A 288358-nucleotide genomic window follows, 5' to 3' on the forward strand; every position below is an offset into this window, starting at 1 on the left:
TTTATTTAGTGAGAAAGGGCAGGTTAGGGTCTGTGACCTGAGTAACTGAAGGCTGTTTTTGGAAAATCTGCTGAAGACAAAAAATAGGCAGGTTATTTTTTTCTTCTTTTATTAATCCAGACCAGAAATTACTTTGTTATATGAGGAAACACTGTAGCGGAAGTGAAGATCACTTAGAATATAGTTGTACCATGTGAAACTTTTCTCCCCTTTGTTAAAGAAAGGTATTCAATAAATAGCATAAGGTAGGTAAAATAACTGGAAAATGATGCTGTAACAGAGGTAACACTTTCTTAAAGATCTAAGGTATGGCACAGAGATTTGCCCTAATTGCTGTTGTACATTTATCATTCTTAATAATTTTTTATGCTATTCCATTTTTTTCTGGGGGGTTCCAACCAAGGTTAGTGTTTCAAAACTTTTTATATACAAAATGTATAAAATAAGATTGTCTCACTCATTGCAAGTGCACATGGGAGTTCAACGCAGCACTGACATTAATGATAATATCACAGAAAGATGTTCACAGTGGTCCTTATAACCAACCCCTATCATAGCACTCTCAAATTTAGCAGAAGAAATTTGCTCCAAAGAATAAACACTCTTTATTCAAGCCTGTCACTGAACTAAATTCATCGAGATTTCTCTCTTTAAACACAGAGGTCTTGGCCTGCTTTCTTTGGCAAGATACTGCCATGAGTAACATGGAGTTAAAGATATAAAATTAGAAGAAAACATTAATAAAAATAATTGAAATATAAGACTTTCATTTCACCAAAACTGATAAACCTTTCTATTTTTATGCTTTTATGTAAAGAAGAGTTTATCAAGATAAATCATTTGATGTTATTGAGATGGTGTTAGGAAGACAATAATTGCCTTTTTAAGGAAGCAAAGGAATAAAGTTAATTTAGGTAGACTAAATCTGCTCTCATCTTTTGCCCTTGTATTCCTGCTTCTTTGAAGCCAAAGCAGTAAAAATCTATTTGCCAAAAGAAAGGAAAAATTCCTGCAAAGAAAGAAAACGTAGCTCTACTCTTCTAATGTCTCAGAGAGAATACTATATTGAAAAAATTCTCAGGCTATCTCTAATCAGCCAGCACAGATGTTAGAAGTGCTTTAATTGTGTTAGCACAGTACTCCCCCAGGTCTGTTCTCCTGTCTGAGCAATACCATAAGCCCAAGGAAAGCTCCTTATTAACACAATTGCACTTCTCTCAGGCTGAGCCAGCCTGTTCACATTTAGTTGATATTTTACAAAATCTAGGCTTAAATTGACTTTGACTTGCTGTTGGAGAAGAAGTGCAGAGAAGCACAGACACTGATGGATTTTGGCAGAGGGTGGGAAAAACAAATTTCATAAACAAGCAGGCTTGGTTCCAGTCTGAGTGACAATGAGAGTCTCTCTTGCAAGGATTCTTCCAGCAGCACCTTCAACTGGACCAGGAGACACTCCCCAAAGTGCTGTTCTCTTCAGTTGTTATAGTCAGCTGAACCATGGTCCTGAGTGACTGCTCTAGCACAGGCATGATCCATCACTGAGTACCTTAAACTAAATAAGAAGCATATCCTAGATATTCTCTCTGCATAAGATTGCCCTACACAGTCATTTCAACAGCTGAGGAAGCACTGTCTTTGGGATGGCCCAATTGTTCACACAGGATATTTATCTGCACACTAAAGATGTGTGCAGACTAAGAAAATTATTATTACAAATGGCTGCTACATCTCAGAAATTTACTTTCAGTTTGTCTCTTGATGCTTGAATGCTTCTCTTAGTTTCATCATGTCTTACCCAAAATACATCTTGGTCCTACAAGGCACTGGCAGAAGTCAGGTTGGGTTTTTTTTTTCATATGGCTTTAGAAAAACAGTTTTTCTTAAAATTATGTTTTTAAATCCCAAATTTTGATAGTACTGTGTACATGCCTTTAACTTCTATTGAGTCTGACAATTTTATGTAGGAAGCTGTGCTATGATCTGTCTATGATGATAAAGCCCAGGTCTCTGCTTAACAGTATTTACTGTTCTCTTCCCTAATTCCTGTGTGATCTATCCACTTCGATATGGAATTTGGTTCAGAAAGTATTTTAGTTTTAGTAGTCAAACCTGGAAGTCAAACCCAGAAATTGGAAAATGGATCTCAACTCTTCCTTTCCTTGAGTTACTCAATATAGCAACAAGGTTATCTTGTCCCAAAATTGGTTGCCTGTCAATTTGCACTGTTTCACTTTCACTTGAGTCAGAAGGAATCTGGTTAATGACTACATTTTCATTTTCTGTTACTTCTGGTTTCTCAAACCTATTTAAATTCAGATATTTACTTAGCTTTGATATGGATTTATGAGGCTTTTGTTGTGGCAAAAAATGTAGAATAATAATTTTTCTCTCACCAATTTGGTTGATACATATTTGATGCAAGCATTTTGACAATCCACAGTGAAACACCTGCATTAGATTCAAATGACTTTTGAAATGCTGAAGTTCTTTAAAAAATGCAAATATACTGTTATGTGCTGTTTGCCATGTACTTCTACCTGGGACATGCTCAGCATGTAATTTTAAAGAAAGCACATTAGCATAATTAACTGTGTAATCTGAATGCCAAATGTATGTCACATCCTGAATCACAGGATGGGTAAGGTTGGAAAGACCACTGGAGGTCACCTGGTCCAACATCCCTGCTCAAGCAAGGTCCTCCAGAGCACCTTACTCAGAATTGTGTCCGAATGGCTTTTGAATGTCTCCAGAGAAGGAAACTCCACAATTTCTCTGAGCAACCTGTTCCAGTGCTCAGTCGCCTACACAGTTAAACTCTTCTTCATGTTTAGGTGGATCTCCTCTTGTTCCAGTTTCTGCCCATAGTCTCTCACTCTCATTGCTGGAACCACTGAGAAGAGCCTGGCTACATCCTCTTGGCACCCTCCCTTCAAACACTTTTATACATTGATAGTATTGCCTCTCAGTCTTCGCCTCTTCAGGCTAAAAAATATGGACTGCTTCATGAATTTGCATATCATATCATCATATCATATCATATCATATCATATCATATCATATCATATCATATCAATCTCATCACTAATGTTACTTTTTTTCTTCTCCTGATTTATTTTTCTGGAAAAGTAAGATGGTTACAGTCTCCACATAACCAGCATTTTGGCTGAGAAGTCCCACCCAGCTGGATCTTCCCTAGCCTTTTCATTTTTTCTGGCACATGGCAGCAGATGTGGTTGCTATCCAGATGATTAAAATTACCTTTACTTATAGAGTGAACCAATCTATCTCTATTTAATGTAAAGAACAGCCATTAAAGAACATTAGCTATACAATATACCTGTGCAGAATTTTAGAAGATTGTGTACATCCTGCCAGTTTGGAAAACGAAAAGAAAATATGATACTTCTGTTTCCACTGTTTTACTAACCTATATCAGTAAAGCTGCTTAACAGCTTTGTATGGTAGAAATCGGACAAGAACAGATACACAGAAGAGTTTTATTTGAAAGCTGCCTTTCAAACGTAATCCCAGACAAAAGGGGTGAAATTTACCAGTCAAAATTACATTTAGCATGATTTTAAGACATCCTTCCTACTTCCTTGTTCCAGAAAGATGGAAGTCTCACACAGGTCCTATATTATCTGGTAAATTATGTTCAGGTGTCTCAGATACTCCAGGATGTCTAAAAGGCCATTAAAGGCCTAAGAATTCAACTCCAAGTGTTCTTTGCACTCTTGGTATTATACTACAATATAATTAAATTTTAATTGAAACTTAATATAATATCATTGATTATATTTTTTGTCTCCATTTTCACATATTTTGTTATTTTTAACTTCTTGTTGGGGAAAAGATTAAAGTGTATACTGAGGCAGAAACAACTGGTGTATAAAGCCCACAAAGCCAGAGCAGAATACTGGCAGCACTTTGAGCAGACCATGCATGTCCAGTCTTCTACAGCAGTCATTCTTGAACTTTGTTTTGTTCAACAAACTTCAAGCACCAGGATATATTTGAAAAACCTATTCTAAAGTTTTTCAGGAAGCCTTAAACATTCTTAATCATATCCTTTTGGATTTCTTTCCTTGAACTCCTTGTCTTTTTTCCCAGGCAGGTAAATGAGGAGGTAAGACCTTACTTGTTCATGGTATACCCAGTCTACTGACTTGGACTCACTTTCTTTACAAAATGACATTGATAGCAAGCAATGAAGTCTTAATAATAACCTCTAAGACTTCTGTCCACACATCCCAATAAGCAAGCAGTTACCTCTCCTTGGCTTTCCCAGAGTGGATCAGCATTTGGAGGAAGAGGTTATCACCAGCTGCTCAGAATTTATTTAATTCACTATCACTGCTGAGCAGCTTCCTGTGGATCTTCAGGAAGAATGAAATGAGGCATCTACTTGCAATGTGGAATTCATTACCCACTCTTTCTTCAGAGCACCGCAAATCAGCCAGGAAAGGCCAATGTCAAATGATCTGGGGTACTTAGCAGACCACCAAGAGTAAGAACAATAATCTGTCCCAAAGTAATCATTAAGGAGTTTGCTGAATGAAGAATGTGTTACTTTAAAGCAATTTCAATACTCCTTTTTGTAGACACAATTGTAGGTGGTAGTACTGAGTGCATATAGTTCCAAAATAATGATTTTCAAATTAATTTCAATTATTTGTTTTTGAGGTTTTGTACAACTGCCAAGAAAAGAGCACTTTCCCACAGGATTTTTGAGTTGCATCTGAAGCGTGGATAAACTCTTCTGTGTGCAAGTCCTGCATATAAATTAGCAATCACATCTTAAAGCAGTGGAGAGAGAAAGGACCTTTTAAAAAGGTATATTTATTTTATCAGCAGAATATTATCTCAATTGTCAACAAGTTAATAATTTTTACTATAAAATTTATCTATGATGTATTTTTCTCATACTTTTTGTGGAGACAAGCTGAAATAGCATTTTCTCTATACAGCCAAGATGCATGCATTTTAAAGAGGAACAAGTCTAAGAGCACAAATCTTTCACCAAAAGATTGTTTCTGTTTTATTGACTCCACCCCAACCCAATAATCGAAGAAGAAAGAAGAGTGCTGGAACTCAGAAATGAAAATGTATTTGGGATTGTTCAGGAGAACAAACTCACAATTGTGGTTTCATTGTTGAGTCATTTGGCGCATGCTGTCAATATGGTCAAAGCACCTGGCTGCATGGGTGAATGTGGAGTTATCCTGAGCTTGGTGTTGGTTTGTTCAGAGCACCCTTATCCAAAGCCTGCATATCTGCAGTTACCACGGTGTCTTCACAATGGTAATTGCAGATTACTGGTCACACCTCACTCGTATGGACAGGATTGCTATAGCCCAACTATCGGAGAGGTGGGGAAGTGTGAAGGTGTGTCTGGAACACAGGCTTGACACACTGGAGAAAAAAACTGGCTCAGGAGAAAAAAACAGGCCAGCAGAGAGTGCAGACAGCCTGAGTTACTACAGACCAAGGAGCAAATGACAGTAGATGAATTTTCCTGTCAGAACATGCACGGTTTGGGCAGGCAATTCAGCCTTCCTGAATTCCCTGCTAAGCACATAGCAAATCAAAAAGATGTCCCAGGATTGTGGCATGCAGTAATTGCAAAAGAGTGAATAAAAGGGCTGCATTAATATTTCTTCTATTTTGTACGGCCTCTTATATGTTGTACAGTTCTGTATTTTACAAGCTATTTCTATGGGAATCTTATTTTCAGGTCATATGTAAGCACTACATGAGCAAGCAGTAGGCACAGTTAAACATGTAAATCTATTTAAATTTGAATAACATTGTAGAACATCAAAGGAAATATTTCATGAGTAAGGTTTGTCATGGTTTAAAATAGGAAAAGCATTCTACATTAAGATTTCCAGTTTGATTGTTTTGCTTTCAGTCATCAGAATACACACAAGTTTTTCTACTTGTAGAGCAGTCTTAAAATTAATGTGCTATGAAAGTAAAATTATTTTGCTGCACTTTGCATACTTTTCTTCTTATCCAAGAGCCTTCTGACAGCCACCTAATACCAGCTAGATTTTCAAGTGTCCCTTATTGCAGATAATTGGAAGCATCTGCTCCATTGTTAAAATGTGCACTCCTGTGCTTACAGCTGAAAACTGTGATCTCAGCATATCCAAACATCTCTTCATCTTCCCAGCTTCAATATAATTTTCTAGTTCTGATCATGTCCTGGAGTAAGGAGTTGGTTATTCTAAGTAGTTATTCCTTGATTTATGTCAATTTGAAGAAATTGCAGAACTGCTGTAATTTTCAAGTCAATTGTTCCTCCTCACACCACCTGTGAACTAAAAAGGATGTGCTTTCCAAAAGATATTCAGTTCCTGCTGCTCAGTTGTTGGTTCCTTGGCCATTTCTGAATTTTTTTTACTGAAGCATCTTGGCTGTTACACCATCAGCAATTCTGTGGCACAGAAGACGCCGAGTGTTGGAAACGATCAGTGTGGGCATGTCGTTCCCTTCAGTTTGTGAGGATCCTCAGGCTGACTGCCCAACATACAATCCAAGAAAAAGAGATTCTTACACATTGAAAGGACCCAGCAGACTTATACCTGGTACTTCTTTATTCAGCTCTTGCTGGTTACAAGGACCAAGAGCCCGACTACAGGGACTGTCTCGATGAGTGTGTTCAGCTTGTGACAGGTCTAGTAAAAGTGGTAAAGAGTGGAAGAGGGTCTGCAAATCTTCAGCAGAGGTTGGTATTCATTCCTGTCACTTCTTTTGCCTATAAACAATAGTTCCTGTTCAGAAAAGTTCAGATACAAAATATATGAGTTGCTGGTGCAAGACAGCATTGTGCAAAGAAAGTACTGTTAAGAGAACTTGGAGATTAGTGTAGCTCTTGTTTTCCTGCATTTGATAAGTATTATAGACATTCTAACAGATTTCAACATTCCCCAAGAAATACACATCTTAAGAATTACTTGATAATGCATTTTTTACATTGAGAATCATTAAGATTCTTAATTTGTGTCTACAAGAAAAGGAGGTGTCAGGTGTCCAGTGTCCCAGAAAAAAAGAGTCTCCTAGAAAACCAGCTGGTCTAGTAAGTGACTCTGCTCAGTCTGAGGTAAAGTCTCACTCCCTGAACTCTCCCTGCTGACTCTGAAGAGAGCTCAGACATCTGTATCTAAAATCATAACATCCATAATTATCTAGCTGGGATGGGTTGTCTTCATTTGCAAACTGAAGGACTCCCTGAATCTCCTGTTGCCATTGCACTGAAAGAGATATGCTTTTTAGGCCTTAATGGTGCTGCACATGAGTGCTTGGGGTACTCTTGTCAAAAGTAGGGGACAGTGTGGGATTTCTTATTTCTTATTCCCACTACTGGTCACTTATTTATGAAGCAAAGATTAAAATGCCATTTCCTTTCTCCTTCCCATAATCCTGTTATAAAACATTACCCTTTCTACCATCCTCTCTTTCTCTTTAGATCATCATCATTTTGAAGCTGCTAACACATACGGAGTTGTTTTCCCTAGTTTGCTTAATGACTTCTGTGCTGCAAATAGCAGTTTAAAGGATGACTGTAAACACAGTGGTATTGTAGCCTGAACCCCAACCAGACCCCTTTTTGGCAAGCATCCAAGCTTGGCCTCCCATCCCTCTACAATCTTGGAGGTTCCTGCTACTTCCCCCACAGATTCTGTGCTATCTTCCTTTAACTTTCCCTTTCAGCTGAAACACTTTCACCATTCCTTTCATGAGTACCACAACACTTTGAATCCAATACCCCTCAGAGCCCTTTCCCTGTAGCCAGCATTTGCTGACACAATTTTTCTTTTTCTTGAAAAAAAATGTGACCCCTTTTGTGAACTTGTTCCTGCAAAGAACATTTCTGCAAAATAAGATTTGTTAAAAGCTTCAGCCTGCTGACAGATTTTAGCAAGCAGCTTTTTTCTTGGATACTTTTGCCAACAGTCATGCCTGGTGCTGGGCAAGGCTGGCTCACTGATTGCTCTACATAGCCAAAAACTGCACAACTAATGTAAATCAGGCAAGAAAAATGCATTCTGGTGAGAAAGGGTAAGTCTACACAAGTAGATGGCTGCAGATGTAGTACATGTCCAGTCTGAAAGCTTTATCTGATACATTCTGCTTCTTAGAAAGGTCTGACATCATATGAGCTTGGCTATCTGATGTCCACTAAAACAAGGAGTCTCTATCAAAAGAAAATACATCAATCTAAACAATGAAAAGAAAACTACATTCATCTATAAGTTTTATTTAATTTTCCTTTTGTATTACCTAATTGTCCATCTCCAGTTCTTCCTTTTCTTCTGGACATGAAATAAAATTTTCTATTCTGAATTTTCTCTGCTATTTGATGCTTTTTTTTTTTTTGACAAAAATCTAGGCAGGTCTAGCAGCCACTTTTCTGAGTAGTAAACTAGTACTTATTTAAGGTGCTTTAAACTTCAGTGCACCAGACTTTCTAATAGCCTCTGCAATTTGAATACAGAAGGAGATAAGGCGTGGTTAAGCCACCAGGCTGATAGAGACATGGTATCAAATCAGGTTCAAAGGTGATCAAAAAAGTAAACATGAAGACTTAGAAGGCTCAGAATTGCAGTCCTTACCTATCACCAAGTCTGTTAACCACTCCCAATTTCTTCTTCACAGCTTGTCTAATGGTTAGCAATATCAGACCACCAGTCTTAGTTTGAAGAAAATGTCAGCTTAACCCAAGTAGAGCATTTAATAGCTAAGTGGCTTTTCTTGAGTAACAACTCACACTTGTAAATTAATCATGCTGCAACAGTCTCACTCTAGGCTAACTCCACATACCAATTTAACTCATTTTCCGTGTTCTGAATGTGGAAACATTAAATCTAGGTCAATATTTTCAGCAAATTCAATAAATTATTCACCAAGTCAATTATTTTCTCAAGATATTTTGTACCACAAATTTTCTACCTGATACCACACAACCATTTTAGTATTCAAGGGAAGAAACCATTCTTATCTGCAGAAGGACTGTGCAGTCATGCATCTTAATTCAGGATTTAACATCATTAGGTATAGCATAGCAGGAGGGAAGCAAATTTCACCCCACCATACACTTGATTATCTTCAGACTGCGATGTACTTGTGTCTATATCTGCTTATTCATGAAGTCAAGAAGGTGAAAAACCTCCATTAATGCAATAAAAATTGTATATTCCTAGAAGCAAGTCATTAAGTAATTTGTCTGACATTGGCTGGAAAGTGTAATATAGCTTCAGATCACTTGCCTGACCCTGTAAATCAAAATATACTCATGATTTAACAAATCCTATTTTTTTGCTTATTTCCCTTTTGATTTTTACAGTTTACATGTAGTATTAGTAAAATCATACCAAAGCAAAACTTGAAAGCAAAAGAAGTTAAAAAGGGATAAGTCTCCTGTCTTCCAGACAGAGGCTTCTGAGAGAGGTGAATTGTAAGAAAAAGTTGAATGAAAGATATGGATATTTGACACACAAAGGTGAATATGCAGTTCTGAAAATAAGGGCTGGGCAGGTGAAAGAAGGACAAAAAATGCAGGCAAGACACAAAGAGGTGTTTTTCAGGGAGCAATCCCGCCAGCATGGGGAGAGGTGGATTTAGACACACTGTCATAAAAAATTCACGGAGCTCAACCATAGTCAATCCAAAGTTAAAAGGAAACCTTCCAGTGAGATCCTGTCAAAACTGATATGCTCAACATTCTACTCCTGACAAAGCCAGCCCCAGCAGCTGTACTGGTGACGAACGGCTTGAAGCGAGGTACTGCCGTGGAAGTCTCTGTCGCGTTGGCCAAATGATGCTCATGGGCTGTGGCAGGCAGTGAGGAAACTGGCAAAGGTGTCCCACTGTGTCTGTCAAATTCACCTTCCCTTCTCCCTTAACGGTTCCTTTTGCTTTTCATCACTGTCATGGCCATGCTCCAAAACAGGTCCTCTTCCTCAGCTGCACTCTGAGAAAACTCAAGAGTGTCATGCATTGCAGGACCACACAGTCAGAACCTTCACTCCCACTCACTTCCAAAAATTAAACCTTTCTCCCTCTCTGCAGCCTTGACCTGATAATTGTGCTGGTGGGAGGAATAAACTGTTAGTGCTGCTCCACTGAATTTGGATTTTAAATGTTCAGCATGCCATTCATTAAAACTGTAATTATTAATAGTTTTTGGGTTTTTTGGTTTGTTTTTTTTGAAGGCATTGGTGTCACACTTCTTTTTTTTTCACAGCTTTAATCTCATGACTAAGCAACTGCCAGAAAGAAGAGACACTCTTTTCATAGTGGAAAACATTTTGATGTGTTTTAGCAGAATTTTTCATCTTCAAATTTAACAAACAATTCCAAAGAGCCCTGTTTTTAATGGGTTTTACAGTTATGTTGACTAATGTACAGAGGAGAGAGGTCAAGTAACAACTATTTCCAAATAAAATTAGATTCTGCTGAAATTAGAATCTGTGACTTAGCCCTGAGTCTTTTTCCCCAAGCCATTCAGTATCAGAGATTATCTAATTATATAATATTTTACACAATAAATGCAAGCATTGTGCTTTTTGGGCATCTTTTTTATCTCTATTAGAAGAAGCTAATTAGAATGTATTTTTCATATGCGGGATGAATATGTACTATATGTACCCAGATACATGGTGTTGAATGTTAGGGTGATTAACAGTGGTTCAATGTACAATTAGATTTTTTTTTATTTGAATGTCATTGGTAACAACATTAATAGTGTACAAGGTTTTCCATTAACTCACTGAGATTTTGGGATGGTGGACTATTAATTCAAAGGTATTTTCCTTCTGAGGACCTAAGACCATACAAAAATCCTAGTGTGGCCTCATTCTTGATTGTCACCCAAGTACTTTTCTAATGCAGATATTAATCTCTGAAAGAAGTCAGCAGATGCATCATGTACCAATTCTTCCTGAAGCATGGACACATCATGAGCCACATGGCAAATGCTTAATAGGATTTCAAGTACATTTGCAAAGCAGACTGTTAAAAGCAGTTTGTTGCATTTAAATGGCATAAAAGGTTGAGTTTATTCTAAGCTCTATACTATGTATGACATTTGGAATTTAACACAAAAGAAGAGGAACAAACTAGAAGATAGTTCTGGTACTTATTTTTAGATGGAAGAAATCCTTAACACATTGAAGCTTACATGACAGGGCCATTTCCTGTTGCAGGACACTCCCATCAATAATGAGAGAGAGATTGGGAAAGCCAAAGATGAGAAATTAAATGCCTGAAACACTTCTTTTGGAGAGCAGGACAGGAAGTGGTGAGAACAGACATTTATTTTTATACTGACTGTCTCGGTTCTAGGGAAATGAGAAAACGCAGTGTGAGTTGTATTGGCAAGCAGTGAGTCATTGATTCACTTCGTTGATAAAAGTATGGAAAAAGTATCCCTCAAGGAGGAAATAAACTGTTGAATTTGTAGCTTTACTGGCAGCAGGGGCAAAATTCTTTTTCTGCAGCTCTATTGTTGCACCACATGAAACACTGTAAAAATTATGAATTTAAATGCATAATGGAAAAGACATAATAAAGGAATGACAGCGAATCAGCTCTATTTCCCCTATAGCCTTTTTTATTTTATATTTGTGGTGCCTGATTTAGTGTTTTTACTAGTGGCAGTACACAATATCCCAGTTTCACAGTAATTCTACTGAGTGCTGAAAATATTTGCTGAATAAGATATCTTTTAGAAAAATATATAAAAGCTATAGGCAGAGCTCCCCAAGGGCATAACTCACATGTAAAGATGCCTCTTATGTGTTTTTTCTCGCCACCACTTGAATCCCCTACAGCTCCTTACAACCCTAATGTAGTGCTTCCTACCCAAGAAGCTCAGCTGCAGACCTGCTGAATAACAATTTTATGGGCAAAAGAAGAAACATCAGGAGCAGCTGGTGTTTGCCACCAAACCAGGGAATGGGGAGTATCAAATTGCACCCATGACCCACTGCCTCTTGGAGCCTGTGTCTATCCTTTCTTCTGTGTGGCTGAAACATGGCTCTGCTAACTGTCACCACAGCCTGGGGTCCCAATACCATTTCATTAACCTTATTTGCAACCTTGAAATCCAGAACACACCATTAGATTATCCAGTTTGAACCTTCTCAAGGGTTTGAACCAAGAGAGAAAAAAAAATTGTTGTCTGCCCCACCTCAGGCCTAGTTGGATGGTATTTTTCTACAGCATTTCAGAGCTGTCTAAGCAATTCAGGACACAGAATTTGACATGGGGGTTATTTCTTGCTCAAAAAAATGTTTACTATTGATGCTGAAGTCTTTTTTTACCACATAACAATAGTGAAAAAGTAGCTAGAAATAAAAAAAACCCACATCCCAGACACAGAGAGAGAGAGGAGCAGAAAAGTGAAGGGAATTATCGATATAATCAGTGCTGCAGACATGGAGCTGTTCCAAGCCTGTATCAGGGCAATTGGTCATTCAGCTTGAATTTGGATTTGTCAGGAGCACAGAGCCTAACACATCATTCACTGAGAATACACTGTTCTTCTTACACTGACTGCATTTTTAGAAAAGTCAGCATTTTTCCGTAAGAAAACTTTTACAGATGCTCTAGGGTATTGAAGAATACCAGCCTTGCCAAAAGAGAAGCCTTAGATTTCTTGTTATTCCTAGGCTCTGACTCCTCAGAGTACCATCTTTCATCTTTCAAACAATTTTCTTGTCAAAATGTGACTTTTTGAGTAGGGTTTTTCCCCTTCTGTCCAGTTGCTTTTACATTTTTATCCTTCATATTGAAGTAAAAAGTTTTATCTTGGATCAGCACAGGTCCCTTTATGTTTTGCTTTCTATTTCAGCAGCATGTTGTATTTAATAGGAGACATTTCCAAAAAGGCTGAGGGTCAGGCTTTCAAGTTTGCACTTGACTGCTGCATGTGTCTGAACTGAACATCCACTCAGACAGTCATAAAAATTCTCTTCAGCAGACTGAGCATGGCCACGCAACACAATGCTGCCTTGCAAATTCCCAAAGAAAACCCTAGTGAGCAAACAGCCTTTGGGAGTCAAATTCAGGGTTTCTGTGCCTTTGTCTGGACAATATGATCACACCCCTGCCACAGCAACTCAGGTCAGCATTGCACTGACACCATGGCATTGTCCCCTGCAGGTGGGGAACTTATGTCCTGACTTAAGGCTAGCATGGAAGGGGCACTTTTCCTTTGAGCTTCCTGCACATTTTGAAAGAGTGTGACTTTTGTAACAAAGCTCACATTCTAATCTCTCATTCTGGTCTTGAAGGTTGCATGGCAGCTGTGGTCTTTACACATGCCTGATCAGCATTTTAGGCACAATCTTTCTTAGATATGACTGCAGTTTCTGTTAAGGTTAATGTGCTTCACCAGCAGCCTAACTCAAAATTCCCAGTTCATACTTGTTGGATACTTTTATTACTATTTTGATTAAGACTGAAAGTAAAATTTTCAACTGGCATACTAGACTCAAACCCATCACTTGCAAAGTAAACAGATTTTAGGTCCCAAATTATTGAATGAAGTTCTCCTCAGGGAAGTTTTCTTTGCCATTTCCTGAAAAATATGCCAATTATGTTTTGCAGTGGACGCCCTGTCCACAACAGATTTGTTATGGCATGTTCTGAATTTTTCTGCATTTCTGCTCCTATCCATGTAAAAAGATCAACTTATTTTGCACAATGTATCCACAAATAAAAGCAAAACCTATGCATTCTATAAATCATCTGACGTTCCAACAGTGCGCTGTTTTCTGACTTCGGATGACTCACTGTCATATTCATTTGTTAGCTTGTTCATCTATTAAATGTAACACGCTTCATGACAAGTGACCCATTTAATTTTCAATTCTAATTATGCCTTTTTGGACCCTCCTAGTTCAATTTTCCTAGTCTTAGTGCCAAAGGTTAATGTCTTAAAATTAGATATCTAAACAGAAGTGGGACATAGGCACTGCTAAATAAGTAAAGCAATTATAATTGTGCAGCTTTAAGTACTTATTCTACTAACTTTCTATAAATAAAACTTTCCTCAAAGGTTTCAACGCAGATCAATTCTGAGCTAATATTAACTATAAAAGTTATTGTCAAATTCAACTAATTCTGGAGTTATGAGCAACAAGGCAATTACCATAGAATTCTACAAAATGCAAATTTTTTAGATATTTTGTTCAAGTTAGAATACATGATCCAGGTATTATATACAAACAGACACAGAATAAAAGCACAAAGAACATTTTTAGATCATATATTCTTGCTGATTAGCACATCTTGAATAGCACATATTGATGGAATGTGATCACTGATGCTATTGCAAAACACTTTCATAGTGTTCAAGACTGTTGATGTTTGGCAAGCTCTGTAATTGCTTTAATGTTTTATAGTGATAGTATTGCATTGATTTCTTTTTCATATTTTTCTCTTCATTATCAAACTTGGGGATCTATTACAGCTTCTTTACTATTTGAGTCCAACAGCTTTCAAGATCGGTGTGCCTTTCCTCTCATTCTACACATTTGGTTTTCAGCTCTTCCACCTCTCTCCCAAGGCCAGTGTAAACAAACAATTTCTGAGGCCATGGAGGCTGTGTAAAATGTCTGAATGACAAAGTAATGAACACTCTTTGTGACTGGAGTCAGCACAAGTGTTTATTGCTAAGCAACAAAGACTGATGTCAACGAGTTTTGCCAAATGCAGATGGTGAGTAGGTTTGTTGGAAAAATTAAATCACTCTAACATAACTCTTTACAGCAGATACTAATATAATAGAAATAAAATGCACTCAACTGGTCGGAGTGAAGCACTCCACAGAGAGGAATGAGGTTAATTTAATAATACTTTCTGAGGGCTCAGCCTGTGTATTATGGAGTTGCTCATGTGAAAATATTCCTAACCCATCTCAGCAAGATTAAGGAAGGAAAAACATCTGCAAAGCTGTCCTAAAGTGCCTGCCATCTCCAAAGTTGTGCTTCAGAATGTTGTTGTGAACAAAGGAAGGGCACAATACACTGCACCTGGCTGCTGGGGAGGTGGTGTTTGGAATATGCAAATACAACATCACTGGACACTTCAGACTCTCACAGCATAAACAACTTTTAGTGCTGTTCAGCAAATGCCTTACTTAGTATTGTCTCTCTGAACAACTTGCCAGGTGTGACTGGTGGGCTGAGATTGATGATTATGTCACTGTAAAGCTGAATCTCTTCCCTGAGGGGAATGTCCACCAAATTTCTTTTATCCTTGTTTGAGACCAGATCTGTCACAGTGGAGAACACACTCATTTATCTGCTTTGAGCACCTTCAAAAAAGCACAGTAATCTTTATGCACATCCTTTAGGCAGAGCTTAATGTCAAAATCACATGCAATTTTCCTTCTTCCCGTAGACAGTGCACAAAAGTGGAACATGAAACTGAATAGGTGGTAGTTCGCTCTTAAAGAATATGCAGGGAATTCTGTTCTGGCTCAGCCAAACTGCTCAAATAATTTACTCACCCCTGGTGCAAACCGCACCAGAAAGCAGCTACTCCCTTCCCTGGAAGTCCACATATCTTGCTCACCCTTCCAAAACAACCTGCTTGTGATGTCTTAATTTTTAGCTTTCATATTTTTTAGATTCTCTACTGCCTTAGTATGCCACTCTGAACTTCATATAGAGTGTTAGCAAGTTCTCGTCACAGTTTAGTTCAACAAAGCAATCCTTTTCCAGCCTGAGAACCAAGGACACAGTTGCAGCTTTAGGCTCAAGAAGTGTAAACAACAGCAGTGAATTGAGGAGAGCAATCTGGGAGGATGGGACTTCATAACCTGAAGCTGTAATTGGACAATTGACCCCAATATGTAAATGGATCAAAACTTATAAAAGAGTGAAAACTCGTGACCAGTCATCCCCATTGCATCCATCTTGGGTCCATCTTGGGCAGAGCCCTGGCTGGGTCTTGTGCTGCCCAAGGTGTATCCTTTGAAGGCCTTTCAATAAATACCTACTTTATTCCTTTAGCTCTGTCTAGCCTCTCTTCTAGGTCAGCCTCTCCAGGCATCACTTGAACTCACCTTGGAAGTTCAGTTCTGCTGCCCTAATCACAGATGCCAGTCATGTTCTGTATAAAGAGACTCAATGTTCAGCCTAGAATTTCTGCTAATTCCCTAAACTGGATGGTATGGAAAAAAAGGCATATTCCCATGTTCTCAGCCTCCACAGCGAGTGAGTCACCCTTGCTGGCCTGCACCAAGCCTTACATTGGTGCAGAGCCTGGAATAGTAGCCTGTAGTAGGACAAGTACACACAGCAGTGTGGTGATGGCAATAAAGTAAACACACACACGCACACACATGTAACCAACCCTACATCTTGTTGTAGAAAGTGGCTTAATTTGCTTCAAAGTAAAGATGTTGCACCTCAGGCAACTCATTAAACAAGTCTCTTGCGTCTGAATGAAAAATGTAACGTGCATGAAAATTACTATCTTAACTTGAGTGAAAGAAAGATCAGCCAGAGCTCATGTGGGACTCAGCTGGGAAAAATTATTTTACTTGCAGCTATTTTAATTTCTTTTAGCTGTGTTAGACAACCAGTCAAATTGTACTGTACAGTTACAACATAAAGACATGAGTGGCTGCTTAGAACTAGGTAAATTCAGCTAAAAAAAAGACATTAACCTATTTTGAACAGTGATTGCACTGGAAAAGATTTTAGGAAATGCTGTAATTTTGTGACTTGCTTTACTTTTTTATATATTGTAAGTGTCTTAGGCTTTTTCAAGAGTTTGGATCTACTTATTCAAGGTCAGTTGCTCTGCTTGCAAATGTTTATAAACTGGAGAGAATAAGTGATATTTCAGGACTTAGGTTATTAAAAAATGGTTCACTTTAGCAGTTCACTGCTGAACATTTGACCACATGGCTTCTGGCTTCTGGTGTCTCATCAGGCAAGCAAAAATGGTGAAGTGGTGAAAATTGTAGTGACAAATGCATACCAACTCAAACAACCTCTGAATTGACTTACTGGTTTCCAGAGGCTTTAAAGATATGTTCAGGAATACTGAGTCATTCAAATATTCAGGATATTGTGAGAAACATCAGTTAAGCAATGGAAATTTAATTTAATTTTACCTCTTTAATAAAAAAATTTCTTTATGAATTTGTTTGGACTGGGAGAAAAAACCCCACATTTTTTCAAACAGTCCTAGCCACTGTGCTTTTTCTCTTGACCACCAGGCATGTACACAAAGCCACAAAATTCTGTTTTCTCCATCTCTAATGCACTGCTGAAATATCTAGCACTCATATAATTTAGCTTTAAAAGCTATTAATGCACTTGGTAAAGACAAAAAGTGAAATATGAAATCTTGTCAAGAGTACTGGAAGCTGTAGTTAGTCTCTTTTAATAAATGTTTTTCAGAAACTCCATTTTGTCTATGATAAATGCACTTTTTCAAGTATAGCACTGTAGATTTAGTATTGAGAAAAATCTGTTTACAGCTTCTGAATTCTGAACTTTTTATTTAACTGCAGAACATCCAGAGTACACACAAAGATGTCATAAACTTTCCAAGCCCATCAAGGTTGATTTCCCTTGAACTGATCAGACCATCTGCAGATGTGAGAGGACCCTGCCTTTTCCATGTCCATTCTGCTGAGCCTGGCAACAAGGGCTTGAATTAGTATCAAATCATGACAGTGGGTATTAAACATTTAGCATTGTGGGCTTGGATGTTGAGTTCCCACATGCCACCTGAGTCCCTAGACTGTAGAGTGTCCTTTGACCCAACAAATAGGTGCTGGGTGTTCATGAGTAAAGGAGTGACTCCACCAAAGCTCTGGAGACCCCCCTGGCCCAGTCACCCCCAACCCTGGGTGTCTGCATTTGGCAGGGTTCGGGGGCATGTGCTCAAAACCCTGAAAGAGGCCTGAGCCTCAGCTTCTTAAACCCCGGAAAATTTCTGCAGCCATGGGGCTCCTTGAAATGGTTTCTCACCCAGCATGCCCAAAGCAGTCTCTGGTTTCAGTTCCCTGCCACTGTCAGAGGGCTGCAAGCCAAAGGCACTCTCAGTGTGGGGCAAACTCTTTGAAGCTAAGGACTTAGGAAGTCTGTTGTCACACAGGGTGCCCCATAGAGTCCTACTCACTATAGTCGTTCTCTAAAATAGGTTTATTCAAGTAAGTACAGAATGTTTTAAACTACCTTTTTTCCCAGGCACATTCTGCTGTAATTTGAAGCCTGTATCTCATGCATATTGGTTGTAAGATTGTTATCAAAGGACCTTAAGAGCTTTATGGAACAGAAATTTGCTGTCATTGTGCTCTGAATGCTGAAAAAAAATGGATCTCATTCCAGCTTTTTAAAAGGAAAACCCTGCAGTCCTTGGAAACAACTTGAAATTTAAATTACTATGCTATTATTATTATTGTTACTATATTATTACTACTACTATGTTAAATAGACTTCAGAAATCAAGAGGTAAGTCAAGATGAATAACCAGTCTCAATTTACTAACCCTCCAAACCTAACACAGAACCAAGGCCTTTTTAATTGCAACTACCCATAGGATTAGCTGCAGCCTGAGCTACTCTATAGATCAGGCAACTCTTGTCTAATCAGGTCCCTTTTTATTTGTGTGGTAGTATTGCCCCACAGCTAATGATGTCTCAGCAGACACTACAGCTCTCTTTCAACCAAAAGCAAACATTGTGAAGGCCATTTGAAAATCAAATCTTCCCCTCATTGTAACGGAGAGTCTGGAAAATACCACTAAGTACAGAAAGAGTAAATACAACTAAAGAGTATTGCAAGGAATATATTTCTTAGGTGTTAATTGAGAACAATGTTGTTATATCATAGTACCCTTATAACAATCTAATACTTTAAAAGACATTAAAATGTTATGAGCTATTAAAGGTCTGACACTGATTTAGTGTATCTTTTGGCTGCCAGCCAGTATTGTTTAAAAGCTGCAAAATTATCCTGTTCTGGTAGGAACACAGAAAATTTCGAAAGCTTTATTTTATTCCCTTTTTTTTTTGATGGGTCTACAACATTAATGTGGGTCTGCAATACAAACTGTAGTGTTGGAAAACATTAATACATCATCCTTCTTGCAGAAAACAGAGAAGATAATTTGAGATTAAAGCTGTTAGCTGCTCCTGACTGTGGCCCCAGAATCCTTCTGGTAAATCTGACTTTAAAATTCAAACTTTCAGCTATATCAGGATGTATCAAATGAAGTGCATTTATTTGGCTCCTTGGATGTGCTGTATATTGAAATGTCTGGTAACTCACTAACAAATTCATATCTTGTCTTTTTAGAGAGATGCAGGAAAATAACAGGCCTCAAAGGAACTACCTTTCAGAACAAACATGTTCTCTCATTGTTTACTTAGAGAAGAAAACAAGGAAAATTAAGTAAAAGCAGATGGCATTTTATGTCAGAAAACCATCTCACAGAATCATGTCATCTAAAAACTCAATAACTCAGTTATGTCTGCTACAGAATTTGTGTTTGCTATTAGGTCCATGAGATCCTGTACCTATTGCTGTGAAAGGTTTGAGGGAAATGAAGTCAGAATGTCACAAAAAATGGAAGATATTTAATAATCTGTCATGACAAATATTTCCCAATATTTCTTATTGAAACCTTGCTTGACAGAGATCTAGAGATCCTCTTTGACACTCAAGTCAACTTCTGAAGGAAATAAAATACCATAAACAGAGAAGGATGGCAGTATTGATCTTTATGGTGATGAAAATTAGGATACTGAAATGCCAGATATACTGAAATGCCAAAATTTTGATTGACTTTAAAAAACTTATTCTGGGGCTTAAAAACTTTTTAATTCAATCACATAAAAAGGTCAACAGAATTTAGCTGCTCTTTGAAAAAAAATAGGACAAAAAATGTCAATGGGTCTTTTATATCTCCTCAAGATTCAGCCTTTAAAAAATTTGCACCTTGTTTAATAATTAGACAGCTATATCATACTTTTATATGTTGTTTGCATGCTGAGAGTCACAAATGGGTTTAAAGTTAATCAGTGTGGCATGTCCATTGTAGTGGTGTGGGTTTTTTTGGTGTTATTACTATGTTTACTGTTTGATTTGTAATTTTATAATTCCCTTATGTTGTACTTTTCCTGTCTTTAGAGTGGCACAGGTTTTCCATTTTTTATTTTATGTTTTTAAAACTAGACTTACTCCCTCATTGTTATTTAGTTTAGTTAAGTGTTGGTTTTTTGTTTGTTACCTAGCTACTCCCTGCCAAGCTTTAAACCCCCTCCCCTTTCCAGTTGCTAACCCCTTCTGTCCCTGCCCTCTTCCCAGAACCTTCCTTATTCCTTCTTTCATTAAATGTCAATTTCTCCCCGAACCTGCCTTCCCACTAGAAACTTCCCGGTCAGTTTTGTATTCTCCCAAACCCCATTAGTTCACTGGAGTTGTTTTTCTCCCTTGAAATTCTTTTTTGGTTTTTACATTGTATTCCCCGCCTTGTGTTCCACCCCCAGTTCTCCTGGTTAGTTAAAGATTGTATCCTCCCCTGAGACCTGCCCCCGTTTAGAAGTCATTGTTTGCCCTCAGTTTGGGGTCCTGGGACGCTGACGAGGGGGAGTTTTGCCACCGAATAAAGTTACCCCAGCTCCACCCCAGGACCCGTGGTGCTGCTCTTTTGTTTTCACGCTGTGCTTGCACTGGTAGCTGGGATTCAGCAGAGCTCATCTAGCTGTCATGTGACAGTCCATGATTTTTCTGTGTGTCTTCTCTACTCTTCAGCATGCAGAACTTGGTCCCTCTGAAGGTGGGACACAGGTCTGCACTTGCTGCAAGAAATAGAGAGAGAGGAGCCAGATTTCCCACCGCTGCAGGAAAGACGTGCCATGAAATCACCACCAGACTCTCCCTGGTCCAGCAAACAGCTGGATTTGAAAGCTCCAGGGCAGATGAAAGGGGCAGATGGGCTGTGGCTGTTTAACTCATCTGGCACTGCCTGCTTTGCCCATAGTTGGAGTGGTCCCAGCTAGCAAATAGGGACTCCAGGTACCTTGCTACACAGTTCTGCTAGTTCTTGCAGAAATAGACTTGGTAATTCATGAAGAAGACAAATAATCTATTGTTGTACTACTTACAGTTGTTGCAGTCATTGGGAAGACTATAAAGAAACAGTCTCAGGATCTTCAGAGCTCAGGAAAGATCCAGAGAAATCTGAGGTTTTTATCCAAAACCAGCATGTCTGAAGAGTGATGTGCTGGGGTGCAGTTTGTTCAGAAAAGATCTATTTTTTCCACTGACATTAGAAAAAAAAATCTGGAGGAAAAAATCCAGAATCTTAATACTCTTTTAATAATCTGAACTTTGGTATGACAATAGAACAGCACATAGATGATGGTACAAAGCTCTTAACAATGTCACGAAACTACCAGCACAAAAAACCCCCAAGCAACTCTATTAACAATAAGCACTACTCACTGCAATAGTTCCAGCAACACATTTACTGAATTGCATGCCTGCTAATTTTGAAAAACATCTCCATATGAGACGAGAATAAAACATGACATAAAGTACACAGTTTATACCAAAAAGAGAGGACTAGCTGCTTCTGTGCTTGCCTGAAACTGTCTCAGCTAACTAAGCTCAGCAAGATATTATAATGTTGGTTGCTGAGACTGGTTATGACTTACATAATGATATAAACTTATTTCTGAATTTCCCACTCTGTTCATGGTGTCACAATAGCGAGTTACCTGCCTTCACAGAGCCACTGGAATAACAAAACCTCTGAAGCCCATCACCACTCTCTATCCTTCTTGGAAGTAACTGTAATGGCAGACTGACACACATGGTCAGTAAGAAACTTGGGATCACATCACCCCAAAGTGATTAATCACCATTGTGTCTGCTTTCAGTCAAGACCCATTTATCATGGTTAGATATTTGCACTGGAAATTTTTGACATATACCTAATGTTAGAGAATTTAAAGTAAGTTTACAATAATTTCACCATGTTAGAATCGAAAAAGGAGGAGGAATGGAGAGAGCTTTCTTAGCTCATAGAAGTTATTAATTAGTTAGTCAAGGACTTTGTTCTAGCAAGAGACATTTGCATCTCCAAGGAGCTGAAGTAAAAATACTTATTTTAATTGAGAAGAATGATCAGATGATTTCTTTGATAATGAAGCAAAAGCATAAGTTTCAGGAAGATTAGATTTATCTGGGCTCCAGAAATATTTCTTATAAGAGACAGAACTCTGTCCAAAGGGAGTGAAAATAAAAGTATATACCATGGGACTAGCCAACTTCTCAGGGTATGCTGAAGGTCTGCTCTGCTGGATATGCCCTGACCGTGCTCCAGCTCAGTTTTGGGAGACGTAAGCACCACTCTGGTCCCCTTGGAAGTCATAGGGATGTCCCCTTAGGCTCAGAGAGATTAGGGTGTTTCTAAGGACAGTACAGAAAAGGTCACCAAAAAGACAATAGTACCACAGACATTAGCATTTGCATGTCTAGGACCATGTAAAACCTCCAGACTTATTCCTCTCCTGAGAAAAGATAGTTTGTGGCATAGAAAATAGTGTTGGTGTGAGAAAAGCCTACTTCCTGAGCAACAGTCACCAGCCCCATTCTTCCTGTGTCCCAGGAGCAGGAGCAGCAAACCCCAGAGCTCTCTTGCTACCTCTGCTCAGGCTCCATCTGACTTCCACAGTGGAAGAAACCAGGCTCCACTCACTCAGCCTTAGGATGTCAAAATTAACATCTGCCTACTCCACTAATGAGCCTTGAGCGGGTGATTGAAAATGTATCGGCATCCCTAGTTTCTCATTAAAAAGGCTGCTTTTTCAGATATTAAACCTTTTATGCAGCTCTTGTTTGAATTTTCTTCAGTTCTGCATCATGCTTTCAAACTGCAGCCAGTCTTCCCGTAGCAGCTTTGCTAAATCTGCAGACAGGGTCCTTACTGTCCCTCTGTTCCTCTGCCATATAACCAAGGAGACTTTGCCTTCATCTTAAAAGAGTATTGGATTGGATTGTTGTTGTTGTTTGGATTCAGTCAGGGCAATCAGGCTTATTTTGATAATTTATTGATATATCACTTTCTTAAATGCCACCTCAGTCTCTGTGTGGATGTGTCCTATTTAAAAAGTCTTTTGTATTTGTTTGGTTCTGGTGAGGCTAATGCTGCCAATCCCTTCCACCAGACAGACAAAGAAGCAGCTTGCAGAGGGAAGACCAAAGCAGTGCAAAGGCTCAGCAGCTTCAAAGTGGGGCCGGATGGCTCCACAACATAGATACTAGTCACAGAAATTGTTGCAGACTCCATGAGAATAACAGCTCAGCCACTGCAGTGCTGCTTGCTAACTCAAGTATGGTCCAGAACTCCATCCCATCCAAATAAAAATGCAACCATTTATAGTGGTGGCACGAATATAAACTGTGTCAGGGATCCTCTTTACTTGTAGTTATGTCCATAGCTAAGAGACAACATACCAGGAGGCAGAGCTTGAGAATATGGTTCTTAGGGTTAAGATAAATAAAGCATGTGCGCGACAAAGAGTGCTGTCTGTGGAGATCTTTGTATCAGCTTCAATGCTTCCTCTGAGAGCTGAGAGACGCTCCAGAATATCTTGGGAGTCAAAAGCAGAGAAAAGGTAACAAAGCAGGGGGGAGGACAGAGATGGTTAAAAGCAATTAGGAACTTCCCCGCTATTCAGAAACTTGACAAAAGTTTCTTGGAGCACAGCAAAACTCCCAGTAGGAACTGCTCTTTTCTAGCTGGGAATAGATTTCTGAAAAGTTGAATAGCTCTGTAAAGCTGGCTGCACAAGGTCAGAGGAATAAGAGATATCTCTAAGGAGGGCCCTGATGTTCTCTCTTATCTTTACTTACCGTACTTTGTGCCCAGGCAGTGTCTTCCCAAAACACTGCATGACAACCCCAGAAAAGCAGCCCTGAAGACTACAGGAAGGATATGCTTTTGGAGCTCTACTGACACACGCTGAATTCAGCATCTGCAGATAGCTTTTTTTTATCCCCTCCAGCTAATTATCCGTGAATTCTAAATTTAATCACCATCAAATATTTTCATATTTTGATTAGCTCTCCTTCAAAATAATTTAAATTAAAAGTGAACCTAAGCATGTACCCTTGGGACCTGAACAGGTGTCCTCCTAGAGAAATGGTTTAAGAATAACCTACCTTGGTGATTTAAGATGACCCAGATGACTTTCTGCTGAAATAGGCACTGACATTGTCTGTTCTGGCATCTTGACTTTAGGGAAGTCAACTTTTCCTGAGGGCAGTACTTCCTACAGTGCTTCAAAAAGATCTCTGGGAGACATGCCTCACTGAGTGCTCTGACATAAGACATAGCTTTTTTACAATCAGCCAGCTTAAGTGAAAATCAGTTTAAAAAAAATCAAGTAAATAAAAAGCTCTGAAAAATCTTGTGTCCAGATCCTGAAACACAGGACCCTAGGACCAGAAGCATACATAGGATTGGACCACCAAGTAATTCAAAATCTGTACTTGTAAAATATTTGGACAGAAAGACCTCAAACCCAGTGTTTTAATCCCTTGAAATCTGGTTTATAGCTCTACTGTCTTTGTTAGGGAGGCTTTAAATATTACCATCTTATGCTATAAACTTGGTTTGTTACAGTGAAAACAGACATGCTCTTGTTCCTTTAAATCAGAAACAGGATTTGGCCATTTATATCTCTATAGACATGATTCTATGCAGGAAATTGGTTATTAAAAGGGTAGCATTGATTTAGGATGCCAGTTGTTCTTTGTGGTTGGGTCATGTATCATATGGAGCTGACGTCCAGTTTCCAGTTCACTTGGCTGCTCCTCCTTACGCACTTGCAGCACATTTGGATATCAGACAGGGTCACATTGTTTTTAGAAATAGTGGTGAAGAAGGTGTGTGAGGAACCCTGCTCTCATCCCCATTAACAGGCAGAGAAAGCAGCAGTCTAGGTTGCAGTCCTCCACAGGGACTGGGCAGGAATAGGCTCCATGTGATGCCCTTTTCATCTCTTGAGGCCCCAGATGCTGTGACTCAGATGATCACGCTGCAGATCTGTGCTGCCCATCCCAGCAGGTGCAGCTGGCAGGCAATGGAAGTCATCCCCAAAGAGAAAGCACAACAATATGTTCACCTCCTTGGTAGGCAGAGGCTGCAGGAGGAACACTACCTCTTTACACAGGCTAGTGCTGATGAGCCACAAAGTTGTAGATTTCTGTAGCTGGGGTGATAATTTTGAAGGGTTTCACAAAATACTATTTAAGAAAGGAAAAATTGTTGACAATACATTTAAACTCAGTAAACACAAACCAGATAAATGGTAGTGTCGCCACTCAAAAAAACAAAAACAAAAACAAACTAACAAAAAAAAACCCCAAACAAACAGAAAAAAAAGCCAACAAAAAATCATCACTGAGATTCACTGATCTTAGACACCTCCCAGAGCAGAAAAGCATTTTATTCTTTTGTGACTTCAATTCAAAAAGAAAAGATATTGCAGCATTCCTGACACTATTGAACTTTCTGAACAAGCAATCAATAGGACTTCAGACAGCTTCCCTGCCAATCTGATGCCACTGGGGAAGGAGGAAGGACTGCTGTTCCCACGGGCCTTTGACCCTGCACTAAAGTTCAGGAGCACAAGGGCTGAGTCTGCTTTTCCCATTCCCAGAGGACTCTGCCCCAGCACAAGATGGTCCCTTCCTGTGCACTGCTCCCCTGTAATCCCTCTGCTCTCTGCAGGGGAGAGGTGAGCATGCTATCAGGGAGCAGAGGGAAACATGGCCAGTTTGCAGCCTTTGCTCACAGCCTTGTGGAGCAGAGAGGCCTTGCAGATACTGCTGACCATCTCTGTCAGTGTAGGAGTGTGGCAGTGATTGTAAAAAGTTCTGTCCATGCAGAACAGGTCACAAGGCTGTCATTGCAGATACCCAAACCACAGCAGTATTGTGGCACTGCTGTTGTCTGAAGTCCCAGGCTGTTGACACTATGGTCCTACATTCATCACCCATCACTGAGGCCACATCCAGAAGATGTCACTGATGAAATGATATAATGGAACTTGGAAGATTAAAGATTTATGCAAAAAATGTTTAATTTTGAAGCTACTCTGTTCAGATGACAGCACATATGGATATAAGGTAAACAGTTTCTTGAGGTATGGAACAGATTTTTGGTAGCCTCACTATGAGATATAATAGAGCAGTATCTAAGATCTCCATTTAAGAGACATACATACATAAAGAAAAATACCTGTGCCAAACAAGCATATGTGCAACAGAGATAGGACAAAATAAAAATGTGCTGTTGCCTCTAATGCTTTAATCTCTTTCATTTTAGGGAAACTCACTCTTTACTACAACATTTTCATTATTAGTGCACCATTATCTTTCAGGGCTGTCTACAATATCTAGATGAGATTCCTCTTCCATACAAATTAATTTGTGTCTTTTGTATTCCTTTCAAAACCCTTTTGAGACAACCTCTAATAATCTTCTTGATCAAATGGCAAACCTGGTATTTAACCCACCCTATTACTGTCTCCTTCCTAGCAGCAGCATATTCTCATTTGATGTCTGTAACTTAATCTTCACACGGTTAACCTTCTCCCTCTGCAATTGCTCCTGTAGCAGAGCTCTGAAGGTGCTTATTCATCTTCTCCATGACCCAGCACTCAGCAGAAACTTTGCACCTTATTCCCTCTATGCTTTTTGCCCATAAATAAGCCATACTGGTAAATAAAAAATCATCTATCATTTTTAGGTCAGTGACCAACAGATTTATTACCCATCCATAGACGTGTCTCACTTAACTTAAGCTAAACTAATAGTCTGCTGCACTGACATTTCCTCTTAGTGCTCTGACTTAAGACTTTAAGATTAAGTGCCAAATGTTCAAAGCCAAATCCTGTCTTTCTTCCCATTACCTTTAGCCTTACCACTGGAAAGTACCACAAAGACTTATGATTGTGAATAATCTTAGATGTGACCTCCTTATCCATGTCTACCTTTCAATTCTCACTGCATAGCACTTTTTCACAGCAGAAACTTACAACCACATCACTCACTCTCTCATTACTTGCTTCCCACAATATTCATTTCCCCGTCTTTGACAAATACCATCTTGCCTTGCTTCTAGCCTGTCAGCAGCAAAGTTAGTTTTCTTAGCTCATTGTTTTGACTGTGCCATTCTTCTCCTTGTATTCTGTAACAACAAACATAAGCTGCTCACAGAGCTTTCAAGGCTCTGTGGCTTTTCTATCCTCTCCCAGTTACTGTATTACCACATTTAAGGGCCACGTTCAGGTAATCAACCTTCCCACAGATTCTCGCCCCTCCCCTACATCTAAAAAGATCCATTTAAGTTATCCATTGGTAACTGCAGCCAGATTGCTGCCAGCCAAACTTCAAAGCCCAGCTTGCTTGCTGGATCTTTTTAGCAGGCTGAAGTGTGGAGCCACCTTTCCTACCTGAACTACAAGCCACTTGATTTGAGACTGGTCAAGCCAAAGGCTGTATTGAGGATGATTAATGGATGATAGGAGTGCTTTAGCAGATCAGTCATAGTACAACTTGCTGACCTCAAAAAGCCACAACAAAATAACTCCAAACCCAAACCACAAATATTCTTACAATTTTCCAGCTATGATCATTAGCACAAATTCATTTCAGTCATTAAAATTCAACTCCTCTCCACTAGCTACCAGTTTTCAGTATTTCCCATGGTTTGAGCACACAGTATCTTTCCAGTGATACAAATCAAGCCTCCCACTGACTCACTGGGAACATCAGTTTCTCTAGGTGACAATCCCCAAACCAAATGGTGAATGCAAACATGAGACAAAAACCTAAATAAACTTATTTTTAGGTGGAAAGAATGTAAGAGCAAGAGTTCAGCTGAAACAGAGTTATTTATTAAAAAGTATGGTTTAGAAGAAATTTGAAGGAAATATTTAATGTAAGGACTGCATAATGATAGAATGGCTAAAGCTAAATGCAACCAAAGAGAGATCAGAAAAAAAGTAAACTGTAAGTACTGATACAAAAAAAAACCAACCCCCCACGCCCCCCCCAAAAAAAAAGATAAAAAAACCCCACAAAACAAAACAGAAAAACCAAAAAATTGTATAAGCCACCTGCTGCTTGCACCTACTCAGCGTTTGACTCATGAGCAGAGGTACATTCAGGCCAGTATTACTCTTTCCTCTCTGTATCATGCTCTTCTAAAACACAAACTCTTCACTACAGATTTTTTTTTTCTTTCATAGATCTTCTGTAGTAGTTTTTGAGGGAAGTGCAGTAGCTAGAAAAATCTGAGTGCTTTCAGTTAGTAGCAACAAAATAAGATGTTTTATTCACTAACAAATATTTCCTTTTTGGTTTATGTGTGTGTCTGCAATCTGGCTGCAATATGTTGTTGTCCAAGTAAATATTTTCAGATGACATCCTGAATGATTTTAAACTGTCATTTATTCTTTCCTCTTTAACAAAAGATAAAATATATCATTTTTTATTATTATTATTATTTCTTTTAACCCTCATAATCTGCACAAATTGTTACCAGCACTGCTTTTCTATCAATAAAAAAGTGAGGTCCTCTTGACTTTCTTCTGTGGCTCCAGGTTCATGAGTTCTGCTCTTTCCAAGAATGCACAGTGTGCACCCAGGTGACACAGACATGTGACTATGCAAGTTGTGCAGTCAGGGGGATCTAAGTATGATTCTGGCTTAACACTGTGACATCACTACTCACTGGAAAACTGGCACACCAGATTAACATCTCAGTTGATAGCCCTTTGAGCTTATACTATTTTGGCCCTTACAATCTCCACTTGAAATTCAGTCCTCAGCTGGGGTGATAATGTACAGAAGAGGACTGGACATGTCAGATTTTGCAGTCACAATAAATAAAGTGTAGAAGAGAAAGAAGACATAGAGAGACCAACACGATGATTTAGAGTATTCTCAGGGGTGAGAGAGAGAGAGACTGGGTGTACAGTTAACCCCAAATGCACCATTGCCCCAGACTTACAGGTTACTCTCACGTCTCGTCTCAGTTAAAAGCCATTAAGGAGCTCACCAGTCATACTTACAGCTTTTTACTGCTGGACATAGAATTTCACTTGACATCACTGGTCCCAAGAAAAATTTGTTTCCTCTCCTAAATCTTATGACAAATTGCCAAAGAACCTCTAGAGGGATTTATCCTACTGCTCTTTAGATAAGAGAAACATAATGTACTGTGTAACTCAGCAATTTTTAAAGGTGCCCAATCCCACAGTTTTCAGATTTGTAACCAGCCAGAGTAAAGAATGCTTTGCTATATGTCAGAGAACTAGCCAGGTTTATTTCTTGACATGATTATTGATTAAAACATAATTAAGAAACATAGGGTTTCAGTCATGAAATAAAGTCACAAATGATAAAATTACAATGGCATAATTAAGATTACATTTAACAAGATGTTCTCCCTAACTGAATTCAACAGCAGCTATTCATGCCCCATTTTCTCTTAGGCTTATTGAAAACTTATCCACCACCGTCGAGTTAAGATGGGATGATTTTGTCATGATGGCTCTTGCATATGCCACAGACCTCCTTCCACACTCTCATCCACTTGCACATGAGGAGCACAGGACAAAGGCTGAGAACCTTTCCGGCTCATCTCAAAGCAGACTCTCATGTCTGGAAGAAAGTTTTCCTCCTCTTCCCTTGTGAGTGATGCCACACAACACTGAGGAACAAGGAATTACTTTACTCTTTCCCCACCTCTTCTCCCAAAGTTCCCATGAAGATTTCCACTGTATGTCTCAATTAGCGCATTTTAAAAAACATATGTAAGCCAAAGAATGGAGGAAATATTTATAGATACTGTTCATTTTTAGCTCTATTAGTCTTATTCTAAATGAATAAAAGTAGATAACAATTCGAGGAACACAGATTCAGCTTCATGCTTTAGGTTGCATTGATTTTCTTTTACCATACCAATTGTATTTGTATTGCTGGGTGCAATATGATTGGTATATACATATATATATAAGAAAAGTAAGGATCAATGGATGAAAAGGCTTCCTTCTTTCGATTACTCTGTTCAATAGGAATACTCTTAGCAGATTCATGATTCACTAGTGGTTTAGCCTAGCAGAGAAGTCCCAGTGAATTTTCCTTAACTGTCTAGACCACGCAAAGACCTGCAGCAGCTCAACGCCCAAAAGAGAGTAGCATTTCCAAAGCTAGAGGGAACAGATAAGAGCTTTGTCAGGAAGAACAAGGGAGTCAGGACTCTTCCTGGCTGAGCTGTGAATGTACCTACTGCTGGAAATGATGAGCATTTGCCTAACTCAGTTAGACCCAATTGCAGAGTCGGTCTGTGTCTGGAATACGAAAAAAAAAAATGGGACCTGACACCTGAAACTTGGAGTTTGCCAAAAGGCAAGTGGATGTCAGCCCAGAGCAGGGATAGTTATGAGTCTCCTGTCTGAAACATGCAGAATTAAAAAGAGTGTTAAAACTAATCAAAGGGAGTGGTAGGTGTGGAGTTATTTACCGGCACCCTGCACACATGCACTTATTACTTCATTCTGTTGCCTAATGTTGACACATACATATGAAAATACTTCTGTTATAGTTAATTTGACCTTTAGAGTTTAAAATGTAACTCTTTAATGACGACACTTTTTATCCCTCTATCTTTGGCATTGCTCAAAATCAGGCTCCTGGGATACTTTAGGGATGGTATGAGAGCTTGTTACAAAGAAAACACAGCAAAGAAAGTTCTGTAGCATCCCTAAGGGTAGAGGAGGGCATGCACAAACCCTGGGAGTTCTGAGAAGCAAGTGGCACTCATACCTGAAGATCAGGGGCATCGGTATGGACTTGCAGGCTAGGGGACTATTGGACTGCTCAGCCTGGTATTGAAGCCAGGCTGAACTTGCCACCACTTCCTGCATTAAAGATGGATATTTCTGCTCAGGTTTGGGCTCTGATATCTCCTGTATTTGTCTATTTCTCAGTCAGATTGTAGGCAAATCACCAGCTACTCTCAGCATCATTTTGCACTGTATCCTGAAACATGGGAAAAGGTAGCTCACAGAAGAGAAACTTGCTTTGAGGTACTGAGAAAAGGGATGTGAGTTCTGAACCTTTAGATCTGGCCTACAACAGGCCAGAAAACAAAATCATCTGATTGAAAATCTCTTCTGTCATCTTGTATCACATTTTCTGGAACCGTGGGTGGGGTGGGAGGCTGCAACTCATCATTTTTGTTTCTGAAACACTAAGGGCCAAATCATGTGAGTACTCTGATGAATTCATGCTCCTTTGAAAAACAGCTCTCCTAGAACTGACACAAACATATTCTTTAAAGTAGAGGATGATAATAATACTTATTTTACTAAAAGAAGATTGGTATCATTGGCCTCCTTAACAGAGGAGATCTAAAGCACAGAGTTACTCAGGGACACTTAGGAGGTCAAAACCAACCCAGTGTTTCTTCTGTTTCCACGCCTTGTTGGCAGTCCCTCTTGGGCAGCAAAGTGCCACAGGGCCTGAGGGCCCCCATGGGTGGGGCAGTGCCCATGAGATGGGTGCTGTGACATGGCCTTGGTGCCAGGGAAGAGCACTGCAAAGCACAGCTTGGGCAGCCACTGGGGCTAGCTAAGGCTTGGGTCCCCTTGGGAAGGCGAAGAGCAGCAACACACAGGGAGCAGAACAAAAAATATTTTCCTGGGGTCAGAGGTCTCAGCGGTATGAAGAGAGATTGCCTCACACTGAATCTGAGCATTTCAAGGAAAAATGAAATTCATTTAATATCTTACATGCAGTGAGGATGGGAAAGTGAGCTGTTAGGCTGCTCATCGAGGTCAAGCAACATAAAAGTACTTATGTGTCTATTGTTTCTTTTGATCACAACATTTTGAAGTGTCCAGACACTCAAACACAAGGCTTGTTTGTACTAAACATCAGCTGTCCTTCAGAGAAGCCCTGTACTCTGCCTCTGCCAGATGCTGACTAAATGAAGGAAAAAGCATTTTTCTCTACCTTCCTTATTCCTGGGCTGCTTGCCAAGTCCTTTTCCAAATCCTCGTGACTCTCTCTCGAGAAATGGGAGCTGCTTGTGCCTCTTCCCCAGGAGCAGCAGGAGCCATCTCGGGCACCCCGCTGACCCAGGATGGGAAGCTGTGGCAGCAACTCAGTCCCAGTCCTGCCCCTGCCAGCACCCCACAGGCCCTTCCCAGCCTAGAGTGGGGCTGCCTGGCTCTGTGCACCAGCTCCTGAACTCCATTAGTCCCACGGAATCTTGCCAGCCCCTCTGTGGTGTGCAACCTGCAGCCCAAGAGCAGCTGACTGGAGGCTACGGCTGCTTTCACCTCTGAATGCCCAGAGCTTTCTGGACAGAGAGCTGACTGATTTACAGATGTAATATCACTGTCTACTGGCAGCCAGGGGTCTAAAATCCTTCCCAAATAGTGATGTTTGGTCACTAATGGAGACCATGATCCCTCAGTCAAAGGGAGTGGTATATCCTCCACTGCCTCCAGCAGCCTTTTATGCAGTACATGAAAGTAAAATTGCAGTAATTTCAGATATTAAAGGAAATAAATACATGCCAAAATGAACTCCACAGCAGTACTGAACTACTGTACTTCTTTACCAATATAGTGGTTCTGAAAATATGAAATTTTGAGCTAAATGAGACTTTTAGCCCTGAAAGTTTTCCTTGGGACTTAGGAAGTATTCATGTTGATACATGCAGGGCCCTCAAATAAAAAACTGCTGTCACATTCAGGGAATCTTTTACAGAAGATATATTTTTCCTTGCCAGTATCAGTACTTCTTTGCATTACTTCTTTCCCAAAATCTTCAGTTTCATAAGTAATTTTTTAGAAACATATATTTGGAAACGGAAGGACACAAGTCTTTGATTTGAAAAAAGTAGCTTCAAAAACTTCAACCTTTCAAACAACTGAAAAGATCACTTAGGATTACTTTAAAAGCATTAAAAAATCTCCACTTTTTTTTTTTCACAGAACTATCTGCAGCTATATACAGTTATATGAACTCCAGTATTGCTCCTCTGCTTAGGAACAGCTGCTTCATTAAACACCAGGGAAAACACTGTATCACTCTTTCTACTGTCTTTTAATATCAGGTCTCAATTCTTATTGTCTCCAGCCAATTCAAGGATTTAACCCACATATATTACCCAGGCAAAAATCATACATGCAAAGGAAGTTGAAAGAATGTGAAGAACCTCCTTCTATTAAATGAACTAGTAACCATACAGCTTGGAAAAAGCCTGGTGGAATCCCTTTAGGATCTTACCCTAAGACTGATTAAAGGAACTCAATTATATCTGATGACAAACCACTCAGAATATTTTGTGAACTGTAACTGAAGTGTGACTGAAACTTGTCATTCAGGCAGAAATCAATTCACTGTTCCTACAGCAAAATGTAAAACTCCCAGTACTAGTAACTTTTATTTAATTGAAATAAATAACTTCAATTTTAAAGACTAGCTGGGCAAGAATATCCTACAGGGTGTTGACAACCAACTTCTTTCTGTGGAAGCTGACTTACAGTAGCGCCAATTTATGAACTAGTGAGAAGGTCTGTGATTTAATTAAAAACAGGAGATAAAATCCTTCCTTCATAAATGAAAGCTAATGCTCTCTAATTGTGTATAGCTGAATAAGAATACAGAACAGCATGGGTGAGCCTTCTTTCCTTACAATACCCTGGAGTCTCTAGTTCTGGGAAATTGCACAAAGACTAATTTATTTTTTTTTAATATTTCATTCTTGTGTATGTCTAGAGATCTGCTTAATAATCCAGAGTAACAGGAACTGGGCCCTGTATTTTCAAAGAAGTCTCCCAGCTCCAGAAACCTCATTGTTGGATGCCTAATGTGATGCTTCCTTTGAATGCAATCATTACTGTACCATCCAGCATCCATTTTTTCGGCTGCAACTTTACATATAACAGAGGAGAAATGTCTGGAAAATTGTCAGAATAGTCAAGTGTCTTAATTCTTCTCCACCTAATGCAGAAGAAGGGCGGGATGGGCTGGGGAATCAGTATTCATCAATACAACTCAAGAGAAGAAAAGCATCAGAAATGCTTCCTTTAACTCAAGAGAAGAAAAACATCAGAAATGCTTCCTTTCCTGGGGATTTTCAGACCCAGTGGAATCAAACCAAGCAGAATTGCATTTAGAGATGTTGTTTCCTGCAATAATTGTTGTACTCTGGATGTTCCTTGCCGTGATGTGGAATTGTCCTTGCATGGTACAAAGAGGAAGCCTCAAGTACCATCTCAGCTATCTTGGCAGCTGGAATATGAGATTCCTTGTGTCCAAATGAGGCTACAGACACACTCTGAAGACATTCTCTGTTTTACTGAATGTTTTCTACTCTACTATATGATTTTTGAGGCAGGTTTGACCTCTTGTAGCATGCAGGATACAGAACACAGAATTTACATGTTGAAGCAATGCTGTCTTCAGCCTTGTTTTCTATATGCAATCTATATGCAATCCTTTTTTTGCTCTTTTGACTGTTTTCACAGAGAAGTGTTCCTAGCGTGTCTAGAAAAAAAGTCTTCGTGATTTCATTGTGCATCTGTAAGTGGATTTTTTCCCCCATATAACATTATTTTGCCCTTCTCAGCATCACTTGTCTTTGTTCACTGATTTTCCAAGCCTCTCCAGTGAGAATGTTAATATTCTGTGTCTCATATACATACATCTGTGGGACTTGGCTGTTGTCCAAGACGAGGACAGTGCTTCTCCCAAAGGTTCCTGTGAGGCCCCAGATCACACACTTGAGATCATCTTTTGCTCTTTTTTGAAAGCAAGGAAGTTATTAGTTTTTTGTTTTAGCTGCATGTAAATATACTGCTGAGAAGTATATTTAAGCATGTGAGTACATTACCCAAGCACCAGTACTTGACCAATGCCTCACTGGCAATCTCATAAGGAACTAATAGTGGCTCCTTCTAAAATTTTAGCCAAAGCACAAGTATAAATAAATGAAAGAGACTGATTAACTTATCATGATGACTCCTTCAATCATCTTCTCCATTAGTGTGGATCAAAGTACAGAACCTTGTAAAAAGGCACTTCAGATCTAGCTGTCTGATATAAAGGATCTAAACCCAGGAGATGAATAATCCGTTTTTTATCTGACACAAAAAGACCATTATGTTTCAAGGTCCCAAAACAGAGAATAGCTCTAAAATACTCATTTGTGAGTTGCTGAAGATTGTTTAGTGGCTATCTAAATAATCACACTTTGCCTGTGGTGTCTATACATTCATTCAGCATGAAGATTTCACAAGAGATTTTTTATGCTCTTGCTGTATTTTAGTAGGTAGTTTCTGACATCATAATTAGCTCAAATTAAATTATACATTTAGTCTTCTGACATCTGGAACAGTGGCTTCCAGCTATTTTCCTTCTATTTTTTTCCTGAAAGAAAGAAAATATTAGGCTGCACGGTAAAAAGCTTATCTGCAAGCTCACAAAGGAGCACAGGGACAATGGCAGCTGAGGCAAGCCAAGTAATATCCTCCCTCAGCTCCTCCCAGACCCATCATGGCCAAAGGGCCATCAAAGACCCATCTCCACAAGCCCAGAAGAGCAGAGAGGCACAGTGGCAGGCAGTTCTAGGGGACACAAGCACCTGTGTCCAGGCATAAAACCCATAACAAGGAGTCAACATGAGTACTTTTAGAACTGGAGGAGATTATTCCCAATGGATATGGGATGCATTATGAGATGCAGGGGAAGAGTATTTGGAGATTTAGAATCCAATCTTTGGTGGAGAAACCAAAGCTGAGGAATGGGTGGGCTCAAGATAATTTGCAGAGGAACAAGTTTAGGAACAAATGACAGGATGAGCGATAAAAGCAGAAAGGGGGCTGGCCCTGGGTAAATGGCTACCAAAGGCTGTTTGGTATCAATTGCCAGGGCATATCCTGTGTCTCTATCTCGTGTGCATAAGTGTAGCAGAAGATCTAAAAGCCAGTAACTGCAGTGGGCTTGTGGGTGGGAGGAGCTGCATGTCTGGAGTGCAAAAACTGGCGAGGGCAACGTAAGTATGTGATCACTTGCAAAGATTAAGTCAGAGTAGCCAGAGTGGGTGAGGTGTCCTGGAAGCTGGGTGCATGCATGTGTGTCTGTGTGCTTCTGTGACATCCCTACTGGGTGCATGTGCACATGTGCATGAACGTGTGCTCGTGTGTGTTTGTGCAATGATCTGTATCAGCAGCTGCAGTGGGGCTACAGCACTGGGGACTCATGTGACCAGGTGAAAAAAAATGGACACTAGGATTTGATATTTGAGCCCAGATGCTGGAAGCATCTACCCTATGCAAATATGTAGAGGTATATATACATATATATATTTATATAATTATTACTGGACCTCCAACCTGATTAGCCAGAGAGGTGAGGACACGAGGCCATCAGGTCTGTTTGTGTTGGTGTGAGCACTGAGAGCCTCTGTCTGTGCTGATGATGCCTGTGCCTTGCAATGAGTATGTGTTTGTCTGTGTGTTTTGCACATATATCCATTTCTGCATGTGCCTGGGGAAACATGCTCAGCCTCACCACTGACTGGACCTGGGGCATGGAGCTCTGCAGCCCCACCTCTATGAGGCCACTGGATTTGGCTGCCCTAACATTGTTCTCCCAGCAGCCCAATCCACGGCCATGCAGCTCCTGTGTCAGAGCTGCCCTGAGCCAGGACTACTCAGATCCAGGGCAGAGAGAGCCCGTGGGGCCTCCAGGAAATGCATGTTCCTTCACCATCTCTCACCTATACACCATTCCTTTGAATCTTTCTGGACCAAATTAAATGCAGAGTTTTGGTATGTCCCTTGTGAGTCAGACAGACCCGTTCCAATATGAACTAAGCACTGATGCTTTCCTTCTGCTGCATAAACACCTGGCTGTTCTCTACATCTGCACTAGTTTCTGGTCCAGGTTCCATCATATCTGCATATTCTAAATATAACTTAGATTCTTCTAGGAACCAAATTCAGGGAAAACCAGCCTTGCCCTGTAGAGAGGAACAAGAACCTTGCTTGCTTTGCACTAATTCTCTTAAATGTACTTATCCCAATATTCCTTTTGAAAACAATATATCTTTTCAGAGACTGGATATTAGAGGACTGAGTCCAAATGAGATTTACGTTCTAAGCACAACAAACAAGTAGGAAATGGCATGAATTGAAATTTCACATCTACAGGGAAAAAAGTAGTGTATGCCTTGATGTAAAAGCAGACATGAATGCATTAAAAAATGTTAATTTTAACATATTTGGGAATATCAAGATTTCTAGAAATTTTGTTATACAAGTAATATTATAAAAGTGGCACCTCATAGAAGGAAAATTCTAATTTAATTTTTACTTTTCTGAATTCTGGAAATATATTTATTATTTTTGCCCCATTCAGCCCTAAACATGTTCCCGAAATCTCACATAACATCATTAATGCTTATATTTTCCAGATTTTGTTTTTTCCTGTTGTTCTTATTTTTGCCTTAGTCCTGCATAAGGAAAGAAATACCAAAAAGGGGTTGTTTTACATAATCACCCCCTGCTCATGTCTTTCCTATTTTTCCATGATCATTCAGCCTAAAAGATAGAACATATGATTACTCAGTGAAAGCCCTGCAGCCATGAACTCCATCTGTTTGTAGCCCTCTAAGTATTATTTGTATAAAGATAATAAAAAAGTCTTGTTCCTTTATAAGGATGACTGCAAGTAGTTTGATCTCTGAAAAAAATAATAAAGATTTTCTTTCTCCAGCTCTTGAAAATGACTCAGTATGAGATTTTGATCTCTATATTGTGAATTTGATATCCTGTGGATCTCCTCCCCATCTCATCTATTGAGTTGCTTGTTGTATTACATCTTTCAAGATTAACATGTGATTGATTAAGAAGCCTCATTTTCTGCTTGCTTTTCTATATGATTATTCTGTGCTTAAATGTTTCAAGCTCTTTATCAGCCACACTCACTGCAGTAGGAGAGTTCACCTTAACTGCTTCTGTATTATAGGTACTAACTGCTGGAATGTAAATAACTCTTAATATGAACGACTAATTGTTGTGTACTGACACAGAGGGGTGTTTAGGATATATCTCAAATTCATTTGGTTCCTCTAATGACAAAAAAAGTAACCAACACACAAAATGAAGTTGGAATCTACTTCATTCCGTAACTGAACACCTTACATGTGTCTGGGCATGGTTCTTTCTGAAACTGCCCGCTCACCTGTGTGCTGTGGTCATGAGATATTGGAGCAGTAACCTTAGTTTCTTCCTTACACCCTGGTCAAGGCTTGGAGATTTTTGATGACTTCCTTGAAGTCTTTCTTTGCTCTGGCCTCTCTTTGGTGTTCTTCAATCTCTACTACATTTCAATTTAAATGGAATTTTACTATTTGCTTGCAGAATTGCTCTCAGCCGCATTGCTCAACCTGATTTGCTGCTACAAACCACAAATGCTTCTCCAATGTTACTACTACTTGTCATTTTCACTTTGCTTCCAGAAAGAATAGCTTTAGACTGATCTGGATTTTCATGTGAAAGTGCTTAATTCTGACAATATCTAGTCCTTTCTGACCAAGAGAACACAGGGACAGCATTTTCAAGTCAGAAAGCACTTGGAGTGCTCTCCTGATGGATTGCAGAGTGGCTTTTTGCAGGCAGGCGCAACGGAGAGTGGAAATCAGCTTCTCCAAATGGAGTTGTCCCTACACTACATGGCCCAGCTGGAGGCTGAAGGCTAGGGCAGCTTCCTCAAATGCTTTAGCAAGGAATATGGTGTAAATACCTAGACATTTAGTGGAGACCCCTTTTATCACATGGAGACTTGGCACATTAGTCAAAGGTAATCTCTTCATCCTGTTCACGCAGAAAAGGCAGAACTTTGTTGGCTGCTGCATGGCCATATTAAGGTTAATTGCAAGGGATTTCCCCTCTTGATTTCTACATTCTGTGTTTTATTAACTGGAAAAGTGAGAAATGCCTCTTAAATAAAACTGAGGATTACTAGGAAAATAGTGCAGCTATGAGGCTGCAAACAGCTGCTCCCACAATGGCAACTACTGCTGACTGCTATGTGTCTCACAGCACCTGGAGTCAGCACCAGTCACACACACATCCATTACCGTGAAATGTGGCAAACACGAGGCTTGCAAGTGTGTGTTCAACTTCAAACCTCAGCGCCCAGCAGAGATTTGTATCAAAAGTATCATTTGAGTGTCTGAACCCAAGGCAAGAAATAGATAAAAGAAAGGCATGCTGCTTCTGTAATGAAAGACTGGAACAGCATGGGTTTAGGCACCTTTAGAGTTTACCTGCAGTCATGAAGAGGCTCCCATGAGAAAATACCCAGAGGCAGGTTTCAACAAGCTATTTCCACAGGAATACAGATAGAGGGTGGACAGAAAGGACAGCCTCTCCTACTAAAAATTTCAGATGCTCCATCCTCCCAGAGGCAGAGTGCGGTGACCAGGCACAGCAAGGGAGCAGAGAAGGACGGCAAAATTCTCAGACTTCTTCAGAGAGAGTCAAAACTTTACCACCACATCCCTCAACATCTTTTAAAATCTAGGTTCAACCAGGACACACTCTGCCAGTCACAGAGATGCTAAGCTCACACAAGAGACTCTTCCCACCCTAAAACACTCTACGTGAATCTTGGAACAGGCTTTACATATTTATATTTTTTGTCACTGAGCAACATTTGCCCTACATTTCTTCTCTTCCGCACGTAACAAACGTGTGTCTTCACTCTCCCTGTCCCCGTGTGAACGGTTTTCTGAAGTAGATGCTGCTGCTCCAGTGACACAGGGCCTTTAACTACCAGGTACCTCTTCAGGGCTCGAGTCAGCCTTTTCTCCTGTGTCCGCAAGCCACTCAGGGCAGATTCCACACTGACTGTCCTCCCAAGAGCAAGCATGGCTGTCTGTTTCCTTGTACAGAAAGTTCAGAGCCTCAGAATAAACTCAGAAGGGTATTTTCCTGATGAATTATCTTCTCAGCAAAATCCTCACATCACAAGAGGGAGCTGGGAGTATTTGCTGCCCATTGCTGAAGATGAAGGTGTACTCCAACAGTGCGAGGAACCTGAAGTCCAATTCCTGAACCACCATGCTCTCAAAGCCCCCTAACTCTGTAAAACTGACAGAAAACTCAACTCTCTGGAAATGCTGGAATACTCACTTGAAATCTCATTTTCCATTTTTCACACGTGTAAGAAGCCCAGTGAGAAAGAATTTGGGGTAAACAAAATTCCTTCTACAAGATCAAAAAAAGACAAATGAGAATTGGTGAAGCATTGTTTTATGCTATCTTCCTTGCTTCTTTTCACACCATATATGCAAAAAAATCCTTAAATTTAAAATTATTATAGGCATTTCAAACAAATAAGATAACATTTTAGAAAATTCCTCTTATCCCATTTGTCTTTAATAAATTAAGAGGGTACTTTCTAGAACCATAGTATAGTAGTTCTCTTTTTACAGATATAAATTTCAAGGCAATTCTTTCGGATTTCTTCAAATTACTGAAAATGTTTATTTTCCACTGCTTCAATTTGTATCTTACAGAGTTCCTCCTGCCTATGATCAGTAGAAGCACAAAGGGTCACGCACTTGCTGGACTATCCAGTTAAGTAAGTCCTTATTACTTAAATAACTCTCTGAAGAATAGCAGGCAGATAAATCATGTAAGATTTTTCCAGTTTTTTAACAACCCCCATCTAGAATACATACACACAGCTTTAAAAGAACAGTGACTACACTATCCACCAGATGCTAAAGTAAGTTTTGTTTGCTTTTAAAGGAGTAAGAAAAATATTTGTGGAAAAAACCTAAACATTTTTTCTGACATTATATGAAAATAGTAATAATTATACCTAACAGAACTAGCTACAATGAAAGTAAAGCTGCCTGTTAAAAAACTGACAACCAATTGAAGCTTGTAATTTCAACCTTCATCAACTGCTTTCTTGAGTGACTCATCAAATCAGTGTTACCTAAAAAGTCAATACTGAGAAAGAGGGTAAACCAATAAAAACTCCTTTCAGTCACACAGTTGCTACCACTCTTGAGAACACAGTCAAGCGTTTTATTGTTTATACTCATTTTCATTTACACATAAGAGGAACAATCAATGCAGTTCTATCACAGCAGGTGGACCATGTCCTGAAACTCTGCTGAATACGCATAGACCTGTCTTAAGGTCCAATCAGGAGAAAAAAAATAACAAAAGAAAAAGAAAACAAAAGAAAAGAAGAAAAACAAAAAAACATGTGGGGGGGGAGTAGGGAAGCAAGAAATTTCACTAACATCAGTTAATTCATGATTCATGAGTATTTATTTTGCAGGTGAAATAGCTCTTCTGAAAGAGCAAACTGCTTCACTTCTTTACAAAATACACTAAATAATGTTAAGTACTTAGAGAATTCTAAATTTCGCAGTGGTTCATGCGGTAAGGGTGTGCAACCGACACAAAATGGAAAACATGGTTACAGCATCAAACTGCTACTCCTATTCCCAGCTGGTTTATGGAAAAGGTCATCAGACTTCTTGATTTCTGCTCTTATGGAGTAAAATCAAGAAGTATTTCCTGTTTAAAGGCAACTATGAGGACAGACTACAGATATGCAGTGCAGTTGAACAGGTCTACAACTCTTGTTTCTAGAGCATTTGCATTTACTATTGTTTTGAAATACAAATAAAACTTTTGCACACTGTCACTTCTCACACATGTTCAGCTGAAGGAGTCATTTACAGAATTTACTGTGATGCTCCTACTTTAAACGTGAGTTTGTCTCCTCTTGGCCTCATGGGTGAAGGGAGCAACTCTTTCCACTGAAAGAAATTACAGGTGTGCAGAAGTACAACTATGCTACCAACACAGACAGAGACAACTGTGCTCTTGTGCACACCCCTACAACCAGCCGGAGAACAAATTAAGACGTTAAGTCTGCAAAATAAATGGAGTTTACTCTCAAACTTTTTTTTCTTCATTCCAGATGAATTATAGACCTTGATTCGAGGCTGCCCTCATTTTTTTTTTTTTTGCAACTGATCTGCGTGCCTATTGGAACAGCATCTCTGCCAGAGTCATTACACTGAAACGCAGAGCTGAGCAGTTTGGTGGCAGAATGTATTGACGTTTTTGCAGCATCATGAGTCTGGCAACTGGGCTTGGGGAAGTTTCAAGCAGTGGGTCTTTACAATAGCAACTTGATTCTGCAGACAAAAAGCAAAAGATTGGCAGAATTATTACAGTATCACAATAAAGGCATGTATGCATTCTGCAGAACGTGGCGCTGAGTTTAATGAGGAGCTGGCAGCCACTGCTGTCAAGGGGCGCGGAAAGGCAAAGCCCTTCCGCGTGTGAAGAGACACACCGAGGTGTCCAGTCTCCCACGGAAGCTAAGGGACAGCTTTCCCCTCGGGACGCCTGCTCGCAGCCGGCTCCGCTCCCGCAGGAGCAGCCGGAGCCGTGAGGAGGCAGAAAGAAGTAGGGCTGGACTTTGTCAGCAGCCTTCATCTGGGGCCTATCCTACCTCCCTTCCTCGTCAAAAAAATCCAAAACAAACCAAACCCAAAAGCAAAAAAAACCCCACTAACAAAAACCATCATGCCGCTGGTTCCGGGGCCGCATCGGCTCCCATCCAAAGGGGCTGCACGCCCAGCTGCCCAGCGGTGCCTGCGGCTGCCGGCGGGGCCGGGAGGCGGCACCGGGGACGCGCCGCGGGCGGGGACCGGCCCGGCCCGGCGCTCTCCGGGGAGCTCGGCTGCGGGCTCGGACAGCGAGCGCCGTTCAGCACTAATTGGCCGAAACACCGGTATTAGCATACGAAATGGCGGCAGATTGGTTTAATAGGTAGAATAAAAAGCAGATTGCCGTTGAGTCACTGCCTGCGATCTGGGGTGGGGGGGGAAACGGGACACACACAGCTTGTGAAATGTCAGGAGCGCGCAGCATCCCCAGCGCTCGCCGCCACTTGCGAAGGGTCTGAACACCAGCTCTTTGTGGGGTGTTCAGCCCCATATCCAACCCCCCGCCTCCTCCCGGCCCGAGGCGCCCCGGCTCTCCGGGCAGGGCGGGGTGCGCGCACCTACCTGTGGCGCCGGGCGCGGGCGTGCATGGGGGCTGCCCCGGGGAGCACATCGCATTCAACATTTCAGCCTGTGCATCGGAAACGTATGAGTTTGTGGAAAGCTTGTTTGAAGTCTTCGTTAGACATAGTATAGATGACGGGGTTGATGAGGGAGTTGAGATATCCAAGCCACGTGAAAAAGTCAAAGATGGCCATGTGGAACCAGCAAGCGTCCTTGCAAATAGGCATCACCAAGCTGATGATGAAAAAGGGCAGCCAACACACGATGAAGGCTCCTAAAATAATCCCTAAAGTCTTTGTAGCTTTCCGCTCTCTAGCGGCCGTCAGCTTCTTTTTCTCCAGCAGGGCGTCCGAGACCTTCACCTTCACCTGGTTCATGTACACGGGGGAGCCCGTTTCGCTGGATCCCTCGGGAGCCTTGGAGTTTATGGACGTGACGGAAGAGGTCGACCCCGGGGAGTCTGTAATTAACTGTGCCCGCGTTAGTCTTTTACCTGCTTTCTTTGGCGTCTGCTTCAAAATCCGCGACCTGGCTTCCACGTAGATCCTCCCGTACAGGGCTATGAGCAGCAGAGTGGGGAAGTAGAAGGCTCCTACTGTGGAGTACACGGTGTACAGGACGTGGTCCGTGTTCACCACACAGTTAGATACTTCCTCAGCCTTCGCCTGCCGCCAAAACAAAGGGGGCATGGAGATGCAGATGGAGAAGATCCATACCAGTGCGATCATGCCCGCTGCCCGCTTGGGAGTCCGTTTCGTGGAGTACTCGACGGCGTCGGTGATCGCCCAGTAGCGGTCCAGGGCGATGACACAGAGGTGCAGGATGGACGCCGTGCAACAGGTGATGTCCGAGGACAGCCAGATATCGCAGACGATCTGACCCAGCGTCCACCTGCCGGTCACAGTGTACATGGTGCTGATGGGCATGACAAGGATGGAGACGAGGAGGTCGGTGACGGCCAACGAGGCGATCAGGTAGTTGGCTGGCGTGTGGAGTTTCCTCGTCTGGTAGACCGTGGCGATGACAAAGGCGTTGGAAAGCACCGTGGCCAGGGTGACCAGCGCCAGGACGACGGCGAGCACGATCTTCCCGGAGAGAGGGGTGGCATCTTGGTAAACCACTTCCTCGGCGCTACAGTTTCGGTAAGAGTCGTTGGCGGAGCCCAACTGCGCCCGGCAGGGGCCGGCCGGCTCCATCCCTCCGCGGCCGCCGCCCCCGCAGACGGCGGGGCTCGGCGCGGCACGGCGGGGCCGCTACCCTGGCAGGACCCCGTCGGCGCCGGGGAAGGGCTGCAGCATCGCCGCGCCGGCACCACCTCCCCGCCCGCCTGCCCGCCCTTCCGGGAGCTCCGAGCGGGCTCCGCGGAGCCTCACTCCCCACGGGCGAGGGAGCCGGGCAAACCGGGGGCCAGGCGCGCCCGCTCGCCCCGGCAGCTCATCGCCCCGCCGCCTGCCCGCGGAGCGCGGCGAGCCCCGGACATGGGGCTCCCGCCCCGGCCGCCCCTAAGCGCAGCCCGGCCGCCCGCGGCTGCACACCGTGTCTCGACGGGCGCGGCGGCAGCGCCGCATGCCCGCGGGCGGCGGCCTCGCCCCCCGGGCTGCGGGCGCGACGGCGGGGGCTGCGGGGGCAGCGGAGCCGCCCCGCCGGGCCGTGCCTTCACACGCAGCCCGCCGCAGCAAGTTTGCAGCCGCCGCCGCGGGTGCGGGCGGAGCAGGAGGAGAAAGAGGAGGGTCCGCGGGAGGCACGGGGAGAGACCACCTCCCATTGCGCCCCGCCGCGGGCCATGCTGTCGAGGCCCGGCCTCCGCCCAGCACCGGCAGCCGCGGGCAGGGGCCGGTGCGAGTGAGCGGCGAGCAGCCGCCGCCCCTTTTATAGCGGGCGGCGCGGCTCCGCCGGCACCGAGCAACCGGTGCCGCTCTCGGGCGGGCTGCCCGCCCGCCTGCCCGCGGAGGAGGAGCCGCCGCCGCCTCCCTTGGCCCTCCCTCCGGCACCTACGAGCCGCCCGACGGGGGGGTGGGGGGTTCGGCCCGCTCCGGCCCCGCGCACCGCCCCACCGCCGGCCCCCCGCCCCTGCCCCTGCAGGCGTCGGGAGGAGCCCGAGCTCGTCCCCCGCCCAGGCGGGGAGCAGCCCCTCCTCTTTCAGCCCGACGAGGGATGCCACGGTACGGGCGGATGCAGGTGCTCCTTGGTGCTGCCGTTGTTCCCATCCTATCGTGCACCGTGCCCGCTACGCCGTGGGGCTGGGCGGTGCCAGGCTCCCCAGGGAGCCCGGCGGGGCTGCACCCCGGTGTGCTGCCCGCCGCCACGTCCCGGCGGCGGTACACGTGCCGCTCGGTGCCGGAGCTCGGCGTGCGGGAGGGGCCGGGGCCGTGCGGGACAGGGGCGCAGCCGGAGCGGGCACGCACCCCGGGACCGCCCGCCCTGCCCGCCGGGAGAGGGGCTGCGCAGCGGGCGAGCCCCGCTGCATTAGAGCTGCGCGGCCCACCGGATCATATCGCCTGCTTTACACTTCTAGTAATCCCGTGTCTTCTGGGCTCAGGCTTTCTTACCCGTTTTTCTCCTTCCTTTTGTATTTTTTCCTTTATTTTTCTGGTGCGCTTGGCGGGGCACGCCCGCGGTTGAGCAGCCTTGATGTGCCCCACAGGCTCCTCCATTGCTCGGCAGGCGGGGACAGGAGCAGCGGGAGCGCACGTTTGTCCAGGTCCCGCAGCTCCTGCCAGCGTTTGTTCTCAGCAGCCGCAGGAAAGTTTTGCACACAAAGGGAGTGCGAGCTTGCTTTTTGCTGGGTCAGGATAATTCCAAGCTCGGCGAAATGCGTATGCTCCAGCCCAACTAAATCTCCTAAAGATAACACGGCAAATTAAGAGGAGTCAAGTGTTTTCAGTCTGCAGGCACGTTTGTGCGCATCTCCGTGTGCTGCTACATGCCTAAGTTCCCTGTAAACTCTCAGCAGTTCCCTCTTGGACATCTCCGCCTGGCTGTTTTCCTCTGTGATGAAAAAGCAATCGGTTTCCCTGTGGCCCCGTCCTTTTTGGGCTATGCTCAGCCCCACACAGGGGCAGGCACTGCGGTGCTCTGCCTGGGACATCAAGCTCATGGGCAGGGTGAGAAACCACTGCGCCCTGTTTGTCGCTCTTCTGCAAGAGGGACTGGCTCACCCGAGAGGATGCAGATCAAGGAGGTACCACAAGAGGAGGCTGGAGAGGATCCATTGTGGCCCAGAGGGACTACGAAACCAGGAGGAGAAGCATTAGACTGAAGAAGAGCCAGGGCTGCGCAACAGTGTGGGAAAGTCAGAGCCCTGCAGGGACAGCCCCTTCCTCCTTCGGTGCAGGGCAGGGTGCCCTGATCTTGAGATGTGCTAAGACGCACAGGTCTTTTGAGGTAATAATAATAAAAAACAAACAAACAAAAAACAACAGCAACAAAAACCCCCCCAAAAAACTAAACTAAACAAAAAACCATAAACTGTGGTGGTGCTTGAGATTTGTAAATTCTGTCCCAGATCTTTAGTTAGACTCTCAAGAAATGAGGTGGGGGAAGATTGGATTAAAGAAATGTGGCAGTCAAGGTTTGCCTACATTCACTGAACTGAGAGGAAGATAAAATGTCAATGAGCCCTTCTGTTTTCCCAAAAGGGCATGGGGATAGGGTTTGGTTTGTTTCCATGTTTTTATTTTGTGATGTCTGCTTGCGTTCAAGCAGGCACCACCTCCTTTTGGTGCCCCATAATTGGTTTGTAGCTGTAGACTTTACTGCATTAAAAATAATAATACATAGCTGTCTGCATTCTGCTGATGTCTTTGATAGGCAGAGATTTTATAATCCTGGCTTCTAATACAGTGTGATACTGCTTTCACTTCTGCTCAGCATTTCTGGCTTAATTTAGTTGTGCTTAAGTTGGCAACTGCCCTCAAGCCTGTGTAGCTCAACATTCTTCCCAAATAGGGCTACATATCTGAGAGGAATTTAAATTTAAAACACCAATAATAACAACAGGAAAACCGAGCCCTTCATTCAGTTTTGGAACAGCTTGCCTCTTGTGCAAAGGATCTTCTGATAAAATTATAAAACCTCCAAGGGCAATGTTTTAGCCCACTGCCATCAGCCATGGTGTGTAGTGTAGACAAGTATTATGTGAATGGGTAATGAGTTCTGGCCACTCTACTAATGTCACTGTTTATCCTCATTCTAAAATATTTGTTTTCTATGCACAGCTTTTGCTGTTGCCCTTCTCCATTAATTGTGGGTCATTATTCATCAGTAATCATTGTTCATTGCTTCCCTCTTTGTCTTGCCAAGAAGATGATATTTTTCCTCCCTCATTTGTTTTCTTCTGTTGTGCTTTCTGGTTTCTCACTTGTTTCTGTAGCACTGGTCCGAGTGGTCAGCAAAATGTTCACCCAGCATGACAGATCTAACTGTGGTGACCTCAGCTCACCTGACTTTCTATAAGGACCACCTGGTCTTCCTGGGCAGGCTCCGTAAACATTCCCCATACTTCCCTCTGAGGCTTCAGACTTGGGTTATGAAGAGCTGCAGGAAGAAAGTAAAGCCAGCTTCCTAACAGTGGTCTGTGTCATGGTGCTGCACGTCACTGCTGGAGTGGCATGAAGAAAACATGTCCCACCCAGGCACTGGAACTGCTGCTTTCTTCAGGCTGTGCGTGCTGCTTCCAAGGATTTGTGTCACAACAAGGGGTGCTCAGGTTTTAGAAGACTGCTCTTCCTCTCTGCTCTGCCAGGCTGCACATAGCCCCCTGTCACAACAGGACTCCCAAGGGCCAAGGCTTGATGAAAGCACCAGATTGTACCTAGTTCATCAATAAGTGCTGGAGTCTTGGAGTGCCAGTCAGACACGTATTGTGTATCATATGTATTGTCACATGAACGATCATATCTCACTGCTGGGCTGTCGCCCAGAAGCTTGCATTTCATTGTTTATTTTCTCCTCTCCTAACTGGATCTGAAAAGATGCTTATGAGAAGAGATCTTATTTCCTGAAGCTTTTGGCTTCTGTGCAGAGGCAGGCATAAAATTAATTTCTTTCTGCTGGCATAAGACTGTTAATACTTCTTATATCCAGATTCTGATGTACTAAAATATCCAAATATAGAAGCTGCAATGAAAACTGAGCCTATTATTGGTTTATTGCTTCACAGACTGCCCATGTATGGCGTAAATATCTTATAAATAAATTAGAGAGAGAAGACAGACACACAAAAACAAACCTAAGTACAGAAAAGTCCTCATTCTACAGTCAGATCTGTCCTGGCCATGGATAATGTTGTGTGGGTTTTGGCTTTTGCATCTTAGGTATATTTGGACATGGAGCTCAGTGCACAATATAAACTTCACCTCTGCTCTTGACTCAGCTGGTAAGTTGTGTGTAATGGCATCTGTAGCCTCCTGCACTGTGATGAGATTCATACTCATATTTTAAATAATGAAATTCTGAGTCCTTCTGTTAGCAAAGATAACCTTCGCTATGTAAATCAACACAGTGGTATTTTGTTGAGTTTGCCAACAGGCAAATAACACTAATGTCTGTGTGAAGTTTCTCAGTGTTAACTTTGAAATACAGCTAAGGCCATTTAAATGCCATCACTTTTAAGTCACTAGTCAAAATAAAATCACCCAGCTTGAGTTACTGAAATTTAATTATAAGGAACAGCTGGGCCTAGTTTTGATTTTTACTCTAAGGACCCAGACAAAGAAACAAGTACATGGGCTCAGAAGGCACAAATACACACTGAGTTTCTCAATCCATACTGGTCAGGCACAGTTGCTGAAAAATGCACTCAGATTCCCTCCAAAGATCATTCAATTACCCTGAGTAGGCAAGTGAGGTCAAGCAAAAACAACCCCTCCAGTCCTCCCTTACAGCATCTCTAGCAGTTATTCTCCATTCACACATTTCAGTTCATGGAGGTAGGACTTGAGGTTGGTGTCTGTTCCTCATTAATCCACAAGGAATTTGATTTTTATCGATGCTCCTGGAGAAACTCCACAAGAAACCATTTCAATCCTGCCCCGTTTCCTCTCCTTGCACGCTGGCCATAATTCTCCTGCTTTGTCACAAATCAGAAGAATTGACTGCTTGTGTGAAAAGGGCTGTGGTTTCAGTCTGAGGCTGCTGGAGCCTCTCTAATTCACACTAAAATCAGTGCAAAAGCCTGTTTTAGTGCCAGAGGATGTGGCTCAATGATCATCCCTCCAGTTCAAGCTGTCTCCAGTTATAAACCTGAAGGGATTTTAACCTACCTGCTGTACTATGGGTGGATTATAACCTGCTATAAAATTCATTCATATCCATTGGGGAATGATCTGTGGAAAATAGCCATGACAGTATGACATAAAGGTACAGATGTCTAGGAATAAAAGTCAGTGGCATAACCTTTAGCACCTGTTCAGCATTAAGGGAAAGTACAATGCATTTAGGCTTTGTACAGATTCAGATGAAAAAAGGTCTAATTTTCTCATCTGCTCAGATCTGGCAGAAGATAAATTCTCTGCTTTCAGATATGGACCTATGTCAGTTTTAAAGCATTGTCCTACTTCAGGGTGTTCCAGTCTTTCTGTCTGATTTAGAGAATGGAATCTCTAAAGGTCTCCTTTCAGGATCCAGAGTTGATTTCAAAGGGTCCCAAATATCAAGTTTTCAGAAAGGAAACACTGAGATTTTTGTTTAAAAAAATCTGCAGACATTTTAAAGCATCAAGCTACTAATGCATAAAGCTTTGTGGAAACTTGTGAAATGCAGCAAACCACTGCAAAGAAGTAAAGCTGCAGAAAATTAAGAATCAAATATTTTCCTTATGAAATTATCATGTCAGCATTGATTTAAGGGGAGCTACAAAGATTCCTTCCTATTAGAGATCTGCTTCTTCTGCATGGCTAATTAATATTTATCTAGGAAAGAAGGTAACATATGCTAAGCCCACTGCCACTATTTATAAGCATGCTCTAGTCTTTGTTCCCGGAGGTAATCAGAAGCTAGGAGCTTTTGCTGGCATGCAGATTTGGGCTGCTAATTTAATAAAATACATCAACCATTAATTTGAGTACTTTTAGGATGTTTACTAGTTGACAGTTTCTTTTGCAGTATGAGACTTAATTGCAAAATATAGTGGTCTCTTCTGCTTAGCAAGAGGCTTATGGAGAGATGCTTCTTAGAACCATCTGAAATTCAGGAACAGAAGTAGTTCTGAAGGCTACAAAGGTCTTGTAGGTCTACTTTCATCAGTGTAGCAGGACTAAAGCAGTAGTGAATGATTGTAGTATCCAAATATCAGAGCTTTGCAAGGTTAAGAGGCCCTTTGAGAGATTCAGGGTATGTACAGTTATTCTCAGCAGCACTTTGCTGAGAGCACAGCAGAAGATCTCATTCTGGTCACAAGGGACAGTTTCTGCAAACCAATTAAATCCAACATAATCTGATCTTGGAGAGAGGCTGTTATGAAACTGATGGTCTGTCTGCATGTTGCAAAGTGTGAAATCCATGAGTGAAGTGAATCTACTAAAAAAAAAAATTTGAGTCAGCAAAGGCCATCAGTATCCACGAGTGCTCTATGGGTAGCTTTTTAGGGAAAAAAACAAAGGCCCAGAAGAGGTACATAAATAAAATTATGCCACTTGAGGCTTCTTCCAAACTCAAGGTATTCATGTATCCCACTGCTTGGAAGCAGAATGTGTGTCATTTGGCTTTTCTCAAAGTAACCAAGTAGAACTACAGAGCCAGATCAGCAGCCTGGATCAGCATTGTCCCAACTGTACACCTTTTTATATTTCTTTTCTTATTTCCCAATATTTTCATTATCCAAAGATTGTTTAACTGACCATCCTAATAGAAGCTGTGAAAGTGCATGTCTTTATGTCTTGTGTTTAGGGTTATTTATTGGGGAAGAGAATACTTAACTGTAAAAAATAGATGGGATTTTTATCATATTTAAAAGGGAATGTCTTAATTCTCATTACAGGAAGAAGTCAGTTTTAAAGGATTCAGATCTCAGGTAGAACATGCCCATAAAGAGGTGATCCAAAAAATACCTTGGCTTCTAGATGTAGCCTTTAAAACGTTAGTGGATTTTTAAAAAGTTGAGTTGTGGAGTTTTTCTTATTTGCCAGATGGTCGTGTCTGTGGAAGCAGAATCAGATAATTTTATTTTGTAGCTTTTAAATTCCAGTTGTGAATTTCATGGGTTTCTGTTTCTTTCCTTAGGCAAATCCTGCTATGTCCCTTTCCCAATTCTTACTCTCCATAGTTCCATCTCTTCACTCTAGGAGCTCTGCAAAGGTACACACTGGGTGTACAGTTCACCTCTTTAATTGCAAACCAAGGCTTCCAAACCTAAGCAATCTGCTTCTTAACAACTACTATAAAAATATGCATCTATTATTAAAAAACAAGCACTCAAAACAAAACAAACAACAAAACAAGCAATCTGCAGCTCACTATGGGTTTTCCTTGGTTTTCTTATTACTCTCAAACATTTCTGGACTTGGCCCAGATCTGTCTTCACATCCCCATTAAAGTTCATGACTTTCATCCTAATGATGAACTTTCTCCCCCTCATTTCAAAACTGCTTTCCTGCCTTCTCCATATCTTGCTCTGGCAGCTTAGAACACATCTGCATGGGAGCCTGACCTTCTGTGCCCTCACTGTGCTCCCACTACTGTCCTTGGGAAGGCAGGGAGGGAGAATATCCTTGCATGTCCCCTCAAGACCCACTGCCTTTGTCATGTTTAAAAGAGTCCTAAATCCTAGGGGATTTCTACACTCCAAAATCACAAACCCCCATCTAAGAGTCTAGAAAATACTTGGGTGAAGTTATCTCATTGCCCAAGTTCCCCCTGCTTAAGAGCAGCTTGAAGCTAGGGATGTTTAGTTGCTAAAACTGCCATCCTGGTTTCTATAATGTTTCAGGTATGTTTTTCTGATCTTGGAAGTTGCATTATACCTACCTAAAATGCTACCACACAATTTCACAGCCTGCTGTTTGGCTATGACCTTCTTCTCTCTTCATCTCTTCTTTGTGCATCCTTTTGCTTATCTCATTCCTCCATTAATACCTCACTAACAAGCACATTTTCTTTACATGACTTTCAAAGCCTTTGGTAATTCATCTACTTCTCATCACATATTCAGGTTAATTACTGCCTCCCACTAGCTTCTGATGCTGGCCCCTCCCAGGGTATTATTCAATTTCAGTCAGACATCTTCATGCCCTCCCAGGCTTGAGACAAGTTTCCGGTAGCAGGTACAGATATCCTCATTATAAAGGATAAAAATCCTCCCTTGCTGTGATGCCAGCAAAGCACACTTTACAAGAGTCAGGCCGTTGATTAAACTATGACTGCTACCTATTATTCTTCCTGGTTGTGTTTTCTTTGCTCATGTTTTCCCACCTGTGTGCCTCTGCTAGTGCTAATCTTAGACTGCAATTCTTTTGAGCAGAGATACCATATTTGCTACTATGAAAATAGCTTTGAGGGTCCTGATTCTACACTTTGAGTGGCTTGGAATAAACTCTCTGTCAATAGTAGCTATTAATATCTTCTCTTGTGCTCTTTTTCATCTGTATAGTTCAGAAATCACTGTCAAGATCTAAGCTGGGCAGGGGAGAGAAAATATAATGAAAGGCTCATGGGTTGAGATAAGGGCAGGGAGAGATCACTCAAGCAGTTACTGTCATGTGCAAAACAGGCTCAACTTGGGGAAATTAGTTTAATTTACTTCTAATCAAATCAGAGTACGGTAATGAGAAATAAACCCAAATTTAAAAAACCTCCCCACCACCTCTCGCTTCTTCCTGGGCAAAACTTCACTTTTGATTTCTCTACCTCCTCCCCCCAGGCAGTGCAGGGGGATGGGGAATGAGGTTGGCGGTCTGTTCATCACACATTGCCTCTGCTGCTGCTTCCTCCTCAGGGGAGAACTCACACTCTTCCCCCACTCAGCGTGGCGTCCCTCCCATGGGAGATATCCTCTCTGAACTTCTCCAACGTGAGTCCTTCCTATGGGATGCGATTTTTAACAAACTGCTCCAGCATGGATCCCTTCCACAGGGTGCAGTCCTTCAGGCACACCTCGCTTCAGCATGGGTCCCTCACAAGGTCACAAGTCCTGCCAGCAAACCTGCTCCAGTGTGGGCTTCTCTCCATGGGTCCACAGGTTCATCCAGGAGCTGGCTCCAGCACAGGATTCCCAAGGGGTCCCAGGCTCCTTCACCTGCATCCATTGCTCCAGTGTGGAATCTTCCAGGGGCTGCACGTGGATATTTGCTCCAGTGTGGACTTCCAAGAGTTGCAATCTCTACTCTTGGTGTCTGGAGCACCTCCACGCCTTCACCTTCGCTGATGCTGCTTAATGTAGAGCTGTTTCACATATTCTCCCCCTCTGCTCTTCTGCTACACTTGCAAATCCACAGGATTTTTTCTCCCTTCTTGAATACATTATCCCAGTGGCACTGCCATCATCACTGATGGGCTCGGCCTTGGCCAGCAGTGGCTGTATCTTAGATTTGGCTGGCATTGGCTCTGCTGGACACAGGATAAGCTTGTAACAGCTCACAGAAGCCTCCCTGCTACCGAAGCCTTGCCATGCACAACAAATACAGCAACAAATGACTGATCCTCATAAACTGACATGATCAGCACAGTGGACAGTTCAAAATAAGATCAACCAGAACCTACAAAATATAAAGGTTCCTAATTTTCTGCTTGAGAAAAGCAGTTTTGCTGTATGGTTTGTTGTATTTTAAAGATAAGAACTGTCCCTTGTTTACCTTATGCAAGTAGTAAGAAATAAACAAGAGTAAAAGAGCAGACTGTTAAGATGTAATGTGCACCTGGTTGTTTGCTTCTATTGCAGCTCTGGATTCTGAGCTATAGAAATAAAAGGGGGAAAACACCCCTGCTAGAAATTATGTTTTTAAAGACTGGGGTTTTGAGAAGTAGAGAACATGATTACCCTTTCACTTCTGCATCTGCTTCTTACCTCTCTAAAAGATTAATTTCTCCAAAGTCCTCCCAAAGGATAATATCTTTCTTAAAGTTTGATTATAAGAATTGGGGATTTCATCTTAATTGAATCTGCCTAACCTCTGCCTAAGATGCAGACACTTAATATAAAACTTAAAGTACCTGGTCATGGCAGATAGGACTTCTATTATCAGTGACTTTCCAGGTTTCTTCCCCTGTCCTTCTGCTGTATTGCATTTATTGTTGGAAATGTCTTTTATTGGACAACATCTCTTGCCTCAGCAGACTTTCTTACCTGCTTAGTACTATATGTAACATTAGGAGTTAATTTACTCCTGTCTTCTGCTATGCTGCCCTATCAATGACCTTTGGACCAGTAGTGACAAACCCAGTAATGTAGATTGCTCTTTTACATGATTTTCTGAAAATGAATCTGATAAAACCTCAGCAGTACTCCCACTTCCTACATCTCACATTTACATTTACACTTTGCAAATTCCTGAGAAAAAGAATTTTTAGTTTCATGTTCTGAGAGAGACCTGCAAGAGTTCAGTACTTCCCTTTTCACAAAAAAAAAAAAGGCAAAAATAAAAGCATTTTGGTAGCATTGTTCAGTCTTTGACATTTTGATTGCCAGTAAGTACACAAAGTCCTGTGAGACATCATCCTCTGAGGAGCCATGAAACATGGGTCAGCCAGTTGTTGACAGCGTAATATTATCTGGCTGAAACAGTATGAAGAAAGCTGTTCCTGGAAGCTGATGATTTTGTGCATTCCCTTTCTTGGATTTCTTTCATGAAAATTATTAAAGCAAGTTTAGATATCCTCCTTTCCTTAATGAAGGGAGTGGGTTAAATTTATTTTGGAGATTTTAAGCATGCTTTAAAATCATCTGCTGTCTTCTCACTCTCTTTTCTGTACTCAATTCTGCTTTCATTTAAAAGGGTCAGACTGCTGCTTATCAAGAATCATTTGGGCTGAAAAAGATCTGCCCTGAAAAAAGTCTACCTGTTAACTGTTTTCAGCCCCTCTGACATTTGCTCATGTATCAGAAATTTCCAATTGATTGCCAGCCAGATTTCTGAAAAGCCAGAGAAATGAAAAAACAAGTTACTTGGTTGTCTAATCACAAGCATGTTTAATATGACCTTGAGCCAGGAGGACTTGATGAAATGGTTCTAACACTCTTGTGTCAAAGTCTATATTTGGATATATTTGAAGCTAAAGTGCACAGTTTTGCCATTTGTAATTTTAAGAACACTTGGTGGGCACAGCTAGATGAACGAAAGCAGCAGAGAAATTTGAGAATATTTATCAAACAGTTTTAGATAATTTCAGCCTTTGCATCTTGATAATAGTAGCTTATACAAGCAGTAGCTTCACTAAATTATACAATATTCAGATGGAGGTGATTTGCAAATAGATGTGTCTCTGTAGGGAAAGTTTTGTGTGGGTTACCCCAAAAGGCAGAAATGTGAAAATATAGAAAATTAACAGCAAATGATCTCAAGGCTCAAAACCAAATCTTGACAAAATAAGGACTAAACCCCGCTGTCATTTAAGCAATGTAACTATGTACATTTACAATTAAATTCCACCCACACTACTTACATACTGGGTAGCATTTTTTGAATATTTGAAACTTGCTAAAGACTTTGAGCATCCACCTATTGCAGGCAAAAAAAGTAACAGTTTTTTAAAGACCCAAGAAGTGCTAGGGATCTCTACGAATAACTACAGGCCACACAATTTACCAGCCTGTATTCTGACTCAAGAATTTGTGACTGGAGCAAGCATCAGATCTTAGAGGAGGAAGGCAAGCAATATATTTTATCAGCCCAGCTGAGACAGCAGGAGAAAAAGCAGAAAAATCCTCAGGGACACAAGAGATCTTCAGCAGGTCACATATTCTGACCCATCCCAATTCATTCTTCCAGATCTCTTTTTAGTCTATTCCACTGGTGAAATGCTGGTAAAAATCTGGTAAAAATTTCCATCTTTTTAGCATGAACTTGTATGCCTCAGGTGTCCAACAGTTGGTCCTACCATCCTTCTGTCCATTAAATTAAAGAGTATCAAATTACTTCCGCCAGTTTAGTTTTTTATAGACTTCAGATAACCTGCAGTCAAGGTTCATTCTTAACCTATTTTTACTGGTTAAACAGACCTGCTGTCTTTAAGTCTTTGTGCTCTCATGCCTCTATTTTCTGATATTTGACTTTCCAGTCTCATTACTTCTTCCTACACCATTCTCCTAAGCTGTTTGTCTTATGCTACTTGAAGCTAATGTAAGAAGACTGACAGATACAGATAGATATCAGATATATCAGATATTTTATAAAGATATATATGCACATATATCCTTATAATAACATTATATATCTGATAAAGTATGTAAACATATATGTCTGATATATATAAATATATGTGAAAGGCGGTCACAAAAAAGAAGGGAAAAACCATGAATCAAAGAAGGGGAAAAGTTCATGATTATGATGGTTAGCATAAGAACTCATATAAAATCAGAGCCACACATTTTATTTTAAAATATACATATATAGCCTAGCTGCTCACTAGTAAATTGCAGATGTACTCTATCATTTTATAAGCTAATGTATGGAAGCAAGGTAGGGGACAATTTCAAAGGGAAGCTGCATCTACCTTTGCTGCATTGGCAAGGCAAAGCCACAGGCTGACCTGACCCAGTGCTGGCACCGCTGTGCTCCCCAGAGGATGTCAGGCTGGATGACTTCCAGAGGATCCTACTCCTGCCAGCAGTTATCTGCTTCTTTGCATTAATGCAGAAAGACTTCTGGACACAGTTACGAGGGATTAATAAATAGTGATGACTGAATTTGGAAAGGTAGCTTTAGTTATCAAGGCAGTGAAGACATAGACCTGCCCTTTTAAGTATTGTATATAAACGGGAGCAGGGAGAAGCAACATATGTATTAAAATCCCAGCAGAATTTAACAAAATAAGGGTGACCTGATTTTGGCAGTGTGCTGTTTGGCTTTCAGAATGAATTATTGTAAAAACACAGGAATTAGAGAAAATAGGGATTGAACTAATGAAGTAAGAAGTATGAGGGATTGCCAGGATTGTGGAAGAGCCCAGCAGAAAACATTAACAGACAACATGAATGGAAACAGCAAACTTTTCACCCATTAAGTGCAGTCACAGGAGGGATAAAATGTGCTCCAAAGCAAAATTGATGGACTAAAACAAATCTGGCTAAATTACTGATCAAGGCAAAGTTTTGCCTTAGCATGTATGAAAGCAAAGTGTTACAATTCTGCTATTATTATTGTTGTTCTATTAATTATACAATACATATTGATAAAGATTCCTTTTGCTAGGCAAGCCCCATGGATCCTATGATCTTCATAAGAATTTTCATTTAGCAGGAATATTCCATGCTTTTTTTCTAAATATTTTTTTCATGCTAATAGAGTATTCATATGACAGTACAGCTCTTACTAATCTAAGGATTTAATAAAAGGTTTAATTGCAGAGGCATTTTTCTGAAAAGCAGAGGGATATTTATTTGCTCCTCAAATAGCCATGAGGAAAGTTAAATTAAGAGGTTTATAATATGAGATTTATATTGGGTTTAAAGGATACCTGGCCACTTCAGCAGAAGTGGGTTTGGAATAATCAGTGATGAAGTAAAGAATTGCTTCATTTGTTGCGGACAAGTCAGAAATTCAAGTCTTTGGTAAGCTTGGAAATTAGCTTGAAGTAACATTTGAGTTCAGCTTCTGTCTGATAACCCCCTCTCTGATGGGTGATGTGACTGTATGGTGCAGAATGCATTTTTGTGATGTGGGAATCTCGGCGAAGTCCCAAACCTGTTCACCCTGTCTTGCTCCTCATTAGTGAGAATGAGAGTCACAGTCTCTCTGATAAGAGGAATGTGGGGGTCAACATCCAGCCAGCAACACATGCAGAGAGCCTGGTCTGTGCTGGTGAGTGCTGTCACCATCTGTGCTGGGGCAGGACACAGGACTTGGTGCTGCACATGTCAGAGCAGCATTTTGCTGCAGCAGCAAAAACCAGGGAGGTTACCTTAGTCTGGTTGCCTCTGCAACTAAATATCTGTGGCAGACATTAGATTTTCCCTATAAAGATGTCTCTCTTGTTGGAATGGTATAAGGAATCCTAATGTAAATGAGACTCAACCCACATTGCACACGACAGTAATGCTGATTTGTTACAAAAGGAAGCTCTGCTATTCAACACTGTGTTAATGAGTGGTGAGACGTGTTCATTTTGAAGAGGGGGAAAGGATGCCAAAGCAATTGATCAGGAAACAAGGAAAATTAAAAAGATGTATTTCTTATAAAGCAATGTTAAATAGGGGCAGTAGGCTCTGGCTGCAGCTCTGTGAAATTCAGATTTACTCCTCATTAAGGAAGACAATATAAGCTTTGTTTGTTGTCACCTAAATTGATACCAGAAGTGTCATTTAATGAATCATAATTGGTTTTCTTAGCTCTAAACTAGAAAGGAAAGCAAAACTGAAAAACCTCAATAGTGTGGGCCATGGAAACCTGGTATTTTAACATGTAAATTCTCAAGATTTTGTTATGTTTGGCACTTGTCATTCTGAGATTCTGTTCTCAATTGCTTTTGGAATGCAGTTTGCAAATTCCAGCTGTATTTTTATTTAATGTAATACTTTCATATGGCAGTGGTAACCAGAGTCAGAACTATGCCTGTAAGACCAGCCAGAAGTGGGAAGTCAGTGTACCTCACTTGAAATTTATGTAGCTGATAATAACACAGTTACTTGTGAAACAGTGAATGGAGATGAAGGCATTTCTTACTATGGTGACAGTAAGGCTTTGAGAACCTGGATATTTCTAATAATTCAAAGCAGTCAGAAAATATTTCAAACCTTAAAAAACCCAAATTCCTCATGTAAGGAAAATTGTGGATATCATAAGTCATTGCTTTTCTTAATCAAACTCTTAATTTCTTTCTTTTAAAAATTTTATTAAGAAGAAAGAACTAACACGATTCAGATGTCTACTGGTTTGTCAATATGGGCTGCTTTGGAATCATTGTCAGAACAGCAAATTGAGCAGATTTTTTTCTATGTGGTTAGGAACTTCTACAATTCTGCACTCTGCTTCATGCCCTCCATTTAAGCATGTGCTGTTTTGCTGAAAACTCCTCTTTCCCCTAGCTAACAGTTTCCTCCAGGCTACAATCTCCTTGTTGCACCTTTCAGCTATATCTTTGATTTTTTTTTCTTCCTCATTGGCTTTTTTGCAGTCACATTATTGCTTTTAGGAAAAGTCTCCTTGGCATGTGCCTGGGGTGTTCTTGAACTTTGCATCCTCTCATGTCATTGCGTCATTCCTCTCCCTGTTCTTCCATCTGCACATTCAGAAATCAATCAGCAACAATTACCCACTACATCTACAGGGGTTCAGAGCTGCAGTTTTGAAAGAAAAATTATGGGGGAGTTCAGACTTCAAAGGGGGTCTCATTCAGTTGGATCAATTTGGACTGAGAATATTGGAGTAACTTACTATTCACTGAAATGAATGTTCCCACCAGTCAATAGCTGAATAACTCAAACCTTGCATGACACATTTCATTTCCAACCAGTAAAATGCCTACTTTGACCTCTCTGGAAAAAGCTAAATGGCATCAGCAAAAGCAAGGGAAGGCTGTTAATTTTATTGTCATCATTGCTGGCAAATAAAGCACTGGAGAAATATAAAGGTTTGTGTTCACAGTCTGGCATATTCAAATAATGCAGATGCTATCACAGAAAATTATTTAAATGCCTAATCAGCCTATAGCCCCAAAATAATAAGATATTAAGCCAAGGAATCTTTGGGGTCACATTGATTTGTTTAATAGTTGATGCATTTCATAAAATCACAGCAAGCAAACAGAATTGATTTAGAGCTGCTATTTATGGAGATCAGCTCACTGGGAGCTGTAACCATTCAGTCTCCTGGAGGACTGTCTCACGACAAACTTCTGTGATTACTTACCCTGTTTGTGGCACCAAGAGATTCATACCACTCTGCTTTCCTGGTAAACTTTATAATCCTGCTTCTTTGCTTACTGTCAGCAGATCATAAAGAGTTTCTTATTGTGGGAAGTCCTGCTTGAATAAGGAGAAAGCAAAATTCAGGAGGTGAGGGAACTTAGGAAAGCAAATTTTGTGAAGACTGGAAGTTTGAGGAGATGAAATCAGACCACTAGAGCGTGTTGTTCTTAGCACACACCTAATGCTTAGGAACTCACACATCACTAATAACAGACACATTTTAAAAGCAATGCAAACGTCTAGTGCTTGGTTCTCTCAGATAATTTTGGAGGTTTCTTGAAAGTTTTGAAAATTGACTTGTCATTAAAACAAATATGAAATACAGAATTTTATAAACAACAGAAAAGGTGTGTCTGGTATACTGCATTATGTTGCCTTCGAAACCCAGCCATAGGGGAGATACTGTAATGGGATTTACTGCTTGTTTACCTTGGGAAAAGGATAATGTGCATTTGTTTTTTTAAGTTGTGTGCTACACCAGAAATGTTAAAACATCCAGTAGGAGCATTTTAAAAATACATTCTTTGAACTGCAGTTTGCAAAAACAACAGTTGGTGGCACTTTGAAACAATTTTTATTTCTAAATGCATTTACTTATTGTAGGTGTGTACAAGATTACATTAAAATATTAAATTACTGTTCTACAGTGATTCAGATTAGGGTAACCATACAGAACTCATCAGCTGTCTCTGCACAGAGCACAGACAGCTTGCTTAAACTCCATCTGAAGACCTGCATTTGTAAACAACAAGGGAAGGTGTTCAGGGAGATTAATTCTTCTTAAAAAGAGTCATGGAGAAATTACCAGAAGACAAATAATGGCAAATGGAAAACAGGAAGTCACTGCAATCACCATGGCTTGCTCTGGTCTGCAGAGGCACCATGGCCTGAAGCAGTATCATGTTTCTGTCGGCTTGCTCTCACTGGGTTTAGATTTTGAACTGTTTTTTGCCATGGCATTGATGTGCATGGTATGTAACATGTATAGATTTCTGTTGCAACCAGCACCCACTAGGTAAATAGGCATTTCCCAGGATTTTAATCCCCAAGCAATGTCAGGATGAAGAACACAAAGAGACTGCCATGTCCATTCCAGAAGAATTGAGCATTTATCCATGGTGATCTTATCAACCAAGTGAAATCACACCACCTGCACAGGAACTGCAACACCTTTGATATCACAGAGCAAACCTGGGCATTACTGGAGAAAACCAATGGTTTGAAAGATATTATTTCTCTGTTATCACACACGTCTGAATAAGAGACATTTATAGTAGTTGACAAGCAAAACATCTTTCCTTAGAGATTATATATGAGACTTTCTTTCATGGGCCAGTTTCTTTTGAGCCATTTCAATTCCAGAAGGGGCACATCCCTAGTTAGTTACAAAAAAAAGCCCTGAATACCAGGATGATTTGCTGCATTAGCTGTGGCCATTTGTTTAAAGGACAAAAAGGCCAGACTACAGCTGATACTTGGCAATCTTTACAGCTTGGGCAAAGGCATTTCAGTGCCTTCTGTTTTGTCTCTAATGCTTGCATATTGGAAATGAGAAGTCTCTGTCAACAGAGGGTAAGAAATTTGGAACCACTCCTGTTGCAGATGATTCCTGTTTGCCATCTTGGCCCTGAATATGTTGGTCTTGACAGTGTAATCCATAAGTGATTTTTTACTTAGTTTACTAAATTACATGTTTGCAAGTTATTAGTAGTTCTTTATATTGGCAGTTTGGGTTCTGTGGCAAAATGTTTTGCTCAGCTTCCGACATGTTGCCTGATGCATTTACTAATATGGTCTTTCCTGGGAATGTTTTGCATCTTTCCCACTTGATTACGTGAGGCTGTTTGCACTGAGGGGAGAGCTTGCAATATCCAGTATGCTAAGGCAAACCTCCTTGTTGTGAACAGTAATGTTGCCTGGCATTCTACATTTTTCATAATGTTCTGCTAGATTGGGTGTAAGTAAGTGTGAGCTAAATACTGATTTGAAGTGTTTGCTTTCATATACTTGCGTGTTCCTCAGCTTTTGCAATGTTCTTGCTTCAGCTGTATTCACGTGGTGCTTAGGCAGCCCAGCAATGCCTACAAGTTTTGTGCCTTAGTAACTTTCTGAGTCCTTGATACCCCTGCACTCCCCTACCTGCAGCAGTACACTTCTTGCGGTCTGAGAGCATAGCTCTGCTTCAGTTCGAGATAATGCTTTGAGGCTTTTTTAAACAGTTCTCTCCAGTGCCTAATCAGGAATATGTACCTGGACCAAAAAAAAGGGTTCTTTGCTCATGATAATGTGCTGATGCTGTTTTCTTATATGCCTGATCTTGTGCTTGAAGAGGGCTCAGGAATCTTTGTCTAGGTATTTTGTATACCTGCATGCACAGCTGATCAATTTTCACACACTGTTGCTTTCAGTTCAGATGTGGATGCAGAAATACATATTTACTGACTTTTAACTGCAGATAACTTATGACCCACTCTTTATCTTGGCTGCTAACCAAGGTAGTAATTTTAGGCTCAGCAGTTACTATCCTTCCATTACATTTCTGACCTGCAGGCTTGATTGTTTTTATTATGCTAGATATAATTCTTTTGGTCACATTCTCTCTTTGGGCAGCTGTATCAGTTGTACAACTGTGTACCTGTTATTAATACTGGCTCTGAAGTACCTGTAGATGTAAATCAGTGTCCCCTCCAGGGATTTCTGTCATTATATTAAATGAACTGGATCACGTTCCTCCTCCTTTATCCCTACTTTCTCTTTGTACTTTCTTCTCATTCCTTCCTCCCTAGGCCAGGTGCCAAAAATGCTGGAGAGGCAGTATCTCAGCTATCAGCTTAAATTGTCAAACTGGCATCCACCTCTTTCATTTCAGGGAGCACTGTGATTGAAATTCCTTTTATTTTAGGCAGTGGTAGTATTTTAAACTCACAACTATCTAAAGAATTGGCGATAACACTGCACTGCTTCACTGTGAAGGGGTGGTTACAGACCAAGTGAGGAAATGTTTGCATAAATACTATGTAGGCAGATTCCCACCTAGAAAAAGCCGCTGTTTCTGCCAAAATATTCAGAATCTCTCTGGCATCCACCACAAGACAATTGTCAGACTTCATTGGTCTGATCAGGAAAGGCTTTTGCTTTCATTTGGTGCCAGCATATTTCCCTGACAGTGATGTGAGGGTGACCAGATGTGTTTGTTGACCATGGAGACGCCTACGCAGGGAATCTCTTTCCTTCTTCTTCGGCAGAGGTGAGTGGAAGTCTGCAGTTGCTCCCAAGGAGGATGTATTGACAACGTGCTTGGTTTTTATGACCTTTCCAGGCTGCATGGGCTGGCATGAATGCTTAATCATTGCAGGGGACAGAATGGATGAGTCTGGGCTTTGCTCTCGAGCCAGAGCTGTGAGATGAGAACCCCATGTCCCAGCTGGGGAGGCTCAGCTTGAACTATGCTTTGTGCCACATTTCTCTCTTTTTATCAACAAGGCTAAAAATTAGGGATTTCAGGGACACAGGAGGCCCAAATTCCTGTTAACATTTTGTTAACTAGGTGACAAGTAAACTTTGACTCTTCATTTACTAAACCAGAGAAACTTTATTAACTTGCTGCACACTCCTGTTTTGTCAGGCATTAAGGGATAATAGCAGGGGAGAGGAGATAATACAGATTCTAACATTTCTATTGGACCTGGCTGTGCTTGTTCATGGCTAACTTCCAGATGTGAATGTTCAAACTGCGAGTCTGCAGTGGGGGAATGTGCTTGGTTTTGTTCTAAAGATGGAGTATTATAAAGAAAGTAGGACTCCAGTGACACATGCTTCAGTCCTTAGAATGTTTTCCTTTTTCAATTGTTGTCAACTAAACAAGAATATTCAGAAGCCTAGGGATGAGGCTAAAAGGGGAATGCTGACTGGACACAAAGATGGGACTGGTTTGCCTCAGATAACCTAAGTGATTTGCAGCCTGAGTTATTGGCAAGGAGAGCAATGAGGCACAGTGTTACCTGGGAGGGCTAAGTGGAGTGGTTTCTGAGGGCTGACTGTGGTGTTGCTGATCTTAACAAAGAAAATTTTCTTATACCATACTAAATGTGTTGAAGTTTACCGGACAACAAAAAGTGAAATGTCATCTCTTTTGATTTGTTAATGGGGAATTGCTGCACAGCATGTCTGATAAGCAGTATATCAAGTGTCACAAAGCACTCTGAATAAGAAAGTAGAATTATCCTTTGGCAGATGGAGTTATTGGGCAATTGAGCAATTCTCATGTACATTCCTTTGTACAGAGTCAACATTGATTGGTTTGTTTGGTTTCAGTGTGAAAAGATTTTCTCAACGTTCACATTTTTTGCAGAAGTGATACTTTCTCAGTCAACTCATTAGCTGCTGTGTTCTCTGCCTGAAAATATCTATTTAAACTCTTTGTTGCACCCTCCCAGCAACCTGTTCTGATGCATGGCTCCCCCCCAGGTGATACCAGAGATATGTTTGCCTTTTGCAGATCCTGGAATGAAATACAGAGTTCTTTTTCTATTTCATCACAAATTCAGCTGCCAAGGCCAGCATCTTCATTACCCCACTTTTGCATGCATGACTGCTAAATCCATTATTTATAGGCAAATTTCTGATGATGAGTATTTGTATGTCATTGGTGGAAATTTGCCTATGTGCTCCCTCAGAAACAGATTGGCATTATATAACTTCACCTAACCAGCTGTAATACTATCAGAGCATGTGTGCAGTGCAGCTCAAAAATAAATGAAAACATTTTAATGGAACATTTATTTTCAGGTAGCAGCACATGTTATGGTTGTGAATCTGAAAGTATTAACAGCAGACTTACGAGGTGATATGTTTTTATCACTTATGTTTGGGATCCAGTCTTAATTGTCTGTTAATGTCAGAAGACAAGCCACTAATGATGTGCCAGTAAAATAATACAAAGAAGTAATAACTGATTCCTTTAGGTGGTGATATATTAAAAAAAACTAGAACAGCTTCTTCCAAAACAGAAAATTATGTATGTAATGTGTATACCTAGCCTTAGAAAATGTGCTTACAGGTCCTATTGCCTTATCTGCAAAGGATTTCCTACCTGGGGGAGCAGTGACCCTGTCACTGAGGGCTGCTCATGAGTAAAGGGCTGAGTGATATCCAGTTGCCTCTTGTCTATCTAAAACCCAAAAAAAAACCAAACCAAAAAACCCAAAAAAAACAAAGCAAAACAAACAAACAAAAAAAACCAAACAAAACCCCACCAAAAACAAAAAAAACCAAACCCCCCCCCCCCAAAAATACAACCAAGTTTTTGCATAGAAGAAGGCTCTTAAAAACCCCAACTAAACAAAAAAAAAAAAAAAACCCACACACATATGAACAATATTATGAATTCTTTTAACCCTGTTGAACCCAAAAGGTCAAAAAAAACCCCCAAAAAACACCAAAAAAGTTTCTGATGTCTCTGAAAAAGACTTTTGCAGACACTGACAGATTTTTCATTTCACTTGTCTACCTGGATGAAACAGTCACTCAAAAATGGGATCAATGACTTTAATCAATACCTCACCCAATATTGTGAGAGGTCATCTATCATTGTCTCCCAGCACTAGGGTAATTTGCAAACAGACATTCTTTGTGCTGGAGTCATGCCCAGAGGGCTTTAGCAGGAAGGGAATACCTCTCTGTTGGTCAAGAACAAAATAAAAAAGTCCACACTTACTGCTGGAACAGGAACAAGCTGTGACAGGAGTAAAATACAGGCACCAAAGGCTTGAGAGGGAAAGGGTGAGTGAACATAATGGCAGAGTAAGGCAGAGCCTTTGAGCTGCTGTTCCCTGGAGCTGAGAAATGGCTGTAAGGGGGCCAGCTCATTAGAAGACCAAAGCTGTTTCCAGCATCTAGAGCAATTAGTAGATTTTTCAGAAGAATGCCTGAATGTTTCTGCAGATCTCTTCATAACATGACTGTGGAAGCCACAAGCTCCTGTCTGCTGCTGAAAACATGGCTTTTGCATAGCTGTTGACATGGATGCTAAAGCCACCCTAAAGACTGTTTTGGTATGGCTGTTTGCAGTGTTTGTCAGTTCATGCTCCTCCTCTGTGCCCAATACCAGACCCTGTTGTGTCCTAAATGTGGGAATTACTGATGCCATCAAAGGTTAGCAGCTAAAGAAATAATTTCATTTGTAAGAACCCCAAGCTGAAAAGCTGTTATCCCAGAAGAGCTTACCAGATTGCATTTTTGAGGATGCAGGGAAATGTTATTGCCTAGTTTTTATGTCACTGTGTAATGAGAATGGGTATCTTACTGTTTTATATAGTGTTCAGTAATGAAATATAGCCATGCCCCTCTCGAAGTATTACTCTGGCTTGATACAAATTTCAGGAAAATGGCATACATTTATTATAGTCCATATATACAGGAAATTCTGATCTTTGATCAGGTTATTTGATTGACTCGTGTGCCAAGGGAAAACAAAATATTTTAAAATGGAGATAAAAAATTAAATTAAATTGAGATTCACAGAATGGGATGGATCTCAAGGCTGGGAAATCAGAACTTAAAATTAACCATTACATCCTGAATATTATATTAATAATTACAATTGCTTTAAGTATAGCATATCTGGCATAGTGTTATTGATGTTTTGCTTTAGGAATACATTTAACTTCTTAATTGTCTCCTGACCAAGATTTTCAGTGAAGTCAACATGAAAACATCATCAGAAAGGAATCCAAAATAGCACAATCTCTTTCATCAAGTGCCATTAAATGTTTATTTTCTATGCTGTGTGCAAGTACATCTGCACACAGTATAGATCTGACTGTCACCAGGATGCAGACACACCACATGATAGATAATAAAATTGCTTGAGTTACCTTGTCTCCAAATTCCTCATTAAACATATCTTCTTTTACGGAGAAATCTTCTGTAAAACTGCAGAAATCTTCTGTGATGCATCTTGTGAGTTGGTGTCATGATCCAAGTTCAGAATATATGGCAATGAATTATTGACCCTTCTGGATCATCCTGAATATTGAAATATAGCTCATAGGGCTTACATTGCTCAAATTTCTTCAACTAGCGTGAGATACTGCCAAAGTAACACTAACTCCTCTGCACAGATTGCAAGAATTTTATCTTTCTTTACATTCATTGAGGGTAAATAAAGCTGTGATACATTGCAAATAAGGAATTATTGTGGCAAATCCATCAGCTGAATCCTTGCTCACAAGCATAACCATTTTCCAACAATTATATAAGCTGAGCTGGACTTATTCTGTTGAAAAGTTCTGTTGAAAAGTATCTGAAGAAAGCAGATAATAGAAATATACTTTACACATACGCTTTTAGGTCAGTGTAAATGTGAATATGTGACTGCAAACAGACTATGAATATTTATTTCTTGGATTCTTAAATACGTTACATTCAGAAGTAAGTTATGCCTATAAGTGAGTTATTGCTGTGCTAGCACATTCTATAAGAATCTTTTGTTAAATTGTTTAAATTAGTCTATCAATTAAGTGCTGTTAAAACCTCTAAGCCTAAACTGTTGGTCAAGTCCTGGGCTAAGTTTGGCAAGAGAGTCTACTCTGAACCTTATGATACAACAGGAGAGTCTCCCTCATTCCTTTTCATCCTTACCCTTTCCCATCCTTACCCTTTTTCTATCCCCAGCCTCCACATAAATAATTTTAGGTTGATTTTATGTTTAGATTGATTGTTTAGTCTGACCATTTTAGTCTGATTTCTCTCTATATGCTTTAACCATGTATAAGTAATAGAGTGAACTTTGCCAATGAACTTTGTCATACTTTCCCTTTTATATTACACCTGCTTTTGCTGACACCTTTGCCAGGGATTCTTTGAGTAACTTAAAATACTCATTCACAACAGTCTTAAAATCCCACATGGTTTTTCAAAATAGAAGCTCTTTACAATGCAGCTATTAAAGCCTTTTCAAGGTTAATGAATAGAAGACTGAATCTACATCCCAGTGCTGGTCCAAGATGCCAACTCAAGTTAACATTGTTAATCTCCTGTCAGTATGCATCTACTAAAACATGAGGGTCAGTTTTAAAAGTAAGAATCCAGTTATCTCCAAAACTGAGTAAATAACCCTGAATTGATGTTTGAATAATTCAGCAACTTTAAAAAGAAACTTATTAAATACTTCCATATATAGAAAATTCTTATCTACTATGAATTTAAATTGCTTAAGAAAATTTGCAACAAATATCATAAAACTCTTAAGAGAATCCTTCGCCATTGCACCAACATGTTGTTCAAGAGGATTTTGTTTGAGGAAGTTAGAGGTAAGAACTTTTTATTTAATAATGAAAAATTTATTGCAATGTTAACTACAAAGAGCCCACTCCTACTCCATAACCATTAAAATGCAGGAAGTCACCTATTCAATAATGCAGAATTGTTGTGTATTAAAAATTTAAATCTATAAATATTAATAGAACACAGGTCACTCTCTTAACGAACAGAGGTAGCTGTACTCACAGCTATTGTTGTAAGCCTTAAGGGGTGTACATTAGTTATGACATAGAGAAAAACAGACATGTTAAAAAGCAGTTGTCCAAAAAAGGAAGTTTTGTTCCTTTTTTCAGATGAAAGACAAGGACAGTAAATCCTATACTAATCCCAGTGTCTGTGCTTGTCCTTTGAGAAGGCAAAGTTCCTATTTCAATCTAACAAGTCAACGTGTTGGAGTCAGCTTTACAGGGGCATGGCATAAAGGTGTGTATAACTAACAGCAGCCAAAGTCACCTTCTGCAGCCTTGCTCCTTTACACCACTTTGGCTGCATCAAGAGGTCAGAGACATGATATTGCTTTTCAAGGGACCGAAAGGACCCCGACAGTGTGTGCCAAATGTATCCAACATCAACAGAGAAGTGACTGCCATGAAGAAAACTCCCAGGTTATCACAGTCTGGATATTTATAACCCCCAGGAAAGGGGAAGCTGAGTGGGTTGTGAGAGAGCTTTCAGTATTGCCTATCAGCATAAAGCAAACTCGAAGTACTGCAAAGCTACCTCTAGCTTGTCAGCAGTGAATCCTGTTAGATGTAGTCAGCTCTTGCAGGAGATATTTGTGGCCCTTCCCAGCCTAAACCAAAGTGACATCCTTCAAGCACTCTCCAGCTTAGCCAGGGTAGCTAGTTAGCAACACAGGTTGAGTGGTGGCCTGCATGAAAAGCATGGATGTGACCAGACAGCAGAGCAGAGCTTGGACAGCATGCACAGCACAGCTCTGTCCAGGCTGTGTCTGGAGAAATGTGTTTGCTTCTTTACTTGCAGCTCTTGGTCACTCTAGGAAACCACTGGAAAATGGCCATGTTGTTACACGGCCTTATCTGCGTGTGCCACACTGTGACACTGTGTAACATCGCAAATGCAGGAAGACACAAATGTCTGCTGCCTGCAGCTGAAGGGTGAGGTGTGGGTGGCTGAGTGTCCTCTCCAGCTCCTGGGGACAGGTCTGCTGTTTGAGAAACAGAAAGAGAAACAGGAGTAGACAGACCACTGGTCTGTCCAAGGAGGGCATCTTTCATGTTTGTATTTCCATCCCTTGCCTGATTCAAGATATCTCTCCCCAGCTTTATAAGAATACAAATGCAAAAATGGAAGCATTTTTCTTTTTCTTCCAGGCTGTCAGTTCTTCCTCCTGTCCCCCTTAGGTAGAGCAGTAAGAAACTGCAGGCTAGAGCATAGGAATAATTCTCCAACACACTACAGGGAAAGCTGATCATCTCACATGCATTGTCGTTTGACACCACATCAGGAAAGCATATCTGTCTTCACCATTTCTCACAATGGCAGGGTTGAACACTTCACACTGCTCTGCAGGGTGCTCCTTCAGCCCTGCTCTCTCTGAGGGAGCCCCTGAGGCCACAGGACCCATAGCCTCTCTGCTTCAAAGCATGATTTAATATTAGGCTTAATTCAATTTTAGACTAATGACAGTCATAAATAGTATCACAAGACCAGTGGAATGAGGAAAATACAAACTTGGTGGTGACAACACTTCAGTTAATGAAATGTTTTGAATTAGAAATAGTGGCTTGAAATAGAATGTTTGTTAGGCAATCTGGGCCTGTTTAGAAATACTGTATTTAGTTGAGTCTGAAAGTGAAAAGCAATTTCCTAGCTGTGTGTTTGTCCTAAACTTCTTCATCTGCATTTCTAAGGGCTCTTGATATGCTACTTTGTTGAATGCTCCCTGCTTTTAATGATGTGACAGCCTCTGCAAAAGATTGATGGTTGCTATTAATATATAGGAGAACATACAGGTCCCATCTGTATATCTGAGTGTTTCAGAATAGAAATTGAATAGATTTGGCCACACAGAAATAGAATAGGCACTGCTGCAGCTAGTGCCAGATCTCAATTCTCCTGAAATTTTGTTCCTCTTAGGATAACTACTATTTCTATCTCATTGTGACATTTATCCCATTTCTGATTCCAGTTTTTTGAACTCTGTAACACCAATGCTAAACATGGCACATGAGTGTTTCTAACTTGGACCTTGGCAGGAGAAAGAATTCAGGATGTAGCAGTAGTTAATAATTTTGAAGTACAAGGTTAAGTAGTCTGAGGTTAGAGAGGAAGAGATCAGGAAAGCACTTCTTATTGATTTGATATGAACAAGCCAACTGTATTCATTTGTAACCAGCATCTGTGCAATAGAAGATATAAAAACAACACAAAAACCTGTTCTTTTGTATGTTTTACCCTGGATTGCTCGCTCCCAGGACTTCTCAGTTTGTTCCACTTCACTATTCATTTTCACACTCAGGTTCATACCATCTCGTGTAATTGTGCTTGATTAACACCACTGCCATTCTTTATTTCATCATCTCTTTAATTTACTAGGCTTTTTGTTCTTTCATCAAGTAATTGGATCCTGTCTTTTCTTCTTGATTTACAGTATTATCTTCTAGAAACACTGAACCTGGCTATTCCTTATGCCTAGTTTCTTGGTCTCATTTTCTTTATTTTTTATTTCCTTCTTCTCCTCTTCATGACACGTGGTTTTTGGATATTAATGTTTGTCATATGTTAGACAATTATAATTAATAAATCCACCTTTATCATTCTGTGTGCACTCACACAAAGAGTGTGGGCATGGAAGCAAGGAGGATGTGGCTTTCCATTTATGGATGGTGCTTTATGGACAGAAATTCCCCTATTTCTGGAAAGCAGACAGATATGTTTAGTGTTGGCTCCCTAGAGAGACTAAGAGTATTATCTGCAGAACTAAATTCCCTACTAGAAAAACCAGTGGGATTGCTCCAGGAAAAAAATGCAACCTAGTGTCTGTGTGGTATTTCAAAAGTTCACATTTCTGCATTCTCAGCATTTGTCCTTTCAGAAGAATACAGGGCATCTAACAAATAGCAGTCTATCAGTCTGTTGGGGCTAGTTAATGGCTAGTGGTGAAAGTACAAAACTTGTGATGAATCTAAGGAGTTGTATTATTTTGTCTCTTATGGGAGCTTTTGCTTAATTGAACTATATTGTCCTTTAACTAAAGGCAGTTATCTTAGTGGATGCCCAAAACCCCACCTAACACAAAGGAAAACATTGAGTAAAGAGATAGGCTCAGTCTCCAAATCTATGTAGACTTGTTAGTGATGGCCACTCATTGTCTTGACAGTTTTGTGTGGCTTTTGCTTCTGAGCCAGCATGGCATCTCCTCAGTATCTGCCCTGTCTTTGCAGGGTAATGGGTCATAGCTAAACTGTGCCTTGGGTTTGACAAGCTCAAAGTTATGTATTTTGCTAGAAATCTTCATTTAAAAAAAATCTGGATTTACAGTGATAAAAAGAAGCAAAACCAAAACATTCTTATACAGGGTTATAAATACCAGGACATTTTATTTGGAAGACAAGAAAAGATGTGCTTACCTATGTGTCCTAGATGCAGAGGCATAAATGCTGAAACTTTTGCATTTAAGCACGTATCACAGCAACAAAGTGAAAATTCTGTGTGAGGAATATCAGTAGGTTTACTGTATAATAGTTTTTATTTAAAATATATCTGCAGTCCTCCATAGCACTCACAGTGATTTACAGGATTCCATTTATGTGCTTTTTACAATTTACAATATTGGTTGTAAGCACTGAAAGTTGACTGGAAACTATTAACACCTATTTATCAAAGTATTTTTTGCAGAAGTCAGATGGTAGCTAATGCTAATGCTTTTGGAAGAAATTTGTATCTATATACATAGCCATTCCTCAAGCAATACTCAGAGTTGATTCACAAAACAAGAGAGAGAAGTGATTTCTTCTCTTTGTCATTTACCATGAACAAAAAAGTCAATTGCATAATATGCAGCTACCAGGGCTTATTTGACCAGCACTTGTGATAATAAATGAGAGGGGGAACAAAAAACTCAGGTTGCCATCCATCTGAAAAGGCATTTTTAAAATGGTTAAATATAAAGCCATTTAAACAATTTTGGCATTAGAAAAAAAGTCCCAGGGAGACCAAAAAAAAAAAAAAAAAAAAAAAAAAAAAAAAAAAAAAAAAATCCCCCCCATGATAAAACCAGATTGATCCTTCCCTTCAATATCTGGAAGTAACATTCCAGCCATAGATCTACACTGTCAGAGAGGGGTAAAACTTTTAAAAAAAACCCTCATACAGATTCTCATGTACATTTATTTTTAATGCTTTTGACAAAGTGGTATTAGATTTCAGTAAGCCACACAATACAGTTTTGTCATGTCATATATACAATAATATTTGAGTTTTTCTAAATAATACCATCAATTTACAATTAGAGAAATTTCTACAATTAGATGGTGAATTGACTTAGCCTATGAATGTACACTCTTGCAACAATGCTGATGATCTTATTAGATAGATATTAGATCAGCAAATAGGATCCATGTCCATGGAACAATGCTTTGTGTATGTAGGTGTATGTGCCATGCATGCGCATCTTATATAATTTAGTTTCTTCAAACTGTAAATTAGTTGCTGTTCTCAGAGGCACTATATCAGACTGCCTGATTAAGGATCCAAGAGGTTTTCCTTTACAGAAATGATCTGTACTCCTGCTTTCTTGGGGGGAAATCCAAACAGGTACACAATGGTACAAGCAACTACATTTTGTGCTGGCTTCTAGAACAGGCAGGGTCATACCTTTACTAAGTAGGCACTGCATGTTCTAGAGTATAGCTGGATTATAGTCTGCTATGTGGGACCAACATCAAATTGTGCGTCCTGGGTTTACTGAAAACATACATGTAAGAAAGTTCAACCTGATGTGATACTGTCCTCATTGTCCAGCTCTTCTCTCAGCTGTGCTACCTATATCACAGTATAACAACTGTTAGTGTGGTCTGACAGAATCTGTGCCATTACTGTAAATGCTTTGTTTTTCTGTTGAATTGCAAAATTGTGTATTGAGACATTTAATGGATAATTGCATATTAGATTTTATGCCTGTCTATCATATAATTTTTTATCTCAGCTCAGCTACCAATACATTTAAAAGTTTCTGCATTTTAACCACAGATTAAAATGTCACTGAACAATTCTACCACAGTCTCAATTAGATGAACGTATTCCTGTTAGTCAAATAACTCTCTTATTGTGTAAATAACAATTGGCATACATTAATTCAAATTTTTAGGGAGGTATTACCATGAATAAAACCCCTTGGGAACACATCTCACTGCTGTTGTGTTCACAATTCTTTAATTTCAATGACTTCTTATCTCAAAATTCAGGACAAAAGAGCTTGACTGAAGACATTTTAAGCTTCTAGAAAATCTAAGCAATTTCAAAATGCTTAGAACTGGCCTTGCTAGTCACCTCTAATATTGTCACAGATTCATAGAAAATCAGAGCAGGAAAGTCCTTCACAGGATCATTTAGTCATTTAAAGAGAAGCAGGAAGTGTCACTGAGCTCAGTGACAGCAAATCACACATTAGGAAATGTAGTTCTTGGTGCTGAAAAATTACTCATTATAAATAAGTTTTTAGAGAGGTTGCATTTTTTGTTCCACAGAAAGGGATATTTCTCATTTTTCATTTTTTACACTTCCTGTACTAAACAGTGGATACAGTGTTTTTTCCAGATGCCAGGTGCTTCCAGTCAAAACTACTTTTTCCTTCTAGCCAGATGTAATCTTTCAGGGTACCCCAGGGTCACAGCAGAGCTCTGCTTCTCAGAGCATTCTGTTAACCTACCCCAAGCATAATCCAGTCTGTAAACATCCAATTTTTCTCATGTTTATGCCTGAGTGAGGAGCCCATCTACTTAACAGATGTGCTAATGAGGGAAAAAAAATGAAACAATATTGACCAGTTGTCATGGTTTGACACTGGCCAATGCCAGGCACCCACAAAAACCATTCACTCACCCTCCCCTGTTACAGCTGGGCAGAAAATTGAATGACGGGTTCACGAAGTGAGATAAGGACTGGGCGAAAACACTCCAAGGGGAAAACAGGCTCATCTTAGAGGTACAAAGTGAGTTTATTACTAACAGAGTCAGAGGAGAAGAATGAGAATTAAAATAAGCCCTTAAAACACCTTTTTTTCCCCCTCAACCCCTCCCTCCTTACTGCGATAGCGCAGGGAGACGGGGCATGGGGGTTTGGTCAGTTCATCACTGAGATTTTCTTCTGCTGCTCTGGGAGAGGGGTCCCACGGGAGACCGTTCTCTGGGAACTCCTCCAGCATGGGTCCAAACTCACAAGCAGCAATCCTCCAAAACGGGCTGCAGGTGGATCCCTGTGGATCCCCATGGGCTGCAGGGGCACCATGGTCTGTACCATGGCCTACAGAGGAATCTTGGCTCTGGTGCCTGGAGCACCTCCTCCCCTCCTTCTCCACTGACCTTGGTGTCTCCATGCTGTTTCCCTCACATGTTCTCACTTCCTTCTCTTCTCTGACTGGAATTAAAACTGCGCCACTACTTTTGTTTTGATTTCTTCTTAACTATGTCATCACAGAGGCGTTAGCAGCCTCTGTCATTGGCCCAGCATGGCCAGCAGCATGTCCATCTTCAGAGCCATCAGGGATTGGCTCCACTGGACATGGTGGGAGCTCCTAGCAACTTCTCACAGAAGCCACATCTGTGCCCCCTGCCCCCCTCACCACCAAAAATCAGGTTGTGCAAAACCAACACACCAATGAAAAAAATAATGGCAGCTTTGAGTGCTTAGTGATTCCTCTTGGGCTTTTTTTGGTGTAATTTCTTCAGAGAACAAAAATTTCGCTCTGTACTGAATAATCTACCTTGCAGTTTAAACTTACCGTAAAGCAAATTTGCTTTCAAGTGTATACTGTCACTCACTAAGGTTCCTCTTGCCATTCCACTAACATGTTTAACTGCCTCTGAAGTAACCTTGCAAACTCTCTTGAAGATTTTTGTTAAGCCTGTATTCTGCTTATTGCATTGTTATTCCTTGCTCTAGGGTGCACCTGGTGCTTGTTGCTTTGAACTTCTTTGGCTTTGTAAAATTCTACCTATCCTTTCAGGCTGGGATAGAATTAAACATTGAGACCATTCTATAGTGTGCTAGGACACCTTGTTCAGGCTTGCAGAAGTCTGTGAAAATCAATAATAATACATAATTTAGAAACTTCTGGTTGCTAATCCTAAATCAAGGTGGCAAAGGGTTCCTTAATGGAACAGAAACCAGAAACTCCTCTGTGGAAAAAGCTCAACTCGGAGTACAAAAGACATGATGTATGGCAGTGCTGCTCTCTTATGAATTTTTTTGCCCACAGCATAAGTGGCAGTTCCCCTGCTTGTTTTGGATTTATTGCTAGCTGTGCTGGTAGCTGCTAATTGTACACTGGCTTCATGTTGTCGGGGTTTGATGGACATTGTACACCAAAGCCTCTTACACCTCATTTTCCAATCTGACTGAACTCTCACAGCCAAGCCCAGATGGAATGGATTTTGTGTCCTCTGCATTAAATTTTAGAGTTTATCTGTAGAAATGTTGGATGATGTGTGATTAACTGCAGGGCTTTCATTTTGCTGCAAAGTTCACCTTGTATGTACAACTCCCTGCATTGCCATGAGGGATGTTAACTACCATTTAGTTGCTATTTCTTCTAGCATCATTAGTTACATTTTCCGCTTACTCTTGTAATCAATCCCAGCTAATTCAGGAGTTTATCAGTACATGACATCTGCCTTAAGGAAATGTACAATAAACACTACTCTGTCTTTTTTTATTATTATTATCCAAATGCTAAGTATGCATTGTTTGGTGATACCTCAGAAAAGACATATACAAATTTTGGCTACAGTAATGGTCAGAGGGCTGGAGCACCTCTCCTATGCCTGGAGGAGGGAGGGCTCTAGGGAGACCCCACTGCAGGGGAACCACAAAAAAGCTGGAAAGGGACTTTTCACAAGGGCATGGAATGATAGAATGAGGAGGAATGGCTTTAAACTGAAAAGGGGCAAATTTACTTAGCTATTAGAAAGAAATTTTACTGTGAGGGTGGTGAGGCAGTGGCACAGGCTGCCCAGAAAAATTGTGGGTGCCCCCTCCCTGGATCTGTTCAAGGTAAGGTTGGATGGGGTTTTGAGCAACATGGTCTAGTGGAAGGCATCCCCTGCATGTGGCAGGGAGTTTGGTAACAAGATGATTTTTAAGGCTCCTTCCATCCCAAACCATTTTATGATTCTATGATTCTAATTTACTGTTTCAGAGTTGTATAGCACTGAGGACAAAAATGTATATTTGGCTTGTGATAAATCTTTTGGCATAGTCATCCAGAGCTCATAGATTTTTGATTCATACTACATTTGTTGACATTGTTCCCAGCTTCTAAATAATTTATTTAGTTCCCAAATAAAGCCTCATTTGAAGTATATAGTTGAATGAAAATATAACTATGTGCAGTTAGACCCTGTTAACTGATCACATTCCTTCAGGAAAGGATAACTAGCATTTTATTACTGAAATTTTTCAGGACATACCTGAGTAAGCATTTAGCAGTAGAAAAATGCCACTTTCATTAGTGCATGGAGTGAAAGGATTTGGGAGGCTTGGGTTATTTATAGAGAGGGGCAAGCCAGGTGCTGCTGCATATAATGGTTGCCTGGTAACACATCTAGGATTACAAGATAGCAGGGTCATTGATGTAGGCTTATTTCATCAGTAAAAGAGAAAAGAAAGGAAAAAACCTCAAACCCACACCAGCAAACTGTTCCTCGGCAAGTAGTGTTTTTCAGTGCTTTGTGAGCAATTCAGTAATGCCAGGCTTTCAGAAATATACGCTCTAGAAATGAAAGACCAGAATAGAGGCTTGTTAGTCATTGCTTTTGTTGTATCAATAAGAAACCCAGTTTTGCCTTTGGGCTTGGATTAGGTTTATTTTCATTTGCCTTGCATGTCAGCTTACAAATACTCAAGAAGATGTACATGATTCTCTGTATGCTGTTCTACTTTAATAAATATTTGTTGATATTTTGATTGTAATATCTTTGGAGCTGATCCTAAGAGGATAACTGCAAGCAAAAATGATTTAATAAGATCACTCATGTATTCAGCTATTACCTCTCATCATTAAGAGTGGCAGATTAGATTCTACATAGCTGTAGACAGATGAGCCTTTGTACACATGTGTATTTAAAGCTATATTTAGGTATTCAGTCACTGGAAAAATACCCTAGCTTGCATAGCCATTGAGCACTTACAATGAACATTGTTTGTCATGGGCATTTTTGATCCTCATAATGCCTTGGTTTGGGCAGCATTCAACAATTTTGGCATCAAAATATGCTTGAAATTGTTGGTTAGCAAATATAGATGTCACTGCCATATTTATTTTTTCCACTCTTTTTTTTTTTTTTCTCTGAATATGTCCTACCTTTCTGCCAAAAACACTTCTCCAGCCCAGCTGGGAACAGCTACAGAAGTTACTTTGCAAGTGGCTTCTTAGAGGCACAAACTCTTCCTTTGAAGTCTTGCAGCTATCCCAAAAATCTTTTATTCCAGTCAGGGCTGCAACCTCATCCTACATCATAATTTGTTTGTTGTTTCTTTAAAGCTCTGGTGTAAACAGAAATCAATAATGACTGATGATGAAACCCACTGGCTCTTGAGTTTCTTGTGCAGTAATATTAATATTCCTGGGTTTTGGATGTATGGATTCAGCCTGTGACCTCACAGCTGTGACCTGTGCTAAAGCACAACACATGAATCATAAAAGGACCTTGTCATAGATTTGGCGGGGGGAGGGAGGATTCTCTTTTGCTGCTTTCTGGATTCTTTTCATAAGGAATCGAGGGACAGTCAAACTGGGCAGTATTATCCTCTAGAGCAACTTACTTAAATAGCCAGAAGGCTCTTCCTAAAAGAAGGATATTTTGTGCCAGGCACAAGCCCTACAATTCTTCTCATTTCAGGAGGGTGTGGGAGAGTGTGTGAAGAGTCATATTTTTGTTTCCTGATCTATTCTCTTGTTCCATAAATGCTTGTGTATTCATAGAATCATTTTGGTTGGTAAAGACCTCCAAGATCACCAAACAGCACAATCTGAACTAAATCATAGCATCAAGTGCTATGTCCAATTACTTCCTGAACACCTTCAGGAATGGTGACTCCACCACTATCCCTGGGCAGCCCATTCCAGTGCTTGGCCACCATTTCAGGAAGGAAATTCTTCCTAATGTTCAACCTGAATCTTCCCTGGCACAGCTTGAGGCCATTTCCTCTTGCCCTATCACTTTGCCTAGAGAAGAGACCAATCCCTACCTGGCTACAACCACTGTTCAGGTAGCTAGAGAGAGTGATAAGGTCTCTCCTGAGCCTCCTTTCTTCCAGGCTAAACAACCTCAGTTCCCTCAGCAGCTCCTCAAAGGATTTCTGTTCCAGACCTTTTATCAGCTTCATTGCCCTTCTGTGCACACACTCCAGTGTGTCAATGTCTTTATGGAAGTGAGAGGCCCAAGTACAATCAATGCCCTTGTTCTACCGGTCATCCTATTTTTTATATAATCCAGGATGCCACTGGCCTTCTTGGCCACCTGGGCACACACTGGCCCACGTTCAGTCTCTGCCAACCAGCACTCCCAGGTCCTTTTCTGTCGCAGGCGAGACAGCCACAGTACAGTGTAACACTATGAAATTTCAGAAGGCTTCAAGCACCTACCACACAGAGCAACACCATACCACACCAGAAGGCTTCAAGCATCTGCACTTTATTGCTCTTCAGTGCACCCTTTTATACCTTCTGTGTTCATGCATTGCACCTTTGTGCCCTCTGTGCCCTTTCATGATTGGTCAGTGCACCTCAGCGCTGCGTGTCTCATTACCTTCAACACTGCTCACCTGTCCTGCACAGCTGTAGCCCATTAGAGATGAGGCTCCATCTCAGCCCCACAAACTCTGGGCCTACACTTTTCCACCAGGCAGCTTTCCAGGCACTGCCCTGAGCCTGTAGTGCTGCTGGGGATTGTTGTGACCCAAATGCAGGAACTGAAGGGCTTTATCTTATACTACATCTCGTACTATTGGCGTCAGGCCCGTTGATCCAGCCTGTCCAGATCCCTCTGCAGAGCCTTCCTGCCCTCCAACAGATCAATACTCCTACCCAACTTGGTGTCGTCTGAAAACTGACTGAGTGTGCACTTGATCCCATCATCCAGATGATTGATAATGACATTAAACAGGAATGGCCCCAATATTGAGCCTTTGGGGACCCCAATAGTGGCCAACCACCAACTGGATGAAACTCCTTTCATCACCACTCTCTGGGCCCAGCCATCCAGGTAGGTTTTAACCCATCAAAGAGTGCACCTGACCAAGGTGTGGGTTGCCAGCTGCTCTGGGAGAATACTGTGGACCCCAGTGTCAAAAGCTTTACTGAAGTCCAGGTAAACAACATCCAGAGTCTTTCCCTCATCCACTAGGCAGGTCAGATAATGATAAAAGGATAGATGATAAAAGGATATCAGGTAGGTCAAATAGCACCTTCCTTTCCAGGGTTCCTTGAGTCCACTGGAAGATTTTTATATCAGTACTTTGCCGTGTATGCTAGGAGCAATTTCAGCATCATATATGGAATCTCTAAATACAGATTCTTGTGGAAAGGAAAAGGAATACAATAAGAGAATTACTGATTTTGATTTGAGCTATTTTCTAACATGCCTGAAAAGTAGAACTGACTCTTACCCTTTCTTCACAAGACAAAACTTCATCCCTTCACACCTCTCATGTTTGTGCCATGTTTTGATCAATATGAAATATCAGGTTTTGATTGACAATATTTTACCAGTATGAAAATAGGTAAATATGAAAAATCTACCTTTGCTATAAAAATGAAGCAATTAAACCGTTGCTTCATCCCAGTATTGTCATTCCATCAGTCCAGGTTTTCTCTATTGGCAGCTTTGTAGTTTGTAGTTTTGGTTTCTGCTAACAAAAGTCTTTACTTTTTAAATTTGCTTTGTTGCTTTTGTTCTAACAAGCATTCTTTAAGGTCTTGTTGAAATACATTTTCATAATTAAAATTAATAGGAAAATCTCTTCCGTGCCTTCTTTCTCCACAGAAAATAAAAATAAAAAGAAAGTTTTTCTCTTGAGTATTCCAATTCTTTTAATTACTGTCTCAAATTTGATTTAGGGCTTTTTTTTGTTGTTGTTGTTTTCATTGCTCAAAGTAATTTTGCTTGCCAGCAATTAGAGATAGGTGTTGTGCAATAAACACTGGGAGAAACCTCAGCAAAATTGTTTCCATGGTGTTTAGTCAGATCTGCATAACTGTTGCTTAGTGAGGAAAATAAGACAAGAGTACTCAAAAGCAGAAAAACAGGGGTCACTTGAAGTTCTGGGTTTCAAACTGGCCACACCTTCCATCCAGCCTGCTGGGGTGGTGTGCCACAGTATGGATGGGATATTTTACCAAAGTGAATTTGTTCAAAATTCTCAGTCTGAATGACAGATTATTATATTATTCTGTTTCCTTTTTACTTTGTTATTTATGAAGAATAAAATATGCTGAAAGCATGATTTATGAAGAAGTAGATCTGAAGAACTCCCTCCTTCAAAGCACACCTTTCTTCTCTCAGCTCACTGTGGCATGCAGGAGGATTTCATGCCTGATAAAGCATCCCTGAGCCTCTTTGGTACTGATCCAAAGCTGCAGAGTCACCCAGAAGCTGGAAGCTGGGTACTGCATGTCCTGGAGCTGCAGCTCAGGGAGTCACAGTTGAAACTAGTGAAATGTGTTGCAATTCCTTATAGCTAGAAATACTATTTCTTGTTTCTCCTACTCAAAGGAAGAAGGTAAGAGGTAAGTCTCTCTGCAGAGTAATCTGTATGTGGGGAAGGTTACCTTGTAAAACTATAAAAATTAAAATTTTGGGGTTTTTTGGATGAACCTGCAACCTGGGCATCAAGCTGTACTTATGTAGGGTAGCCCTGTATTTAGGAGTTCCCACAAAACAAAAAAACCCAAAAAAACAAACAAACAAACGAAAAAAAAAGGCAAAAAAACCCCAAACACTCCCCCCCCCAAAAATAAACACAAAAACAAAAAACAAAGAAACAACCTCACAAAGAGGAAAAAAAAGCAAAATATGACAGATCAGGAGCTTTCCCCATATTTGTGAGGGGCCATATGATGCCTGATCACTGATTCCATCTGGGAGCTTTTGAAGTCCGTGGCTCACCCCTGTCCCCATGTCCCTTGCAGCTCTTGCTCACAGAGAGACAAATGCCTGCACCACACCTGTGGGGCAGTTGAGTCAAAGGACAGGGGATGGATAGCTCAATTCTGTTCTGTCCCACGCTCCAGTGGGAATAAAACAGTCTGTTTTTGTGGTTTGCAGCAAAGGGCTGCTTATGGGCACACTTGCCTGTTTATTCACTGTGGCTAAGCAGAGCACCTCCAGCAGCACTGCCCAAAGTGTTACACAGTCCTGGACCTCCCCAGGCTCTTCCCCATGTAGCTGTGGTTTTATCTATTTACACTTCACATTATCAGTCTCTGTTAACTCCATCTTCTGTATATACAGTCTTTCATTTCACTGTCAAGCTAGTAAAATCCATCTTTTATGTGTTAAGCCAACTTTTGTCCACAAGCACTCCATTAAATCCATCAAATCTATTTTGGTCTTATTTCTGCCATCAGTTCTGCCACATTTTGTGCCAGCTCAGACCAGTAACTAAATTATTAATGCTTGGAGCCCTACTCAGATAATATGGGCACTTTCTGAGCAGCATAGGACAAAGGTTAACAGCAGAATGAGCAGTGGAAAATGAAGCACAGAAGGGATGTAGTATAAAGATGTTTTGTAGCCAGTCCTAGCATTAATGTACTTACTATATTTTCCATGTCATTTATACCATCTTCCTCGCAGTTAATTCTGTAATTTAAATCTGAGGATTCAGGCTGGGGAGGAAAACTGCTCTTCTGGAAAAGGGGAGGCTATTTTAAATATTTGAGAATTGAAGTAGAAAGAGGGAACATGCAGAGAGGGAAGTCTTGAAAATTTGGTCTGGGGAAAGGAATGTTTTTAATTTTTGTTTTCTTGCACTATAAAATGAGTGCAAAATTAACAAGATTAAGCAGTATTAGTTTAGAATTATCCTAAAGTTCTACTCAAATGCAGCTGAGTTTGTTTTCAGGAGAAGCTTCATTTTCCATTGAAGAATTATATGATGCCAGAAAATAGGAACTGAAGCTTGGTTTTGCTCCTCCTAAATTACAGAGTTAAGTGTCAAGATACCATACTAGAGCAAGAAAAGCACCTTTCAGCAAGTGGTATGCCTTTCTAGTTCATGGCATCCAGAGTAAGGATCCTAACCCCTCATGCCTTCCCCAAGATCTCTTGTATATGATTTATTCCCCCGATGTGAGGAGTGTGACCATCTGTGCAGCAAGAATTCACCTTGTCCTGACCTTTATGCTAACTGGGGAAAGAACAAACAAGAATGAGTCGAGTGAAATAAACATTGAGGGGTTTCTTTTAATGGGCAAGTGTGAGAGTAATATGAAGTGGCTTGGAAGACATAAGCAGCTTTTAGGGAGAGAGGTTAAAAAGGAAATCAGGCCTGTGAGTTTCTTGGGGAGTTTGTCACCTAGTCACTCTGTATGGAATGCTGGCAGAAACACGACCCAGGGGCAGGAAATAGTGTGTATGCCAGTATTGGAAAGCTCATGGGGGATGCAAGATCTAGCTCAAATATAAAAGATCAGCTCTGTGTAAAAAAGTGGAGTGCAACCTTTCATGATTATCTGTCAGTTCCCTGCCATCACTGGTCTGCATGGTCCAAGTTTGGTTCCTTCACCCTCTTCACCTTGAGGGAATCTCCCAAATCTCCTAATAGGGACTTGTTGTATTTCATACTTAATGCTTCTCTGCATGGTGCTTACTACTTTAGGGACAATGATTAAGTGTACACCAGAAGGCAAAATGCACCTTCTTTATCAAAAAATTCTGGTTTCCTTACGAGACTGTATTTAATATTTATAGATTGTCACACTGTTTTATTTGTTTACAAAACATATATCTCCTCCACAATCTGTGTGAGAAGCATGAAAAAGAGAAGCACAGTTATTTGTAAGATTAAATTCCTTTTATCTTCCTCATCACCAGTCTTCACTTGGATAAGATAATGTAGGTTAGGAAGTCTCTATAAAGCATAGAGTTCCAGTTCTCAACTTAGTGGAGAATTCTCAGTCTCTTTCTAATCTTTCTTATTACACCCATCTGTACCCTTCGAATAGCTATATTTGAGATAGGTTAACCTAGGGACAGTATTCCTAGCACAGCAGACATAGCTCGATTTATAATGGGCTTGCAATCTGTTTTTTCTTCATACCAGCCTTTTGTAGCCTACTATTTACTTTCTGATTCTCATCTCTGTTATGCAGTGATCCTTAGAGAGCTATGATTAGCAATTTATGACTGCATCCAGAGTTATTGTTGCATTGAATTTCTTATTGCCACCTCACTACACTGCCTATTTCCCCATATTAGTGCTAGTTTGGCCTGGGTTTTCTTGACCTATATAATTTTGCTATCTTGCTGTTTATCACCCTACCCAGAACTACTACACATAGAGAACCATACAAACCTTATGAATATATTAGTTGTATCTCAGCAGTCACCTTTTTTAGACAGTTTTCAGTCCATATCAACAAATTGCCTCTCACCTTGATCCTTCTGAATTTCATGATGAATGTGAGGAATATTATGAAAGGCAATTTCAAAGTCTTAATAAATAATGTCAGTAATTTTCATTCTCTTATAAATATTTTCCTGGCTTTTTGAAAGACTGTTAAATACATAAGAGGACATGATCTCCCTTCTAGCATATCTGCCCTTACTGAGCCATGTGGTCATGAAGCTTCAAAGGACATATGTTATCTCCATAACCAATTCACAAAGTACAAATTCATAGATCATAGAAAGACTTCAGTTGGAAGGAACCTTAAAAATCATGTAGTTCCAACCCCCCGCCATGGGCAGAGATGTCATCCACTAGATCAGGTGGAATTATTTTAATAGAAGTATTTATGAGGCACTAACATTGTATTTGAATAAGAATAAATGCTTTTGAAAATTTAATGCTTTTGATTTATTTCTCATTAGAAAGCAGCATAAAATATAGGCATTCTGGAAACTTACTGCATTCAGAAGATAAGTTTCCCCTCTGCGAGTCATTTGTGCAGTCATTAAAAGGGATGCCACATGGTGTTGTGATGATCTTTTAGAGCAAGACAGCCATAAGGGAGAACTCAGTACTACTAATTCTTTCAGTTACAGCAACCTTGTAAGAAAAACACTTTTAACATTTAGCAAAGATTTTCTTTGGGACCCCTCAGTTGTTACATGGGCCTTTTATTTTTCTTCACTTACTGAAAAAGATGTTAAATCATAATGGCAAGTATAAATGCCTGACTTTCTCTGCTTTAGTGTTGATTTAGAAAAAGTTTCATTAATGACTATAAACCATCAGTTTGAACAGTCTTAAAGACTGGCAGAATGGATTGTCAGACTAAACAAAAGTCAAATTGCCAAGTAGGAAATTAAAACATTAGATCACACTTTGCCTAAAGTTTGCCTCTATAAAATTAGGCCATTTTTATAATGGGAAAAAAATGCCCATATTCTTTGTTTTAACTGGTCAAAATGTGTCACCCCAGTACGCTAATCTGTACAGACCCCTGCTGTGTTCTTGTCCAATTAAAAACTTTCCACATTTTGAATTGCCAGAACATCTTAATACAAAGAGCTCTACTCCATCTCATTCTAAGCAATGAATAATTTTTCTGCACATCGTTTCCTTTTCTTTCAAATGGGACAAGCTTTCCTAAGCTTTGGAAAAGTCCTAGAGGACCCAGAGCGAAGCACAGTCTTTGAGAGGATGATTCAACCCATCTTGAGATAAGCATGAAGACAGATAATGTGCATTGCCTTTGGGAATCACTTCTCTCCTCACTGGCTGTGGAAAGTAAAAACATCTACATTGTGCAGTGCTGCACAAATACCTGAGCTTGGTCTTAAATCCAGAAGCATAATGGCCATTCATTCCACCCATATGGGACAGTCATTCTGAAAATGCAGCAATGTGTCTGACCACAGGATCTCAGTTTGCACCTCTGTTTGACATTGCTATTCAGAACAGCCCACAAAATTTTCTGTGGCAGCACACTGCAAAGGCTCAAGCACATGTCAGGTGCAGATGGCAAATCCAGGCTCAGAAGCAGCTAGGAATGTGACTGTATTTTGTCTTTGACACCACCCACAGAAACATGAGGGTGTCACATAAAGGCTGAGATGATAAGGTAATGCTAGAAAGCCTAAAGAGAACCTTCTGACTTCATTAAAATGGAATCAAAGACAGAATAAAATTTCTCTAGCAATTTAAGGATTTTGAGGTTTTAACTGATTATAAAGACATTTTTGAAATGTGTGGCTTCATTTCCCTCTTTTATTATTGAAATCCTTTCCATTACCATGTGTAGATTTTCTTTGTGTATATAGAAAGACAATTTAAATCAACTTTAATTTTTCATTCTAACAGAGAAAACCAGATTTGCACAGTGGAACGACACTAGAAGAAAAATCTAGTAGAGAATATGACTTTTACTAAGCTATATCTGATACTTAATTATTAATTCTATTGTCATAATGAATTTCTTGACAGATTTAGGTGCAACAAAAGTGGAAGCTTCTCTAATCTATCTCCATGTGCCATTTTACTCAATCACAACATGCTTGCCTGGAGCACAGGTTAGCTGTTTGCTCAAGCTGATCATAGATACTGGATTTATTCTAAACATGACTAATTCTTTTAACCAGATGGATGTACAGATAGCTCTTTTTCATTTTTTTTTCCAGTATTTGTTTCCTGGGTCTCCTGTTTATATTTATTATGGGATTTTATCACCATATGTCCATTTTTTATACCTTTTAATTACTTAGACTTGGTACGCAACATTTTCTTTTTTAATGACTCCACAAAACAGTGAAATAACCAAATTGTTACAATTCATTGTCATTTTCATACTCTCTCTTTTTTCATAATCTATTTAAAGGTAATTCTGGTACCTTATTCAACTAATGCTGAATCCTCTGCGAAATTCCAGAGATATTCTCAGAAAACACAAAAGGTTTCACTGAGCAAAATATTAATGAGACTGAGTTCTCTATCTATCATATTCCTGATCTCAGATATGCAAATCTCATCATCAGATGGCAAAAGTAAGTGATCTTGTTCCCATACAGAAATACCGTAATTTTCCTTTATAATGGAAATCTGTGTGAATGAACATTAGATTTTGCAAATAATTTTGGTGACTGTTCAAATATTTCCCATTTTGAGACTCTATTTTTGACTCAGGTATTTAAATTTATTTATGTGAATAATGTCACAGCAACTTTTTTTTTTTAAATTTAAAAATACTGCGTGTAGAATGTCTCACTAAGGATGTCTATACACAATAATACTGGCTCTAGTCTGTGCTCTGAGTAAGAGTTACAAATAATTTCTCAGTTAATCTACAATAGAAAGAAAATATTTTTAACATATGTAACCACTTTCTTCAGGAAAAAAATGCAGCTTTTATTGTAATTGTAGCTAAGTAGCCTGAACTGAACCTAGATGTATCCAAGATATCTTCCTGGATGTTGCAAGTCTTTACTGCAGGGAGACCTCTCTGTCTCTGAGATTTTAGTTGAGTGCCTCCTTCCATGAACAGAAAATTGCTACTCATCAATTCTCTCATCACCTCCAAGCTGCCAGTATGAACATCAGATACATCTACATTATTTTTCTTGGTTCAGGCAATTTTCTTTGTGCTGTTTTGGATAAAATTGAAACTGCCTCCCCTTTGGAGTGGAAAGCTCTTAAACCTTTCCCTTAATTTTTTGCTATAAAAGTAGTACCCACCAAAAAGTCAAAATGTATTGCACTCATGTAAAAGCTGTTAAATATTAAACACAGCTTCAATAAAGTCTTCAGATTTCAAAAAGACTTTATCTGAACAGCTTCCTAGAGGAAAAAAACACTTGTACGCACAAAAAACTAATTAATATTGGCAATGGAGTCACAAAGAGGAAACAAAATTTCTCTCTAATAGTAAAAAAAATCATACTTTTCTACTCATTAAATTAAAAGCTGTCATCTTGCCATGCAGTACAGTCCTGTGGTCCAAATACCAAATTCTGAAACCAAATACAAACAGTCTGTGGGACACAATCTGGACAGCTTGTTCTCAGATAGCCTGTAATGTGATGTGCCTTTCAGCTGAGTGGTGGACTCAGGTTGTCTGTCCCTCCAGAGGCTTGGGAGATGGTCACCAGCTCCAGGGCAAGAAAAAAAGTGTCTCTGTGTGACAGAGACATGGCAAAAAGGGAGGAACTGTAGCCCACAGAGGTAGTAGTGGGATGAGTCGAGAGACCTGGGTCACCCATAGCCCAAGCCCTGCTGTAGCAGACAGAAACGCTTTAGGGATGGGAATGAGTTGGCTGTAACTCAGACCATACTGGGATCACAGCAGCCAAGCAGAGAAGCAAGAATTGTGAGTATATGATAGATGGAACAGATTTGCTTATACACAATTTTATTTCTGTTCTGTTCGGTCTGATTTATTCTTAGTATTCTTTCTTTAAAAGGCTGCATATTTTAGTTTATATTTTAATAAATTCTGGCTTTGAGTTGAAAGAGTTTTTTGGTCTTTTGGTCCCCACCATAAGGCAAGGATCTTAGAGACATGCATCTCACTCCACTGCACACACATCCTTTGCTTAACAATGTGCAGCATTTGAATTTATCATAATTGACTGCAAATTCGTAGTTACGTCCTATGAAAATGCCAGAGTTTCAAAATTTGTGCTGTTAGGCAGAAGAAACATTGACACTTTTTTTACACAGCTTCCCATTCTTTTTGTATTGTCATTCTAAGCTAAACAACACTTCTTGACATTTTCATGTACTGGGTTCACTGTGAGTTTAAGTGAAGCCTTTAGTTTCATCTTCCTCTAATTTACTCTGGATTTTGAGCTGCTGCATTGACTCCTGAAGAGCTGGTCTTTGTGCCCCACTCACTTTAACTCAACTGTAATAGTAAGTTTTTAAAGTGAAACTTAACTGTCTTGGTGTTGTGTAATGCAGCCCCACAGTAATTATTTAATCATCCAGTGGTAAGCTGAAATATTTCAACATCTGCTTTCGGGTTTGAGTTTGTAATTTCATTGTGGTTTAGTTTTGAAAAACTCCCAATAAAGTCTATGTGTCATTATTGAATTTGTAAAGTATTTTGTTACAAACATGGGGATGTTATTAGGTAACTTATGAAGTCCATGCATTTAAAAATCTACACTATTAGTTTCAGTAGCCTTCTCAAACCAGAGATCTACTTCAATTTCTGTAAAAGCTGTGCTGGTTTTGTACTCTGACCCCCTGCTTCTCTGCTGGAGTTCTCCTACCTTATCTCCTCCTTCACAGCATTTCCTCTCTTCCCCACTAGGTTTGTGTGGTTGTTTCCGCTTACTCCACAAGTACCACAAATATGAATTCTTGAGAACTGGGCAGGGTCATCCAGAAAGGTTCCTTGGTACTGTGGGAAAGCCACAGATAATTGTGAGTCATCACATTTTGTTACTTGTTTATTTATTTGTAGGTTGAGATCCTGATTATGTAGTCTGAATTGATTCAAAGTGAGCTGAAGGTCAAACTTATTTTGGCCAGGCAGTTGAGATGATTTTTAATTCATGTTTCTCCAGTTTTAGGCAGGGTCAAATACTTAAGGGAGAGACGGCTGGGATATTAACAAGTTCCTAACCTAAGGTACATGGGAATATTTCTACTATCCATTCTTTTCCCTTCCCTTCCCTTCCCTTCCCTTCCCTTCCCTTCCCTTCCCTTCCCTTCCCTTCCCTTCCCTTCCCTTCCCTTCCCTTCCCTTCCCTTCCCTTCCCTTCCCTTCCCTTCCCTTCCCTTCCCTTCCCTTCCCTTCCCTTCCCTTCCCTTCCCTTCCCTTCCCTTCCCTTCCCTTCCCTTCCCTTCCCTTCCCTTCCCTTCCCTTCCCTTCCCTTCCCTTCCCTTCCCTTCCCTTCCCTTCCCTTCCCTTCCCTTCCCTTCCCTTCCCTTCCCTTCCCTTCCCTTCCCTTCCCTTCCCTTCCCTTCCCTTTTTTTAAAATGAAAAACATTCAGGAAAGGTAAATGAGAACATTTGATTTCCTCATGCACACACAGAGAATCATAACTGTGTTATAACTTTGTGTGTGTACACAGGCAGACATATCTATATATATCCACCCTAAACCTATTATGAATTATTAGCAGAGGATTTAATAACTGTTCCATGAGTACCATTCTGAAAACAATTAAATAATGCATTTTTACACTGATATTATGTCAAGTAGTCATAGTATTTTTAGCATTTTCTGTTCTAAGTGTCTATAACCTATAATCACTATATAATGGAATTATATTAGTGTATAAAATTTTTTGTATACTATGTTGCCTGCAATAACTGTGCTTAAATCTGAGGAAAGACAAATAATTTTTAAAAATTTGTCTATAATACTTTGTTTCAATGCATTGACAATTTGACTTTAGATTTTCGATGTTATCTTTTGCTTTCACAATACCAAGTCATGATAGACTCCAATTTATTGAATATTAAACTATTTTCTTGGAACCTCTGTTACCAAGGTCTCAGACTGAAAAATTTTCAATATTTCTATGGAGAAGAAATAGTATTTTTCAGAATGTGCCAGTGTGGAAACTATTCTAATGCATAAAGTGCCTTTAAGTGGACAGGCATTTCAATTTAAATAGTATCTATCTGCAATGTGACAGGCTTGAAGTAACTGGATTACTTGTCTGGTAGTCTAATTTGAAACCCCAGAGGTAACCACTGAAATCCACATGAAACAAAGCTTAATTTGACTATGTGACCTTGTGCGTTGATCTAGATTAGTTGTTTGATGGTTTCCAAAACCCTTATCAGTTTAACAGCCACCCTGTAATAAGCTCCCAGTAAACAATTCTTCCTCTTCCATCTACCTATTTTTTTATTTTGAAGAAGGCAAAAATTGGTGACATACAGAATGAAAACTAAAAAACAGTGAAGCAAATATATAACTAGATAGAAAATAGCAAACTGTCACACTACCCAAACCCCTTATTCTATTTTGATTGCAACCCCTAACTGCTGGATACATCTAATTTAAATGCAGAATAAAATTGCAGAGCTATACTATGTCTTTCTAGTTTAGAACTGTTTTCACAGTTTTACGTGAAGATTTGCTTCGTATTTCTTGTTTGAAAGAAATAGATCTTTTCTCTTGCAAACAAGTTTGGTTTCGTTGTTTTTATGTTCTTTGCCTGGTCTAATGGTAAGAATTTTAATGTACTTAATCTCCACTTGATTTATTCATCTGCTTGATTGGTTAAACAGTGATCACACATGTAGATCTTCCTAGGATGTGCTTTCTCTTCTTTTTTTTATGGACTTGGAGTCCTGTGTGCTGAAGACTTATCAGTAGTCATCTTGGTTAGGTCTGTATTAAATTACTGGATTTTGTGTTTCACTTCCCTGTTTGAGTTAGGTGATTACAGACCGGATAACCGGTCCATTATCATGCAAAATAGTGTTTCCAAATAACTTTCTTCATTTCTTATCTATAATTTGCTTTCTCTTGGCTCTTTCTGACTGCTTCAAAATTTTCTTATTCAAATTCCCATAGTCTGACTCTTCTTTCAGCATAAGAACAGGACAACCTGGACAATATAACTAAGTATTTTGAAGTTCCTGGAATTGTAGATCCTGGTTTTCTTTCCCCTAAGCTTGACTTTCCTATACCTCCCCCTGTGTCATTAATTCAGCAAACTTTTCTTTGGACATTTTTCAGAGCCAGCATCCTGTGGGTAATATGGGGTTTTGTGGTTCTTTAATGCCATTTCTCTTATCCTTTTCTTATCCTATTTCTCCACCCTGGAAGACTTCCAGTACAGCTCTGCCTCTAGCAATGCAGTTGTCAAGATGTTTAAAGAGTAGGGAAGTTACTTTTTTAGCTCTTTACACTTTTAAATGAGGTTATCTTTCTTGTACTTTTTTGTAGAATTTTTGAAATACAAGGAAACTTTTCCAGCATCTGGAAATCATTACATAAAGGAGTAAATGCTACAGAAGCCTCTGCACCATGAGTAGGTTGTCTGTATTCCAGTGAAAGTTCTGGGGACACAAAAATGCTAACTGCTGGACATAAATCTCAGTGCTTCAGGAGCTATAATATCAGTTCTTGAACTCTCAGACCTGATAGCAGCAAATAAAGATTTTGGCAGTACTTCTAATATCCAGCTGTGAGAGGGGGCAATACTCAGGAGTACAAAGGAAAATATGTGTATATGGGTGGGACTGGTATGTTTCATGGTATAGAACCATCTTGTCTACTGAGCACCTGGGTATGCCTTACAGAACTGCAGCTGGACAAAATCCCCAGGGAGGACAGGGCAGTGGGGTCTGACCATCTCACCTGACAACCTCAGCAACTGCAACTTAACCCCTGCACGGTAGAAGTCACCCTGAAATGGGCATGAGAAGGGACAGCCTGAAATGCAGCTTTTTTTGCAATATGCAGGTAGCAACTAGGATTTGCATGGAAGGCAAGGAGGAGACTTTATAGAGAGATGTATTTGGGAACTGAGCTTTAGGAACCTCTGGCACCACAGATGGTCCAGAGAACATCTGATGTTCTACCCAGAGAGGGAGCTCTTGGGATTACTGCTGGCTGGTAATAGGCCTAGCACCGTAAAATTTCTTGCTCCATAAGATTTTTTCATTCTTTCAGAGGAAAAAAAGCATCTTTATGGGCCACTGTAAAAATACATCTGATTTAACCAGATTTACCTGTGAACAGAGAAGAGGAGACAGCAAAGACAGCTAATAAGGTGCGTCATATTGACTAACTATACAAACCAAAAGGGAAAGCAGTTTCTTTTAGATCTTCTACATAGTTATTTCACATCTGCAACCCTTGGGACCTGTGCAGAACAGGATTTGCTTTCAGTCCTCATGGTCATGATTGCCCACTGTCTTTCATTTTTTGTATCCTCCTGCATTCTTGGAAATATGCCTAAAATACTGCTGATCAGCCTGGATCTTTTTAAATCAACTGATTCTTTCCTGTACAACAACCAGAAGTATAATGAAAATGCAGTCATTAATACAACAGGTTTGTACTCTACAGGAAAGACAAGATTAAAGCATGGGACTGAGAATCATTGTGGTGTTAACCAACAGTGAAATAAAGATTATATGGATGAAAGCAGAAAGGATTTTGGTCAGTTGTATTGCATTGCAAAAGAGATTTCACTGAAGCAATCTCTGAAATACTGCACAGGCAGGTGAATAGACATCTCTGTATTTCCAGTAAATTCTTACCACTGTGATTATAATTTTCCAGGTGTATGCTGGAGGATATGTGTAAATAATAATGATAAATAATAGTGATAAATCTCAGTTATTACAACATCACCATATGTAGAGGAACAAAAGACGATGGAATGCCAACCATAGATGGGATAGAGGTTTTTGAACCCTGATGAGCTGAGTTGATGATTTAACAGAAATGGGACAACATTCTGGCTTAAAACACAAGGCCAAGAATTAAGGAGTAGTATCTACAGTTTCTGCATCAAATCAAGTTGCCTTTTGGAACAATACAGAATAAAAAAAAGATATCTAGTAGAGATCCTGTGATAGCCTGATGTGATGCAGCCATATGAAAACATCTCATGAATAGAAATGTAATAAACAGTATTCTAGCAAGAGTTTACCTGGAGTATAGTGTATTTACAGCTGCTCACACAAGAGAATTAAGCATGTTTAAAAGCAGAGAAAGGCATCTAAGATGCTTAGAGGGAAGAAAGTTTTCACATGATCAGAGGCTTAGAGTATCTCTTCTAAGAAGACAGGCTGAAAGAGTTGGGGTTGTTCAGCTTGGAAAAAAGAAAGCTCTAGGAAAAGCTTATTCCAGCCTTTCAATATATAGATGGGTGGGTTATTAAGAAAGGAGATACTTTTTACCAGAGTCAGTAGCAATAGGACAAGAGGGAATGAGATTAAACTAGAAGAGGAGAGATTTAGGTTAGATGTTAGGGAAGATGTTCTTTACTGTGAGGGTGGGGAGGCACTGGCACAAGTTACCCAGAGAAATTGTGAATGCACCATCCATGGAAGTGTTCAAGGACAAGTCGGATGTGGCTTAAATCAACCTGATGTTGTGAAAGACGTCTCTGCGCATGGCAGGGGGGGTTTGGACTAGATGACCTTTAAAGCTGCTTTCCAACACAAACCATGCTGTGGATCCATCTTCCAAAAGGAACTTGGCTTTCACAGCCTAACAAAATGTTGCATGCCCATAATATTGCATGTTAATACACCAGAGAAAAGCCTTTTGAACTAATAGCCACTGCTGGCACAAGAACAAATGGATATAAACTGGCTATTTATAAATTTACCCTGAAAAGAAGGTTTCTAAGCCTCAGAGGAACAACATTTTGGTGGAACAGCTTTTCTAGTTGCAGCACAAAATTTGTGGCAGTTAAACAGCACAATCACAACCAGGATTAAATTATATGATTGACCAACTAAGCAGAACTCCTATCCTTTCCTATGGCCTTTATTATTACAGGGAAACATAATACAAGGTTTTGGGAAATAGAGGTATAGCTCCTATATCTTAGATAAGGTTCTGAGTTCAGTATGCACTAAAAATGCATTTGCTGCTGCTGATTTTTTGTGCTTCACCGAAGGCTTAGTTTCTGTGTCTTTTGTTCATTAACACTTGTGAACTTGATTATGCTTTGGTTTTACTACTGTTTAGATACTTAATTACATTTCCATCATCAAATAAGCACTAATTCTTTTAGTTGAATTTTTTTTAAAATATTTTTTCAGTAGATTATATCTTTCCAATATATTGTGAATCTTGTTGTTATAGTATTACATTTCAGCTTGTCATGCTGATGTGTAATATCCATTCCCCTCTCCTGTTAGGGTTTTATTGGTTGCTATAGTTACTGACCATTGCTCTGTTCATGTCATTTATATAGGCTAAATTCTTAGTGACCCTAAATCTATTATCATACACACCTTGTTGTTTCTATATTGTGAGATGTCAAGGCACCCAACATGTTATGAGGAGGACTCCCAAAGAAATTAGTAGAGCTTGTTTGCATGACAGTCTGGATTTGCAGGGCTGAATTCCTCCATACATTGCCATATTTTTTACATTCACCTTAAGAGCAAATCAGCCAGGTCTTGTACATGCTGTAACACAGTCTATCTTGATATTTATTATTTTATCTATTAAAACATTTGGCTGTCTCCACACACAGTTGGGGGACCAATTAAAAGTCCAGAAAAACTATACAAAGTTTCTCATGTAATTAGACGTTTCAGGGCATGCTATTAAGGGCCATCTGTTCTCCTGGATGACTGAGTATGACTGAGAAATGAGATGTTTCCTTCTGCGCTTGAGGTTCCGTCTGTCTTGATTCTATATTTGATTAACTCTGTATGGGGGTGGGGACTGAATTTATTTATAATGGTCTTAATCTGTATAGCAGGTTAAGTATGATTAGGGTAGAATACTGAACTGTTTAGCACTTGAGATACCCTTTATTGTTTCAGAGCAAGTAACTGCCTTGAATATTTTTCTAGGAGAATCCCCACTGCTTTTCTGTTGTTTACTTTTCCCCACTGCCTGTTTTTTTCCTTTGTTATCAGTGATCCAATATTGCCATAGAATAAATGGTTACAACTAGAGAAAAATCACTGCCATTTTATGCATTTTGAGTTTGGCTAGTAAAGCCAAGCAGATCTGAGCAGTGCAGCAAAACATATGCTGTAAACTTATGAGAACTGGCTTGCTTTCCCCTTGGTAACATCTGTGCAGGCTCACCAAAGGTAACGTAGAACATGCCAGACTGCCGCAAAACGTGGAGATACCCAAATTAACTTTTAATTTAGGTATTTCTGCTGTTCTGCCAGCTGTGATGTGCCAATACCCTTAAGAGCAGATTTCAGTTGCTTTTTATCAGTGCAGCTGGCTGCCTACACTTTTCCCTCTAAGTGCCTCTAAATCCTAACAGAGCAATGACACGCAGCAATACTTTTGTTTAACATTTCTAACAACAACTGATGGCTTTAGCTAGAGTTTTGCATTATCACACACACATTTAAAACTTAAATCTGGCTCTAAATAATACTTCAGCTTCTTCATATAAATTTTTGCAAATAAGATCAAAGGTCTTTTATGCTCTGCATATAGCAAAGTATTTACAAATCTGTGCCAAGCCAGGACATCTGGTTATTGTGTTTTGGTTATAGCAATGTGGGTTTTTCTATCTACTGTGCTTTGGTTGACATTTCACCCACTTTATGTACAGCAACAAGTACAGTTAATATTGATATTCAAACAACACATTCACTTATTCACTTAAAAGCAATATTGTTTGGAAAATTAAACAAAAAATAAGAGTTTATGACACCCTGTTGCAGACTTAGCACTGCTAATGTCACCTCCCTAGCATCATCCTTAGGCATGTAAACCCTGGCACTTCCCCCAGCTTCTGGCTGATTTTAGGAATGGTTGTCATAAATAGTTTAAATCTAGTATTTGGTGATAATTGTAGGCACTTAGAATAGAAACATATCACCAAAATTTAGATACAGTTAGCTATCAAGGAGTGAATTAGTTATCTTTCACTCCCTTTAGTGTCAGCAAATAATACCAAGGAATTTCCAATTTGAAGTAATTTTTCCTGACTTATAGAAGATATGTAATTAGGTACCTCTCTTGGAGTGAGGTATATCACCTAGGAGCCCACATTCCTCATCCCTATGAAGATCTCAATCTTAACTTCTCTCTTAATTCCTTGAAGTTAACTTCACCACTCCCATATGTTTCCTTGGCCTGCAATGTGGTGAACTCAGTATTTTTCAGCAATTAGTATCTGACTCTAGAGACTATTTCTTTTTCTCTCTTGAGGAGAAAGTGCATGGATCATTCCAATAAGAAAATATAAGTGCGGCTATCATGACCATGTAGCTACAGCTGTTAATGATGCACACCTCAGTGAATGTGATTCATACAGTCATCTGGAATTTATTATCTACTATGAAGGAGATGGGGACTTTTTTGTGTAATCAGAAAGAGAACATAAATTCCTTTTTAAATAATTTTCCTGAAATGAAAAGCCTAATTTCTCTTATTATTCAAAGTGAGTAAAGTTGCTTAAAGAACACCACAAAACTATTAAAACTTTGACAGATGTTCTGGTGAAACGTGAAACTGTTTTTTTTTTTTTTGTTACTTTCAGGAATAACATTATTTCATTATTGTGATAATTCTGCAATCAGAAAACTGGAAAAATTAACTCTGATGGATTTTCTTTTTTCCTGAAATGTTTCTTTCATAAGAGAACTACATAAGAGATCTGGAAGCATCAAGAGTTGGCAAGTAATTAAATCATTCAGAAAGTGGAATTTTAATCCTTATATGAGCTCTACTTAAAGTGTCATCTCACAAATGTGTTTTCCTCTTGGGAATGGTCATGTTGGCTGTCTGCTCCCTTGACAATAATAATGTACATCTGTTCTCACATTTTTCATAAAATGGAGGATAGTATAAATCACTGCAGATTATATAATTACTGCATAGAAAAATATTGGGTTTATAGATGTTTTTACATCATTTTCTATATATTTTAATATGTGTCTCGTTCATGTGCTACAGTAGTGGCTTTGCTTGCTCACAATTCAATAACAACCAGAAATCCTTAACATGTTCCTTATAGTTTTTTCTCCATTTTCATCATAAAAATACACATTATGCTAGAGAGAACTAAAAAAAAGATATGCACTTGAAAATCAAGATATGAAAAGTATATATATATATGTAATTTTCCTGCTACACTATGAACAGGATGGAAAAATGTGAGTCTTCTGGCCATTTTGGCTTTTCTGGGCCCCGGTAAAAGTATAGGTTTTTCAGGCTCCTCCTGTCTCAGCAAGAAACATGGTACATGTTTTCTTTTAATTGAGACAGTAAAGTCTGCTATTCAATGGTGTAATTTTCCATTACAATACTTCACCTGTAGACAGAGCAGATCCTTTTTCTCTCGAGATCTAAATTAATTACAGGTTTTTATCCTGTGTAAAAAATTCCTTTGTGATAATCTGTTGTTTTGCATGCTATAGAAGAGGTCACAGGAGATCACTACAGCCCGATCTGGCTGCAAGAACCTGTGAAAAGTTCAGAGCTGTTACCAGTGACAATCCTGCTCATGGGGGAATTGCAGGTGAAGTCATTTGTCCCCCAGTGACCTTTGAAGCTTGTCTCCCATCTGCCTCAGCCTGTGGAGCCCCAAAGAGCCTGTGTGACTTGTGCCTGGTGCATTTCTCCATGAGGATGAAGTCCCAGTGGCACAAAAAGGGGTGCTCCAGCTTTAAGGAGCAGTTGTCCAAAAGATACTTGGGGAGCTTTTGGGGGGTTTAAAGCTTGTTTTTGTTGAGGCGCAAATGAGAATGGATATGTGAAAGCTCTCCTGTTAGGCAGACTAATATAGACGCAGTGTTCAAGCTGTATTTTAATTAAGGGTATCAAAAATAGTGTCATACAGACTGAATGCTAGGGATGAGTTAACAGGCAGAAAGTACGACAAGTGAGAGCTTAGCAAACTAATATAGGTTTGGAAAACAAGATTTGATGACCTTTTAATCACTGACTATCTCAGTATGTAGAGGAAGATCATTTATTTTCCCAATGCTTCAGATTTCTTCTGTACTGTGGGGATAATAAAACTACTTGAAATAAGCCTTTTAGGGAGAAATGTTAAATATTGGCAATTGCTTACAGCTTTGATCAAAGAATCACACTGGCTATTTACTTTGGGCAAGTAAATCCTATGTGTAGATACAGAATTTCAAAGTATAATAGGTCATGAAATAATGATATGGTAAAGCATTCCTCTCAGAGTTGTGAACTAAAAAAGCCAACTGGACATGAAAGGGCCTTTGACAATCTTGAGAGGAAAAACAAGTTAGCACCTTTAAATCTGAAATTACAGATAAATGCATTTTCCTTCCTTAAGCCCCCTGTAGTTCCAATTAGGGATTCTACTTCTCACTTCCCTCCCAAAGTGTGGCACAATGCTGCTATGCATTATTGAACATGCTGCTGTGCCTTACTTGACCCCACAGGTGAGTGCTTCTTAGCACTGGATGAAACGAGTCAGATTCCTTAAGTACTTCACTGAGAGATTGTGACTAGCTTAATTAAAGAATGCTCAAGAAGTGTTGTGAGATACTTGGATTACATGCATTATGTAAGGCCAAATTAATTATGAGCATTAATACAACCTTGATCTAAAGAGTAATTTGATAAGGGATGAAATAATGACAACATCCCTTTGAGTCCCATACAGCACGCTGTGTTTTTCCATATAAAATATCTCCCACATAATTTAAAATGCTTTTGTGGAACAGAGCAAGGCAGTGCCACTCAGAAGGGCCAAGAAAATGCACTGCCAGATGTGAGTCATTGCTGAACTCCAGCACTTGTTTCTTTGTTCACCTTTCAAGCACAAGACAACCTGCTCCCTACTGCAGAGTTGCCTGCAGGTGCCCTGATAGCACATGCAGTGAGGAGCTTGCCAGACAAGGTGTGGGGGTTGTTTGATTTTCTTCTGAAGTTTGAGGAATTATCTTCATTTCCTGTGAACACCTGGGGTGATGTGGCACAACCATCCTTGTCCTTGGGTGAAATCTTGGCATTTCTGAAGTCAGAGAAATCAAAGAAATCTTCCCTTTTGTCTTTCAGTGGAACCAGGATTTCCACCACATACATGTTTCAGTGCCATGTTCTTTCAGGTAAGGAAACAGTGAAGTGCTGGAAATGACATGAACTTCTGTAGCCATGTGGTCAATTTCCCAACAAAAGTGAAGAATCAAACTGAATGTAACTGTTCAATCACCAAATCAGTCTTGGAAGTTGGATGGCCAGAATGGGCTTCCACTGCAGCTTTTTGCATGGTAAGCTTCATACATTTTGTGGATACCTAGAAAGTTTGGTAGCAGGTTTACTTTAATGAAATCTGAACACAAGGAGATAAGATTTCTAAAGTCTAAACTTTGTATATTTCTAGGCTAGATTACTTTGATTAAATACACATCCATAGTGTATTTAAGACTTCTATTCTAGGATGAATTGAGTTACCCCCTAGATCTGCATTGACTCTTAGGACTAACTGAGTACAATTAGTCACATGAATTTCATACTTTTATACTTATTCTTTGTAAGTACTCTAGGGTTTTAATGAAACAGGGCTGGAATACTAAATTACTTAGTGTTACTGAGCTAGTTACCACAGAAACATGAGCAGAGAATTGTATTTTAACTTTACAAGCAGAGTATTTCTGTAAAATTTTCCCTTTGGTTACTACCAAATGAAATATCTCAGTTGAATAACCATTTTATTTTCAGGTATTGAACAAATATCTCTAACAAATACTCTTCACACAAGCTCCACTCATAAGACCAGAATTCCACATGCAAATTTCTTTTGAAGGTAAAACCTGGGGTGACTGTCTAAAGCCAAGCATATAAATGGCATTCTGAACATTTAGTTCTAGTCCATTTATTTTTGTTTACTTCTGTGCTTCATTATAATGAGATACACGTTTTTGTGTATCGAGGACTATAATTACTTGTGTCCATAGAGCAGCTCAGCAGAGAGTATAATTATTGCTCACATGTCAGCTCAAGGCAAGAACTAGACTCAAAAGTCTGACACGGTCATTACTCCTACATTTTAATTTGTTCATCTCCTGGTAGCACCTAACAGATCACCTATGCCTGTCCTAATTTTTCAATACAAAGAGATTAAACTTCTGCCTCTGTGTCCTTTTTTGTGAGGGAGATAGTCATACCTGAGAATGAAGCTGGTTCTTCATTCATGTCAGAAAGGCACAGAGCTGGTTCTGGGACAGGACCACAGGGCAGCACAGGGCAGCACAGGGCAGCACAGGACAGCTGGCCACGTGTGCAGCACTGCCAACACCACAGACACGTCTGAGGCTGCAGAGATGTGACAGATGGTCCTGGGTGTACAGAGGTGGAGGGTATTCTCTTTCTTTGGAAAAATCAAGCAAGGTCTTGGGGCAAGCTAAGCATTTGCCACAGCTGAAGAGATTTTTTTTTCAGTCTGGAAGTGACATAGCCATTGCTCATGAGCTATGTGTAGATCAAAAACTGATTTAATGTGGCTGCCAAAGCCCCTTCAAGGGGCTACAGCAGGGATGACCAGAGAGCCTGCACTGTATATGCTCTCTGTAGATACCCCTCATGCCCATCTACCTCCAAGTGCAACTTGCTCCGGAATTCAAAAGCATTTCCAGCACAGGAAGACACTGGACTGTCCCTTACTCAGCTGAAGAATATGAGCAGACGAGGGCTGCTGCCCAGCACAGGTACCCATCCACTGCTGTTACATTGGCCTGTGCACTGCTGACACTTCTGGTTTCTTCTGTTTTCTGTCTGGGGTACCATTAAATTTCCTAGAACTCTCACAGTTCAGTACAACAAAAACCTTCAGTCTTTAACAGAGTGTATTGGGTTTGTGGTTTGTGCTATTATGTTGCGCAAAACCAAACAAGTTATAAAGCCACAAAGAAATTCAAACATCCCTCCTTCACCTATTACCAGTGAATCCTGGGCCTCTAAATAATTAAAAAATATCTTGTACTTAGGCTTTTTTGGCTGGCTTTCTCTGAGTTTGTGTGAAGACTTTCCTCCACAGCAGGAAGCGCTGATTATCTCAATACTATATTGCATGCCATATCTGCATACTTCCCATTCTTTTGGGAACTACAGACAGAGCTACAATGCTACAGTTGGCCAGTATTTCTCTTTAAAGCCCTGGTAAGGTACATGAACCTACAAAGAGATGACTACCCTGCTCTCCACCTTATGACTGAATGCATAAAGGAACCACTTTTTCCCTATATTAATACAACTAATTGCAAAACAATAATATTTTTTCAGAAAATTGTCTCCATTGCAGCAACGTTGGAAGTGGTCGGGTGAGAGTGAGTCAGTTGCAAAAATGAAAAATTCTGTTTTAATATCTTTTAGTAATAAATGTTCACAAACAAGAACAAATTAAGTTTGTTCTCTATATTTTAAATTAATTTTTACTCTTCAGTTTATATGACTCATGTCTCACTATATGATTTTAAGTGGTTTCACAAAATTGCTTCAAAAGAAATGATTCTGTAGAGTTTGCATATACTTGATATATATCTTTGAAATTATTTGTTCTTGTGCATGTTTTTAGTTACAGAATAAAGACTGCTTAAAGTTTTATTGAGAAAATTCAATTCCCTTATAACTAAATGAAAAGCACATAATTAAAACAAGATTTAAAGGCAAGAAAAAATCCTTTTATGAGAGCACAACTCTTGAATAATTACTTTGGCTCTGGCAGTGAATACTTTGTTATTTAATGAAATCTTAGTATGCAATACTTTATCCCAATTCACGAATTTTCAGAGAGAAAATGAACTTTGGTCGTAATGTGTATTCTGGGAGTGAGAGGCACATGGCAAATATTATAGCAGTTCACTTTGAATGTTATTTGCTCAGGTATCTTTGCTCAGGTAGTATCTGGGGTGTCAATAACAGCAATTTCAGGTTCTCTGTCAGGCCGTGCAGGAAAAAATGCGTCATTGTCCTTTGCTTCCTCACCCACTGGCTGTGGATCTCTCATGCTGGTACACAATCCGCGCCCCCAGCACCCCTCGCTGTGACTCAGCTGCAGCTCTTCACCCTGTGGTGTTCACCCAAGCCCTTCTGTGCCCGTTCCATGCGATGCTTGGAGGCACCCCCACACTGCTGGCCGCGCCTGAATCCAGAGTGCAGCACAGTGTCTGCACTGGGGCTGCAATTCCTCTCACCCAACCTCTGCTTTCCAAATGTTAGAAATATAGATATTACTCTAGTCGCTTTCCAGCTAATGGAAGGAGACAGGAACAGCTGGCCAAGATTTCTCTGGGTGGACCTCACTGCTCTCCAAAGGTGTCTGTCCTGCACCTACAGGGACATCAGCTGGCTAACGCTAACTGCATGTGGCATTGCCAGGTCTCAAGAGTTTGCAGAGACAGAGCTTGACCTTAATGTGCACCAAAATGATTTTAGCATTAACAGAACCATTTTTGGCAAGCATGTTGCTCTACATAAGAAAAGGTCTGCACATGGTCCTCCCAGTACTTGGGTCTGATACTCCAAATGTTGCAGATTATAAGATGCAAGAGCAATACAAACAAAAAGTTTTCTCAGTGATGAAGAAACATCATTAGTGAAATACTTTTCTAAACCATTTAAAACCATCTTGCCAATAAGTCAGGTGCAAGCTAAGTTAACTCAAAAGGACTACAAATACTGATTTTTGAAAATTAATGAACTAAATAATACTAACATTACCCGAGCAAAATTCAAGTTGGAACCAAGAAAAGTACAAGCAAATTATATATAATTCTCAAAGAAAATTGCTGGAAGTATATTTATGTCTCTAAGTACAAAGAGGAAATTGAAAATCACATTATTTATATCTCAGCTCTTTTAAAGTAATATTACATATATAATTCCAATGAGTATAAGTTCAATTAAAAGCTATATAGCATAGAAGAACTGTGCTTTCATTATGTGAAGTGTTTCCTAATACGTAAGTGAACCACTGAGCAAATTCTTCTTATTCATAACCTGCACAGAGGAAGACAGGGATAATCAGTGGGACAAAAAAATGTATCAGTGTCCAATATGAAGTTCTTGTTTAGTGCCAAATTAAACTTTCTCAGCTTTTGTCTGTCACTATTCTTTAATTTTTTAATGTTAAAGATATATTTGAATAGAAAGCCCTTTGTAAATATGAAGTAATCTAAAATTTGATTAAATACATTTGTCAGGATGTGATTTTAAAGACCTTGCAGTTTCTTGAACAGATTTTAAGCTCTTTTTGGAGAAAAAAAGTTACTTGCTTTCTTTCTAGCACTACCAGTTACTTTTTTACAAATACACTTTCTGTACCTTATTTTTTCATGATGGAGTTGTTTTGACTGATGTCACAGTTTTAAAAGTCAGTGAAAAATCTGTTTCACTGAAGTGGAAGCCCTGATCAGGCATTGCTTTTTCTTCTTAAACCTGAAACAAGTATAAAAGCATGTCTCTTAGAACATTTAAATCAACCTTTTTTTCCTGCTCATGAGCAAAGAATTCAGAAGTGAAGGAATAAGACAAAGGCTTTCTCTGTGACACAAGACAAAGCAGGGGAAAAAAAAAAAAAAAACAACAAGACAAAACAATAAAAAAGCCCCATAATTTCTCCTTAAAATCCTTAGGAAATCAACTCTCCCTCTCACTTCGTGTTTTGTGGATGGAGAGATTTGACCTGATTGATGACAGAGTGGGGTTAGCATAGGGACCATTTACTGAAGTGAGGAAAAGTAGCTCTTCAGTCAAATACTTCCATATCTTTTGCTTTTTCCAGTGGCTCCTTTGTACTCTTTTCTGAAACAACATGACTATGTTGATCACCACTGCAAGAAGATTATTACTGTAAAAATTTTCAACTGACAAAGATTTCAGAGTGTGTATTATCAATTTGTATGAGTCAGATCTTTGTTGGCAAAATCTCAATGGAATTGGAAAATACAGTTTTCCATCTTGGCAGACTTGTACCAGACATGTACAACTCTACACAAAATGCCAGCTCCATGCATCGGCGTAAAGGTTTTCAACCTGTTGTAAAACAAACAAACAAACAAACACAAAACACAAACAAAAATTTTGTTCCTCTCAGCAGATGCAAAACAACTGTCTGAATGTGAATAAACACACACACACACACACACACACACACACACACACACACACGTGCTCTGTCTAACACATAGATGCAACGTCAGTCAGGCTTCTAATATCTACACCCAAAATTGCAAAGCGGAACTGTTTGACACAAGACCATACAAATGCCCACACTGAACTGAAAAGGTGGAGATATATTTTTTAAACTGTTTCTCTTACTGTCATCACCGATATAACTGACAGAGCTATCCTATCTCTCATCAATTAATTTTTTTATTACTGTAGGTGAAAGCTAGATTTCAACAAAAGCCTTGGAGGCATGAAGTTTCATATAATACTTCAGTAAACAACCAGTTTTATCAGTTTAAATTTCCTTCACTTGTGAGGAAAGTATAAAAGAATCTGGACATTTTATTTGAGATGTTTACAAGAATTTACAGATCAATGGTAAAAATAAAGTTATAATAGTATTGCTGATTGATACAAGAAAATTAGAATTAGTGAAGAAATTTAAATTAACATGTCCAAAACGTCAACATTTTTAGAAGACTGGATTTCTTCTAAAAGACTTTTTTTTAATCTCAATTTTGCAGTGCTCAATAAAACTGAAAATCTATTAAGCTAAGTGAATAAACTATCAGAAGCTATTCACTTTTTCATGAGTCAGCATTTCCAGTTGTAACAACAGCCCTGTTGTCAGATTAGGAAAACTTGTTGATCTAGATAGGATCTTAGAGGAGAAATTTCAATGTCAAAATAACAAATGGTTTCCATGTAGCTTTAAATTTTTATTTTGCTCCTTTAAACTACATAAGGAAATGAAATTTTATTCTCTCATTTACCAAGAAGGAGCTAGGCAAGTTTAGCAAAAATATTCTGGATAGATGGTCACACATAATATACTGAGTATTGCAACAGTATGTGACATGCTGCACATTGCAAATGACATAAATCATTAAATGTTTTAATGTTGAAGGCCTTAAAGTAATTTATGCAATTTACTGGTTGGTCCACAAGTCAGTGTTTCAAGATTAATCTTATGCTGCTATGGATTGTTGAACAATGTCAGTGGTCAGTTACCTTCTTTTCCCTCTGCCTTATTTTGTGGTTGTCATTAGCAATATTGCTTAATGCTTCATTGAACCTCCATTTGCCTGTTTTCTCACTATGTAGATATATTTCTGTTCCCTGTAGCCATAGAATAATATGACTACTATTATCTTTAAAATGTAGAGTCATTATGAATACTTGCTTAAGCACACAGAAATTATTTGGGTTCAGAGGCCAGTAAATAAGGAGTCAAGTCAATCTCTGGTGCTATTGTCAAAGTCTTATTTTTCTACTTAGGTTTGTACATATACAGAATCATATAATTGCATTGTTCAAAAGAATACTGGGATCACATTCATAATTTTTGTTGGTTTTGTAACAGCATACACTCCACTTTATCATATTAGCAAATTAAGAAAGAGAATTGTGGGTTTTGTTAATCACTGTTCAGCACAAAAAATGTTACTCCAATCTATTTGAAGTTCTATATGAAAATTTTAGCACTGAGTGATTATTGAAATACACACAGAACAGAAAGGATAATCCTGTAAACTCAATTAAAAGAGAAACACAAATGTCAAGCACAAAAAATCCCACAAATTGTCAATTATTCCTTTAACATCATCCTGTTCTATAAGGCAGCTGTGAAAGTAAATTACCTCCTTGTTCAAGGAAATACCAAGCCAAATGCTATTACTGTACCCTCTGATTTTAAAAGAAGATGCACAAAGTCAAAATGTTTTATTCCCAAAATCTACCTGACAGTAGAAATAAAAATTGAAATCAAGGCAAAAATAAACTACCTATATTTTACTAATTATTATACCATATCAGCATCTCTCTGTAAAAATACCAAATATCCCTGGCACTGCAATAATTAGCTACTTTTTGTGACAAAGGATTTATAGGAGGCACTACTTCACTGCAAACTGTCTCATGAGGGTCCATGCAGTCTTCTCAATGTCCACCTGGAGAGAAGCTCCAGTCCCAGCTGCAGATCCACATCTCTGTGTCCCCTGACCTGGTCACTCTTGTCACATGAAATCTTCAGGGTCAGCATGAAGTAACTTGTGCTTTTCTAGAGAGGTCGGACAGGAACAGTAAATTCTGCCTGGGGCTGGTGCAAGCAGTGTTTGTCTCATTTTTATATCATTATTTCCTTTTGTCACCCATTGATGCAAAGAATGTAATTAGACTAATACTAAATACAAAACCACTTCATATTCCATGAGCAGTGTTATTGTAGTGTTAATTCCTGCCAGTGAATGGAGGATGGATAAAGAGAGATATTTTTTCTCCTGTGCCTTTGTCTTATTAATAATATCAATGAGCAACATCAGTTGTCTTCTTAGGCAGGTTGGGGAACACAAGCACCTGTGGCTGTTCATTATCTCATTTACCCAAGTAGTCTTTGGCACATATTCTTGTATCCTCACTGCATAGACAAGACAAGATTGATGGAGACAAAAAAACCCCAAAAAAAAAACAAAACAAGAAAAACCAAAAAAAACCACAAAAACCCCCAACAAAGATAAACCCAGAGGGACCTCAGGTATTTATTTAATGACAGGACCATTTACCTGATTTTCATAAGGTATTTGCTCACTTGAATTGAAACCATTCATAATAAGGAATAAGCAATTCACTGAAATTTGAGAATTAGACATCAAAACAAGTCTGTTTTATCTGCTGAAGTAAACTGAAAAGAAAATTTCACAGGGTCTGGCACAGTCAAAGGTAGAAATCCTTCCTCTTTGTTACCCTCCCTCAGATGCTTACACCTTGTCTCTAGGAATACATCACGTGAGGAATTTGTCAACTATCAAAACTTTTAACTCTAAGACTGTGATTAGACAGAAAATATAAATATTTAAAAATTAATGCAGTAAACTATAGCAGTAATAAAAGAAGCCTTATGCTTCATTTCAATATTTCCTCATTTTAGTTATTGGTTTGCAATATCAGCATCCCATTAGAGTCTAAGCTACAAAGACTTCAGGATAATAGATCTTCCTTTAGGCACCAGCGTTTGAAGGGAAAAGGACAATTTAATATTCTGAAATCAGTGGAACTGTGTGGGCAGTAAGGAAGAGGGGCTTATCTGTAGATTTACTGTGAAACAATTACGCTCCTGCAAGCTCTAAATCCCTCTCCTACTCACAATTAAAGGCATAGATAACTTCCTAATGTACAGCAGCTGACAGATCAGATGATGGAAAGCCAATATCTATCACTCTCTGTTTACTTCTTACTTTGTATGGGGAAAATCAGCCATATGCAGAATTCATTTGGGATAAAAAGAGCTTGGGTAGCAGTGCATAGTAGGAAACGGTTTCATCCATCAACTCTCCCCAGAAAGTCAGGACTGGATGTTTCATTTGCAGGGCAGAGGAGGAGATAGCAAAGGAGGAAGCAATCAGTTCAATAACAAAGGGAAAACTCTCAAGCAGAATTTCAAGCTCCTAAATGACTTCCTGAAAGGCCCTTGCACAGCTCCTTATTGGTTCTTTTGTTTGTCCTCAGAAAGGCAATTGCCAGAAACTTGATTTCAATTTGAAAGCTTTCATTTATAAAGAATGCAGTACCAAAGGAACCAGTGTGCCATATTAACTGGTACAGTGAATCAAATCTTGAAGACTTTTTTCAGAGTTTGTGTTTTACAGCCTATAAAAAACTCTGAACCAGACCTGAGCCAGACCTCTGAATCTTCAGCACTTCAGGAACCCCAGAATTTGGCCTGCTGGGTTTACCTGTGAAGCTCTTACCTCCAAGTTTTAAACAGTTTGTACATCTAAATTCAGTTTATGTCACTAGTAAAATTAATCCAATCCACCAACAAAGCTTACATTTAATGCACATTACTGTTCTCTTATGTCAGAGAAAGCTGTGAAAGTGATCCTGATGAATCCAAAGCATCCTATGACTCTCCTAAAGCTCTTTGGAGTCAGAGAGACTTGCCCACTGCAGGAGGAGAGATTTACTGCCTGCAAACTCAACATCTGTGATACTTAGATTGTCAGCTTAAGTACTTTAAAACTTTCTTCTGTGTCCTTATTTTTCCTATTAATCTCTTATCTTATGCAATATAAAAAGAAGACTGACAAAATAAATTGTGCAAGTAGGAATCCAAATGAGTAGTTGGCTTGCCTCCAAAATATCAGTTAAAAACATCCCTATTTTCACATTACTTTTCAAATTTCTGTATTTTTCTCCTCTTCTCTTAATTTCACAGAAGATTCCTGGCTGATCCTTACTTGTTGTAAAGATTTTGCAAATAATTTTTGAAGGGGTATTTAATTAAGATGGCCAGTAATAGCTCACTTTTGTTAACTCAAGCACAGCATCACCAGCTGGGCAAGGGAGGGGATTGCCCTGCTCTGCTCGGCACTGGGGTGGCCTCACCTCCAGTGCTGGGGGCAGTTTTGGGCACTACAATGTAAGGAAAACATTAAACTATTAGAGAGTGTCCAAAGGAGGGCAACAAAGATGGTGAAGGGCCCTGACGGGAAGCTGTGTGAGGAGAGGCTGAGGGCACTGGGTCTGTTCAGCCTGGAGGAGACTGAGGGGAGGCCTCACTGCAGTTACAGCTTCCTCGTGAGGGGAAGAGGAGGGACAGGCACTGATCTCTGCTCTGTGGTGACCAGAGACAGGACCTGAGGGTCTTCTGGCCTGAAGCTGTGTCAGAGGAGTTTTTAGGTTGGATATCAGGAAAAGGTTTTCTTCCTGGAGGGTGGCTGGGCACTGGAACAGGCTCCCCAGGAAAGTGATCACAGCACCAAGCCTGACAGAGTTCAAGAAGCATTTGGACAATGCTCTCAGGCACAGGGTGTGATTCTTGGGGATGGTGCTGTGCAGAACATTGATGGACTCAATGATCCTTGTGGGTCCCTTCCAATTGAGCATATTCTGTGATTCTATGACTGAAGGTGTAGGTGGGTGTATGCCTACCTACACCTTCTTACATCTGCCAACACCCCAATGCCTGATGTTTGAGACTTGGTGTATGTGCAAAACTGCATGAAACAACTTGCACACAGAGTCTGCTTGCCTGGCCCAGCAACTACACAGAAGTCTGACAGATTCCAGCTAAGAGCTGGAAAGCAGCAGGTCTTCTGTTGACCTCAGAAGGAAACATACCAGTTTCCTGGACACTAACCCAAAGGCCCACTGCTCTAAGGGATATGTGAAAGGAGATGAACCAAACCAATGAGAAATCTTTCTTGAAAAAAAGAGTCTATTCTGCTCATCTCCTGATAACACAATCAACACCTTAACATCCAAAACATTTACCTAAGGGGACACATTATCTAAGTCTTCAGAAAATCTGGGTACCCTTCACAGTGTTATATCTCAATGACTGAAATGAAGTCAAAACCACTGTGTCAATTGTGCTCCTTCAGGATTACGTTTCAGTGGCAGTGAGACTGGTACAAACAAGTAATGTCCATAGCAGATACTGGTCAATTTCCAGTTGTTACTTCCTTTTTATTCACTGACCCATGGCTGAAGTGATTAGAAATCACCCTCTCAGAAAATGGTATCAAAAAAGCAGGTTCAGCTGTTTTTCATCCAAATGGCTGTTTATGTTTAAGTCTTTGCAGAAGAGTTCTTATTTTTTGAAAGAAAGGATGCTTGCTTTGATCTTACAAATGTGTATCATTATTTTTTAATCAGTTCAATTGTACATGAGTAGCATGTTTATGTGCTTAAACATACTTGCAGAGACTTGCATAAAGGAAAACAATAAAAGGAATTGTAACAATTTTTGTTACAGTTTCTATAGAAGTTTCTACAGTTACTTCTATCCAGTTTCAGAGTCTTGGTGTTAATTTCAGTTCTTATTATTAGTGACTATTTAAACAAGAAAACACTTTTGAGGAGGCTTTGGGGTTTATTTAATGTTAGACATCAGAAGACAATGACCTATTTCACAGGATGAAAAAACATACTTTAAAATGAGATGCTACTGTATTGGATGTGTCTGAGACAGGGCTAGTTTTCTGCATTGCAGCCCTCATAGTGCTGTACATTGTAGGGGATCTAGAAAGGTGTTGATAACACAGCATCAGTGCCGTCCCTCCAAGACTCCCCTACTGCACCCAGTAGGCTTGGTGGGGCAAGGTCTTGGGAGGGTACATATCCAGGACAGCTGACCCAAAGTAACCAGAGGGATATCCATACCACAGGACATCAGCTCAGCAGATGTCCTCAGCAGATTAGTACAGCATTTGTCTTCTGAAGCAACTGCTATTCATAATAATGCCCTTCCTGTGAAGTGGCTGGATATCACCTGCTGATGGGAAGTACAGAAAAAATCTTTTGATCTTCCTTTGCTTCCATGTATAACCTTTGCTTTTGCTTTATTAAAGTGCCTTTACCATGAATCATGAGTTTTCCTGCTTCTTATTTACTCCATCTGCATCCTGCTAAGGAGGGAAGAAAACAGGGTGTCTTGGAAGGCACCTGGCACCCAGCCCAGGTTAACCATCACAACTATCAAATATTTTTAGCATCTTTCTATCAAAGGTGCATTTACCCTTATAATTTTTGTCACATGTTTTTTGGCAATATTTACAACTAGGACATTAAAGAACTCACTACCAAGCATGACTGCTTACTGTTTTTTCTCTCTTTGAAATATTCAGTAAATTGTTATATGTGCTAATCATCATGCAAGAAATTTTAGCTTCTAGATGATCCCAGAAATCAAGACTCATACTAGGGGAAACTAATGAACAGGATGTGAAAATTTCCAATGCACACACTTACCCTGTAGGTTTTGTGGAGGCTCAAAATTATTTTATAATCTTATTGTTTCTTTGCTTTAAATTGAAAATACAAATCCATGCTTTATCATTTTTTCATTTTAGTTTGAATTGTTTTAGTCACGTAGCAATCAATCCAATGTTCATGATTTTCTGATATTAAGAACTCAATATTTTCTTTAAATTATTTCCTTTGAAATCTCACTGTCTAAGCCCTTATAAAAGTCCAATTTGAGTGGCATTTATGATTTTATAGTGAAGGACCTGTCCATTTTTTAATTATTAATTTTATTTTCAAGATTATTTACATAATCTTTTAATTTGTTCAGAGAAAACAGAATGATTTTTTTAGAGGTTCCCATATTTGACAGGATTTTGTAAGGTTTCTGTGAGTTACTTAGATATTTCACAGGGGCTTTCTTAGCCTTGTGGTGCAAACTAACTACATTAAAGTCAAGCAACTGTAATTTAAGCATAGAAAATCTGTATGGGATGACATTTGATGCAGTACTCAACAGCAACTCTTTCAGTTACAAATGGTAAAGTATCTTGTGAGTTCTGTTAGAAAAATATAAATCTCCTGGAAATGTGCAAAGAATTTAGGTTGGAGGAATAGTTGTTTGGACACATGTAAAATCTACTCTATTTAATTTATAACCAAGTTATTTAACCACCAGTTTTTCAAAACTGATGCATAAATATATATATTTTTGGAAAATATAAAGTGATGTTGTATATGGCTGCATCCTGACTTACAGCTGTCATTTCACCAAAGAAGGAGAAAAAAAATTCCATAATTTCAACCCATCAAATTAATTCCTCTAGCAAAGAAGTGAAGTAAGGCTCTGTAAAATTCAGTTGATGAGCTTTGAGGGTAATATAAATGGAAAGCAGCCACTTTTGAGAAAAGCAAATTAACAGAAACCAACTGCTCTTTGATGTTTCCAAATTCTTTGCTGCTTCAAGTTCTCTGTCAGCCTTATTAACTCCTCCATTTTGCTTTATAGAAGACAGTTTTATCTTCCTATCTTACTTACTCTTGCAATCTACATGTAAAAGAATTTGGTATTTTCTGCTAATGGAGTGTCCATTGGCTATCAGGCGATTTACCTCCTGTGGATAATTAGCTGAAATAATCTTGACCATGATCAACAACACTTGGAAGGAGGTAAGATTAGAAAACATTACTTATATTAGTAAAGGCTATGTGTATAAATTACACTTTTTCTTTGAACATAACAGACAAGAAAACCTAGTGGATGATCTTGGAAACAAATATTATCACACTGAAGAAGGCTAAATAAATAAGCAATTAGGTTAAAAAAAGTTGGCAAAACTTAAGTCCAAGTTAGTTGCTAATGAGTATTTTTCTTAATCACATGGGTCAAATAGGGTAACTGACCTCATTAGATAGGGTGCTAGTAGAGAAGCGGGAGACAAAAGTTTAGTTCCCTCACGCCGTGCTTGATCTCCTGTCTCACTCTGTTCAATAAAATTGAAGCAATGGCACATTCTTACCAAAAAGATACAAGCAAAACAGGATGATCATAGAATCATAAGATTATAGAATAGCTAGTGTTGGAAGGGGCCTTAAAGATCATCCAGTTCCAAGGCCCCTGCCATGTGCCAAGACAAACCTCACTAGATCAGGTTGCTCAGAGCCCCATCCAACTTGACTTTGATGGAGCATCTTCAACTCCCCTGGGCGACTTGTACCAATGCCTCACCACCCTCACAGTAAAGAACTTCCTCCTGATATCTAATCTAAACTCACTTTCTTTTAGTTTGAATCCATTCCCCCTTGTCCAATTAACACAAGCCCTTATAAAAGGGCTTTCGTGTAGGCTCCCTTCGGGTGCTGAAAGGCTGCAATTAGGTCACCTCAAAGTGTTCTCTTTTCCAGGCTGAATAAACCAAATTCTTTCAGCCTTTCCTCATTGGAGAAGTGCTGCATTCTTCTAATCATCTTTAGAGACGCCCTCCTCTGGGCTTGCTTCAATAGGTCCACGTATTTCTTATGCTGGAACCCAGAGGACCCCAGAGCTGGATGCAGTACAGGAAAAAAATACTGACCAGGAATGAAGGACGATCATTTACAGCAGTATGAAGAGCTCAACAGTATCTACAAGCTGAAACAGCACACAATGGAGAAAATACATGCCAGTAAATAAACTCTAAAAACATTCTTACAGCCTTTCCCACTGCACTATATGAGATACAAAACTGGGTTAGATAGACCCTTGGTCTCACTTACTAAGGTGTGCATTATGTTTCCAATGTGTGCTTCCCTCTTGGTGTTACTTGCTACTTGACTTACTAGTTAGAGAGACCCAGGTGAAATGTATTGATTGACAGTCTAAGGAATGATCTGTGGGACATTGGGACCATCTCTTTGGCTCAGTATTGACTTTAAACTGAACGAACTCCCAGAGCATTCAGGCAGTCTATCTGATCTGTTTTCCACAAATAAAATGTAAGTAGCAAGGACAAGCTCATCTTCATGAATATTGGCAGAACAACTTTTAGCCCTGAAAACAAGTGTAGAAATAATTCCTTATGAGGAAGAGAGGGTTTCTGAGCATATGAAGAAATGCCAGTAGTAGCACAGGTTTTTTTAAATTTTGGCAGTACTTTCAAAAACTCTGGACAGTCTGAAGCATTTAAAAAGCTGAAACATTTTAAATGTCTGAAGACATTTAATAGCAAGGAGTAGTGTTCTGAGGGCTACATAGATGAAAATTTCAAACGATGAAACAACAAGGAAAACTTTTTTTTAACAGAACTTCACTTGCAATGGCCACAATTCTGGCTGAGAAGGTATTTAATTTTTACCATGACATACAGAGGTTTACGAACATGATCTGTTGTGCTAATATTGCTCATGTTTGTTCATTACCAAACTATAAATTATTATCAAAGTGTAATAAAAATCCAGTCTGAGTAGTTCTGAGGTATGGAATACAAACAAACAGATTTCTGAATACTTTGAAAAATGTTTAGGTTGCCCTTTTATACTCCAACCCATGTAGCTTTTATCTTGACATATATCTGCCTTTGGCACCTTTGAAGAAATCTGATTTTGAAATAATCAAGTAATGCATCTTAGAACTGCCTGCCCTGGTCACAAATGTGCCACATAGCATATTTATTGACAGACACATTTTCTCTTGAGAAAATGATATTCATATGTGCATGGCTCTCAATGTATTCCTGCACATTACCTGTGTGTCAGATATGGGAATAAAGCATAAATAAAATATTAGAGTTCAAGAAGAAATAGAAATTATGAAAGCTGTTGGAAAACAACTCCTCTCCAAATGCAAGGTGCATGGGAATACAAGAGGATCCTCTCCATAAATACATTTCTTCATCCAATTTCACCTTAGGTTCTCACAGATCAGTGCAGAGCAAAACTTCTGATTAAACTTCAATTTAATTTTCTTACAGACCTTAAGGAAATTATATATAAAGCACATATATCAAGTATCACATGCACTCCACAGAACTCATATTTCTTTATTCTCAGATATGAATTATCCAAGTAACCTACATAAGAATTTCACTCTGCTGAGTTGTTGCTTTCATTGTTTCCTAAATCCTTGAGACAAGAAGTTATAGAGTCAATCAAGCTTAGAGAGTAAATGAATGTCACAGCTGAAATGAAGAACTGTGCATTTATTTTACATAACTGAAAGATCAAACAGTGAATTATTTCAACAAAAGTCTAGAATTTAGATAGAATGAATCTCAGTAGAACTTAGCCAGAAGTGAATTTAGTTCATTTTATGAACTACACTTATACAGTGGTTTCCACCAATTTAAATGAAGTGTCCTCCCTTTAATAGGGGTTTTATGTTGCTCTAAGTCATGACAGCTATGTCTAGTCCCAAAATTACACATGTAATAAAATTTAGGTTCACTTTTATTTCAGCCAATTCCTTTTAATCACTTGTTTTCTTCATAATTACAGGGTTTAGCAATCCTGGTTTTGGTTTGGTTTTGGGTTTTTTTTTGGGGGGGTGTTGTTTTGGGGGTTTTTTAACGTATTTTTTAAATGTTTTCTTCTCATTCAGCAGAAACATGATTAAAGACAACACAGATATTTTAGCAGATGGGTGATTACCTCTTAAACCTCCTATGGAATGGCTCTTTGTAGCAACTTATGGACACATGCAATTTTCTCCCTTTAAAATATGCACAGCCCAATCTTTCTAGTTCTAATGTGCAACCTGAGTCCCACATATAGACTTTCAGATTTCTGGACAGCTGCATGAGGACACAACTTGTACAGACTGATTTGAATTTTAAATTGTATCACTTGAGTCACATCATGCAACTTTTAAATGGCATCTTCATTTGTACCTACTGGTGCTCTCATTTGTATATCACCACCATTTTATATTGGGCGTGGGAACCATGGTAATGTGACCCTCTCATGCTGCAAGCAGATGCTCTTCTTCTCTGAAGCAACAGCCCAGCTGCCGGGAGAAAGGATTTATGTCAGTCCATGGCCCTTCCCTGATGAGTGCCTAGAGCCACAGGAAGCACAGGTTAAGAGTTTCGAAGCAGATACAATATTGATTACAGCTACCTCAATCGGTTAGAATTACCTACAGCCCTTCAGCTGTAAAGCTGAGCAACCACTGACCCAGGATATGTAATGGGATTTTTCTGAGGGAAGGAAAGTTTCATGTAAAGGAAATCCTAGGAAGCCTGTTGTTATAGTTGAAAAATATTAATCAGATAAATAAAAATACTTTCTTTGCCTCTTTACCACAACCTGGTTACCTTGTCGCCTCTGTACCTATCTATCCATCCGTCTAAAAGCAAATATATTTTTATATATATTTGTATACGGGTACCTCTATAAATGACCTCTTCTATGTATATAGCATTTGCATTAGAAATTCCTTTTACTAGTCTAAAATATTTAAGTTTTTCTAAGGAGTGGTTTTTTTCTTCTCCAATCTTTTTTACACAGTTGCCAGATACAAGGAATTCTGGGCTTCAAGAATCTACATTTTTAATATTAACCTGAAGCCTACATTTTGCGCTAGGAAAAATGAATGAATTAATGGTTTAAGCTTGTTAAATTCACTTGGACATATTTACAATTAAAGCAAACTGACAAAACTCATTTTAAATGAATGAAATGGTGACAATTTGCATGGCTGAGCAGATGGCACTCCCTCTCCTCGCCTACAAGAGCAGTACAGCATGGTCATTTCAAGGAAGGACATTAGCATAACTTTGAATACTAAACTGGACTGCACAGTCTCTATGAATTGATTTATTACGCACTACTTATCATAACATGCTTGCACATGACCATGACAGTGCCACAATATAGCACAGGTTCTTAAAACAGCTTTCATGTTGCTATGCGGTGCAAAGATTGTGGATTTTTTAAGTAGGGGACTTCTCAGCACTACTGCCAAGGATCCTGGGAGGGATGAAACTAGCAAATGCAGGTGCCATGGGGGAGATTCTTGCATTAATCAGAAGTCTTACCTGTGTGCCAGACAACATGCTATTTCCTCCAGTGTAGATCAGACATAAGTCCATATACAGCTAACAATCTACAAAAACTCTCCTGTGATTTTACATCTGGATACTAAAATTAATACAAAATACTGATAATAGCTACGCTAACCAGTTTCTGTCCAATAACTCAGTAGTCAGAGTGCTGGCACACACAAACTCCTTTCACTTCTGTGTCAGTGTTAAAGCCCACCTCTTTCATCTTGCAACCCAATTGACCAGGTTACAGTGAATCTTCAGGTAGGTGAGGTAGAATATCAGAGCAGAATACAGAGTTTGGTTTGGTTTAGTTTGGTTTGGCTCAGTTTGGTTTGAAAGAACTTGTAGAAGTTCTTACTTCTAGAACTTACCAGTCAAGTAAGACTATCACTAAGACAATACTGCTATTATAGCTCTTCCATCAAAGGAATGACTCTTTGGATGAGACTTCACAGGATCATAGAATCATTGGAATCATTGGAAAGACTTCTAAGATCATTGAGTCCAACCATTCACCCAACACTGTCAAGTCCAAGACTAAAACATGTCTTGAATTATCATATTTGCAAGCCATGTGGCATCATACATAACCCCTCACATTTTACAAATTACCTCAAGGTAATTTGATTTCTTATCTGAAAATAGGGCAAATTTCAGTTGTCTCTAACGAAAAATACATGCTACCTGAACGCGGGAATCAAAATCAGAGTGCTTGTCTTCCTGCCTGTTAATTACTCTTTCACCACATTAAAGCTCACTGTAGCCTAGACTATTTAACTTCACCCAAAGCTGGGCATTTTTGGCAAAAGGTATTGAGACAAATCTCTTCCAGAATATCACTGTGATTACTGGGAGCAATGCTCCTTTGGGAAACAAGACGCAAACTAAGAAATAAAAGAAAGAAAGAAAAAAATTTGCTCTGTATCCTTTAAGCTCTAAGCTGGTTAGACAGGCGAGGTGCTAGAAGCAATAGCACAACCATTGTCCCTCAAGTGGGCACCTGGCCTTTCTAGTGTGTGAAGTGTGATTAAGCCAGTATGCTCCAGGAAATGAAACTCACTTCATCAAAACTTATGCCTCACCCAGCTGAGTAAACAGAAAAAAATGGACATTGTAACTAACCCATGATTCAGCTGACACCTCACGCTTGCACAGAAGAACACTAATCAAAATGTTCCAGGATTCAATCACAATCATGTGGATACTTCAATACATTCAATTTTCTATATTATGAGGCAGTTAGCAAGGACTGCTCATATGTTGTTTGGTTAAAGTTCTGCATATAGAAGTATAACCTGTATTTTTTATATCCTAGGACAGATATATTGTAGCAATTACCTGTTTATCTCTTTGCCTTTTTGAGAACTTCATGAAGAAAATCTTGTAGAACTACAATAAAAAGTACTAAATTAAATGAAAACTCTTTATATGTTCTTTAATTCTTCTTTCTTCTCAGACGTCTGTTGCTGTATAGGAGGAAAGTCTCGCAACACTGTTTTGTTACCCTTAGATAAATGATAAAATTTAAATGCAGAAAATTACCTGCTATATTGTCACATTAATTTTTAAGTATCATTCTGACTACTTGCTAACATGCTTTTATCGTTTTTCTTACCTAGTGGAGTCAGAATCTTTCAGTACTGATTTCCAGACGGTGAAATTCGTTGAGGGAAAGGTTTTATCTTTCCTTAGGATATACTGTATAGAAAGGAATGGAATCTGTTGTCATTAATTTTATGTAAGTGATGACAAAGCACTATGAAGTATCTATTCATAATTGATGGCATGATGCCTATAAACAATAGCAAGTTTTTTTGCTTCCCTTTTCTCCTCATACCATGTCTAACTTTTTATATTGTTTTTATAGAACAAGGTTTTCATTGCATCAGACACTGCAATGTGATCCTTTTTTTCCTGACGATAATGCTTTGTTTCTCAAGAGAAAAAAAAGATGTCATTGCATAACTCACTGAACATCCTGGATCAGATGATTTGTTTAGAATTGCAGATTATGCTCAAAGGGACTGCTTGAGCCATACTGGTTCCATCAGAATTACACAGAAAATAGAGCCATCAAAAAAACATTATAATCTGTTTTGAAAACAGCTTGATGCTGAGTAACGAAGAATCATGATGCCAATTTTTTTAAAATTAAATATAGCACTGAAACACATGGAAAAAAAGGGTCAAATGAGAAGATTTTGATGCTCCTGCTCCTGATTTTCACATGCTTTTAAAAACACTGTGTCTCTTGCCCCACCTCAGCTAAACAAAATTGCAGCTATGATAGTTGAGACAGCATGTCTCATATGTGTTTTCAGACACTTCCAGTTCTCAGGCAAAGGGACATGCATTAAAATACAAAGATCTCACATAAATTCTAACAGCCTGTAGTTCTCCAAATCAAAATATATTCAAAATATATTAATGCTCAAACTCTTGCTGATACTGTAACCATCCACTAAGAACAGGGCAAGCCTGTTTGACAGTAATGTAATACACTTACTTTTAACAACTGATTGAAGCCCATGGTTTTTGCGTTTGTTCTTAGTTCACCACTCAGTTGTTTGAAATCATTCAGCACGTGGATTGGATAAATACTGAGAACTCATGACCTCTCCTGTGATTAAATAGCTCATTGCTTTTATGTTTGATTAATAAGAAAAGCAGCTAATTATTTTGTATGACCTTTTGGCATATCCTTTGACTGTTCTTGAGATCAAAAGACATTTACAAAAATATCAAAATAATTTATGTGAAACTACTAGAATCAGCTTCCTTCACAAACTACAAACTGCTTATTTCAAAATGAAGCTTCATTTCACTGTTGTCTCACCTGAGATTACATTCCGTGCTAATCACCCCATGTTTGGATAGCTTATTTTTTATTTATTGGATCTAACATGAATTTGCACCATACACCAATACATGTGCACACAGACATTGCTTACGTATGAAGTACGTTAGATTATGCTGCTTGGGTGTCACAAAGAAACACTTCACTGAAAAGTTGGTCAGGCATTGGAATGGGGTGCCTAGGGAGGTGGTGGAGTCACTGTCCCTGGAGGTGTTCAAGAAATAACTGGACGTGGCACTCAGTGCCATGGTCTAATTAACAGGGTGCTGTCCAATCAGTCAAAGATTGGACTTGATGATCTTGAAGGTCTTTTCCAACCTCAATGATTCTACAATTCTATGTAATCACTGGGAATACTCACTGAATAAAGTTAATGCAAGTTCTACGCATTATTTTTGAAAAGTGTCCTTCAAGAGAACAGGAACACACATCTCAGTGATTCTGCAATTGATTGTGCCCAGATTTTGCTGCTTTCAGATGAATAAAAAAGTTGTTAGAGATGCTCTGTTAATGGTGGGCATGCACCAGCTTTTTTCCACCTTGAAAACATTGGGATGCTTCAACTTATTTTAAAAGCAAACCTAAAAACTGTAGTAAGTTGTACATTGGTTGGTATTCTGAAAGTGGTGCACAGTAACTTTGCAAGTTACTTAAACTTGCAAGTTTAAGAAACATTCTTTCTAACTACTACTAGCTTCAGATTAAAAAATATATAAAAATGGGAACTGTGCATCTAAAATTTAATTTATACAGCTTTTTTTTAAAGCAGTTCAATTACAAAACAATAAAGTGATAAATATCTCTCCAGGCAGCTGCCTAATGGCAGAAGGCCTCAGAACTTTTAGGTGCCTCTCAATAAGCCTATAATTGCAAGCAGAAGTGGTACTCTCAGAAAATGCAAAGCCACTTTCTTTTTTAGAACAGTAATAATACTGCCCCTGCCTAATTCTACTTTTTAGATTCAGCTCTGCATACAGGTGACAGGTTTGGAGGTAAAAGCACTGATGTCTCTGAATCTTTTCTTTCAGTCTCAGCTGAAAAGATTAAATGAAAACATGCATGTTCCAATGTCCAGTTTGCAAAGCATCTGCATCACTTACATGCACAAAAGATGCACAGAAAATTACAGGATAGCTGCTGATATGCCAGTTACAGAAGACTGGAGAATGTTTTTTTTGTTTGGTTTTTTTTTTTTTTCCTTTGTCTTGAATTTCACTGAGAAATAAATAGTGCTGTCAGAATGAAAATGCTTTCTAACTTATTCCATCTCATTCATTTTTATCACTTGAAGTCTAAAGTGAAAGTTCCAGCGTGTTAATAATTTTCTGTAGTTAGAAAAGTAAATCTTTAAAAATAAAAAAAGATAAAGAAAATGTGTATTAGCTCAGAAATTTTCCACTATTTATATTGGTAAGAACCAAGTTTTTTGAAGAAAAGAGCATTATAAAAATAATGCTGCTTAGATTATCCAAGAAATGGGGATGAGGGTTATAAAAGTGTGTATTGTTTGTCACATCTAAATACTTCTATGTTCAGAAAGATTGATCACCCTCTATTAAAAAACTTGATGTATTGTGATAAGCCTAACTGCACCTAATGCGTCAGACTTCACTACTAATTTTTTATCTCCAGTCCTCTCCTCAGCCTCCTCAACCAAGTATTAGTAAAAACTTCTCTGGGCTGTCAAGCATTAGAACAGGCTGCCTGGGGAAGTGGTGGAGCCACCATCCCAGAAAGTATTTAAAAGATGTAGATGTGGCACTGAGGGACACGATTGAGTGGTGGACTTGGAAGTACTGAGTTAATGGTTGGATACAATAATCTTAAAGGTCTTTTCCAGACAAAATTATTCTGATTCTATGCTTCTATAGACTCTATTTCTGGCCAAGAAGGCTTATCCCAACATTTTCAGCAGTTTGTGTAGAGAACACAGTTTTTCATACAAAGATATTTTCTTAACTGGTGAGCTTGGCTCACAGTTTCCGCTAAAAGGCAGCTTCTATTTCCAATGCACTGTGAAAGAAGTTTCATGAAGCCATTTCCTCTTACAATACTGTGCTGGTTTTGGCTGGGACAGAGTTAATTTTCTGCACAGTGGCTAGTATGGGGCTATGTTTTAGGTAAGAAAAGTTTAAACAGGCGTAAATTAATCAGCAGAACACTTTGAGAGACCTTAATGGAATGTACAGCGATAGGAAATGTGAAAGCGTGGGGGGTGGTTTCGGGTGACCCAGGGGATGGGGAGCTCTGCCACCCTGACCCTGAGCAGGCCCAGCGTGAGTGGGCTCCAGGGCCGGGACAGGCAGGCCACGCTCCCGAAAAACCTGCCCACAGCTCCGCTCCCTTCCTTCTCTGGCGGAAGCACCAGGGGCCTTCAGATGTCTCCTGCGGGGTTCCACGGCTTCCCCCTTCCTGCACATTCCCGACTGAGGCGGCCTTTGCAGCCAGCTGGCCTTCGCGCTTCCCTCCCATCCCAGCCCCGGCAGCGGGAAGCGAGGCCCGCGCGTCCGCGGGCCCTGCCGGCTCCCGCAGGGAACAGCGGCGTTCGGCCCACATAAACGCGAGTGGGAGCGAAGGGCCCGCGGCGAGCAGCTGCCAGCCCTGCGCGGCGGGGCCGGACCGGCCGCGTTCCGGCCCCGGGCCATGGAGCTGGCCATGGCCCGTTCCACCCGCGGCGCCGCTGCAGGTGGGTCGGGGCGCGAGGCCGGCGGGGCTTCCGGGGAGGCTCTGAGGGAGCTGCGAGAGGGGAGCACCGGCCCGGGAGATGCCCCCAGCCCGCGGTGTCGGTGGCCTTTGGGGACATCCCTCATGTGCAAAGGCTGCCTCGGACAGCCCCCTGGTTCTCCCGCTTCCCCTGGAACTGCCACCTGGTTCCCATGGGACACGCCTTGTCTCCATGCGGGAGGCCTTACCTGGGCAGCCTCAGGTGATTTCCTGAGGAAAGGTTGAGTTTATTTGGGAGGAAATGGGAGCCTTCTCGTGAAAGTTGGACTGCTTTGGTTATTAATAATAAAGAATCAGCTGCTAATTGCTTTTCTCTGTTAGTTACAAATATGACGTTTTCTCCTGTCCATTTCATCTGAGCCACAAGGAAAAACACTATTTTGAAGTTTTGTTGGATGGATATTGGGATTCAATTAATGTTGTTAGTGCTCCTGTTTAAAAAAATTGGTGTGAATATGCAGATGTAGTAGAGTATCAAAGAATTATCAAATATTTTTACCTGATTATTTCCAATGTCAGCGAATTGAAATGATAGCTTCTGATCATTCTGACCTTAGGAATTCAGAAATCATAGGGCTTAGTCACTTGCACTTTTCTCACTGACTGATGGAAGACGGTAATGATTAATTTTATATTATCACAGCATGGCCTGGAGTTAGAGATCCTTAAAGATCATCTAGTTCCAGCCCTCCTGCCATGGGCAGGTCACCTTCCACTACACCACGTTGTTCCAAATCCCATCCATCCTGGTCTTGAACAGTTCCAGGGATGGAGTTTAACCCCAGCTGGCAACTAAGTACCACACAGCCCCCCCCACTGCAGCGGGGATAGTCATAAAGAAAAGGTAAATCTAATGGGTTGAGATAAGAATAATGTAATAACTGAAATAAAATATTATAATTGTGATACTAAGTATGCTAATAACATGATGAATAAGAAGAATTGTTAAAAGGAAAGGAAGAGAGAGTAAAAGAACCCAAGAGAAACAGATGATTAACATCAGCTCCTGATAACCAATACCCAGCCCATTTCTGAACAGAGATCCCAATATTCCTTTGGCCAGTTTGGGTCACCTCTCCTGGCCTTGCTCACCTCCCAGCTTCCAGTACAGTTCCTCAGTAGCAGAGTGTGAGACATTATAAAGTCCTTGACTTAGGATAAATACTACATAGCATCAGCCTAAACATCAGGATGTTATCAGCTTCATTCTTATACTAAATCCAAACCCCACAGCTTTCTACCAGCTACTAAGAAGAAAATGTCCCAACTAAAACCAAGCAGCATCGACAGCTTCTCCAGGCAATCTGTTCCAACATCTCACCACCCCCACAGTAAAGAATTTCTTCCTAATATCTAATCTAAATCTTCCCTCTTTCAGTTTAAAATCATTCCCTCTTGTCTTGCCCTTGTAAAAATCCCTCTCAAGCTTTCTTGTAATAGCCTTTAGGTGCTGAAAGGCACCCTGGACCATTCTCTTTTCCAGGCTTAGCAACCTCAACTCTCTCAACCTGCATTCAGAGGAGAGGTGCTCCAGCCTTCTGATCATCTTCAGGGCTTAGATGTTGCCTTAATTTGAATAAACTAGTAATTGAGCCAAATTAATGTGTAAAAAAGTATTTGTCTATGGACTTGGCTGTGAATCCTTGGCAAGTTTCTGTAGTGGTTTCCTGTCTTTTACAACTTCCAGTGCTTCATAAATTAATATTTAGACACTACATATTTAAATGTTGTTATAGTTACCTTAGTATCTTTAGTATATGTTAGGAATCATTATTTATTGTATGCTTTTTAGAGTACTGGATTGCTAGCAGTATTCCCTCTTTTCCTTGTCCTCTATTACAAACCTTTCCTTTCTTCTGAACAATCTTGTATTTCTTTCTGCCTATATTAAATTCTGTAAGAAACCCAAACCCAAGGTTTTTAAAGTACAGTGGGTGCATTATGGAAGGTTACCCGAATGAATCAGTATCACTGGAAGATACCGATCTTGTAGATTTAAAACTTTGTGGAAACTGAACTGTTCAGGCTGAAAGTGTGAAACTGAAAAGGAAATTATGGTAATATTTTAGTCACTATATTTTAACATGGTAAGAAGAGATATGCAAAATAGTTTTCATATAAAACTTCGAACTCTTGATGATTGCCTTTTTTTGAACTCTGCTTTTTAATTCTGCATTCAAAAGCTATTACAGTCATTGCAATAGGTAAAACTGGGGAGATAAGGGTTGCTTTCTTGTTGGAACTTGGCAGTACATAAAGGCTGGGATTGTTTTCCACAGTCCCTAATGCCATCTGTAAATTTACTCTTTATGTAATTATTATTAGCATATATGAAACTTTGTAAAAGAATAAGGGTCTGAATTTCATGGTTTCATAAATTTCATCTCATAAAGCAATAATGAAAAGTACGTCCTCAGTTCCCAAACCAAACGGATTTACACCCAGCTGATTAAGTGAGCACAGTTCTGGTTTAGTAGTGGAAGAAATCTGTGCTGACATAAGAATAGATAAATTTACACCACTGAGTTTAATTTCTGAACAGCAGGTTTTATAAAATAAATTCCCTATTCTGGAAACATATTTTTGTCTTTAGTTTTCAGAATAGTAAAGAGAAGGATGGTAATGATACTGTGTGCCAGATTCACTATATGTTAGGAGTGACACATAAAAAAATTTACTTCTCCGGTTGGAGGAGAAAAAGGAGTGCAAAAGGAAGAACTCTCAGCTTGCAGAGAGAATATATACACAATTTTAAGCTACCATAAAATTTAGGCTTAAATTACTGTTTTCAAATGATCTTTTTGAAGAGTGAGGCCAAGAAACTGAGGAGTCAAACCGATTCTTTGTGCTCATATAATTCCAGTCACACCTGATATTTCTCATGTCTTTAATTTGCACCTGTCTGCTATTTTTGTGCATTGTAATATGTTCACAAGGTTATTCTCACAAACTTTTTTTCTGTAACTTCTGGGTTTTTTTTTTCTAGAAAGCTTTTTTTTTTTTTTCCCCCCAGAGGTATCAAACTTCTTTAAAGGGGTGATGCTCTCAGCCTTGCAAAATTTCTCTTGTTGATTAGATACCTTAAAAAGGTCTTTGAAGGTCTCAGCTTTAGCTGCCTGTGGTGCACCAGCTCATCTCAGTGCAGTTGGCTGTCCACAGTACATGTGTGTGCATCTGATGTAGTCATCTTAACACTCTTTGTAGTCTGTGGGGAGAAGCAAATGTTTCTGGGTCACGACTTTACCACAAAATGTACAAATTACTTGACTTATTTTTAACATTGGAAAATTCTGTTTCTGCCCATTGATAATAAAAGAAGTCCAGACAGCTAGCACAGTTGTAGCCACCTAAACTGTAGGATTCTGCAGTTAAGAAGAGATAAATCCTACGTCAGAAATGTTACTGAAATCCTGAGGGATTATGCTTTCTTATGTTCTTAAATTCTCTGAAATGGTTATAATTGGGAAACATTAGTAAGTTCTAAAATGGTTTTTTCAACTAATTCATGTTACTTGGATTTGGAGAATTTATAAGATTTGATTTTAGAAGCTAAAATTATTTAGAAGTTAGAGTTTGAAGAAATAAATCATGCTACATCTAAGTTTCCTTGTGCTTTTGACATAAAGTATTTTAAATATTTATTATTTTCAGTATTGTTTTACCATTTTGAGTTCATTTGAAAAAAATATGTTGGAGTTATTCTTAGGCTTTTTGTAGGAAAAGCAATTTCTTCCCTCACTATGTCCACATTACATATCTTTGTGTATTTGAGCATAGGTTGTTTAAAGATGACACCATGGAGTAGCCTTGGTTTAATACACATTTTTGCAATAGAAACTGCGTAATTGGAGGCATACTTCAGTTCATCTTGATTGTGTAGCTGTCCCATTATCATTGTTTATAATATACACAGATGACATTGTGTTAGGCAAACCAATTTAATCAAGTTTATTTTATTGTTGCTTAATGTTGTGGCCGTATGTCTCTGAGCTCAGCCCAGTTCCGCTACAGCAATTGCAGCATTTTGTGCTCCATCATAATGAGTCAGTATCTTGGTTTCTGTTGTATGAAGCAGTTGAGGTTACAAAGATGTGGGTAATTTTTTCACCTTTATTAGCACTGTGTAATTGACAGACTAATTAAAATAAAAAATATGTCAACAAAACAGTTTTTCCTTGAATGATTGTACCTTTAAGGACAGACCATACTCTTGAATTTAGAAGGAAAAGCTTTTTTTTTTTTATGTTTAGGGCTATCTGAAGATTCTTAGCTGTGTAGTAGTGGTGAATGGCAATTTGTTTCTGTCCTGACAAATCTTTTTATTTTTATATAAAAATTTCATATGTGGAGAAAACTGATCTCTGGAATGGCCTGGAAGTTATATGAATTACATTCTATTTTGTATCTTATGTATTAATTTTTGAAATTATTTTTTAAATTCATATGATAGTGCTATGAATAACAAATGAGTGTCCTGACATAATCAGTAAAGTTTTGTCTATGACATTTGGAGCAGTTTCCTCCATTATTAGCCATGAATTTCATGGCCAATTTGGAAATCACACCTAAGGTCTGTAATTCTTTGACATTATTGAGTATTACTCCAGTGTTGAATTATTCCAAATGAATTTAGGTTTTGGGTTTGGTTTGAAGTACCCTATAATTTTGAATCATAGCATAACTCAGCTTCCTTCCCTCCATTTCTCTGTGACTTACCTGTTTCCAAGGTCAGTGAGAACTGACTTAGGTGCCACTTAGAAAAGTAAATTATATAAAGTTCACCTCCTTTACTCATAAACATCTCTGAAAGACTTCTTAAAACCTCTACAGTTGAGGATTCACCTTCTTCTGCAAATGGCCAATTCTTTGAGTAATTAACCCTTAACATTTCAATCTCTCCGTAGGAGCTGCTGCATCAAATGCACCTGCAAAACTGCACTGGCAGATTGGTGGATTAGGGTAGTGCTTATGAATCAGATTTATCCTGGTTCTTCCTGTTATCCTGTTTCCTGCTGACATCAGAGGTCTTCAATGGATCTTGCACCACATCTCAGTTCCCCTTGGTTATGTTACACAGACCTGTACAGGACAGTTCATAGCTTCTTCTGTAATTATGTCAGCAGGTGAATAATTGCTCAGCAGCCTTCCATGGCTAGGATCTCAGCAGGTCTGTGGGTTCTCAGTACCCTCTCTCTGCGTGAGAGCTGGAAGCATGGAATGTCATTCTTGTGTTGGAAATCTGTAGACTCAGCCCTGTTCAACAGTGTTGTTAAGCCATCGTGTCCTCTGAATGGTCTTCCAGTATCAGTTTGTGGATTAAGGGGTTTGCATAGGGAATCTGTCACCAGGTGGTATCTGTTGTTAGGGTGCTGAGCCCTGCTTCCAGCAGAGTTTGCAGGGGATTACTGGTTCTCCTTAACACTCAGTAATCACAGGAATGGAGCTTTGGATAATTCTTGAACCTTTCTCTTTCTCTTTATGTCAGATTTACTTTGGCATTAGTACCTAGAATTAGACAAGGGACTCCTTTCTCCTCTTGGTCGGGTACTGTTCTCAATCAAGGAAAGTCTTTGGTCTGGTTCTAAAACTTTTTTCTGCCTAACCAGTGGTGTAAATTCTGTGCTGATAGGAGCGAAAACATTATTGATAAAACTCTGTATCTGCCAATATGCTTTCAGTGGAATATATTTGGTGGTTCAGCACTTCCTGAGAGCAACAGATTGCTGTGCAATTTTTGCTAATGCACAGTTGGCCAGCATCCCCATATTTCTAATAGTGTCATCCAGTGTGTTTTTTTCTAGGATACTTACATAGTAGTTTCTGAGAGAGCAGTTGTCCCTTTAGGGGAATGGTGAAAAGCCTCAAGCAACTCTTAAAACTTCTTTTTGTTACACAAACTTACCTTTTCCTAATCAGAAGAGAAATAAAGAGAGATGGTGATAGTGTCAGTAAAAGAAAGCAAGTGAAAGAGCTGTTTATTCTCCGTAAAATATTTAGGAAATCCATTCTTTCTCAAAATACATCCAGGAATATTGCTATTTGTCATTTGTCATATGTTTTTAAACAAGAGATTTTGTGATCCAGCAGAGTGACTTCTCCAAAAACTGTGCTGTGACTCGTTCCTAAGAACCAGCTGTGTTCTGTGATCTCTCCTGCTGGTGGGGTTTTTTCAAACAGCATATTTACAAGTAATTTTTCCAGAAAAGTAGTGATTTTTTTCCTCTAAAACAAGAATATCTCCCTAAACTTACTCAGTGTAAGGCACTCCTACCATAGAAGTGAATCTGTAGATGTTAAAGAGGAAAAGGCCTCCCTCAAATTCCAAATTGCATTAATTAATTAATTAAATGTATATCTTAAGGGTTAAGGTGGAATGCTATTTAAGATTCTCAAAACAAAATTAGGTAATGGTTTATGTGGTTTATCTGACTTACTAGGGATACATCTACTTTAGAAAATAGCATTTTGGAATGTTGCAGTTGAAAGATCCTTTTGCTTGTCTCCATTGTACGGTAACCTTGTGCACTAAGGTTTTTGTTATGCTTAAAACACAGTAGTCACTTTCCAGATAAATGAAAAAGTGACTCTCTTTATTTTGGTAATGGGTGGTCAAAAAATGCTACCAAAGTAGCATTTCATACTGGTAGCATAGTGGTAATATGTCAGTGGTCAGACAGCAAACTTTGTATTTTCTTTGTAATAGTATGTCCTGTAAGGAGAAATAGAATGCAATAAATAATGTATTGGTGGTAACTCTCATGATAAAAGGCACCTGAGCATTCATGAAATGCTGGCATAAATAGCACTCCCCGGCCCATACTGGAATGTTGGTAATTTTGCAATTTCTGTGAATGTAATTTAAAAGAAAATACTAATACTGGCAAAACATGTTATGAAGCAAAAAGTAAATATGCGTTTGTCCTTAAAAGGAAGATGAATCAGAAATCTTTGGCAGAGTGGTCTCTGGAGCTACCAAAATGTTAAATGAGCAGTGTAAGACATTTTTCTGCCTGCCCTGCATATCGTTCTGCTCTGCACTGGGACTTTTTAAGAATGGAGTTTGACAGACCCTGTTTGAGTAACATGTGGGTGAAATTTCTATTGATGAGATAATCTGGGAAGCACCTTTCAGATTCAAAGCCAAATATTTTGGATACCTTAATGTTACTGTTTAATCTTCTTTCAGTGCGGTTCCACATATTTAATTTTATTCACAGCTTTGAAGGCAGTTCAATTACTTGCATGCTTTTGTATTTGTAAGCATTTCCTTTGATGCATAATGCAAGCAAGAGTCTTACACCAGTTAGCTGTCCCACAGAGGTGGTAATCCTTTGAGATTGAGAGAATCAACTACTGCTTTTCACTGAAATCTAGATATGAATTGAAAAGTTGTGTGAAATAGATTTTCTTTATCAGAAATCTTGCAAAAGTACCATTTAATGTCTAACTGCTTTAAGTAAGGGATATATGTAGTATAGTTCAGTTTCTAAAGGCTTACAACTTAATTAGTTTAAGAATGCACTGATGGTTTAGATTAGGTGATTTTGCCCTGATACATGACAGAAATTGAGTGTTTCAAGTGGAGAAGAGTAGTTTAAAATATAGCTGTAGGTAAATAGATCCCAAGGAATTTTTGCACTCGTCCTTTGTGCTCTGTACTACGTAAAGTGTTAACTGGCTGCTGTGTCTGAATGGACAGAGTGCAAGGAGTGCACAGGGATTGTTTGTGCATTTCAGAAGAATTTGAAAGGTGAAAGAAATACATACAAAACAGTACCTTCTGTAAGTGTCTCTGATGGATAAATGACTGTGTGATGGTTTATGACTTACTATCTAAAGTCGAGTACAACAAGAGGAAGAAATCTGCTTAGTGATAGCAGATAATCTTGTGAAAGGATGACCTAAAATACCTTTTTCAAACCTGTGCTGTGACTATTTCAGAGCTGTTGTTCAACAAAACTTACTAGTGCTGCAGCTTTGATGTATAACAAGAAAAAACCAGCATTGTGAAAAAAATTGTAGATGTCAAGGTCAGGGCAAAAGTATAGGAAGTGATTTTTTTTCTTAAATTATTATTTTGGGAGTGATATTTTTTGAGGAAAAAAATACATCAAACAACTGAATGAAAATGGTGTGGAATTAGGAAAAAAAAGTGACTTTGCTAATTAGGCCAGTTAATATTAGTTGGTTTTAATTTAATTTTTTCCTTCCCTGTTCCTAGTGCTGTTGCATATGATGTAATCATCTATTTAAATATTTTATTTCTCTGACTCTTTTAATGCCTTTTGCCCCATTCCCAGTGTTTGTAACAAAGCTTATAAAACTGTCTTCTTCACTTACCTCACTAGCCACTTGCATCCCTTTGATGCTGCCTGCTTAGCTTTCTGCAGGCTTGAGGCTTAATATAGACTTAAAACTACAAGGGCATCAATACCAGGTGTCCAAAACCAGACACAACCTCAGTTTTATCTTTTGAGCACTGAGACCTTCTGGTACACTTTCAAGAAATAATATATATTGTATTTAAGTATAAATAACCCCAAATGAATTCTTCTGTCATGGGTTCTTCTGTCATGTCAGAATTCTTTTGAGGGGGAGAGTGTCAGGGTGGTTTTTTTGAGGTTAGTATTTTTACTTTCTTCATCCTTGCTTTAGTGAGGATAACATTTGCATTAAAAATTTTGCTAGGATAAGCCTATTTGAAGTGCTTACTACTTCCACAGTTATTCTCAGACACTGGCTGAATTTTATTTTTATAGCTGAGTGCAGCTCATGTATGTTCTGTTCTCACATTGTGCACAGATGCTTGTATTTCTGTTCTTGATGATTTAGGAATGCACTAGAAATTAAAGAGTTGGTCTCACTGTTGAACAGTCTTCAAAGCCAAGAAAATATTTTGTGTCATTTCCTTAATGGAGTCATAGTGAAGTAACCTTTTTGTTTTTTGTTTTTCTAATGCAATAGAAATCAAAGGCGGAAGAAAAAATCAGATTGCGTATTTGAAAATATCAAAACTAGCATTGGCTTTTGCAATTATCCACTCAAAACCACCAGGGAAGAGTTCCAAAGAATACACAGAGTACCTTGCCAGAACTGTATCCGAGCAAGATTTTGGATGGAAATGGAAAGTGGAAGTGCTGGAAGCTGAAGTTCTTCGATTACGACAGGAACTTCTTTTGAACAGGATCTCTCCAAGATTCTGCTTGGAAAATAGTAAGTTCCTCAAATAATTTCTGGCTATGTTGCAATAGCAAGGAACCAGCTTTCATCTTGCCTGTACCATTTCTTTTACCTAGATGTGAGTCTTCAGTGTACAGTTTTTTGTTTTTCCCAAAATTCTGAAGTAGTGGAACACTTAATTCATTTGTAATAGGATTGTGCTTGAGAATTTGATACTTATGCAGAATTTATATATTTAACCTTCAGAATCAATGTGTATTATACAAAATAATTGCAGACAAAAATTGTCAATACACAATGTTACTCTATAACCTTGGAAATACTAGTTTGTAACAGCTAGTTTACATTTACAGTTGGAACATGTCTTAAAGACATATTGCATATTTTTTAACTACCCTACAGATTTTAAAATCAGAATTTAAACCTAAAGTGTTGGAAGCGCTGATCCCTAATATGCATAACAGGAAGGTAGGGCAGGCCAAGGGACTGCATGTCTGTTGTTTCTGAGAGTGTATTGAGACTGTGGATACTGTGAATGTTTTTTATGGCATATGATAAAATATTGTGAGTCCGGTATTACTGGATTCAGGAAATCTTTTAGTCAAAGAAGAATAAAAAAAAAAGATAGTCTCAAACAGCACTGTTTCTCTGATTTGTGCATGTGTAGTAAGTCATGCTCAGTTCAAGATATCAGTGGCACTGTGTGAGATTGGAAATCAGGCAGTGGAGGATTTCTGCAGGCTCTGGGAAGATACTTTCCTGGGAGATGAGGTCAAAATGTTGTGGGCTGAAGAAAGTTAGTTCACTGCTGAGGGTGTCTGTAAAACCAAGATGTATAGCTAATGACCGGAGATTTTTAAAAGGTTCCCTGGTGGAAAACTTGATGAGGCTTTACCATACTGCTTTTGTACTGAAACAGTAGCATTTTTATTGCCATACCTAAAGATTTCTGATTTGTAATGTTGACTGATGGTCATTAGACTTCAGCTAGGAGCTCTAATGGTTTATGTATTTAATTAGTACAATAGACCTTTCTCTACAGAGAAGTGATTTAATGACTATTCTTACTTTTTTATTGTCTGTGTGTCTATTTTCTGCAACCTATTGCAAACATGACATTTAAGACTAAAAGTAACTTTTAAGATTCAGTTTTCAACAGGTGTCTCATGTTTTGAAGAACTGGCTACATATTATCAGGAGAAATTTATAAACATCTAATGTCTGGAGAGGATATTCTAATTTTAGATTAAGCAGAACACAGAAAACACTACCAATTAGCAAAACATAGCAAACAAGATCAATTCACTTGCAACTTCTGTGTTCTAATTTTTGAAAGATTCTCTAAACTGTAAATGTTAATTGTAAGATAGGCAAAGAACACTGTCCCTGGCAGATAACACCTCTTGCAAAGGATGTTAATTTTCATTACCCTCGTTACACTGAAGTTTGCTCACAGACTTAAAATGTGATAATCTTTTCTAATTTTAGATGTCTTACACCTGCACTCTTTCTGCTGTGTGCATTCATGGTTACAGTTCCACTGAAGACAACTGCTTGGTCTTGACTTTGAATAAAGAAAGCTATTTACTGGTAGCTGATGGAATATCTGCTGGTGAGATCTGTGCACACTTGGGCAAGTTGATGATGTATGTTAGTAGTAGAGCATCTGTGGTTGACATGTATGGGAAGATGGTTGTAGAAGCAAGGCCACTTGAAATAGGGGCCACTACACCACTGCCATCTTCTGCCCCAAGATTAAAAAAAAACACCTTTCTTGTGTGTTGTGTGCCTGTTCTGAGATTTTTCAAGCCTGCAGAGAATAGAAGCTAAAGGATGGCTACTGCTGAGATGAAAAGGGACAAGGAGCTTGAATCTAAGTAAGGAGAAAAAGTGGTAATAAGTGGTGTTTCAAGTGAAAGTACTATGGATCCATCAAGCCATTGTTATGGTTTCCCAGGTTTACCACCTAATATCACACCAGAGGTATGCTCTTTAGGGCTGAGGATGATTACTAGGATTGCTCTTACCACCAAGTAATCTGCAGATATGGATCCTTTTCTCTTCCTTCACTCATTTCTCCAGACTCATTTCTGGAGTTTGTGTTCTGCTTAAAATAATGCAGACTCATAAAAATATTTCAAACCCCCAGCCTTTCTATGGCTTTCTTCTGTTTTGATTAATGACTTTAGATACAGGAATATTTGGGTTTCACAAAATCCACCACCAGAAAATCTCATGCAGTAAGGATAAGACTGCATTTGTTCCTGCTGGTGCCTCTTGAGAACTGAAGAGTTTGAGTCCTTCAGCCAAGGTTCACTTTGCAGCTGTATATTCTCTGCTTTACATCCCAAATGTGAGAGCTTGCTTCTCCCACCTGCTATTTGTAATGACAGTAGTAGGTCTTTCATAGACTTCAGGAATGATTAGAAACTGCCCATGGAGTTTTATTTTCCCAATTTGAGAAATTTGTGAGCAGTTTTCTCCCTCCACATACAGTTGAACACAATACGGATGAGCTAATACATGAAGGATAAAGAACAGAGAATCCATTTTTTAAAGAAATGATGCCTAAATTTCTATGTTTCACCTGAAGAGTTCTTTGTCCTCAGAGACACAAAAAAAGTTGTGAGTTCCTAACTTAGAGGGAGAAGCATGCTTTGCTGCAGGTAAACTGCTTGGTGGTATGAGTTCTTACAGATTAATGTGTTTTTTATGAAAGTGCAGGGTTGAGTATTCACTGACTGTGCTGTGTCTGGAAGGTACTTATTTTACTTACTATTCAGTTGCCTTTCTGGATACAAAGATTCTCTTCCTTGGTGGTGCTTTTGGCTGTACATCAATCATATGTGGAGAAGGAGAAGCGAATCTTTTTACAATTATCTGTTATTTTTCACCTTGACAGTATTGTCCTGACAGCTAAGTCCATAGGTAGAAAAAAAAGTCAAATCTCATGTTAAATCAAAGTTTCATGCCTTTCTTTGATTCAGATTAAAATTTCACTGAAAGGAGGATAGAAACGTCTTGTTGTAATTTCAAGAATAAGCATTTAAAGTATTTAAGCATTCTGTTGTCACTTTTCTTTGGAGCAACAAGAAAAGATGAAGGTTCTTACAAAGCATTGATGAATTCATGGGTTCATGGATTGAAGCACCTGTCCTCTAAGACAAATTTCTACACTCTTTTAAGTTCATAAAATCAATGGTCATATTATTTCTTGGCAGGCTGTGTTAAAGAGCTCTAAAAAGCCTGCAGCTGTTACTCCAGCCCAAGAAGGCATAAATGCAGTATTCTACCCTTTTTTTGCCGAACATGTATTTTAGGAATGACAATTTAGAGGATAGATTAGGATAGGTTTATTACCTTGGTTGCTTCCAGCTGATACTCTTGAAGGTTCCAAATCGATTATCCGGGGTTTATGTTTAGCAAAACTTGTCTCACATATGTGTTCCTTTCTTAGCTTCACTTTCAAACTTGGTTCAAGTTAGTCCCTTCTTATGCAGTGGGTAGGAATTTGAACTGAACTGCTTGCTCCTCTAATTAAAATAAAAACCAGATTCTCTCCACCCTGTACCTTTTTAGAATTAGGTTACTCTTCCTTTTATAGGTAATTTACAGTGGAGCGTCTTCTGCCATGCCCTGGAGTTCCCTCCTGTTTTTAGCCTCCACAGTAGCACGTGCCAGCCACCCTACTACAGTGTGTCTCTGTGTTTAGGGAAATGCTGACCTCCGAGTCACACTGTGATTAACCTGAGTGTCTGATTTTTGACTGTATCCTGGGGCTGTGTTCCACCTTTCAGGATACTGTCCTATAAATTCTATTCCATGTCAAAGATGCAACTTGTATCTCTTTTGGGAATAATACCCAGAGAAAAAAAGAATTTTTTATCTCCCGCTTCACTTCTTAACTTGGTGTGTTTCTTGAGACATTTAATTGTACATGTGGAAAAGGGGAGCAGCTTCCTTTGTAGATTAGTATGACTGAAGACTCTTTGGTCTCATTTCTTGTCACTGTGAGCTGGAGCTAGCCAGCTCAACAGCTGAAGGAAAACTGATTATAAGCATTACACAGCTACAGTTTACCAGCAGCCTTGCTTTGGGACACAGAATTTGGCCTTCTCTTTTCTGTCTACTTCCCAGTAAGTCATGGCTTGGGAATTTCTTGCTCAAAAGGGAGAGGTAGATACTTGGTGCTCATCTTTTACCCGAGGATTTCCCTGGTAGGCAGAGACAGGATGAGGTACATCCTGCTTTGGTGATGGCAGGAAAGATCATGGTCAGTCAAAATATTTTCTGAATAATTGGATTTCAAACTTCTGAAAGGGCAAAGCTCTCCATCATGGCTTAAGTAATATAGCTTGTGATGTTTCCTCTGCCTCCTTACATTAAAAGGAGTGGTGAGAGAACATAATTGATAATAGATTTTTTAAGCTCATTTTCAAAGAGATACCAATCAGATTGATTCTGAAAGGTCAGACCAAAACCTGAAGATTTCCTCAGTGTGTTTGTTAGCTGCAGCCTCATAAAGGAGTCTTCCTTGTTAATGGGGTTAACAGCAGTCCACATCTGACTGAATAGTAATGATACAAACACATTAGTCTATTAGGGAAAACTATTTCCTTCACAGAAGGTAGATGAAATAGTGTGAAATGTTCACATATGTTGCAAATAGCACTTAGCAACAATTTTAGTTCCTATGACATAGTACTAAGGTAGAGGACTACAGACTAGAATTTCCAAGTTATGGTGGTATGTTTAAGGAAAAGCTATTTTTTCAGGTTGGCATGTTTAAATGAGCTGCTGTTACAGATTGCTGTGCCCTGTCATCACTTTCCTCCTCTGGTATTTGGAAGGAGTACAAAAGCATGACAATTGCAGAGGAGCTGTCAGCCTCTGAGGGTATCTTTTACTTCTTGCCTTTTCTATCTTCCTTTTTCTAAGGTCAGAGGATTCTCCATTGGGCAGCAGTCAACAGTTAATTTGATGTTGCCATGGAAGACAGTTCTGATTATTTTTTCAGGTGCTTAGGGATGTGATTTTTTTGCATAAAGACATTCTACCTTCCTACTTCTTGCTTCCCCATCCCTTGAGATAAAAATAGGTGTCTTTCTCTCCATTCAGATCCATAAGGGCAGTCCAGTGTGTCATGTCAGCATTTTTTCCTCTAAGGCTTAGGGGTGTCAGACAAACAGTACTTCAGAAATGTAATTTGACATCTTAAGTGTACTGGTGTACTCCCATGCATCTACAAGTGGTAATAATGCAAGTAGGCAGCATGGCAAGGAATGTCTCACAACCTAACAAGTATTTTATGTTTTTATGAGGAGAAGAAAGAAATTAAAGCAGATCTGTGAGATGGCAAAAATGAAGTTAAATTGTGTTTAGCACAGATTTATAGGAATATGGCTCTTGGAATATGATGATGAGATAAATCTGTTCTCCATAATTGTATTGACACAATGGGGAACTTTATGAAAGCTGAGGCCTTTTCAGGATAATTAAATAAGTTAATTTGCAATCTGTAAAAAGCACCAGCTGGAGTGTAATGATTCATTGAAATCTCAGAGTACTGCTCCTCCCATGGATAACAGGTCTGTTTTGGTTGTGGAAACTTTCTCCCTTTGAAAGCAGGTGCTGCATGTCTTATCTGATGGCATTGCAACAGCTGTTCTAAGCACGTAGTTGGGGCAAAAGGACCCAATAAACAACATTTTCTTCCAGATTTCTGTGTAAGGAACCCATTCAGAGGCAAAATCAACTCAATTTTTCCAGCAAGAGTTTGTTATTATTTTATTAATTCATTATAAGATGTGTAGTGATTATTAGGAATAAGATTCATAAAAGCAAGTGGGGTTCATAGATTAGTGTAGATTATTTTCTTTTCTTCTGGGTAATGGAATGATCGTTTTGGGGAAAACTGAATGTATATGGTGAAAACCGGTTAAGAAGTGGCAATTAGGATCTTTTTGTCTTTAAGTCTACTGTGGGAAGCTAAGACTCAGGCATTTTTTTTTCCTGGAAATACAGAATCACAGAATGGTGGAAGTTGGAAGGGACTGCTGAAGATCTACTTGAAGATCATCCAAGCCTCTTGTCAAGCATGGTCATCTAGAGCCAGTTGTGCAGGCCTGTGTCCAGACATTTTCTAAATATCTCTGAGAATGGAGATTTCAAAACTCTTTTGGACAACCTTAATCCAGCTCAACCTTAGAATCTAGTTCCTCAAGCAGATCTTTGTTTGCATCCTTCTGGATATATAGACAGAAAAGCTAAGCGTTTATACCATGTTGTATTCAAGAACAGCCATGTTTTTAGGAAGGTACATTTTAGCTGACTTCTTAAGGAATTTTAGCCTTCATCTCACTAAGTTGCATCTAGATCATTGCAGTCTTCATTGGCTGCCATTTCCTGTCTCTTAGCAAAGCCCAGTTTGTTTCATAATGCACAGCATTTTTAATAAGATATAATGCTTACAGTGTAGTACTACAGTTCAGTCAGGTAGTCTATTTAGAGATAACATTAATTCATTTAGTATTTTGAAATATCCCCTGTGTGGCTTAGAACTCACATTTCTGTCACATCATTGAGATGATCAATATTGTAAAGCTTGTCAGATCTTTTGTTGTCAGAGCTGCTTGGTGAGCATTAACTGACCCAAATCTGTATGTTTGTCACCTGATTATCTACCCTTTCATATCTTTACTGCAAGTTTGCTTTGTTTGACTCGAACTACAGAAGATTTGTGCTGTCATCCACAGAGATCCCTGAAAAATGAATGTTTATATCCTCAAAATCCTTCTCAGTTCTTGCTGAATTCTAAACATTTAGGTGCTTTATGTAAGCAAAATCCCTAACAAATTGAAGTATATGCTTCTAAGCCTTTAAAGAAGCACTTAAATCCTAGCACTGAACAATCTGACAATTTTAGTAAGTCCTATATTCATTTCTGTGAAATTATCCCTAAATGGGATAAAATATGTCAGCATGCACCTTTAGCATTAAAAATCATAAAAAGGCACCTTGCATTCAAACAAAGGACTTTACTTTTCCAAGCCAGTTACAAAACAACCCCGATGGAGATGCAGAAGCGAAGTGTGGGATACAAGGCTTCTAAGACTTCTTATTTGGAGAATTCTAATAATATCTTAAATAATATTTTGGAATTGTTATTATGGAATAATGAAAATAGAAGTTTGGCTTGGTTCCAATGGGGTGCTAAACACATATGAGTTCATGAGGAGGGGACAGTTTTTTTTTCTTCCACCAGTCAGCTTAGTAATGAAACCAGCAGAATAGAGGCAGAGTTACACATGAAAGAAAGGCAAAGAAAATGTATGGGATTTTAAATCAGAGAATAAACCTGATACATTGTTCATGGAAAGTGCACTTCAAACAAACCGATCAATGAAAATTAAATGAAGAATAACAGAGCTCTGAAAAATGTAGATGTGAACATAATTTCAATTACATTTTCATTTCCTTTTAGAGGTTATTGACTGAACACCTACTTGGAAAGCAGAATCCTATGAATGTCTCATTTTTTTTTTCTTTCAGAAGTGGAACTGAGAGTATCAACTGTAACTGAGTTTTAAGATAACTTTATATGTCTGATGTCAGTGGTTTTGATTTTCAAGTGATAATCCATGTGTCTGCTCATGAAATGAGGGAATATAAACAATGTCTAATGCTTGAAAGTGAAGTAAGTTTTTCTTTGCATAATTCAGATCATGTCTTCATTTTGCTTCTCACCTCTGCCACCTTCAAGCCAGTTTTCTGTTCTGCAGTCCCTGTTGGTGGTGAAACTGCAGGTAGATTAAGTTTTTCAGAGACTTGAAGATCATTTTACCATTTCACAGCAATTTCATCAGTTGAGGATCCTTCTTCCAAGTTTTAAATGTAGAACTACTTGTAGCATTTGGCCTTTCTCTTTCAAATGTTCTCCAGTCTGAGGTAGCCACCAGCATAGCGTCTTAATACATCATCTTCCACCACCCCAGCTCCTACTACACAGATCTTATACAAGCTGCCTCTTCTTATCTGCACTGGGTAGTGAGAGAATGTATGTTGGAGATGGTATTGACTTTGGTGTTTTCTAGAGCTCTGCTTCCTTAGGGCTAGCCGAAGGCTCCCTATTCTCTAATCCTGGGGCAGTGAGTTGGCATCTCACTGCCCTGATGAAAGCCTCTGTTTTGTGGTCCCACAGAAGTATGTAAGTTCTGAGTTCTAGTGCCTGCACACCTTACTGACACACTGTGCACTATGTAAGTCACTCCCTCATCCCTTGAGTGGCTTCTGATTTTCAGGCCATACTTTTTCTGCAGTAGTGGATATGTGTAGAGGGATGTGAGTTCTTTGTGGGACCACATCTTGCTTTGTTCGGGGCTCAGGATCTTGCTTTGTTTTTTAGCTCAGGATCTTAGTTTAGTAAGAAACTTAAGTACTAAATAGAACTTAAGAACTTAAATATATCCTGAATTTGATGTGACAAATTTAAGGAGACTGTAAAATTGTTCACGACCAGATATTTCATTACTTATGGTATTGTAAAATTTGTGGTCACTTTATCACGCATACTAAATTTTCATATTTCTTGTTCTAATACACTTAGAGTCAAATGTTCTTGAAATTAGTATTTAAAGATCCTTGTTAGTCTGAGGCAGGCTTAATGCCATTTCTGGTGTTTTGTTGGGTTTTTTTACTCGATAACCACATGGTGTGAGCATCAAGACTGCTTTCTCATTTGAATAGTAGGTAAGTACAAAGTAATGAGTTTAGCTTCTTTCAAGAAAAAAATTACAAGCTATTTCTAGACATTTAGAGGGAAATAATGAGTATTTCCTGATGCGTTGTTATTTTTTACAACATAACTGCCACCTCCTCCCCAAATGACTAGAACATGTAAATGGCTTAACAATTTTAAGCATTTTGTATTATTCATTTAGCTGGAAATAAACTGATATTTGGGACTTACTGTAACAGGGTTTTCTGGAAGCTCATTGTGAAACAGGAGTTTGATACTGCAGTGGCTAGGAACCTAACCATAAATGCAATATTGTCTCCTAATAGAAGGAGTGTTTCATTGAATACCCTACCTCTTTTATTTGGGAACATCTTGAGTTTGGTTTTTATGGCTATTGCTGTACTATTCTTCCCTTTTTCTTCTAATTACTTCACCTTTCTTTCACCTCTTCAGTGTTTGGCTTTTTTTTTTCCTTTTACACTTCCACAAGAGAATCAGAAAACATATATATGGGGTTTTTGCACATAGTTCCTGCTTTGCTACTTCTGATATTAAATCCTCATGAACAATTTTCGTGTTGTCCCACGGGATTGAGAACAGGAACAAAATAACCATATAGTGGAACTCACAGTAGATGGATTCCCTGGAAGGGCATATTTTCCTTAAATGGCACCAAAAACCACTTTTCAATTTTTTTTTCTTCTGAAATGTGTTTTGCTCAAAACCCTAGGGAGAGAAGACATGAAAGATGGATTCCTGTTCTTGTTAGTCAGACCATGGGAGCTGTGCTTTACTTCTTTGCTTTCTTTCCGAGTTTGGGTATGCACGACATTTAGAAACAGTGTTAATGTATAAAATGCCAGGCTGGCCATAAATGTCCAGCTTTTCCTACCTCCTGGAAATGGCAGTTGATTTCCCTACAGTTAGCCCTTTATTTTAAGTCACTTGGTGCCAATACTGTGCAATTTCAAATATGTCTGAATGTTAAAAACATGAAACTTAACTTTATAAATAAATAAACCATGTTCCTAGTTTTGATCTTGATAATAGTACTTTGATTTGTACTGGTATGTTTTCAGAGACTGAATTGATGGTCAGAATTTTGTTTGAAATGGTGAATTTAATGAAGTCCATATTAAAATTTTTGAGTAGTGTTTTATTAAGATACAGAATACTGTAGGTTGCTGTTAGGGATGTTTTCTGTGTGAAAAATGCTTTTTTTAACTTCCTATGAAATATCTATTTCCTGTATGGCCAAATCATCTATAATTTGTTTTAATTAATTTAAGTGGAATATGGTACTGCTTGGGATAATTGTGGATCCCATGAACAGTATAGGCAAGTTTTCCAAGACTGAGAGGGGAAGCAGTTTGTGACTCTGCCCCTCTACGCAGGGCTGGGCCAGGAGTTGGTCCGATGGGGTTCAAGCTTTGCCTCATGGCACTGAGATGTTTATGGGTGTTGGTCTTCCACTTCACTTCTCTGTTTTGGCTGTGATCTTTTGGCATAGATAGCATGTAGAACAGGTGTCTTTTGTCACCTAGAGCTGAGTTTTATGTCAAGAGGCATTACCTTAAATGTATTTAATTTGTGAAATGGGATGAAGGAGATTCTACAGTAGCACACGGAAGTAATTTATTGGTGTGAATGTACTGTATACTTTTGTAATGTAGTTTGTGTGTCTTTGAAGGAGATGGTGTGAGATAGGTGATGACTGAAGGAGCTTTTGATTCTGAAATGTTCCTCTTTGTTAAATAATGAAAAAATCAAACCTAATGTTCTGTTCAACTGTGACTGTTGTTAGAATTTCCTGCCTGACTGGGGAGAGAGAGTATACATAAAGAAGAATTTTTTATTTGATGCAGTTATAGTAACAGATTTTCACTGCCTTTTAAAAGCAGTCTGAATTTTTTAGAAAAAAAGCAGTGAAAATGTTTGGAGGACCAGGAATTTACATGCATTTTCTTCCCTGGAAATTAATGGGAGTACAGATATTCACTTAATTTTTTTTGTTTATGTCTACTTAAATTATATCTAGGAAAACTCAAAATTCCTGTTCATATTACTATAAGTATAAAACATCTTGTTCACAAATAGACATTAACTTCTGAAATGTTTGACTTTAATTAAAAAATATCTTCTTCCACAGCTAAATTCTAGTCATGGGAAGTTCTTGGGGAACCCAGATACACATGTATTACACGAATTTTGCATGGAAGCAAAAAGGAGAAAGTATATATGGAAATTTCAATAAGCATGTATTTAAGCATTGCACAAATGTAATTTTCATGTTTGCATTTCAGGACAACAGGATACCTCTGCTGAAACTCTTCTGGGTCAGGAATCTATAAACCCTACAAGTTACTCAAGCCAGCTAGAAGACTCTGGATGTGATGTCTGTAATGACTCTGCATTTGATTCTTTAGGCATAGCTTCAGATTTTCACCAATCTGAGCACAATGTCAACACTTCTAAACCTTGGTTGGAAAGAGTTCCCCCATTGAATCTTTGCCACACTAGCAAGGAGCAATCTCTGACTGCTCCAGTGCATTTTTTGCAACGTTTGCTTGAAATAAGAAAACTGTCAGAAGGAGGAATTCTTCAAGCAGACTTCTCAGAGCTTGAGAATGATTCTTTCACCATATGCAATTCCGTGTCTCAGTTGCTTGATGGACTGACTTTTTTTTACAACAGTCCTAAATTCCCAACTCCACGTTTCCTTACTGAAGGAGTTTGTGTTTTTCTCAGTTTAATAACTGATACTAAATTATCGAATCATGTTTTGAAGAAATGTTTCAAGAAGATAGAAGAATTTATGAAAAATTTAATTCAAATTATTTTAAGAAACAGGAATGTCAATAGGGTAAGTTTGAAACTTTCCTTCTTGCCTATCCCACTTCCGCATACTATAATATTCTCCTGATTTTATACACTTTTAAAATACCAGTTTATCTTATATTTTGAAGAGCACCAGAGATTTTTGTGATTTTTTTTCAGCAATATGGATAATAAATGAAGCACTTGAAAAAAGTTCTTGCTCATGCATGCAAGAACTTTTAGCCTATTTCCAAGTATAGGACTTCTAAATTACTGATAAAAATGCAGTTTAAAGCAACTTTATAGATAATATGCAGGAAAAACACATTGTTTCTCTTGCTATATGGAGATACACTGTAGATATTCATTTATATGTAATGAACTTCTATTCTTTCTTGAACATCTAAATAAAATAGTTTGTTTGCTTCAGATATCCATCATTCTCTAGCTACTTGCAAATTTGTGTTTTAAAAATATATAAGCAAATGAGTGAAGAGTTAAAAAATAAACAAGTAGGACTGAACTGCATTTTGTTTGTATTCATCGGTGTGTGTTGTTCCTTGTATCATCTTGTTAATTTCCTCATTCAACTGAAATATCCCTGTCTTTGTTCATAAGATGCCCTACAGGTAGTGAATTTCATTGCCTGTTTCAGGATTTTTAGTTTTTATTCTGGATTTTCTAATATCTTGTAATGACATGATGGTGGTATTTTTTGACACTTAAAGGTACCAATTTAGTGTCCCCATGTAGGTAACTATGCTACCATAAGAGCAAATGATCTTATCCCTGTAATCTTTGGAGCCTAAAGAATGTTTACTGGGTACTAAGTCCTTATTCTCGGATAAATTTTAAAGTTGCCTCTCTCAAAATGAGAGCCTGGACATCTGGTATGCCTGTGGATGGATGTACCCATTTGTCTTAATTTAAAATGCATCTAATTCACTGTGTATTGAGTGTTTAGCTTAGAACGTGAACATCAAACAAATACTGTCACCAAATTAAGAGGGCATTGGGTGAAAAGGATGTACCTGTATTTTGGTTAGGAAGCAATCAGACTCAAATCTTTCCAAGACTAGAGCTTTGTGTTTCTAGTACCGGAAACATTTCCACTTTAACATTAGCATGGTGCAAGACTCAGTTTTTAATTGGACATGTCCCTAGTCAGTGTTTTGAAAGGATATGACCATACATTCCATTTGTATGACATCAGGAATGGAGTTATACAGGTGTGACTCGTGTGTGTGTGTGTGTGTGTGATCACTGGATACAAAAAAAAAGTTTGAACAGTCTTTAACTGATGATGGTGTTTCCACCATTTCCCATCCTCTTCCTCAATGGGAAGTCAGTAAATAATTGAAATAAATTTAAGTGTGGAAGAGCAATCCAGAGATTGTCCAGAGATGGATTTTCTCTTGATTGGAGGAATCTGGCGAAGTCTAAGTGAGAGGTGTCACATCTTAAATGGGAGAAGATACTCTGATAAATCAGGGGTGTTTCAGGCCTGCAAAGTATTTTTATGAATCATTCAGGAGAGATGGAGTATGTCCTCGTAATTTGAAAGTGGCATATTTTCTCTGAATAACTTCACTAAAACAGATGGCTTTTTATGAGATGTGTTGTATCTTGCTCCCACTAAAATATTGACATAAGAGTCATTTCTACTGGCAGCCATTACTTCAGTCAAACAGATCCAAAGAGTTTAAAAATTGTATAAACCAATTACTTAAGGGATAATCTTGGAGGTTCCCAGATTAGAGGTTTGGTTTTCTGAATTCAAAATGGAAATAAACATGTAGCATGCAGAATTAGTAGTGTAAATTTTATCATGTGCTGTGTACCATATATCTCCCAGGAACACTTTATGCAGGTGGTAAGTGAAATATCATAATTATAGGTTTTAAAAAAATCTCCATTACTTAAAAGGTAATCTTCTGAAAAGAGTTGCAAACTGTATGGATTTCCGTTCCAGGAAAATACTTAAATCCCTCCAGCATAAAAATATTAAGAATTTTATTGTATGTAACCTTACTGTCAGAAGGCATTTGTATGGACAGCCATGCAGCGATGTAGTATTTGACACAGCTTTACCTTTATCATCCTCATCATTAAAACTGTCAGGATCTTGCAAGAAGGACAAAGGTCTGTGAGAAATACCTTCAAAAACCTCACAGAGAGAAGTGGCTGTGGATTACACTTAATTAATTAATTACATCTTCAAAAGCAATCTCTGATTTTTTCACAGCAAGTTAAATAACTTTAAATAATCTTTGAGAACTGGGAAAGGAATCATTATCTCTACCTTATATGTAAAGGAATAAAAACAGCAGAAGAATTACTTGCTGTAATTGTAGAGTCCTATTGTTTGAAATGTTTCTGATTATAAAGCATTGGAAGCTGTAAGAACCAGCAAAGATATGTATTCAGAAATTTTTTCCTGGATTCAACTGCCTAAAGGTGCCTAAACTCTTGGATAGAGTCTGACCTGAAACTCCAAACTGACATAGCTATCAAAAAGAAAAAACAAAAATAAAGTTGATCAATTAAAGTATGTGGCAGAAAATAAAATGTTATTTTACATAAAATATTAAATTATTTATGTAAAATAATTAAAAATAGCCTTTTGAATTCCCCTTTTTAAAATTTTCTTTTCCCCCCATGTTTGGAGAGCAGTTCAGAAATATGCACACAGTTGTTAGACAAATAATCTTTTGGAATAAACATTCTGGAAATATCACAAAAAGGAGCCTCAAGTCACAGCTGCTCAGGGTGAAGCCTGAAATTTCAGAGGTTCAACCGTCTGTGCAAGGCCTAACTTTGCACCTTTTGCTGCCATGGTTTTGCATCCCTGTATGGCTGCCACAGAAAAGTTTTTGAGGATCCTGTGTTTAACTCTGGTACAGATGAGCTGTTGCTTTCATGTAGCAAAATGTGTGAGAGTCACTGCTGATCTTTGGTGCAAGTGCTTTGTTCATCACCAGTTTTTGAGTCCTCAGCACTGACACCTTGGGGGTTTGTAGGGGTGTGTATTGCCTTGCAGTTTGCAAGTTGTTCATTTGTGTTCATTCACTCCACTGACACACTGCTATGTCAGCAGATCCACTGTTTTATTTATTTAGGTTCCTTGCAAGTCCTGCTTTCAAGCAGACCAAAGTGTATTATAAAACTCTGTGAGACTGTATTCAGTTGGCAGAGCCACTGGCTCTGGCTTTCAAATGGGCTCTACAACCTGACAAAAACAGGGAAACATTTTGCATGGAAAACTCTGGTAGGAGCTATGGCATGTAATTACAGCCCCAGTGGAGTAGAAACTTCAGAAAGGAAGCACTGAAACATTGTTTTGTGCTTAATCTATCTGCTTGGGATTTGACAATGTCTGTCTTCATCCACCTCCACAGAGACACAGCAAAATGTACATTTCTCCTGCTCCTAGCTGCATCGCTCACTCACTGGCACTGCAATGTGCCTGTTGTGTTGATGTTTGTGTCTGTTGTCCAGAATTTCTCCTGTATCAGAAGAATACAACAGTTGTATGGAGGCACTGGGGATTCCCAACTCCCTGTGCTGTTTAGGGTGGCATTTGTGCTTTGTATTTCCGGTGGATGTTTTGAACAGCTCATTGCAGTAGAGCACTTCAGGGATGACATCCTGGAGCTTGCCTGGAAGCCTGCTGTGGTGAATCTGGGCTTGCTCTAGGTTCATAATATATATTATTAGCTTTAAAAGTCAAATCTGTCTAACAGAAATCAGGATGCTTTATATGTGACATATTTACATGTCTTGTCTATACAGCTGTATGAAACTTCAAAATAGTTATTGTGAGGGAATCTAGAGTCTCATTCATTACTTTGGAGACAGAAGAAAAATAGGTTTATCTTTAGCCTCTTTCAGTGCCATTCAGTGTGTTCAAAGCTGTCATGGCTGAGTGCGTCACATGGTTCTACATTACATGGGATTTCTGTGGTGTGATCACACCAGTTTGTCAGCACTATAGACAATTTCAGTTCACTGGTTGTATTTTTTTTAGATGCAGTCGATACTTTAATTCAGAGCCTGGCTAATGCATGTGTTACAGGCCAAAAGATCCTGGCCTTCACCCTGGGTTTTTTACAGAGTTCTGTATGTATTTCTTGGACCTCATGTTTTAAGGAGTTAACCTTAAAACACAAAGACACTACTTTTGGGATTCTAACGTTGAGCTGTGTTGGGCTCCTGTTCAACAAATACCTCATCTGTCTGGCCCATCTTTCTCATAATCTCTTTCAAGCAAGACCTAGAAAGAAGAAGAGATGTGTTTCAGTGCTCTGTTGTTTGCTTCTTTTCATGCTATGTTTAAAACATCAGTACTGGCTTTGAAGATGATGTTAAGTCATTAATTGCCACTCCAGTCATACAACACACACAGACACACACACAAAAGGTTATGTGATATTTCCTTCCTTTTTTTAAAACCATTTTCAGAAATTGACTACCTTTAGGGTAGTTGTTTTGAAGTTACTAGCATTAACTAGTTACTAGCATCTGGAGGGACACTAAGACATCAACATAATTTTAGGAACTTCTCTTGTCCTCTTTGGGACTTTACTACCCATTTTAATTTTTGTTTCATGTTTCATCTAAAAGCCTTTATGTAAAATTTCACCACTGCTGAAAATTGATTGATTGATACTATTGATAACATTTAACAGAAAAACAAATGCAGGAGTTCTAGTATTTTACTGCCTTTACTGAGTATTTGTGTGAGAAAGAATTCACAATTCTTCATGATAATAACAAGTTGAAAAGTAATACATTGAAAAGCAGTAAAAGAAATGTTTAAATCTCAGTGGCAATTATATAATGAAATGTATATGTGTGCTTGTGCAATTAAAACAGCACACATTCATCAGAGCCATGGTTTTGAATGTTTTCTTATCTAGGATACAATTTGTATGATTCATTAATGACTGAATTTTCCTGGAAGAGAGTAGTCATAAACTTACTCTGATGCTTGAATACATGCAACAGTATGCATTTAATACATGCTGCAGCTAGATGTGGTTGACAATAAATTTCCCCAACTGTGTATAGGTTTGCAGTATCTTTTGTCAGCCACAGCCAAGACAGGACTTAATTCATTGGTTTGCAAGAGTCTTTCCTGCTTAGGGACAAATAAGATTTAGAAATAGTTATTCATGTCACTGGTGGTTTTCAAGTGTAAAATGAGCAGGCTTCAGTTTTCCTAATTAATTGAGTCCCAAGGGGAATGCTGTGGGTGCATTTTCATCCGCCAAAAGGTTTTGCTTTTATAGGGGAAGAGAACTTCATTTGTATGAATATTAAAATATGTTGCCTGGATTTTGAGGTCTAGTAAGAGGCAATGCTTGAATCTCTTGATCATTGCATTAAATTTTCTCAGCGCTCTCTTGTCCTTATGTAGAGAGTTAAGTCAAATGGTAATCAGAATCCATTGTCTTGAAAATTGCTACTGTCTAAAGCAATCACCAAACTGACTGACCCTGATTTACTTCAGTAAAGTAGATCATAGAAGTAACTAGACAAGAAAGAATGAAAGAAAATGTTGTCCATCTTCCCCTTTCAGCCAGCCTCAGCTGATCCAGATCATACACTAAAGCTACAATTATGGAAGAAATACAGGACAAAATCAGCAGATACTGAGTGAGCTGAAACTCCCCATCAGGACACGAGCCTGTGAGCTTAATGCCTCTTGCAAAACGACTTAGTCAATAGGCTCCCCTTGATTAGGGGCATGTAGTAAATCCCAGTCACAAGGTTCCCTTTGTTGCCACAGGCTTTCAAGCTGCTCATGGTTGTTCTTCTGAGACAGTTCTCCACACTCAATCCAGCTCTTGAGGCAGAGAGCAATCTCTCCCCTTCTCCTTCCTCCCCTGTCTATTCTGAAGACTCTTTAGCCTTCAATAATCATGCTCCAATCATGGGATTTTTCCCACTGAGCTTCAGTAATGGCAACAAGGTTGTAGCTTTCTAGCAGCACAGTGTCTTCCAGCTCCTCCAGTTTTTGTCCATGCTGTGTGCATTGGTGTAAAGGCACCTCAGCTGAGTTGTGAGCCCATATCACCATCCTAGAGGAACACCCATGAATTCCTTTGAGACATTTGCCTCCCTGGTGTTTCCCTGTTGGCTTCTGTTACCTCAGGAGTCCCTGGCTCATCTCCCTAAGACTGCAAGTGTGCTTCAGTTCAGCTAGCAGGTTTCAGAATCAGCAGCAGAGGATCCTCATTAGCACCCCATGGCTCTAATCTTTGCATATCGCCCCACAGTGTGCCAGGGACAAGCCTGACACTGACAGCCCAGAGCAATGAAGCCAAATGATGGTTCTACTGGAGAACATTAGGTTAAGAAGTGTGGAGAAAAGCATGAACAAGATTATGAAATTAAAATTTAGTAAATTTAGCCTAGCTATTAAGAAGAAATTCTCTACTGCGAGAGTGGTAAGATGCTGAAACAGGTTGCCCTTAAAAGTTGTGGGTGTGCCAGGCCTGCCGCTGTTCAAGGTCAGGCTGGATAAGGCCTTAAGCAACCTGGTCTAGTGGGAGATATCTCTGCTCCTGGCAGAGAGGGTTGGGAGTAGATGATCTTTAAGGTCCCTTCCAACCTTTACATTTCATGATTGTATGATTCTGTGAAGGGATAACGGCAGAGTAAGGACTGGAGATGTGGTCTACAGAGCAAAGAGTTAAAATAATATGTATCAATTTTCAAGACTGATGGAAGAAATATTGGCAAGTAAACATAAAGAGAGAGATACATGAGAACCGTGAATTAACAAAGGTAGCAATGTGAAGATAAGAAAAGGGGTGCTAATGTTCTCTGTATAAAAGTGAGGTTTTCAACTGGCATTGATGATTAGGAGTGGAAGTCAGGTTGGACTAAATGGGCAAGAGTAATTTGAACTCAAAGATGAAAATAGTTTTGTTTGTAACACTTCACAATTTGAGGATTCCTGCAATAATTATTTGCCTGTCCTGTATTGCCAAATATGTCAGTTTTTTTGGGAAAGAGAGCTGTTACTTAGGACAAAAACTGTAAATTAGCAAAACAGAAAGTAAGGTGCAGCTGTCACAGCTGCATGGTGTAGTGAATCACGCAACTCACAAAGGAACTAAACTCAGAAATTTTAGATATCCACTATTAAATAAAATCTAACATGCTGATAAATGAGTTCTAAAAAACTAATTCCTTAAGTTTTTTATGCTGTTTCCTGGGAAACAGGGCTTACAGTGTGTGTGCTGTCTACTTTGGTCATCAGTCATTTCCTCTGCAAGTAACTTTTGATAGTCAGCTTGAAATCACTTGGAAAGAACTGAAAGGTCAATAATACCTTCAAGTAGGCTTTAAAATCTGTAGCTGGATGAAGGAGAGACCAAGTTAGTATGCCTGAGATAAGCTGAATGTTGACATTATACATTCATTTTGGCAACAGCCAGGTAGACAATGCACGCATCCTCCCCAGCTGCTGTCACAGCATTGCCCTCTCTTGCTCTGCATCCTGAATAACATGGAAGGCAGCAGAACCTGAGGTGTGGAAGGAGGGCTGGGGAGAGGTGATGCAGGACCTGAACAGTGAACCAGGCTCCATTATTTCCTATTTCTAATGGTATGTTTTTTACAATCTAGTTTTCTGACTGCTTTTACCTGACAATTTCTGAAATTCATTGGTTTTATTTCATCTACAACATTAAACAAGCCCAAGGGATTAAAAGATTTCTGTTCCTTTTTAACATTGGATAGATTAGAGAGCTGAACATATGCTTTTATCTTTAATGAAACCATGTACTATTAGATTTTTTTATTTGAATGTTTCCAGAGTATAATTAGCAATACATGAACATTGATGTACAACAAGGTTTGCTATTTGCAGATTCATTGCTTATAAGCTGCATTGCTTATATGCTTATTTGTTCTGCATGCATTTAATGCCTACAGGCTATGAACATTATTTTAACCTTCTTTGTTGTCCCTTATTTTCTTAAAATATTCTTATAGGAATGTAAGAGATCTGCCAAGATACAATATAAAACCAATGTTCTTTAATAAATCGGTGGGATTTAAAATATCAGTGTCAATATGTATTAAATATAATTACAATATATTTTTATTAATATGTTACTGGGAAATATTTTTATTATAAAGATACATTTAATAAGAATATTTTTTAAATATTAATAAATTCACCAGTGGCATTTTACTGTGTCATTGATACTCATATCTCAGGTATCCTAAGTGGCATCATTACAAAATACAAAATACCTACTTCTCTTGGTAGACGCTGAGTCTTTAAATTTCAAGATCCCTTGTTATCTAGTCTTCCAAAATTCCAAGTAGAAAATGTAAACTCTTGCCAAACTATAAAAGATATGGAAATTTTGTGAAAGATTCTATTTTAGCTAAATCTCAGCTGCTAATACTTTTTGTACTAATAATTGCACAAAAAAATTTCATTGCTTCTTTATCTATCAAAAATTATGTAAGCAAATAGAAGAGAGCTTAAACAGGAACAACAATATTCATATTTTACTGTGATCTTTGGGAGACGTTACCTTGAAAAACTGCTCTGGATTGCCTAGTTTGCTTGCTCACCAAAGGCAAATTAGCAAGTGTACTCAATGTTATGCTCTGAAAATATAGAACTGTAAAATTTGTATCCCTCCTGAATTTATTAAAAGAAATAAAAATGAATGGTAACTTTACTGAAAAATGTGCTATTTTTTAAGCCTTGAGTTGAAGCAGTTGTACCCTTGGGAGCACGGGTGCTGTCAAGGCAGAGGTATCCAGGTGTTTCAAACTTGTTTCTAGTAGATACTGTAGAAGACACTTTCAAAATGGTAATTTCTACCTTATTTTTAGAAAGAGGACTCATTGTTTTGTTAGGAAGGGTACATATTTCCAGTATATGAAAGTCTCATTTTAATTCATATATCCTCAAAGCAGAGGTAGGTGCATGCATTACATTATCCCTTCATATCATTTTAATTGTTCAGAAACCTATTTTTATCACATCTTCATTCACATTTCATATTTATAGACTCTTTGGTGTATGTGTTGATGAATGATTTCAATTACACAGGTTTTCAAAGCTGTATGTATACAATTTATGAGTTCTTTTCAATAGGAGGAGTTTACTTTGTATCTCTGCATGAAGATTTGGTTCTGAACTTGAGACTTGTATGTCTTTTGTAGATTTCTCTTGATACTTGTTTTGGGATTACATGCAGAAGTGAGATGATTGAGGGCAAAGTTTTGTTGAAGTTGGATTGTTCTGGCTGTGCATAGGAGTCTCATGTTGCGCAGATGAAAACCAAGCTGATCCAACTCTTTACCAGCTGGAAGGGGCTGGTGAATAAACATTGCATCACCTGCTGATCAGGCAGTCAAGCATGAACTGTAAATGTGAAGCTGCCTAATTAATGGGTTTTACAGCACAACATTTCAGTCATCTCGCTGTCCACTTTCCTAGCCCAAAATTTGGTCAGTGACAATTTTACAGGAGACAGTGTTGAAAACCATAGTAAAGTCAAGGTAAATGTCTCCCCTAAATAAAATCATGCTGACTGCTCCTGGAACACCTTCCTGTCTTTTGTGTGTTCGGAAAAGTTTTCCAGCAGCATTCATCCAATGCAAACTTGTAAATGGTGGGCAAGTATTTTTATTCATATATATGTGTGTACATATCTATCTATCTATATCTATAAATGTAGATACAGATATATAGATATATAGATATATATCTATATAGATATATATACATATTGATATATAGATATATATCTATATAGATAGATACATAGATATTTGTCTGCATGTGTATACACATGTGAGTTGGCTGGAGGTATGATCTAGATTGTTAATAGGATGCAGTAATCTGTTTTGAGTGGTTAAGACATAATAGTTATTCTTAGGCATACAGATTTGTGTAAGAATATCCTTTTGTCAGTCAAAAATACTCATTTACAAAGAGTTACTGAATATTAATGTTATAGGGGATACACATTTATATAAAAACACAAATTATTGTAATTGTTATTAATGTGTCTTACTTCTTTTTCCTTTGAAACATCCCAGTATATTTACATATAAAAAAATCTTGTGTACTTTGTAGAAAAGTATGTTTCATTACATAATAGCTATTTATTTCAATTTCAGGGAACAGAGAAAACAGGTTTGGATTTTTTGATTATTTTTTTTTAGTAGAAGAAACTGTGGCAAAAAATTACTAACATAATTCTCATGTAAGTCTACATCACTCCTCTAGTGGTTCAGGAGAAATGCATTGTTAAAGAACAATATGAAAGTGAATTGATTGAATTTGAAAATACTTACAGATACATAGCGTGTCTTCTAGCAGTTAGCATTTAATCAGGTTTTTTCCTGATAACTGTATTGACAGAACACCCTAGTACAACTCTCAGCTTACATGTTTGAATTTAAAAGAATTTGTTCATTTATTTGTCAAGCTGTGAAAAGCAGAAGAACAGTATGTGCCGGGTAGTCACCAATTTGCTATGAGAGGAGATGGGTATGATGACATGTAATCCTGAAAAGTGATGTCCTGGGGAGTTCACACTTTTGGAGGAGTTTGTTCCTGTGACAGTTTCCTGTAGTGTTAATCTTGTGAGGATGGATATCGATTTCTCATCGATCTCATATGTCTGTAATCAATACAGTTTTAAACTTTAATATTTTGAATTGGACTTTCATCTTTTATGATTTTAATATGTAAATCCCATTTCTAATTAAAGTGATAGTTTGGGATAAAAAAAGACAGATGCATTTTGAATTATTAAATTTACTGTTATTTCTCTTTAGTTTCAGGCACTGCATTCTGTATCAGAAACACTGGGTTTGCTAGGAAGGAACAACATACTAAGAAATTCTTTAATATCCCTTCTTCTATCGGGAGTCCGTCAGTTTGCTGAGCAGTTGTTGCAGGCTCACCAGGTATTGTCATCTTTTCTTTTCAAGAAGCCCAAAGAGTGGTGTTGGGCAGTGTTTTGTCTGTATTTATTTGTTTCTTAAAATGTAAAAAACCCCCATCATTCTATAGAATATTCAGATTTAAGAACCCAGAAAATGCTAGGAGCTACCTTAAACAGCAAATTCAAAAAAAGAGGCATAAAGTAAGAGAAAATTCCATACCAAAAAATAAAATTATCAGGCTGGATAATGAATAGACCATACAGGTTTTTAGATTATACTATATAATTTGCAAAATACTTGAAATAATGGGGTAGAAGACTTAGTACAATGTATAAATTGTTGACTATGCAGGCAAAACAACTTTGGTATTCAACTAAACAGACTATATAACTTTGGTATTCTCTCTGGCTCATGTAAAACTGGAAAGTCAGCTGCTTTATTTTATTTTAGAATTAGATTTCATGTTTCACTTTATTATTATTTCAAATTACTAATTTGCATGATGCAAAAATTATCCAGCACATAGTATCATATTTAGTTTGTTACAACGAGTAGGAGCTAAAAAGCAGAATAGAACTTTTGGTAAAATTTATTCTTAAATTAAGTTATTTCCAGTAAACTACAGAGGAAATAGAGAGAGAATAGATGTTTCTTTAACATTTGAAAAAGAGATATATGAACTAAATAAGGATTTCATAGATGTTTCATACATTTGTATGTGTTGGTATGTATTTTATGCAAAATATTCAGCTTCACTTGGGACTGCAACTTGTTTTTATCGTAAAAACTTTTTATTTGGTGGAAAATAAATTTATTGATACATATCAAAAACATTCACCGTACATTTTTTTTGTAGTGCTCTAATTTAACAAAAGGCTTAAGTGTTGCTCAAGCAGTCTTAACTTTTTCTCTCTAGGATATGATGTAGGAGTAAGTTTGGACTGTTGGAGAGGGAGCATGTAATTGCCAACTGGAATTTCTAGTATGTTTGAATCATATTTTAAAATGACAGTTTTGAAAGAATCAGACAATGAGCTGTGCCTTATTTTCGGTTACTGTTAGCATACAAGATTTATTGATGCAAACCAAAAGTCAACAGACTTTTGACAATTGTAAGGATTGGGAAGAGTGTAATGAAAAACAATAATTGTTTTTTTAAGTTTAAAGGAGCTGTTCATTTTTAACATCATTAAATCTCACCTGTTTAACAGAATTAGTCATCTTTCTTTTCAGAGTTTTGCCAGTGGCAACACAGAACCTTTCAGTTCCCCACAGTGATGTCAAGCTCATACTGAGCTTGTCAAGCTCATATTGTGCTTTGCTGAGTTAGTTACTATGGAACTGCTTAACCTTGCCATACTGTAATTATTTTTATTGCTTTCATATTTGGTGAAGCCTCAGGAGCTGGGCATCTGTCAATCTGTAGCTGACATTTGGTAGGACTTTGAAAACTGCAGTACATGTAGGGAAAGTAACTGAAGTTCTGATTTGCTTAGCTTGTGGTGAAGTCAGTGTTTTTTAAGTCCATGCAATCTTGCACTTAATCCTAATAGATTTATTGTGTTCATTTACAAACCCTCATATATTCTGTATGTGAGGATATTCTGGAAATAGATCACACTCAATTTTGATGCCCTGATTTATGGACTTGCTTCCAAATGTTTCTGAATTGGTGTAGCATGACTTCTGGTAGATATGATTCTAAAAATGATTAAAGTATTTTTTCTTGTTTTATAATCAAATCTAATGATACAATATCACTTTGAAATAAAAACAACCCCACCAGCTTTAAAAAAAACACCTTAAATTAGAATTTGGAGAAAGATAATTCTTCATATAATCAAACTTCATTAGCTGACAAGCATTCTAATTGTGTTTTGTTACTTAAGCAAAACCACTGTTAATTGCAAAGAGTATCTCCCATTTAAAGTAATCAAATTAGGGATTCTTAATTTTAGTTATTATTAGAGGTGTGGAAATACATGAGGTTTGTTTTACTTCAGTGTTAGTTTTATTGTTGTTGGCACATAGGAGAAATATAGAGTTATCTAAGGCATGTATCCAGGTTAGTTTGCAATTGATTTTTGAACATTTGATGGAAAACAAAAATTGAAAGAAATAGCTTATTCATCCAAGCAAATTTCTGTTTTATTTTTTATAGTAATAATTTTTTTTAATTGAAGATGGCTTTCAACTTTGACTTGGAATAAAAACAGCATTCCTTTTAATTTTTCTAAATGAATAATCTAGATAGCTCAACATTTTTGTTTTAATTTCTTTGTTAAGACGTGAGCTAAGTTCCAAGTAGCTTGCCAAATGCATGAATTCAAGAATATGCAACTTTATATGCCATCATGTCTTCAGTAAGAAGTGTGCTCAGCTCAACCCTTTGCAGGTTTGTGTATACATCTTTGATAAATATTAAAATATTTTACTTTTGAGTTCTGACTGATTATAGAGAGTTTGTAACTGTGTCCTCTTGGAACAAGTTTATCAGTCCAGGACCCACAGTTCCAAAACACTGTGTCCCATGCTTTACAAATTAAAAAATTATGTTGTCTACAGGAGAGTGTTTCTAATAAACTACCGTAAAAAAGTACAAAGATTACTCTGAATATTTGTTATTGTTGTCTAATTGGTTAGATCCTTTAATCTTGCAATAGGCAAATTAATGTCAAATACATGAATCGTAAAATTTTGTATACCATATTTCCACATATTAATACGGAAAGTAAAAGTAATTAAGGAGAATGTAAAACAGTACAGTTATCCTGATTTTCCACACAGTTAAGATGGATTTTATGTAACTCTTAAGCAAGTTAGTAGTTTGCTTTAATTCATTTAAGTACTTCATCATGGCCTCAAAGTAAAGCTCATACTTAAATGCTTTGCTGACACCAGCATGCTGAATTCTAGGCAAAAGCATATTAATATAAACTCAATTGGGTCTCTTTATTTTTACAGATGTTGTATATGGTCTTTTGAGTTTTATCTATAATAGGAAGCTTTCATGCTTCATAAATAAAATTTATAAGAATACTGTAATTGAACCTTAACTTACTATGAAATAGATATTTTCTGATCCCCAATTGGATTTCTACTGCAGAACAGATAGAACTGTAAGATACTAAGATTTCAGAATCAAAGATTTCACATACTGTGAAAGATGGATTAATTTTCAAATGTTGAGCTCCTCTCATGATAGCACTTCTTCCTTTATGATAACTTTCAAAGACAGAAGGCCAGAAATGGAAAGCATATAGTGGTTACTGGGTTTCCTGCTCATTTCTAACCCACTGAGTATTAATTCCAAGAATTATGAAAAAGAAAATTAGAAACCAGAAAACAGATTTTGAAATAGCAAAGTCATACTATGAGGTTTTGGAAAGCTCTGTTGTTTAGTAATTGCTGATGCATAGCTTGGGTGGCATTACCCAAGTTTTATATCACAGTACTTTCTATATACCATTTTTACTTTTTTAAAAATTTAAAATAGTTTTATCACAAGAGCTGTACACCGTATAGCTCTTTGTTTGGGGGTTTGTAATCAAAGCACCAAATTATGTGTAATTCTCAGTATTATATGTAAGCATTAAGTCCAAATTCAGATGTAGGTGCTGACTTCTCACCTGAAGTGAATGACAGAGGATATAAAGGGTAACCTCTTTAGTTTAGGTGTATGTAGTAGACCTTGTGGTCTGTTTCTTGTAAAAGTCACACAAGCAGCTAAGATTAGCTAAAAATTTGCCAACATGAAGATAGACAGTTGTGCAAGGCTTTGTTGAATGTTACATTCTTGAAAATCGGGCTCATTACAACAAAACAGCTTTGACTTAAAAGAGTCAAAGGAGTTAGACATAAGATTTGTCTTAGTTGAATTCAGATTTCTATCATATGACTTTCTTACTTTAACTTTCCATGGTACTCAAGGGAGGGGAAAAGTCATTTCTTGTCCAACCTGTGTTCTCGTACGTAATGATAATTGGTCCTAGAGTTGTTTCCTTCTTTCTTCTAGCTATGAGAAAGGACATTGAAGTTGATAACTTGAAATGCAGATATTTATGTTAAAAAATTCCAAAGTTAAGGGACAAAGATCCCATAATATCTCTACAAAAATGTCTTTTTTGGATGATCTGGGCAAGAGATGTTATTTGAGTGAAAATCTGATCCTGCAGAGCATTGTAACAGGTAGTCATGCAAAGCATACTTCTGTCTGTACACTGACAAACTTATGTGAGTAATGTTATTAGATGTTTGGAACAATTTATATTTTACTTAGTGTAATTAATAAGTTAAGTTAACTTAGTTATCATATATGCAAATTCTGTTCATGTCCACAAGAGGCTGGTGAGTGATGATGATGATGGATTGTACAGGATATGTGGATTGGAGCTTGTAAGATGCGTTCAGCTATGGTGTGTCTGATGCATGTGCCTCTAAACAGGCAGACCTGTAAAACCAGCAGTCTATGCAGGCAGTGTATTGAGGCAGAAAAAGAACCAAGAGAAGCACAGAAGCACTATGATTTTGAGTATTTCCCAAGATTTTCATTGCTATTCAGCACTGTGTAGCTAACAGGCATGTCACAGGAATGTCAAACAGGAACAGCTCTATATGGAAGCAAATGAAGGGTTGAAATATTCCTGTCGCTGGAGAGCCTTTTTTTTTTTCCTAGCTGGCCTGCAAATTAGAGACTTTGTGAATGCCACGTTGGACTAGCTCAGTTGGTAATCAGTTCATCAGGAAAAATTGACTTTTCCTGTAGCTGGGTTCAGCTAGATGATCAAAAGGTTTAAAGTGCTGAGAACTGAGTTATTAATGTCAGAGCTTGTCTTCATAAGCCTTTCTCCATGTATCCATTTTGTATCCAATGCTTGCTCTGGGCAGGTGTGGTACACACCACATGCTTTATTCCAAAGGCAAATGTGTATGATGTGATGTAAAGAGTTCCTCAGACAAGCTCCTCTTTCCAAGAAGTTTGCTTCATTTATGCAGTATGTCTAATCTCTTCAAACATAAATTTATATACATTGCAATAAAGGTTTCCTATGGGTTAGAATAGAAAGCTATACTATTTTTTTCTCAACTATGATAGAAAATTACTAAAATAGTTAATAAGAAAAAAATGACTGAGAAGATTATGCAGCTAGAGAAGCTAAATACCTTTTGCAGTCTGCTGTTGTTTGAGGTACTAAAATGGCTATCAAGTATATTTGGCTTTTCATAATTTCTACTGTTGACATTTGCTAATGCATCAGATTGATAATACTTCACCTAGGTAAAAAACAAGAGATTGGTGTTATGTAGACCTTATGAAAATAATTTAGCTTGAATCTGGACATCTGTTCATCCTTTCTAACACGTCATTTCTTTCCTCATTATGCTTGTAAGCAGAGATTGTAGTGTATTTCAAATTGTGAATTGCTAAAGATTCTGCAAAATAGTGCTCTGAGCAAATGCAATGTAGTTTTTATTCCATGCAACTGCTGATGCTACTGATAACAAAGGAAATAATGGATGGATATAATAATTAGTGTATCTGCATTTTTTTCTTATAAACGTAATGTGGAGATACAGTTTTGGGAATACGTAAATCTCTTCCCTGAAGGGCAGGGATGAGAGAATCAGTCAAGACTTGGTATATGCCAAAAGACTGCCATACACCTTTGAAGTGTATACCTGCTTTTACTGCATATGTCATCCCCTGTTACAGAGTAGATTTTAAGATGCTTACATGTCAGACAGAACTGGAAAATGACAAATGGTTCATGCAGTGTTCTCTTCCCTCTCATATTATCTTGAAATGATACCATTAAGGAGAAAGGAGTTTAGAAGTGCTCCAACAGAGCTAAAAGGTAGCAGGGCTTTGACTACACTTAGGTGCTTGGCAAAATTGAGGATGACATGTAATCAGAAAACCTCAGATGTGTTTGGGAACAGAAGCAGCAAATATCGATTACATGAGGAGAACTGTCAACAAGGGTATTATTATTCTTAATATTGTTGAATCATGTCATTCATGGAAATGTAATACTGGAAAAGGAAAAATGCTTAATTAAAGATACCAAAATATATTCTATCTCAAAAAGTTACTAAATAATATTTCTGGAAATCTTGTTTCAAACTGTGCACAAAATTCAGGCTTAAAAAAAACCAAAACCAAACAAAACTAAAAAAATCCCATAAGCCAAAACCCAACAAAACCAAAAATAACATGATTACAAATTAAATTAAATTGCCTATTTGAATTTCTGATACAGTTAAGCTTTCATTACACCTTTTTAAAAATGTGGGTTGATGCTGCTTTTGCTTCCTTATTCTCAGTGTTAATACTGTCCTTTTTCAATTGCTTTCTTTACAGCTCCTTTAGTTCTTTTGCATGCCTGAAAGCGGAACATGAATAAGGACAAAGCGTCAGATTTTTGTGGCATGTGTGATATACCTGCTAATCTGGAAGACCATTTGGTTTTTATTTAAACCTGTATCTTCAAATAGATAGTTTTAATGTTCCTGTTAGGCTCCCTTCCTCACTGAGCATTCCTGCTTACAGACAATGATTTGCAAAATGGAATGATGTTACAGAAAATTAAGCACTGCTTCCGTAATGCTTTTTGGGTATTGCAGTTGTCTATGTGAATAGCATATATATATGTGCTCTTAAAAGTTCAATTTCCAGGAAAGGTAACAGATTTTGTTACAGATTTACCTTTGGCTTTTGATTTTTGGAGAATTGTTTAATGCCTTCATTATGCATGCTTTTAACACAGTTTTGCTAAATGCTTTTTTGGGATACATTATAAATGCACAGTTCCTGTGTCAGTGGCTTTGCAGTCTGTTTGCTGCTTTAGTATTCCACATCTTCATAAAATGGAAGAATAAAGAGTTGTAGTCGTAGAATTTCTAACTAGGAATCGCTGATAAAGTGATTTTTGTTTAAAGAATAACTACAGCTTATAATTAAAACTCTTTTTAAGACCTTAGATAAATATAGTAAAATGTAGGTGGAAACTGTGGAATAACAGAGGATACTAGTGTAAACTTATAACTCCATCTTTCTTTCAAAACATTATTTTCATTTTACAGGACACATCCTTGATGTCTTAGCTTTGCACACACTTGTCTTTCTAAACACGTGTGACAGATCTGTACATAATGACTTAGAACATCAGAACCTTCTTTATTGGTTTCATTTGGTTTTGCTAAAAATACATTTAAAGCAGTGTTTATCTACCTATAGAGCTTATGCATAGCCATCACTATTTTAAAGACCAAGAAGATTAACTGATGTCTCTGTGGTGCTTTCTAAAATGTTCAAGTGTTGCCACCACAGTCGGAAGGAGCTGCTGTCCCAAGTTTGGTTCTGAAACAAGCAGAATTTGTCTCTCCTGGATTGAACTGATGCAGAAGTTATTAACAGAGTAGGTTTATATCAGGAATGAAAGGTATTAGCTGCATAGAGTTTGCTTTGTAGCTAAGATTGAAATTATGGATTGCATGGCTGAGATGTGGAAGATGAAATCTGGTTCCATAGCATATTTTAAACTTAAAATATATTTTGGGTGACAGCACTCTGCCTGGCTGGTTAAGGCTTGATCTGGCAAGACAGCAAACCACTATTAATTCTGTGCCCAGAGGGGAAAGTGGGCTCCACAACTCGTGTCAGCAGCAACTCCTGTTCATTGCTACATTGACAGCATTTCTGGGGTAGATTTAATTTAGGGAGATAGGTTGGGATGATCTAAAGCTGAACATCTTTACAGAAGGTATCAGAGATAGATTTAAGGTTGTTGTGCTGAGGACTTAGGGATCTGAGGGTTCAGTTTTAGGTAGGCACTGATGATGTAGCCTCAGTCCACAGCTGATTCAGTACAGCTAATGTATTGGTGGACCTGAATAAGTGTCAGAGTATGAGTGAGCTTATTAGGACTCATAGGGACTTGGGAGATACGGGAATGGGATACTGGACTAGGTTTGTGATAAGGGAGAAAGAGAGCAGCAGCTAAGTGTGTTTAGATCTGCATGTTAATTATATGAGTTGCTGGATTTTTGTAATGCTTGGGTGTCCAGGATTTGCGCAGCAGAGATGTTTTGCTGAAGTTGGAGGTGTTCCTGAAAGATAAGCTAAAGTGTTCTCAGGCAGGATATATTATTTATATGGCTTGATTAGATTGAAATTAAGACATTGCTGGTTGTAGTCTTGAACTTGTATGAAAGGCAGACAACCAGATACCGGTGCTGAGTTGAACCACAATTGTCAATGCACACGTGCACACATATACTATTACAGAAGAATTTGTGGCAGTGCAATTTGTGTTGCATGTCCTGTAGAATTATTTCTTTTCTGCTAGTGTATACATTTGAAATGCATGTAGCACCAACATTACAGAATTAAAAGTAGTTTCAGAAAATAAACTTCTTGAGTCCACTCCAGTTTAGCTTCCTATTATATAAGAAAGTATTATTTTCACTTGATTGTAACAGCAGTTCACATAGGGAGAAGTCAAATGCATAGAGCAGAAAAATAAGAAAAAAAGAAGAACAATATATATTTATTTCTCCTCTCTCATAGACAATGACACCCCAGTAGTGCAGACTTTGAAGATGTAACTTGGCATCTGTCATTCCTGGAATTGAGTTGGCAAAGCCCAATTAAACCTCTGGGTGTATTGTCTTGAAACAAGATCGTTTGGGTTCTGTTTCATCTTTATAATTAATTCTTTCATTAAAAGTTAGTACTAGTGCCTCTTGAGTTTTCAGATTATTAAACTTCTAGCTGAACTTGCAGTTTTCAAGAATGCTTTATGGAGCCTTATCATTTAATCAAAGAGCTTTTACTAAGCCTAGCTACAACATTTTATACACAACACTATTGCAAATTGTGTATGACAAATATGAAAGAGTAGAGTAATAGAGTTAAAAATTTAAGTAGTATTTCTGCCTACTACTATTATTGGCATAAGTTATAAAAAAACGTAGTTTAGAGTAACTGAATAAGTTAACCATTTTGAGTTCTTCCTACACAATTTGATTATTTTAACTATGATTCAGTCCTGTTGATTAACTTAAACGGAGTAAATTCATTGAATGATTGTCGAAGTATGGAATGGAAAATGTTGGAAAAAACATCTGGAAATCATCTAGTATAACAACCTGCTTAAAGCATTTTTTTGCACTTCTATTTGCAGCAGCTCAGGATTTATTTTGGCTACTATTCAGATCGTTCTGAATAGTAGAACAATACTCTGGTATGTCCATCACTTCTGCTATTGTGTCATCTCTAAACCTACTGTGTTTGATAAATTTTCTAGAAGTGAGATTATAGTTGCAAATTAGTGGAGTTCCTAAAAGAAAAGATGTTAAGTCATGTAGAAACAAGTCATTTTTCTACCTACTAAGGAGTAATACTGTTCAGGAAAGCTTATAGGAGCTTCAGTGACACTTGAAGTTACAAACTAGTGAAGGTATAATTATCAGTTTATGTAAACATAAGGTGAATATTGAGACATGCTCTGAAACTCCTAATTTTTCTCAAACAACCTGTGGAAAACCCTTCATACACCTAAGAAACCTGGAGGATAGCACATAACCCACTAAATTAGCCCTCAGTCTCCCAGGGCTGAAAGATATTTCAGAGGGACCTTGAATAACAGCTAGATGAATAACAGCTAGAACTAATTATATTTAAGTATGTTCCATATCTTTTCTCTTGTTATTTTTAAATTATTTTAATGAAGGAGGTTTCAAAGAAAGCAACACATTAGCTTCTCTCTCTGTTTAATTTAGAACTTGCCTGATTTAAGAAGGGTCTTGAATAACTTGAGCAAGCTAGCAAAATTATTTATCTAGAAACTGTAGTACTAGGATCTTTTAGGAGTTGTTTTGTTTTTCACTGGATGTGTAGTTTAGTTGGGAAGCGTGCAGCTTATGTGATAAACTTGATGAAGCTTTCTTTGTGTCCACTCATGTCAGAGAACATACTTTTTTTTTTGCTTCTGTTGGGAGGTAAAGTGCTGCTGTTTATGCCATGCAGAGGGAGCAGGTAAATGACCAAAGATTACTGAGAACTCAAATTACTGAGTAGTGCTTGCCAGGAGCAGGAGTCATCAACATGGTGATCCTTCACTGTGATCAATCTCCCTTCTGTATCCATCTAGATATTCTCATTGTCTGCTACTGTGGTGCTACTGCTAGGTTTTTGATGTTATCATACCTCCCTTCCAGCCACCTAAACCCCATCACAATTACCTTCCTTTTACTTCTCTAACCTGATTACATACCAAACCTTGTATGTCTTTTACAGACTCTTAGCTCCAGAGTAGCCAGGACAAGGTAACGCCAGAAGTTTGGGGCTGAAGAGGGCAAGGCACTTTTAAGCTTGAAAACTCTTTCTTACTGAAAATAAGAAGTAATTCTAGGTAATTGGTATGTTTTTCTCAAAAGTAAATGGTATATAATTCCAGTTAGTATTTCCAATATTGATAGCAAAATTAGACTAGTGGGTTGTGCTTCTGTCAGATAAATGCTGTATTGTTGAAAGACATTATTGTACCATCAGAAAATGGAATGAATTTTCAGGTATAATATGAAAAGAATACTTTTCTCTCTCAGAAGCAAGAGAAAATAATCAATTCTCACACAGTAAAATTCGCCCACATTGTAGAACAGGTAAATGATAGTGTTTTCTATCATTAGAGTTTTTTTCAGTTTGTAAATTTTGGAAAATGTTTACCATTCAGACTGAAACTTTTTTTTTCTGTAGATTTCTTTCTCAGACCATTTTTGTATGTGAAGAGGAAGACATAAGTGTCCACACTTTCCACAGAAGGCAGCATGGGCTTTGCTTTGAATTTATGCATTTCTGTATAATAGCAGGCATTGTAAAATCATATTCTAGACAGCCATGAATGCATTAGCAGCTACATTGAAAAGATTCTTTCTTAAACATAGGAAAGCATTACCTCATTCTAAAAGCATTTATGCAGTTAAAGTAATATTTGTGGTAATGATTGTCATAAAAAAAGAATTAATTCTGAATTCAGAGCAGAGACTGAATACTACACATTTCATGCCCATGCATATAACAAGAACAGAAAAAATACTGAATAATATTTCTTCTAATTGAGCACCATCCATTCTCTAGAGTAACAGAAGCAAGAATCCTTTTTAAAATGAAAAACAAACCAAAAAAACCAAATCACAGACAAACACCTGTGGCATAAAAGAAACAAATTAGGATTGTAGTGCCATTATGTGGATTCAAAATTGCCACTCCTAGTAAAACCAGAGAGCTAGTAGTACATTAAGAAACTATACAAAATAAATAAGATCATCATTTGCAATATTAAAGAACATAGTCTGAATCATAGACCTTAATTTCCTCTACATTTCATGATTCTGCTAGTGAATGCTTTGGCCAACTTTGGAATGTGTCCCACAACTCTATTCTGCATGGTGGCTGCTCAAGAACTGCTCAACTCTGCTTAACCGGGAAGAAGAATCTACTTAAATTTTAGTGTCTGAATTTAATTAATTAGAAGTTCGTACATATGTTTTTGTAAGGTAGGAGCCAACTCCAGTCTGTGGGTTATTCGAGATAGTCTTCCATGGTCAAGGGTTCTTAAAAATTAATTATCATGGAAAAGACAGCTCTCTCTAAACCCATCTGTTTCTCTAGAGTGTAGATACCACTGTAGAAAAAGTAGAGGAAATTAACTTTCAGGAAAAGCATAAAGCTGCAGAGATTCTCCTTATACATGATTTAAGATTAACCAAAAAGACAACAGTTTCTGCTCCCCTAATGAATTTAGAGAGTCATATGGGAATTATAGTGCTTACAGAATTATCTTTTTTATGGAATAATATTTTGTTATTTGCTATACAGCATAACTAATCACCTTTAAAGTGTAACTTTTGAAATAATGGAAAAATTGTTAATATATTTCTCAAAATTCATCTGTTTTCTACAGATATTGTTGCTAAATAGGCCAAGCAGTAAAAGGTGTTTTGTGATGAGGACTGTGAAATCTTACCCAATAGTCATTATAATTGTAATGTAGTATTCTTTATAATTGTGCTAGTATATAACTAGGCAACATATGACATATGATCAGAATGTCCAAAATTATCATTACTAAAACAAATTATTATTGGTTAGTTTGTGATTTGGGTTTGTTTTTAAAGTCTTACATCTATTTAAAGATACAATAAATCATAGAGTAGGGCATTCTCATCTTTTATAAGTAGTCTTCATGGGATTCTTTGTGTGCATGTTTGATGTGTTTAGAGATATTTTTGACAAAATGTTAGTTTCCATAAAATAATCTGGAAAAAGAGAGGACTGAGGGGGAAGAGAAGTTGCAATTTCCTCTCAGAATATGAAAAGTTGTTAAACAAGGAGTAATCAGTTTGTGTACTGGTGTGAACAAGAAGAAACTTACTTGGTGATTAAGGTTAGATGTCAAAATTATTGAAGTACTGGAATACATGCTGAGCATCTTTTGGAGGTGACATAAGTATACTTGAACCTATCTCAGGGTGAGGGAGGACTAAACACTTCAGTGTCCTTTCAGCCATATATCTGAGCTCTTAAATGCCTTTTTATATATTATATTAACATTAGTAATTATGATCAAAATTTTCACAAAGGGGGAAAAAGGAGGCAGAACTGCACTGCAGATTTCCCCTGCTTCTGAGTTCTAGAAGAAATTGAAATAGTGTTCTAATTGAGTGTGAATGCTAGTTTTGGGGAGATTGGTATAATAAGGATGTAATAATTAATACCAGTAGGTCAGGAAAGAGGCTTTACAGAAAATTTACAAAATTTGACTCATTTTAGAAAACTACTAACACATTCTACAGTCAGGATTTCAAATTGCAGGAGGTTAAAACTTTCTTATTCAGGCAGTAATAAAAATTCAGGATGTAGATTAGATGTGTCCTTGCAGGCATGTTAAACAGGTATTTTTTGCACAAAAGTGACTGGTTTGCATCAGAGGAAGCCTTTTGGGGATTTCATATTTGGAGCCCTGTGAATTTTGTGTTTCTCAGACAGATTACTTCTGATGCCCCTGCTTATATTCAGTATTCACTGTAACACCTGTGTATAATATAATTTATCTCTAAAGATGGAGGAGCTAGTAATCTTAAGAGAGGGCTTGGAAACTGGGGGGAAAAAAAGGAGCTGAAGACTGGCCTGCACCACTGATCGAGACCTTAGAGAGTTGTGCACAGTTACACATAAGGATCTGAGTAATGTAATGAGTAGATTACAGCTGTGTTCACTTGAATAGCATTTCAAAGAATTTCAGAATTTCAAAGAATTTCTGGGTTGTTTTATGCTAATGACAAAATAATACTCAAGAACTTTTTTTCTCATGTTTGAATATGTCTATTTATCATAAGAGCTGTTCTTCAAAATGTATTTTAGCATACATTTCAATTTCAGGACCTACTTTTTAACTTCCTTGCAAAATATTTTAAATTCATTTGAAAGTTAAATTATATTATTGATTCATGGATTCTGAGGTCAGAGGGAGTCATTTAGTCCAAACCTTTCTACAGAGATTTTTCCAGATGTTGAATTTAAGAATGTGTTAATACATCAAATCTGAAAGCTGTTATTGATTCTGTTTATCATTTACAATTATTATTTGCCTCATTCTGTAATAATAGCTTATGAATTTTGGCTTTCTCTATCTGATTTTATTGCCTAAAATTAAGTAAGAGCTAATAAAAAACCAAAACAAAATAAAACCCAAGAAAAATCCCTAATCAAGATTGACAGAATATGCTTAAATAGTATTACAGCTGCATAAAGTTATATAGGGTAATATATAAAATATAATTGTATAGTAAATTAGCGAAATTATGAATGAACTGCAAGCAATTGTCCAACAGGTTTATGTTGAATCAACTCAAATCAGTAGTACTGACTAAATATGGTTTTGTTTTTCTATGTATTATCTATTTATTAAAATATTTGTTTGAGGAAGAAATCCATCTATGGGAAACAAAATCTTTTCTAGAGCTCATGGTCCAATAGTAATTCTGAATAGTACTAAATTGAAAATTTAAAAACCAGATCCAGAGCCTGTTGCAATCACTGGAGAAGTCCATTTTGCAGTCAAATTACATTAAATGTTTGTATTTATACTATGCTAACATATGTAGTTACTCAGTTTGGGTACTCTTGAAATAATAGAATTAACTTAGAATTAATAATATTTAAGACAAGAATTGAGAATTTGTTCATGTAAGTATAATTGAGTTTCCTTTTCTTCTATTTAAAATCTATATAGAATCCTTCTATATAGAAAAATTATATAAATCCTTCCTAGTGATTTATAATTCTTGCCGCTGCTTCTTCTTCACATAGCCCTTAATTTGTATCACTGATGTTTATTATGGCTCTATGTAAGGCATGGCTTCATCATTTTTTGTTGTTTATAGAACAAACTCTTACTTAATTCTGCCTGTACTTGTCAGTGATGTCTGCCCTGGTTGTCTCTTCTACCTGATGCTCTGTAACACGATTCTGTCCTCTGTCTCCTCATTCACAAAGTGTACCACATTTAGCAAACCTGAAGTATTCTAACTGCATTTTCAAACTTTGTATCCTTCACTTTTGGTGTGATTCCTGTAAGAAAGCTTCAGTTACAGTAACATGTATTCAATATCAAACACTAATGTGTGGTTTAAAGTGAAAATAAATCTTAGTAGTTAAGATATCTGTACTACTTTATGATTGTTTTCATGCCATCCACATTTTCCTTCTCTTACTCCTCTTGTTTGAACAGTTTTAAAATGCAGTGTAAGATATTCATAGAAGAAATTAAGTAGAGATTTTGAGGGGCTACCAGGATACAAAGAAAAGAGAAAGAAAAGTATTTGAGATTGCTCCAGTCTTATTGATTTTTAACACTGTTGGAACGGGGAAGAAATTTTTTTATTTTAGCCCGACCCCAAAAAGATATATCCAAAACAAGACATACTAAACATAGAAGAGTTCATAGCACAGTTGCCATGGCAAAGATGTTCTTTCTGTGGCAGGGGTAGTAACTGGGAGGGCTCCTGCTTTTCCATGTGACCCTGGTAGCCCATCAGTCTCCAGTCCTGTGGGACAGCACCCAGGAGAGCTGCTGCCAAGCCAGAGAGCAGCAGTTCTGCCTCTAGAGCCAAAGGATCATTTGCTGATTTGGCCCCCTGGTACATCTTTTGTCATCCTGAGCTGCTTCCTGATTGATTCTCCTGCCTAAAAAGTGAAGGCAGAGGAACCAGTGCTGGGCATTTTAAATATCTTTGCTGGCAGCTTTAGACACTTCACTGTGACTGTTGCAGGAATGAGAAATTCTGTCAGAATAGCAGTATGCAACATTGCTTTTAACTCTACATGTAGCACCACCACCTCTCCAGCCAAAATATCTCAATTTTTTGCTGTTTGTATTGTCTATAAAGATGCATTCCTCATGACCGCTATTTCTTCAAATAAGCAGTTCAGTGTTAGGAAAGAGTGTGACTTTATTCTTCCAGATTAATCAGTATTCATTTGCAGATTTCAGTTCTCTGTGAGCAACTGAGTGCAGTTCATGTGTGCAGAAGTGATGGCTCCCAACGAATTTCTGCACATACAGGAATTGGAATAAAATAAACATGGCAAATTTTGTTGTAATCTGTGCACAAAGTACCAATTTTATTTTTTTTTAATTGCAATTGACTCAACAGGAGACAGGCTTCTGTAATTTCACTGACAAAGATAACATGCCTGTAGCCATTTGATCAGTAATATCTTACTTGTAAATTACATCCCTATGCTAAGTTCCACATTCCAAAGAAGACTTTAAAAAAGTAATAAAAAATCTAAAGCCAAGAGTCTAAAATACCAACTTATTCCTAAGAAACCTGTTTCTCCAGTAGGAATTTGAAAGACACAGGATTTTCAGTCAAATGCATCATGTGAAATACAAAGAATTTCAGAAATTTTGTAGCTATCAGTGTAGTTATGAAACTAAGTTGACAGCACAGCCTGTGAATTTTTTATGGATTTAATTGTGTTGAAATTGAGGCATATTGATTTACTTGCCCTTATGGTATATTGAGGGTCTGCAGGAGCAGCAATGGACGATTCTCTTATCCAATCATAATTGTTTCTATCATTGGCAAAAGATTTTTTTCCCCCCAAGGTCTGAATACTTAAGTGGAAAAGCATTTGCATGTAAAAAACAAACTCAGAAACAGACCTCCACTTTTAGTTGACATATTTCTAACAAGGCCTTCAGGGCTTTGTTGCTATAGGGAAATATTAGCAATTAATGTGAAATTCAGTAAGTGCACATTTGTCTGCTAAGCTAATAAATAAAACATAGATGGGTTATATTAGTTGCCAGTTGTATCCAGGAGCATAAGCAGTGAACTGTGATACTTAAAATAAATTGGTATCTTACAAAACTGTTTGAGAAATAATTATGGTCCTTGAAATGATTAGCCATAATAATAAATTTTATTTTTCCATTTCTTCATGCTATTCTAAAATTAATTAGCTATGTAGAAGTAAAAATATGTTTTTGTAATTTAATCAAATATCTGTTAGTGCCAAGAACTTTCTGGGGTTGAAGAAAGGTCTGCTTCCTTTGATATTCTTTATTTGCAGTCCAAACCATGGAATACTATGTTTGCATTGAACATAACACCTTTTACACTAGAAAATTTATATTTTCATAACATTCAGTGTTAACATGGAGCCAGAATTGTGTTCCAGTCAATTTATAAGTGTAATAGATGAAGGAAATTCCCTAGTAAACAGGCCCCACTGCCTTTTTGACAAATGCATTATTCTGTTGAAACAGACCTTCCAAGCAGTTATCTGGAATTAATATGGGTTTTGACATATATTTATTGTGAGAAATACTGCAAAGGTGCTGTGGGAGGAATTTGAGAGCATCTCCTCATAAAGTCTTGGTTTGTTGCAGATGATTTTTCATATCTGCAGTTTTTTAGTTCCATCCACACTATCGTATGGAATAGAAATATACTTTTCTTCTTCCACTTTAGGATTGGAGAGCAGATACCATTCTGGACTATTTCTGGTTTGGATTTTTTTCACAACTACTTACTTTCCTACTTACATTTAGTAGGGTATCTTTCTTTTTATCTGTGTTTTACTTTTACTCTTCATATTTTTTAAAGTTCTTTCTTTTGGGTTTTCTTTGGTGGGGTTGTTTGTTTGGGGGCTTTTTTTGTTTTGTTTGGTTTTTCTGTTTTGTTTGTTTTGTTTGTTAGTTTGGTCGTTCAGTTGGACAGGGTTTTTTACTCTAGCACTTAATGATATTCTATGATCCTTTTCGCTTCTCTCATCAATTACTTGCATGACAATATTTAGCTTACGTTCAGTTCCATTCATTGCCACCTATTCTACTTCTTACATATAGATTATTTAATGTTTTATCAGTGCTGTCACATTTTCTTTTAATAATGCACTTTTACATGGGCATACTTTTCCATTTCCGATGTTAGTTGTTGGAAAATTCAGCTGTTGTACCAGCAACTTACATGGAAAAACAGTGACTTCTGTAGTTTGTCAACTTTAAGATAAAGTTATGTATATTTCTGAAAGACAATTAAATTAACTTTCTGGGAACTTTCAGGTCAATCAGTGTGGTCTGTTTGGTCCTTTCTTGACTTAAAATTCAGGCTATATAAAAACTTCATAAACATTATTTTATACTTCAGATACTTTATGGTTCTTTCTTTCATTAAGAACCTGGAATTATTTTTTAATAGAAGCAGAATTACTTTGCTGTAAGAACTTTAAGTATTTTTTTGGAAAAATCTGAATTTGTTCATTTAGTTTGGTTTTACCTACTCTTTCCATCCCTTCAAGGGCAGTTATGCTGTAGAAATACCAATGAATGGGTATTAATTTCAAATTAGGAAGATTATGTCTTATGTCTATAAGATGTAGTACAGCAAAAAGAAAGCCTTTGAGAATTGATTTCTAAGTAAATAAGGATTTTTTTTTTTTACTTTTTTTTTAGTCTATGGACTGTGTAAAATTTCGGCCTTCTGCAGTCTCATACAAGTAAAATCAGAAAATGTAACGCATGTCACAAACTTAAGGAGATGCTACACATAATACACAACCAAGGTCTGTCTATGGTAAATTCTAAAAGTAACTGATTTCTTACCACCTGGCTGTTTCTGGTTCTTAATTTCTGGGCCTGCTTGTACACAATATTTGAGACTGAGCAGTAGATATGCTTTCCTAGTTAGGGTGCACTGCTCAAAGTGGGCTTGTGAGTCACTGTCATTGTTTGGCTTTTTGCTCTCAGCCAGTTTTTGCTGTCTTTCTCAAATCTTTTTGCAACTCGGTCAGCTTTGCATTGTTAATAATTTTTTCCTACTATTTCACTACATTGTTTGCTTTAAGATTGTTAATTTTTCTAGTTTTAGAACTTCATACTTTTGATTTACTACTTTTGGAAGCTGAACTGCTACTCATATAATTTTTAGCAAATATTCATATTTATGTCTTGATTTAAAAACCCCAACAGGTAGTTGCACTGTTAGTTAAAGAAAAAGGTGCATCTTAAATTTTGTTTTTCTGTGCATCTCACCTGCAGTATTGCAGTTTGCAAACCCTAAGTGGTTTCTATAGTGAAGCACCTAAACCATTCATTTCAACTTGGAAGTGGGAAGGAAATTTTTAAATCTCCTTTTAAATGAAATCAGTACATAAAAGTGCTCCAGATTTCTCATTTTCTTACAAAGAATTACTTTTTTGCAAAGAGATAGATTTGTACAGCCTACTTGCTGACTTACACTAACAGATTGTGCTGTTCTTCACAGCTTGCTATATTCTTTACCATACCACTTGACGTACCACTTACATAACATACACATTTGATAAATAAGAGCAGTAAAACCAGTCTGGGAATAAACAGGAAAAGCACTTGTGTCATTGTGTCGCCTTCCACAGCGCTTGGACAGCATGAAAGGGTTAGCAGCACAGGATGTCTCCTGTTAGACACATTTTCTCAGTGTCCTGATCCCAGCCACAACAGGATTAATTTTTACAGTAGCCAGGAGGGGGACATGGCCAGAAGTAGGACGCTATTCTATCACCAGCTTACATCATTGCCAGGGGCAAGAGGAAGGGTGTCTCTTCTGAGGAGAAAGGGGTCCCTTCCTATAGCCAAGATGTGGGGAGGGAGCAGTTATGTAATGGTGCTTTTGTGTGAATCTTCCCCTTTCTTGTCCACTCTGTCATTAGTATTGTTGCTGTTACTCTTCATTTTCTTATCTCCTTGCTATTTCCAGTAAATTGATCTTATCTCGACCCGTGATCTTTAGCTTTTGTGTGTCCAGCTCTCTCCAGCCCTCCAAAGGGGAGGGGTAGAGGGGGGGCAAGTGGCAGCATGGTTTCAGTGGGAGCTCTAAATTGGAGAATACCATTCTAAACCAGGACACCCAGTCTTCTTATCTCACAGTTTCTCACCAAAACTATCCTTAAGTATTGTGTTATGCTAATTTTCTTATAGATCATTTGTATTTGTATTGCATTTTCTCCTCTTTCATTTGCCTTTGAACAAATGTTAACATCCAGAGTTCATTCTTAAAAGAGATTACGAATTTGCATGTCTCTTAATCATCTGTGTCAGTATGTTCTAATCATGTTACTATCATGCTATATCTTTCTAAAACAATTTTGAGTTCATTGTCTCTGCAGTGAATACTGCAGTTACTGGAGTAATCACTGTACATGAAATAGTTAATGTCTCTTTAAAAACAAATAGCAAAGAAATACTTTCAGACATGCACAAAGTCAAAATAAATCTAAAAAATGTTCCTGTGTTCCTACAAAATTATTCCCACCACTCAATGACTGTCTTCTCAAATGCTTTTAATATAAATGCAAGGAGAGCATTTCAAAACATGACTATTATAAAAGCAGTAGAAGGGCAATTACAGTCTGTGTGGAATACTAATGTGCTACTTAGTGTGAAGTAGGCCTGAGTTGCAAGTTCAATTTATAGGTGAGCCAATGTAGATTGTTTTCAATATGAAGTATGGCAGGCAGTGATATTAATAAAAACTTGTTGCACATATTGCCATCACTTATTATGCAATTAAGCACGGTTTTAAATCCTAAGACAAATCATACTGCATGCAACAGCAGCAAATTAAAAACCACTCCAAGTATTTTGTCATTATTCTTAAATCAATTAAGGTAGCAAGGTGGTGCTAGCTATTGTAAATTTAAATTTTGAAGATTGTGGTTACTGTAATTTTTATTCATTAATGTAATGAATTATTTTGTATAATCCTCATGACTTAGTTATTTAATGTCATTAACTGAGTACAGAAAATAGGGTTATAGCTATTGTTACAATGCAGAGCAACTGTTCTGCAATATTTATTAAGGTTGTAAGAGAAACAAGTAAAGATATAAATGATGAGTGGCAGCAGAATTGGTCATATAATAATGTCTTCTCAGAAACTATATAACAGACTAGAGAGAGTTTTGGATAAAGACAACATATTTAGAGAATTGTAAAATCCTTGATTCTGAGAGAACAAAAGATTATGACTTAAAGAGCAAACAAGTGAGAGTTGCAACAGCAGTATATAAACCAGTGTATGATATAAAGAAGAGAAACTGAGTATTTTTTCCTGCCCTTTATCATTGTGCAAGAACTAAATTGAAATTTGAAGGTAAGAAAAATCCTTGCATCTGAGAAAGAGACACCTTTGTTCAAAGATAATATCTAGTATATTTTCTTTCCTGATCTTCAGATCCTGCACAAGAACATTCTAGCTACATTTTCTGTGTGAATATTCCATAAAAATTCTTGTCATATGAGCTAATTCTATGTAATCTTTCTTCCTAATTCACCTCTTATCTGTTGATAAAAGCCATGTTTTGGCTGTTGATATCCCTGCAGATGTGCTTCTCTCTAAGGCAGAATTTTCAACCAATACTTTATGCTTCTCTGAGGATCCACATCTAATGGATCCTAAAGGCTGAATTAGAAGAATAAATTCTGGAAGTACTGAGATTCTAACGTATATGTTGTTCTCAGAAACTGTTAGAGGATGCTGCATTTTAGAAAAGGAGTCCTAAATTAACTAAAGAATTAAAAAACTGGAATTTTTTTGGAAAAAAAATTAATTGATGCTTCTGCATGTTTCCAAAATGGTTTTGATTTTTCAGAGGGAGAATGGGGTACCCCTTGGCAAGGATGGGGTGATCAGATAATTTCCATCATCACGATAGTCTCCCACCTTTGAAAGAAGCAGTGTATGTGGATTACCCATCTGATCTGTTAAGTTTGGTGGTTTCTTTTGGTACAAATGTGATGAGAAAACATTGGTTTAAGAATGTTCTATTGACTGTCTGAATCTCCCAATTCTTACAGTCCTGCTAATCACCCAATATAGTTTACCTTTTTTGCTGTTTTGCACTTTTGCTTGACAAAAAGGCAATGTCTTAAGTCAGGCAGTATGAACTTAATGCTCAAACAGAGCTGTGAAATGAACAATGCTTGTCCCAAACAATGATGATTTCCAACTCATGAGTGAAGGCAGAAAGCTGACTTTTCAGGCTCTACTACCTTTTTTCAGTGTTAAGGAAAAAAATTTGTGAAGCTTTGCACAATTTCTGCTGTTAGTAGCAACTCTGTCATTCACGTCCAATGAAGGCAAAGAAAGGCAGCAAAAGGCTCTGACTTTATCCAGAAGGAGCTCTTCAGTTTCATGTTTCAACACCAGCAGTAGATGCATAAACTGGCATCACTTCATTATTACTATTTAAAGGTCATGGTATATCAGAAGAGCTGCCTTTGGAATTGCTTGAATTCTTTCAGACAACCTCAGGCTAGACCAGCTGGCTTGGGGATTTGGTAGTGTTTTGAAGCTCCCATGTCTTCAGACTTGTTATGCTGCTCTTGATAACACAACTGACTTCCTTTTGTGAGCTCTGACTTCCCACAAACATGGGATTCTGCCTCCTTCCTTTTTTCAGCTGTTTACTAAGTGAGAGCATAGGAGACACAACACAAATCCTTCTAGAAAATTAGTTGTCATCCTCATGAAAGTCATGAGGGGTATTGTACTGTTCAGCACATGTATACTCTATATGCTTTTGGGATGAGCCTGCATGTTATTATTTCCCAGGTTGATCCCTGAGGTCTTCCAGTCTGCCATTCATTCTGATTTGATCATAAGATCACTGTACATCCATGTCTAGAATGCTTCCTTTTTCACCAGATGTTGGCCAGAATATCTCTCTGCTTGCAAGGCTATTTTAAATCTGGCACAGTCATAAAAATCTCAGTTTCAACCTGTGTAATCAATAGATAAATTAAATGAGAAGAAAACAAAACCAACAAAAAACCCCAACCAGCCAAAACCAAAAAAATCAACATAGGTTAATTTACTTTTCATTTCATTTGAGTGAAGAAGGTTTGTTGATATTTCTGTGGCTGCATGGGAGCAAGTGGAATATAAATAGGAATGAAATTTAAGTTCTAGGCATAAGACCAGAAACATGACATTGGAATTGGGTAGAAGTTGCAGTGACTTGCATCATCACCTTCTCTAGCTAGTTATTAAGGTACTTAGGCAAATTTAAAGTTCTGCCTAAACTGTCCTCCCTCAATGGGCAGACCAATGTTTTTGTAATGTCAAGAGTTTTTCTTCCAAAGTTTATTCATTCATCATATGGATGTTATAGGCAGCAGTGGTTGTGTTGATATGCCTTGTCAAGCAAGGTGTTGTACAGTTTTCATAAGGAGTACCTCCAATTTCGAGTTTCTGTGCTTACCTAAAAAAATGCCTTTCCCTATGGTCATCTACCTGTAGGTAATTCATTGTTTCAAATAGATAGAGTAGATGAGGAATTTCTTTTCACTGAACAGTTTAGAACCATATTAAGATCCCTTGACTTAATGACAGTTACTTTTTAGAGGAATCCAGTTCTGTGGATCATACTTAGTGGGGCTATACTTCTTCACTGTCCTACACATACAGTCAGAGTTGGGTCCACTTAAATAATGGTGTTACCATCACCCACATGACAGCCTAATTTGAGAAAAGTTCTATCAGATACCTACTCTCACACTGTAATAGACTCAAGAGGCCTAATACATTCCTGATATTATTTATTACTTTTTTCAGTTTTGATTATAGTCCCTTATTTTGAGAATTGCATTTACTCTATATCTTTGTGTGTACATTTGCAGCCAGAAGTGGTTGCATTTCATTTTTCATATTGTCATCTCGAATTGTTGTTAACTTTTCCCCTTTGAATGAATGATGCTCTTTAAGATCTTTCACAATAGGTTAAATTTTCTTCTGATCCTAAAAGCAAGTGCAAGGTCCTATAAATAGAAAGAAGGTTCTTCAGCTAACATTTTTGCCTTTTTTTTTTCCCTAAAAGCCAGTGGAATTAAAATTAAGATACTAAGTTCCTTCATCTGCACATGAGTGTTTGAGTTGATAACTCTGATACAATCTCAGATGTTCAAAAATTGGGTTGGAAAAAAAACCCCAAAATGGATTTCCTTCTTGTTGCTAAATCCTGTGTCACTTGGCGACAGAAGTGTTTGGAACAAATGACAGGTCATATTTTATTCTGGAAAGAGAATATAGCAGCTGAGAAAGTTTCATGGGAAAGTAAAGTAACAGAGTAGTAGTGGTTTAGTGTTGACCTTGCTGAACATTAGACTAAGATCTCACTGAGGAAACAGTAGGTGGAAGGAGCCTAATTAACCCTTTAGGGTGAAGAAAGTCAAAGTCTTTAAATTCTTATTGTCCAAAGGATTAAGAAACAAAAAGAACATTTAATAAGCTATAATTCTATATGGTAATAATCCTATTTCCTCCCTCTCCAGGGAGGAAATACTTTTACAAAGTATTAAGGAAGAGAGATGGAACTGGGACAAAACCAAATGAGAAATTTTTACATTTCAGACTGGAAAGCTTAAAAGCCTTACTAAATAAATGACTGTGTGCCCATATGGCATAGAAGAACCTTAATTCAATTTAAATGAGTTAAATTCAGTAGCAGAAACAGTCAGAGCATGAGTTCCCTATTGGCTAATTCGCTGTCATCAGGGAATCTTGAAGGAATTAATTGCATGGCTACCTTAGAGCGATAAAAATAAAGAAGTATTCTCTTTCTTATTTGTTCACTCTACAAGTTTCTGTATTATTCCAGAAGTTTTCCCTGTGCATAAAAGCACGAGAATAGTGACTTTTTTTAATAAAAGAAGTTTGAGCACTAAAATAGGAGGGTTTCTTTATACTGCAGCTGATGTCTTTCACTCATTTGTAATGCTACAATTGCTATGCCAGATAGTCCAGACCTTCTAAAAACTAGAAATTTGCTAGGAGTCAGTTACAGCATACCAAAGATGATCTATGTACCTCAATTCTGACAGGATTTGATTTTGTTTCTTCTCTCCTCTTTAAATGAGTCGGTCTCTAATGATTTTCTGTCATGTTTTTGTTAATGTATTCCTGCAGTCATCTGAAATAATTTTGAAGTGCTAGGTGGCCTGTGTGTTTAGTATGACTTGTTAATATGATCTTTTACTATCTTTCACAGTGATTTAAATCTTGTTCAGTAAATTAAGCAATTATGTTAAAAAGAGGAAAGAATTGTATTCCTAAAGGCACTTAAAAAGCTTTGCTACATTCTTGTATGTATTGCCTACTGGTAATTGTTACCTGATTGTAAATAATGTGGTACATAAAATAACTAGAGGTATTTTGAATTCTTCCATCTGGTCCACAGTTAGGGACATGCTTTATTTCTTGTTCCAGATCATTTAATTTAAAAAACCCCAAACTGAAGCTTAGCTGTCTTTTTGAAAGGGTAGTCATCCTCTGAAATGTTAAATTTTTTCTGATCTTTTCAGGACAATTTTTAAATTAATACCATGCTATATCTAACATTGCATTCTGATGCACAGTAAACCTGACAAGTGTGCTGGCAGCTGCAGAAAGACCAGAGTCCTCTCTGAAAATCTTTACTAAATGTAAATTATCTTAACTGTGGTAGGATGATGCTATTTCTTGTTTTACACAAAAGGTCATGTGCTGTCTTAATGGTGGTGAGGATTAGGGACTGTGTTCTGTTATGTTCTTGAAACTCGATTGAGCCTTGAAATTGTTCAGGTAAATATCATATCCTAATTGCATTTTAAAACTCAGCTTTCCAAAGAAGCAGCTTGCAGAGTTTTACATAGTGCTAATTATTTTGCTAGTCCAGTCTACTTCAAAACATCAATGGTTTTGTAGTGAATGTAGAGAGATTTGTGTCTTTTTCTTTAGGTTGAAAATTTGCTTATTTTTCACTCTTCCATTTTTCCCACCAGGTCCCTTCCAGGACCATGTTCTTGGGAAGTTCAAATTTTAAAAAAAAATTGTATTTTGTTCAGATTTCAAAATCAGAGACACGGCCCAGATTCAGGGTCATGCCAGTGGGAAATTTGTCTTTTATTTGCAAGACGTGGGGGATGGAAAAAATAGAGAAAAGCCAAAAGGATGGTGATGGGAGTACAGCACGAAAAGGAATGGCAGAGAAGTTTGTAACTGCTAAGGAAAACAGGAGAGGTTTTCAGATGCAATTCATGTCGTGTTATCATTGGTTTAGGCCATCAGAGGAAATCACAGCCTTAGCTGAAAGGTGGATTTCAACTCCTTTTTTTTCTTCAGTACTATGACATTTCTTTTATGCAGCTGTCATACCACATTCACATGAGTGACAGTGTGTTTCTGGAAACTTTAGCTTCCTAACTGTAATCAGGGTCCCATAAGGGCCTCTACAGGTACATTTATGTCAGCTTTCTGTAAAAGTTCCACCAGACACCTCAGTCATTTACCTAAAACACTATCTTCTAGGTTTCTCAAGTCAAGTGTTGTTTCAGTGGGCTTCGTTCAGATCCTTTTTGACTTTGAATGTACTTTGAGTTCCAGTTGGGTTGCTTTTCCTCTGGTTGTGATTTTTTCCAGAATTAATGCTTCTGATTCAAATTTAATTGCTTTAAATGTCTATAATATTTCTGTCGTTTGCTTGTAATAGCCTCCTTTTGGGTGACTCATTTCAAAAGAGTGCTCTTCTGCTCATTTTTAGCTTTTTTTTCCTTAAATATTTGTCTTAGCAAAGCCATTTGATAAAATCATCTGTATTTTTGCTAGAGTATTCAGCTCTAATGTATCCAATTCAATCTCAGAACATTATCCTTCAAACAGCTTCTGTGAAGAATAAAAAAGTCTGTAGTTCCCCACTACTTTTCAGTTCTTGTTAGTTTTAATGAGCTGTGTTAAGCTTTGACATAAGAAATTATACCAGAGTGAAAAATCACATGCTTCTCTAGCCATGTAAATCTTCCTGAATTTTCTTTTACTGTCCTCTAGGTCATTTTAAGCCCTTCCATTCCCAGATTCCTTTCTTGATAGTATCCTTCTAGCACAAGGAATGAGGCCTGCTATAAACAATTCTGTGCTTGCTGAAAATAGTGGTATTGTACATCCAAATTTTGGCTGGACTCTGCACTCTCGAAGACATTTTCCTTTAGTCAAGGCCATTCATACCCTTGTCAGCCTACATATCTGTGATTTACAGAATTATCCAGCTGACAGGTTTGCCATGTAGAAACTCTTACTTGCATAGCAGACAACTTTCCCCACACAACTTCAAATGGGCATGTAACTTCTGGTTTTATGAAAAGGAAGTCCTTGGACTTGGTATGACCTAGTAAATTTCACTATATAATAGAACTCAGAGCACAGAACTTTCTTCAATAATTCTTTCATTATTTGTTTCACCTGATATCATAAATTTTAGATTTATAAGCATTTTCCTGTAGACAATAATTCCTGTGCATTTCTTATATTTTCTTCTTCAAAGCTAGAAAAACTAGTTGGCTTCTGATGGTCAATTTAGAATTTAATCCCTTTCAAGTTTACTCTGCTTTTTTTGTGTTCTGTCAGGATGCTGCAATTTTCACACAAGTTACAGATTTTCAGTTTCAAAAGGATTTTCCTAAGTGTAACTGTCTTTAGACTTACTGCTGGTGTGCTGAACTTTAGAAGGCCAATCTTGTACTGCATATCACTGCTTTCCAGCATCATGACACACACATTATAAACTGCTGCTCTGGAGCTCTTAAAAACCTGTCTTTTTACACTACTGTGCTGCTAAAGCATCTGAAACAAACAAACAAATTTTAAAAAGTAAAGTTGTCTAGACAATTTCTCTTTAAGGATCTTTCCAGAAGAGTCTACCAGAAAATTAAAGGAAAAGTAAAATGTGAAAGCAAAACCATGTTTGCTTACAGTCATACCCATCTGGTTTCCGTAAAGCCTAAAAAGATTGTAGATAGCAATCTGTTCCATTTTCCAATTTGTTATGTTTTTCATCAAAAGGTCTAATTCCTTCCAAAATTAAGTTTTGATGCATGTATGCAAACTTCTAGGTATACTGTGGTGTTCTCATGATTTCATGACATTTTATATTTTATGTGATTTTCAATTAAATATGTTGAATCTGTAATTTCTCACATCTTTAAGCTGAATAAGCAATATTTTCATGTTGTTAAACCACTCAAGATTTATTCTACATACATATTCTACATAAATACATTAAATAAGAAAAATAGCACTGCTTGTCAACCCTGTCAAATGTTTATGAAATTATATCTTGAGTCTTCCATGTCTCCCATGTCTCTTGAGTTTACAGTTAAAGTTTGGAAGACTCTCATGGCATTCTTTGAAAATTCAGAGATTGTTATGTGATTTGTTGACATAATTGTAGTGGAATATGGCAGATATTTAAGGCAGATGGTAGAATCACTGAAAAAACATTGTTGTCTTGTTTCAGTTATATCTATATTTCAGTATATATCTATTATATCTATTAATCCATTTTAGGAGAATGGTTTGGGAAAACATATATGTGAAATATAAACACTTTCCTAAAGAGTTTTTATCTACACAATAAATCCAGGATTTTTTCTAAAACAAGAGGAAAGATAAATAGATAGCTAAAACACTTCTTCCTACATCTAAGTTTGGTTTAATATTAAGTTAAATATTGCCTTGAACAGTTATAGAATATTAAGCCTCTAATTATGGAAGATGAAAAATAACTGCATAATGAGAAGGAAACCTGTCTTCTTTAGCAGTATCATTTTTTATCTATTCAAATTATACAGAGGCTTAGATTCCTTATATGAAAGAGATTCAGAAAGCAGATGTCAACTCCTTTTTCTTACAAACATTTAGCTTGTGTTCCAAGGTTTGTCTTTTTCCTCACACAGGGCAATGCCTAGAATGACTCCTCTTGCTCTTTAAGTGTTTTGTTTTGTCGTGTCTTTTTTCCTGGATTTTATGTTTTCTTCTGCAGCAGATAACTACAAGCATCAAACACACATTTGTTCTCAGTTAGTCTGAAACCACCTGGGTTTGCTTATGTTTGGGCTGTTTTCCTTTACGATTTTGAACCTGGAGTGGTGGATTCTGTCTCTGACTTTGGAGAAAGGATTGATCTCTTTGAAAATGAAGGGGGATACATGTAGAGCCACTGGTTGTAAGCTTTCAGAGCTGCAAACTAAAGAAGTGAAGTGGCTTACCATTAAACTGAGAGATAGAAAAACGTGGAAATGGCCATTCTGCCTCTGACAGTGCTTACAGTAAATGTTCAGAGGAGTTTGGAGACGTTTTCAAGAACATTCTCCCAGTATCCATCTATTTGTGCTATTCCAGGTGAAGAGTGATGGATTGATTGATTGAGTGATTTATTATGTGTATCTGTGGATTTCACTGTTGTACAACTGTTTACTTTTCTTTCACCCCATACAAGCTTTCAGCTTTCGCAGTGTCCTGTGGCAAGTTAGGGGCATGTTCTGTGACAGCCTTCTGCCTTTGCTTGCTCTTGGACCAACCATCTGTGACTTGCTAGGTTCAGTTGATTCTTTCATCCCTAGCATTGGAAGAGATAATTTTAGGAAGTCAGGCTCTATGTGAGGCAAAGTTATCATGCTTTTGGGAAAGAAAGCCTTATGAGATGAAAAACATGTTGAAAAACTTCTTTTCAAAAATTAATGAATTATGATTCAGTACAAATAAATGTACTTGCATTACTGCCAGGGTTGCCTGCCCAGTGCTAGAGTCACTAAAGCAAAGTGATTGCTATTTCTTTTCAGAGCTTCTTGTGCATTTTCTAAAATAGGTAAACTATCAAATGTTTTGAAACTAATGTAGCTGTATTTTTCAGCAATCCATTGCTTTCTGATGCGATTTTAATTAATGGAGAAATTTTTATTTCTATTATTCAAAACTTAATCTTATTACCTTAATGTCCTATTACCTTTAAAAATTTTATATATATGATTCTTTTCAAGACCTGCTTCAAGCACTGGCCTTGCTGTACTTAACAACACTTCTCGCAGGACAGAACTTAATTTCACATGGTCTATTATTTCAAATATGGTTATTTCATGTAGTACTCTTACACTTGTAAGTAGGCAATTCCTCCAAAACAACAAACCAAAAAAAAAGCCCTTTCTCTAATACTGAAGTTCGTAACTGAGAAATTTTATTAGATTGTTTTGTTCATTGCTTCTCGTGATAGAGACTTTATAGGGGATAGTCTGACCTATAATTTCATTTTCAAGTTAGAAATATTCTTAAATAGCCCATTTGATTTGGAAGAACCCACACAATAACAAGATATATTCACAATCTTTATTTCAGTTTCTTTTCTGAAAAAAAAATAGAAAACCAAAGTCAAATCAACATATTCCACATGCTTCAATTTGTGAAGAATTAATGTTTATAATTTTAGAATAAATTTAAAAAAAAAATATGTGAGAAGTCAGATTTGAAGTATATGCCTTGTAGATTGGAATAAAATGTGTTTATAAGTTCCCATTATCCTAAGAAGGTTCACAGATTTATACTTTTTGGCTGTTCTTTCTGAATGAGATAGCTTTGTGACTTATATTTTAGCTTTCTTTAATTGGATAAAGGGGATTAAAATTTGGTTTTAAAGCTTTCTGTCTCTTTGTTATGTTGCTTGTGAAGCAGTTGTGATTCTTACTCCAAAATGGAAACGTCAGTGCTCTGCTGCTGTCTTTTTTAATTTTTTACAGTATGTTGTGGAAATTCGTTTACTAGATAAGAATAATATTGCTTAAGATGTCTTGGGAATTTCTTGTAATTCAGTCTGTTGCACTAAGGGCTAATAACAGATGACCCTGCTAAGTGATATGTGGAAGAGGCACAATGCATAGATGCCTCAGGGATATAAGTATCTTCCCCTTGGGAGATAGCAAAGAGAATAAACATTTTAAATTCTGTCAAAAGTATTTTCCAGGGTATGCCAAATAATTATGTCTGGACAGATCCTATTTTTGCAAGATTCTTACTTTTTCTTCTGAAACCTCTCTAGCATGAGACTGTCCAGGACTTGTAAAGTGTTGTTAGCACTATCTTACTCAGGACTAGTGACTGCACATGCTGTAGATTAAATTGTTCTAAGAGTTTAGCTGATGGTCTCTCCTCTGGAATTTAACTCTTACAAATGTTGGCAATTCCTTGGCCCTTTCTGCAGTCACATTTGATCTTGATTTGCAAGCAGAATAGTTGAAACTTAGGTGTCTACTTGAGAATAAAGTGATACTCAGCATGAGTAAAGACAGAAATAGAACTTCAGAACCTATGGAATAAAAGATGAAAATATTTTGAAAATTTGGGCTGTGAGAGTATGAATTTAAATAAGGAATTTCACATGATATAAATTTTGCTTGGGACACTGAAAAAGTTCATATATTGGTTTGAATTTATTTGGCATGTGAATAATTGACATGGTTATGAGGATTATGATTATTGGAAGGGTTCAGGAAATAGGCATTTCAAATCACAAAACAAAAAGCTCCTAGAGACATGCTAATCAGGTAAAAACTGAACCCTGCATCATGACAATTTGTAATTACCCTTTATCTTAACACAGTAGTACTGGAAACAGAATAAAAAGATTTCTAGTAAAGACTTTCATGCATACCTGTCTTAAATATTTTAGAGATATTTATGTTATTATTATATATAATTATATATAATGTATTATAATATATATAATATGCTATTGTATTATATTAAATTCATATAGATATATTTATGTTATTATATGTTATTTATTATGTTATTTAAACACTAAACAACAATTTCAGATAATCTCTTTATCATACTGTGATTTTGTATGCTGTAGATAATGTTGGGTTTGTAAATTTTAATGATCAGAGGTTATTTACATGTTTGCAGAACATCCACTTAAGAAGATTTCTGTCTTGTTTTGAAATAAAATGCCTACTATCCAAATGCCTACTATTCTTAACTGTACTCTGAAAAATATTTCTCTTGTATTTAGTACTTGAATACAGCAATAAGTAACCTGGATAGGGATTTCTCAAAGGAAAACTGAAGGGTCAAGAACAGAATTCCCTGTGAGAATTAATTTTCCTTATTCATAAAATCAGAATGTATTGACTTGAGAAAACAATTCAGTGATTCTTGAAAGATATTTCCATTAACCTCTGACCTAGACTGGATGAGTAGTTACTTAAAATTAGTATTAATATATTTTGGAATAACAGCATATATGAGACTTGCATTAGAGATACACCCTCTGAACTTTCTGGTGTATACGTGCACAGCTACCCACTCACAAACGTTGGTGGGCAAGATCAATAGGTCTGTTATCTGACTCTGCACCATTAGGGAACAGCAAAGGTATCCCTTTACCAATTATGCAGAATAAATTTGTATTGGTAGTAGTTGCATCAATCAGTGCTACAGAAGACATCTAACAAAAGAAATAGAGACACATTTTGTTCAGATTATTAAATGGATTGGAAACGTTAATAAAAAGCCTTGAGCCAGAAAATGTTATAGGCTGATTTTTTTTCCTCTTAGTTATATAATGCAATATTTCAAAGTGCATTTGTCTCCAGAAAAATAATTATCTCAAAAAAATACTTTCTCCCTGCCATTATACTTACCCTTTCTCTTCTTCAATGTCAGTTTTGTGTGATTAAAGCAATTTTCCTTTAATGCAGTAGTATTTGTAGAGGAAGCTAATTAGTTAACTTGTGGATTCTATTATCTATAATCAGATAGTTTACTAAGCTGCAATTAGTTGCACCTTTTAAAACCCACTGAAAATAACACAATTGCTTAACTGCTTGAAAGAGCCTGTGGTTATGGGAGTAAGTGAAGTGACTTAATTTGCCTTTCTAAAACATTTTATATTGATTACTCATGTAAAAGGAGTGAATTTTCAAAGCCAACACTTGATAGTCAAACGAAGAATTTTTGCTTGTAGTGTTGTACATCTTATTTCCAAATTATAGGAACTAAGAGCATAGAACTTCCATTTATGTTTCTACATAGTCATTTTTTCTGTGTGCCGTCACACTTTATCACTGTCAAGACTTCCAGGACATGGTATATCTGTGGTTCTAGTGTGGGGTGGGATGAATTACATGCTGAAGGACCCTGGGAACTATTCAGTTGCAAAAACTCAGGCATCTAGTAGCATACCTAAGGTACTCCTCCTGGCTTACAGCTGCTACCCTGGGGCGTGTGAAATGGCAATAGACATCTACAATCAAACAACTGTGGGCCCCCCCTTGCTTCCCTCCATCAGCTGAAACAGGAACAAGGGGTGACTATCTCAGCTTGTTGATGCCTGTGTTTGGTCAGATGACCCCTACTCTGAAAGTCTTAGGAGGTGACTTTGTAGGTCTTCAGAATCATCTATTTCCTAGAAATTCGGTAAATCATTAATAGCGCCTACTTTCACAGCTTTGAAAGCTGTAGTTTAGTCTAAGCAAAGTAAATATATTTAGCTCCTTACTATTAGTTAACAGTCAAAACAATCAGTGTAAAGTCATGATTGTCCTAGAGTTGGATGTTTGATATTTGAAGAAACCGACTGTCATATTACCTTTGATTTGGAAGGAGGTTTTCCCAAATTAGGCAGTTTGATAGGCAGAACTGAACTTTAGAAATATGCAAATACTTAATATATTTTTATTTAAAAATGTAATACTTTCTCAATTTCTGCTGTCTGTTCTGATAAGAATGTCAATACTGAATTCTTAGCAACAGCTTCTGTACTGTACATTTTTCTTATCAGGGTCCAGAGAGACAGTGGAGGAGTATGCAAGGCTAGGGATGATATGTTTTGGTAATGAACCTATATTTCAAGGTTTCTAGAAAACTCAGCAAAATTATTTTGCCACATTGAGGCTTTGCAACAGGATGGCTGTGGTGTTTTAATTTTGTCTTTGAGGTGGGAGGCTACCTGAAAGCCATTACCCCAGAGTGCTGAAACACAGATTTTAGGTTTAATAACTGCTATCTCAGAAAGCAAAATGAGCAATCTCTGAGCCAACGTCTTCCTCAGTTTTACCTGGAGAAGGTGAGGTGCCGTTTTTTTCTTAGATTCTAGTGGAATCAAAAACCAGTAACATTTTTTGTGAAACCAATGACTGTATAATAGATTTCACATTTTGGAAAGTCTTACAGTATGTAATCTAGACTGAGGAAAATGATTTTATGTGTTTTCATAGACCCATGTTGAAGTCGTGACCCATCTGGCTTTGTACCACAGGTCTAAACTGTTCTTTAGATTTGCTAGAGCTATTGGTCCATTTTCTAAAATATATAATTAATTTTCTAGCAGCTATGATTTTGCCTTTCAGTTCTGATAATCTACTTACTGTAGTTGCAGCCTTTTTCAGAACAAGGTCACCTCATATTATTGGTAGATTTTGCTGTTAAGGACACAAAATTTCATTCCAGAGAGACAGTTCTTCAAGGTTTAAGTTTGTATCTTACGAGTTATTTCCTATGTACAGAAAGCTTCTGTGTAAAATTCCAGTTTCTAGATACACGACACGTAAATTTATATTGGATGAAGCTGTAAGAGTTCTAAAAAATTTTTAATTTGGTCAGTGTCCTTTTTCCAGCTTATTTGACAAACTGAATATTCCACTTTAAGCTGCTCAGAACTGGCTTGTACATTTTCTATTGAGAGTTTGGACTTTTAATTTTTTTTGGAGGTGTCACTTGAATAGATGAGTGTCTATATTTAGGAGTTAAAAAAAAATGTTTTGCTTGTTATTTTATTTCTCTGAAATCCACTAATTCTAATTATACCCCCAAAACAAACAAAGCTGTTATTGTAGTTGTTTTTCTGTACATCACTATGGTATGTGGATAATTAGGTAAAGCAAATTCTCTCATGAAGAGGAGGTTGTGTTGACTTTTTGTTTGGTAGTGTCATGCAGTCTTAGTTGTTTGGCTGTTACCACAAAAAGGAAAGCATTTTTTAGAAGTAATCATACTGCATCTATAGGTGTACTGATTATATAAATAACACTGCAGATTTTAACAGTATTCCTTAAACTGTCACCTGAGATATTAGGCTGCAGAAATGTTTTCACACTCTACTTATTTACTGATTGTTCTTGATTCCCAGGTCCAGTCTGTGTATGACATCACTCAGTATGAGAATATTTTTCTTTTGTGCATGATTCTGGAACAACTTCTTCAAAATGAGACAGAAGAAAATAACATTTCAAGCTCGGACTATGGAGGAGAAGAAAAAATCAAATTTTTGAAGAACCTTGATCAAGTTATTCTTCATCTCTCAGATGAATTCCCTTTGTTTTCTTTATATTTGTGGAGAGTGAGTGTTCTTTTGAACTCAGGTCAAATGCAAATTGATTAAAACAAGCAGCCTACTTTTTAACCATGCATTTCTTGTGGGATTGCATTGGAAAATTTTTGAGCCAGACAGTGATATTGTCCTTATTGAAAAACATTTACTTTAAACTACTACTCTATACAGCAGTTTCAGAGATAATGCGATTTATTTCCAATTCTGAATATAGAAAAAAATGTAATAATCCAGGTGCCATTTTCAATAAATGCTATTTCTTGTAATAGAAAACAGTGTGTTGGTGTTTGTCCACACAGTGAAAATAGAACAAAGAAAGTTGTTTTAGGTGTTGTTTAAAATAAACACTATGAATTTTAAAGTACAGTCATAATATGTGTGTAGAGCTTCCAAGCTAGGAGACTAATGCCTCTCCTTTAAGAGTTGTGTAGTTTCTCTATGATTTACAGACAGTGTCTGGTTGGTTGAAATAAATCAGTTAATTTTAAACTTGGTAACTTATCAGTAAAAAATCTTACAGGACAGACTTTGTTACTGATAATCAAACGAGTCATTACTTGAGTAAAATAAAATCTGATGCTCAGTTTCACAAATTTCTTACATTCATTGTATACTGCTTGGCTTTACTTTGTATGCACAGGTTTAGGTACAATAGGCCTAATTCATTCTGAGTTGAGTAATGATTTCAGACATCTAATCTGAAGAAGTGTAACTCATTTAATAGTTATTTTAAACCTTTCTCTTCAAAATTAATGAATATTGCTAAAATCCCCTTTGGTATATTTGCATATTATCTGATATTCAATGATTTTTTTTTTCTGTGTGATATTATATTCATAGTAATAATTAAAGTAACATATTTTAACAGAAATTGTCTTAAAAGATCTTCAAAGTGTGAGCTCAGCAATATCTTAACTGAACCATAGTCTTTGATAAATCTAAAGGATAACCATTATAATGAATTGCTCTTTTTTTCTGTTAGATAAACAAGATTTTAGTTTTATTATGTCTCCTAGAAGTGTATATTCACTATAAAGGCAAAACATTTTGAACATAAGTCCTTGTCCTTCCCCTTGAACTTGTCAGGAAAATTCTCTGAAACACCAGTTAATTTGAATGCATTTATTTTGTAATAAACCTCTGCTTTATAGATATGTAAAATACATTGGGATTTAAAAATTGTGGCTTTGATGGTGAATTGGCTCCCCAGAGAGTGTTTCTTAGTTAATACACTGTCCTCTGTTCTGTTTCTTAAACTTGCTATTTGATATGTTGTATGGTAATCCTTGTTTAAACTTTCTTCTAGCTGACTTTCTTCCAACAGAAATGCTTGATTTGCAAAACAAGCATTCCTGACTAGTCCCATGAGAAAATCAGATCATTTTAGTCAAACTAAAGAAAATAAGTCAGTGTGTAAGTTTGGTATCCACTCAGGAACTGTGCCCTTTTTGTTGCTGCTTTACTTGTTTGTTTTATTCTGGTGGAGGATCAATTCTTCCTTCTTCCTCAACAGCACCGAAAGCATGATTGCAAAAAGAGAAAGGAAAGGAATAAACAAAATGAACAATTATCTAATTGATATAATAATTCTTATTTTAATTTTTTCAAAAAAGCTTCATTCAAATATAGTAAGTAACTAAAAGACACAAAATGCAGAAGGATTTTGTCATCCTTTATGATGGCAAATTTGTATTGCTTCAAGCCTGATATTTGAAAGAAAAGTTTCAGCCCTAGATTGCATACCATATTTGCTCATTGATTGGCAAAAAGTGTTTTTGTTGTTAGTAAAGCAATTCAGGCAGAAAGGGACACATTTTCTTCTTCTAGCACTTTCTCACCAGTAAGCTCTCTAGGCCACTGAAAAAGCAATGGATATTTTGGGAAATATGTTCATCCTTGGTGAATTTTGAAGTAACTGTTCACTTGAGTCATGATTTTTGAAATATGTTTTTTTCACAGCATACAGAAAGACAAGGTTTTGTATCCAGAGATGGCAAAACTACATGGCATTTATGCTCTGACAGGGATTTGGAGCTGTCACGCCGCTTTGAAAGTGTTGAGGCAGAGTGAGAGTTCCCCTTGCAATGCCATTGCAGAAATCTAGGCACACACTCGCCTCTGCAAAAGGGCTGTTAACTGGTCAGCTGGGCTCTCCTTATCTGCTTGGTGCAGAATTAAATAGGGCAGTGAACCACATTAATGAACACCTCAGCTTTGGTGTGGGCAATAACCCCTGTGATCAGAATACTTACTAGATTGTTGTCTCTTGTTTCTTGGAGATTTTTCACGAAGAGGGGACTTGCCTCAAGATGAAAATGCACAAAGGTAGACTTGTACACTGAGATGTCTCTGTGTGGTTGAGATATCTAATCTATGAAACCAAGTGTTTTGGTCTGGGTATCCAGCTGCTACCCCAAAGGACTGCAGATCTTCTCTAAGTCTTGTGTCACATTTCCTCTTTTCATGTAGATGCCTCTGATACCCTGAAGCATCTTTAGTGGCCCTGTCACTTGAAAGTGTCTTCTTAGACAACCGAGCAGTGATGATAACCTGAGCTTAGGTCTGTAACTCGCCACCACAAACATGCATTCAGGTGTCTTAACCTGAAAAGTAAACTCCATTTGTGATACCTTATATGTTTTAGGGTAGGAAATCCTAAGTTTAAATTCCTGCTCTTTGGACAATTTCTGCTTTTATCCAATGACTATTAGATGTAATTTGAGTAAACACTGCTGTCTTTAGTTTTGAAATTACCAGGATGACTGAGATAGTCCCTGGAGGATTTGCAACCAGGTCACAAGAAACCTGCCTGTTAAGTAGGTTTGACCATGTCCAAGTTTTACCTGTCTGGCCTCCAGAGAAGAATACCAAATCCTGAGAAAGTGCTCTTTGCTGAGTGTAGACTATTGGATGTCTCAAAAGAACAATCTCAAGGTCTGTTGTGCTGAGCATAACATCTCATAGACTTAAATAGGGAACACTGAAAGTAATTTGGTCTGACCTGTCATTGTTCTCTGGAGTGTTTTACATGATTTACCCTTAGAGTTTTAAAATGAACCGTTCAAGGATATTTATTTTGTCTGGCACATCTCTTTTTCTGTAAATACATGTACTTTAGATGTTGGCAAAATGCTATTGTTCTGCAAATGCAAATTGTTCAGCCTTATAAAAACAAATGTACATATAAACACACACAGTTAAATTATATATTTATATGGTTGAATTACCAATGCTGATTTATTAATATCCTAATAAGTTTATGATTTTATAATTTGTTGTTCTGCCACATTCGTAGTTTTCTGTATGACTGACTTTCATGCCTGTCTCTGTTTTAAAAAGAATTTTGTGGTAGAGTGTCCTGTTTTATGAAAATAGAAAAATTATGAGACAAAGAAAATAAATTTTTATTCTACTGCTGCTTCATTGACTGTTCTATTCCCTGAAGAGTTTTGCATGCCTGCTAAATGGCAGCAATGGGTGGGATTTTGAAGTGGACTGTCTCAGAATGTTTTTGTAAACTTAGTTTGGAATTTTTTCATAATCTGTTTGTAATTTATTGATTCTACAAGGTATTGTTTATATATGTTGGTAACAGTGAAAATGAAGTTGTAACTTATTTTAATCCTGTAATATTTTTTTTTCATTCAGTTATCTATGTATAACTGTCTGATACAGTTTGTAGTTTACTGTGGTGCAACATTAGTTGATGTTCACAGTATCATAGGAAAATTTGGGTTGGAGGAGACTTCAAGGTGTCTAGTCCAACTTCCTGCTTCAATCAGCATTAGCTGTGGGATCAAATCAATGTTGGTTGAATCAATGTTGTCTGTTGCTATTTCAGTATTCAGTCAGCTATTGAAAACTCTCTGCTAGGAGACGGAGCCTGGATCTGCTCTTTTGCTTGGCTGTCTTCATGGTGAAAAAATGTTCCCTTGTGTGCAGACTGACCTGGTATGCAGTTATTTCATTTATGATCAGTGTCTTAAGTCTTTCCACCACCCAGAGCCTGGATATCCCCTTGATATCATTCCCATAGGCACCGGAGGCTGTCGTGGGGTCCCCCTGCAACTATCTCTTTCCCATCTGATCAGGCCCAGCTCCCTTAACCCCCCTGGCAGCACAGGCATTTCATCTTTTTACTGGGGGCCCAAAATGGGCAGCAGTATAGCTGCAGATTAACAGGTGCTGATTAGAGGGAGGTAATCCCTTCCTTTAAACTGTGTTCCTGCTGGCACAGCCCAGGATGCCCTTGGCTCTCATCAGTTCACTGGCCACGGGCACTGCAGGCTCACAATCAGTTCATTGCCCACCAGGGTCCTCGAGAGCTTTGCCTGCACAAATGCTGTCCAGCCAGACACTCCCAACCTGTTTCCCAACTGGAAAGGAGACTTTCTTCCCAGGCTGGGCACTTTGCATTGGTCCTTCCTGAAGTGCAAGTCTCAGTAATCAGCTTGAGAGAGAAGTAGTTAAAAACTACAGTCACATAAAATCAGAGGACAACATTAACATTAGCATCTTACTCTATTTCAGTTTAATAATGAAAAGAAGGGCGAGTTTTAAAGTTTTTTTTAATTATTTATAATGCTAAGCACAAATACAGGAAAACCAAAGGATGTTTGTTGTGTTTGTTTTCATTCCCTGAGCAGCTGTCCATATATGTATGTTTCCCTTTAGAACTCAGAGAAATTTTATTGATTTTTTGCTTCTGTGGCTGTACACTTCTAGCTTTCCTGGATTGGGCTTTTGTGTCTGTCACATGCCAGTAAGGGTTTTTTCCTGTTCTGCAGTTCTTAATTGCCTTGATTTGCGACAATTTGTGCATCTTCATCCAGATGGTCTGTTTCACTTAGGCCTTTATTAAATCAGCTCCCCCTTATGTAAATTGTTTATTTGTCACCTTCTTTATCTTTTAGTTTTTCCTATTTTGCATATAAGTAAATTTACTTAGTCTGCACCTGCTTCTTTAATTGAACAAACAAAGTTAGTTTACAGCCTTGCTTTAATTAAGCCTTTCTTTCAGTATGGTTTCTTCTAAACTTGCTGATTTCAAATTCATCTTGAATTTTTAGGGGTTATGCCACTCTTAAAATAGTTCTACTGAAGAGAGGCTCATCCTTGAGAAGAGCACTGTTTGCATATCACCTGCTTACGAGGCTTGAGTTCATGTTTGAGACAATCTTTCAAATTATACTTAAGGAAACATTCCCTGCAAACCAGTAACATTCCCCAGTGAACAGAAATAGTTTCAAGACAAGATCTTTCATTTGGGTTGTTTAAAAGGGAACAACCCTTTTTCTTTGCTTATTCTCATAAATGCCAGTGATTCATGTGACTTAGGCCAATTCTGGCACCTTACAGAATTCAGCTGTTCAGTACATGCAGCTTAAAAAGCAACACCTACGTATTCATTAACGATGAATGTTATGCTGGTTACTCCTCTAAGATGTCCCGGCAATTTCTTGCTTTCTTCTGTTAGCTGCTGTTTCTGGTTTTCTTCTAGTAAAGTGCAGGCATTTTTTTTTTCAGTTATAATTATTGAATTTAGTTATATTCTTTGAAGACTTTCTTTCCAGCCTGTGGAGACTTAAATTCATTTCTTTCCTCCAGAGTAGCTGATCTCCCCTGACCCCAGCATGATGACACCTACGAATTTCATAAGTGTACTCTCTGATGTATTCAGCTGAGCTTGTACAGACAGAGGAATATTATGAAGTAAAATCTCTGGAGAAAACAACAGAAATTCAAACTCCTGTAAATGACTACTGTGTTCTGAAAGAAGATAAAACACTGAAATCAAAGGTACTATTACAAGGCAAATACAAAGCCTAATCTGTTTTCTTGCAACATAAATGTGCTCCATTGCTTTAGTGAAGCATTTACTTTATGTTTCTGCTGAATGCAAGAAAAAATTGTGTCAGCCTAATTTTTTATTATCTTCTTGACATAAAGAATTGAAAAGGAGAGTTGTAAACAACCAGAGAAGGCTGTGAACACACTTCTGTACTACTCCTTTTTTTACCTGATGAAGATACCAGGTCATTTCTGACTTTTACAGCTCTTCATTCTGTCTTGCTCTGCAAAGTTGTTACTTTTGGCCATTGTGTGTTCTGAGCTGTGTCTTTTGAACCAGAGATCAGGAAATACATCTTGAGCTAGAAAAATAAAGAATGGAAGATTAATCTTGTAGCTTTCTATTTTTCTTAGAGAGTGATTCCTTTGAACTCCTTTTCTTTTGGAGGGATAGGATGAGGGTGGAAAGAAGACAGCAAACAGGAACTCAATACCTGTTTTCAGGACTTTTACATGATTTCAAGATACTTCACTGGTACCTCAGTGGTACCTCACTGGTACTCTTTATTCATGTGGTAATGAGTCCTATCAAGATCAAGGTTCTTGAAGCCTTAAAAACATCTCAGTGTTTTTCAGCTGATTTTTCAATTTGTTTTAGTAGCCATCCACAAAAAAGATTCTAAGGGCTGAGATAATTTCACATTAACTTTACTCTGAGGCTGTCTTATCCTCACAATACATGGAAACAAGACAGATGAGGAAAAAAAAAATATAAACTTCGATTAAACCTCCCAGAAAGTGCAAGCTCCAGTGAAATTTCTAGAATTCTTCAGCAGTGTGTCATCCTTCTATGGGTCCAAGCAGCATGAACAAGTCATGCCTTCCAGGGTCCTTGCTGTTAGGCTGGAGGGAGCACAGTCAGTAAGAAAAATGTTTCCCCAGCTGGTTTGGATCACCGGGCAAGCACCTGGACATTTAACAGGTAATTCACTACAGGTCTTCTTTATAAAACTAAGCATAGTCTGCTTCCTAAATAAAGAGTCAGTTGCAGGTTTTTCATGTGTGTTTTGTAAAGAAAAAAAAAAAATTCAGGAACCCCTCATAACTAGGCAATATAAATTGTTAATGTCCCATTTGATTTTTTTTTCTGTAAATTACCACTTTTTTAAGGCAAACATGCCAACTATTTCAAAGGAGACTTTGTTTTTCTCTTTTTGTTTTTATATAAAATGCTCTTTTGACTAGAGAGAATTTATAAGAAACTATGCAACTCTTTAAATGTTAGGCCACCACCATTAGAATGTAATAGATTTTTTGGTAGGTTTTTAGTGCAGCAATTTGTTCTACTTTTCAGAAAACAGATTGTACTCTTTGAGCTGTCAAAAGTCTACTCATATATTTGCAGCTAATAGAAGCACAAAGGAAGCCTGTTCCACATGGATACTACTACAAATTCCTTGTTGGACTAAGTTATGATTGTCATTGTGTGACATTAATATATATTCTTGAGCAGCATACTCAACTTCACTTTTTTCTTCCTAATCATTATATAAACCAAAACTGACATCCCAAACTGTAAGAAGTAAGCAGACAAAAACTTTAGGATTCTGTTTGGCATTTCTAGTTTTTGCTCCAAGTGAGAAAGAAAATCTACTTAACATTGTTTATGCTGTAGTATTAAAATCACTTAAGGCAGTAAGTGAAACAAATAAGTTAAAGAAATATGTGCCAGTCGTGTATCTCACTGGAATTATTTTTGACACTTTCTGGTTTTTCCACTCATTAGTTTTTAGTAAAGTTGAAAAAGGTACTGGAGGCAGGTTGTACTCAAATCATTTCACTGCTAAGTTAATGATCCTGTTCCACACAAAGTCCCCTTATGGCTATTTTGAAATAAACTGAGGGTTTTCTTTTTTAACAAGGGAAACTATTGATGGCTGAAAGGCTTTGTTGTGTTCTGTGTCTGGACTGCTCACCCATACCACATCTGCCCTTACTGTTAATACCTTCCCCCATGTCTTCAGCCTTGCTTAGGCAGCTAACTGTACCTGTCTGGCAGTTAATGAGAAGCAAGAAATTCTGAAATTGTGTCATCACCTTTAAAATGAAATAATTCCAAGGTCTTCTTACCTGTTTTATATTTGCAGGATCTTTCACCTCTGTTTTGGTGGCTGCAGACCACATAGACCTAACTAAGGGTTAGATTCTACATTCTTTACTCAGGGTAACTCAGAGTAGGGTTTTTTTGTTCCTGGTTTATTAATTCTTACTTCAGGATGCACCAATGATGCAGGAATTAATAGAAAAGCAGAAACATGAATCCTAAGCTCCCATAGCACTCTTTTCCCAAAGAGCAGAAAAGACAAAAACCTTATAAATTATGCTGATGAAGAAGGCTGTATAATTTTTAGGGGGGCTTTATGTAGTTCTTCTCGATGGATTATTTTCAAAAACATTTTGAAGAAAAGGGCTTATCATAACCAAACTATCAAATCCACTTTCAAGCTTAGTGACTGAATTCACACCAGTAGCACTTTAAAGGAAGATGAGAAAGTATAAGTGAAAAAATATCTTACTGATTTCCAGACTGATAAATATATCAGAACATTTTACATGTTGTCTTGGCAATGTGCTATGAAATGTCGATAAACAGGAATACATCCATTTAATATTCCATGTCTCTGACAGATCTGATATTCTTCACTGGTTTTCATTTAACTCTCTATGCTCTCCCCTATGATTCAGTTTTTCCAGGCAGCATTATTTGTGTTGATATCCTGAGCTGATTTGATAATAACTTTCTGATAACATTATTCTGCGTAGAGAGTAGTAATTCTAGCTGAAGCTGTACTTGGTCTGCTTTGTGTAAGTGCAATCTTCTTTGAGCATGTTGCAGCTGCTTGTACAAGAACAGGGTACATTGTACTAGATACATTAGACACTTAAGTGCACTAACTGCTGCACAGGTTTAGATATGGAGGTTTTTATTTTATTTTCGGTGGAAGAAGTGGCTAAGGTCTTCTAACCAGTCTCTGATCACACTGGTATAGGTGTTTGGTTAGGATGGCTCAGTCTTCCACAAATGTGATTCATTTCAACTGAGATGGATTTGATGTATGAAGAAGAGCAGTTCAGTAGGCTGTCATGATCCCAGGCAACTGCAGTCTAGAAGTAATTTTGGGAAGTGACCTTTTCAATTCAGATGCAGTCAGGAAAAAGACAGTGTGTCTGCAACCTTACTGATTCCTGGGCTCTCCTTTTCTCTTTGCACACTTAACAGTTTTCTCTTTTCACCGTTCTCTTTTTAATTTTCTTCTTGTGGTGGATCCTGTACAATTTGCATCACACCCCACACAGATTTATCAAAGAATTATCTTAAGCCAATATGACCTGTAGGGCTTCTTACAAATGCATTTGCAGTCTCCTGGTTCAAAAGGTGGCCCCAGAAGGCAGTATTAAAGATACTTGTTCTCCTTATGCAGTATCCAGGTGTGTCACCCATCCAAGTGTGGAAAATCAGTGATCCCTGCTTAGTCTGACATTTCAACAGTAGGTGATTTAACCTCTCTGTCCTGACACTCTCTAATTCACCAGAACACACAAAGTCCTCAGATTTCAAAGGTCATGCAGAAACTGAAATATGTTTTTTGCACAGATGTGATTGTTGCCAGAAATTTGTGTAGATGTATTATGCTTTGCCTAATATTTACGTATGTGTGTTTACCAATTCCACTGTAGGGTTTCTGCCCTTTGCTTTAAATGTCAATTTACCCCAAAGGAAATGTCACTCAGCTCTGCAGAGGGTGTCAGGAAAAGTCCTGGAAGAAGCAGGGGAGCAGAGCATTAGATGGGTAACAAGCCATGGGGTCTGAACTTCCAGGAAGGAGAACAAAGGGAAGTCAGAGTAAAATGATTCCTGAAAAGTAGAGAAGTGGAGCTAGTGCCTGTGCTTCTGAAGCAGGTGGCATGTGACAGCTAGATGATAAATCAGCAGCTGGAGACAAGATACTGTCATGGGCTGAAATCGCTAGTGTAGATGAGACTATTTTCTTCCTAGGGACATTATTTTTTTCTGTTAATTGAAATTTTCTGTGTTTTATTTATTCATCTGATCAGTTTTGCAAGTTGATTTCTGCCACATTTGTGATTTGCAAGGTCTCTCCTAATGCCCTCCCTGTGTTTGAGAGTGTCACTAATACAATCTCTGTTCCTTCTTGCAGATCACTTTTGACATATCAAACACTGTCAGTCCTGTCACCATCCTCCACAATACACTCCAGGATAGCTCTCTGCAGTCATTCACCAACATTTAGCATTATCTTTTGCTAATGCTGCTTCTGTCATTTTTTTTTTTTCTCAAGTAGCAGCATGTCTGAGTCATGGACAAACTTCCAAGGGGAAATTTAAATGACGGTCCATATAATGTCCCCAAGGTAGAGGAGAACAAGCCAGGCTTAAAGGGGGGTTCATCAGTGCTAAGAGTCCTGCTGTATATTCAGATTCTATCTCCAGCAGCTGTTTAAATCTTTGATAACACCACTGATCTTACCCATTTATCAACTCCAGTGTTTATCATCCTGAAGAAAATAGTAACTCTAAGGGGAGCAGCTGACAGTAAAGAAATTAAGACTCAGGGGAGGGTAAATCACTCAGAAAATAAGAGTATCTTGGTTTGACCTTCAAAAAGACAGCTTTAGTGGGAATAGAGCCTCAAAGCATATGATGGAAAAAAGAAACTTTTATAAAAATCTGTAACAATTCAAAAAGTTACAATAGGAGATAACTGTTTTTCAATAAAGGCTGTCTCCTGAAATAACTGCAGCTGGATTATTACAGAAGAGAGAAGCTGAAAGTGGAGATGGATTCAGTACTGTGCAAGGAATTAAGAAGGTAAATAAACAATAAAAAATAAAAACTGTATTAGAGCAAGTAATATTGATTTCAGCTTTAACAAATTCATTAGGGGTTGTGATAAAATTGTGATTGTGATTGTTATGAATTTATGTTAGTGTAGATTTCTCTTTACAGCACTTTCAAGATTAATGTTTACAGTGTTGATATCATGATAAAATCAGGAGGGGCAAGTTTTTATTTACAGATATTGAGATTAAGGAGATACATTAGAGTTAGTAATATATTTCTTGTAATGAAACTAATGTATTCTGGATTTTTATTTGAATTATCAAGCATTCTGTTTCTATTTTTATCTGGTTTTATAGAATTTTTTTCAAAACCCATTAGCTTCATAAGATTAATACATGGAAGAAAGCAGATTTTGAAAAATTCATTTTAAGTTCTAAAAATTGAGGCCAGCTACACCCAGTAACAATTTTCACATATTGAAGTCTTCAGATTGCCCAAATTTTTTATAGATAATTCTCTTCTAACACAGAAACTCTGTAATTTACCAAGACAAAAATTGTGAACACAATAATTTGAATTGGGAATGATTTCAAAGAAAAAAAGTTAAGATGGATCTGGAATGAATTGAAAGTGCTGATATAAAAATTTGTTTAGAGTTGTAAATTTGAGTGCTTGCTGTGTTTAGGTCTGGACCCCTCAGTTTGGGAAGGATGTTGAGAAGCTTGAGTGTGTCCAGAGGCAACGAGGCTGGTGAGGGGTTTGGAACACAGACCCTGTGAGGAACGGCTGAGGGAGCTGGGGGTGTTTAGCCTGGAGAAAAGGAGGCTCAGAGGTGAGTGACCTTATCACTCTCTGCAACTCCCTGAAAGGTGCTTGCAGTCAGATGGGGGTTGGTCTCTTTCTCCAGGCAACCACTGACAGAACAACAGGACACAGTCTCTAGCAGTGCCAGGGGAAATATAGGTTGGATATTAGGAAAAAGTTTTTTACAGAAGGAGTGATAGAGTACTGGAATGGTCTGCCCAGGGAGGTGGTGGAGTCACCATCCCTGGATGTGTTTAAAGGAGATTGAATGCGGTACTCAGTGCTCTCGTTTAGTTGAGGTGTTAGGGCAGGGATTGGTCTTGATGATATTGAAGGTCTCTTCCAACCTAGTGATTCTGTGATTTTTGTGAATTATGAAATTTTGATAGTACTTTGCATGAAATATAATTTCTGCAACTCCCCAGTTTTTGGGGTTTTTTGGATTTTTTTGTTGGTTTTTTTTTTGTTTGTTTGGGGTTTTTTTGTCTCAGAGTCTTAGCTTTGAAATTCTCTTTTTAATTATAGACTGGGTTTATTTCTGTGTTTGAATGTATATTGATGTATACTTATGCTTCATATATACCTTACTTGTATATTTAATTTTATTTTAGACTTACTACTTTTATGTGCTGTAATTTTGTAATAAGTTATACAAACTTATTAATGGGTATTGATATGCCATAGCAACTCAAACTGCTATGATTTGAAGTGTTGCTTCATCTTTGGTTTAAATCTTATAAGCAGCTGTTTCTCAGTTCTTCTTGAAATATGTTTGTCATTTTGTCTTTGGTGCCTCCAGTTTGAAACTTGAGATATTTCTGCAGTCATTGTCTCCTAAGGCAGGTCTGGGGCACAAAGGAAAAGTATCTGTCTCTAAGTTTGATTTTTTTTTATAGTAGTACTTGCTAGAGGCCTGCTATCCATAAGTCTTTCTTCTCCCATAGAGTTTGTGCTCACAAAGTTTGCACAGCTTACTTGGATTTCTAAATTGCCTGTTACCTATTACCTTTCAGGATTGTTTTGTTTTAGCATTTTTATATAATTCCAGCTTAAACTCTGTAGGTGTGTTCACACCACAGTCGATTTGTCTCAGTCAGAAAATAATTATATCCAACATAATATACAGCAAAATTGTTCCAGTACTTTGTGTTTGAAAAGGTTTTAGAATGCAAGTGGCTCAATAAATAAGGATTTCATTCAGCATATCAGATTGCATTAAGTTCAGCTCAAAGTTGTTTAGACATGTCAACAATTAATTCTATAGAAACAAACATTTTTCATTAATGAGCTGGAACCCACTAATATACAGCTCTTTGAACACATAAGCTGCAATTATAGCAGTATGTAGTCTTCTGATGGAACAGTTAAAAAGTTTGTCTCTTTCTAAAAGCTTTCCTAATGCCTCACTGATTTCTATTTCCTACTCATTAAATTATGGCCTAATTAGTGTAGAGCTCTGTTGTAGAGAAACAGTTTTCACTTTTTAAAATGTTGATCTTTCCATAGTTCTTCTTTCAGCAGTATTTTCTGTCTAAAAATGATGCAGCTCTGCATCAAAGTTGCCACTTCATTTACTGTTATAAAATGCTGAGGTGATGAGAACTGTGGAAATTGCTGTAATTATGCAAGTATTTGTGGTTTTTTATTGTCTCACAGCTGCCTAAGTGTTATTTGAAGATAGGGCTCATCAGCAAACAAAAACTTGATTTACTGAATTTTTTTGTCTTTCGCATTAAATTCCTTCCAGTGCGGTAGAAAAGGCAAACCTTCAACCAAGAGAAATCCCTCACGCAGACCCAATTTCAAGCTTTTTTCTTCTCTGCAGTCTGGTTGAATAAAGATCTTGAATCTATCATTTTGTCTGCCTTAGCTTACAAATTGTCCCTCTCTCTGTCGCTCACAGTTTGGATATTCTTGGTGCAATTAAAATCTCATTTACCTGGTATTTTAAAATCTGATTAAAAATTCTACTTAAATTTAAGAAAACTTACTCAGCAAAACTTATTTTTTTAATTAAAACTGTCCTGAAAAATAAGTTTGTCTGGTGGGCATTTTACTACCAAAAAAAAGTTTTCTTGAAAGTTTCCAGTCAGCTCTATTTAGCTGCTGAAAAAGGGAACATTTTGCTTTTATAAATCATGCACAGCACTTAAAGATAATTTGTGGAGCAATTAAAGTACCTACTAAGGTTTTATGGTGTGAAATTATGTTTCTTCCATCAGAACATCATTAGGAGAATACTTGTTTGCCCTTGCAAGTGAGCTTGTTAAAATGTAAAGAAAAATGCAACTGGCAAGCAATAAAGGGTAGATTAAGGGACAAATAAGATGTCCAAAGATTTCTTTATGAGTAGGGCTTTTTTTTTGTTTACTCATCTCTTGTTTTTCTAGCCTTCTCTGGAACAAAAAGAAGAGCTTAGAAAACCCATTTCATTCCATATAGTTGTCTGACTGTTTAAATGCAACTTCATGCATCAGTGGTAAATATACTGGTTATAGTTAAGTAAAAAAGCATTATGTGCTAAACTTGTGAACATCACAAAATAGCATTAGATGCACCTGTTTTTTTCAGAGTTTTAGTGACTCCCCAAAAGGTTGGAGTCACTTGTAATTTTCAGGACTGCAGGAAAATTCAGGTTGGAAAGGATCTCAAAACATCCAGCCCTGCCTCCTGCTCAAAGCAGCATCAACTAAAAGGACAAACCAGGTTGGTCAGTGATTTATCCAGCTGCGTTTTGAAAAATTCCGAGGATGCTCAGTTGGAAGCATGACCAGTTCATAGTCTGCATGACCACTGTGGTCAGCATATTCTGCTATTTGTTTGGCCTCACGGTGAGAATGTTTCTCTTTACTCAGTCTTAATGCCTTTTATTTCTTTTCTTTTATTCTTGTTATCGCACTTTTCAGGAATCACTGTGAAAAGCCTGGCTTGGCCCCTTGATAATCTCTCTGTAGGCAAAGAATTGCTGGTAAGGTTGTTGTTTTTTTGCAATTCTTCCTGATAAGACATCTACTATGATGTTTGTGGGAACACTGGAAAAGTAGATTTCTTTAGCCTAATAAAGAGAAAACTTAGGGGAGCAATTAATTGAAGCTTTCAAGGACATAAAAGGTGTATTTAATTATTACATCTAATTCTGAATTTCTGGTTCATATGCACACTGAAGGTTATAAAGTGACTTGCAGGAATCAGCATGGCAGAACAGAGTTATCTGAACTCCAGCTTAAGAAGGATTGGTTTAAGTACAAACAGAACTAAGTCATGCTTTACTCTCTGTCAGGAGCTTGATCTTTCAGCTGAAATTTTAAAAAAATAAGAAAGCAGAAAGTAGTTTGAGGTATTTGTTCTGTTTACTCCATAGTTTTAAGAAGAGATAAAAAAAGGAATGAGAATAAGGTCTTTTCAGAGAAAATATCCAAATTTCTCTTATTCCTATTTGGCATCCTCTTGTTTTAGGGAGAAAGTCAAGGCCAGAAAAGAAGACCACTCTGTCTACTGAATAGGCTATTCAAGAGTGGTAGCATGTGTGTCATTCTTTTTTCTTGCTGCACTCCTGAGAGAAACAAAAGTAATTAATCTCTTATCAGTACACTCGATTCCCAGATGTCCACGTTGAAAGTGTATTTAATTTCTCATTTCAGACTTCAACTGAGTAGTCTAATATTTTGGCTGACACTGTTTTCCTATAGGAGTGAAAAACATCACTTCTTCATTTAACCTCTGCAGCTAGAATAGAAGTAAAATATGAAAAACCCCAGGTCAGCAGACACTTAATAACTTGGGTAATAGATTTCTACACAACTTCACTCAGAAATTCCATTTCTTCTTCTAATTGTATCACCATATCTTACTAGACTTCACTACAAGTTAACATTGAATTTACATAAAAATAAAAATATACATTTCTGCCATAAGTAATTCTGAATTTAAATTAAATTTAACAAAGCAGTATGCCAAAGCTAGAAGACCAGTTATAACAGCAGATGACATAATAAAAAATGAGTTTTTTTCAGATTTTTAGAATTAAAAATTTTTTGATTTTGGGAGTTAATGTCCAGAGGGAAAATATGATGTACTATGTACATGTTCAGAGTAAAAAACCACCAGTTTTGTGGTATTAAAATTACTTAAAGTGACATTTTAAATTCTGCAGGGTGGACCTTCTACTCACATTTCTGGATAACGCATATGCTAAACCATGGCTGACTTAAGGATTGTTGACTTTTGTGATATTTTAGGTTATTTTTCAAACATTCCTTTCTCTGCTGCTCTGTGTAATACTGCCATTCAAAAACTGTGTGGTGATTCTCATTTCCTTTTGTCAGCAGTGGCTCAAGACAGATGTAGCATTTCCTATGTAGCACTTCTGTTCTTTTCAATATAGTTTCTGCTTCATCACTTACTGGGTTGCCTTGGCCATGAAAGTTTCATTCATTATCTTTTTTTGTTGTGTCATGTTGTCATCAACCACCAACCTCCATCTGCAGTGGCTGAACATAGCCACTGTGTTATGCATGTTTCACCAAAAAACATCTCAGGAAAATGAGACTAAACTCAAAAAATGTGGCACAAGCAGCTTTTGGAGTTTTTCTCTGACAGAAAAGGGCTAGAGGCCGTGAGTCTTCAGCTTCTTCTCTGCAGTGTGTCAGACTTTTGAGCACCAGCCAAGCTCCAAGTCATGAGAGACCCTGAGAAGCCACTTGCTTAATAACTTTGCATCAGGACCCCCTTCAGTTTCCCTGAGTAAGCCTCTAGCCAGAGCTTTTTCAGCACAGTCCCATGAATTCACAAATCCCATGGCCTGAGGATGTATTCTCTATATTGTTCTTTTGCTGTCTGGCAGCCTTCCCCTTTCTGGGGAGTCTTTCAAGACATAGGGGATTCTGAGAACCCATTTTTCCATCCCTTGGCAACGTTAACATTGCATCTGATTTTTAAATGTCTTTCTATTTTTGGTAGTATCATGAGGTGGGGAGAAAAGGTTTGAATTCTGTTGTTCATCCTCTCTCTGCAAATACATGGGTTCCCTGCAGTTTCTGAGATTTATCTAATTCAGAGGGCTAATCTACCTGTATTCTATTGAGAATTTCCTATCACAAAAGTGGACTCATTCTTTAGCACCTCCTTTGTAAAAAGCATATTGCTTTTCACCACAGAAATCAGTCCCCAAGATTGTTTCTGCTGGTAATTGGGAAAACTAAATGTAGGATTATCTCCTGCTAGGGGTTCTTAAACTAGATAAATGATTTATGTCAAGGTCCAATATAAGACTAGCAGGATGAAGGCTATCCTCAGCACTCCCTGGAATTCAATAAAAGCTCTGTTTCCATTAAGAGGTAGCCATGGGTATTTATGATGTAGGAGGTGTACTACTGACACCTACCAAGTTGCTGCATCCACCCAAGTGCAGTTTATCAGGCATTATAATCCCTCAGGACCTTGGGTGATCTACTTTGTAGCTTTCTTTTTGTTCAGCTCTGAGCCTGACACATTAGGGAAAAGTTGCCTACGAGCAATGACTCCAAGGTACAACAAAAATGTTATTTGGCACATTCACGCCCTTCTGTGCTTTTCCTTACAGACTTTTAAAAAAACAGAATTGTGCTTGAGTGCATATTAGAGCATTCTCAGTGGGGCCACAGACATGTGCGTCTCTATGGACTGCTCCAGTAGTAATATATTTCTCAAGTCTGATTTACAGGAGCAACAATTTTGTTAGACAATAAGAAGGCAGAATGAGTGATGTTATATTTTGCAGTGTAAATTCCTAAACAGTAATTGCAGTAAATTTCCTATCAACATTTATGAAGCTGGCTGATGCTTTTTTAGACAGTGTATCTCTGGGTTCTGTTCCATTAATTGTGTCTGGGTTTTGGCCCACACTCTTTCCCAGTAGAATTTACACTGATAAAAAGTTGGCCAATCTTCATCTCAGACTCTGTATCCTCTCTTGCCTTAGTCTTTAGGCTAGTGCCTTCTTTTCTCACTTTCTTGGTCTAGGCTCATGCTTGACCACACGTCTCCTATGTTCTTTGCCTCTTCTGGCTCCACTCTCATCTTGTCCTCAAGGTCTTCCTCCTATTTGTACCTAACAGCTCCCATGGAGCACTGTTCAAGCAGGATCTCAGATCTTAAACATCTCCTTGTCCTGTTCTTTTATTGGTTTGAGGTTTTTTATAATTTTATGTTGGCTATTATCTAAATTCATGTAGTTAAGATGAAAGAATTGTGCTGGAGTTGTTAATTTTTCAGTAGTTACTTCTATTTTTAAGACTTCTGTTAATTTCTGTGAAGGAAGCAGGAGGAAACACTCCTTTTAGCTGCAGTGAGATTTTATCATTTGAATGAAAAGAAAGTACTTAAATCTCATTATTTCTCTGCAATTAGCTGCCCTTTTGGGTGAACTCCCTGAGTAAAAGAGCTACATTAATAATGAACATTCAAGTTTTTCTACTATTAAGTCAAGTCCACAGTAGCTGACAGGGTATTAGTTATTGGGCAGAAAGGAGACAGTTGGACAGGTTTTTAGCTTTTATGTTTTCTGAAGCAAGGGATGTAATACATCTTCCAGCAACATCTCTGTGCATGAATTGTTGAGGGTTTTAAAAAGACATTTTTTCCTTATGTCAGCTACATGAGTTATTCTGTTTTAATTCAGTGACTTGATAATTTCAAAATTCAGAAGCAAATTATTATTGATTCATTGGTTGATTCACTCAATCTTTGATTTGATATATTCACTGTTTATTTTTAATTAGCAGAACTATTTACAGTAATTTAGCCCCAGCCATTGTTATTGTTATTCACTTCTTTCTTTAGTCATAATCCCTACACAGAGGAGAATTAATCTTTCAAATTGCATCATTAACTCCAAGTTTGTCAATAAGCTGGCAAATAATTTCAGTTACTTAACCCATTTTTTCTAAAATAATACTTCTGTGTCCCCCACAAATTAACTATAAAGTCAGAAATTAAAAGCAAATAAGGAATATGTTTTGAGGGAAAGGTATACTGTAGGTGAATACAAAGCTGAGAGACCATGGCTTTGTGTCAGTCAGAGCCTGTCGGTGCCTGCTGAGTGGTCTGAGCTGTCTTGAGGAAGCTGTGGAAGCAAGATACTCCACATTTGGGCAAATCAAGTCACCATGAATTAATGTCTCTGGCTCCTCTGTGGTTTCCAGCTGGTTAAGCTGCATTTTAGCACATTATTCCAAGTGTAAGTCTGCCTCTGTTTGTCTAATTTTGGTACATTCCTCTGTTGTGACAATGCTTCCCAACATTGCTGTTGACTTATTTCACCTTTCATTATCTATGAAAAATACTTCTATTCTTAAATGATCATAGAATAGGGGTTTGGGTTTGGGTTGGAAGGGACTTTTAACACATCCTTTAACATCTAGTCTAGCCCTCAAGTAAAATTTTTCCAGAAAGCAACCTTCAGAGGAAATCCTCATCTGCCCTTTTAGTCCATCTGCAATAATTTTCTTCTATGCAACCGTTGATGCCTTATTTGGATTGCACACAACTGTGCTTGTTTTACTACATGTGATTCAAAAAACGTAACATTGTTCCTAATTCCCATTTTTCAACAGTGATGACTGGGGAAGAGCAATGGTCAATAGATGTGGCTTATTCTAAAGAAATACCATGGGAACCCAACTTGATTAATACATTAACTACTTTTTTACTCTTATTATGCACAGACATTTACTTGTTTATGATTTCTGAGAAATGCTGAATTGCTTTTTTTTTCTTTCCCTCTGAGAAAATAAATAAAGCTGGAGATCTGGCCTGACTCAAAACTGAGCACTGAAACAATTTTGTGATGTTCTCTAGGCATATTATTCTTGGCTTTATTTGACAAGTTTATTGGAAACATTTGGGTGAAATATTTTGACTTATGGTCCTTCCATGGTAGATTTACTGAATGCATAAAAATTGAGTGAAATTGAATAGGACTTTCATTAAATTATGCATGCAAAAGCATTTTGGTATGAGTGAGAGATCACAATTTTAATTTTATTTTAATGTGTTCTTTTATTCCTTACTATTGTATTAGTTGTACAGCCTTTTTCACCCCTGATATCTTTTTGTTAATATTTCAATCACACTTCAATGTGTTTGAAAAAACAAGGGAATTTTAGGCATTGAGATTTTTTGTGTTACATTTGGTAGATTGTAAACCTGTTATAGGAGGGTATGCACCTAAAATTAACAATATATTTCATGTTCTGTGTGAAATAAGAAATGAGAAGTACATCTTTTCTCCTCTTAACATCATCTGGTGATGAGGTATTTTAAGGAAAGCTCTGATCATTAACGTTAAGAAGGGCCAAACCTGTCCTTCTCATTACCAGTCAGCACAATGTGCCTACAGAGAAAATGAGACACTGCAACTCCTCAAGGGCCTCAGAAAATTTTAAAAAAATATACTAAACACCACACATGCCGATATGATTGAAGAATAAGATCTCCAATAGGCTGAAATCAAAAATCATGCCTTGAGAAAGGAAGGGATGCTCTGGTGCAGGGTGCTCTGTAAGGATTTGTGTGGTTATTTACTTGGAGGGAATAAGGAAATGTTTTCTGGAGATATTGTAGGGTGTTAAGTTTCTCTATTAGTGTGATGGTTGAGGGATTTGGAATACACTTTACATAAACTTGTAGAAAGCTTGTAATAGATTATATGGTTTAAACTGTGTTTAAATAGTATAAATTTGCTCCTACTAGGCTGGGTTCGAAATAACTTTACATGGTTAAGCTCATGTAGCAAAGATAATTTTAATTTTTTTTTTCAGGTCCCAAAACTAACATCTGAATTAAAAAAACTGAATCTAAATTTAAGTTTTAATGGTTTTTGGTTTAGAAATGGTAATCAAGCCATGTGTTCATTTATAAATCCTAATTCCTCTGGACATTGCTGGGAAACACTAGTTAAGCAGTGATTTTCTTTTTTCTTGATAATATTGAAATAGGTTCTTGATAAAATTGTAATAGATTACTTCTGTCTGAAGTAAGAAAAAGTTTCTTTCTCTTGAAAACTTTCTTTCCTTCCAGTCTTAGAAAAATACACCTGTCAATACCAACTTATTTCTTAATCTTTTATGTGGCAAACCTAGGGCAAATAGTAATCTTCAAAAGGTTTGGAAAATTTTTGGTTCTAAGCATTTCCAGCATGTTCCACCTGGGATATGTTGTGATTATTGGAGCAAAACTTATTTGTGTTGGAACACTGACATATTTTATTTAGCAGACTTTGATAGGAGCAATTTTAATGGCAGAAATCACAAAAGCTTAACCAATTTCCCCTTCTTTCTGCAGTAGAAAGGTTTTGTTGAACAAATAGGCTTTTCTAAGTTCTATACAATGTTACGCATGAAGTGCTTTAGAATGGTTGCCAAACTGGTGTTAGTATTTTACAGGGAAGCTATTCTGTTTTTGAAATGCATTGAATTAAGAGACAAAAAGAACAAAACCCTTAAATTATGCTTCATGTAAATGTGTACATTAGGAAACATTGCAAAACAAAGCTATTGTTATTTGTGTCCCTTGCAAGAGCCACATGGATTTTGTGACTGATGTCAGAAACTGCAGTGACACAGGAGCTCAGAATTGGATAGACTGGTATCTGATGAGTAGCTTAATAAGCTCTATTACTTCACAAATTAATTCACAATTAATGATACAACTATATGCATTCCTCTAGGGAATGGTATCTGGTATGCTTGTCACCTGGAAAACTGTCTTTTTACTGAATCAATAGGTTGAGTACCACAGGAAGAGGGGGAAAAACTCAAAACACACCCAACCCCCAAACCTTTCTATATAATGCAGAATTTCAGCATATATCTCTGCCTTTGTTACATTCCAACAGTGTATATATATATATATATATATATATATATATATACTTTTTTTTAAAACCCACCATATTCTTAATTATTTTGACTAAGTTAATTATGGGATTTTCAATAGGGAAACTCATTTATTCATTTAACTTCATTTACCCTTACTTCATCATCAGAGGAAATTGTATAATTTTGCCTTTTTGATGTAAGATGAAACAAGATCAGGCTTACAAAGGAAAGCAAATAAATATTATGTCTTTGTTTCAAATATTTTAGTAGAGTTGTTTCAGACTGTAGACCTACTTTATCAGTCTTAGTTTTCTAGTGACTGCATTTGCAAATTTCAAATGCTGTCTTTTAACTAAGTCTGTGACTTAGTGGCATGTAGCAATAGGTATTTCCTTTTTTGTTTATCTGTTATCATTAATGCCTGTGTGGAAGCTGTTGTTTTAAAATGGAGAAGAGATAATTTTTGGAGACAGTGGAGATGATAGTACTGCAGCAAATTTGTTGGAAAATTAAAATGGATGTGGCTTTGGCATATAATGAACTTGTGGAGGCAGCAGCACCTGCATCTAACTGCAAACTTCTCTTCCAGATGTTTTCAAGCCCCAGAAGCCACAGCAAATCATAAAATCATTTAGACTGGAAAGACCGTTAAGATCAAGACCAGCCATAAGTCTGACACTGCCAAGTCCACCACTACACCATTCCCTGAGCACCATGGTCTACATGTCTTCTAAATGCCTGCAGGGATGGCACTCAACCACTTCCCTGGGCAGGCTGTTGCAGTGCTTGACATCATAGCTAGTTACCATCTTCTGAGCCAAGAAAAAGATGTAAAGAACCAGCTGTTGATGGATGGTAGAGAAAAAGAGGTCACAGGCTGTCGTGTACTGATTTACCATGCACCCTTCTGCTGCTCTTGCTGCTGGCTCCTTGCCCCCGGCAGAGGAGGGCAGTGGGGATCTCAGCCCACCAGCCCTCCCTTGAACCCCTGCTGCTGCTCTGACAGGGCTTGCCCTACCTGGCATCAGATGGGGAAAGGGGAAATAGATTTTTCTAAGCTGTGATTATGCAGGCTTTGCAATGGATCTGAACAGACTTCTGTAAAGTATCTCCAGAGCCCACTAGTGAGTCACAGGAGGGAGTTCAATTGTACATGGCTTAAATGAGTCCAGTGTTTCTCTAAGCTGGGGCATTTTGTCCTTATGTGACACATCAATGAATCAATGAATCATTTCTGACTTCAGAGAGAAATACAACCAGTAATAATTCCACACAGGCAGAGCTATTGTTCAGTAATTATCTCTCACCATTCCGATTTTATCCTTTAAACAAAATCAAAGGAACAACCAAAAAATAACTTTCCTCTCCCACAGGGTAAACAAATGTGCTTTTAAAAATGTTACTAAAATCTATTTGTCCTCTTAAAATATGGAGTAAAACTGCAATACTTTTACCAAGAGGATTGTTTTACAACTCAGTTTTCTTGGATAGTATTTTTTATTCCTTTTTATTCTAATTGTGTCTGCACAGAAGCCAATCTATGTATGTGAAGCTTATTTTGTTTTCTAAATCATAAAAAGTCATTGTTTAATTACAGAAATACTGTCCTATGTGGCAATGGAAACTGAGATCCAATATGAAGCATGCATGTAAATTACAGTGAACTGTGCATACACAAGAGCTCACCTAGTTATGTTTGAGAGTTACTGCCAAATTTTGTAGGTAAGAAAATCACTGTGCTTTAGAAGACCCACTTTATGTTTATGACATGTTCCAAACTCTCACTAAAACTCTCAATAAAGGGGCAAATTGGTTAAGAAATGACCATTGAACCCCAGGGACTTTTGCACTAGCTCTCTGGTGGGTTTTAAAATAATTCTGGATACATTACCATGTGGTGTATCATGAAAGTCTAGTAAGGTAAAGAGAGTTTGCATTTCTGTAAAATTGAAGAGCTGCTACAGAAAAATAGATTTTCCTGAGCTGAAAAAGCTAGTGCTTTTTTTTGTTTGTTTCTTTTTTCTTTTTTTTTTTTTTTGTTTGGTTGGGGTTTTATTGTTTGGTTTTTTTCTGCAGAAGTTTTTAGAATTCATACAGGTTTTCTATGTGAATGTCATTTGTTCCAGCATAATTATTTATTAATATCATTGTGGTAGCCATCGTGAGAGGATTTACTATCCCTTGCTATGATTTTTCACTCTGGCTAATGAGGAAGAGAAAATCAGACAAAATTATCTGAGCAATGACAAGAAAGTATGTGTTGTGTTAGTGACATATTGCCTTTGTGTTGTGTATGTGTAGAGCAATATACATTGTGTGTTTAAGTGTGTACTGTGTAGGAGCCCTATGCCAGCAGAAAGGTTCTGGCAGTATAGGGACACAGCAAGGAGCAGAACAGTAGGATGGAATTTAACAGTTTCTGAGTCAGTGTTGGAAACTTTCAGGAATGAGCTAGTGAGAGTGGACTTGCATGACGAGAAACAAAAGGGAAAGTAAAAAGTGCTTCAGAATCAAAGGCTACATTGTAAAGCAGGCTTTAATACAAACCAGAGGTTCAGGTAAGGAGAAAAATCTTCAGGATATACAGGATGGTGCAAATAGGGAAGAGGGAGGGGAGGGCAAGATCAGAGGTGGAGAATAAGCATGGAGAAGAGTGTAGAATGGAGGTCAGAAAGTCTACTGGAGATTCTTAAGAGAAGGGAGAAAAGTTTTAATTTGATTTTAAAATACCACAAAGACTAAGGAAAATGATTGATGAAGTGCAGCTTCTGGAATATAAAATATACACCACCTGACATGTGGGGTGTACTTACTGCAAAGACTCAGAGAGATGAAGAGCAACAGTCAAGGCAAGAGGACTTCAAATCTGAAAGTGTTCCAGGAGATGGTTAAAGCAGACAATGGGGATGCAGGAATGAATTGTAGTAAGGTTTCAAGGATGAGGATGGGCTTCTCATAGCAAAAATCACATGAAGGAAAAGCATATATTAGCTATGAAAGCCTCTCAATGTTTTCCTAATAATTGGGCTCTAAGAAAGTCAGAGCCTGAAATTCAGTACCTAATAAGGTGCCCAGCAAAGAAAAGTTTATAATAGTATCCTGTGACTGACTAGCCCTCTAGTTTATCTGGTTGAGATGCGTAAACAAGAATAATGGTTAGTTGGGAAGGAGATATAACAGAAAAAAAATCAGCCTATAGATGAAAAAAATAAAGCTGTCTTGTTTCTCTAAGTTCCTGCCACTCAAAATAGGCCTAGATTTAGATAGTTCGCTCCCAAATGAAGTGCAAGTGGAACAGAGTTTTAAAATTTAAGCAGGTGAGGTATGGAGTCACCAAGAGTTAGAGGAAAGCACAACTGCATAAAACAAGGAGACAGTGTAAGTAAAAATCTGGAAGCCCAGTGCTGCTGACCCATTCATCACTTTGGGATACATGGCTTGAACACTATCTTGATCCTATATGCCCTTTTTTCAAAGAACTGAGGAGGGATCCCTCAGATGCATGAAAGGTATTCTACACCAACACCAGAAAACCTTCAAACTTTTACCATGCTAGATAACTCTGTCTCAGCTGTGGAGTTTGAGGTCTTCTTTTTATTATCTTTTAATTTTCATACAGAATAATTGGAACAGAACAAGAATTCGGGTTTTCCCACAGGATGTTTAATTTGTCCATCCCCTTTTACTATCTCTCTCCAGTGTTGTGGTTGCTAAGAGTTTTTCCGGTCTCAGCAGCATTAGTAATTTTTATTATCTTTTGCTTTGCATTTTAAAAAGAGTCTTTTCTCCATGTGTCTGGAGTAGGTGCTAAAGGCACACAGCTATCACAGCTGTTTCTTCATTCACCATCTAAAATGAGATGACAAAAGGATCTAGGAATTATACAGTTATCTAAGAAAAATTTTGAGATTAATGGAATAAAATGGAACAGCTGCTCTCTACGGAAGCCAATAGCACTATGGCAGAAGTAAAATCATCTCCCTTTAAGCCAGATGTCTGTAAATTAGGAACAGACCAAATAAAATACTAAAATATTGATGTGCTGTATGAAGTTACTCTAATCACTTAGTCTGGATTTTGTTCCTGACAAAGCAACCTAAAGCTCACTTCAGTACACAATCATAGTAATCTTTGTGTGAGGACCATCAGGCATGTCAGAATGAGATCCAAATGGGTAAAACAGTATATAAGTGGTTGTTTGAAGGTGGATATCCAGGAAGGTTAGGAAGAAGCCTAAATGTAGTTGAAGACCGACACTGATATTCCAGAGCAGACAGCTTGCAAATACTACAGGGAAGCCCCTCTTTCTGGTCTGGTCACCCCATCTGTAGCCTTCTTCTCAGAGCACGTCTATGATTATTCATTAATAGGGGGCAAGGCTTACCCTTTTATTTTAAAGGATGGATATTTGGTGGTACTGCTTACTTCTTATATACATTCAAAAATTTTGATATTCAAAGAAAGAAGTCTTGGGTTCAAAATTCTCCTTAGCCCCTGTATTCTTGGCTGTAGTCCTGAATATTATCTTAACCACCAATTTAGAGGTTACAGTAGACAGGGTAGAGAGGCACTCCTTTAAAGCTGAAATAAGTAGGAAATTCATTGTCAGATACCACAATGGTTGTCATGGTAGCCAAGGCAGTCACCCTTTTCTGGGAGAAGCACCATTCTGCAGGGTCCATCAGGTGCAATCACAGTAGAGCAGCTCTGCTGACTCAAACTCACTTTTCTGAGAGTGTATAATATTAAAAATGTGAGCCACAATGGTGAATACAGATTGAAAATAACAAGGTAATTTATGAGATGTTAGTTGGCATATGGTATACTTCAAAAAAGAGCATTACAAAATAAGTGGAATACCAGCTTTGTGGTTAATACTGATGATGCCAAGCAAGCATGTAGCAGCCACAGCTGGGTAACTCCAAAGGAGCACCTGCACTGTGCTGACACAAGGAGTCCTGGCAAATGAAATGCAGTCCATGTTTGCTGTACTGAGTATAATCTGTTGTCACTGTTTAGTCACATAACCTATTATTCTGGTTACTGCTATTCACATAACATCTCTACTAACTCACATTAGTAGAAATGCTACATTCTTCTGACAATACCGAATACCAATATCTCTAAGAAATAAGATTGTTTAACAGCAAGTCAGTGCTTGTATGGCAAGAACAGACACTAACAAGAAGATTAAGTTACCTGAGGAACTCAGAATTTTTGTGTTGTGAATACTGGTATAAGTGCTTCATAATACTAATGGAAAATACAGGTGCTTCAGTTTTTTGGGAAATAAATCTTGCTTTTGAACTGGAATAGCCACCTCCTTGATTAAAGTTATCACACACCAGCTATAAATTGCCTCTGACAGTTCAATTTAACATACAAGTCAGGATTTTCAGCAACACATTCTAATCAAGTTAGAAAAATATAAACAGTCTTATAAAATCTTGTGAAAGATGAGTGAAAGAATATTTAATATTAAGAGTCATGTGGTTGGAAGTAGGAACTTCTGGGCAGCAGAGTTATAGATTTTTTTTTTACCTTAAATCTCTTTTTCCTGTAACCTACCATGGTTATTATCAAGTGGAAAAAGCAAATAAAATAGCAGCAAGGAATGTGTTTAATATTGAATGTCATCCTTTGCCATAGATGCCAATAAAAGTATTAGATGTGATTTCTCATTGTTAGGGTTTTCAGCTGGAGGCACCCAGTGAAAAAGAATGCACCTTATTGAAAATAATACATGAAAAAGTTACTTTTGTGAACTTTCTATGTACCCATGCACTGTTTGCTTATTCTGTTGAGGAGATTGGTGCATGATGTTCTGGGGCTTATTATCCATGGGCTGGGTGGTTCTGTCACTTGCAACCAGTGAGGAGTCAATCTTCAATGGTGCAATGCCTCAGTGCCTCTCAGTGAGGCAATCCATGCATTGAAATGCATTGTTTGGTAGTGTTTGTCATCCAAATTCATCAGAGGAGCTATGGTACAAAGTGCAGATAGTTCTATCTGTGTGTTTTTAATGAAGAAGGTGAACATATATTGCACAGCAGCATGGAGATTCCATTTCCCTCTAGTGCTGGTGTTATCAAGACTGCTCAAACTTTCTTGTACACAGAATTTATAAAAAGGCTACAAAGGATTCTGCCAACCAAAAATCATCAAATAAGGTTTGAAAATCTCGAGGCTTATATAACTATTTAATTATCTGACTAAGAGGACTAAAGTAATGATTACAGAGATGGAAGGATAATTTGCCTTACATATAGCAGAAAACATTCAAGAGGGTCTCAAGCAGACCAGCTAGTGTTGCTGTAGAGGACTGTCACTGAGATATGTTTCCACTTTCCCTCCCTCATAATCTTTTTTGTCAGCTTGTTTAGCTTATTATTTAAAAATTATTGTCAATTGCTCATTCTCATCTCAATTTTCTTATCTAAGAACTCAGTGTAAGACTTCTTTACTCTGATCTTGATCATAGGGACAATGAGACTCTCCCTTGAAGTCCCTGTCAACTGGTTGTTGACCTATTGTAAAGCATATTCTTAGTCTGACACATGCAAGAAGGAATAAATGGCAATACAGAGGTATTTTCTTGTTCCAAGTTGTGCTCAAATATTGAAAGGTTTCATTGAAGGTGTCACACAGGGTATGTGTCTTTTCTATCTGTAATCTAAACCTAAGGTTGTTTATGTTTGTTCCCAGATTAGTGATTACTGCATCAGCTTTAATCTTGTTCAGCAAGAAGCCGTAAACAAAATTCTAAAACTCTTGACCCTAGACTTGTGATTCTGACCATCTTGGCTTGTAGAAGATTCATAAGACATCTTGTGTCTCCCCTGAGAGACATAGGCAGTGTGTCATTTTGAACAAGTACATTTTTTTCCCCCAGTAGGAAAGCAAACATTGAAAAAAACTGTAATCAGAATCAGATTTTTTGATTTCAGTTATCTACTGTCCAAGATCAAAGCTCTGACTCTTGAACAAGGAGAAGGTGCCCAAAGGTTAATTCAAAATTCGTCTAATTGAAAGTTGCATGATAGATGTGATCAGAATACGGACCAGAAGTCGTGTGTTGTATGGGAGTTTTGACTGAAAACCTGAGATGAGGTTGAGATCTGGCAGGAATCCAGGGAAGTGAACTCAGTTGTTCTTGGAGGGATGGATCCACATATGTGTTTGAACGCAACTGCATTAAAACACAACTGAAAAGAAAGCTAGTATGGCAAGCTGTGTACATTTCGATGGTAAAGGTTTTAGGAGCTTCCTAGAATATCTGTAAGGTTGGTTTCCCCTCTTGTTATTTGGCACATTTATGGAATTTTTCGCTGTCTCAGTCATTCTGCTCTTGCTGGAAGAAAAGGCAAAATAGTTGTATTAATTCAAGTGTCTTCCTGTGCTGTTAGTTCAATTCTTTTTTTTTTTTTTTAATAAACCATGTTCCTTGGTTTCATTCTCTTGTAATATTCTGTCCTGTATTGCTAGAATATCATGTTATTGATTATAGTCATCTACTGCATCCTTTGTAAGGGCTAGAAGAATTTCTTATGACGTTCCAAATTTTTAAGTACATTCATAAAGAGATAGAGTATTGAAAAGATTCCCCAAGAGTCATCTCATACCACTTGTGCAAGCTCAGCAGATATTTTATGATGACTATTTCTCTAACTCGTTCCTAAAAATTTTCTGAAATTTGTTATCTATTTGTGAACCCATTCTTTCTACAATAAGTAAATACATAAATACAAACTGCAGTGTACTAAAAAAGCAGCATTGAATTAGTGAGAATTTTTCACTATAAATTTTTAGTAGATATTTCAGCTTCAAAAGGATGTTTAAGTCCCTTCACTTTAGTATTATTAGATAAAAATTGCATTCTGTCATCTTTGTTCACCATTAGCAAGTGCTTTACTTCTATATAATGAATTAATAAATCAAATGGATTAAATCCCTGTAGAAAGAAAGAAAGGAATTTTTAGCAGATATTTAGGAAATTACTTGATCTCCTCAACAATGAATGACTTCCTAGATGACAGCAACTACTTCAAGCTGAAAAACTGACAGCTATTCTCCATCCTTGAGAAGAATACAAATCATTGCTTGTCACAATTCTGACCCTCAAAGCTCATCTGTTTTGTACTGAAGTCACTTCAGTGCACAGCAGCCAAGCTGAACAGCCTCATTTTAGTGTGTGCAACAGCTGAACCCCACTGAGACAGCGTGTCTGTTCCCCTAAGCCTCAGGTCTGCATGGCCCTTTGGGTGCCCAAGCGCCCCAGGCTAAATTCTGTTTGCAGGGACCTCATGAGCACAGCTTGAGGTAGGACATGTGATGGGCTTCTTGGCTGGAGAGAAATTGCCTGATATTTCCTGAAATTGCATTACACTGCAGCTGCTGGGATTGATAATAATCTCGATTTGGAGCTGAGCTCCTGCATCAAAGTTGTGCTAAATGGCCAATATAATTTTTGTGCTGGAGCAGAACTGTAGCAGTTCAGTATTCTTGTTATTCAAAATGGTTTACGGTTTTGTTTTAGATTTTGGATTGTGATCTAGGTATTCATTGCCTGTAGAAACCAGGGAAAATCCTTTCCTGCTGGTTTTGAGGCAGCACCAGTGGATTTCTTCACTTTTAGTTAAAACATCTAAGTAATGATATTTTCAATATTTTAATAGGAAACAAAGGATTAGTAGAAAATGTGATTTCTGCAAAATAGAGTAAAACAATCAAGCCTTATACTTTCTAATGGAATCTTAAACTTTTGGACTTTTTTTTTTTTCTCTTCTTAATACCAGGTAAAGCATTTACTTTAAAGCACGTGCCATAAATAGCTTGCTGCTGTCTCTCACAGGACTGTTCTGGACAAAATGTCCAGCCCATGATTAACACATCATGGGTGAGCAACTGGGTCACAGATCAGGCACAAAGGGTTACAGTGAATGGGATGACATCAGACTGGTGACCTGTCACTAGTGGGGTTCCACAGGGCTCCATCCTGAGCCCTGTGCTTTTCAACATCTTCATAAATGACTTGGAGGCAGGACTGGAAGAGATACTGAGCAAGTTCATGGATGATACAAAACTGGAAGGAGCTGCTGACTGCCTCCAGGGCAGGGAGACAAATTGAGACCTTGACAAATGAAAGGCTGGGCAACCACCAACCACTTGAAGTTCAACGAGGGAAAGTGCTGGATTCTGCACCCGGAACAGGCCACCCCTGGATGTATGGACAGACTGGGTAGTGAGATGCTGGAAAGCAGCATCTGGGGCTCCTGGTCGATGGCACGTTGGGTATGACTCAGCAGTGCCCTGGCAGCCAGGAGAGCCAACCCTGTCCTGGGGGCATCAAGCACAGCATCAAGCCAGGCAAGGGAGGGGATTGTCCTGCTCTGCTCTGCACTGGGGCAGCCTCACCTCAAGTGCTGGGGGCAGTTTTGGCACCACAATGTAGACAAGCCATTAAACTATTAGAGAATGTCCAAGGAGGGCAACAAAGTTGGTGAACGGCTTTGAGGGGAAGCTGTGAGGAGAGGCTGAGGGCACTGGGTCTGTTCAGCCTGGAGGAGACTGAGGGGAGACCTCACTGCAGTTACAGCTTCCTCGTGAGGGGAAGGGGAGGGGCAGGCACTGATCTCTGCTCTGTGGTGACCAGAGACAGGACATGAGGGAATGGCCTGAAGTTGTGTCAGGGGAGGCTTAGGTTGGGTATCAGGAAAAGTTTATTCACCCAGAAGGTGGCTGGGCAGTGGAACAGGCTCCCCAGGAAAGTGATCACAGCACCAAACCTGGCAGAGTTCAAGAAGTGTTTGGACAATGCTCTCAGGCACAGGGTGTGATTCTTGGGGATGGTGCTGTGCAGAACATTAATGGACTCAGTGATCCTTGTGGGTCCCTTCTAACTCAGCTTATTCTGTGATTCTGTGCCATGTAAACACAGAAGTGGTACTTTTTCAAATTAAGTATTTAATAGCAAGATCTGTTCTTGTAAAATCAGGTGTGTATAAAGCTTAAGGATCTATTTTGAGGCTTTGAAAAAATATTTTCTTATCCTTTCTCTACAAATTTTGTATCTTATTTGCCATAAAAACCATACAAATAAGTTGAATGTAAATGTGTTTGCTATCTTTTTCCTGGGGTAATTTATTTAATTTGAATGTAATTTGGTCAGTGTGAAATCCCAGCTTTTAAGTGGTAATCTTATAATAAATTTAATATGCCTAATAGCAAAAGAGTTTGGGTTTGGATTGTTTGGGGTTTTTTTGGTATGATATTACAGCTTTGTTTCTAAATTACAGCCCACTCATCAGTGAAATGATCCTTCATCTCTGTAGTTACACTCTTTTCAAGCAGCACTAATCTTGTTACTGCTTCTCACCATTCTGCAGAGGGAAATAATGGCTGGGGCAAGCTGGGAAAGAGGAGAGGCAGGAGGAGACTGCAGAGCTTGGGAAGTGAGTAGCTCACTAGCAGCTGCTGATACTGCTCTAAAACCAGAGGATTGCTTGGGAAGTATTTCTAGAAGTATCCCTGGAATTAAAACTTTTGTGTGTTAGTCCCAGGGATGAGATGCAGCTGTTGGTGTGCTCTGAACATGAAGTTAAAAGTAAAAAATTGTTCATGCTTCCAAGTTACAGCAGAGAAGACCAGTCTGTGTCTCCCCATGGGAAAGTAAATGGCTCTCATCCAAATCTCAGCCTTGCTCCTAAATGCCAGCCCTCACCAGCCTGGAAGGCTCTGAAAGACCACATATTTCCGAGTCTGGCTTATTTCAGAGGATGATCTTACTAACTCTCTTGCTCCTTTGAAAGACAAGGAGGCAATATGATAGTTTATAAAATGTCTTCTCTCCAATGTCAGAAGTGAGCGGTGTCCCCTCCACGTTTCTGATGGGGCTCAGCCTGACAGTGGTGCTGTCCAGAAGGGGTGACTGCCATCTCTCAGTGTGAGTAGTGCTGGGACTTTCAGCTCTCTGCCCCTGCCCTGTATCATAAAGGCAGCTCTATAAGCGATGTCCCTTGCCTTTTGGCACAAATCAATTGTTTTTTAGGTGACACTTTTTTTGATGTGTTCATTGCCAATCACATGCAAGAAGCACACTCTGAGCAAGGGAATGTGCCTGCCTCTGTGCAAGAGTGAAGACCAAATTTTGCCATTCAGCTCAAAAAAAACCCCTTAGCAATGAGTGCTGCTAGCTCCAGAGCAGATCTCTGATTGTCTAAAATAATCATTTCCATTGCAGTCCCACACATCCTCCTGGATCCTAACCATGGGAGATGTTGAAACTTCCTTCTCTTTGCAGCTCAGCTCTCACAAATACAAAGATATGAAACAAATAGACAGAAGATCTCTATAATTAGAGTACATTGCTTGGTGGTTGCCTTCCCCTTTTCTGTTGGGATTCATAGGTTTAGTTTACTCCACAACATTTAATTTTCTGGTCAGCCTGAGTTTTCTAGATGACTAGGTAACAAGCACATATAAAGGGAAGTTTGTCTAGTGTGTTTTACATGGGTTTTCACTTGTTATTTCTTTCTACTGACTACAAAGGATGGAACTGCTAGCAGTCTTATGTAACTACTAATTTGAGTGTCTAAATTAAGTTAAATGGTCTCCACCTGAGATGCTTGTTTAATTTCTGTTATTTGCAAAGGATTTATGCCTGTGTGGATGGGGACCCACATCAGGTTTATTTGTCACTAGGTTTCTGGCACATTGCAATGGCCTTGTGATAGCTGAACATTCACTTCTCATAAAAATTTGATGTAGCAAGATTTAGTGTATCTCAGAACTGTAATTCTTGCAAATAAGATTTTTGTGGTAGGTTTGTTCTTGTCAAAATAACTTACATGTATGAGTTATTAATTTGCTAGGAAAAAATGACAGATTTCTATTTGAAAACAGATTCTAAAAGAGCAATGAAGAGAGATAAGTGGAAAATAACATCTATTTGCTCGTGGAAGGCAGAAGAAAGTCAATATTAGTCAAGCTGTCAAACAATCACCTGAAAGTATTGAAGGCTGCCAGAGTTCTCATGCTGGAGCAATAGTGGACTCCTTAAGTTTTTTCCTGAGATAAGTAGAAAAAAATCAGAACAGCTCCTTCAGCCCATTGCATTTTTATGCCACTGCAAATTTTCATTCAAATACTTCATATTGTTTAGTGTTCAGGCACTTTCCCCACACAAAATTTATGCATGTTATTTAACTACTCTCTGCCACAGGAAATCATTCTTCTTGCTCTGTGGTGAATCCATCTCTGCAACTGCTGAGTCCCCCCACTTCCCAAATCAGTTCTTTCCCTGCTCTTCATGTGCTCTCACGCGGCTTGCTGAGCCCGAGTCCCTGCCCTGCCTGCTTCCATCTGCCATATTAGACCTGAGAAGAGCTGAAGAAAGTGATTGAGAGGAAAGCACAGGTGCTCTCCTCAAAGGGCAGGCTGAAAATGGAGCAATCTAAGCCCCAAACATGAGGCTGAAACTGCATCTCCTCACCTCGTCTTCCATGAAGGGTGCTGGGTCTCTGAGAGGGAATAGGGAATTACACATCCTCCATGCTATAAGGTCCTCTGTGGGCTTTTGGCATAGGGAGACCACTCTAGGACTGGATTTAACCAGGCTGGGCATAGAAAGAGCTCTGTGGCCCCATCTATTGCTGAACATCTTAAAGATTCATCCTTGAAGAATATGAGGATTTAAATTTTTTTTTCCTACCAATCATTTGAAGCTGCTGTAACTTAACAAGATCACAGGCTAAGATGGAAGATCAAGTCTTCCAATACAGGATAATTAGTGTTCCTTTTCTCTTCTTCATGGTGCTTCTACAAGGTGTTTGGAAAGGTAGTAGTTAAATTGCTATGTCTACAGCTAAATACTAAAGCTATGGGTGACAGCAGCAAGGTTGGGTCCTACTGAACATGCTTCTACTAAGCAGCTTTATGGCCTGAGGTTCCTACAACTGAATTAATGAAGTTATAAGATTGGGGAGTTTCTCAGCAAAAAATGCAAAAGTTAGGTAGGGAGATACTTACCAGCACTAAAGCTGTGAATGAAGGGGATATGGTTGGAGGGAAGAAAGGAAAATGAGCAGTAAAAGAATATTTATTTATCAAGTACATGTACAGCTGGGTGAGGAACCAGGCAGATGGACTTCTTATCATCTCCATTTACAAGAGGAAAGTCGGATTTTGCCATGTAGAGTTACACCTTATTTTCCCTAAGCTGATGCTGAGTTTTCGTGTAGACTCACAGTTTACATAAATGTAAATTTGAAAACATGACCTAGAGGTACCTAGGGAAGGCATTTAGATTTTCCAGAAGCTTGGAGTTGAGATTGCAGCTGATATTTCTTTACTTTGCAGGACCTTGGTTTTCCTCATGGAAGATGTAGGGTTTTTTACGGGTTTTCCATATGGTCTAAAGGTCAATAGTTGTACTTGTGTCTTTACCATGTTGTAAAGAGTAGCAGATTTTATGGGATAGGTCTTCAGGGATTCCTAGCAAGCCTGGTTATTAAAACAATAGGAACATAAAAGTTTGTAAAAGGACCTTTCCTTAGGTCTTGTTAGTTCATATAATAAATTCTCTGGAAGAACCTTGTCAGTTGTAGAGAATCCCAATAAATCACACCTGCTGGATCACCTTTACCTACACAGTCATTGATATCCTAGTCAGGCACCAGCTTGTTAGTACAGCAGGTACAGACACCACACTGTCACCTTCCCAGCAGTCCATCTCAATCCATCTCCTTCTCGTTCTTTGTTACGAGCTCTGTTGTCTCATCAGAGCTGAAAGTCAGTCTCCAGAGCCTGTGGTGCCTTGGCTCCCCTGCAGAGACCTTTGCACCGATGTGAGGTTGTATCATCAGTCCTCTGGTATAATTGTTGTTTGTGTGACAGGTTACTCCTAAAGGGGATGGGAAGGGGAGGAAATATGGGTCTGACTCCTCTGGTTGCTGAGGACCTGATGTTGCTTTTGGTCAGGAAAGAAAAAAAGAACTGGGCACTAATTATTAGCAAATACCATGTTAAATAATAGCAAAATGTTTGATTGAAGTTGTCAATAATTAAAAACAAGATAAATCATTCACAAGCTGCTAGCTAAGTGATCTAGACATTATATTCATACACAATATAAAAAGAAATTTTCAGAGGAAATATTTCCCGACACGCCCCAGGTGTTGGGTTCCTGAACACACATGCATGCACAGAGTCCTGCAGTCTGACACAATTCTCACTGAATGTCCTTAAATTGTCATTCCTGTGACTTTTGCCTCTCATTTTTTCAGGCCACTCCTGCTCTCCTGATCTTTCTAACAGTGTGGCTTTATTTGCAAACTGGGTCTAAATATATTTTGAAAGTTTGAAAGCTGAACATATCTAAGGCATCTTTAACAATAAAAAAAATATTTTGGATTCTCCATTAAGGCTTTTGTTACTGCCTACAGAAGCAGTGGATGACATCACAGTTATAACAAATGTGTTTCTTCACCACTTTTGGAAATATTGTGGGTGAAGCAGTACCCTCTCAAATCTGATATTTACCAGAACTTGTGACTATTATTTTGTGGTTTTATACAGATTTCATGGGAATTTAGGTTAGGGAATAAGGAGCCAGGAACAGATCTAAGAGGAAAAGGATGAAGAGAATGAGAAGACAGGTTCTTTTACATATTATTGTATCAAAATAGCTGCTTGTCTGCAACTTCTTGTAGAACTGTGCAGCACTAACATCATGGGAGCACAGCAAAAGTCCAGAAAACTTTTGAACAGTACATTTTATATACGATCATAAAAGTATAATAATAAGTCTGACTTATTTTATCTTTCAAATTATATTTTTTAACCAGCACAGCTGAACTATTTAGGGGGAAAGGAAGTGTGATAGTTGTGTATTAGTTGATCTTGCAAGACATTTTCATTCCCTGAGCAAAAGTTTCAGATATTTTGTGTAGGCACCGCAAAGACTATAAAGATAGGTCAGACCTTTGCAATCCCTCCTTGCATTCCATTTTGTTGTAAAATTTTCTTTATCCTGTGCGGACCTAGTCCTGGAGTGGCTTTGTTATCTGTATCTTTTCTCTCCCCAGACCCCTACGACTGGCCTCTACATCTGCTCTTGCATGAAAGGCTCTGTACAAAACCCAAGTGTTGGGTGATGGGACTGGAGGAAGAAGAGTACCCTTCTGGATGCCTTTGCTTTTGTGACATTCATCTTCTAAATGTTCTTTCCTATATTCTTTCCTGAGATCATTGGTATGATTTTAGTTATCATTGTGTTGTTCATAATAAAATAGCCTCAGATCAATGCCTCCCTTTTGGTTTAAAAAGTTCACCTCTGAATACCTTGAAAGCCTGTCGTGATTTTGCTGAGTTAGTAAGAGATAAAACTGTTTTCTGGGAGCTGTAGTGCTGCATTGCTTGCCCATCTCCTTAAAGGTTATTTAACAGATAATCTCTATTGATTTGAAACATAAAGCCATGGGTAACCCTGGGATAAATTAATAGCTGACACAGAAATAAAGCATTTAATCAGCCTCCAAAGCTATTAGGGTGCTGCATTATACAACAAATTTTGTTATCCTGTAGCAAGTCATAAAAAGAGTAGAAAAAGTACTGAATGTCCTTTTGTGAGGTGGTATCAGTGTGTTGAGGTAACCACAGTGTTTTGAGCTCTCTGCTCAGTGACTCAGTTGTTCAGTACCTGCTATGTTTGTTTTACCGATGTTTTCCAGACACTCCAGACCCAAATCAGAGCTTTAAGTATGAAAGTACTATCAGAGGCTGGACATTTTGACATCTGTTAACCCCAGCTTAGCCCAGTGATATATTTGTCCTTTCACTGTGATGAATTGAGTGGGGTTTTTTTGGGTTCCCCTCATATCAAGGCCATTTGGGCTTCCCTGCCATCAATCTCACTGTGTTCTCTAACTGTTAAGTTATTGTTTCCACAGTATCTGAATTCCTCTTCTGATTTACAAAAAGTTTAAGAACTGACTTAGACTGTGCTGGCATCGTCCCATTTCAAAAGAAAAGGGAATAGGGCTGACTGTACGGGTCAGCTTGTGCTGCTGGGTGAAGATCCTTGGCTAACACAGAACAGAAAGTCTGAGGTCACTCTTCAGCACCGGATTTTTACCCCTCCAGACCCAATGCCCGAGCAGAGGTTGTGTCTCTTTGTGTGTTAAGCTGGTTTGCTAAGACAGGCTTTCCCCAAGCTTTTCCTAAGAAAGCTTTTGTGGTTTGGCAACAGCCATGCTGGCTTGTGCACAAGAATGCAGAGGTGTTTTGTTGACCTTTTGTTGACCTGTAGCATATTTGAAAAATCCTATAACAAAGGAGGAGAAATTCTCCTCAGCTTAAAAGAAGTCCTCCATAACCTTTCCACTGTCCTCTTGAGAAACTGTATTCTTTCTGTATGCAGTGAGGAACACAGATGGTTAACTTATTAGTTCTTAAATTATGGCCCATGTCAATGTTAAATTGCTTTCCAGGTTACTCCCTCATATTTAAAAAAGGAAAAAACCCCTACATTTGCAAAAAAAACCCCAAAATGCAGAAATAAAAAACCCCACCACCACCACCAAAAATTTCACAGTGAAGCTGTCTAAACACAGGAACACTTGCTTAGGGACACTGTAGTGCCTCCTCCAGTCCCAGAAATTTTCCAAACTTGAAAAGGCCTTGATCTCACACTAAAGTTAGACTTGCTTTTAGCTGTGGGTAGCACTAGATACCTCTGAGGGTCCTTCCCAGCCTGAAGTATTTTATGATGATTTTTATAATTTTCCCAAAAGGAGCTGTCAGGTTTCTATCTAGCTGAAAACTGTCAGGATTTGAAATATTCCTCCTATCCATTTTTCAGCAATGCACCTCTGCCACACCTTTCTTCTTCAATGGAACTTTTTGGGTCTATAATTTCCTCTTCTGGACAGCAAGACAAATACCCAGACCACCCCTGGAGACCAAACAAAGAGATGTGGGAACAGGGATGTCTCTGTGTGTCTGTTGTACCTGTGGTTCAAAACAGAGGTGCTACACCTTTCAGGCTCCTCTTCTCAATGATGTCAACAGATGCAACAGGGAGAACAAAAGCTGAGAGGTCCCATTAACCTCCTTCAGAAAACAAGTAACTGCATAAGTCAGTAAGAGTCATTTCTTCTGTACAAAAAATTATTCAAACCTTAAGCAGAGGTGGAAGAGTGATTTTTAAGTTTTAACATTTCTCAGCAGTGGGAAATGAAGACTGTTTTGAAGTCCATCCATCTGCTCTGCCTTCTTGTGAAGGTCTTTGTCTTTCCCAACACTCTATCTTTAGCAGTTCCTGTGGTGTTTTTTTTCCATCACGTGAAGGTACTCAGCAGAACTGGCAGTGAGAGATTTTTTGAATGACAGCCTCAATTCTTACCACTCCAAGCATTTCCTTGTGGGTGTGTATTGAAATATTTCTGCTGGAGCTGGAACTGATAAAAAATTCTCTGTAGCTGAACTGAGTGTAAGCTTGCATTCTTGTTGCATTGTCTAAAATTTCAGCCTAGTGGAAAAAAAGGAAAACTTACAGCTGCAGCTTTTCTAGATGTTTTAATGTCTGAACAGCATGTCTGCTTTGGGTCTTTATTGGCTTTCTAGCAAGAGCATGCCAAATTTTCCACTTCTTTGAAATTCCTCAAGTTTTTAGTATCTTGTTAATTTGGTGGCTCTGGGGAATGTGCCTGTTCACATCAGTACACATCTCCAGCTCACTAGCAATCACTGCCATGCTGAATGCTGTCCACATGTTCCTGCTGTGTTTCCTGGTTTCCATCATTTCCTGTCTGCAGCAATGCCTCATCCCATTACCAAGTGGTACCTCTCTGTAGAGGTTCTGCTGTGGAGGCCCCACCCTGAGTCTCTAGCTCCAGACATCCAGTTTAGTTGGGTATAAACAGGTCCATCTTCACCCATATGAGAACATCACAGTGCTCAGTCAATTTTCCTGCAGCTGCATGGCATGACCAGCAGTCAAGCTCAATTTCTGCCTTTTGCAGCCCCTGGATGAAGCCCTGGTTTATTCAGTTCAGAGCTCAGCATGCTGGTGAGTCTAATAAAAAAATATGTTTGTATTATTTTTTTCTGTTTGGATAAATAACCTTTATGTTTTTTTCTTCTTGTTTTTCTTCCTCTAGAGGATTCTTCTCTTTACTCCCAGTGTGCAATGCTCTATGGTTTAGCTGAAGGCAAGGACATTTTTCTGTTACAAATGTGTGTTAGCAGCAGCAGGAAGCTACTCTTCTGATAACAGCCCACAGAATTCTGTCATCTTATAGCAGAATCTCTATAAATCTTTGGCCCTTCTCCAAATTCTCCAAAAAGGAGGGGCAAACCCCCTAGTTTTGTCACATAAAGGACCATGCTGTTCCTCAGATGATGGCTTTGAGGACACTGCTGTAAGGAAATAGAGTAGCTGTTCTGCAATGTCGCTGTCCTCATTCAGTCTTCCAGAGGGGAAGAAATATGGGTTAGGCTGGGAAATGAGATGAAAGCTTTGATAAAAGCTGTAAAGACAAACTGGGTGTGTAAATACCAAGGATATTATTATTAACACCAAGTGACACAACTGCATCTCAAGGAAGTGTCTGCTCTGCCTTTCCTGTTGGACAGTTCAGACTTCAGCTAATCATGCATGGCCATCTAATCAGAAACTTATTGGAACAAAGGCATCTTACAGCCCACAGCAGCTGCACACTGTTAATATCACTGTAACAAAATGTGAACAACTGCAGGTGTGGAGACATATCTTAGACTACACATTATTGTGGTTTTGCTGAGTAGGAGCAAAATTAACATCTCTGTAATTAATGCTGATGACAGCAGCAGCTAAGGCAAACTTGAACTGACTGCAGAAGTACCCCAAGCAGGCTAGTGAACACCTAAATAAAGGGCGGGGGGGAAAAAAGCATCTAATTAGATTTTTGTATCCTTTTGCAGGTGCTTGATTTTGTTGAAGATGTATCTCTTTGAACTGTGGTTTATAGCCACCGTTACCAGTTTCTATTGTACCAAACCCCCTAAATGTGTCGATTGCTTTTAAACATGACCCAAACAGCTAAAGCACAATTCACATTTTCTTTTTATTGGCAGTATCTATCCTCATTTTCTCAGAGGAGACTAGCTAGATTCGATATAGTAACTGTATCCAACAGTCCATTTCAGCACAGCTCTGTTTTGTACCAGTAATGAAATTTCACACATGGGTTTTGTTTCATTTAGGGCTTTTAAAACCATTTCATGAAACTGGAATAGTCTCTACATTAAAAAGTAAAGCTCCAAAAAGCTTTTGTCTGGGAAAGGTAAGATGGAACTCTATGATGGTACATTTCACAGGAATTTAAGGAAGAGGCTATTGGCCCCTAACAGAACAATGTCTGCTTAAACTTTTAACTGCTGTGTAATTTGACATGCTTCCTCTTTGGAGACTACTGTGAAGATCTATTGAGTTGTAGAAGTGATAGAACCATGTCCAACTAAAATCTGAAAGCTGGGAGATGAAATTTGAAAGTAGATACTGATATTTTGCCTCAGCACAGTTTCTCATAGGTAATCCTTGAAAGATGAGGGAGTCTGTATCACTGTTTTACTGTCATCAAGCTGAGAAGTTTGAAGCTATGCTCTCACTAAAAAAGAGTGCTGAAAATTTAATGTTGCCCTAATTGCAAACAAATAATATATTATCTTGTATGTCTCTGCCTTATTACCTAATCACAGATCTAAAGAAATTAGCCAAAAGTGAATGCATTTCTTTCTGAACTGGTAGGTATTTTCAAGTGAATGTAAAATGGCTTTTCATTCATACCAAGACAAAAAAAAGGAAACAATAATACTTCTTATCAGGATTCACCAGCTTTATAACATCAGTAGTGTATTTATTATTGCTGTGTAAAAACACACAGCAACGTGTTTTTTCCAAGTACAGCATCCTATCTAATATTACAAAGATACAGAAGTGATTACTTGGTACCAAAGGGCATATTACTAGCTGACTTCTTTGATCTAAGATAAATTAATGGATCCAAAAATATGAATTTGAAACACTTGTACTGCCCTTAAGCTGTAGAAAGGCATCGTGTATCTTCCAAGTTAAAACACTATACAATTAGATTTCAACTACTGGCAGCTGCTTTCTTGAAAGATATTCCTTCAAGGAACTTGATAATCCTGGTACTTAGTTGGAAAAGCTTCATATTGCAAATGCAGAGGCTAAAAATTGCCTCTTAGTCTTGCATTTCCATTACAAAAGGCCTTTTCTCTCTTCCCATACGCAGTGCTGGAACAAATGTAATGCAATGCCAATATTTTATATAACAAAGTAATGGCTGGAGTCCACACCATGGAGAAAGTTAGAGTCCATTTGATTGATATTTTTCATTCATAAACAATTCCCTTTTTTCCAGCACCATGACTGAAGTTCCTGATCAGCACTAGTTCTTTTGTGAGAGCACCTGTCCTGTTGAAGCCAGGATGATGCTGAGTGCAGGATTCACTCAGAGTGTGTGTGTGTGTGTGTGTGTGTGTGTGTGTGTGTGTGTGTGTGTAAGAGAGAGAGAAGTGAGGAGACAGCAGGGTGTTCAACTGCAGTGCGGTGCCGTAGGTATTAAAGCAGCAGTGGGGACATTCCTATGGCTGCTGCTCCCTGGACCCTTTGTGGTTTTTCGCCAATGGCTCCTGAAAAGTGACTGTTTAGAAGACTTAGTTTAAATGTTATTCAGGATGCAGGCACTGCTTACTCTTTTCTGTGCATGTTCAGCATTTTAAGGACACATTTTGTTTGTGCCATTGGGTCAGTTCTTGTCATAGAGAAGGCAGAGAAGGTAAAATAGCTTCACACATGCTAAAGTGGCCCATGAACTTTTGTTCCAAGACGTAGTTTACATCAATTTTCCTTCACCATCTCTTCTGTCCAACAGATAATTTTTAAACTATCTGTTCCTCATTATTTGTTTATAAGCTCAATGCAAGGGTTTTTTTCCTGCCCTACAGCACAGCATATTCTGTATTAGTCCAAGGACAAAAAAAGAATAGTCAACTTAAAGTGTTTTCAACTTGCCATATGATGCCAGTATTCCATTGAATTTCTCTCAATTGGGGTTGCAGGTAGAGCAGATGATAAGTGGCTTTATGTATTTATTTAAATGATGCATCATTTTTCCTGTCACTGTCACACCAGTGCTTGTGTTGCCTTTCTGCAAACCATGTTTGCAGAAGTTTCATCCAGCAGAACCTCTGCAAATGTGAAACTTCTCACTGCATTGAGAAGTGAGATGCATTTTCATTTCTGTTCCTGTGAGCACTGGCACCTGCACATTAAGCACATCCTTCAACTTAGCCCTCGTCAACAAAACACTTAAGGATTTGACTGAGTGCTCTCCTCAACTGGGGCCCTCAGCTCCAATTCTGAGCTCATTGCGTTTGGGGTAAGCTTTAATGAGCTGCAAGTTGAGCAGCCTCAGCCTTCCAGCTTCAGTGAATATTTGAAGTGCCCTTAAAAGTTTTTATTCTACTTTCCTAACCTTGACTGTTAATATCTCCTCCTATTGCAACTCTCCTTAAAATACTGCACGTTTTCATGCCTTATTTGTTTTGCCTCTAGGGGTATTAAGTGGAGGACTAATGTAGTGTTGTGGGAGAACATTTTGGTTCCTTTCTGGGGACAGTATTTGTTTGGTAGATGATTCCCCTCCAGATGGAAGCAGAGGCTCTACAGGTGCCTCAGCAGAGCACTGCACAGCCCTGCACTATTCACACCCAGTATTTGCAGCAATTTTTCTATCACACCTCAAATAATAAGGAAAAAGTCTCTCTTTCTCCTACTCCACTGTCCTACACCATTTTCACCAAGCACTGCAAACTCTAATTACACAAAATCTTCAGGGGAAAAAAAAAAATGTTTATACAGCTACAGACTGTTTTGTCTATTTTTTAAAAATACGAAATCGTTACTTTCTAGAGTTCTTTTATTATTGAAGACTGAGGGTGACTCATAAAAGGAAGTAAACACAGACCTGCCCTGGACCAAAACACTTAACCCTCATTGATTTAAATGAGAATTGAGCACGTGCTCAAATGCCTTTATGAATAAAAGCTAAAATAATGCCCCATCAATTGAGTTAAACTTTTCCTCCAGACCTTTAAACAAGGATTTTTTGCAAAAATTAAGGGAGAAGAGTAGCATGGCCTCCAATATTAAAGATAACAGCACATTCAACTCGCGTATTTCTAAAAGTGCATTTTAATTTAATTCTGGGAATGTTAGTTATTTCAAAAATAAGACTTCAAAAATAAGTGAAAAGCCACTACTCTTTGAATTAATTGTCTACTGTATATTTTTACTATGTGAGTCAGATCAAGTGCAAATTGCCTTTTAGAAGTTGCCAGATCAAAAACTTGTTTTATCTAGGGCTGACTTTTCCCTTCAGGTTTAATATCTTTCTACTCATCAAAAGGTGTCAAAGTTCCCCTTATCCAGTACAAGCATAGCAAGAAAAACCATTGTTTTGTCTTTCTTGTGCTCATTGTCACTGAAACAGTATCTACACAGCAGTATTTTCAGCACTGAATATAATTAACAATGATTTACATAACATTTAATAACATTTTAAGAAGATGAAATTTCATTACCATTATTGAATTATTCCCCCACTTTCAAGTTCTGTATCACAACTGAAGTGTTTTTTTAACATGCAAGTTGCATCCTCAGCAATGTATTTCAGTCAATTTGTATTGGTATTCTGAGGGTACTCTCATTCTACATCTCTCTGCTTTTATTCCAATTTAGAAGCAGCAAGAGGTTAACCAGGATTTAAAAGAAATACAATAGACAATAATTCATTCCATTGCATGCCTGAACCATTTGCAATTATGAACAGTATTGAATTTTTGTAAACTGAATTTCTAATTGAATTTCAGGAAACATTTGCCATCATTACATTTTATAAAGGATAAGAAGTGTTGCAGAAGGTTTGGGGTTTTAAAATTAACTATTAAGCAAGGTAGGCAGTGTTACCTTTCAATCAAATAATAGAAGAGGCAGCAAGAAAGAGAGATTAGCAAAGTTAATACCAGCAATAAACCCTCTGTCTCAGAGGTAAATAAGATACTTAGATAAGATGTTTGTAGCTCTTCCAGACCTGATGAACTCCATTCTGTAACAGAAAAAGCACTTGTTAAAAAGATGTGGGAGCCAGCAGCAACCAGCTCTGGGGATTCAAAGAGGAAATGGATGAAGCATCATAAATTGATCTCATAATTTTTGCTTTTCCCCCCTTTCTTTAGAAGGAACAAGGGTGACGAGAAGCAAGGGAGCTACATAGCACTCAGCATAATTTAAACACCCAGAAAAACATTGGAACAGATAATTTAGCAACACATTCATAAGTAACTGGAAAAGTATGAGAGGAGTTGCATAAACTCTCTTCTTGTCTGTCTTGTAGCATGTAACTTGTTCTTTGCAGATCCAAGTAACTCTTTTTACAGTGGAATAATGGCATTTGTGGGTAGCATGGGAGTGTGAATATTTTACACCTGGTTCTTAGTAAGGCTTTTCACAATGTTTAACATTATATTCACAAGTCAGCTACAGGATTATAGTTTAGATGAAAGAACCCTAACCTGCAAGCAAAATTGAGCTAAAGAAATACTTTTCAGCACTATCTTTACAAAAGGGGAAGATATATTTATGCAGCTCTGCAGGATTTGGCCTTCTAGTTTGCTTTCATTGGTGGTCTCGGTGAAGTAACAGATAGGGTGCTTACACTAAAAAAAAAACAAAACAAACAAACAGTAGGACTAGAGTTGTGCTGCAAGGCAGAAAAAAGGAAATGGAGAAATAATCTGAAAAAATGTGCACATTCAATAGGAACAACTGGAAAGTGCTACACATAACCAGATATAGTCTAGTGAACTAATAGGGAATGGAGAGCACAGGACTCCAGTCTCCAATCTAGAGAGATTGGAGCCTTGAGCAATCATTAATGGTGTGATAGTTAACAAGTCCAAATATTGGATTCTGCACCTGGAATGAAGTAACGTTGGGTACAAGTACAAATAGGGAGAGAAGTGGTTGGAGAGCAGCCCTGCAGGAGGGAATCTGGGGGTGCTGGTTGGCAGCAATTCCTGCACAAAACATCAGTGCGCCCTGGAAGCCTAGAGCACCACCCATGTCCAGGGGTGCTTCAAGCTCAGTATCACCAGCTGGACTATTCTGTTTGACTGAGCCATTCTTCGGGGAATATCCTGACAACATCATGTATTTTGAGCTGCATGAGGGCCTGAAAGAAAGGGAGTTACCATTCTGGGATGCATAAACTACAAGTACAACCAGCACATAGAGCAATCCTTTAATTCTGGTTAGTAATGCCAAGACCCCTATTGCAATCCTCAGTAATTTCCAGGAAAGAGAGGAAATATTTCTGAACAGGCTGGAAAAGTGCCTCTCCAGAGCAACCGCAAGGCACACAGGTGCACATTTGAGAACCTATCCAACAATACTTCTCCAGGCTCTTCTGAACAAAACCAAAGTACAGGAGATGATACAATCCATTCACAATGTTAGCTTTGTTTGTGTTTGTTTTGTGTTGCTGCTGCAAAATTTAACTTGCAATTCAGTTTGACCCATCTCCTTATGAAGTTCAGATGTTAATGAAATAGAGGGAAGAAAAATTTATTTCCTTATTCTTTCATTTTTGTGGATGAGGCTTTTCCAGATGGTGCTTATGAACAACAAAATCAAATATATATGCATATTGGATACACTCACAGTTATTTCTGCTTAGGTTTTGTTGTTGTTTTGTTTTTGTTGGGGTAGTTTCTTCAACAAATACAGGTTTATTCTTAGTAACATACTGCCATAAATTTGAAGGGTCAAAACAGAGAATTCTGGATTCTAACAAATTTGAGGATAATCCTCTTTCTCATAGGACTCCCTTTAGCTGTGAGACAGCAAATTATTGTTTTCTTCTGTTTACAAAGTTTTGCTGTGAAAATTTCTCCCAGATATTTTCTACTAATCTACTTTCTTGGAAAGAAAACTCCTATTGCATACATTGGGTTCATCAAAAATATTTTGGTTTCACTGGAACCAATTTCTGCTTCCAATTCCAATTAAATTAAATTCCAGACTAATTTTAGATCCCTGGCAATGTTTGAAGGGAATATGCATTTATTTTGTCCTCACATGGAATTTGTGTATAATTTTTTCTCAGGTAAATGTCAATGGGTCCCATTTGTGCAGAATGTTCAGATTAGTATCTTTTAGCATGAAAAATATATGCTTCATTTCTATCAAGTTTGAGATCATGCAGAAAATGCTATTCCTTAGGTGTCAAATTTTTTATGTCACTTAGTCACATATTTATGCCACTTTTCTCTTCAGAAATGAGACATGATATTTAGAATACTGCAGATGGAAGCAATCTCTAAATCAGTCATGCAAACCACTTGCTGTTTCATCATATAGGACATAGATGTGAGACCTTTTCAAATCCTCTTTTACATGTTAACAAAGAAATTGGCCTTTAAAAAAGTGATAAGGAAATGGAGTTCAAAAATATCTGCAAAATATCAACTAGATGGTGTCATTTTAGCAGGATTCCTGGATCCTTCTATGATGTGGGATGCTTGAAATCCTAACATAGATTTTATTTATCTGAAGCCTTACTCACTCTTCCGTCAGCATCGATGCTGCTTCAGCAATCACCACCTGGCTTTCTGCAGTGGGGGAAGAGCTGGTTGCCTCCCGTGCTTTGCCAAGTCTTGTGCTAGGAATTAGGGCACCAGAGGGGTTGCAGCAGGTGTTTAGAACCAGCTGAGCATTTGCTTGTGCTACTTTAGAATACTGAAGAAAATGTGAAGCTGAAGTGGTTATTAGTAGTAAGCTTTTCAAATATTTTTTACATTGAACAACACACTGGTAACCAACTGTTTGTTGAAATTGAGAAGGGTGAAGCCAGCCTCTTGGATATTGTCTTTTTTCCCTATTCCCATGGTGGCAATTAACATGATGGCTCTCTAGGTTCAGTGGGCCATTACTTGTGCCCAGAATGGACTGCAAAGCAAACTGTCGGTGTGGCACATTGTCTCTGACAAGGAAAAAAGGATGAGAGCTCTCCCAAGAGCAGAGGTTTTGAAGGTATTTAGGAAGCTGAGGATGTAAGGAAACACTTGGTGGTTTACCCATTGCACCTGAGTCATTATCTCATTGTCTAATAGTCCAGCCTGAGCCCTAGAATTAAATACTGAATATGGATGGGATGTTGACATGTCATATATGGCTCACAGGCAAATTAACTGTCTTGGGAATACCCCTTACTGCATAGCTGTTCTTACTGGATATCCAGGGAACTCGTCTTGATGTGCTGGACTGTCAGTATGAAGCTTCCTGGTGGTCACAGGAGGTCACACAGACCCCACTTGGAATCACATTGCCCAAGCCCTTCTTATCTTAGTTCTTGGCAAGGCATTCCACTTCTTAGGAAGAGGCATGTGGATCAAGAAGAGGGTAGATTGGTATTGTGGGAATGCAGCAATGAACAGCACAATATTAAACAGTTGTAGCTGTGCAGCTCACATCAGCCCAGGTGAGAGCTTTGATTGAAATGCCTGGGTCTCTCTGCATGGCTCTTTGAAGATGGGCTTAGAGTCTGTAATTCCTTCCAGCAGAATTAGATCTCCAACCCAAACCAGTCCCTCTGTAATGCCTGTGTTACTGACATCAATTACTAGAAATATTCGTCATCGGAAGAGTGAGACCGTGATTCAGATTTTTTACTCATTAATTGAGGATCTTGTTGCCAACTGTTGAGAAACTTATCAGCTTTCTTTTTCACTCATGCAGCCCACTTGCGTCAAAATGACGGTTTTATTAGGTGCTTTGCATTAAAATAGAGATAAAAGGAGTGTGTTTGCTTGAAGCAGAACAAGACGGAATGAGCCAGATCTTCAGCTGATATACATTTGTCAGGGCTCTGTAAAGGTAATGAAGCGACACTAATTTGCGTTAGCTAAGCAGCTGAGCCTCTCTCTCTCAGAGCAACTCCTCTGCAGATCTCCTGGTGATGACAATGTGGCTGGATGGAGTTCTGGCTCAGATGGAGTTAATTTTCCCCATTGCAGCCCTCACAGTGCTGTGGGTTGTATGGGTATCTAGAAAGGTGCTGATAACACACTAGTGGTTTGGCTACTGCTGCACCAAGGCTGTCTCCCCAAACTTCACCCCTCAACAGTAGGCTGGGGTGGGGCAAGAACTTGAAAGAGGACCCAGCCAGGAGAGCTGACCCAACTAAACAAGGGGACATTCTGTACCGTATGAAATGTGTTCAACAATAGAAGCTAGGGGAAAGGAGGAGGAGGAGGAGGGTGACATTTGTTATTATGACATGTGTCTTCCAGAGCACTTGCTGAAAGCCTACCTTCTGCAAAGTAGTTGGAGATCATCTACTGATGGGAAGTAGAGAAAAAATAATTTAATTTTCCTTTTCTTCTGTACACGGCCCTTGCTTTTGCTTTAATAAACTGCCTTTATCTTGACACATGAGGTTTTTTTCCTATCTTATTTTCTCCCTGTCCTGTCCTGCTGAGAAGGGGAGTAATAGAGCAGCTTGGTGGACACATGGCATCCAGCCAAAGGCGACCCTGACAGCTTCTAGCCCATGCCTCAGGTAGGTCAGAAATAGTCATGCATCTTCTGAAGGTGGCTGATATGCGAGATTTATTTGCAAGTAAATGGTGGCATTCTTACTCTTTTTCCTGAACTGTCTTTTGATATTACTAGGCAGAACTCTTTGGCTTTACCTTTGTCTTTAGGGCAAGGGATTCGCATTTTTTCATGGCTGCTTGGAATTCTTCATGTAGAGTTAAGAATGATGTGTTTCTCCAAATCTGGCTGGAGACACACTCCAACCTCTCTGTTTTTCACCTGTTTTCTGATTCCTCTTGCTTCTCAATTCTTAGGCAGTGAGGAGGCTTTTTCTTACCTTTTCTACCCTTTTTCCCACCTTTATCTCACTCAATTAAGTCAAATTTTCTTGTGATGTCACCTGCTCAGAAAATATAATTTACCTTGTATACATATATGTCTGGCTGATACTGCTCTGTCTTCTACAATGACAAAAGAAAATAAATCTCAATAATTTGGATTTTGAGTAAGTAATAAAGGTTTAAGGGATTCCATTCTGTTGTATTATTCTGAAGACACAGACATCCTTTGGCTTTTATGAGCCCACAAGCTGAATCAGAAGTGTCCCGCTTAAATACCAGCTGAAGCTCCCAAGTCCTTTTGCAGACATCACTGTTTAATTCAGGCAAACTGGAGGAAAAAGTGATGATAAGCTAAGAGAAGTGTCCCTCCTGTTTGTTTTCCCTCACCAGGAAGTTAATACAGTTTTCATGTCTTGTGACATTATTTAGTGTTCCCACGGATGGCTGCATAATCACAGCCTGACAGCCAGGGGCACTGGGAACAGACATAAGTCCTGTGACAGCAAGGCTCTGGGACAAATGATACAAAGTAGGCAATGAAAAATTTACCAGAAAAACAGCACTTTCATTCTGTTCGTAAAATAAATTTTATCTCTCCCAAACATATTCTTTAAAGAATTTCAATTTTATTTTTATGCAATTCTTTTGTGGATTTGTGTGTGTGAGATGGTTTTCCACTCAGAATTCATTGTGGAAAATTCCTGCAGGTAGTTTTCTGTCTTTGAGTCAGAGTATCCACTGAGATATAATATTCATTTCATTAGGCTCATCAGTGTTAATACTGTTCAGCTCCATCTAATGAAAACAGTAAATTAACATGTGCAGTAGTTCTCTTTCACTTACTAATTGATATATGATGAAAGTTCCCATGCTACCAGCTAGTACATCCTCAAAGAGAGTAAGTAGAAACAGTGGCTTAAGGGATTTTAAAAATGTATTTTTTTTAATGACAGTGATAGCCAGTATATGCTATTTAAGAGAAAAATGAAAAAAAAAAATGTTGCTGCCACTGGATAACAAAATCTTATACAAATAATTTTCTTCCCTGGGAATTTGAGCAGCTATTGTACTTATGCAGGAATGGCCTTTGAATACATATTTCAGTAGCATTATGCACTTCAACATAAGGATTATCATTGTGAAATCTCTTCTCACAGTTGGGTTTTTTTGGTGGACTTTTAACTTTTGATCATGAGCTCGCATCTAATTGAAGTATTTATATGACTGACTACTGATTGCTAGGCAGGAAAGCTTTGAATTACTAGTTGTTTTCCAGGAAGTTAAAATGGAGAATAGCAGATTCTCATCTGACGTTAATCACCTGATCTGCTTGAAATTGGACTGTGTTGATTAGCATCAAAGGATGGGAAAGAAACTCCTCAAGGAAGCACTGAAGAACACCTCTGTCAATGACAGAGTCACAGAGTACCACAGAAGCCCAGGACACTTTATCAGGCCTCAGCCAAACGCCTGTTACCAAAGGAAACTTTGAATGACCAGTAAGGGAAATAAATGAAAAATCATAAACTTCATCAGTACTGCCTTGTGGATGACTTCACTCTTCCTAAAAAGTCAGCAACTGACTTCCCCTTCTGTAGTAACATATGCCTACAAACCTTCAGAGGGAAAAAACAGAGACAGGCGAGAATTAAAAATGCAAAAAGGAACTGAAAATAATCCATTCTGCTATAGGAAGTATGGAAAAGACTGCAAATAGGAGCTCGCACATCTCCCAAGTCATCATGTTTTAAAAAGGGAATGGATCGATGTGAAGAGGAAGCAGCCTTAGTCACTTTGGAGCCAAATGGATCTGCTCAGATTCCAAAAAATCTCTGACCAGGTCTTGCAGCATTAAAGGTACCCAAACACTGTAAAAACTGTAAAATCACCAAGTTGTTTAAAAGTCATGTTCCCCTTGGCTTGGTAGAGCTGCAGTGATGAGATGCTGCTCACCCACTAGTGACAAAGGCTGGGGCTCCTCTCCATTGTGTTCTCTGAGTTCTCGTGTCCCAGCAAAGACCTTGCCTTCCTGACAAACACGCTGCTTGCTTCCTCCTGCTCCCATCAGCAGCTCTAGTGTGTATGCTGCCAAACCACATGGCCCTGGCAATGAGGCTTTTCTTGGCAGGAAAACCCCGGGGTGCTCCACGAGGTCACCCAAGGGCTGCTGTGCTACCTGCATTTGTTTCAATTTGGCTGAGCTGCCACAATGCTGCCAGAAATAGGCCTTGCAGCACCTGAAGACACAATGTGTAGGCAGTTTTCATTTAACTAGAAGTGAACTTTGTAAATTCAAGGTGTTTATTTTATTATCCCAAATGATTTCTCACAATTAATTTTTCACAAGTATCTCAGTATTTTTATAGTCCATATGGACAAGCCAAAAATCCTGTCCCATAGACAGATGGATCAAATGAAGGAGAAACTCTTATAAATGCAAATAAAATTCTTTAACCGAAGGCATTATGGTTTTAGGTTCTTGATTTTGTACTGAGTAAAGTGTCTTTCTCTTATATGTGATAACTCTTATAAGGCTGTGGTCTGTAAAATTAGTAATATATAGTGGAATGTATACTTACATTTCTTACTTCCTTACAATGTATTTTTTCACTTAACTTCATATGTTTGTGTACTAAACGTGGGAGGATTGTGACAATAAAGAGATTAGTCTGAGAAATATTTCTGAAATTCTTGTATTACTCTGTGGAAGTATTTCTGAATTTCTTGCATGAACCTTAAATCATATCATGACAACTATAATTTTCCTGCTGAGGTAGAATGTGGGGTGGTACAGCCTCTGCCCTCTGCTTTCCAGACAAAGTTAATTTTTCTCTTTATTTAGTTCATTACAGAAGAATTTTCTATTGCTGAGAACTATATTGCTTCCATTTTTAGAGCACTGTTTTCTGTTCTTCTGTATAATTTATATTTGTTGTGGGATAAATTTGGTATCTGAGTGATACTTCCCATCGCTGAAGTTGAAAAGGTCTGTTTCTGAAGACTGATAAAAATGGTCAAGCACAGGACTGCTTCAGTTCATATGTTGGCTTTTCTTCACAAACTTCAAGTTGAATTACCACTGAGCAAGAAACCGCAGTGATGATATTGTAAAAGATTCATATTGTTCTGTATTTTTGGAAGAGATCAATGATACTCTGGTAAAGGAGATCAAGGAAAGCACTTTGTTATCTATGCCCTCCTTTGAATGTGATGCCAGGTCATAAGTTTTCCTTTTATTTCTGTCAGCCAAACTCCACTGCTCAGGTAACTGCTTGTATTGTGTTTTTCACCGGCAATTAAAACCTCTAAACATGTTAGACTGGAGTGTTTAGCAGCATTCTAGCTTGTTGAACTGACTTTTTATGAATTGCTGAGTCAATTGCCAACTGCCAGGCCAAAATGAAATGTAGGCTTGCATTTATTTTCTTAGGCATTGTACTTGAAGTTATCAAAGGCTTAGCAAATTCCCCAAGGCTTTCTTGGCTGAGATGGAAACTCTGGATCTAGGGCTTCCCTGGAATGATTTTGAGTGTTTCATCCGTACCCTGTGCAGACACCTGGCCCCATCCTGCATCGTTCATCTCCTGGTTTGGAACAAAATGGTTCAATATCTTCCTGTTGCCCTGGGCCCAGTCAGGCAGTGTGTAACTGATGCTGCAGCTCACTAATGGAGTAGTACTAGACACAAGCTTACCCTCTACTGTTTTACTTCTTAGCCCATAAATAACATAGAACAGTATTCCCAATTGTAATTGAACTACAACAAGGTCTGCTAGGAAAAAAACCCAGGTAGTTCCAAGTGCCTCTCCCTTTCCTTGTCCTTCAAAGACTCATTCCTGGGTAATGCAACATATATTATGTATTCTTATATTATGTTTCACTGTATCAGGTAATTTAACAGCTGAATAAAACAATTGATAATTGTCTAATGGAGGAGAAAACAAGTTCTTAACACTTCTTCTTTTCTTGTTGTTCATTTTAGCAAGAGTACTAGGGAACTCGTGCTCTAGCATTATGATAATGACGAGAATTCTGCTCTTAGGTAATTCCAGTTATCCTCTGGATTTATTATGACCTCTCCTGTTTGTTGACTTGTTGGAGTTTTTTTTTTAGAGGGAGCACTGATTTGCATTTTACTCCTGCTTAACAGGAGTAAATAGGAGTTTCTTATGCTTGTTTCAATCCATTTCTGTGATTTGGGATTTTTTGACTGTGGCCTCAGTGCACTTGCACATTACCAACATTGTACTCTGAGGTGATATGCAGAACTGAATATTGGATCATTAGCCACTCATTTTGCTGAATTATATTGTAGTACCCTTGTATGTAAAGATTTGGTATGTAAACAATTGTATTCCTGATCTAGTCTTATTAATTTAAATGGGGTTTATTGCTTCATACCTTCTTACTTGCACCACTGTTTTGACTCAGTGCAGTCATTTCTGTGTTATTATTTCTTAGGGTAAAAGTGTAAATTCTTATTTTTTTTTAAATTATTTTTTGCTGTTTTTCACTATCCTGAAATCACAAATTATTAGACTGAGCATAAGAACCAGGAAATTTATCAGAACTTGGCTGGGTTCCATGAGTCTCTTACTTATTAGCCTTTGTTTTAGATGCTGAAAAAGGAACCAAACATACCCTGTTCCTCTTCCATTTCTGTCAGGCTGCATGAAGATGTCTTTTCACCACCTAGTGCCCCAATCTACCTCTATTCTCTTAAAGGAGGGAGCCAGGGGAATTGCCTTTTAGTTCTTCCAAAAAAATTTAAAGGAAGTGAGAACTGCTTTCTGTATATAAATAACTCAAGTCAGGAAAAACCCAATGGCATTATACCCACTGCTGGGCTGTGATTACAACTAGAAACTGCATATAGCTCAGCTGATTTAAAATTATCCATATATTAGATCAGCCTGAAGGCTGAATTCTTTAATGATGCTTGGCAAAGCCCAGACAGAAGTTAGTTGGAGCCAAGGAGGGTAGCCATGATCATCCATCTACCATTCTGACTCCCTCTGTCTGGGAGGGAACACAATGCCAGGTGGACTGCCAGGAGTGGTTTGGTTTGCTGGCCTGTGCTGGCTTTGGCTGGGGTAGAGTTAATTTTCTTCACAGTGGCTGAATTTGTGCTGAACACAGAGTTGATAATATGGAGATGGTTTTTTTATTGCTGAGCAGGGCTTGCACAGAGCCAAGATCTTTTCTGCTTTTCATACTGCCACACTGGGGAGTGGTCTGGGAGTGCTTGTGAGGCTGGGAGGGGACACAGCCAGGACAGGTGACCCCAACTGACCAAAGGGATATTCCAGACCATCTGACATCATGCTCCATATATAAAATGAGGGGGGAAAGAGGAAGGAGGGGACATTTGGAGGGATGGCATTTGTCTTCCCGAGTCACCGTTACAGGTGATAGAGCCCTGCTCTCCTGGGGATGGCTGAGCTCCTGCCCAACCATGGAACGCAGGGAATTAATTCCTTGCTTTACTTTGCTTGTCTGCATGGCTTGTGCTTTCCCTATTAAACTGTTCCTCTCTCAACCCACAAGCTGTTTTGCTTTTGCCTTTTCCATTTTCTTCCCAGTCTTGTTGGTAGGGGAGTGAGTGAGTCAGTGGTCATGTGGGGCTTGGCTGTTGGCTGGGGTGAACCACAACAAGGGCATGAAAAAAGCCAAATTCACTTTAGTTGCCATGCTTTAAGGAATTGAGCAGCCTTGAGGTGCAACTTCATGTCCCAAATCACTGCTCTCTGAAGAGGATTCCCAGAGCTCTCTCCTCCTTTATTGTTTGGGCATCCTGTCTTCTGTGAACTTCCAAGTGCCTTTCTGACAAACTCTTTTTTGTTTAATATTGAAACTTCTTTCAACCAACCTTTAATAATAAAGCCATGAGGTAGAACTCTCTTACTTTTTTTTCCTATCTTTTTACTGTCATGTTTATGTATGAAGCAAATTATAATATCCAATAAATTTGCAGTCCTGTGAGTTTTTATAAATATTTAAAATGGTTGCACTCTGTTAAAAATTCCCCATGCATTAGAAATGCAAGAGACTGCAAATTAAATTTATATTGCATATTTGAATATTGGATGTCAGTATATGCTAAAGTTATTTGGACTAAAGCAAGTGAAATACCTAATACAAATGCAGTGATTTGCCTTGACACAGTGTCTTGATTCATTGGCAGTTTCTACAAGCATGGAAAAAAGATAACATGCATTGCAAATTGTTCAGCAAAATTAACAATCAGATCAAAATTGTAATTTGCAAAGCTAAATAGACTGATGTAGTCATGAAACAATATCAGATTTTGAGGTTTTTAATTTTCTTTTCTTCCTTTGGCTCCTGTTGCTTATTTTCTTGCATTATGGATCTTCTTTTGCTCTGTCTTATAATATTACCTAGTCACTAGGTACTGGGAATACAAGATATGTTTATTTCCATCCAGACTCTCACACAAGTCATATTTCATTTGCTTCAATTTTCTGTCCTTGGAAGCAAAAATGAAAAGTTCTTCTGAACAGTTTTCAAGAAGTATCCTAGCCACTGCTGTCTCACATTAATATTGTACTTAATACAAATAATGGAAAAGGGAAACAAAGGAAAAACACAATTTTCAGTGCTTAAACTCTGTCCTTCATTTCCTTTCTATGTCTTACAGATTTTAATGCTATCTTCAAAGTCATACTGATAAGTATGTTCAAATACAGCAAGGGAAAAGCATTTTTCAGCCTTTCCAGTTATGGAGGTTCTTCAGTGTCCTCTTGCCAAGTTCTCACAAATCAGCAGTCATATAAGAAACTGGCAATTTAGTTTCTTGGCTGTTGTCCCTACCTATTTCTTTTAACCAAAACAATTTTTTTTGGCCAAGAGACTTACAGGTTTGAGGGCTCATAATAACCAGAAATTTGAAAAAGGCTACAGGTGTAGAAAATGAACATAGGTTCAAGATTTTAAAGAAAGAAGCAACTGTTATTCTGGTTTAGCTTCCTCACTGCAGAAGTCAGAGCAATCGATGCATTTTGCTTCATGCTGATCCACACAGTTTTAGCCCCATTTAAAAGTCTTTCAGGAGGCATCCCATCCTGATGTGGAGTCATCTAGAGATGGAGAAACCACTTATTCTGTGATCTACCTTTTCTGTTCCAGAATGCAGAGATAAATTCAGTTGAAATTTATCTGGTTGGGGTACTGTTTGTATGCTCTTCTCCTAAGAGATTAGAATCTTTAATATAATACTACTTTATATCTGTAATGGTAATCTCAGCCTTCTCTATTACAGACTGCAGCACAGCCAAAGGGGTGAAATGCAGAGCATGAAGCTGACACAGAGGTATTCTGCACCAAGAAGTCAAGTGGACATAGAGTGACAGCCACGTGGTGCTTCGGTGCCATGCGGGGCGTGGAGGGAAGAGGTCACACAACCCAGACTGGTCAATCACAGGCTTTGAAAAACAGGAAATCAACTGAGTATTATCCCTACGAAACACACAGTACCCGAGTACAGGCTTGATTCACAGCTCTTTCACTGCAGAAGAGGCAAGAAGTGTGCCTTGGAGGTGATGTCCAGAGTTACAAATCAATTAACCCTGGATGGCAGCAGTTATGGCAGCACTTATGGCAGTCTCCAAGCACCTCAGGTCATCGTTTGCTGTGTTGGTAAGTAATGGGAAAATAGAATAGACAAAATGGAAGTAATTAAGATAAAGTGCCAGGGAATTTAATAGAAAAATAGTGTGTATTTCAGAAGCACAATTGCTGCTACCTAACAGGCACTAAGAATTCTATGCTCGTGAGAGGCCAGAAATGATCTTTAATCACCTGTCCTGTAAGAACACTGATGGCCATTGAAAAAAATGACCCCAGTTAGTAAGGGAAATGCCACATCCAAAAACTAGCACAGTCAAAAGGAGTCTAAATTTATTCAGCTATCAGTAGCAAGACTGGTAAAAGGTTGTTAAGTATGAGTTATAGCTCCATTCCACATACTACAGCCTGTAGCAATGGATATTTTAATAAACTTCACTTGGAAGAAAATAAAATTATTTCTGTGAAAATACCTGAGGAGTTTTGAAGATACCAGAATCCAAAGAAATATATGGCAATCTCATGGCAAGCATCTCTATAATGCATAGAAGTAGGGGAAACATAAGCACGTAATGAATATAGAACAGGCTTGAGGAAATAAGTGCTGGTGAATTTAAGCAAACTCTGTGCCTTGAAATGTAAAACAACCAAAGTATATTTCTTCAGTACACAGTGACTAGTAGGATACATTTATAAACTGCAGAGCAACTGAACTCCCTATCACATTAAGTGCAAACCCCCTGAAGGAATAAAATGTTTTGATTGAAAACGAATGGGGCCTTCACACTAAGCCCATTAGCAATCAGTTTGCCCATAAATGGCCTTAGAGCATGCTGTGTTCCAACCCAGCTCTCCAGCAGTGGCCTCTCAGGTGGAGGAAGATGGAGTGGTGGGCTGGAGGGCAGGGGCCACGGGGGTGGCAGGGGAAAGGCTGCAAGGAAGAGGTTTCACCTCGTGTTCCAAAGTGACTGACAGCATCACTGCTTGTTGCTGCACACCACCAGCAGCAGCAGGGAGGAGAAACCAGTTTCAAGCACAGCAGCCTTGGAACTGTGGTAGGTCTAAGGCTTTCTGGCAAAAAAAAAAAAAAAAATCTTTCTTTTGCTGTTACTGCACTAGGTACCTCCCTACTTGGCTTAAGTCTCATGATAGCCCCAAATTAAAGACTATTTTTACTTACTGATATAAAGTTTTGTGAAGCACTCCATAGGCAAATTGCACAAGATCCTTTCTGATTAATCAGCCTGAATGCTATAATGATATATTTGTCAAATAAATGCTCAAAACAGAAGCAGTTTTTTCTTTAGCACCTAAAACTAAGTTCATTAGCATACACAAAGTTGTTAAATGTGAAGCAAGAGCAAGGCAAAATGTGACAAGGCTGCAGGCAGTTTAGCTCATGTGCAGTGCAGGGGTGGTCCAGGGACCTTAAGTCCTGCAGTTGATGGAGATGAGCACTCTTCATCAGCTGTTCTCCCAGCCAAGTCCATAACATTAGCTGGACTGTGCATAGCTGGACACTGATTATGTACCTTTTTTCCTAGGAGAGCACAGTATTTTAAAAGCTGTGTATTGTTCTTGGGGAGATAATTCCTCAGATAACTACTTGATATCTTTACCTGTCTTTTCCCCCCGTAAACTTGAGCAGTTTCAGTGACAGTGTTCATTGCTGTTGTTTCCATGAGGGAGCTCATTTTACTGCTCTGGGGACATAGAGAATCACTTTGTCTATGCTGCAGCTACACTGTTGCTCCAAGCTCCATATGAATGCTTATGGGAGGAAAACCTCATTTTATTTTAAAAGAAATCTTACTTCACTCACTTTTTCCTGCTGTGCTTCTCATAAACACCAGGACAGGTGCCTCTAGGTAGACACCCAAACTGAGACCTTGCCATGTTGCCTAGATTAGGGAGGGTGAGTGAGCTTTGACTCTCTTTCTCCCCCTTAGGAACTGATGATGGATTTTGCCTTTCTATCCTATCCCATCCCATGCCACCCTTGTGAGTCCATGGGCTTTCCTCACCATCCTTTATCCCGTCCTTTAGGCAGCCTAGGACTCTAGTCTGTTCTTTATCTTTCCACTTTGATGGAAACCATTACTGTTTCTGTATTTTAGTTCAGGTGTAGGCTTTTCCTGGCTCTGAGAGTTGTCCTGAGATATTGCAAGTAGCTATACTGCACCGGGATGTCTGTGACCTGTTGTCTTGGTTTGAAAAAACATCTGTTTGCTAAGGAAGGCAGAAGCCTCCCCTGAAATGGAAAATGTAAACCCCCTCCCTCCAAAACATTATAATTTTGAAATTAAGGGGCTCTCAGGCAAAGAAATGGGAGCAGAAATAACAGTTCTTTACTAGGGAAGAGAATAAAAGTAAAATTATAAATGCAGTAATACAGAACACTGACAGAGTCAGAATACAACCTGACATCCTGTTAGTAGTCCTGATTAAATGGTGGCTGCAGTTCTCCTGGAGTGACAGGTGAAGTTCTGTTGAAGCAGTGGTCCTGTGGAAGGGTGGAGTGTTCCTCTGAAGGCCCAGTGGTGTAGATGGACCTGGCCTTCCTCTGGGAATCCCATGGGGAAAGGCTGTTCTGGTGTTCCAAATCTCAGATTATATCTAGGTAGGAATGCTTGGCTCCTCCCCATGGGCAGAGCTTCTCACAATGGGATGATGTAATTTTTATCAGTCATGCAGTGAGACTCAATGGCCCATTAATAGAGGATACCTCTTTGGGCTGAGGATTGGTTGTGGAAGAGATAAAGAAAACTGCCCAATTAAGAAGATAATTGCCCCACCTGTAACAGATGGGGATAGAATACTCACCCCCAGCTACATCTTCCAACCTAAGACACCCGTTCATCTGAGCACCACCAGATGCATCAGTTTTATGGCCCTTCTGTTCCTTTGGCTGATCCTGCAGCCAGACCTACCCACACAGTCGCTGTTCATGCCAATCTTAACTGTTACAGATCTCTAAAACACCCAAAGCTCTTCAATGACCCTTGCCCTCACTGCTACTATGAAATGAGTTTTTATGAAGTGAAATGAAGGCACAGATCTAATCTTACCTGTTGTTGCAATTCCTAATAATTCAGAGTGTATCATTCAGTATCTACCTTGGCGAAACAATTCAAGTTGTTAACAATTTGAAATTAAGAATATCTCAGGAAAAACATCAAGCTTCAATGAATATTTGTAGTGAGAGGAAGCAGAAAACATTTGGGTTCAATTAGCTAGTTCGTTCACATCTTCCTTCTGTTACATCTTGCAGTGATTCTACAAAATAGCTTTGGTTTGATATTTTTCATTATTATTTTTACCCCAAGCAGAGGAATGTGTTTTTTAGAGCTGTTTTCTTTTGTCATTGTTAACTTTGAAACAGAGAATAATGTAGTTTTCACTAAGTTTTTTTGTTTTCAGCCAGAAAATATGCTCTGCAGTGCATAACTGCTATGTGTGTCTAGCTATTCAAACAGAACTTGAAGACCAGAAGCTGCAGCATGGCTCATAAGGGATTTTTTTGTAAATGTAATGTTAATACAAAAAGGAAAATCAGACCAAACTTTTAAGGGTCCATGAGTTAAAGTCAAGTAGACTCACTAGCTTAGCAGTAGTAAAATCTTGTTAATAAAAAAAATACTCAGAGTGTTTTAGTTTTAACTGGTGCTGTTCCCTTTCACATTTACATACTTATAGCTACTCTGATAGTATTTCTTCATGCCATGTTCCTGTGCTATAACAGAAAATGGCTTCTGAAATGTAACCATACAGCCTGGGATATCATACAGAGCTGAATCTTCTCTTGATAGCACTCCAGGATGTTTGACATTAATTTAGAATGCAGTGTCATTTCCCAGGAGTTATGGGTTAATTCTGAAAAAAATTAAATGACCTTCAGATACATGTTGCATAAATGGTTCTCACTCATCCATATTCAAAGCAAGACTTTTAAAAGAGGCTCCATGTAGCTCATATCTGCAAGTATGATCTCAGGAAAAAATAATTGCATTCAAAATTGCAGTTACTTGACTAGAGGCAAAAAATTTTTAAAATGTCTACCTCTTTCAACAAATCATCTTGCATTTGAAATTTATTTTCAGCTTTCCAGGTGGTTATCTTTGTCAGAGTTTCAGGAAGAAAAATAATATATATGAACCATAGGAAGTGGATAATTGAGACTTCCTATAAAGACAAACTATTGTGTATGTAAACATCTCAGCAGTGCTAATATGAGTGAAAGTGTATGAAAAGCCTTTTTATTTCACACCAGTCGGTCTCAGATAATTGTTTTCTATGAATTTGTAAGGAACAGTGGCTTTCCATTTCATGTGATTAAAACATCCACTTTATTTTTTTGATAAAAATAAATTTTACAATGCTTTAATGCACTTACAGATAGTCCTAGACAAGAAAAAAATGCCTTCAAGTTCTTGAAAATGTCTAGATCATCTCAGAAAACTGCTTGAGTTTAACAAATATTTTTATTTTATAATGAGAGTAAATAAATATTTTCCTTCTGAACGAAGAGTAGGAATTAACAAATACCTGTTTTCTAGATGAAATTAAACGCATAGTAATACCTGTTTAGATGCATAGGACCCTCAGATGTTTAATATGAAACCCCTTGTTTGGATGAGTGGGTTTCCTCTTTCTGCTCCTGAAGACCTTGCCCCAGACTCTTTATTCCCAGAAAAATTGGTGTCTCTGGCATCTTTTTTTTTACAGTGCCTTTTTATTTTTTTTCAGGAGGTAGAGCCGTTGTTAAGTCCTGTGTGAGAATTTATCACTTCTAGAATAGCTTTTTAGATTTTAGCCCATTCTGACAGCCTCTGAGTCTCACAATGCTGAAGAGAAGGTTGAGCCTTGTGACATAATAAGTTTTGGGGGGTGTTTTGTTCCCATTCCATAATTTTTCAAACATTAAAATAATTTTCAAATGTATCCTGAATTTAGCAAGCACTTGAAGCTGAAATCACAGATGAAAATTGTTTGAGCCTTCTGATTTTCCTTTTAAAGCATTTCCCTTGATGAAAAGTCACAATATTCTCACTTATGAAAAAGGTCAAGGATATGGAGGTCCAGATTATCCTAGCCTGTAAATATCAATCCCCACACCCAAAAAAGGGTCTCAAGAGTCATTAACCACCACTCCTTTCCTATTATGTGATCCTTTTCAGATCCTTTTCATGCTTAGAAATGCTCCTGGCTTGATACAGAGAGAGCAGTGCTACCTGCAGGGTTTTAGGGGCTGGGAGGATTTGTCAACACCTGTAGTTTTACCAAATGAAACTGTGGCTGAATGGAAAAAAAAAAAAAAAAAAGGAAAAAAAAAAAAAAAAAAAAAGGAGAGAGAGACAAATTCCATGTCCTTGAAGACAGAGCTGGTAACTGCCCACAGGTTTCAGTGTTTCGGTGCAGTCTGTCTGAAGCCACAGAGGTGCAGTCTCTGCCTTCTGATTGGGGTGTGTACCTTAGCCCTAGGAACCATGCCTGTGTGTTGGGGAAGAAAAGGGCACTACAAACAGTTTTCTGTGTCTCAGGTTGCTTGCTGTTTGTTGCAAATAAACCCAAATGAAAGAAAGGTTTGTTCCGATCAAAATCTACCTCCTATTTTTCCCTTTTTCCCCTTTTTGTCATTTTTGTGTTTTATTTGCCATTTACACTCCCCTCTCCTTACAAAAACAACAACAAATAAACCAACAAAAACAAACTATTTATCTGCATCTACTTCTACCTACTTTTCTGGTTTTACTGCAAATGTATAATTCTATCTTGTCCCAGATGGTGGTTGTAGAGACAGAAACACAGGTGTTCTGGTAGACCTAAATGGATCTGAACCCATCTCTTGTGTTTCCCTAAGTCATTTCTCACTGAGGCCCCAGTTTTCTTCCTCTAGAGCCCCAAGTTTTATCTCAGTTAAAGCTGTGTAGAGGACAAGCTGTAAGCCCTTCACTCTGGCTTTCCTTAGTATGGCTACATGTCACAAGCTTAAGGAAAAAGCTCTTTAAAAAAAAATGAAAACAATTTTTTCTACAAGGCCTATCACAGGAATTAGGAGACAGTCTGAGGCTGGGACATGTGGGCTGCCTGTTCCTGTGTTTATAAAGAGAGGGAAATTAAATGTGTAGAAGAAAAAGGCTTGAGGTATATAGCCAGAAATGCTGGGAAGTGCAGCTGTCAAGGAGATCTGGTGTATATTGACATAGTTTTCTAAAAACCTATTTTCCTGAGCAATATGACCCTTCTGTCCTATGCTGGTCATTGTTTCAGGAACAAGTCAGAAGTTCTCTCCACGAAGTTGTAAAAAAGAAAAAGTAGGAAGGAGCCAGGGGAAAAAAAAAAATTCCCTGTCAGAATTAAGTCTGAGACTTCACATCTTCAAAGAATAAGAAAAACGCCATGGTTACAATTCTGAAGGAGAAATCTGACAGATTAAAATGACCAGAAATAGTATTATAATATTGTTACTTCTCTGTATCTGTGGATAAGTAAGACATATCTTTCAAATATAAGTTTTATTTTATAATCTTGTGATATGATTATTTTCCATGGATTCATTTTGCATTAATATTTTGCACCCTATATTTATACATGCCATTTACAAAATTTACTTCATTTGAGTGTTGATTTCATGAACTGAATTCCATATTGTCAAAAAGAAATTGAAAGACTGAAACAATGCACAGTGAATTTTTCATTCTTCTGAATGTAAGTTTAATAACCACATTGTTAACTGTGTTGTTCAAACACTACACAATCTGCTTAAATATTAAAGGGGTTTTTTTTCTGCTGACACTAGTTTCCTATGGAAAATGTTTTTTTAGCCTTTATTTGCGACACATTACTAGGCACTGTAATTGCTGCTTTGTTCATTGATTTTCAAGCTATGTGTTAGTTTATTTTCACAATATTTTAAATTCAGAATAGCAAATTAGAGACAAAATAACGTACATATCCACTTTCACAGGGTATCTCTAGATATTTCTGGATTTTCTATTGACTCTAGCTCTCTATGTAAGTTTTACCAGGAGACCTATCACCTGCCTTGCAAATTCCTAAGAACCAAAATAGCAGCAGCTGTACGTTGTCATTGCACTACGAGCCATCCTGAGAGGAACAATGCACAAGAGGAGAAATAAGACAAGGAATATTGACTTCCATCTGACGAGAGTCAAGCAAAGACTATTTCCATGAAGTGTTGTAACTATATTTTTGATCACCTCCCTGTGACTTGAGTATAATGGTCCTTGGAAACCCTAGGCTATGCTAGATTTAGGATCCTAGCTCTGCACAGTTGACAGAGAATATATAACATTATACTCGCTAGTGGCTCAAAGTCTGCATTGTATCTTCCATTTTTCAGTCCCTGATGGGATTGTACCTTGTACTTTTAGGAAGTATCAATTTTGCAGAGGCTTTACCCTTTCTTCATCATAAATACTCTTGCTTGGATAGAAATTTTAGAGTGCTGAAGCATCAGTTTTTAGGTCCTATGAAGAAATTTTGTATACAGCCCTAGACCCTGCTCACTGCAGTATTTATTTGATTTATGTGACAATGAGGTTTGCAAAACCTCGGTTGTTTTCTAGTCCATGGATTGTGAGAACTGCCTTTCAGAATTGGATCGAACATTGCTAATGCTGTCTATAAACAACCCAAAACAACACTCGGGGGAGTGTAAATAAACCTGGAGCTCATTAATCCGTATCAACTGCTGCACTATTGTCATTGAGAGACTGCTCTATTTAGCAATCCAGGTGAAATCATCTCAGTACTCCAGGAATTTCGCCTGAGGCACAGCTACAAATGTGTTGCACAAGATTTACACAATTACACAGCACAAAGCTCTAAGAGGAAAAGTACCTCTGAAAACAGGATCATATAGGATGGTGGATGGAGAAGAAATTTTGGAAGAGATGGCACAAAATCAGTGTTCTTTCAATGACAGTACTGGCTTAAGTTCCCTTGTGCATCAATGAAAGATATTTTTGGACAGAAAAAATAGGCTACAATGTTTGAATTTGTTCATATGTGGAAAATACAAGTTGTATCAAAACTTTCTGCACATGAAATTTAGAAATTTCTATACCAGTTCATGTAGGACACTAAGGGTTTTCCAGGTTTCCAAGGACTGAACACTAATTTTTCCATAATTACAGGGAAACTATTTGTTTTTTAAAAAATCCCTCACTGAGAATAAAGAAATGCCTAAGTGCTCAGTGAGACTGAAGGTTTGAAATTCAGAAGGGCTTTATGCATTCTGAAGCTTTTCACTGCCAGTGCTTGCTTGTGACTTGGGCTAAGGAATTGATATCTTCAGAAAGGTGACTGCACATGCCATTTCTTTGTTTGCAGGAGATTAAGGGCTTTTTCTTTATCTTTTCTCTTTTACTGCTTTAGGCATGACAGGAAGCTGACACAAAGTGTGATCACAATTTGTGTACATCTAACAGGTGTAGATCGTGTCAGGACAAAAATCCACCTGTTCACCAGTCTGACTTCTGGAATTTGCCTGGGGAACAAATGTAAGCACCACCCTGTTGTCTCAGTCCTTGTAGGAATCTGTGAATAGTGACTTCATCCTTGCATGCATGAGCATGCCAAAGCAATAGATAATACAGGCAGAGAGCAAAACACTTGCAAAAAGATTCTGCATTTTGTTTCTTTGCATAATTTGGAGTTAATTTCATCATAACCTGACATTTTGATGATCAGAATCATAAGTTTGCAGCTACTTCTTACTAGTGAAAAATACCTGGATTGAAATTTTCCCTTCTGGTTTCCTGCATAGTACAGGGGGAAGGAAGACCTGTACTACTTCTGGGGACACTTCCTAATGCAAGACAGACTCTTCCTGAGTGAAGATAGTGATTGGATACCTACACTTTACCCTTCTCTTCTCCAGACTAATCAAATGCAGTTACCTCATCCTCTCTTAACATATCATGCTCCCCAGTTCCTGATAATTTAGTAGCCTCTCACTGGCCTCACCCTGTTTGCCACTCTCCCTCCTGCTCTGGAGGGCCTGGTTACAATACCCCAGGTGTGTCTTCACAAAGGCTGAATAGAGGGAAGTAACATTTTCCCATAATATCATGGTTAAATCATGGTTCCAGAGTATTTACTGTCCATTCCTGTAAACACAGTTCCCAAGAGTACCAGGAGTAAATAACATAACCCTTTTAACAATGTTATGGTCTTAAGTCATTGTGGTCTCATTTGCAGAAGTTTTGGTAACTCCTTGGAACAGCTGAAATCAGGTGACTTAGTTTGAACAAAAGAGATTTTATTTATTGATGTTTCCGAAAAATTATTTTAAAATGAGCCCAGCCTATTGCAGTAATATTAGCCACAGCTAGAGGATATATTGTTCTTTTTAAAATTATTTGTGCCTTGTTTCTGGTCTTTCTGCTAGGTCGTGCTCATGCCAGAGGTTGCTAAGAAGCCTGACTACAGTTTGTGAAACCCTCAGACACTGAAACAAACACCATATTTTGCAGTGTAAAAGGACACTGCAAAATATGGAAATTCTGTATATGAATCAAAAACAAATCATGCCTTGTGCTGAAGTGGAAAGGAGTCACCTGTGAAGAAAACATAACCTTGAATTTTTTATCTATATCAGAATATATAACTATCTTGACATTTTCTATCCACTGAACACTTCTGAGCCTCTATAACATTCTTTTAAGAGTATTTTTTTCTTCTAATTTAATAATAAAAGAAGCTTGTTGAGCTAAAGAATTAGGTTGTAACTAAAGGTCAACTAATATACACTAATAAAACTGTGCAGAATATGAAATATTCCTTTTTATGTATCATCTGTTATTTATGGTATTTCTCATAACCTGCACTGAATTAGTGATATTGAAATATCCTTGCAGGATAGCTACTCAAAGGAGAATAAAATATATTTGGTACCACTGGAGCTGGAAAATAACCGAAGTTTAGAGGAGCCGAAGTCCTAAAAAATATAATTCTAAGTGTAAAATCTGAGTTATCAGTACTGCTACTAAGCTGTTCTTTTGGGCTTTCGGGTGAGAAACATAAGTGAAATCTCAGGTGAGAACATAATTGCCCCTGTTGAGGTCTGTCTCAACACCCTCCCAAGCACCACTGCTCAGCTGGTGTTGACTGTGGCTTGACACCCAGCTCATGCACACCCTTAAAGAGCCATGGAAACCTGGGACTTCTCCAAGCCAAGTGTTTTGCTCTGGCTGGTGTTTCCTATCTACCCTAAGACACCACAAAAGAGACACACAGAGAAACAGAAGCTGCCTTGCAGTCCCCTTTTGCCCAGGAGTCTATTTTACCAAGAGCTGGCACTCAGAGCGAGAAGTTCTAGAACGTTCCCTCCTTATCCAGCTCCTCTGTGGATTGCACATTCAACTCCTTCTATGCCTAAAAAAATTTTAGTTGAAGTAGGAACTACAGCTGGATGTTCACAGATTAGATTAATGCAACCAGTTGATAGCATGTCTTGGTGTGTGCAGCTGATCTCAGACCCACAGCTGTGCTTTATACATGAAAGAATAAAAAGCACAGGTCAGACAGGAGAAAATGACCCCAAATACTATGGATAGCTCCTGTACTCATGAAATGCATAGATCATTTAAAGTAAATTACTCAGTCTTAGATACCAGATTCCTGTCTGTCTGTACTCTGTCTGAACAGGTGAAACCAGACTTAAATCCCTATTTGCTAACACTTATTCTGCTAGCTTGGTGTAGTAAACACTGAGGAGTAACACCAAACAAACTTCAGAATTTTAACATTTAATAGTCTGAAACAACTTGAATGTGAGAGATGTCTCACATTTGTTTGTCTGAAGGCAAAACTAAGTGACATGTTACCTTGTCCTTCTCCTTTCCCAGGTTTTCTCATGCCTTTATTATTATTGATTGGTATTTTTCTAACATATTATTCCCAAAAACTTTCAGAATTGTCTATCTCACAAGCCCTCCAAGCTTAGTCCTATGCTTCATTATTCATCCTATGAGATTTTCCTGATAATGCATCAGTTTAAGCTACTTCATATCATATCCACTCAAAGGCATGGGAACTGATCACTATTTTGCATATGTTTTGATATATAGTCTCTAAATTCTTTCACACTAGACTAAGATATTTGAAATTTTCCACTCTTTTTAAATGAGATCAATTTTATTACTTTGAACTCTACATTTGTTCCCCTTTTTTGAGCGTATTTATTACTGCTGGAGATACTACTCACTAATGGCTGAGGCAAAAAAAAAAAACCCAGAGAACAGCCTGCTGTATTTGGTAGGTTATATTCTTGTGTGTACACATATGCATCAATATGTGTGTGTGTGTATATTCTAGAGGAGTGCTTGTCTTTTCTTCCTAACAGCATGATTAGATTCATTAATATTCAGCTTAGAATCAAACCTTCCTCTCAAACTCGAATCCTTTCCTTCAGAACTACTCCCCAGCCTTCTGCACTTGCAGCTTATCTACCTACAGTACAACATCTTTCATGTCTTTATTGACTGCACACTATTTTCTTAAGTTTACATAATCGTCCTAAGTTCTAACACTGCTTTTTCCTGTTCTTTCATCCCCACCTCCAGTTCAATGCCATCTGCAAACTTCATATTCTGCTGTGAAAGTTCTTAACAGAAAAATTGAGTAGTAGCCATCTCAAGAGGGACCTCTTCAAAAGTCGATTGGCATGTCTTCCATTTTGACACCAACCATTAATAAACACTTTTAGTGGTTACCAAATGCTCAAGATTTATACTCTTTCATAAAAATCTCTGTATGACAGGTTTTTCTCCTAATTTGTTTTCAGAAATATCATATAAAACTGTCAAAGCTTTCTGAAGTGAGGATATGACATATACTGCTCCTGCTTTTTTTCCCTTATGGAACACTTAAATCAAATTTACAAACTCTAAACTGGCTGGTGTACTTGTCATCATCCAGGTATCTGTAAATTACAGTTTGATTATTTATGACTATATTTTTTTCCTTGCTAGTATCTAACTCCCAGCACATCCTTTAGCCTTTCTTTAAAACTTGCTATATATTTGCCCATTTGCAGTCTTTAGGACCACATCTGTTCTCCATGAACTCTGAAAATTGTTGCTGGGTTTTGTTTGAGGTGGTTTCTGTCAGATCTCTAAATGCTTTACCATGAGGCTCATCCGTCTCAGCCAATTTTGAAGTCTGCACCTTAGGTAGAATCAGAGGTGTGCAAGAAAAAGACAAGAGACAACAGGTACAAGTTGCACTTAGACAAATAGAGAAAAAATGTCACAGCAAGAGTTCCTGTAAAGACTTGAACAGGTTTCTCAGTGAGGTTGTGGAGCTTCTGTCTGGGTAACCTGGGAAAATGTTGAAGTTGGCCCTGTTTTGAAAGGTAGAGACTAGATCACCACAGAGGGCTCTGCAGTGTACATGATTCTAATATTCTGTATTGATTTTATCACTCTTCTTTTTTCCTCTGAAGTTCAAGGTTTGACTGATTTTTGTCTCTGATGAGTGGACATGATCAAGCCAGATATAATCATAACAAAATAATGGTTTAGTAACAACTGAACTATCATCATTTTCTGCCATCCTCTTTTATACTCAATGACAGCACCAGTACTCAGTTCCTTTGTGCTATTTGTTATTGCTCATCAGCTGGGTTCCCAGCTCCTTTGGAAATAAAATAGGTAGGTGACATTAGTCACAAATATTTGTAAATTGCATCACCATGGTTATAAGTTGGTGTCTCATGTTTCTAAGACTCTATTAGAATTTGTTTTTATTGTTTTTCATACCATACTTCTAATTAGTTTCCAGTCCTATGCTATCAGGTACGGCAAGGAAAAGGCTTTTGTGTGTGTGTGTTTAAAGCCTTAGTGTGCTTTATCACAGGCCTAGGCAAACGATAATTAGCATCAGTCAATTAAACAGATAAGCCAAAGAACTCTCCTTACCTGTGTAAGGTCATCTATCTCAATGCACATCTCCCCTAGGGGAGATGTACTAGGAGGTCAGCCCATGCTGTGCCATGAAGAGATTCATCACTTACACTCTAAGTAAAACCAAATTATTACTTTCTTCTTCTTTGGTGCACTTAGTCATGGCACAAAGAGGACCTGTGACCTGCTGAGTTTCACACCTATTTAAGAGTCTTAAAGCTTAACTGGGATTACAGTATTTTCTGCCACTTCCATTTCTTTGGGCATTTTTGCTGTAGTCGGTTCCTAGGAAGGAACACATGTTTTTGTTCATCTCTCCACCTGAGCCCTTAGCTTTTTGTTCACAAATCCTGCAGCTGGTTGGCCTGCCAGATAACTCTTCCTTCTGTGAGAGCTGCTGTGTGCCTTGCTGTAAATATAGCCAGCTTGGCCAGCATGATCGTTTCTTTATAAACCATTTGTCACAGCCCTCAGGGTATTGCATGTGCTCTTTACAATACTAAGCACACAGAGGAAGCTACAAAATAATGTATCTGATTATTTATTCTGGAAAGTAATTTCTGCTGAATGAGAAAACAGCAATGACTATTATGTTGTGCCAGCTCTTGGCAGGCTGACCAGCCCAGAAAACTGACCAGCCTGCAAAGTCCCTTTGTTTGTCATCATCCACCAAGTAGAGATGCCTTGCTAAACCTCTTTTTGTGCTCTTTATAAGTCCATCTACTTTCATTCTCCCTTTATATTTTCTCCTTTAACATCTTTCTTTATTTGCCACAAACAAAGCCTTTTTTTTCCCAGCTGCACCTCTAGCAAAATGGGAAGTTAAGGTATACTATTTTTGGGTAGAGTGTTGACACCAATTTTTCTCCACTGAGTCCTAATATTTATTTTTATTTTGTTAATAAATCCAGAGTGTTTACATATCTGAGAATTTGACTAACATTATACATTAATACAAAAGGACTTTTTAATTTACATCACTTTTCACTTGCTTCTTGTTAGAATGTGATAATTCAAGTTTTGATACAAACATTGTTTACGATTGTGTATATTGTACTTGCTGTGAAGCATATTAGCTTGTAAATCCTTGTAAACATCTAGCTTGTCTAATGTCTTATCAGCAGTTCACTGGGGTGATTCACATCCGTTCAAATGTCTAACTTCTTTTTTTTTTTAAATTGTTAGGCTTTCTGAATCATTATTGTATTCTTTTCAGCTTTTCTGCATTTTGCCATGCTTGAAGAATGACTCTGTGCTATATGAACATGACTGGCAATTGTTTCAGTGAAAACAAGTTTAAAAAAATTTTCATATTTTAAAAAAGGAACTCCTTTTAGAAGTTAACCTTCTGTAGCTATTTCTAGGTTCACACATATATTTCTAACTTATTCCCAATTATGACTTCTCAAACTGCCTTTTACTCTTTTCATGAAATGTATAGTAAACAATTTTGCAGAAAAAAAATTCTATCTCTATTTTTAGGTAGTGGCATATATTAATATACAGAAGTTAATTTCACATAGGCACGAGCAATCAAAGTCTTTAAAGAGGCCATTTTCAGGGCATTAAAGCAGATGTCCTTGTACCTCACATAAAGCTCAATGTTTTGCTACTCACACATATGCAAAGAAAAGGTTTTTTCTTTTCACATTCTTTAGGGAAAATTCAAGAATCAGGGAGCAGAGGCAAAGGATACCACTGATGTATCCTAATGGAAGCACTTTGGCACTCACCAATAATTGTGAGTAGCATATATACTGTGAGAAGTCTGAGCAGCATATAGTTGTGAGATGGTGAACCCCTAGAATCACCCTGATACACTGTGTCCTCCAAGGCATCGTAACAAATGCAATATCAGAAAAATCTTCTGGAAATAAATACTGAGAAAAAGTGGTTCACTAGAGAGATCGTTAAAAGACTTTCAGTGTTTAAAGGCACAATCTGGAAAAGCAATTTATTATCCTGTGCTCTTGGTAACCTGGCACATATGCCCTTAAGTGACAGGTTTGGTTAGCTCCTATAGAAATGATTCTGATTATTATTGTTTTTATAACACCTCTTCCAGTGGTTAGTTGAAAGTGCTGTCCACAGGCTATCCATTCTACTAAGATTTCAAATTCATTATGGTCATTTTTCAGAACAAGGAAATCCATTTTCTATTACCCAGAAGATGTTAGCTTCGTGCGTTTCTGAAAGAGCACAATTGTGGTGGTTGCTGATGGTGAGTGAGTAATTGACCACAGAAACTTTTTGTATCCACTTTGGCATGATAAAAAGCTAGTGCTGTTCAAGTGAAACATTATAAGCTTTTTCTTTGTACTGAGAACTCATTCTTTGTCCACGTAGTAAGTGCAAATAATTACATGCCATTTAGTTGAATAAAAAGATAGATGACAGAAAATGGGAGGAAACTATAGCAAAGAGAAGAAAAAAAATAGCTATGTAAAACTTATAAATCATTTTTACCTCCACAGAGTCCTTGAGATAAGAGGTACTAGTCTGCTTAGCTACTCTGAAGAGAAATTGTCTTAGAATTAGTACCACATTCTTACAAATTAAAAGTAAACACCTTTTTTACATCCTGCTGAGACCTCCCTGGTTTGAGCTGTCATGGCTTGAACTCTTCCAATGCCATGGGATGAGCTTTGTCCCAAAGCAGGGTGAGCACATCCTTGCCAATAAGCTCTGGGGGAGTGGGTATTGGGGTAAAATATCCACAAGCAGGGACTCAGTGAATCACCACATGCAGCGCCTCAGCACCTGCATCTGGAGCTCAGTTATCTGTTTCATTTCTGCTGCTTTTGTTTTTTCCACTCCTTCCAGTCTGGTGGAGGTGGTGGTAGGTAGAGGTCACATTTCAGATTAACATATGTCCTCCATAGTGATTTTTCAAAGTAATCTTGTTATGCTTATTTTTTGACAGTCGGAAGGGAGGAAGGAGCATGGGGCACCATGACATGAAAAGCATTTCTAGCAACCAGAAGTAGGGCAGACACAAAGTTGTCAAAGCAAAACAAATCCTGTTAAGCTCAGCCTGTTCATACAGCGAAATAGGTTTTCTTGCAGTTTATATTTTATAATACATATAATCTTATAATCTTCATGATTCAGTTTCCTAAGTTGGGAGTACTGTTCTGTTCCTTTACTTAATAAGTGAGCATAACAAAACATAAATGAGCTACTCTATTGCAACATAAATTTGGATTTTCTAATTTGAAGTAGAACATGGTGCTGTAATTTAACATTAAATAAATGCTGAAGTCCAAAGACATCACAATCAGAGAATAATACATTTTTGCAAGGCTGGGTACATCAATGGCTACACGGAAGGAAGCCCTGAGAGAATTTAAGTACCATTGAGGAAGATTTTGATAATTCATTAAGCATGAGAGACAATGTAACAGGGAAGACTGCAAATTAAGTTTCCCAAGTGTAAGACAAGAAGAAAAGTGCAAAACCCCAAATTGTCACTGAATGTAATACTAAAACTCTGATTTCAGTCTTCTTTGAGACAGAAGAGCTCAAAAATATATTATTTAATAAAAGCTAATAATAGATCCATTACTGGAAGCCCAAATTTCGGAAATTTGCATGAATGTTTTTGTATATATTACAATGGGTGTGAAAGTCATGACATATCCATATTTCAGGAAATATTTCAAGCCATATTGCAGAATATATTACTCTGCAGAATATGAGGAAAGATGCCCAGAGCACTCAGTTCACTCAGGTGAGTGCAACAATCCTTGACTCTTGGACAGATGTCGTCAGTGTCTCGGGACAAAGGCATACTTCTCTGCAGCAGGTAAAGGGAGGATTTGTGTACTACAGCACATCCTCCACAAGAAAGGATAACCTGACAGGATGGCCTAGATCCTCTTCCTATCAATCAAGACAATCACAGCCCTCCTGACCACATCTAGCAACAGGGGACTTCATCAGTCTTTTCATTAAGACACATGGGTTAGATTTAGTCTGCTGCGATACCTACTTCAGAGCTGTAGGTTTGGTTTTCTGCTGAAACACTCTTCCTTCAGCTGAATGCTGCTTCCTTATCTATCAGTGAAATATGGCTAACTGTTCTGAAGTCTTCCAGGACGATATTTGTTCTGCCGTATCTGGTCAGAGTTGTGAAAAGATGAAGCTTCCATTCATGGGTTGTATTTACAACACTCGCTGCCTTGCTTGAGTAATTTAATTCCTCTTTGCCACACCTATGCTATGCAGAATAAGAGAAAATATGCCTTCAATCCCTTCTGGGGGCTTTTACTCCTTTATATGACAATGACTATATTGCTACTAAGCATTTTTCATTTTGAAAGCCCACAATGCTCATTAAGAAAGCTCAGTGCTATTGCAGTGCCAATAGATATTAATCAAAGAGTTGTGTTGTGTGGGTCATGTGCAAGCCAAGCTCTTTACATGCCTGAATAAAGGAGAAATATTTTTCAGTGTTAGGATTCTTCTCACTGTCTCATCCTCTGAACAGTTCCAAAGTGGTTGCCTTTGCCAAAATTTTAGCAACCTTGAACACTTACTAGATATCTGCCTCCTGTTTTGACAGCTCACATGATGCATATCATTCTATGCTCATTAATCAAGGTCATGCTTATGCAGAGAGTAAAAACTGTCACTGGTAACAGATTCTCTTTTTGAGGGATTTTCCTTATTCAAATGCATGATAGACATAAGAACAATTCTCTTTTTTCACTTCTAATTTTCTTCATAATATGTTCAATTTGAAAACCATCTGGAACTGAGTTTTAAATCAGACACACTTTGGTTGTTCATGCTATTGCTAGATGATGTAAACATTCACATTACACTCATGGTAAGTTAAGTGTAATCAACCATTTTGTGTCTTTCCTCCCCAGTGAAAATAGCAAATTCTTGGGGTTTAGCTGACTGTCACAGTAAATGAAAAGCACAGACTTTGAGGAGACTGTCTCTGATTAAAATGATCAAAGAGCTCTGTCTATGAACGGGTAATAAAAAAGTTATGCATCATTCAGAAATAAGGGTAAAAATATGGAAAATTCAAACACTAGTATCAAGAGAAGTTTGGGTGTTTAAAGCTGGATCTACAGCCTCCTCTATACCCTATGTAGTGGAGTAAGTAATTGCTTTTGAGATAGTGATGGCATTCACATGTGCTGTTTTTTCCCCGAGTCTCAAACAAGTCTTCTTGTTCAAAGAAAACAGAAGTCTTCTTTTTGATGTTCTATTACTGATATCTGCTTTTGTTATATATTACAATGCTTTCTTTGGATGAAGATACCATATTCTCTTATAGAGAGTGAAAAATGATCTTAGGCTGCAAGAAAAAGACCTTGTACAGGGTTCAGAGTGAAATAGCATATTACTCATTCAGTTGTCATACTTATTTACCATATTACAGCTGTCACTGTTTGTAGATGGTGGTGCTATCTCATTATTTTCCAGCCTGCCTGCAATTAACCTCTTATTTTGAGTGTGGTGAAAACATGCAGTAACACCATATAATGTTTCAAACATATTTCAAAGTGCATCTTTGTCACTTCAGTCACTCATGAGGGAATCAAATGCTTCCTTACTGATTTGCATGCATGCTAGTCATAAATAATTATTATCCTTAGTATCATGCATTAGAAAAAAGTAATAAACTTCACTAATGCATTATATGTTTGTCATCATTGTCTGAATTTTAATAGCTCTTGAATCTTGAACATAAGTAATGCAAGCAGTAGCAAATAGGTTGTGAGCTCAAAGGAGATCATCTTGATTCTGGAGCTGTTTGTGATGAAGACTGGCAAGTCTAGTCCCAAAATGTAGTCATTGTGCTGTCACCCTTAGAGGAACTTCCAGTACCCAAATTTACTAGGGCCTCCAGTGTGCAATAAATGCTGATTTGCTACTTAATTATATTTTCATCCTCACATAAACTGTGTGATAGCATACCTGCTTTAACATTTGTACCCTGTTTAAAAGTCAGCTTGGGGACCTAGGCTTAGCACCTTACCCTCGCTCTCTAGCCAGCTACAAACCTGCTTCAGAAGGCAATTCCACTCATCCTCAGATGGTGGTTTTAATAGGTGAGACAAACTGTTTCACTGGTGTTGCTATTCTCTCTAAGAACAAAATTGGGAGTGAAGAGCTTCAATTTGGGTGAGGAACTTCTGACCTCTGGCATTGATTGGGCTGTGCCTGCTGATTTTTTCCCTTTTCTTCTGTGAGACAGCTGTTCTTAGCTAATCATCTGGTTTTCCACCTACAGACAGCAGAGAGCAAAGAGACTCTCCAGGATGATTCATCCTCTCCAAAGATAAGTATCTGACACAGGTGGGTGTTAGTCAAAGTAGAAAATGTACTGTAAATTCATTTCTGCTGGCATTGTTCACTACTTAAGCAGTCTCTTGGGAGGAGAGTTTCTTATCTGATTCTTGCTTCAGAGAAGAGGGTAGCCGACCCGCCCAATTCCTGGAGGATCAGATCTCCTGGATGTTGGTCTGAGCATTGTTGCCCTGCATAAATGAGGGAAGTGCAGGAGTAGAGGAAGGCCCTTGGGAGAGGTGTGAGCAATGAAAAGTATTTTGGGACATGTAAGAGGGTATATGTGAGAGGCAGTGATTACAGAAACAAATAGAAAAGGATTTTTAGGAGAAGAATGGTACAGGAAGTCAAATAAAGATTAAAGAGCACAAAAGATGTGAAAAGATGTGGGGGAAAATGAATACAAATGCCATCAGAAATGGATGGTAAATACATGATAAAACTTGTATGGAAAAAGATGCCTCAGAGCAGGAGATTTTGAAGAGGTTATTTACAAAATGAAAAACTAAGCTGTTGTCAGCTAAATAAAATAAATGCTGTTTTATTACTTCCATTTCAGGATAAGTTTCTGACAGAGGTAGGTAAAGTATTTGGGAAATGTGCCAGTTTGTTTTCCCAGGCCAGGCAATTAGAAAGAGGTGAGTTCCATATTCCCTGAATTTGAAGGTCAAGTGTTTGAATAATGCTTTCAGACATCTGGTGTGATTTTTGGGGTTGTCATGTGCAGAGCCAGAAACTGGACTCGATAATCCTTGAGGGTCCCTTTCAACTCAGGTTATTCTTTGATTCTATAATCTAGCTGTGTTTACTCTATGAAACTCACCACTGGGTCCTAAGCATATTTAGGGATTTTTCAATCTGGGCAGCCACTTGCTCTGGTTCTAGTAGAAACACTTTTCAACTGAGTGGATCTCCATTCAGTAAATTGGGAGTTCAGCTCTCTAATGTGTCTGTAAACCAAGATACGGAATTGGATGTGGTAATTTTGAATGGAATCTTACTCTCCTAGGCTGTGCTATCCTACTCATGTGGACAGTTAACTTAATTATTTTTTCCTTTCCTTCATTATTGTTAATTTCCATAAGGATTTGCTTTCTTGGACAGTAACAAGTGTTTGGCCACAGCAATATAGATTCACAGTGCACCATTTGTGATGTATTAACCCCAAGTGGACAGAGAATTCTACTTTAGTGTAAAGATGGGATAAACTGTGGTTCATTAAGACATATGAATGTATCACTTACAAGTAAGATACATCAGAAACATAGACTGGGAGTTGCTTCACCTGGCTTAAAGTCATCACTTAGCCTTGCTCTAAAGACTTAAATAATGCTTTTCTAAAACAGATGTCTTAAATGCTCAGGTAAAGAGGTGACTTTGTCCAGAGAAAGACCCTGCTTTATTTAGGTGCTTCACTTTAGTGTACAGGACTTTACTGTGTGGGTATGGTCCAGAGTGTTCACTTGAGGTGTTTGGACAGACAACAAAATTCTACCTACACTGCACCTACCATGTGAGCCAGAGCATAGAGCTGTGTTGTCACTTAGACTAAAATAATTATTCCTAGGCTGTATATTCTTGCCTGTTAATGTTGTCCATGACACAAGAAAATATCAGGCCTGATTGTGGTCCTTGGATGCAGTTATGATGCAAACAAAACCCAACAGTTTGACAATTAGGAGGTAAATGGAGGAGGGACTCTTGAGTTCTTCCATACCAGAAAAAAACTCCATTCCTCCCTTGGTATTAAAAGTAAATCCCCTAAAGTTCCTGAATGTCTGTAAGCCACTTCTAAGTATGCCTTAGCTATTGGTATTTGCTAGCACTGCTCAAAAGTCTAAGAAGGAGACTCCTTAAGCTGTATATCAGAAATGCCAAATGGCCAGCATAAAACTACATCAGTGTTTTGTCAAAATGCTGAGAAAAATGGAAAGTTCTTATCTTTTTGTTCCAGGCTGACAGCTGAGTTTTATTCTTACTGAAAAAGAATAAGAGCAGAGTCTGTTTCAGTGCAGCAATCTGAGCATTAGAAGTCTAGCCATGACTCTGGACTAAAACTGATCCATGAACCAAAAGAGGCTTCAAGAATAATATTAGTTTCCTTCTTTGAATTAGGTCGTAGAATCATAGAATGTTTTGGAAGGGACCTTAAAGATCTTTTTTCAATCCACTTGCCATGGCAGGGATGCCATTAACCTCACTACAATATCACTTGTTCCTGCCCTCCCTCCCATTAATCCTGACCCATAAACTCTTGATCAGCTCCTCATCCAAATCCAGGTGAAGCTTCATGCTGGCCACTGGCATAGAGGGTGACATTGCCTCCTTGTCCTCCTCCTCCTTTCATCAGTCTTCATTGGGAATGCTTTTTACTGTTCATATTACAGCTCTGGCAAAACAAATCCTCTATTTTAAAATTATAAGTCACTTCTATGAAAGCACTTAACTGAAAGTTGAAGTCCTTTTTCTGCTGGGTCCAGCACTTGTAAATGTGAGTTCCTTCCCCTACAAAGCAGTATTAGACTGCCTTAAGAAATTCAAAGAGAGAAATAAAAGGTACTTTTGTAGGTGACTTCCATTCACATTTCAGATCTAGCCTAACCAACCTTTGCTATTGGCCTCTGTGGCTTTGGGCTCCATGTAGGGCAAGAAGGAGATAGCCATGGCTGGCTGTCATCAAGGGATGCATGTAAGTTTCAGATTTCTCCTTGTTTTAAAATAGACTCTAATTGTTGGTATAACTTTTATAGCAGTATAAGAGCAGTGGGCTGCTTATCAGCAATTTTAGGTCCAAAAAAAGTGGGATAGACATATTGCTTATGTTGCAACTTTCTTGCACCAATATCTGAATCCAGCACCGCATGGCTAAAACTTGTCTGAGGAAATCACACTCCGTATACCTGGTTTATTTTAATGCTGTGGCACATTGGAACAATACATTGGAATAGACTCTTGAAATAAGATGCTTGCTTGCACAAATTAATTTAAACAAATGCAAACATTTTTGAGAGAGTCATTTTTTTACTCAAATTTTCTCTAATCGTTTTGTGAATATATTTTAACTCCTAAGAAGAAAATCTTAGATCAATTACTATCAATTCCTGTGGGGGCTAGGTTCTTTTTAAAATTCCAAATACAGAAGAAAATAAATCAAATTCTGGAAAATATATTACAGAACCAAACACACGCATAGTTTGTGTTCCAAAGGACTTGACTCATACTTATTTGCTGTAAATAACAAATATGGGTGTCAGAAATCACAGGAGTACCAAGAAGCTCCAGTGTATTATACTAAAATAAAATAGAAGCAACACCTCATTTCTGAAGTGAGTTAGACATAAACTTCCTAGCAGACCAACTGTAATGCTCTAAACATATCCCCACTCTCTTTCAAAAAATATGTGATTGATTCCCACCACATTTTCTAGTCTACACTGCTCTGTCAAACTCATTCAAGAGTTTGTTCCTTTCATTTTGAACATTACAGAATCACAGAATATGCTGAGTTGAAAGGGACCCACAAGAGTCACAGAGACCAATTCCTCACATCGATTATGATTTTTTTTTTTCCTGAGGGAGTTTTTCAATGGGTAGATTAAAAAAAACACATTGCTTTTTCCTAAGTTCTTTTGGTAAAACCCTCTACAATGACTGTGCTTGTATCCATAATACACTGTTGGGATGAGTTCTAACTTCTTCCAATATGATCTAACTATAGACACACTGAAAATATAAAATACATTCCCCTCTTCCAAAACAACATTAGATCTAGTTCTGGCCTAAAATGTTTCCTGTGGCAAATGGAGGTTTATAAAGATAACTTAATGTTATAGTTCAACAGCTATCTATATTCACAGCAGTCAGAAGGAGTAATATGGTTGTACGTTTCAGTCACAGAATATTAATTTGAAAGAGATTGATATCCCCCTTAGATCAATACTTTCATAGCATATATATTTTAATCTATATGCAAAGTTGATGGTACCATTTGAAAAGCAATAAAGGTACAATTTATTTCTAGGTAGATCTTGAATGCTAGTTATTTTAGTATAACTACCATAATAATTGACCATAAATTTTTTTCCAAGTTCATCTGTTTGTGTGGTTTCCCACAGTTCTTAAGAGGAAACTGTGAAAATACTATATTAAATCCCATTTTAATTAAACTTCAAAAGCATTTACATATCCTTGTTGCTCTCAGGCAGTAGAGACCTCAGTGCAAACAATTCAATTGAATTATATGTTGGTCAAAATACTCCATAATAAGAGAAATGCAATGGAACTAATCAATTGTCACACATGAGAGTCTTGCTTGGGCTTTTTCCTCACCTTTGGGCAGTAAAAGGGGGTGCCATCATCCTGTTTGTTCATTACAGGTACTAGAAACCACATTTTACAAAGGTACATTTGATGCAATGTGTTAATAATCATTATAATTGATTTAAATGCTTGAATTGACCAAGAGCACTCATAGATTTTTTCATTAGCTGGCTGCAAGGTAACACTGATGAAAACTGGAACATTTTGTTGTACTGCACAAAAGGCCTTAGAAAAGTTTCTGTGATGAGCAATTTTTTTTTTCTACCTGCTGTTTTGAATATTTTTCAACTGAAGGTAAAGATTCAGGTGAATCAAAAGGTGGATGTATTGTGTTACCCTAGGCATTCACTCAATGGTAATTTAACAATATCCAGGATTTAAATAAGCAGTGAGAAACAATATTTGTCAGCACATTTCTACAGCTTGAGATTTCCTCTGAATGCCACAGGAAGGATCACACTCTAATATAAAAATTATTTTTGAAAAGCTAAAAGCATACCTGTGGTTCTTAGTGTGCAGGTCAAGCCTTGTCCCTTCTCACCTTCAGCACTGCCAACACAGAAGTCTCTTGTGAATTTCTGAGACAACACTTAAGGGAAGACTGGTTGCAAATTCACACGTGGGGGAGAGGAACAGAAAATCTGAGCCTGGCAGCATTTAGACACCAGGGTGCTGACAATGTGGAATCAGCCTGATACAGTAAATCACATTGGTTTTATTGTTACTCATTGAGGTCAGTAAGTGATTTCTATATAGGTAATAGACCGGTTTCCACATAGAGTTTTCTCCCTATTTGTGCTGAGCAACTTTTATATTAAAGGGGTTTTGATTTATGAATATTGACAGGTCATATTCTGCTCTCAGTTATATCAATAATAAAATTGAATTCCACCTGTAAAAATCTGTTATGCCAATAGTTAACCTGTATAGAAATAGGTGGAACTGGTGGTGGCATTTTGATAACTAAATGCAATCTGAAGAAATGAAACACCTTTATGCACCTTTTTGAATCATAAATGTTCTAGTTAGATCTACATCTACCAACGATACGCCTCTGGTAATTATCCCAGGTGTTCCAAAGTACTGGTTTCAGAAGAATCAGATTTTATTTTATATGATAATTTCCATGTCTTTAGGAATCACTGATAGTAATTTGTACTTGTTCAGGTAAGTGTTTTTATAACACCCAGTAAACAAAGTGAGAAATATGCTAATTAGCATAAATAGTGCATAAATTAATTCACTGCTCTTCCAGTAGCAGCATATGTTACTTTCTGATTGCAGAACTTTTGAGTTATACCAGAGATTGAGTCTTTTTATAATTTATTGTCAAAGATATTTTCATGTGGAACAACTTCTAAACATTGGTGATGATTTCTAATGTTTAGGACTTTCCAGGATATTTTAGCAAAGCCCTCTGGACTTTATTCTGACTCTCAAGTTTGTTCAATCTGACCTAGTGTCCACAGTCCTAATTAAAAAATATATTGAGTCTCAAACTATTAGTCAGAGTGTTCTCAAAAGAAGATTCTCTCTTCTTCTAAGCATTTGTGAGGGAATGATTAGAACAATAACAATATCCATAAAAGTTAAAAGCAGCTAAAAAGCCTCTCTAGAGGATTAGAAAAATTCTCAAACCCCCAGTTCTCAAAACTGCAATGCCAATGAACGGTAATATAGGCTACTTAAAAATATAAAGACAACTTTTATGTTTGCAAAATCTTTCCTGCATGAGACAGTTGTAAGGTAGGAATGTTCATCAGCCACATTGGACAAAGGGGGGGAAATTTCTCTGTTGCTTTTCTCTCCACTGAAAGACAGTCTGCTGGGGTAGGCAGTGATTTGTGCTGGATTGTCCCCTCTAAAATCTAATATTGAAAATATTTTAGCTTCCTTGATGATACCTTAATTAATTCAGTAACTCATTTACAATTTTCAAAGAAAGGATGTCTGTGGATTACTTTTGCCTAGATGAGAAATTATTATCAATGCAAATGCATACTTTTCTCCATAACTGAACTGGTTGACAGTTATTTGAACCCACCAATCAAGTTTTTAAAGAGTAAGTTGAGTAAACATCTTCCACCATTATTAACTAAGTTGTAGTTAAGTTCTGGTTTGGGATGGAAGAGATAAATTTGTTAGCCTCTCTAATGTTGCGAGATGTCCTTATCTGTGCACTCTGCTCTATACATTGCATAATATTGTAATTTATTAATCTTTGAGTCTATCTAATTCCTAGACAATGGAGTTCAAATGCTCCATCTGCCAGATTTTTACTTACAAGGTAAGCTTGCATTATCTGGCACAAAAACACTGCTTACAATCTTACTTCAAAGTCTGGGGTTTAGAGAGGATTTTGCCAACTCAGCTGTAGTGAGCACAGAATTGAAACCACCTAATCCTCCATGCAATAATTTTGAAACCCCCAAGAGTTTCTTGACAGCTGCACTCAATTCTGTACTGACTTGTGGTTTAGAGATCCAGTGGTCTCCAAACACATGCAGGAATAAATTGGTTATTGCTAAGATTTGTGATCTGAGGTAAATAAAACTTCCTCACTTAGCAGCATCCCAACTCCAGCAGGAGAAAGATCAGGCAGTACAATAAAGACACAGGAAACTTCTCTTGCAACAAAAAAAGGAAAGGGCTATTTTTTCCTATATTGCTTATTTGGGGAGCATAGTGCCAGATTAGGGGGCAGAGTAAAGGAGTGGGAGCCTTGAGAGAAATGGGGACTCCTTGGCAGGGGTTACACAGATTCTGGATAAGAGTGGTGAGATGCAAAACTCTCACTGGGGGGGTTCAGCCACACAAGAAGATGAAAAAGTTTAATTCCTATCTTAGATACTTAACAAAATTTTTATCTTTTTTATAAAGAAATAATATTTTCCATTTTCATTACTAATAGCAAAGACTCAGCTGCAGCCACTTGTGACTTCAAAGCTGTATTAGGTGTGATCTCTATCCTTTGTGTTGGCTATGCTGTTAATCAGAAAATGGACTGCATGGGATCTCTTAAAATGCCTATTAGTGTTGTAAGGAGAATTAATCTGGTTTTACTACCTTTTGTCTGCTGGTCTGGCAAACACATATTCATTGCAGCTCAAGAAGGACAGACTCTGATTTTTAAAAAAAATTAATTAAAAATGTCTTGGAATACCCCATCACTCTCCAAGATGGGCACCTTGATATTCTTTTAATTCACTGTCAATCCACTTTGTGAATTTTCTCAGAAAACTCTAGTCTTGTAGCACCTAACATAGGCCAGACTGTAATACCTGTTTTAGGAGCTCAATTGGTGCCATGGCCTCTCAGAGGACAGTCTGGTGCTTAGACAGGCATAATTTTCCAGTGCCTTGTCTCTCCCCTCTGAGGGGAAATTATTAGTTCCTTAACTTAGTCTATGTCCACCTTAGCAAGTGGTACAGCACAATGGGAGTTAATCAGAAAACAAGGCATTTTTTTGTGGCGGATCCTTCCTCTATTCGATGTCGTCTGTAATACTTTAATCTACACTAAAGTAAGCCAAGTCTGCTGTCCCAAGCATGGTCATGGTACACAGAGCTGGAAGGAATTGCAGTCTCACTTCTGCTCCATAGAGGTACTCTGGAGGAACAGATGCTGCTCTCCCTGACTGTCCTTTCCTTAGGTAAGAAGCCAAGGGCCATGAAATTCTGATAGGCTTCCCTGCTACAGCTACTTTTATCCTCATTCACATGAAGTTCTGGATGCAGCAGGCAAGCTCAGAAGTGGTGGAAGGTGGAAATTACATTGTCTGTGGGATGGATAGCAACAGGCTCAATGTTTGTGAACGAGGAGACCAATATGATGAGCTCGTGCTGTTATTCCACTCTCAGTGAATACAGCCTGGGGGGCCATCCCTTCGTTTAAATTAATGGCCACCACTGTTGAGGCTTGCAGACCTTAGCACCTGCTGCTTGGTGGATAACTGTTTTTGAGGACAGCAAGCACACAGAGAGGAAGGTGATGAAGGAAGGTTTAGAAGGCATCCTCCAAAAGCATTTTTTGGGGGGGAAGTGAAAGTGGGACATATCAACAAATGGATGGAGAGCTGAGTGGTGCTCCCTGATAATGAATATTTCCAGAAACTTCTGAATATATGCTCAGCCCTCAGCATCTTCTGTTAGGCCATGAACATTTTCAACTTAATGTTCAGCTTTAGTGAAGTGTTGGTATCATTTGATTTCCTGTTTGGCCTTATTAGTTTTATACAACATACACAGCATTTTCACTGAAATAAATCAGTTTAGAGATTTAACTGGATATGTGTTGATAGGGATAGGCATGTACAAGGCAGGTTTTGAAAGAAAAAAAATGTAGCTCTTTAGATCTTTGAATAACTGAAAAGGTTTGGGAAAAATTGGCTAAAGAAAAATCAATCCTTATGCTTTGGAGATGTTAATGAAAAATATTGTGCTCTTTTCTGTATTTTTACATGTGTTTACACTCACAGAAAAGATATTTGGATTCTAACAGAACTGCCATTGTCATTTCACTTCAAATTTTTTATCAAAATACTTAAAAATTTGAAAATGTATTTACATTTTATGCCCTTACTGTGGTATTAATATAGGACTATCAATTATGGGGGCTTACAGTTGCAGTGGGTAGATGAATGCCTTCAGGGAAGTTGATGAGCTAAAATTCTAACTTGTACTTCTCTCATTTGTTTTTTCTTCTGTTTTTATGTCACTATTATTATTACTATCATTATTATTGTTGTTATTATTATTATTACCATCATCATGACCATCTTCATCCATAATAATCACACCTCTAACTGCAGAAGTTGAAACTACTCAAGAAAAAAGAGACTCGATAGCACACCTGCTCAGCAATTTGGGAGTGAAAGGAGAAAATAATTTGCTTTCTGTTTCCTGCTGCCTTTGCATATAATCTACAATTTACTCCCTTGTCTTCTGTGCACAATTTGTATCTTTTTTTCTGTGTATTAATGATAGCATCATGAAGCTGGGAAAAAGGACACACTGCAGGAAGCAAAGAGGCTTCCCTGTATTCAATTATAATGTCATCTCCCTTGACTCTACATTTTGCCTACATGTTTTTTCTGCATTTATCTGACTCTGGACTGCAAAGTCTTTTTGAGGCTATTTCTGTTACAGAAACTCTGAAAAAATCGACTAACCAAATGAATAGAAAAAGAAAATAGTTTACTAGAATGTTTCAAATGTGTGATGATGTAAATTTCTATGATTTTATTTTAATCATTAATATCTGGGGCTTGCATTCCTTGAATGTTTGTCCTTGGTTATTCCCTGTGCTCTTGTCTCATTGAAAGCATCTCAGACATGACAGGTGGACTGCTGTCAGTGCTCCTCTGGTGTAGTGTGAGAGGTGAGGGAGAGAAAGCTAGATGCATTCTGGCCCAGAGAATAAATGGTCACTGCAAGCATTGCAAAATCAGAGACTGCCTGTAAGAATCTATTGCTGTATTAAGATTACCAATTTGCTTAGAAGATCCAGATAACATTAAACTATTTTTTCTGTACAGTGAATTAAAGATAGATAAGTTATCTTCCACATCTAATCAGATTTGCAAATCATTAGCCTGGCAGCTATGAAAGGCTGTAAAAACATAGCCCTATAAACTAATAAGTAATAATAACTGCAGACTGTTTGAATCACTTTTTTTTCCATCTTTGTTCTTCCTTGGTACTCAGGTGAGTGGTCACTTAAGTGTATCCAGAAATATGAATGTAGAGTTGCACCAGAGTTAGGGAGAATGATTTGCCTTTTCTGTGCACAGCAATGCTTTTTTCTTCACTGTAAAACTTGGACTAAAAATAAACAGCCACCTGTAGCTGTGGATCACGTTGTTTTTCTAGCTTCCAAACGTCTACACCAGTCATACCTGGGTTATTGTAGAGTTCTCTGTGTCTAGCACAAACCACCAAAGAGAAGAAAATGATCCTGTTTCTTAAGAATAAATTCCAATTAGACTGTACTGTGTAGAGTTACTGGGTTGTACAAGCTGGAGAAACTGCAATATTTAAAAATAATGGTCTGTAACAGGATTCCCCCATGGATTTTCTCCTACAAATTCAATTTTCCTGGAGAAAGAAATGAAAATGTCTTTTTTTATGTTCCCCACTTTGTCTATGACTTTCCAATATCCTTATGGTGTTCAAAGAGCATATTTTAATTAACATTGCCTGGTCAAAGAACAATCTTCCAGCAATGAAAACATGCAGGATATTACTGTGCCCGGTGTACAGCAGAACATCTGTAGCCAGTGAGCAATATGTCTCAGCAGGGTTAGTGCTCTAGAGAGGTCTAGCATACTGCTAAAAATAGTTTAGTTAAAATATTTCTGATATAAAAAATAAATAATGAGGAATAAATAACAGAGAAAGGCAATTCAGGTTTCATAGCAATTTACATAAAGTTTTTACTTTTCCTCAGTAGCTTTATTTTTCTAATTTTTTTCATTAGTAGTTTTATTTTGGCCTATATAGAGATATTGTTCTTGGGCCTTGTCTTTTTTTTTGCTAATTCTTCTCAGTATCTAGAAAAATCTTAGTCTTAGGTAGCATCACAGTGGTATCTAAGGATTTTCTCACATGAAGGTGCTTGAAGAAGTCACAGGAAAACCTAGACACTAACTGAAGTCTGCTTGAAAGAATGCAGAATATTTATTAATTTTTTTTTGTGCAAAGTTGCTTCAAAACTTGAATTGGATCAGTTTGGAGCAGTGTCCCAAGTCACATTGTTCAGAAACACTGTGGAGATGGAGTTAATCTTAGATGGAAAATTGTAACTGCAACATCCCTTTGCAATTCTTAATGAATACTAACTCTCTTCTTTCCATCTTGTTTTCCCCTAGCAAAAGAGGAAAATCACATTGTAATTCTCCTATCAGAACGATAAAACACAATTACCCCTGGCTGCAAAGACATTCCTGAAGGAATATAAAGCATTCCTTCAAACACTGATGGTGTAATGAAAATGAGGACCAAGAGGTAGAAGGAATATAACCTTATTTAGATGGTGCTTTATAGCTTTAAATGACACTAAGGAAAAATACAGCAAGTTAATACCAACACTCGGAATATTTCAAATCATCAGAGTATGTCAGCAAATAAAGGCATGTGTTTTCATTTGAAAATGTTCTCTTTTTTCTAAGCCTCTCTGTAGGTAATCATAAATTTTCATTGGTGCTGTAACTTGGAGAAAACAGCACTTCTGCTTTAACACTGTGTATGGAAGGGTTGGAAAACTTAGGTATCAAACACACAAGTTAATTCCTCATTTTAAGTGCCAAGACAATGCACATCTTTAGACTTCTTAATACACTTTGAGCCTGAAATGGAAAAGACAGCAGCTGCTTTTGATGATATCCACTGCAACTCTGACAGATGGCGATGAACAATGTGAAATCAGTGTTTCCCAAAAATGTTTTAAAATTGAGGATCGTTACTGCCTGATTTGCCACCAGCACTCCAGTGAAAACATGTAGATTTATGCTGTAATATTGCAGTTGGTCTTTGTGAGATGTACTTCATTGAATTTCTTCTTTCATTGATGTGTTGGAGTGGCTGACGTCTCCAGCACAGACTGCAGATAAGTGATACTGGTATTGTTCTTGCAGTTATGTGCGGGACATGGAGACAAAGAACAAACTTATTTTAAAAAACAGCTGTGCCAGCAGAATTTTGCTGCCTTGCAGAGGGATTTAAGAAATTTCACTTGCTTAATTGTTTCTTTCACCTTGGCTGTTTCATTTGCCCTGTCTGGTACCACCTTGTCTTTTTCACTTAGACTAAGTAAAAATGAATCCTTCAAGGACTTTTCTAACACTCCCAGTGGTACAGAGCAGAATAATTTTCCCAACATTTCTGAAATGTGATCTGAGGTGTCAAAACCAATCACTTGCCCAGAGCATAGAACCACACAGCCTTACTAAGCATTTTGTCTCTGCTCGATATGTTGAATGTAGATTACCTTTTGATGTTTCTATGACAGAAATTCTATAAACGGAGTAATAATTGTATCATCCAAAATATAAATTAAAAAATAAAGAAAAATAAAGAGTGCCTACTTAATCTTCTCTTGGAAGAACACCAGATTAGTCTCTTGAGAGTGAAATAAAGCACTTGGAATATGTTGTGGAATGTGATTATTTCAATTCTTGGCATGGGTATCACAATAAAGATCAGGGTTCTTTGAAGCCATTTAATTGAATATTGGGGTATTTTTCACATTCCTGTCCATTAAGGTTTGATTTTTGTTAGATATTGATTACAATGGTGCTGGAATACAAAAGCTGTGTAGATTAGGTTCAGGAAGTTGAAGGCAACATTATATAGAAGATATTAATATTATTGTGGGCACTTATATCTGTTGTGATTGCCTTATTAACAGATGCTGAAAATCAAGAAGTGTTTAAAGAAATTGTTCAAGGTCTTGAAACTGACCTATATGTTGGACCTTAGACCTGCACAATCCATTTAATTTACCAGAAACAGTTAAGAAGGGATTTGACAATTATGTGTGCAGAGAGGTTGCAGGTGATAAGGAGCTGTTTCATTTAGCAGACAATGTATAATGCAATTCTCTGGTTATGGGGGGGACACTGGATAAATTCAGCTGGAAATTAAGGTTCAGGTTTCTAGGCAGGCTGTTGCTGCAACAACTCCATGGGAACTATGATGAACTCACTTGGTCTCAATAAGTCTCAGCTTGAGATATGTCTTTGAAGTATAAATTATTCACCTAATCAAATCTGAATGATAAATTATTTTAATTAAATTCTGTAGTTCGCATTGTGTGGGACATGAGACTGGGAACGTTATTTGTACCTCCTGGATCTTAAATCTATGAACCTAGAACCAGAATACTTAAGGGCTGATTTTAACACTTTAACACAGTTGTGGCAGAATAAAGTGTTCTTTAAGTGAGAGTAAATGTAATTTATGCACAATTAAAAGGCACTTTGCACTGCCTAAGCAGTGTGAAGAGGACTTGTAATAGTGACAATAAATCCATACTTGTTTGGGAATAAAAGGGACTCTCATGATCATCTGGTGTGAGTTATGGCAGGGCACAAGCTTCACAGAGTGTATCTCACATCAAGCTAAATGATATGTGTTTGATCTTTTGGAAGGGAATTCTGTTTTATGCCTTCATATCAGCTTCTTGATTCCCTTCACTCAAAACCTACCACACCTTTAAATTTTTCCTTCAGAGACTCCTGTTAAGTGAGGAGTGGAAAATTTTTCACTGCCTTTGACATTCACGGGCAGACTGGTGAATTTGAGAAAAATTAAATTAAAAGTAGGTGATTAGTTTTTAAGAGAGGGACTGAAAAATGCACTTTTTTCTCTGCATACATTTGGTTTATATTTGGTTTACATGGCCAAGCTTTGGTAGTTGCGAGGGTACAGGAGTGGCTTCTGTGAGAAGCTGCCAGATTCTTCCTCCGTGTTCAGTAGAGACAGTTGCTGGTGGCTCCAATGATGGAGTGGTGGACATGCCACCACTCAAGGCTAGGCAATTTAGAAGTAGTGGTAATACCTCTGTGACAACATATTGAAGAAGAAAGAAGAAGAAAGAAGAAGAAGAAAGAAGAAGAAAGAAGGAGAAGAAGAAGAAGAAGAAGAAGAAGAAGAAGAAGAAGAAGAAGAAGAAGAAGAAGAAGAAGAAGAAGAAGAAGAAGAAGAAGAAGAAGAAGAAGAAGAAAAGAAAAAGAAAGAAAAAGAAAAGAAAAAGAAAAAGAAAAAGAAAAAGAAAAAGAAAAAGAAAAAGAAAAAGAAAAAGAAAAAGAAAAAGAAAAAGAAAAAGAAAAAGAAAAAGAAAAAAAAGAAAAAAAAGAAAAAAAAGAAAAAAAAGAAAAAAAAAGAAAAAAGAAGTTGTTGCATGGTTGTAATTGCAGCCAGAGAAGAACAAAGTGAGAATATGTGAGAAGAACAGCCCTGCAGGTACCAAGTGACCAAGTGGAGAAGGAGGGGTGGGAGTTGAGACTCCCCTGCAGCCGATGATGCCGACCATGGTGAGGCAGAGGCAGCTGTGCCCCTGCAGCCCATGGAGGGCCATGGGGATGCAGAGATCCACCTCCAGCTCGTGGGCAAGCCCCACACCAGAGCAGGTGGATGTCTAAGAGGAGTCTGTGACCCTGTGGGATGCACGTGGAGGGAGAAGCACCCTTGAAAGACTGCAGCCTGTGGAAGAATGACCCACATTGGAGCAGTTTGGGGAGGACTGTTGCTCATGGGATGGAGTCATGAGGGAGAGGTTCATGGAGAGCTGTCTCCCATGGGAGGAGAGTGAAGCATGAGAAGGACCACTCTCCTGTGATGAACTGACCTTAGCTCCCATTCTTTGTCCACTTGTGCTGCTGGCAGATAAGGTAGAGCTGGGAAGGAGGGAGGGATGGGGGAAGGTGTATTTAAGGTTTTATTTTACTTGTTATACTATTCTAATTTTTTTAGCTCTATACTTAATTAATATCTCTAAGTTGAACCTGTTTTGCCTGTGACGGTACTTGATGAGTGATCTCTCCAGGTTGTTATCTCAATCCATGAACCCTTTGTTATATTTTCTCTCCCCTGTCCACCTGCAAAGGAGAGTGACAGAGTGGCTTTGATGAGCACCTGACATTCATCCAGCATCAACTCACAATTAGTTTTCCTCTGAATAGGCCCAATATATTGGCTTAGGTTATCTTTCTGAAATTTGTAAAGATGTTTGATTGTACTTTTCTATTCTGATTGAAAAGCTTACTTTTGTTTGACAGAGATACAAAGATGTAGATCATAGTCAGAGCTGAGTGTAAGTGGTTTTGAATAGCTGTTAAATGACACTGCCTACTCTGGGGCATGCTGCAGTTTTCTTAAAACGTCATCAACTTTAGGATTATGTTGTGTCCCAGTAGAATCTAGGGGATCAGTTTATCTCCTGAATGTAACTGCCATGTTCTGGGAGCTGGATCAGACTGTAAGGTCTAATTTAATGCTTTTAGATGGGCTCACCAAGGTTTGTCAAAATAAATTTGCCACAAATATGAACATGTATTTGGCAACAGGTCTCTTTGCTCAAATGTCCCTTTCAATAACAATAGTAATATAGTTATTTAATTTATTCTAGTTCATTTACTTTTATTACATGTCTTTTGTACTGCTAATGTGTCTTGTCCATTTGTCCACTGGCTTCCACATCTTTTTTTTCAGAAGGAAGAGCCTTTACCTTGTGTCTGAAAATAAACACTTGCAAAAGACTTGTGAGGGGTAATGCTGGAAACCATGTTATGCTAAAATGTGGTACTCTGAAATGAAGTAACAATACCTAATCCGAATGAAGTTCATCTATCATAAAGTTGTGAAAAGCTGCAAGCATCTTAGACTTGTTTAGAGGAACAATTTTAGTTATTGATTTCATTACCTTTCCTATCACCTAATCACTGAAAAAGGCTTGTAATTAATGTGGAAGTCATTTGTGACAGCTGCGCCTTTGCTGTTGTTTTACTGCGACAGTCACTTAGATATCTATGTGCTTATGTGGAACAAGTGTTTATGTGTGTTTCTGGGGTTTGTAAGACCTTCACTGAATATCATCTTAATAACCATGGTAACCATCAAAAGCTGAGGGGAAAACAATTTTCAAGTGCAAATAAAAAGCTCATGGAAGAACAGAGTAGAATGAGATTTCATCTGATCTAGACCTGTGATTTTTAAATGCATTAATAAATATGAATTATTAGGATTTTTTGTTTTCATTTGCTACCTAGACCAGTTCACCTACCTCCTTTTTCTACCTATTTGTGTAGCAATATATTGTTATTAATGGTACATGTTTTGAAACTAGTTTTTCATACCAGCTGTTAAAACTCCAGGTAGATATAAAGATAACAGTCACCATGAAGAATATGTTGAACATATTTGAAAATCTCAAATTAACTTTTGAAGTGCTGCCAAACAATATCTCAGTGAGGTTTATGGATTTAGTGCACATACAGGATGCTTTGCTTGGGAAAATTCAATAGATGTTGATGAAAGTTCCTGAATCCCTAATTAGTACAGTACTTTACAGAGGCTTTTTGGCTGAAGGTCTGTCTAGAAGAGAAAGCTGCAATTAACTTCTCAACAAACCATCGTGAACTTTATGGCACTTTTCAGAAAAAAGCAGTAAAAGAAAGATCCTGGAAGGACTGGAACGCCTCTTGCAATGCTTCTTTCCAGCTTTTTCAAATTGTGTCTGGTCTCTGCTGAACAGTGTGCTGGAAGAAAAGCATGAAGCTTTTCACAAATTTCTTCCTTTCTTGTCAGCCCCAGGTCTGTTCCTTAATATCTATAGCTTTTAAATCCAGTCATGGGATGCTTGCTCACATTTTAACTTGATTGATGTGGCTTACTGGACATTACTTAATGCCAAATAAGCAACCAGGAAAAAGTGAAATCCTTAGAGAAACTGTTTTTGGAAGGGAGATAACACAGATAGAAGTTTTGGTTAAGGATTAGAAATACAATGTTAGTTGTAAGGATAAATTATTACATTTTTTCACCTAGGAAAGCTTCTTCAAAGCTGCAGAAAAAAAATGTATTTTAATGTTATGACTAAAATCAAGTGTCAATTGTCATGCTTTGATGGCCATGCCTAAAGTTTGTACTATACACTGGGGAAGTTTAGCAGTGGCTTGCTTTCTGCACATTCCTGCGTGCAATAGATCTAGTTACACAGGGTGTCTGTCATATTGATTTATATCTTGTACACTGCATTTATGTTTATTATTGCTACAACTTCTTAAATGTGATAATTCTTTCATATAGATACAGTCCAGAAAATTGAATTCATGTTTCAAAGCTTTATAATTCAAGCTACAGTGAAACTAAGTAAAAGATGTTTCATTAAATTACTTACCACATAATTAATTATTCTGCAGGAGAAGGCTCAAGGCATCCTTTTTTATTCAGTCACCATTAAAAATCTTTTTAAACACTTGCTGAAAACTTCCAGCTAGTACCAACTTTTTAAGAACTCTTCATACAGCATGTATCAGTCTTCCACATTGAAAAAGAACCTCTTTTCAGACTGATGAAACTGAGACGAAAAAAAAAGTTCAGATAAAACCTGGTAGAATGGAAAGAATGCATTGAAAAAGATCTCCTGATGTTTATCCAGAAAATTTGTACTCAGAAAAGTGTAATGTCAGTGACATTAAATGATTTTTAATGGATAAGAAATAGTCATGTTTATCAGTTTTGATCATTTCAATAGGAGAAATATATACTTCTATTCTTCTATAATGCTGTATCAGACTGCTTGACTAAACATTTCAAAGTGTGACAAAGTAAGACTAACGCCAAAATACTGTATTCTCATAATGGTTTAGAAATAGTGGAATGAAAAATAATCAGTAAATGCATGCTAAGTTACAGAGGTCATGAAATTAACTATGGCATTAACTATGGTATTAACATACTTTTGGTCAATGTTTTAGTTAAAAATATGACAACGGGTCATCAGCCTAATCAAAATTATGATACTTCACTTTTTACAAATCTAAATTAATTACAAGGTTTCTATTTTAATTAGATTTTTAATTTTTAATTTTAATTAGAATTGTATTTTAAATTTTAATCTGTTGCAGTTAGAAAATCATGAACTCATGTAGATTAGATTTAATCAACATTAAGCAAAACACATTTCAGTTCTATCAGTTCCTTGGAGGTCCTTGAAGTAGTAATTAAATATTTCATTCAACAAAACTAGGTGTGAAATGAGATGCAGCTCACCTCGTATGATTTTGTAGATCATTATTTGTATGTTCTCCTTCCTACTTGCTTAAAAATTAACCGCATTACAAATTTGAAAGAGAAACCTTTTCCTAAACCTTGGTGTAATATTGAGTACACATAGCTGTTCAGGGTATAGATTTGCAGTAGAGGGAGCCACAATGAATATTATAGTATTTAAAGAAGTGCAAAATATCCCACAGCCTTTCAGTTTCTAACCTCTTTTTGAATACAGATCCTGGGAAGTAGAGATTATTTTTTTTACCCCTTTGTTTATGTGTGTGCAAATTTTCACTTGTTTTTTCCTTTTAGTAAACTGGCTTATTTCAACCTACTGGTTGTTTTCCATTTTATTCTTTTCTCTCTCCCACTAAGAAGGGAGGTTTAGTGGGCATCTGCCACCCAGCCAACGTCAACTACAAAATATTACAAAAATCTGACTGTACGTAAATGAGAGGAGTACAACCTAACAGTCAACCAAGAAGTTACCAAGAAGCCAACTGCTGCTGCTTTATGTTGATTTTACAGTTACACCCTCATGGATGGAAGCATATCTCCAGCCCCACTCTCTTTCTTCCCTCCCTTTGCACTGTATTTCCTCCTTGTTTCTTCACTGTAGTTATAGCCCTCAAGTAAAGGTCTTGAGGTTCACAGAGGTATGTGCTAGACTGCACTGAAGACATATAAAACAGTCTTTTTCTTCCTTTGTACTACATAATTCTGCCCTGTTACTCTCTGTGAAATATGGAACCATGGTTCCCTGACTAATGAAGAGGAACTGCCACACTTCTACAATTACTCTAAATGATCACCACAATACTGTAGTTTTTGCCGATAAGAATCAGTTACTTACAGTCACTTAGGTCTCTGTAGTTTGTTGGTTTTTTTTGGACTGGGAAATAACAGGTAGTCTTAGAGATGTTTTAGACCCAGATAAATGCAGTATTAGGTTCTGTGATATCTGCCCTAGACAGAGGTAGATGTGGACAATTTATCTCTGCTCTGACTTAATTGGTTTAATCTGAGATAGATAGGAGTAATCATAGACCAATTGTTTTTCAAGCCTATTTATGCTAACTTTCCTAATTTTGTTCCCCAGTGTGTCTTTGGGAAGACAATTAAAAAAAAAATCAGCCAAAATGAATCCTTTCAGTGGTCTTTCTAAATATGTTGTCTTTCATTTGTTTTTGCTGTTGGAAGGATGGATGGCTTGTTTTGACTTAAGAGAAACATGGATTTTGCATATACCAATAACTGTAAGAACTGAAAATGTAAATGAAGAAGCTGGTCTTTCCTATTGGGTTAGGAAGAAATAGATACCATTTAATGACTGCTATGGAGAAAAAATATGAGCTATATATCTCACCTTTTTCAATGGACTGTTTTTAATAATCACATATTGAATTTGGTCTGATATTTTGTGTTGTCTTTGGCAAATCAAATTATTTTAATTATCTGTGAAAACGATCATATAATATGTTAACTGGTTTGAGTCTTCTCAAAGCAAAACAAAACAGAAAGACCTCCACAAGGCGGTTAAACCAACATAACAAATCTTTTTAAAAACAGTATTTATAGCAATTTTGGAAGGGCTTGCTTTTACATTTTCTCTAAATATATTTGCTATAATGCAATTTACATGACTTTTAAGTATCTTGGAATTAAATAATGAACTTGTATGTAACATAAAAGTGACAAAAACGAGCTCTGGTTTGCAATCATACCTTCATGAAATTCATACCCATAAGTGTTTCAGTACCTCCTTTTAATTCCAGAGGGGCAGAATGCCTTTCAAATCCTCAGCCTTGACTCACCAAGAAATGTAATTGCTGGCTGGTATCTGAGTGCATCACACAAGGTTACGATTATTTCTAAGATTGTGAAAATCCTTGACAAATTTAAAAAAAAATAATTTATATATATGTATGTGTGTGTGTATAATCAATGTTTAATTTTCCTTTAAACTCATAATATGATGAATCTGTAATAAACTTCAAAACCTAGGGGACATAGTGTCATAAATTTACCTTAAGAGCTTAATTTTGAGTTTACATTTTCTTATGCAAGTCTGACTTCTGAGAAGATGTGTGTTGGCTGAATTGTAGTGCCTTCACTGTTTTGCAAGTGAAAATACTGAAAGGCTCATTTCTGTGTATTTGAATGTACCTTTAAAATATTCAGAGAAGCTCAGTAATTTATTATACTTCTGCTGATCTTGCCTTAGCAAATATTCTCTGTGAAAGCATTTAGCAAAGCCCTAAAATGCTTAAACATAAATAACTAAGGATAAGTACAAATGATTTATCTAGGATAGCACATTTAAGGAATCAATACAGACCATTAGCTATTTTAATTAAAAATAGACAATAGATGGCTTTCAAGTAAAAATTCAAGAGCTTCACCTATCTCTCCAATCTGGTCCTGCCAGAAGAAACAGTATTTTCAAAATATGAACATTTGAAAACCCATTGGTTGAACCCTCAAAACACCAATCAATGGCTGTGCATCTTCAGGAGATAATCACAATTGCTTAATTTGATTATTTTCTTGCTTTCAGTACTCTATCATATTTGTTTCTTGCTAAAGTTGTATTGATCTTCCACCACACAATTTTCAGCTACTTAGCATGCTGACAGGGTGGCACTTGTCACAATGGATACTGGCAATTAAGCAGCCAACATTGTGAGAGGGATACAATTTACACCATGTCACTCTTTATAGATAAGGTTATTGGTGAGGGGCATGTACCTTGAAGCAGTTATTGGGCATTATTTAGGAATTTGCAAACTAGCTAAGTCACATGCTCATTTTGTCACTGTTAGGAACTAATTAGTTCATCATTACTTTAAACATGTTGCTTATTTTGCTCTTTAGGAGTTAACTATGTGTTTATACACCACTGACCTAGAAACCTATAAGGTATCTTGGGTTCTTTCATACCAGAGATATTTATAACAATCATTTGAGTCTTGCCTACACTTTTCAAAGAAATAGAAAAATCTTGTTATCCCTTTTTTAAAATGTTCAAAGGGCTGACAGAGTTTGTTAATGCCACTTCCATACCTCAGAGACTTTTGTAGTGTGAATAGGAGGTTTCACAAGCATTAATGCACTTGACCTAACATTTTCAAAAACTAATCCAGAATTACACTTCCAATTTAGTCAATTATCTACCTACAGCAATTCAACCACCTCTACCTTCCTTCTATTGCAGTCTCTGAATGTTTCATTAACCGGGAAAACAACAAGGAATACATGTCAATGAAGTACAGTCCATTCAGCACAGTAACTATCAACAATACTCCCAGAGTATCTCCAAGAGTTAGGGAGAGTAACATGCTGAGAAGTCTCAGAAACTGATGGAGCCAGACTAGGTCTGCAAATTAGACATGTCAGCCTGGTTTTTGCCTTACCTCTTCCAAATAAGAGTCAAAAACTGAAAGTCTGCACTCCTGTTCTCTACAATTTAGCATCTTTGGGGGCAGCCCTTTTCTGTCTGCCTTTGTTCCAAGTCCTAAACTCCAAGTCCTAAACTCCAAGTGTTCCTTCCTCTCTTGATGTGGTGAGATATTGTGGTACTCAAGAGGAATGAGGACAAGTGGAAGTTGTCTCTGTGATCCTGAAGGTTGTGATGATTTTGTGCCCAAAAGCGGCTACAAGCTCAGCTGAGCTGGGAGCAAGATGCTACAGCTACATTGGTCCTACAACTAAATCCCATTGCTTCACTACAGGCCCCCCATCCAAAGTAGGACTGCTTTGAGAGGTGAAGCATGATGACATCATGGAAAGGAGGACAACAACATCACGGGCACCCTGTGGAGCCTAGGGAGGGCTGTCAGCCATTTCAAGAGACCAGGAAGGTGTGGAGGTATCTGTTAAAGCTGTTAAGCATGGACTGTCCCTCTCCTATGGGGAAGGAAAAAGTGCAAGCAACATGAATTTTTCACCCAGGACTGAAGACCATTTAGGGTGAATTTTCAGATGACTTAAAATTGCTTTCTTTCTCTAAAACAAGAGTAGCTACCTTTAATACTGTATATTTGTAGTGGAAGCTCAGTTATTTACAGTCTGTAGCTTCTCTCCACCTGCAGAAGTTCAAATATATCTCTGCAGAAACACACGCTCTCCACCATGGCTAAGTCATTAGAGAATTCCTGGTTTTTCCTATTGAATATATGCCAGTGTGAAAGCAATATTGACCTGATGGTGATGTGCAAAGAGAGGCTGCCTGAAGGATATGGCTGCTGTAGCCTGGAAACTAGGGCACTCATTTGAAAGCAGAAAGTTTGGGATTGGTTGCTATTCCCAGGTTTATTGCTAGGGGGTTATGTATGTCCAGAACCATACTTTATTCAGGTTTGCTTCAGGCTTCTACATTCTGCCTAGGTCCCAGTTTAGAAATCTTCTTTCTTCAAAAATACAAAAATACATGTTTCATTTATTCCTGGGTATAGCCAAATTATCTGCCAGAGAGCTTTCAGCTATGCATTTGCTGGTGTCCAGGTGTGTGTGCTGCTGCAAGAGAAGGCAAAGGATGAGAAGCAAGGATATGTAAAAAGATCCCCTTTTTCTTTTCATACAAAGAATCAGAGTGGAAAACATACTATTTGCTCAGAGAAATTGTGGGAAGACTTGGAGACAGACTGACTTTTCCATAAATTTCTTCTGGTAGACTGATGAAACTTCTTTTCAGTAGTTCTGGATCTATTAACTTAGCAAAAACCTGTTGTGTCTAGGACATGAAAGGAGTATGGGAAGTACTCATGTGAGCGGCCATATCAGAGGTTTTCAGAAGTTTTTCATGTGGTGGTTTTTAAGCTTGTTTTGTAGTCACCAGAAACCTGTCTAAAATAGTTCTTACCACCTGCCTACAGGCGCTGACTTACAAAGAAATAAGCATTACCATGCTTCAAATTCCACTCCTTTAGGTGTGGGAAGAAAGTTTAGTAGAGAGGGTAGGCCAACGTGGAATTGAGTTCCCTGTTTTTGTGCATTGTGTCTAAGACATAACAGTGACTGAGTGGTGCAGTGGATTGAATAGGAGATTGTTTTGACATTAACTTCCAGGTTCACACTTCCACTTATTGAATAACCCTTAGTCAACGAACTAGCATGCTAAGATTGTGCTAATATTTTTTCAGCATCATTCATCA

At 38.1% G+C, this 288358-nt stretch overlaps 2 protein-coding genes and 4 long non-coding RNA genes across 31 annotated transcripts; 3 read left to right on the plus strand and 3 right to left on the minus strand.

The window, feature by feature from the left end:
• Positions 1–4777: 4777 nt before the first annotated feature.
• Positions 4778–45105, minus strand: HTR1B (5-hydroxytryptamine receptor 1B). 2 transcript variants are annotated; one of them, XM_064412480.1, is made up of 2 exons: positions 43195–45105; positions 4778–6776 (listed from the first exon to the last, which is right to left on the minus strand). In XM_064412480.1, exon 1 carries the CDS (start codon positions 44388–44390, stop codon positions 43257–43259), a length of 1134 nt encoding a protein of 377 aa, XP_064268550.1. In that variant the 5' UTR covers positions 44391–45105; the 3' UTR covers positions 4778–6776; positions 43195–43256. The 2 variants fall into 2 exon arrangements, with proteins under 2 accessions (XP_064268550.1, XP_064268549.1); XM_064412479.1 differs by lacking the exon at positions 4778–6776 and adding an exon at positions 41165–42315.
• A 17990-nt stretch (positions 45106–63095) lies between these two features.
• On the plus strand, positions 63096–192390 carry MEI4 (meiotic double-stranded break formation protein 4). 11 transcript variants are annotated; one of them, XM_064412485.1, is made up of 8 exons: positions 63321–63497; positions 92563–92662; positions 97100–97239; positions 99601–99812; positions 131521–131769; positions 142777–143336; positions 154118–154249; positions 188772–192390. In XM_064412485.1, the coding sequence occupies exons 4-8, from the start codon at positions 99776–99778 to the stop codon at positions 189021–189023; spliced, it is 1230 nt and encodes a 409-aa protein (XP_064268555.1). In that variant the 5' UTR covers positions 63321–63497; positions 92563–92662; positions 97100–97239; positions 99601–99775; the 3' UTR covers positions 189024–192390. The 11 variants fall into 11 exon arrangements, with proteins under 11 accessions (XP_064268562.1, XP_064268551.1, XP_064268555.1 ...); XM_064412489.1 differs by having other exon boundaries at positions 99601–99650; XM_064412484.1 differs by having other exon boundaries at positions 97100–97235.
• On the minus strand, positions 72141–78390 carry LOC135297995 (uncharacterized). 4 transcript variants are annotated; one of them, XR_010359952.1, is made up of 5 exons: positions 78117–78390; positions 77442–77525; positions 77224–77357; positions 74462–74547; positions 73539–73575 (listed from the first exon to the last, which is right to left on the minus strand). It is a non-coding gene; the product is annotated as an uncharacterized LOC135297995 (long non-coding RNA). The 4 variants fall into 4 exon arrangements; XR_010359949.1 differs by having other exon boundaries at positions 77224–77525; XR_010359951.1 differs by lacking the exons at positions 73539–73575; positions 74462–74547 and adding an exon at positions 72141–72243 and having other exon boundaries at positions 77224–77525.
• LOC135296299 (uncharacterized) lies at positions 105956–122212 on the minus strand. 12 transcript variants are annotated; one of them, XR_010358373.1, is made up of 5 exons: positions 122005–122212; positions 120194–120299; positions 118591–118673; positions 118314–118364; positions 105956–115984 (listed from the first exon to the last, which is right to left on the minus strand). It is a non-coding gene; the product is annotated as an uncharacterized LOC135296299 (long non-coding RNA). The 12 variants fall into 12 exon arrangements; XR_010358366.1 differs by having other exon boundaries at positions 120194–122143; XR_010358369.1 differs by having other exon boundaries at positions 118314–120299; positions 122005–122190.
• Positions 192391–199521: 7131 nt separating the features above from the next.
• LOC135297996 (uncharacterized) lies at positions 199522–226431 on the plus strand. Its single transcript, XR_010359953.1, has 4 exons — positions 199522–199652; positions 200311–200457; positions 203336–203397; positions 225370–226431. It is a non-coding gene; the product is annotated as an uncharacterized LOC135297996 (long non-coding RNA).
• A 1323-nt stretch (positions 226432–227754) lies between these two features.
• On the plus strand, positions 227755–255456 carry LOC135297997 (uncharacterized). Its single transcript, XR_010359954.1, has 3 exons — positions 227755–228353; positions 245568–245944; positions 254273–255456. It is a non-coding gene; the product is annotated as an uncharacterized LOC135297997 (long non-coding RNA).
• The last annotated feature ends 32902 nt before the right edge of the window (positions 255457–288358 follow it).

Source organism: Passer domesticus, chromosome 3, assembly GCF_036417665.1.
Source record: "Passer domesticus isolate bPasDom1 chromosome 3, bPasDom1.hap1, whole genome shotgun sequence".
Lineage (NCBI taxonomy): Eukaryota > Metazoa > Chordata > Aves > Passeriformes > Passeridae > Passer > Passer domesticus.

Coding starts and splice junctions, on each gene's coding strand:
- HTR1B (XM_064412480.1), bottom strand. CDS start 44,390: ATGGAGCCGGCCGGCCCCTGCCGGGCGCAGTTGGGCTCCGCCAACGAC.
- MEI4 (XM_064412481.1), top strand. CDS start 63,436: ATGTGTTTGTTGACCATGGAGACGCCTACGCAGGGAATCTCTTTCCTT. Junction 63,498..99,600: donor TTCCTTCTTCTTCGGCAGAG/GTGAGTGGAAGT, acceptor TTTGTCTTTCAG/TGGAACCAGGATTTCCACCA. Junction 99,651..131,520: donor TCAGTGCCATGTTCTTTCAG/GTAAGGAAACAG, acceptor CTAATGCAATAG/AAATCAAAGGCGGAAGAAAA.